Below are 249,760 nucleotides of genomic sequence, written 5' to 3'. Positions count from 1 at the left end.
CTGGAGTAATAAACATGAGATGAAATTCTATAAACAAAGTGTGCAAAGTACTTAGAGTCTGACAGTAAGAATTTCTACTACAAGCTGGGGCCTCATCACTTGTAAACAACAGAAGAGGAGAGAGACCAGGATGTGTTGGTTAACCATAGGATGACTATGAGCCATGGCTACAAAAAAGGCAAATGACATCCTAGGATGTGTCTGGCGACGCATTTCCAGTGAAGATAGAGAAGTATTAATGCTATTGTACAAGGTATTGGTAAGACCTCATTTGGAATACTGTGTACAGTTCTGGTCACCCATGTTCAAGAAAAACTCAAAACTGGAACAGGTGCAGAGAAAAAAATAGTAGGATCAGGAAAATGGAGGGGCCTGTCTTATGAGAAGAGACTGGAAGAGCTTAGCTTGTTTAGCTTAGCAAAATGGTGGCTGAGAGGAGAGACTCATTGCTCTCTCTAAATAAATTGGGGGCAAACACCAGGAAGGGTGAAGAACTAGTTAAGCTAAAAGGACTGTTGGTACAAGAACAAATGGATATAAAACTAGTCATGAACAAATTCAGGCTGGAAATGAAAAAATTAACTGTCAGGGTGAATGTTCCATCTAATTTTTTCCATCCATGTGCAGAAATAAATTTTATGTGCAGTAAGGGATGTGTGCCACCCGTAGAAACAAAAAACCTAGATATAATATATATTTTTAAAAAAAGTTAGAGGGATAATTACTCCAGCCAGGACAGGTTTGCAAGAGAAAAAAAAAAATGACATGCATAGACCAGCCAAAACACTAAAATAACACTTTGAAAGAATAAAATTACAGAGAATGTGTGCTCATTGCAGGAAGTACCAAGAAGTACTAACAATAATACAAGTATGTGTTAGGTGAGTGTGACACCGACTGTGTGTGAGAGACAGTGTCTGTGCTGGCTGCTGGGAAAGTTTCTGAGAGATGCCCTGCACTGTCTCTTTAAGACACTCACTGAAAGCCGTCCTGAACCCTGTTGACTCCCCTCCCCTCCCCGGCTCTGCCGAGATAGGGTACAGGGGAGAAAGAGTGTGTGAGACAGAGAGAGAGAGAGGGGCCGAGAGCTGGCTGCTAGGGAAATCTCAAATAGTGAACTGTCTCTTTAAGAAATGCACTCAGCCACTCACCCTTCCCTGCAGCAGCTCCAAGTCCTGAGCCAGGCTGTGTCCTCTGCCTCTTCCCTGCTCTTCAGAGATAGGGTACAGGGGCTGGGGGGACACCCTGATATCAGCACCTTCCTCCCACCCCTGGACAGCCAGCAGGATGGTGCTGGGAGCAGCTGCAGGATGGAGCAATGTGGGGGGATGGGCACCTGAACACATGCTGTCAGCTATGCATGCCCTCCTAATCAGCTGGGCAGCCTTTAAATTTCTCCTGTGCAGCTGCTCAAGCGCACAAGTTACAGGGAACACAGTTTTTGCTCAAATTTTTCCCATGCCTGGGCAGGGTGAGTTAGGGATGGGGGAGGGGCACCCTTCCCACTGCTGTAGCAGCTCCCCGGGTGGGTTCCCTAAGCGCCTGCATGACACTAAATAGGCTGCTGCAGGGCTGTGTATCTTATAGGAAACTTAAGACAGTGGCAGAAGATGGTGATGGTGCAGGGCCATCGGTGGAGTGAATGCTGGCACAACAAACAAACAGCGGCTGGAGAGTGGTGAGTATCTGGAGGAATGAGCAAGGTGCCTTCTCCCCCACACCCTCCTAGGTGGGAGGTGAACTCATGTGAAAGCAGCTCTGAACTCTGGGTCTTCGCTTACCAAGGTCAACAACTCTGAGTGGGTTCTGATAGAGGGGCACAAAGAAACGTTTGTTGGACTACGTTTTAGTGACTTTCCTCCAGAATGCTAGATTTGTGACTGAGAAACTTATATAAATATACATTTCCTAGTAGGCCAAGCTTTTTAAAATGCATTATATGCCAGGGTCATTATCTCACATTGTTACTATCTCAAGAGGTGAAACCTTGGGCAGTTTCTGTACTAAACATTATAATCAATTTTTACATAAGAACGGCCATATTGGGTCAGACCAGTGGTCCTTCTAGCCCAGTATCCCGTCTTCTGATGGAGCCAATGCCAGGTTCTTTAAAGGGAATTAACTGAACAGGGCAATTATTGAAAGATCCATCTACTGTCATCCACTCACAGCTTCTGGCAAGCAAAGGCTCTCAAAGCATGGTGTTGCATCCCTGCCCATCCTGGCTAATAGCCATTGATGGACATATCCTCAATGAACTTATCATAGAATATCAGGGTTGGAAGAGACCTCAGGAGGTCATCCAGTCCAACCCCCTGCTCAAAGCAGGACCAATCCCCAACTAAATTATCCCAGCCAGAGTTTTGTCAAGCCTGACCAGAAAAAACCTCTAAGGAAGGAGATTCCACCACCTCCCTAGGTAATGCATTCTAGTGCTTCATCACCCTCCTAGTGAAAAAGGTTTTCCTAATGTCCAACGTAAACTTCCACTGCAACTTGAGACCATTACTCCTTGTTCTGTCATCTGCTACCACTGAGAACAGCCTAGACCCATCCTCTTTGGAACCCCCTTTTAGGTAGTTGAAAGCAGCTATCAAATCCTCTCTCATTCGTCTCTTCTGCAACGTAAACAATCCCAGTTCCCTCAGGCTCGTCTCATAAGTCATGTGACCCCTAGTTCTTCTGTTATAGGAAGGAGCTTATTCACTTTCTCCACACCAGTCAAGATTTTATAAACCTTTATTATATCCCCTCTTAGTCCTCTTTTCCAAACTGAAAAGAGTTTTTTAAATCTCTCCTCATATGGAAGCTGTTCTATACCCCTAATCTTTTTTGAGATGGGGTGTCCAGAACTGCACGCAGTATTCAAGAGGTGAGCATACATGGATTTCTATAATAAGTGGAGGAGCTTGGCTTGCCAGACCGCTCTGCAAAGCCAATGCTGACAAACTATGTGAAAAGGCTGCAAAACACCAATCCTCTGGACTGCATTGACATGCAGAAAGCCTTATAAGCCAGTCATTGTCAAAGCCAATTTTAGTAGTATTTAATGAGGCTGTTAAAAATGCTGGAAACAACACAGTTTATTCAAACAAACATGGCTGTCACATCATAGTTTCTCTTTAAGCAAGAGATGCCACATGCTACAAACTGGAGACCAATGTTAAGTGCATTGTCATTTGTTAATCCTGAAGTTAGACCAAGACCAGCAAATGCTCACTATCTTTTTGAAAGAAACTCAACTGACTGGTTAAAAACCATGCATTGCAACAGTGAGATTCAGCTGCTGAAAAAGTGAACTCTCTCACCACATTCAGAAAATGTGCATACATGGCTGATAAATGAACCAATGCAAATGGGTGTCAGAATAATAGGGTTAGAAGGGACCTCAGGAGGTCATCTAGTCCAACCCCCTGCTCAAAGCGAATCCCCAACTAAATCATCCCAGTCAGGGCTTTGTCAAGCCTGACCTTAAAAACTTCTAAGGAAGGAGATTCCACCACCTCCCTAGGTAATGCATTCCAGTGCTTTACCACCCTCCTAGTGAAAAAGGTTTTCCTAATATCCAACCTAAACCTCCCCCACTGCAACTTGAAACCATTACTCCTCATTCTGTTATCCGCTACCACTGAGAACAGTCTAGATCCATCCTCTTTGGAACCCCCTTTCAGGTAGTTGAATGGGGGAGATTTAATAGCTGCTTTCTTCTCTTCCGCAGACTAAATAATCCCAGTTCCCTCAGCCTCTCTTCATAAGTCATGTGTTCCAGTCCCCTAATCATTTTTGTTGCCCTCTGCTGGATGTTTTCCAATTTTTGCACATTCTTCTTGTAGTGTGGGGCCCAAAACTGGACACGGTACTCCAGATGAGGCCTCTCCAATGTTGAATTGAGGAGAACGATCATGTCCCTCGATCTGCTGGCAATGCCCCTACTTATACATCCCAAAATGCCATTGGCCTTGGCAACAAGGGCACACTGCTGACTCATATCCAGCTTCTCGTCCACTTTAACCCCGAGGTCCTTTTCTGCAGACCTGATGCCTAGCCATTCGGTCCCTAGTCTGTAGCGGTGCATGGGATTCTTCTGTCCTAAGTGCAGGACTCTGCACTTGTCCTTGTTGAACCTCATCCGATTTCTTTTGGCCCAATCCACTAATTTGTCTAGGGCCCTCTTTATCCTATCCCTACCCTCCAGCATATCTACCACTCCTCCCAGTTGAGTCATCTGCAAACTTGCTGAGGGTGCAATCCATACCATCCTCCAGATCATTAATGAAGATATTGAACAAAACCAGTCCGAGGACCAACCCTTGGGGCACTCCCCTTGATACAAGCTGCCAACTAGACATGGAACTATTGATCACTACCCTTTCAGCCTGACAATCTAGCCAGCTTTCTATCCACCTTATCGTCCATTCTTCCAGCCCATACTTCTTTAACTTGCTGGCAAGAATACTGTGGGAGACAGTGTCAAAAGCTTTGCTAAAAAGTCAAGGAACAATACATCCGCTGCTTTCCCCTCATCCACCGGGCCAGCTATCATAGAAGGCAATTAGATTAGTCAGGCATGACTTGCCCTTGGTGAATCCATGCTGACTGTTCCTGATCACTTTCCTCTCCTCTAAGTGCTTCGGAATTGATTCCTTGAGGACCTGCTCCATGATTTTTCCAGGGACTGAGGTGAGGCTGACTGCCCTGTAGTTCCAAGGATCCTCCTTCTTCCCTTTTTTAAATATCGGCACTGCATTAGCCTTTTTCCAGTTGTCCGGGACCTCCTGCGAACACCATGAGTTTTCAAAGATAGTGGCCAATGGCTCTGCAATCACATCCGCCAACTCCTTTAGCTCTCTTGGATGCAGCGCATCCGGCCCCATGGACTTGCGCTCGGCCAGCTTTTCTAAATATTCCCAAACCACTTCTTTCTTCACAGGGGACTGGTCACCTCCTCCCCATGCTGTGCTGCCCAGTGCAGTAGTCTGGAAGCCGACGTTCATAAATACAGAGGCCAAAAAAAAAAAAAAAAATTGAGTACATTAGCTTTTTCCACATCCTCTGTCACTAGGTTGCCTCCTCCATTCAGTAAGGGGCCCACACTTTCCTTGACTTTCTTCTTGTTGCTAACATACCTGAAGAAACCCTTCTTGTTACTCTTGACATCTCTTGCTAGCTGCACCTCCAGGTGTGATTTGGCCTTCCTGATTTCACTTCTGCATGCCTGAGCAATATTTTTACGCTCCTCCCTGGTCATTTGTCTAATCTTCCACTTCTTGTAAGCTTCTTTTTTGTGTTCAAGATCAGCAAGGATTTCACTGTTAAGCCAAGCTGGTCGCCTGCCATATTTACTTTTCTTTCTATGCATCGGGATGGTTTGTCCCTGTAACTTCAATAAGGATTCTTTAAAATATAGCCAGCTCTCCTGGACTCCTTTCCCCCTCATGTTATTCTCCCAGGGGATCCTGCTCATCAGATCCCTGAGGTTGTCAAAATCTGCTTTTCTGAAGTCCAGGGTCCATATTCTACTGCTCTCCTTTCTTCCTTGTGTCAGAATCCTGAACTCGACCATCTCATGATCACTGCCTCCCAGGTTCCCATCCACTTTTGCTTCCCCTACTAATTCTTCCTGGTTTGTGAGCAGCAGGTCAAGAAGAGCTCTGCCCCTAGTTGGTTCCTCCAGCACTTGCACCAGGAAATTGTCCCCTACACTTTCCAAAATATCCTGGATTGTCTGTGCACTGCCGTATTGCTCTCCCAGCAGATATCAGGGTGATTGAAGTCTCCCATGAGAACCAGGGACTGCGATCTAGTAACTTGCGTTAGTTGCCGTAAGAAAGCCTCATCCACCTCATCCTGCTGATCCGGTGGTCTATAGCAGACTCCCACCATGACATCATCCTTGTTGCTCATGCTTCTAAACTTAATCCAGAGACACTCAGGTTTTTCTGCAGTTTCAAACCGGAGCTCTGAGCAGTCATACTGCTCCCTTACATACAATGCAACTCCCCCACCTTTTCTGCCCCGCCTTTCCTTCTTTAACAGTTTATATCCATCCATGACAGTACTCCAGTCATGTGAGTTATCCCACCAAGTCTGTTATTCCAGTCACATCATAATTCCTTGACTGTGCCAGGACTTCCAGTTCTCCCTGCTTGTTTCCCAGGGCGTCAAGTATTAAGTCACTGCATACGTTTTCTTGATGTGAGTTGTAGGCAAGTAGATGAATTTCTAGATGTTCAGGTTATAGAAGACACATCGGCTGCATCTCTGACAACCCGCATCTTAGAAGAGTTAAAGCTTGTAAACTGAACCCGAAAGAGATGGCTGCTTGTGCATCTGATGGAGCTGCAAACTTCTCTGGAAGACATGGTGGAGTATAAGCTTTGCTCAGAGAAAAGTGTAACTCTGAACTCTCCTATACACATTACAGAGACCATCTGTGATGGGTTTGGTCACAGACCCCCCCTTGGGACTGTCACCTGATGTGCTAAAATTCCCTCTGAGCCCGTTTTCCCTGCCAGCTTGGGACTCCAGAACCCTGCCTTGTTGAGCCAGACACACTAGCCTGCTGCAAAACAGGCTCAGGTCTGGGCCACGCCCCCAAAGCTGCAGCCTTTAACCAAAAACAGCTCAGCCGGAGAGCTCAACAGCTCTCCAGCACCCAGACACCCAGTTCCCCATGGGATCCAAACCCCAAATAAATCCATTTTACTCTGTATAAAGCTTATACATAAATTGTCCACCCTCTATAACGCTGTGTAATAGAGCCAGACTCACCCAGCAGCACCTCCTGCTGTTTGTCCTTGGGAATTAGCTCATCAGCCTCTGGAGCACCCTCGGCCATCTGGTGATCCACCTTACCACCAGCTCCAGTCCCTCCCAGGACCTAGTGCCTCCTCCCACTGGGGTGCTGCCCCCAGCAGTAAACCCCCACAATCCCTGAAGGTCTCCCCTCCCTAGGGAACCCCCACCCACTTAGAATCATAGAATATCAGGGTTGGAAGGGACCCCAGAAGGTCATCTAGTCCAACCCCCTGCTCAAAGCAGGACCAAGTCCCAGTTAAATCATCCCAGCCAGGGCTTTGTCAAGCCTGACCTTAAAAACCTCTAAGGAAGGAGATTCTACCACCTCCCTAGGTAACGCATTCCAGTGTTTCACCACCCTCTTAGTGAAAAAGTTTTTCCTAATATCCAATCTAAACCTCCCCCATTGCAACTTGAGACCATTACTCCTCGTTCTGTCATCTGCTACCATTGAGAACAGTCTAGAGCCATCCTCTTTGAAACCCCCTTTCAGGTAGTTGAAAGCAGCTATCAAATCCCCCCTCATTCTTCTCTTCTGCAGACTAAACAATCCCAGCTCCCTCAGCCTCTCCTCATAAGTCATGTGCTCTAGACCCCTAATCATTTTCGTTGCCCTTCGTTGTACTCTTTCCAATTTATCCACATCCTTCCTGTAGTGTGGGGCCCAAAACTGGACACAGTACTCCAGATGAGGCCTCACCAGTGTCGAATAGAGGGGAACGATCATGTCCCTCGATCTGCTCGCTATGCCCCTACTTATACATCCCAAAATGCTATTGGCCTTCTTGGCAACAAGGGCACACTGCTGACCCATATCCAGCTTCTCGTCCACTGTCACCCCTAGGTCCTTTTCCGCAGAACTGCTGCCGAGCCATTCGGTCCCTAGTCTGTAGCGGTGCATTGGATTCTTCCATCCTAAGTGCAGGACCCTGCATTTATCCTTATTGAACCTCATTAGATTTCTTTTGGCCCAATCCTCCAATTTGTCTAGGTCCTTCTGTATCCTATCCCTCCCCTCCAGCGTATCTACCACTCCTCCCAGTTTAGTATCATCCGCAAATTTGCTGAGAGTGCAATCCACACCATCCTCCAGATCATTTATGAAGATATTGAACAAAACGGGCCCCAGGACCGACCCCTGGGGCACTCCACTTGACACCGGCTGCCAACTAGACATGGAGCCATTGATCACTACCCGTTGAGCCCGACAATCTAGCCAGCTTTCTACCCACCTTATAGTGCATTCATCCAGCCCATACTTCCTTAACTTGCTGACAAGAATGCTGTGGGAGACCGTGTCAAAAGCTTTGCTAAAGTCAAGAAACAATACATCCATTGCTTTCCCTTCATCCACAGAACCAGTAATCTCATCATAAAAGGCGATTAGATTAGTCAGGCATGACCTTCCCTTGGTGAATCCATGCTGACTGTTCCTGATCACTTTCCTCTCCTCTAAGTGCTTCAGGATTGATTCTTTGAGGACCTGCTCCATGATTTTTCCAGGGACTGAGGTGAGGCTGACCGGCCTGTAGTTCCCAGGATCCTCCTTCTTCCCTTTTTTAAAGATGGGCACTACATTAGCCTTTTTCCAGTCATCCGGGACTTCCCCCGTTCGCCATGAGTTTTCAAAGATAATGGCCAAGGGCTCTGCAATCACAGCCGCCAATTCCTTCAGCACTCTCGGATGCAATTCGTCCGGCCCCATGGACTTGTGCACGTCCAGCTTTTCTAAATAGTCCCTAACCACCTCTATCTCTACAGAGGGCTGGCCATCTCTTCCCCATTTTGTGTTGCCCAGCACAGCAGTCTGGGAGCTGACCTTGTTAGTGAAAACAGAGGCAAAAAAAGCATTGAGTACATTAGCTTTTTCCACATCCTCTGTCACTAGCTTGCCTCCCTCATTCAGTAAGGGGCCCACACTTTCCTTGGCTTTCTTCTTGTTGCCAACATACCTGAAGAAACCCTTCTTGTTACTCTTGACATCTCTTGCTAGCTGCAGCTCCAGGTGCGATTTGGCCCTCCTGATATCTTTCCTACATGCCCGAGCAATATTTTTATACTCTTCCCTGGTCATATGTCCAACCTTCCACTTCTTGTAAGCTTCTTTTTATGTTTAAGATCCGCTAGGATTTCACCATTAAGCCAAGCTGGTCGCCTGCCATATTTACTATTCTTTCGACTCATCGGGATGGTTTGTCCCTGTAACCTCAACAGGGATTCCTTGAAATACAGCCAGCTCTCCTGGACTCCCTTCCCTTTCATGTTAGTCCCCCAGGGGATCCTGGCCATCTGTTCCCTGAGGGAGTCAAAGTCTGCTTTCCTGAAGTCCAGGGTCCGTATCCTGCTGCTTACCTTTCTTCCCTGCGTCAGGATCCTGAACTCAACCAACTCATGGTCACTGCCTCCCAGATTCCCATCCACTTTTGCTTCCCCCACTAATTCTACCCGGTTTGTGAGCAGCAGGTCAAGAAAAGCGCTCCCCCTAGTTGGCTCCCCTAGCACTTGCACCAGGAAATTGTCCCCTACGCTTTCCAAAAACTTCCTGGATTGTCTATGCACCGCTGTATTGCTCTCCCAGCAGATATCAGGAAAATTAAAGTCACCCATGAGAATCAGGGCATGCGATCTAGTAGCTTCCGTGAGTTGCCGGAAGAAAGCCTCATCCACCTCATCCCCCTGGTCCGGTGGTCTATAGCAGACTCCCACCATGACATCACTCTTGTTGCACACACTTCTAAACTTAATCCAGAGACACTCAGGTTTTTCCACAGTTTCGTACCGGAGCTCTGAGCAGTCATACTGCTCCCTTACATACAGTGCTACTCCCCCACCTTTTCTGCCCTGCCTGTCCTTCCTGAACAGTTTATAACCATCCATGACTGTACTCCAGTCATGTGAGTTATCCCACCAAGTCTCTGTTATTCCAATCACGTCATAATTCCTTGACATCACCAGGACCTCCAGTTCTCCCTGCTTGTTTCCAAGGCTTTGTGCATTTGTATATAAGCACTTGAGATAACCTGTTGATCGCCCCTCATTCCCAGTATGAGGCAGGAGCCCTCCCCTCACAGACATTCCTGCCTGTGCTTCCTCCCGGTATCCCGCTTTCCCACTTACCTCAGGGCTTTGGTCTCCTTCCCCCGGTGAACCTAGTTTAAAGCCCTCCTCACTAGGTTAGCCAGCCTGCTGGCAAAGATGTTCTTCCCTCTCTTCGTAAGATGGAGCCCGTCTCTGCCCAGCACTCCTCCTTCATGGAACACCATCCCATGGTCAAAGAATCGACCTTGCCCAGTCTTAGGTGCTGCCAGTCATCGCTTAGCCCCGCTCCCTGGGCAGACTGCAGTATATGAGCCACTCATCACAAACAAGGGGGTTTGGACCTGCTGCCTCTGTTTACCCATGGGCAGCCCCTTTGCTACCCCAGTATCTAATAGATCCTAATGTAGGCCTTGCAGCCTGGGGGGTTTCCAAACCAGAGCTCCCCTGCCCTTTCCCCCTCAGCCCTGCTCAAATCTAGGTATTCCTTCAGGTCCCTGCAGCTAAGCCCTTCTCTCTCTGAATACATAGAGAAACTAGCTAAGTTTCAGCCTAGCAGCCCTTTTATAGGACCAGCTGCAGCTATTTCCCCAATCAGCCTAGCTTTTCCTGCCCTCAGCCCTGACTTTCCCCCAGGGCTGTTTTCCACTCTTCAGGGCAGGAGTGGATGACCCCCCACAACAGCAAGGAGGATCAGTCTGCTCGGGCTGCCCTGCTGACTTGAGCTCTCTCCTTTCTCTGGTTGCCCTGGGCTGTTGCTGCTGGCTAGAGCTCTCCTTCTCTGGAAGACTATTGCTGCGGCTACTGCTGCTGCTGAGTGAGGGACCCGGGGGCCTTGCCGGCCTGACCTCACCCCCCACCTCTGGAGGGACAAGCCAAGACCCCACTAATGCTACATGTGGGAGTCCTTTATGCCTGGCTGCCAGGGCTGCTGCTGCTGTGTTTGTCCTGGGGAGCTGCAGGAGCGGGGAGCAGGAAGAGGACTAATAGGACCGTCGGCTGCTGGGGGAGCGCACAGGGACTCTGGAGACCATTGTGGAGGGGGCCACTGAGGACTGAGTGATTATCGAACTGCGCTTTTGTGGTGGGGGTCCTGACTGTGTTTGTGGATATGTAGGGGTGTGGCATGGAGCCTGCCTCCCGTCCATCTGTGTCCCCCCCAACCCCCACCACCACCATTGCCCCCTCCACCAACCACATACCATCTGCTTTAAGCTCCTGCCTCTAGAACTCTGGTGCTTGCCTGCCTGCCACACCCATTTCCACCATTTGGGCCTGCAGCAGCAGCCCAGTGACTTTCCGCAAGCGCATCTGGGTGCACGTCCCCTGCTCCTTTTTGGACTGCCCCCCCCCATGATTATAACACTTTACCCCCCAGCTTCTTTTCCTAAGCCCTTTGCGAGCCCAGTTTGTTTACCTGCCCTGTCCTTTTCCCTCTGAGGTTTGGTTTGTTTGTCCCACCCCAGCCCTACAGTTAGCCTTTTGGTTCCCTTGCCCCACCCCCAGCCGGGTTGCTCCCTTTCCTCTGTGGCCCCACCTTGTCCTGATTGACCCTCCCTTCCTGTGCTCATGCCACCTCCCATGCGCTTTTGCCCCCCCACCCCCGTTTTGGTTGATCACTGCACCGCCCTGATGTTATTGTGACCTTCCCTCCCCTAGTGCAGCTAGAGGAGCTGGACTTTCATCCTAGATTGGTGACTGACCCCTTCCCCAAGTCCTTGATAAACCCCCTATCTGCTCCCCACCCATTTTGGCACCCGTCTCCCCTGCCTGCAGCCTAGCGGGGAGGAGCGGTTGACCTGCTTCCCCTCTCACCCCTTTCTCCGGTGTTTTTCCCCTCCCTCACAGCTTATCATGGCGGGAGACATGACGGGTGGGATCCCTGGGGCGGACCCTACCCCCCCACCCCCCGCCTGCCCTCCTGATGCCCCCCCAGCCTCTACTTCAACCACCGCTGCCGAACCAACAGCTATCACCCCCTCTGGGGCACCGGCAGCTGCTGCCACGTCTCTCGCCCCCTCCAAATTTGGGGGAGCTTCCCCAGCTGCCGGGAAGGGCCAGGGCAAGAAGAAAGGAAAGAGCCCTGCTAAAAAGATTAGGCCCTCCATGGCAGGGACTGCCCCCACTGCCGCAGCCCCGCCATGCGCCGCGGCATCCCTCCCCACTGCTCCCTCCACAGCACTGCAAGCGCCCCCCTCTGGCCCCCAGAGCATATGCCCAGGTGGTGGCCCCGCCACCAACTACTACATAATCTCTCCCAGCCACCCCCGCTGTTACCATCCCTAGTGGCTGGGGCCCTTTCCCCACCTTGACCAGGAAGCACGGCGTCCATTGCCTCATGGTGTCCGGCTCGCCCCACATGGAGACCTACGTGCGGGCGTTGGCAAGGGTGGAGGAGCCCACGGCCATAGTGGCGGCCTCCAAACTGTATGGCAAGGTCATCTTCTTCTTTGCCTTGGAAGCAGCCACCCAGGAGGCAGTGGAGAAAGGCCAGGCGGTGGGAGGCGTGTTCCTCCCCCTGGAGCCGCTGGAGGACCTGGGTGCCCATGTAGTCCTGACCTCTGTTCCTCCTTTCCTCCCCAATGCTGTCCTGTGCCCGCCCTCTCTACCCTGGGGAAACCAATCTCTGTCATCAGCCCTCTCCCACTGGGTTGTAAAGACCCCACCCTCTGTCACATCCTCTCGTTCCGCTGGCAGGTGCAGATACAAGTGCCGCCGCCAGCGCGTGGCAGAGAGGTGCTCGAGGGGTCTTTCCTGGTCCCCTACCAGGGGGCCCATTACTGGGTGCATTATTCCACGGGGGAGGCCTGGTGCTACCTCTGCCGGGCGATGGGGCACGTCCAGAGGGACTGCCCCTTGGCTCGGCACGGAGGAGCGCCTGGGACCCTCGAGCCCCAGCAGGGTGCAGGCCCCGTCATTGCTGGCGCTCCTGGCTGCCCGGCACCCGGAGCCACCCCTCCTCCTCCTCCTCAGTTCACCACTGCTCCCGCTCGGGCCCAAAGGGTACTCCCCTCAGTGTGCCCAGACGAGTGGGAGAGCCCCGCCTCTGCTGCAAGCACTCTGGTGGGGCCAGTAGAGGAGGGTGCGGTGGGGGTATTGTTGGGCATGGGAGAGGGCCTGCCCCAGGGGGAATCTGCCCTCCCTCGTGCTGCCCCTCCTTTGCCTTCCCGAGTCATTGTCCCTGCCCCCGGACCCAATCCCTGTTACTCAGCCCGCAGATGATGCCATGGAGGACTGGACCCTAGTACAGGGAAAGTGGGGCAAGCAGAAGGCTTGAGTTCCGCTCCTGCCATCCGATGTAGAGGCCTCCCGGAAAACCAGGAAGGGGGCACTACTGTCGAGCCCTCCGCCCTGACAATGGCCACGTTCCATCTACCAGCTGGGGAAGATGTGACAGCACCTGAGGGGAACACCGCCCCTCCGTCGGGGTCTCTCTCCACGGAGGCCTCCGATAGAGCCCCTTCCGCCCCCTTAACATCCGAAGCCCCTACGAGCCCCAACCCCCCCGTCCCATCGCCCCCTCCCCATGAACAGTGCTTCTACTCCCGCCTCCGAGGAGCCCCTGGATTCATTGACCTGCCAGCCGCAGGTGTTGCTCCACTGACGGCCGCCGAGCCTGTTGAGGCGACGGCCAGTGCCTCGCGGCCGGGACCCGAGTTACCAGGGGTAACCCCCGTTGGTGTGGGGCAATCGATTTCCTTCCCGGGCGGGGGCCCCACTGAAAATTGCCCACCTCCTGATGCCGTGGCTGTCACACCTGCCGTTGAGCCTGAGCCGGGCATCACTGGGGACCCCCTCCCCATCCCTCAGATCCCTAACCCAGACTGAGGGGAATCACCTCCCGGCGGCCCGGTTACTCTGGCCCAGGATCCTGCCTCTGCCCCTCTCCCCGACCCTACTCCTGACCCCTACCCTGCCCCTACTTATGACCCCGTCTCTATTCCCTCCACCTCCCACGATGCCATTGCCGCCCCCGGGGCCATCTCCTTCCCTTTTCTGGAGGGTGACCCCCCAGTGAGTAGTCTTTGTGTTTCCCTGTCCTGACCCACTTGGGGCTGCTATCTTCCCTCCGCCACCCCGCCATTCAGCCGGGGTATGAGGTGGACCGCATGGCGCTGGCCCATCGGGCGCCACGTTGAGGGTCCGCCCCTTGCTTGCCCGTTTCGGTGGGCCACGGGGCTGTGCCAGGGGCCCCACTGGAGGACGACCGGGGGCCAGCAACCCCGCCCCCCCATCGGCTGCGAAAGGAGCTGCAGGAGTTTCTAGAAGATGTCCGTGGCTACCGCAATAAGGTGTAGCTCGCTTTCCAGCGATGGGGGGATTTTCATCAAGTCCTCCGGGCCCTGAGGGCCCTCATAGGGGAGGGTAAGAGGACTGGGATGCAGGGTGCTGCGGCTTACCACCAGGCCTGTGGCTTCCGTGACTCCTTGCTCACCTTCGGGGTAGGTCATGATTTGCTGCGCGGCCCACTGGGGGCCGTGAGCGTCCCTGGTGGTAAGGATCCCCCCCAGCCCTCCTCATGGCACCTATCACCTTTGCAACACTGAACACCCAGGGCGTTAGGATGGGTGTCCACAGGTGCCAGGTGCTCTCCTTCCTTCGGGGGGGGGTACTCTGTAGTTTTCCTACAGGAGACCCCTACGGATCTGGCCGCCGAAGACAGCTGGTGGCTGGAGTGGGGGGACAGGGTCTACTTTAGCCATCTCACAGTTCGTACGGCTGGAGTGGTGACCCTGTTCCCCCCATGACCTACGGCCCGAGGTGCTGGGGGTCGCCGAGGCTGTGCCGGGCCGCCTGCTGCACCTCTGGGTCCGCATGGAGGGGCTCGTGGTCAACCTCGTTAACATCTATGCCCTGACATCAGGCCTGGAGCGGCTCCGTTTTTATCAGGAGGCATCCGCCTTCCTTGGCTCCTTGGATCCTCATGAGTGCCTGGTCCTGGGTGTTAGGATATAGATATTCAGGCCTGTCTGCAAAGGCCTATACTCTAAGAATTTAGGTGTATTCTTATCACTTGGCTAGTTCTAGAGGTATAAAAGAAAGAATCAAAATCGCTGTCTGCCAGTGTAAGGTCCTTCTCTTACTGTGAAAGTCTGAGGCCCTGTTCTTAGGCTAAGACCTTTGGCTAAGCAGCAGAGGCAGCGATAAGCTGGGAAGCGAATGGTCACATCCTCACATTCCAACCTAGTCACATTGAAATAAGGTGCTATTGGGCTGGTAGGAATACAATCCTGTCCTGATAATGCCTATCGCTCCCAGAGAAAGGGAAGTGCCTAGAAGATGTAAAAGGAAACTTAGTTTGATAGCATCCTGTCTGGCAAGAACTCGCTTACCAATAGCTGGGATGTGAAATCCTCATTTCTGTAAAAAGAAAAGGAGTACTTGTGGCACCTTAGAGACTAACAAATTTATTAGAGCATAAGCTTTCGTGAGCTACAGTTCACTTCATCGGATGCATTTGGTGGAAAAAACAGAGGGGAGATTGATATACACACACACAGAGAACATGAAACAATGGGTTTATCATACACACTGTAAGAAGAGTTTCAGAGTAGCAGCCGTGTTAGTCTGTATTCGCAAAAAGAAAAGGAGTACTTGTGGCACCTTAGAGACTAACAAATTTATTAGAGCATAAGCTTTCGTGAGCTACAGCTCACTTCGGTGCATCCAATGAAGTGAGCTGTAGCTCACGAAAGCTTATGCTCTAATAAATTTGTTAGTCTCTAAGGTGCCACAAGTACTCCTTTTCTTTTTACTGTAAGAAGAGTGATCACTTAAGATAAGCCATCACCAGCAGCAGGGGGGGGAAAGGAGGAAAACCTTTCATGGTGACAAGCAAGGTAGGCTATTTCCAGCAGTTAACAAGAATATCTGAGGAACAGTGGGGGGTGGGGTGGGGGGGAGAAATAACGTGGGGTTGTTCTATCATTGTAGTCCCCATTTCCCTATTGTTTGTCTTTATAATCTCTGTCTGATTCTGTGATTCTTTCTGTCTTCTGTGTAATTAATTTTGCTGAGTGTAAACTAATTAAGGGGTAGGATATAATTAGTTAAATAATCATGTTACAATATCTTAGGATTGGTTATTTAAATTTCAGTAAAATAATTGGTTAAGGTATAGCTAAGCAGAACTCAAGTTTTACTATGTAGTCTGCAGTCAATCAGGAAGTGGCGGGGGGGAATGGAGAAATTGGAATCATGTTTTGCTAAAGGGGGAAATGGGAACAGGGACACAAGGAAGCCTCTGTGGTGTCAGAGCTGGGAAGGGGGACACTAAGGAAGGAAACTGGAATCATGCTTGCTGGAAGTTCACCTCAATAAACATCGAATTGTTTGCACCTTTGGACTTTGGGTATTGTTGCTCTCTGTTCATGCGAGAAGGACCAGGGAAGTAAGTGGGTGAAGGAATAAGCCCCCTAACATCTTGGTGCTGTGACTCGGATGCATTGCATTGGATAGGTGAGTGGCAGACTGTAAGTCCCCCTCCCCAACTGTCCCTGCAGCTGCTTGGAGTGGGTATAGCAAACTCTCGTGATGGTAGTTGCGGGTTCTGGCAAGCCAGGGTAAAGATTTTTTGGATAAATGGATAAGGAAGAACCAGGGCCCATACCAGGTGCAGGGGTCAACCTGGGATGAGATTAAAAAGGAAATGGAGGAAGTGTTAGGGGACCCAGAGGGGCGGGGGTGGCTGAGGAGCCCACCCTCTTTGATATATGGGCAGTGGAAGAAGGTCCCTGCCCGTTGGGATTGAATGCCTTCCAGGGAAACCCGAGGCACTTCAATCCGCTTGTGAAAAGTTTGAAGTAAGGGCAGCATTATGGGAAGCTGCCAGTAATCTTTCAAGTTTGGTGCTGCTTCAGCAAGGGCTGCTGAAGGGTTGTAAATTAGTTAGGGGTAGTTAAAGATGATTTGGCACAACAGGGTTTAAAGTCAAAAGCAGAATTAACAGACTACCTTTAGAGACTGGAGCTGGGACTTGGTTCTTGGGGAGTGGAGAGAAAAAAGGAGAAGGAAAAAAAAAAGTTTCAAAATATAAAATGGCAGGGTTTGCAGGAGCAGATAACAACCCCACTTTTCTCCCAGAGCCAGAATGAGGATAAGGGTTCCCAACTGTTTCAACCCAGGGAACCTACTCTTGGCTCAGAGCTAGCTATGTCCTTTTCTTCTTTTCCTTCTTCTTTTTCTCGGTTTACTTAATTTGCTGCTGGTAGCCTATACTTTAAACTGACCTGACAGGCTTAATTGGTTTCTTTCCAGCTCTCCCCCTGCCTTTCCACATTTTTGTTTTTCTGAAGATTTAATGAAGGGTACTTTGGATACTTATGTGAGATGTTTTTGGTTATTTTGGACAAAGTATGATGGAGATTCCACTGGAATTTTTGGAGTAAAAGATCTATGGGCATCCATGGAGACAAATGTTTTACTGCCTCTTTGAACAGTCTCAAGGTAAAGACAGCACAGGTTAAGGCAGCTGTGGGGCAATAATTGTACTTGGTGGCTAAGTTGTTACAGACAAATTGCACTACCTTAAAGAACTAAATGTAGGAGTAAGTAATTTAAAAAAGTAAGGGAAAAATTACAAATAGCTTTTGCAAAAATTGATAATACAGGGTTTGCAGGAAAGTAAACATTTGGAAGTTGTGGAAATGGTAAAAGGTAACTGTTGTGAAGACGTTAAAAGAGTAACAGTTGTGGTGTTACAAGAAGTAAGTTTTTGTTTAATGATAAAACCCAGTTATATAAATGTAACTGTATGTGCAACTCTGTGCAGTCACCCTGGATGGAAGCACCACTATGCTTCTGTCCCCAGAAGTCTTTACAGCTATTCTGAGGGAAAATGGGCCCTTTTCCCACAGAAATGGTCTATAAGGGACTGCTGCAGGCAGCAGGCAGAGAGATAATCTGATCAAAATTATTTGACTATTGGGTAATGTAATCAAAATCACTAAAGGAATGCAAGGGGTTTCTATTGAAACATAACTTGGCTGCCCTGGTTGTGTCTAGTTGTACAAAATGGGAGTGTAATCAAGTACAGTTGTGTAAAAGAGTAATCACAGTGCAAGGGATGTTAGGCAAAAGAGAATTTTGTGTGTGTGTACAGTGCTAACATCTGAAGCTGTGTCTCAGCTATTACCTGAAAATAAATGTAAAGCTTGGTACAGCAGAGAAACTATTGCAAACATGGTCTGTTGTACAAGAGGGTAAATTTAGGTACAATACCTCATGAATTTCATAAATGACCAGTGAGTGGGGTAATTCAATAGCCTGACTATAGAACAAAATAAGGACAGCCTGGAGGTAATTCTTCTGTTTTTCCTGCAATTAGGAAGGAAATTTGTAAAAGAAAGTGGCATTATTATTACGCAATAATCTGTCCCTACCGGGGCGTGGAAATTGTTTCTTTTGTTTTTCAGACACTCTACAAGCAAGCTGGCACCAGTGGAAGAATAACTCAGAATACCATGGATCTATGTTTTGTGTTGTTTGTCTGTGGTGTTTGTCTTGTTGCTAGCTTGTTGTGTTTTAATGAACAAAAAACTTCATGACATGGGTGGGGGATGGCTTCAAAAGGCTGACCTTGGGGGGGGAGATGTGTATGGCAACACAAAATGCTCAACTAGGAGGCCAGCACCTGTGTAATAGCTACTGTGGTATCTGGAAATGAAACAGCAACTAAGGTGGTCCCCATAAACCCTATGGAAATAATGAGAAGGGGAGGAGCTCACTGGGAATCAATGAAGGGGTGTGTAAAATAGTGTAAATCAACAGAAGATGTTTGGATGTGCCCCTCTCCTATGACTATGGAGGAGCAGGATCAATGGCCTATGCAAGGGGTGGACAATTGGGTGTACAGTGTATATGGTGTTTTTCTGGGAATGTACATATTACTGGGGGCACAATTACACCAGCCCATAATCAAACTACACCCATCTATACTCTGCTATCTGAACTTTGGTGCACAAATGGATCTGTGAATCTTATTGCTGTAAATAATCAAACCAGGGCATACTGCCTGATTCCATACCAGGTGGTCAAACTGGTTTTGACAATATCCCATTTCTCTGTGAACATTCAATGGACTTAGGATATGGACAAAAGCATGCAAAACCTGCAGGAGCAGCTTGTTGCAACTGCCAGCAACTGGACACACAAAATCTTGACCCTGTCGAAGGAGGAGAGGCATTGTTTTGGGGGTGTCTCGGATGTTGGACCATACTGCAGTGGTCAGGACCCGGTGTTGCTGTGGATTTTGTATTGTTAACTGTACTTGTGTTACGTTGCATATGGAGATAACCTATTAGTAATGTAGTAAGCCCTCCAAACCCTGCAGTGTACTAGACAACCCGGACCCAACCTTCTCGGGCCCACTATAATGGGAAGTCTAGAACACTAATTGGAATAGGTATGGTATGCCCGTACAATAGTATAGTGCCCTGCACCTTCTCCACAAGGGGCAGTGGGACAAATGGAATATTGACACCTTCCACCTTGATGCCTGGCCCTACCAGGAAATGTGTCGCCATATGTCCTATGCTTTTCCAGGGATACCTGGGCAGGAGAATCCCAAAAGAAAAGAAAAAAAGGGGTGGAGTGTTAGGATATAGATATTCAGGCCTGTCTGTAAAGGCCTATATTCTAAGAATTTAGGTGTATTCTTAATCACTTGGCTAGTTATAGAGGTATAAAAGAGAGAATCAAAATCACTGTAAGAGCCTTCCCCTTACTGTGACAGTCTGAGGCTAAGTGTTCTTAGGCTAAGGTCTTTGGCAAGACAGCAGAGGGAGCCATAAGCTAGGAAGTGAACAGTCACATCCTCACATCCGATGAAGTGAGCTGTAGCTCACGAAAGCTTATGCTCAAATAAATTTGTTAGTCTTTAAGGTGCCACAAGTACTCCTTTTCTTTTTTACATTCCAACCTAGTCACATTGAAAGAAGGTGCTATTGGGCTGTTAGGAATACAATCCTGTCCTGATAATGCCTATCGCCTCCAGAGAAAGGGAAGTGCCTAGAAGATGTAAAAGGAAACTTAATTTGATAGCATCCTGTCTGGCAAGAACTCACTTATCAATAGCTGGGATGTGAAATCCTCATTTCTGCGTTGTTCTATCACTGTAGTCCCCATTTCCCTATTATTTGTCTGTTTAATCTCTGTCTGGTTCTGTGATTTTCTGTCTGCTGTATAATTAATTTTGCTGGGTTTAAAATAATTAAGGTGGTGGGATATAATTGGTTAAATAATCATGTTACACTATGTTAGGATTGGTTAGTTAAATTTCAGTAAAATGATTGGTTAAGGTATAGCTAAGCAGAACTCAAGTTTTACTATATAGTCTTCAGTCAATCAGGAAGTGAGTGAATGGGTGGGAGGGGGGAATGGGAACTGGGGATGGGGAAATTGGAATCGTGTTTTGCTAAACGGGGAAATGGGAACAGGGACACAGGTAAGCCTCTGTGGTGTCAGAGCTGGGAAGGGGGACACTAAGGAAGGAAACTGGAATCATGCTTGCTGGAAGTTCACCCCAATAAACATCGAATTGTTTGCACCTTTGGATTTTGGGTATTGTTGCTCTCTGTTCATGCGAGAAGGACCAGGGAAATAAGTGGGTGAAGGAATAAGCCCCCTAACAGTGGGCGGGGACTTTAACGCCACCCTCAAGGAGCGGAATCACTCGGGGACTGAGCAGAGTCCGACCGCCGCGGACGTCCTCCGGGAGATTGTTGAACATCACTCCCTTGTGGACGTCTGGTGCGACCACCATCCGGACAATGTCTCGATATTTACCTATGTCCGGGTGGAGGCCCATCAGTCGTGCCACACCCGATTGGACTGCATCCATTTGTCACGCTTGCACCTTTCACTGGCCCACTCCTCCAACATGTGGCCGGCCCCTTTTTCAGATCACCATCTGGCCACCATGACGGCCTCCCTCTGTGCAGAGAGGCCGGGGCTGGCCTATTGGCATTTTAACAACAGCTTGCTGTAGGATGTAAGCTTCGTGGCATCCTTTCGGGAGTTCTGGCTGGCCTGGTGAGGGAAGCAGCATGCCTTTCCCTCGGTGTGGCAGTGGTGGGACCTGGGGAAGGTGTGCATCAGTCTCTTCTGCCGTGACTACACCCGGGGCACCAGCCAACGGAGGGATGCAACAATAGAGCCATTGGAACAGGAGGTCTTAGAGCCAGAGAGGTGTCTGGCTGCCAGCCCTGAGGATCCATCCCTTTGCGGAGCGTGCCGGGAGAAGTGGGAGGAGCTCCGGGCCCTCGACGAGCATCAGGCCCGGGGTGCTTTTGTTCGATCCCGCATCTGCCTCCTTCAGGAGATGGATCGCGGCTCCCTCTTCTTCTATGCCCTGGAGGAAAAGAGCAGGGCCAAGAAGCACATCACCTGCCTTCTGGCGGAGGACGGCACCCCTTTCACAGATCTAGCGGAGATGTGCGAGAGGGCCAGGATCTTCTATGCAAACCTTTTCTCCCCGGATCCGACCGATCCTACCGGTCACAGAGTGCTCTGGGACAGACTCCCGATGGTCAGTGCAGGTGACCAAGACCAGCTAGAGTTGCCTCTCTCTCTGGCTGAGTTCTCGGAAGCCCTCCGCCGCATGCCCACCAAAAAATCTCCGGCATGGACGGGCTGACCGTGGAGTTCTACTGCGTGTTCTGGTACGTCCTCGGCCCGGGCCTAGTCACCGCCTGGGCCAGTCATTGCAGAACGGGGTCCTCCCTTTCTCGTGCAGGTGAGGCATGCTCGCCTTATTGCTGAAGAAGGGGGACCTCTGCGACTTATGGAATTGGCGTCCTGTCTCGCTCCTCAGCATGGACTACAAAATCGTAGCGAAGGCCATCTCACTGCAGCTGGGGTCTGTGCTGGAGGATGTGATCCACCCAGACCAGACCTACACCGTCCCGGGCTGTACCATTTTGATAACCTGTATCTGGTCCAGGATCTCTTGGAGCTTGGGTGTAGAATGGTCTGTCGTTTGCCCTCCTGTCCCTGGATCAGGAGAAGACATTTGACAGGGTGGACCATGGGTATCTCCTGGGCACTCTGCGAGTGTTAGGTTTCAGATCCCAGTTTGTGGGTTTTCTCCAGGTGCTTCCGCAGAGTGTCTGGTCAGGCTCAACTGGATCCTGACCGAGCTGGTCAGCTTCGGGCGGGGAGTACGGCAGGGGTGCCCTCTCTTTGGCCAACTGTAAGCTCTGGCTATCAAGGCTTTCGTCTGTCTCCTCCACTGGATGTTGATGAGGTTGGTGCTTCGAGAGCCGGAGATGCGGCTGGTTCTGTCAGCGTATGCCAACGATGTGCTCCTCGTGGTCCAGGACCTGGGTGACTTGGTAACAAGGGCACACTATTGACTCATATCCAGCTTCTCATCCACTGTAATCCCTCGGTCCTTTTCTGCAGAACTGCTCCCTAGCCACCTGATCCCTAGTCTGTAGCAATATATAGGATTCTTCTGTCCTAAGTGCAGGACTCTGCACTTGTCCTTGTTGAACCTCATCAGATTTCTTTTGGCCCAATCCGCTAATTTGTCTAGGTCCCTCTTTATCCTATCCCTAGCCTCCAGCGTATCTACCACTCCTCCCAGTTTAGAGTCATCTGCAAACTTACTGAGGGTGAAGTCCACGCCATCCTCCAGATCATTAATGAAGATATTGAACAAAACTGGCCCCAGGATCGACCCTTGGGGCACTCTGCTTGATACCGGCTGCCAAATAGACATGGAGCCATTGATCACTACCCGTTGAGCCAGATGATCTAGACCGCTTTTTATCCACCTTATAGTCCATTCATCCAGCCCATACTTCTTTAACTCGCTGGCAAGAATACTGAGGGAGACCGTGTCAAAAGTTTTGCTTAAGTCAAGGAATAACACGTCCACTGCTTTCCCCTCATCCACAGAGCCAGTTATCTCATCACAGAAGGCAATTAGGTTGGTGAGGCATGACTTGCCCTTGGTGAATCCATGCTGACTGTTCCTGATCACTTTCCTCTCCTCCAAGTGCTTCAGAATTGATTCCTTGAGGATCTGCTCCATGATTTTTCCAGAGACTGAGGTGAGGCTGACTAGCCTGTAGTTCCCCAGGATTCTCCTTCTTCCCTTTTTCAAAGATGGGCACTACATTAGCCTTTTTCCAGTCATCCGGGACCTCCCCTGATTGCCATGAGTTTTGAAAGATAATGGCCAATGGCTCTGCAATCATATCAACCGACTCCTTTAGCACCCTCGGATACAGTGTATCCGGCCCCATGGATTTGTGCTCATCCAGCTTTTCTAAATAGTCCCAAACCACTTCTTTCTCCACAGAGGGCTAGTTACCTCCTCATTATCGTGTTGCCCAGTGCAGTAGTCTGGAAGCTGACCTTGTTTGTGAAGTCAGAGGCAAAAAAAGCATTAAGTACATCAGCTTTTTCCACATCCTCTGTCACTAAGTTGCCTCCCCCATTCAGTAAGGGGCTCACACTTTCCCTGACCACCTTGTTGCTAACGTACCTGTAGAAACCCTTCTTGTTACTCTTAACATCCCTTGCTAGTTGCAACTACAATTGTGATTTGGCCTTCCTGGTTTCCCTCCTGCATGCCTGAGCAATATTTTTATATTAGGCATGAAGTGGGAGACAAGTCTGCTTTCTGCAATCCTCCTGCCTCTAACAACTTGGTTCAGCAATTCCCAAAATCAGATCCACTTACCAGGGGCCTCCTCTCCTGTTTGCACTTCGCCAAGATCTAACTGCTGTGACTGGCTAGGCTCCTCCGGAGTAGAAAAGATCTCCTAACTGCATGCATCTCTGGCCTCCAAGTCATCCTCTGCCTCCGGTTCCCCCTCCCCTTCTTCATCCAAGATTGCCTCCTCCTGGCTTGGTCCACTCTTGACTGGCACATGAGCCAACAAAGGGGCCTTCTCAGTGGAGGTGGGGTCACCACTGAGTATGGCATCCAGCTTTTTGTAGAACTGGCAGTTCGTGGGCACAGCACGAGAGCGGCAGTTTGTCTCCCGCACCTTGTGGTTCTAGTTCCCAAACCAGATGGGGAGATACGTTTTTGCTTGGACTACCCTAAACAAAATGCTTTAACTCGCCCAGACAACTATCCAATGCCACGCACAGATGAATTATTAGAGAAACTAGGACGGGCCCAGTTCATCTCTACCTTGGACTTAACCAAGGGGTACTGGCAGGTACCACTAGATGAATCCGCCAAGGAAAGGTCAGCCTTCACCACACATGCGGGGCTGTATGAATTTAATGTACTCCCTTTCGGGCTGCAGAATGCACCCGCCACCTTCCAAAGACTTGTAGATGGTCTCCTAGCAGGATTGGGAGAATATGCAGTCGCCTACCTTGACGATGTGGCCATATTTTCGGATTCCTGGGCAGAACACCTGAAACATCTACAAAAAGTCTTTGAGCGCATAAGGGAGGCAGGACTAACTGTTAAGGCTAAGAAGTGTCAAATAGGCCTAAACAGAGTGACTTACCTTGGACACTAGGTGGGTTAAGGAACTATCAACCCCCTACAGGTCAAAGTGGATGCTATCCGAAAGTGGCCTGTCCCAAAGTCAAAGAAACAGGTCCAATCCTTCTTAGGCTTGGCAGGATATTACAGGCAATTTGTACTGCAATACAGCCAAATCGCTGCCCCACTGACAGACCTAACCAAAAAGAAACAGCCAAATGCCGTTCAGTGGACCGAAGAGTGTCAAAAGGCCTTTAACCAGCTTAAAGCGACACTCATGTCTGACCCTGTGCTAAGGGTCCCAGATTTGGACAAACCGTTCCTAGTAACCACAGATGCGTCCGAGCGTGGTGTGGGAGCAGTTTTAATGCAGGAAGGTCCGGATCAAGAATTCCATCCTGTAGTGTTTCTCAGTAAGAAGCTGTCTGAGAGGGAAAGCAACGGGTCAGTCAGTGAAAAAGAATGTTACGCCATTGTCTACGCTCTAGAAAAGCTACACCCATACATTTGGGGATGGCGTTTCCACCTGAAAACCGACCATGCTGCGCTACAGTAGCTTCATACCACCACGGGAAATAACAAAAAATGTATTTGCTGGAGTATAGCTCTCCAAGATTTTGATTTCGACATCCAACACGTCTCAGGAGCTTCTAACAAAGTGACTGATGCACTCTCCCGTGAAAGTTTCCCAGAATCAACTGGTTAAAATCGTCCTTGAGATGTGGAAAATATTGTTAGTCTTTATATAGTTGGTAGTATATTTAGAGGTGCATGTGTCTTATTAACTCTGTTTTATCCTAGAGCTCCAGGAAGAAATCACAGCCAGCGTTTCACCCTATCTGTGATTTGGGGGGCGTGTCATAAATATAAAGGGAAGGGTAAACACCTTTAAATCCCTCCTGGCCAGAGGAAAAACTCTTTCACCTGTAAAGGGTTAAGAAGCTAAGATAATCTCGCTGGCACCTGACCAAAATGACCAATGAGGAGACAAGATCCTTTCAAAGCTGGAGGGGGGAAGAAACAAAGGTTTTGTCTGTCTGTGTGATGCTTTTGCCGGGACCAGAGCAGGAATGCAAGTCAGAACTCCTGTAAAAAGTCAGTAAGCAATCTAGTTAGATATGTGTTAGATTCTGTTTTGTTTAAATTGCTGATAAAATAAGCTGTGCTGAATGGAATGTATATTCCTGTTTTTGTATCTTTTTGCCTAGAGGGATTCTCTATGTTTATGTTTTGAATCTGATTACCCTGTAAGGTATTTACCATCCTGATTTTACAGTGGTGATTCTTTTGCTTTTTCTTTAATTAAAATTCTTCTTTTAAGAACCTGATTGCTTTTCATTGTTCTTAAGATCCAAGGGTTTGGGTCTGTGTTCACCTATGCAAATTGGTGAGGATTTTTATCAAGCCTTCCGCAGGAAAGGGGGTTGTAGTGCTTGGGGGGGATAGTTTGGGGGGAAGATGTTTCCAAGTGGGCACTTTCCCTGTTCTTTGTGTAACACTTTGGTGGTGGCAGCTTTTAACCTAAGCTGGTAAGAATAAGCTTAGGGGGTCTTTCCTGCAGGTCCCCACATCTGTACCCTAGAGTTCAGAGTGGGGAAGGAACCTTGACATAGGCGTTCTGCAGCTCCTTCACTTTGACCCTGCACTGCAATGTGTCCTGGTCATGGCCCTTTTCTGTCATGCATCTAGAAATCTGTCCATAGGTATCATAATTCCGACGGCTGGAGAGCAACTGTGACTGCACAGTCTCCTTTCCCCAAATGCTGATGAGGTCCAGCAGCTCAGCATTGCTCCAAGCGGGGGATCGCCTTGTGCATGGAGCGGGCATGGCCACCTGGAAAGATGCGCTGAGACCACTGGACGCATCATGAAGCAAACAGGAAGGGGACTTTCAAATCTGTCAAGGAATGTAGCGGGTGGGACTGATGGTTGGTCATCTGAGAGCAGGGCAGTAGAGCTCAAATCGATGAACTCACCAGAGAGGTGAGAACAGGCATTATTGGACACCTCCCGGAGGCCAATTGTAGCCTTGTAATCACCATGGTGTCTACACTGGCACCGCAGTGCTGTATCCCCAGCCCAGAAAGCTCTACACCTCTTGTTGAGGTGGTGTTTTTTTTTTTTTTAGAGCACTGTATCTATGCAGTTTCTGCGCACTAAGTGGCTTGGCAATGTGAACACCTTGGGAGTTAAAGCGCTTAAAGCTGCTTTACTGTGCACAAACTTGTCAGTGTAGATGGGACCTAAGAGTCACAGGCACTGTTTAACTTACCTCTCTCCCCTATTTAAAGATAGATCTTATTAGGCTCCATAGAGAGTCTTTTGTTTTGTTAAGTGATGACTAGAGCTGAAATCACTAACAATCAGGTCTGAGTGCTTAGATCTGCTGCAGGACAGCATTTCTGTGGAAAATACAACCCAGAATGTGATGTTCCCACACTGAGAGCTGAAATCACCGAGAGCTGGGAACCTCAAGAGACCAACTCGCAGAGGACCAGGTTCTGGAACAGCCTTCCACTAGTTGTGAGGCCAAACAACTTACTTCATTTTAAGAGTGAGCTGGACAAATTTATGAGTGAGATTGTACGACAGGGTTGCTTGTGATCATAGGAGCTGACTTCCTTTCTTCCCTGGTGGGTGCTCAACCCCCCCCCACTCTACCCCTGCCCTGCCTGTTCTCACCCTTGCTCCACCTCTTCCCTCCCCCGCCCCCTCCCTCCCAGGACCTCCTGCATGCCGTGAAACATGCAGGAGGCACTGGGAGGAGGGGGAGGAGTTGATCAGTGGGGCAATAAGGACAGGATGGGAGCTTGACTGCCAGTGGGTGCTAAGCACCGGCTAACTTTTTTCCTTGGGTGCTCCAGGGCTGGAGTCAGCCCTTAAGCTTGTGATGGTAGGGGGCAGGGCTCAGCAGCACTGGAGGGTCCCTTCCTGTTATTATCTTATGTGCCTACAGCTCATGCTTCAGGGTTTCAGCCATCTTCTGAGGTTTTAAGGGGGATGAGGGTTGGTCTCCTTCCTCTGCATCAGGGATGGCCATGGATGGAGATAGGGCATTGGGCAAGGTGGGCCAGGGCTCTGAGGTGGCACTGGGCATTCTCTCTCAGGTGCTTGGCTGATTGATTCTTGCTCCTGTGCTCAGGACCTAAAATGATCACCATATGTGGGGCCAGGAAGGAATTTTCCCCCAGGTCAAATGGGCAAGGATCTTGGGGATTTTTTTGCCTTTCTTTGCAACGTGGGGTATGGATCACTTGCCAGGATTATCTGAGTCTCTCTCACTTCATCATTTCCCTGCCATTGCAGCACCCAGTCCCTCCTGTTCTCTGCCTATGGCACATAATAGTTTTATCTACTGTGTGCTGTAATATTTGGGTCTAATTTTGCTTGTTGGGTTTAGTGGGTAGGTGCTGGTGGCCTATGGACTAGAGCAGCGGAGCTCAACCAGGGGTACGCAGAGGTCTTCCAGGGGTACATCAACTCATCTAGATACACAAAAAGCACTAGCGAAGTCAGTACAAACTAAAATTTCATACGACTTGTTTATACTGCTCTATATACTAGACACTGAAATGTAAGTACAATATTTATATTCCTGTTGGTCTATTTTATGATTATATGGTAAAAATGAGAACCAAAGCAATTTTTCAGTAATAGTGTGCTGTGATACTTTTGTATTTTTATATCTGATTTTGTAAACAAGTAGTTTTTAAGTGAGGTGAAACTTGGGGTATTCAAGACAAATCAGACAACTGAAAGGGGTACAATAGTCTGGAAAAGTTGAGAGCCACTGGACTAGATTAACTGGTCCCTTCTGGCTTTGAACTCTGACTTTGTTGTCACACCTATATTTCCCGACTGTGGTTCAGGAAGGGCACCCTCTCCCCGGCTTTCAAACTACCCAGCTGTTGCCTTTCTGAGTATATCTCTCTCCCTTCTGACTGGGTTACTTCGAGGCTGCCAGCTCTCTGCCTTCACTGTGTTATTCCCAGCAGAGGCTTGCTTTCTGTTCAGAGAGGGATAAGAGTGACTGTCAGTAAATTACTCACCCGGTACTACTTATGCAAGCCTGTCTTATTTTTAAGGTGAAAGCATTACAGAAAAAACAAAAACAATAAAATAACCTACATGCCTGCTAATACAGTTACCACAAGTCACCCCAGTCCTAACATGGGCTCTGGCAACAGCAGTCTTTCAACATCCCATCCATGGGGTCTCCTGTGTGGTCACATGTTCCATCACAGATCAGTTCAGAACAAGCACCCAGTCTTATGGGGCTTCAGCAGGCCCAGTCCTTCCAAGGATGGGAGGGCCTCCATAGACCAGGAGTCCTGTGTTTGCTTGATCAGAAAGAAGGCCCTGAGTCAGTTTAAAACCAGGCTCTTTATCCAAAAATCCTCTTTGTCCATTGGTCCAAGGAAAATCTGGTTGGTACTAGTATATATGCATATCTCCAGCGGGTGGCTTCAAAGGGCGGATAATGGAGGAAGTACATTAGCCTCCCCCTCCTACTAGCGAAAATACATACAATGCCACAATAACACATACTTAGTTTCATTTTTAATACAATATACTCTAAAGGTATTAACCCTAACTCAGTAAGATTTAACTTAATTTGATAGAGTTTATTTTAATTCCATAAGATTTGTTCAAGATCAGGTCAGCCTGTCAAGCTGATTTTTTAAAAAGGCTCCAAAGGCAACCCTGGCAATTACAGCCTGTTAAGTCTAACTTCAGTACCATGCAAATTGGCTGAAACTATAGTAAAGAACAGAATTATCAGACACATAGATGAACATGATTTGTGGGGAAGAGTCAACATGGCTTTTCGAAAGGGAAATCATGCCTCACCAATCTATTAGAATTCTTTGAGGGGGTCAACAAAACATGTGGACAGGGGTGATCCAGTTGATATAGTGTACTTGGACTTTCAGAAAGCCTTTCACAAGATCCCACATCAAAGGCTCGTAAGTAAGGAGTCATGGGATAAGAGGGAAGGTCTTCTCATGGATCAGTAACTGGTTAAAAGACAGGAAACAAAGGGTAGGAATAGATTGTCAGTTTTCAGAATGGAAAAAGGTAAATAGTGGTGTTTCTCCAGAATATGTAATGGGACCAGTACCGTTCAACATATTCATAAATTACCTGGAAAAATGGGTAAATGGTGAGCTGGCAAAGTTTGCAGACGACGCTAAATTACTCAAGATAGTTAAGTCCAAAGCTGACTGTGAAGAGTTTCAAAGGGCTCTCATACAACTGGGAAAAAAAATTAGCAGATTAAATTCAATATTGATAAATGCAAAGTAATACACGTTGGAAAACATAATCCCAATTATACATATGATATGATGTGGTGTAAATTATCTGATGCCACTCAAGAAAGTGATCTTGGAGTCGTGGATAGTTCCCTGAAAACATCTTCTCAATGTGCAGGGGCAGTTAAGAAAACTAACCATGTTAGCAACCAGTAGGAAAGGGATAGATAATAAGACAGTAAATATCATGATGCTACTATATAACTCCATGGTACTCCCCCACCTTGAATACTGCATGAAGTTCTGGTTACCCCATCTCAAAAAAAATATTAGAATTGGGTAAAAATGTTATGCTTAAACAGAGCACACGAGATCTTTTTATAGGGGAAAAGACAACATGCTGCATTTATTGAGAATACAGCAAATAGCATATGCTTTTCAGTCACACACACACACACAGTCCTGCCAGTTGATGTTTATAGCTACCAATCCAGCGTCTGGATCAATCTAGTGGCCAGTCAGATTGGTTGCAGAGGGTAGCTGGGCTCTGTCGGTCGCGATCTGATGCTCCTGGAGTACTGTCAAGACGAACCCAAAGTCCCATGGCAAAGCACCTGTTCTTGTAGTCTTTTTTCTCCATTAAAATCTATGGATTTTTCTGTGTCAGTTTGTGACTAGTTACTCCTTAATTGGTGTTATCTTTTGATGGCCCAAAACACCTCCAAGAGGGTCATCCTGTCTGGTTTTGATTTAATCAATTTTCTTGTGGTTTTAAGGGGTGCCAGCCTTCACCTCAGGGTCGTCAGTCTGCCCCTCCTCAACCATGGATGCATGTTGATGGTTCTCTGGCATCTGAGTCTCTTCAGTCCTCTTCCCTTGGCCATCTAGCTTCAAAAATGGTCTTCACACCTTCTTTCCCTGATGCATACATTCCTCATTCACACAAACACTTCTTTGCAGAGACCTTCAAAAGGTAACAAACAGCAGTGTTTTATGTTGAACAAGAAAGGCATCACAAATTAGACCTTACTAAATCTTGTAACTGTCCTTTCCCACATTGGGGTCGCGGCCTCTGAAATTCCTCTAATCTAATAAACATAGACACAGACAAAATCCTGTCTGTTATTTACAAGGCATAAAAAGAAAATGGCTAATACTAGTATCCACTGTCCCATTCATTTATTCTAATACCTTAATTTTTACTATAAAACATACACTGTATATAGCCAAAACATAACCAATTATATAGCACAGTACACATGGTACAACAAAAATACAGAAAAGGACTGCAAAAATTATTAGGGGTGTGGAACAGCTTCCATATAAGGAGAGAATAAAAAGCCGTGGACTGTTCAGCTTGGAAAAGAGACGACTAAGAGGGAGCTATGCTAGAGGTCTATACAATCATGAATGGTGTGGAGAAAGCGATTAGTGAAGTGTTATTTATCCCTTTGCATAACACAGGAACCAGGGGTCACCCAATGAAATTAACAGGCCACAGGTTTAAAACAAACAAAAGGAAATACTTCTTCACACCATGCACAGTCAAGCTGGGGAACTCATTGCCAGGGGATGTTATGAAGGCCAAAACTAACTGGGTCCAAAAAAATTAGATAAGTTCATGGATGATAGATCCATCAATGGCTATTAGCTAAGCTAGTCAGGGATGCCAGCACATGCTCTGGGTGTTCCTAAACCTCTGACTGCCAGAAGCTGGGACTGGATGACTGGGGATGGATCACTCAATAATAGCCCTGTTCTGTTCATTCCCCCTGAAGCATCCTCACTGGCCTCTCTTGGAAAACATGATACTGGGTTAGAAGGACCATTGGTCTGATCCAATATAGCCATTTTTATGTTTCTTATCTATGATCATACAGATGTAATAAATTTGAAGGAAAGCAGATGCTATCAAAAATATCAAAATCTTGTTTGTCATGTGTACTCATCTCAATGAGGTTGCCCCCCACCACTTGCCCGCACTAAATCGGATAACCATGTTCTTGAGTAGAGCTGGTCAAAACTAAGTTTTGGTTAACCTAAAAGTATCTGTGAATTTGTGTTGCTTTCGCCAAATAGTTGTGACCAAACTAAAAAAATGAAAATATTTTGACCTGAGGAGGGAGGGCTCCCTCACAACTTTTAGCCCAGTGGTTAACAAACTCACCCAAGAGATGAGATTTGGGTTCAATTACCTCCTCTGGGAGACATGGGTCTCTCACAGTCTAAGTGAGATCCCTAACCCCTGGGCGAAAGATTGTAAGAGAGGCTATATTCCGTTCCGTGGCTATTTTGTGACTCTTGTGCTCCTTTGCTTTTGTCAAAATGCCTGAAATCAAAATGAAAAGTTTTGAATTGGGTTGAAAAAAAAGGTTCATTTTGACCCAACTTGAGACGGCTTTGACTTTTCAATTTGCTGAACATTTTTTAAACATTGTTTTTGATTCCACCTGAAACAGAATATTTTTTTCAAAATTGTCAGCAAACCAAAAAAATCCATTATTCACCCAGCTCTCCTCTTGATATCGATAGTTCTGAAAGGCAAAACAGAGCAGCAGGAATGTGACTGGTATGGAAAGACAAAATTACTAAAATGGCTTGTTGATATTAGGGTGGTTTTTATTGACTTAATAAAAATGTGTTCTAAAAGCAGTGAAGGTTTGCTGTTTATCTTGAAATGTGAAAGAAAACGTGTCCATCATGAAGAGAAGCCAAACTCCCCTGCTACTCCGTCTCTGTCAAAGGAAGGCATTGTTTCCAAGTCCTTGCATAATAATCTTAGGATCTAGAACCAGACAAGTGCATGGGATCTTGTGCTGGTCTAGAAAGTTCATAAGAGGTTAGAAACCTAAAAGAAAAGCTGAGAGGGCCAAAGGCAAATTTTACCCTGTGATCAGTAGAATTTTTTGCCTAATACTAGACTCTAAATGAGCGATAGCAGGACAAGTCTCCATTGATGAGAGAGAGGGCAACTCACCCTACAACCTGTCTAACTGAGAGGCAGAATAGCCTGACTTTACTGCGTCATGTATAATCTGAAAATGACTTTGAATTAAATTACTTGTGAAATTAGTGAATATAATTTGAAAAACATACATTTCCAGATCTTATTGGGGCTGGCACTGTGGGAAGGAGACTTCACTTCATGGGCAGTGAAATCTCCTTCCAACAAAGTACACATTTTTTATCTTTTTGCCACCAATTTGCTTGCTAGAGTCCATATTCAAGCCCATGTCTCCCACCAAAGACTTCAGCCCCTCCTCCCTAGTGGCCAAATGAGAATGGGACTATCAAGGTTCCTTCCCCACTCTGAACTCTAGGGTACAGATGTGGGGACCTGCAGGAAAGACCCCCTAAGCTTATTCTTACCAGCTTAGGTTAAAAGCTGCCACCACCAAAGTGTTACACAAAGAACAGGGAAAGTGCTCACTTGGAAACGTCTTCCCCCCAAACTATCCCCCCCAAGCACTACACCCCCTTTCCTGTGGAAGGCTTCATAAAAATCCTCACCAATTTGCATAGGTGAACACAGACCCAAACCCTTGGATCTTAAGAACAATGAAAAGCAATCAGGTTCTTAAAAGAAGAATTTTAATTAAAGAAAAAGCAAAAGAATCACCACTGTAAAATCAGGATGGTAAATACCTTACAGGGTAATCAGATTCAAAACATAGAGAATCCCTCTAGGCAAAAAGATACAAAAACAGGAATATACATTCCATTCAGCACAGCTTATTTTATCAGCAATTTAAACAAAACAGAATCTAACACATATCTAACTAGATTGCTTACTGACTTTTTACAGGAGTTCTGACTTGCATTCCTGCTCTGGTCCCGGCAAAAGCATCACACAGACAGACAAAACCTTTGTTTCTTCCCCCCTCCAGCTTTGAAAGGATCTTGTCTCCTCATTGGTCATTTTGGTCAGGTGCCAGCGAGGTTATCTTAGCTTCTTAACCCTTTACAGGTGAAAGAGTTTTTCCTCTGGCCAGGAGGGATTTAAAGGTGTTTACCCTTCCCTTTATATTTATGACATGCCCCCCAAATCACAGATAGGGTGAAACGCTGGCTGTGATTTCTTCCTGGAGCTCAGGATAAAACAGAGTTAATAAGACACATGCACCTATAAATATACTACCAACTAAATAAAGACTAACAATATTTTCCACATCTCAAGGACGATTTTAACCAGTTGATTCTGGGAAACTTTCACGGGAGAGTGCATCAGTCACTTTGTTAGAAGCTCCTGAGACGTGTTGGATGTCGAAATCAAAATCTTGGAGAGCTAAACTCCACAAAATACATTTTTTGTTATTTCCCGTGGTGGTATGAAGCTACTGTAGCGCAGCATGGTCGGTTTTCAGGTGGAAACGCCATCCCCAAATGTATGGGTGTAGCTTTTCCAGAGCGTAGACAATGGCGTAACATTCTTTTTCACTGACTGACCCGTTGCTTTCCCTCTCAGACAGCTTCTTACTGAGAAACACTACAGGATGGAATTCTTGATCCGGACCTTCCTGCATTAAAACTGCTCCCACACCACGCTCGGATGAATCTGTGGTTACTAGGAACGGTTTGTCCAAGTCTGGGACCCTTAGCACAGGGTCAGACATGAGTGTCGCTTTAAGCTGGTTAAAGGCCTTTTGACACTCTTCGGTCCACTGAACGGCATTTGGCTGTTTCTTTTTGGTTAGGTCTGTCAGTGGGGCGGCAATTTGGCTGTATTGCAGTACAAATCGCCTGTAATATCCGGCCAAGTCTAAAAAGGATTGGACTTGTTTCTTTGACTTTGGGACAGGCCACTTTTGGATAGCATCCACTTTGGCCAGTAGAGGGTTAATAGTTCCTTGACCCACCTAGCGTCCAAGGTAAGTCACTCTGTTTAGGTCTATTTGACACTTCTTAGCCTTAACAGTTAGTCCTGCCTCCCTTATGCGCTCCAAGACTTTTTGTAGATGTTCCAGGTGTTCTGCCCAGGAATCCAAAAATATGGCCACATCGTCAAGGTAGGCGACTGCATATTCTCCCAATCCTGCTAGGAGACCATCTACAAGTCTTTGGAAGGTGGCGGGTGCATTCTGCAGCCCGAAAGGGAGTACATTAAATTCATAAAGCCCAGCATGTGTGGTGAAGGCTGACCTTAGAATCATAGAATCATAGAATCATAGAATATCAGGGTTGGAAGGGACCCCAGAAGGTCATCTAGTCCAACCCCCTGCTCAAAGCAGGACCAAGTCCCAGTTAAATCATCCCAGCTAGGGCTTTGTCAAGCCTGACCTTAAAAACCTCTAAGGAAGGAGATTCTACCACCTCCCTAGGTAACGCATTCCAGTGTTTCACCACCCTCTTAGTGAAAAAGTTTTTCCTAATATCCAATCTAAACCTCCCCCATTGCAACTTGAGACCATTACTCCTCGTTCTGTCATCTGCTACCATTGAGAACAGTCTAGAGCCATCCTCTTTGAAACCCCCTTTCAGGTAGTTGAAAGCAGCTATCAAATCCCCCCTCATTCTTCTCTTCTGCAGACTAAACAATCCCAGCTCCCTCAGCCTCTCCTCATAAGTCATGTGCTCTAGACCCCTAATCATTTTCGTTGCCCTTCGTTGTACTCTTTCCAATTTATCCACATCCTTCCTGTAGTGTGGGGCCCAAAACTGGACACAGTACTCCAGATGAGGCCTCACCAGTGTCGAATAGAGGGGAACGATCACGTCCCTCGATCTGCTCGCTATGCCCCTACTTATACAACCCAAAATGCCATTGGCCTTCTTGGCAACAAGGGCACACTGCTGACTCATATCCATATCATGACCTTTCCTTGGTGGATTCATCTAGCGGTATCTGCCAGTACCCCTTGTTAAGTCCAAGGCAGAGATGAACTGGGTCCGTCCCAGTTTCTCTAATAGTTCATCTGTGTGTGGCACTGGATAGTTGTCTGGGCGAGTTACAGCATTTAGCTTACGGTAGTCCATGCAAAAATGTATCTCCCCTTCTGGTTTGGGAACTAGAACCACTGGAGATGCCCATGCACTGCCAGAGGGGCGGATTACACCCATCTGTAACATATCCTGGATCTCCCGTTCTATAGCAGTTTTAGCTTGAGGAGACACCCGGTAAGGTTGGACTTTAAATGAGTGAGCATTACCTGTGTCAATGGAGTGGTATGCCCAGTCAGTCAGTCCTGGGGTGGCTGAGAATGTTGGGGCTTAGCTAGTGCACAGCTCCTTGACCTGCTGTCACTGCATATGCCTGAGGGTCATGGAGAGGTTCATCTCTTCCATGCCACCAGCACATTTCCCTTCATAGTAGACACCTTCAGGCTACTCAGCGTCATCTCCCCCCTGGGCTGTAAACTGACAAACCTTTAATTCTCTGGAATAAAAGGGCTTTAGAGAATTAATATGGTATACCTTAGGCTTTCAGTTGGAGGTGGGGAATGCTATGAGATAATTAACAGCTCCCAGGAGCTCCTGGACCGTGAATGGCCCTTCCCTCGACGCTTCCATTTTATGGGCCTGGAGCGCCTTTAAGACCATGATTTGGTCCCCTACTTTGAAGGAATGCTCTTTGGCATATTTATCATACCAGGCTTTTTGTTCTTTTTGAGCATCTTTTAGGTTTTCTTTAGCAAGGGCTAAAGAGGTTCGGAGGGTGTTTTGTAGGTTGGTTATAAAGTCCAAAATGTTAGTTCCTGGAGATGCAACTCCCTCCCTTTGCTGCTTCACCAACTGTAATGGCCCCTTAACCTCGAGGCCATATACAAGTTCAAATGGTGAAAACCCTAAACTGGGATGGGGTACAGCTCTGTAGGCAAAGAGCAACTGCTGCAACACTAGGTCCCAATCACTGGAGTGCTCATTTACAAATTTAAGTATCATGCCCCCCAAAGTTCCATTAAACTTCTCCACCATGCCATTTCTTTGATGGTGGTAAGGAGTGGCAGCCAAGTGATTTACCCCATGAGCTTCCCAATGGCTTTCCATAGTTCCTGCCAGGAAATTAGTTCCTGCATCTGTGAGGATGTTGGAGGCAACCTACCCTGGCAAAAATGTCTGCTAGTGGCACACACTTTTAGCCCTGGTGTTGCTTAGAGCTGCTGCTTCCGGCCATCGGGTGGCAAAATCCATGAAAGTCAGTATGTACTGCTTTCCTCTGGGTGTCTTTTTTGGGAAAGGACCCAGAATACCCACAGCTACTCGCTAAAATAGAACTTCAATGATGGGGAGTGGCTGAAGAGGGGCTTTGACCTGGTCTTGGAATTTTCCCACTCTTTGGTACACCTCACAAGACCAGACATAGGTAGAAACATCCCTGCCCATTCCCTCCCAGGGGAATGACCTCCCCAAACGGTCTTTGGTCCTGTTCACCCTAGCATGGCCACTAGGATAATCATGGGTGAAGCTCAAGAGATTTACCCGGTACTTAGTTGGAACTACCAACTATCTCCGAGGATGCCAGTCTTCCTGGTGTCAACCAGAAGGAGTTTCCTTGTATAAAAGTCCTCTTTCTACAACAAACTTGAATTGATTAGGAGAAGTGGTGGGTTGCTCTGTGCCACCGTCCAAGCTTCCTGGAGGCTTTCATCTGCTTTCTGTTCGGTCTGGAACTGTTTCCTTGATGCTGGAGACATCAGTTCCTCATTGGATTGTGGGCCTAGGCTCGGTCCCTCTGGAAGCGATGTAGGGGATGGAGCTGTTTCCGTTGACTGTGAACCGCTCTCCGCTGGTGCACTATGTTGGGGTTCAGGCTCCAACTGAGCCTCTTTTGTAGAGTTATCAGCTGCTGCCGGTTCAGGTTCAGTGGGGCCCTCTGGTGTTGGGGTTGCAAGTACTGGATTCAGTGCTGGCAATGGTTCAGGTGCTGGTTGTTCCACCAGTTCCAGTTCAGGGGCTGGTTCTGTCTGGGTCTCTGGGACTGGATTCACTACTGCTGATGCTGATGTTGGCATGAGGTCCAGTTCCATCACCTCTGATTGGGTCCTGGTAGAAGTTTCCGGAACAGAGCTAAGTGTGACAGCTTGCTTAGCCTGGCTGCGGGTGACCATTCCCACCCTCTTCGCTAGCCTCACATCATTGTTCGAGTCTTCCCCCAGCAGCATGGGGATGGGATAATCATCAAAGACTGAAAATGTCCACATTCCTGACCAGCCCTTGTACTGGACAGGCAACTTGGCTGTATGCAAATTGAAAGAGTTGGACTTGAAGGGTTGAATTGTCACTTGGATCTCTGGGTCAATTAAATTGGGATCCTCTAAGGAAGCATGGATAGCCGACACTTGTGCTCTGGTGTCCCTCCATGTGGTGACCTTCTTCCCACCCACACTCACAGTTTCCCTCTGCTCTGAGGTTATCTGGGCCTGAGGACCTCTGGTGTGATTCCGGTGCAATGAACTGTAATCTGTTGGGGTTCTTGGGGCAGTTGGCCTTTACATGCCCCGGTTTGTTATATTTAAAACATCGTCCAGCTGACAGGTCACTGGGGCAAGGTGGGTTGCTGGAGAATGGTGTGGCAGGACGATAAGGTGTCTGGAGTATTCCTTGGGGTGTAGTTGAGGCCTTGGGCTGCCCCCCGTAGTAGGGTGTGGTCTGAGGGTGTCCCTTTTGGTATCCGCTCCAACTGCGACAGGGTTGTTCCTTTCTCCTCCCTCCACCCATTTTGTTCTGGCTTGTTGCTGAGTCCATTTCCTTATCCCATAAACACCGTTTTATTTCCTCCTTGGACATATTCAGGAATTTCTCCTGAGCTATCAAATCACACATTCCGTCAAAGCTAGTGACACCCCTTCCTTGGACCCAGGGATACCACCCACAGTGTCTCCCGCCATGATGAGCCGCAAAGAAGGGGAAAAACACCAAAGAAAGGGGTTGAAAGGGGAAGCAGGTCAACCACTCCTCCCCACTAGGCTGCACGCAGGGGAGGAGGGTGCCAAAATGGAGGGGGGGGGGCAGATAGGGGAGCTATCAAGGATGGTGAGGTGTCAGTAACCGACCTAGGATGGAAGTCCAGCTTCTCTAGCTGCACTTGGGGAGAGAAGGTCACAAGAACATCGGGGGGTGCAGTGATCAACCAAAATGGAGGGGGGACACAAGCACATGAGAGGGAGTATGGGCACACTAAGGGAGGGCCAATTAGGGCATGTGGGGGGCTGCAAAGGAAAGGGAGCAACCAGGCTGGTGGTGGTGCAGGGGAACCCAGGGGCTAGCTGTAGGGCCGCGGCAGGACAAACAAACCAAACCACAGAGGGAAAAGGGCAGGGCAGGCAAACAAACTGGGCTCGCAAAGGGCTTAGGCAAAAAAGCTGGGGGGCAAAGGGCTGTAATCGGAGGGGGGAGCAGTCCAAAAAAGGAGGCGGGGCACGTGCACCCACATGTGCTTGCGAAAAGTCACTGTCACTGGGCTGCTGCTGCAGGTCCAAATGGTGGAAATGGGTGTGGCAGGCCAGGCAAGCAGCTGCGTCCTAGAGGCAGGAGCTTGAAGTAGATGGTATGTGGCTGGTGGAGGGGAGGATGGTGGTGGTGGGGGTTGGGAGGGATACAGATGGACTGGGGGCAGGCTCCATGCCACACACCCTATGTCTCCACAAACACAGTCAGGACCCCCACCACAAAAGCACAGTTCAATAGTTACTCAGTCCTCAATGGCCCCCTCCACAGTGGTCTCCAAAGTCTCTGTGCGCTCCTCCAGCAGCCGATGCTCCTATTAGTCCTCTTCTGCTCCAGCACCTCCCCCAGACAAATGCAGCTCTAGCAGAACTGGCGGCCATGTAGGAAGGACCCCCTCAGGTGGAAGTAGTGGGGTCTTGGCTTCTCCCTCCAGAGGAAGGAGAGAACTCTAGCCAGCAGCAACAGCCCAGAGGAGCTAGAGAGAGAGAGGAAGAGGGAGAGGGAAAGCTCCAGCCAGCAGGGCAGCCTGAGCAGACTGACCATCCCTTCTGCAGCGGGGTAGTTACCCGTTTTTGCTGGCAGCAGCAAGCAACCAGTCCCCAGCCCGCCCGGCTCCCTGCGTTGCTTGGGGGAGGGGGCGGAAGCCGGAAAAGGTGGGGCAGGGTCAGGGGCTTGGGGGAAGGGGTAGAATGGGGGGTAGAGCAGTCTGGAGCCGAGTCCCTTGCTGCTGCTGTCGCCAGGCCCCCTGCTAGGCCCCTAGGTCCTCCTGACGTGTGGGGCCCCCCCCGAAAGAACAGGTCCTGGGGCGGTTGTCCCAGTCCATCCTACGGACGGGATGGCTCTGATTAAATATAAACCCAAACATTGGCGGAGCCAGGCCCAGGTTATTGAATATTGGTGGAGCACGGGGAAGCTGGTTGTATTTTATGTAAATGAGCTAACACAATATGCAGATGAGGGACCCTGCAATCTCCACATCCCTGGCCCGCAGGTCTGACAGCGCGCTCCGCCCAGATGGACACGGACCCGGCTCCGGGCCTGCCGCAGGGGCGCTCCGCGCTGTACTGAGCGGAGCCCCTCTAGGTTGAGCACGACACGGCTCGGCACGGTACAGCCGAGACACCCGGCACGAGGGCCGGGCCGGCGCAGTCGCCCAGCAGGTGGCGCCTCGCCGCCGGCCCAGCCTAGCGCTCCGCCCGCGGAGAGCGGCCCGTTCCGCCAATCAGGCTGTCGGCGCGGCCCCGCCCCAGCCGCAGTGTCCCTGCCGGGGCTCCGTCCGTAGCCGGGTGGTTGTTGCGACTGAGGGGCTCGGGCGGGTGAGTGTCCGTGGGCCTGGCTCGAGTCGGGCTCCCTGCTGTGGCTCCAGAGCGCTCCGGGCCGTGGGTGCTGCGCTGCAGCCCCTGGGCGGGTCGGGTGCTGGTGGGGTCGGGGTCAGGGACCGGCGGGGCGTGTGTGTCCCTGGGCGGGAGCGGTTGGGTCGGGGTCGGGGGCTGGGGCTGGTGGGAGGAGAATCTGGATGGGTCGCCGGCTGGTGGTGGTGGGGTGTCCCTGGGTGGGAGTGGGCGGGTCCGGGTGTTGGGGGTGGGCTCGGTGGTAGGGGGTGGCTCAGGCGCTGGTGGGGTGTCCCTTGGTGGAGAGGGTGTGTCGGTGGGGGCTGGTGAGGAGGGTGTACTTGGGCAGGAGTGGGTGGGTCGGGGTAAGGGGAGGTGTCCCTGGGCGGGAGCGGGTGGTCGGGAGCTGGGACTGGTGGGAGGGGGCCCTGGATGGGTCGGGGACTGGTGGGGGGGGGGACCCCTGGGCGGGTAGGGGGTTGGGGAGGGAGCAGGGGCCCTGATGGGAAGTGGGTGTTCCTAGACTAAAAGCCCATGGGCTCTCTCACAATAAAAGCAGTGAGACAAAGTGAGTTCATTTTTCACCTAGCTGAAGCCTAGGGAAGCCCAGCAGAGTGATGAGGACTAAGTCCCCTCTGTGCTGGGCGTAGGGCTGCTTGCCTGGGGGCTAGACAGATGTATTGGTAAGTAGTGCAAGCAGCCTGTGGGCCTTGAAGGCCAGTAAGTGTTGCTATGCTGCAGGCCCAAAGAGATGGCTCTAGTATGCATGTGGTAGCACTTCAGGCATTCATTCGCATTGTTCTGCATGAAAAGTGTGTTATATCTTCCCCCAGTGTGCAGCACCTGATCTTTAGGTAAAACATGAATTTTCTGACAGATTGATTAAATCTGAGTTTATTAGTGAAAATTAACTAAAAGTGGGATCTTTAAGAATTTTCTCCAGTGTTTGACCTGTTGTTCCTCTCTTTCTTTATAACAAAGGGCTGGCTTTCTGTATAGTTGAAGCTTCTTGCCAGCATTCCTCAAATGTATGCTGAGGCCTGGTCTACACCTAAAACTTACTTCGAACTAGCTATGACACAGCTATGACTGTGAAAAATTTTGCACCAGCACTTAGGTTGAGCTAACCTCCACTGTAGTCGCAATGGATGAACATCTCTCCACGGGTGGATCTGCTACAGCAGTGTGTCTCAACCTTTTTGTGCAGGCGACCCCTCTCCCAATTGTGACCCTCCCCCTTAAATATCACTAAGTTAATTATGATTAATACTTAGGGCTAGCAAGCAGGGCAATTGCCAGGGCCCCACAAAGCTAAATTACATGCTTCAGCCGCAGGCAGGGCTCAGGCTTGGACGTGGGCCCTGGGCGGTGTGGCTCACCTCAGCGGCCCACCCAGCCCGTGGGTCAGTGTCAATTCTTCCACGTCCAGTGCTGGATCTGTCCCCAGAGACCATCGCACATGCCTTCTTTGTGGGCTTCCACTCTTTAGTTTCTGCTCTGGTCCCCAACAAGTGTAACTCCGGCCCTGCTGGTAACCCCCCTAAAACTGTCCTGCAATCCCCAGGTTGACAGAAACTATTACAGGGACAGAAAAACCACTTTAGTCACTGTAATAAGTGTCTACAGAGCTACAGCGGCATAGCAGCTGTGCCAGTGTAGTGCTTATAATGTAGATATACGCTAAAAAGATTAGGTTGTAAGGTAAGCAAAGTTTGTCTTTCTGTCTTGCCCATTATTTTACAATTTTCCCTTCCTCGAAATGGTTGTCAGTTCATATAACTTACAATGTACTGAAATTACTTATACCCTTAGTAAAAATGGCTGCAGTTTAACTGGTGTGGGGGCCTTTGTTTCCAAGAGGACTGAAGCTATAGGCTGTTGTCAAGAGAAGTGTTTTCTGTTTCCCTAAAGCCTCTGGCACTTTTGGAGCTTGAGAGCCAGTGTGTGATACAAGCCACTGGAACATAGATTAGTGTGGTTTTTCACAATAGCACCTGGTTTTAAGGCTATTTTCTTACTGTATGAAAAGATAAACATGTTTTAAGAGGGAACTGGAAAAAAGGAATGCTATTCTCCTGTGGCCCATAAGAACCCCTAATAGTATTGAGCAAAACCTTAATTGCAACCTTCCCATTCCCCATAAATACAGAATGCACAGTATGGCAACCCTTAATGTTTGCTGCTGTTGCTGAGCGTGTAGTCCAGGCTTTGCTGTAACCTGTGAGGGAGGTGAGTGTGCTGTGTAGCATGTTTCCTTATTTGGAGTCAGTAGGAGGTTCGGTGTGGTGTGGAGCCTGTTGCTTTCTCTGGAAGTGGTGCTACATGGGTAGTTGGGTCCAGATAAGAGCTGTTCCATAACTTGCTTTTTAGGGTTTGCAGTAGAGGGGATATTATGTGTACCACATCTTAGTCCCTTTTAAACACAAGCTTTTGTTTATGGCTATTAGAAGTGGCAATAGGGACAGTAGAGTGGGCTGATCTCAGAATTGCCTGCTCTGATCATCTAGTTGATGAAGTGAGGGACAAAACAGAGGTAAGACAAGCTGATCGATCCTCACATGGTGGAGGTCACTAGAAGAGGGGGGTATAATAGTGAGAGAGGCTGTGGTAAGGACACACTTGTGTGGGCATCATTATATTTTATTTCTTAAAAGAGCCTCAACATTTACTGTATTGTGAATGCTATTGTGTACTGAACAGATGTCTCCACTAGTCACCGATTTCTTTCCTGAGAATTTACAGATTTTACAGAACTTGTTTGTTTCCTATGTGCATCATGACCTTTTACATGCCTTCACTGAACTTCATCTTCTCTTGTGCTGCTAATTCTGTTTGAGCATAAGCTTTGAATGCATCCGATGAAGTGAGCTGTAGCTCACGAAAGCTTATGCTCAAATAAATTTGTTAGTCTCTAAGGTGCCACAAGTACTCCTTTTCTTTTTGCGGATACAGAGTAACACGGCTGCTACTCTGAAACCTATTACTTCTGTTTGGTGACCTTTGTGTCACTCCTCACTGTTTTTCTTAGTATATACTAACCAAAATCAACATGTGATTTTGGTAATTAATCTTTAAATATTCAGGGTAAATAGACCTAATCTCCTGAGATGGGATATTAGATGGATAGGATCTGAGTTACCCAGGAAAGAATTTTCTGTAGTATCTGGCTGGTGGATCTTGCCCATATGCTCAGGGTTTATTTGGGAGCGGGAAGGAATTTTCCTCTAGGGCAGATTGGAGAGGCCCTGGAGGTTTTTCGCCTTCCTCTGTAGCATGGGGCATGGGTCACTTGAGGGAGGATTCTCTGCTCCTTGAAGTCTTTAAACCACGATTTGAGGACTTCAATAGCTCAGACATAATGACAGGTTTCAGAGTAGCAGCCGTGTTAGTCTATATTCGCAAAAAGAAAAGGAGTACTTGTGGCACCTTAGAGACTAACAAATTTATTAGAGCATAAGCTTTCGTGAGCTACAGCTCACTTCATTGGATGCACCGAAGTGAGCTGTAGCTCACGAAAGCTTATGCTCTAATAAATTTGTTAGTCTCTAAGGTGCCACAAGTACTCCTTTTCTTTTAGCTCAGACATAGGTGAGGTTTTTCGTAGGAGTGGGTGGGTGAAATTCTGTGGCCTGCATTGTGCAGAAGGTCGGACTAGATGATCAGAATGGTCCCTTCTGACCTTAGTATCTATGAATCTATGTGCCTATGGTAGATGGCTACAAACTACTCCATCTCCTCTCCCAGATAGTTATCAAATATCTTGGACCTCACCAGCTCAAGCACTAATCCATAAATCCTCAGCTTCTAGTCTTTCCATACTGAGAATTGGCCCTTTATCCCTGTGCTTTGCTTCCTTTTGCCTTAAGCGGTTGTTAAATTAATTGCAGTGGCAGTGCTTTACCTTTCACACTTGCTATCATTTTTCCTTAATACACTTGTTGGGGAATCTGTCAAAATTCTTTAGAAAATCCAAAGTGCTATACAGTGGTGCCTGTTCTGCTGGGTTTTTTTTAGCTGTTTTTAAAGTGTTTTGGCAGGTTAAAATGAGTACAGTTTTGAGAAGGATAAATTGAGTTCCCTATCGTATAATACACCTCAAGGTATTCGATTAACCCGCCCTTACCTGGTTTTCACAGCTATTTCTTCTGAAGCTAAAGTAAAGTGTCATGCTTGTTGACAATTCCCAAGCAACTTTTAAAACTGCACATGCAGCATAGCAACTAGCTTTAAGGGTAAATCATAGAACTGTAGAACTGGAAGAGATCTTGATAGGTCTAGTTCAGTCCCCTGCACTGAGGCAGGGCTCAGTATTATCTCCTGGACCATCCCTGAAAGATGTCTAACCTCTTCTTAAAAAAACCCACTGACAGATATTCCACAACCTCCCTAAGCAATTTCTTCCAGTGTTGAGCTATCCTGACAATTAGGAAGTTTTTCCTAATGTCCAACCTAAACCTCTGTTGTTGCAATTTAAGCCTGTTGCTTCTTTCTCTATCCTCGGTGGCTAAGGAGAACAAATTACCACTCTCCTTTTTGTGACAACCTTTTATGTACTTGAAGATTGTTGTCATATTCTCGCTCAGTCTTCTCTTCTCCAGACTAAACAAACCCAGTTTTTTTTTTTCAACCTCTCTTCATAGGTCATGTTTTCTAGACCGTTGATCATTATTGTTGCTTTCCTCTGGGCTTTCTCCAGTTTGTCCACATCTTCCTTGAAGTGTGGTGCCCAGAACTGGACACAATACTTCAGTTGAGGCCTCGTCAGCTCAGAGTGGAGTAGAAGAATTATGTCTTGTGTTTTCTGTACAACACTCCTACTAATACATCTGTCACAGATCCGTAGGATTGGTGCTATGTCCCAGCTTTGGGACAGTCTGTAGGACAGGAGTGGGCAAACAATATCCCGCCAGCTGTTTTAAGCTGGCCCTCTAGCTCATGCTGGGGAGCGGGATCTGGGGCTTGCCCCACTCCAGCTGAGGAATTGGAGGGTGCTCCACAAAGCTCTGGGAAGCCACAGTATGACCCCCTTCTGACTCTCCAACTGGGGAGCAGGGTTGGGTGCTGTTCCACGCCGCTCCTGGAAGCAGCCTCATGGCCCCACTCAGGCATGCAAGCCGGAGCGCAGGGTCTGGGGCCACTCCACACAGCTCCTGGAAGCTGCGGCATGGCCCCATTCCGGTGCTCCAATGGGAGCTACAGGGGTGGTGCCTACAGACGGGGCAGTGTGCAGAGACATCTGGGTGCGCCTCCGCATAGGAGCCGGAGAAGGGACATGCCGCTGCTTCCGGGAGCCGCTTGAGGTAAGTGCCGCCTGGAGCCTGCACCCCCCTCTCCCCACGCCCCAACCCCCTGCCCCATCCCTGATCCCCCTCCCACCCTCTGAGCCCCTTGATCCGAGCCCAGAGCACCCTCCTGCACCCCAATCCCACATCCCCAGCCCCACCTCAGAGCCCTCACTCTTCCCCACACCCCACTTCCCCGCCCCAGCTCAAGGCCCCCTCCCGCACTCTGAAGTCCTCATTTCTGGCTCCACCCCAGAGCCCGCACCCCCAACTAGAGCCTGCATCCCCTCCCGAACCCCAGTCCCAATTTTCTGAGCATTCATTGCCCGCCATACAATTTTTGTTCCCAGATGTGGCCCTTGGAGGAACCTCTTCAGTGTGCTGGATCCCCTAGGGCCTCACTTATCCTGCACAGGATTGGCCTCTTTAGACTGAACTTCTGCTGTTCCAGCACTCCTGCCTCACCCCATGAGCTCTGTTCAGCTAGTCCAGATGAGATGAACCCTGGTAGAGACTTGTACACTCTTTAGGGATTAATGTGCCTCTCCAAACATTTGCAGTGACACTTCAGCGCCATTGTCAAAACAGTCAGGTTTATTAGTCAGCTGGAACCCAGGTTAGGAAGTCTTTAGTGTAGCCCAGAGAACTGAAAGTTAAAGCATAGACCAAGTCCATTCTGATTAGTCAGAGCCCAGACAAGCTGACTCTCTCTCCGTCTGACCTCCTTGGTCAGTTCCCAGGTGAGAGTCCCAACTCCTTCTAGCAGCCAGCTCCTATTTCCCCCCTACCTCACATCTCCCGGCCTTTGTTCTCAAGCTGGGGGATGTTGCTCAGATTTCCCCACTTCTCAGTAGGCAACTATCTCCTTTGAAAGAAGAAAAGATGCCCAAATGCATCCGATGAAGTGAACTGTAGCTCACGAAAGCTTATGCTCTAATAAATTTGTTAGTCTCTAAGGTGCCACAAGTACTCCTTTTCTTTTTGTGAATACAGACTAACACGGCTGCTATTCTGAAACCTATCTCCTTTGAGTTGTTGGTTGCTAGATGTCAATGTCCTGGTGACTGGTTTGCCATTGTTTTCTCTTCCAGGCTTTTCCCAATGACTCCTTTAGTCTCAGACAGATAGGCAACATTCATGCTATACCTGAATCACTTAGCCTGCCTTGAGAACAAACAGTCCTTTCCCACCCATTGGGTATCACTACTACATATAGGAGAAACCGAGGCACACAAAGATCCATAAAAATTACAGAAAATTCTCACATCCTAACAATATCCCAGAATGATTATAAATTTTGTTTTTGCAACAGTATTACACTGTTGATGCCTATTTAGTCTCTGATCTGCTATAACCACCCCCTCCTTTTCTGCAGTACTTCTTCCTAAGCAGTCATTTACCATTTTGTATTTTCGCAGTTGATTATTCCTTCCGAAGTGGAGTATTTTGCGTTTGTCCTAATTGAATTTCAATCTGTTTAATTCAGACTTTCTCCAGGTTGTCAAGATCGTTGTGAATTCTGTGTGGTGTGTTGCTTTCATTGTTCAGTTCTTGTCCAGCTCTCAGATGAAAGCTATTCTGGGGGTTTAGTACATCCTAATTTTGAGTTGTTCCCATCATTTCATTTTTCATTACACTCCACTGGAGGGGTGAGAGAGTGCCCCACCATCACTGCAGTCCAGGGCAACTGTGCAATAGGCATCGCTCCATTGCTTTGGTGGAAATGGACGAAATCCTGTTGTTTTTTTTTCTCTACAGTCCCTTGTTTCTCCCTTTGCTGCCTGTTGGCCTAGCAGTCCCAACTGATCTCCCACCAATGGGCTTCCTGCAGTACTTAAATTGTTGGCTTTGGTCTCCATTTTTCCTCTGAGCTGTCCTAGTCTCCACCCTGCACCTTGCTTGGTGCTGTTTCCACTAGGCTCAGGCACTCGCTTTGCACTGCCTGCTTCCTGTCTGCTCTTTTTCTTCAGAGCAGGGAACACACTGAAGTTGATCAGACAGTTGTTCCCCAAAGGACTTGTGGGAGGATTGTAGTGATTTTCAGTAGAGTGCTTGCTCACAAATAGTAGATGCACAACACTTGTGAGCCAGAACACAACTGGCAACTGACACATCTGCTGTCCTTGGCAGCAGCCTTTAAACAACATGGGTGATGTCTAGAGAACTGTGCTTTCTGCCAGTGATCTGCTCTGGCTGAGAACTTGGGTACCTGGGGGGTGGCTCTGAGGTAGTACTCTGAGTTCTAGTAATATTGGGAACAATCAGAAATATTCAGGCTAATGCTAGGTTTTCACCTTGCAAACTGCTTCACCAGTAGCTCATTCACTTCCTGCCAAATTAGTTGCTGTCCCTGTAAAAACTCCTTAGATGCTCTATGGCTTCTCTGCTTTGTAAGCAGTGGGGTTCTGCTTTTGTCTGGTTCAGGCTTCTCTCTGCCTTCCCACATTGCTGACCAAGGCAGTTCCCTCTTGTACAAACTGTCAAATAGAAGAATGAGGCGTCAGTCTATTCCTATATCCGTGGGCATGTGAGGTATTGTCAGGATGAGTGTGAGGACTGCTAGGTTGGTATTTGTACCACATGGCTGTCCCTGAGCCCCTTCTCGAATGAGGCGTGTCTATGCTGGGCACTGATGTACTGCTGCTGCCCAGTTTCTGTGTAGTGGCTCTAGGTGTGGGGCAATCTAAGCTGTTTGGCGGCTGTAGAGCCCATGGGGTTGGATGGCACTGTCTGGTGCAAGTAGCCGCTGAGTCACATGACCTGGGTCAGGTGCTGGGAATGGCTGAATTACAAAGTGTTATGATTGCCTTGTCCCCCATTCTCCCAGGCCTCAGGTGAGACTGTGGGTGGGGCTGGCAGCCTACTCTAGTTAACTTCCTTGGTTGGATGGCAAGCTCTTGGGGCAAGGACCCTGTTAATTGTCTGACATCATCATGTACATGTTCAGTGCTGTGTTGGGCACTTCTAAAGCCAGGGAAACCTAAGTGACATTCTGTGCTTGCTTCTGATTCATAATGATGGGCAAGAGCTAAGGGAGGGACCTTTCTTACCAAGTCTCCTTGCTCCTAATGGCAGACTGGTGTGCCTTCCTGTTTCAGCTTCGGCCTCTGTGGAGGTTCACACAGCTGTAAAGAATGACGTCGAGAGGTGCTGGGACTGCCTTTTCCCGGAGGAACTACAGGCTGAGCACTGAGTCTGAGAAGCCTAAGCTCACAGGTACGTGCCCTTGCATAGTGTGAAGATGTGGGGGTAGGCTGGCACACCTGTTTCCTCGGCTGAGTTCTTTGCAAGAGCCAGTTAGCAGTTTCTAGTTGACACTGAGGATTTTCCCCACTTCCACCCTTTAGTGCTGTCATACCACTGCCAACCCCCCAGTGTGACACGAGTAGCTGCAATTTGCACTGGGGCATCTTACCCCACTTTTGGGCAGGGACAAGCTGTCCTGGTGCCAAGGGCAGTGAACTTGCTTGTTGCCCCAGTGCAGCTGGGCAAGACTACAGGGCAGACAAGACTTAAACTCTTCCTAAGAGCCCGGAGGGTTTCTGTCTCTCATGGGAGGGGCCCTTCTCACTGCTCTAAGGGCTTTTCCCTCTTGTCTCTGTCCAAGACTCCCTTGCTACAGTGGTTTTCCTCTGCATGCATCTCCTCTACCTCAGGCAAAAGCGTGATGCCTCAGACTCCTTGTCTTCACCCCTTCTGACTTGGGGAGTTGCTTGTGCATTACTTTGAGGCTGCAGGGGATTATAGTTTTCATCTGAACCTTTTTCTGGGCAGCTTAAATGTCCACCAGGAACTAGTCTTCAATTTATAAGTCCAGTGTTTCTGGGTGCAGCATCAGAGGCCTTGAAGTAAGAAGCTGTGCCAGTGTCATGCAGATGATTTTCCTTGGCTGAAGTAGAGTATAAGGGCTTGTCTGTATGGCAAGTTAATATGCGACAAGCTGGGCTGTGAATGTACAGCACAAATTAATTTGCCATGTGCTGTACCATGCACAAAAAGTTCCATTTAGACAAGGCCTGAGTGGGCCCAAGGAGGGCCATGGGATTGTAAGTGAGCCAGGCACACTTCATTTCCATCTTCCTCTAGAAAGAAACTGTCCTTAAGTCAGTTTCACTGCTGGTTCTTGGCAATGCTGGATAGTCTGTGGCTTCAGCCGAGTGGGCTTTCATTAGGGATGGCTTAAGAATCTTTCCACTCCTGTTCCCCTAGGGAGATTTGGGAAGGAAATGGAAGGTGTGAGGACAGCTTGTCTCTAAAGGAAGAGCTGAAACTCAACATTCCAGGGAGATCTGGCAAGGGATTTGATTAGACTGGGGGAGCTGCAGTTGCCAACCCCTTCACTTCCCAGCAATTTGTACACTGTACTTCTGTTGCAGTATAGAAAGGAGTAAAAGCTGAAAACATGGGGGCAGTATTAAATAAAATATGAACATGACATCAGGAGTTGCAACTGATTAGATTACTTGCTTTCCTACTGAATTTGGTAAAACCTCCTATTCTGAGTGTACAGAAATTCCAGTTTACCACAGAATGTAGCTCCAGGAGAATAGATGGGGCACTATGTCCTCTCCTCATGGTGGTGAGGCTGCTCAGATCAACATGGGCCCTTGCTGTGAAGTTCATGACTTGCGAAGAGAACTTCTGATGCCCCTACTAAAGATAGTCAGCAGGCTAATGTCTTTCTGAAGCTGCCTTTTCTGCTGCACAGTAGAGTGACTTGGAGACCTACACCCCACTGTTTCCCCACGAGTTGGAGACGTCACCCATAGCAAAGGAAGTGAAGTTGATATTTCTGGGGTGATCTTTCTGACTTCCCATTGCTTATCTTTCTTTTGCTGTTCACTACAGGGATAGTGAACAGCAAGCTGCTGAATGACTATCTGCACCGCATTTTCCTCAGTGCTGATGGGATCCAGCCTGCAACTGCTTACAGGTACTGGTTGCCTTCTAACTCTTACATGGCGAGTGAAGCTGCACCTGCCTTCCTCCTAACATGTCATGACAGGTCTGACTGGGAGACCATTTCCAGAGTCAATCGGTAACAAAGCCTCTCTGTGATCCTGGCATTAGGGAAAAACAAGCCAATGGAAGTGCATTGTATTGCAGAAGTCTCCTCTTCAATGGCTTCTCACAATTTGCCTGACTTATAGAATTGTGCACATGTAATTGTAGGTCTTACTTGCTTGGAGATGTACAGTAAATCTAGTGATTGCATGTACTTAGCGCCAGTTATGCATCTACCTGATCAGTCATGCACACTGTTGCTCAGTTTGCTTATGCAGTGACAAGTGCTGCAGAAATGTTGTGTAAGCATTTGTGAAAATTAGACACAATGCTGCTATTGTCATATGTAATACAGTGACACTTCCTATGAAAGTAATATCCCTTCTTTTGTCTCAGTCTTGGTCTCAGCACTGTATGCTGACCTCTTTATTACTAAAACAACGAGGAATCTGGTGGCACCTTAGACTAACAGACTTATTTGGCCATAAGCTTTCGTGGGTAAAAAACCCACTTCTTCAGGTGAATGGAGTGAAAATTACAGATATAGGCATAAATATATATTGGCACATGAAGAGAAGGGAGTTACCTTACAAGTGGAGAACCAATGTTGATGGCGAATTTAGTCAGGGTGGATGTGGTCCACTCCCAATAATTGATGAAGAGATGTCAATACCAAGAGAGGGAAAATTGCTTTTGTAGTGAGCTAGCCGCTCCCAGTCCCTATTCAAGCCCAAATTGATGGTGTAAAGTTTGCAAATGAATTGTAGCTCTGCGATTTCTCTTTGAAGTCTGTTTTTGAAGTTTTTTTTGTTGAAGAATGGCTACTTTTAAATCTGTTGTTGAGTGTCCAGGGAGGTTGAAGTGTTCTCCTACTGGCTTTTGTATGTTACCATTCCTGATGTCTGATTTGTGTCCATTTATCCTTTTACGTAGAGACTGTGTTACACAGACAAAATTACACAGGATCGTTTCAGGGACCAAGACAAGACGTTTATTATAACACAATTTGATTTATGACCAATAACTAACATCTAATACCTATGTACGTGTACATACACACACACACACACACACACACACAAATATCTCAAATGTTCTGTAGCTGCTGTATAGTTACCAGTCCTGAATGTAGCTTGGGACACATTCATCAAATGTTCTGCAGCTGCTGTATAGTTACCGGTCCTGAATGTAGCTTGGGTTTGTAGCTTGTCGTGGCTAACTGGCCAGCAAAGCCGGGCACAAGGAAGATCTGGGTCTCTGTTGGGCATGCACCGATGCCCTTCCATGTTGGCAGCAGAATGTTACCCTCCAAAATCTTCCATCTCATCCATCCTTTTTTGTAGGCTTTAGTTTGAATCCAGAGTCTATAGCTCTTGCTGTGTCACACTGCCTTTGGGTTCGGTGTGATTGATCACCCGTCAATTGCAGACATGACTTTCAGCCTAGGACCTGGTTTTGATGTTCCTTCAGTTGTACTTTTTGTTCTTTTCTTTTTAGGGTGGACTCTTCTTGCTTTGTCAGGGCTGTTTACGCTTTATTTCATCAGGACAGGCTGGGGCTGGAGGTTGATTCCATCATCCATACATACCTCATTCACGCATCTAAACTAAACTAATAAGATTACAGCAGGGTTTTGCAAAAATGAAGATTGCAGGAAGCTTTTACAAAATGGAGTGAGCATTTAAAAATGTAGTTTGGAACAAGTTAAAATGGAGTTTGAATTACAATGTGGACAAGTGTAAGGAATGGCAAACAGTGAGCGAAGTTATAATGTTGAAACAGTGTAAGTTTCAGCAATTTAAGCAGCAATTGGATTGAAAGTGAAACTCAGTAAGCCAGTTATTGGGGTACCTGGTTTTATGAATGAATGTCGTTTCATTCATAAAACTTTACTTATGAAGTTATGTTAATAAAGTGAACAATTAAAAACAATTTCATTGATCAGTTCTATAACTGTCCGGTTTGGCCAATGTACACGGCAGAGGGGCATTGCTGGCACATGATGGCATATATCACATTAGTAGATACGCAGGTGAATGAGCCTCTGATGGCATGGTTGGTGTTGTTGGGCCCTATGACGGTGTTGCTAGAGTAGATATGGAGACAGAGAAGGCAACAGGGTTTGTTACAGGGATTGGTTCTTGGGTTAGTGTTTATGTGGTGTGGTGTGTAGTTGCTGGTGAGTATTTGCTTCAGGTTGCGGGGCTGTCTGTAAGTGAGGATGGGCCTGCCTCCCAAGGCCTGTGAGAGTGGGGGATCGTTTTCCAGACTAGGTTGTAGATCATCGATAATGCTCTGGAGAGGTTTAAGCTGGGGACTGTACGTGATGGCCATTGGTGTTCTGTTATTTTCCTTGTTGGGCCTGTCCTGTAGTAGGTGACTTCTGAATACCCATCTCACTCTGTCAATCTGTTTCTTCACTTCAGCAGGTGGGTATTATAGTTTTAAGAATGCTTGATAGAGATCTTGTAGGTGTTTGTCTCTGTTTGAGGGATTGAAGCAAATGTGGTTGTATCTTAGGGCTTGGCTGTAAACAATGGATCATGTGATATGTCCTGGATGGAAGCTGGAGGCATGTAGGTAAGTATAGCGGTCAGTAGGTTTTCGGTATAAGGTGGTATTTATGTGACCATCATTTACTTGCACGGTAGTGTCCAGGAATTGGATCGCTTGTATGGACTGGTCCAGGCTGAGGTTGATAGTGGGGTGGAAATTGTTGAAACCCAGGTGGAATTCTTCAAGGGCCTCCTTCCCGTGGGTCCATATGATGAAAATGTCATCAATGTACCATAAGTAGAAGAGGGGCGCTAGGGGACAAGATGCAAGGAAGCGTTGTTCTAAGTCAGCCATAAAAATGTTGGCATACTGTGGGACCATGCGGGTACCCATAGCAGTGCCGCTGACTTGAAGGTATAAGTCGTCCCCAAATCTGAAATGGTTATGGGTGAGGACAAAGTCACAAAGTTCAGCCACCAGGTGTGCCGTGACTTCATCACGGATACTGTTCCTGACATCTTGTAGTCCATCGTTGTGTGGAATATTGGTGTAAAGAACTTCTACATCCATGGTGGCCAGGATGATGTTTTCGGGAAGATCACCAATGCATTGTAGTTTCTTCAGGAAGTCGGTGTCTAGAAGATAGCTAGGAGTGGTGGTAGTGTACAGTCTGAGGAGAGAGTCCAAATGGCCAGATAATCCTGCTATAAGAGTGCCAATGCCTGAGATAATGGGCTGTCCAGGATTTCTAGGTTTATGGATCTTGGGTAGCAGATAGAATACCCGTGGTCAGGGCTCTAGGGCTGTGTCTGTGTAGATTTGTTCCCGTGCTGTAGCGTGTAGTTTCTTTTGGTACTCCTTGATGGGAACAGAGGATAGTGGCCTGTAGAATGTGGTGGTGGAGAGTTGTCTGGCAGCCTCCTGTTCATAATCCAACTTATTCATGATGACGACAGCACCTCCTTTGTCAGCCCTTTTGATTATGATGTCAGAGTTGTTTCTGAGGCTGTGGATGATGTTGTTCTGTACAACTGAGGTTATGGGGCAAGTGATGCTGTTTGTTCACAATTTCAGCCTGTGCACGTCTGCAGAAGCACTCTATGTAGAAGCCCAGTCTGTCATTTTGACCGTCAGGCAAAGTCCATGGAGAATTCTTCTTCTTGTAGTATTGGTAGGTGAATTCTTGTAGGTCAGTGCTCTATTCAGTGGTGTGTTGAAAATATTCCTTGAGTTGGAGACGGCAAAAGTAGGCTTCCAGATCACTGCAGAACTGTATCGTGTGTGGGGGTGGTGGGGCAGCAAGAGAATCCCCGAGATAGGACAGACTCTTTTGCTGGGCTATGTGTGTGGTTGGATAGATTAACAATAGTGTTAGGTGAGTTAAGGGTACCACTGTTGTAGCTCCCTGTGGCATGTAGGAGTTTAGGTAGTTTACTGTCCTTTTTCCTCTGTTGAGCGGGGGGGAGGGATAGCTCAGTGGTTTGAGCATTGGCTTGCTAAACCCAGGGTTGTGAGTTCAATCCTTGAGGCGGCTATTTATGGATCTGGGGCAAAAATTGGGGATTGGTCCTGCTTTGAGCAGAGGGTTGGACTAGATGATCACCTGAAGTCCCTTCCAACCCTGATATTCTATGATTCTATGAAGTATTGCTGTAAATGGCTTGTCTTGTTTTTGTAAAGACCAGCCATGTGGAAGTTTGTGTGGAAGATTGGTTTTGTATGAGTTTTTAGTTTTGAGAACTCATTCTTGATCTTCTGTTTGCTGTACAGGATGCTGATCAGGTGGTTCCTCAGTTTCTTTGAGACTGTGTGTCATAATCTCTCACCATAGTCAATGTAGTATGTCGATTGCAATGGATTTTTTACCTTCAGTCCATTTGGTATGATGTCCATCTGTTTGCACTTGGAGAGGAAGATATCTGTCTGTATCTGTGAGTGGTTTTTTTCATGAAGTTGATGGATTTCCATTTCATGCAGCTAAATTCAGTGCCTTGCATGGTACCAAGTATCAGAGGGGTAGCTGTATTAGTCTGTATCCACAAAAACAACCAGGAGTCTGGTGGCACCAGACAAACAGATTTATTTGGGCATACGCTTTTGTGGGTAAAAAACCCACTTCTTCAGGTGAGTGGAGTGAAAATTACAAATACAGGCATAAATATCTATTGGCACATGAAGAGAAGGGAGTTACCTTACAAGTGGAGAACCAATGTGGAAGGCCAATTTAGTCAGTGTGGATGTGGTCCACTCCCAATAATTGATGAGGAGGTGTCAATACCAAGAGAGGGAAAATTGCTTTTGTAGTGATCCAGCCACTCCCTGACCCTTAAAACTACTATACCCACCTGGGGAAGTGAGGAAACAGATTGACAGAGCGAGATGGGTACCCAGAAGTCACTGTTAGTTTTTAAAGTGCCGTCAGACTCCTTGTTGTTTTTTTGGATACAGACTAACACAGCTACCCCTCTGATACTTGGTATCTTTATTATTAGGTGTCCTCTGAAGGAAACTGCTTGTGCAGGGCAAAAGTAAAGCTAGATACTAGACACCAAACTGTGGCACTGAAATTCTTTTTATACTTTCAATTCTGCTTCACATTCGGTGGGTCAGAATCCTGGGCCTCTTGCTACGTAACTCTTGTGTTCAGCTTTACCACTGGAAGCCTGTAGGCTCGGGGGGGTACAGTTGCAGTTGGAATGGTGTGGAGCCCCTCTGGTGAAAAGTTCCTCTTTCTGGCTGGCTGTGTTTAAAAGGTGCCGCGGGTCACATTCCTCCCACTATGCTTAGATTCTAAGCTCACATCTGATCTGTCATCACCTCTAAAAATAACATTGGGTCCTCTTGGCTGTTGGTAAGCTGAGGTTATGGGGGGAGGAGAGAGGACTGTCTCATGTTACTTTGCCACACACTTTCCAGCCAGCATGCCTTGGAATATTCCATTTGCACTAGCATGTCAGTTTTCAGAACTCCAATTCTTTTGTCTGATGACTGGAGCCTTAAGGACATAGGGTTGACAGACCAGGAAAGGGTGATTGATCCAACAATCTGGCTTCTTTTTGGTTTTCTCCTCTCTGCCTCCCTGGACTTGAGCTGAGAAGTAGAAGACTGTAGTCTGATCCCAGTACATTACCACCTCAACTCAGGGGCAGACAAAGAGATCTCTTGGCTAATGGAACTTGCCATATTGAAGCAATCCTTCTAGCCTGCTGTGCTCTCTGGTAGTGGTCTGTATTGTGCTTGGGCTGAGCTCCCCTTAAACATCCGCAAAGCTATCTCATTATCCTTCAAAGCCCTCCTGAAAACTCTCCTGTTCTGTGATGCCTACAAAATCTGCACAGCGGTTAGGCTGCAGGTGTGCTAAGACCAATTCCTGTTATGCTGGCCAATACTGTCTCATTGTTTCCTTGAGCATCCCCATCTGCCTGTATACATCGTCTCTCATTTTATATTTAGATTGTCAGCTCTCTGGGGCAGGGACTGTCCTTTTTGCTCTGTTTGTACAGCACCTAACTCAATGTGGTTCTGGTCCATGAATGGGGCTCTAGGCACTGTGGTAATAGTAATGCAGTTGGCCAGTTTCACAGTACTCCCCACGGGATTGCTTCTGACCTCAGCTGATGATCAGCACCAAGAGTTAAGGGCCTTTGGTAATTTAGCTTATCTCTCTGCAAACAGGCCTTTGGTAATTTAGCTTATCTCTCTGTTCTTATTCACATGTCTCAGCCTTTGATCCTAGCATGCCTGTCTGCCTCAAGTTCCTTGGGTTAATGATATGTAACACAGAAAAGTGGAACTTCTTACTATGAGCTTTACTACAAAGAGCAGCAAAGGACATCGGTGGGGACAGTCAGACAGCTCTGGCTTACAAGCCACCCAAGGTGTGAACTCATTAAACCTGGCTGACACAGAGTTCTGAAGGGCTCTCTTCTTTATTCCCAGGAAGCCACTGACATTCCAGAACCTGCAGGAGCACCTAGACAAATTGCTGGCCGAGGACAGTGGTGCAGAGGACAGTCGAGGTATGAGATATTGGGTGTCTGGTGCTTTCGGAGCTTCCTTGTCTGCCTTATTGGGAGAAAAATCAGTCTCATGGGAGACAGATTCCTAAATGAGCTTGGGTCTTGCTTTCCTATGTTCTGATTCATCATCTCTTTAACTCCTGCATTCTAAGCACTTGTGGGCTAACCATGCAACAGATCAGTTCTTAGTTGTAACAACCATGTTTCCAGATGGATAGTGGGTGCTTGCTCCAAAGAATGGACAAACTCATTATGCAGTGAACTCTTGTTTGAGCAGGTGTGTTGGCTATATCTCCTTAGCAATGATATAGCAAGCCCTTGCTGCTGAGGCTTCACACTGCAGAATAGCTGGAGTGTCCCATTCTCCAATGGAATATGCAGGCTTATTGATACTCTGTGGCTTATTCTTCTGATGCATTCCCCTGCTGTTGTTGAATTTCCTCAGCCCCACGCTTTTACCTGCCATGTTCCAAGGCATTTGTTTCCTCCCCCCGTCATTAAAGCACAGCCCATAAGAGGTGATGCTTTGCCTTTTCATGTATCTAGTCACGAGCTCATATCTACTGTGTGAGTGTCCTGCTATCACTAGATGGGAATGTTTGGTCTAATGTTTGGCTTGGAGTTTAGCTTTGATGGCCTTCAGACTATTTTGAAGCCACTGAAACTGTTGGGGTAAATTTTCCAGGTGCTATATGAGACTGGGCATGTGACTTGGGTGCTGCATGGTTAAAACATCATGCATTGCTTTGAGAACTTCTGTTTAAGTTTCACCCTGAGCCCCCTTCCCCGCTGCCTCCTGGAAGTGCTGATAATCTGATGCTAATAACTCTGTTCTACTGCTCCTCCTCAGCTGTAGAATCCAGGTGTTCTTCTCTAGTCTATACCATGGTGTCCACAAAATACTTTTACTGCAAGTGCCACGTGGCTTTCTCTGCTGCTCTGACTGGCTTTCATGCAACTCTCATTTCAGATCAGGTATTAGAGGGGCGACTTGGTCCCTCTACTGTGGTTTTGGACCACACCAGTGGTTTTGAGGGACTCCTCCTGGTTGATGATGACCTACTTGGGGTGAGTGTGACAAGGCGCACGGTGTGTGTAGAATGGCCCATGGGGATTTAAAGGTCTGTCTTCAGGCCTGTGTTGTCCTCTTGCAATATGTTCTTCAAAGCAAATCCCCCTACCGCCATTTTGGTGAGTGGTGTTAAATGACGCCCTGGGAGGCTATAATACTCCTGAGTGAAACAGATTCTCCAAGAGGAGGAGTTCTAACAGTGCCTTCAAACTGTATTTCAGGCAAGCTGCTCCTGCTCTGGTATTATTGCATAGTCTGTTGTCCAGAGGTTTGAGGTTCTGGGGTGGTTCTCCGTTGGTTTTTTTAAGTCACCTCGAGGTTGCATTGCACTTAGTCTGTATTCTGTGATACCCAGGCGCTGCAGGTTAAATCAGTGAAGCATCAAACAAAAATGAAAGGCAGTATGCAGGGCCTTTGGGTAACCAGAGGTCTCTGGGCAGCAGGGGCCAGGCAGTTCCCTCATCCTTCCCTTCACTAGCCTGTTGTCCATTCTCGCTCCCTGGCTCACTTCCAGCACCTATTCCCTCTGCTCCTGCCATGGTGCTGCGGGAGCCCCCATTACTGTACTGACTTGTTCTCTTCTCTTTCACTTGCCCTATCCCATTGGCCACAAGCCCTGCTTCCTGCCACTCACTGAACACCCACTGCCCCCCATTGAGCCTTGCTGCCTCCACTTATTGCAGCTTTTTCTCCCCTGGCACTCATTGAAAGAGCAAAGTGGCCCAGTCTGCTGGGATCTAGCAGATTCTCCACCTGCCCCAGCAATCCTGCCCCTCACTGCCTCCTTGCCTCCCATGCCCTGTGCTTACACCTCTATCTCAATCTCTCGTTGTTCTTCCTCCTTGGTCCTTCTTGCTTTGCCCGTCACCGCCCCATCTCTCTCCTCCCCTGGATCTAGAGTGTGTTTTCAAACTGATGTGTGTCTGCCTGTCACTCCCTGAACCCCCACCTCCTTGTCTGCCCTGAAATCAGGAACACCTTAGAGCATGGGTTGTCATTCCTCTGTGTCCGGAAAGAACCGGATGGGAACCGTAGTAAATACTCACTAATCCTGGTCTCCAGGCTGGCTATACTGAACTTGTGACTTCATCCTAGCTTCACATGGCTTATCTAGGATCCAGGCATCTCCCTTGTTCCTTCTTGTACTCTCAGCAGCACCTACAACAAACTAGATCTACTTGGCTATTGCTGCTGAGCTCCTGCTGAGCTCCTACTAAGCTCCTAATGTATTCGCAAACACCATGCGTTATGGGATGTATGCAATCCAGGTAGCTCCAGACTGTTTGCTGCTGAAGACCCTTGGATCCTGGCAATTGATACGTTGCCTTTGATAGCAACTGTCTCCCTGACTTATGAGGGAAAAGTTTCCCCTGTGACTTGGTCTGCATGCAGTGGGAAGTGCCAGTGGTGGGGCCTGGGCTGGGGGAATCTGTGGACCTGCCTCAGCTGTACAAATCTCCTTTGTTTGTTCCTCCGTTCAGGTGATTGGCCATAGCAACTTTGGCTCCATCAGGGCCACAACCTGTGTGTATAAAGGTAAGTGCAGTGAGCGGATGGTGTGGCTGGAGAGCCTGCCATGACAGAAGGGAGTTGCAGGTTATCCAGCTGGAGAGGCAAGGGTGTTTGATATGCTGCAGCCTCCTCAAGTTTTTAAAACCCCAATCCTTCCACTCGGTCTGTGGGGATGGAAGGGAGGCAAACCATTGTCTGATAGCAAATGGAAGGAGTTGGCGGAGGAGATTGGGCTTGACCTTAAGGTCCCCTGGACATCACATCCTCTCCTGCAATGGCAATGTCGCTGCCTGCTCTTCTGCTGCACTGAGTTCTTAGTTTGTGCTGTCTGGCTCTGTCATCCCTGCTCCTCTCCCCTCTCTTCCAGGGAAATGGATCTATGAGGTGCTCATCTCCTCCCAGGGGCTCATGCAGATTGGCTGGTGCACTCTCAACTGCAGGTTTAATCAGGAGGTACTGTAACTGCACAGCTCTGCAGCCTGTTCCCGGCCTGTATGCCGAGGTGGGGGGCGTGTTCTGTTGTCTTGGTGCACTAAAGTTGCTTCCCGGCACATGTGCATGCTGTAAATGTCAGATCTTCATGAAATAATAAAGACCTCATAAAAGCTATTTCTGCTGCAATTGCAGACTAGGGTACAGTGCAGGTGCCCTCCAAATCCCTTGTGTGTTATGTGCTCATGCTGGATACACAACTGGGGACAGCAAATGCTGCATCTCACATTACATATGGTCTCCCTTCTGTTTTCTCCTCTGTCACCCTGTTAGCATGATATACAGGGCTGATGGGAACATTCATGGCATCTGGGCCTCAACATGGTTCTTGCCAATAGGTGCTACATGGCTCCTCAGGCTGGCATAAGCAGAGCCTGGCAAACTCTTGCCAGGCATTTGGAGGCTGTTTGTTTCACTTGGAGTCTGGCCTGCCTGTTTTCAGTGTGTCCTTGAATGTTGATGTGTGATTGGAAGGCGGGGGATGGGGAGCAGCTGGTGGTGTCTCACTGGCTAGAGTGTTGAGTGTGTGGTTTGCTCCTTTTCTTTTGTTTGGGTTGAAGGCCAGTGGTGTGGTGGTCTGTAAAAAGGCATAGGAAGTGGGAGTGCAAGTGCTACTGAGTAACAGGATCTTTGCAGGCGCTGTGGGAGTGCAGAGGGCAATCTGCTGCTGCCCTGGGAGGATCACAGGTGACCTTAGATCTGGGGGCTGTGTGTGTGAACTACTAGAATTATGGTCCAATGCTCTCCTCCTGCCCACAGCAGAGTGCACATGCTGCTGAGTGCCAGAAAGCCCATTTTCTCTATCTTGTGGCTTCACTTCCATTGCAGTGGCTGCTCCTCTGGGTGTGAAGAGAGCAGGAGTACTTGTGGCACCTTAGAGACTAACAAATTTATTAGAGCATAAGCTTTTGTGGGCTATATCCCACTTCATCGGATGCATAGAATGGAACATATAGCAAGAAAATATATTGTGACAGGATCGGGCCAGATGGCTACATGAGAGTAATAGAAGGCAGATATATTAGCCCCAGGTTAAGTAGGTCCCTTTGATAAGGTAACAGGGAAGGTTGCAGAACAATCAGGAACCTTCTGGAGACAATTAAGACAGACAGGCTGATTAGAACACCTGCAGCCAATCAAGAAGCTGTTAGAATCAATTAAGGCAGGCTAAGCAGGGCACCAGGGTTTAAAAAGGAGCTCACTTCAGTTTGTGGTGCGCGTGAGAGGAGCTGGGAACAAGAGGCTCTAGGAGCTGAGAGTGAGAACGTGGACTGTTGGAGGACTGAAGAGTACAAGCATTATCAGACACCAGGAGGAAGGTCCTATGGTGAGAATAAAGAAGGTGTTGGGAGGAGGCCATGAGGAAGTAGCCCAGGGAGTTGTAGCTGTCGCACAGCTGTTCCAGGAGGCACTCTAGACAGCTGCATTCCACAGGGCCCTGGGCTGGAACCTGGAGTAGAGGGCGGGCCCGGGTTCCCCCCAAACCTCCCAACTCCTGGTCAGACACAGGAGGAGTCGACCTGGACTGTGGGTTCAGAAAAACAGCCAAGCTGAGGGCTACTGTGAAGCTTGAAGGCGAGCAAATCCCCACCCCTCACACGCACGCGCGCGCGCACACACACAGTGGAAGTTACCGTACAAACTGTAAGAGGCGCTATTATCAGTAGGAGAAAAACTTTTGTAGTGATATTCAAGATGGCCCATTTAGACAGTTGACAAGGTGTGAGGATACTTAACATGGGGAAATAGATTCAATATGTGTAATGACCCAGCCACTCCCAGTCTGTATTCAAACCCAAGTTAATGGTATCTAGTTTGCATATTAATTCAAGCTCAGTAGTTTCTCGTTGGAGTCTGTTTTTGAAGCTTTTCTGTTGCAAAATTGCTACCCTTAAATCTTTTACTGAGAGGCCAGAGAGGTTGAAGTGTTCTCCTACCGGTTTTTGAATGTTATGATTCCTGATGTCTGGGTGTGAGGTGCTTGAGCGGGGCTTCTTGTGCCCAGACAGCTTGACTCTACTCTTGGCCTCTTTTCTGTGCAGGAGGGGGTTGGAGACACTCCGGATTCATATGCATATGATGGGAACAGGGTGCGCAAGTGGAACGTCACCACCACCAACTACGGTAAAGTAAGTGCCTGCGCTCAGTGGCTGCTAAGAGGGAGCTCCCCTTTGCTTTTGGGCCTTCCAACCAGGTCACAGGTTAGGTCGCTAGTGGAGCACTGTGACTGCATGGTCTAGCATTCCCTGGCTGCAGTGTTTAGCTCTGCAGAACCCTTAATTGGTATCGGCAGTGACACAGAGGTGTGGAGAGAAGCTGGCTCTGCAGGAGGGTGTGCAGCAGTCAGCAAAGCCCAGAAAGGCAGTGCTGCTCTCAAACCATACTGAACCCCATCATTGTCTTTGTGAATGCCAGCTGGGGAAGAGCTGTTCTTTCCTTTGAGTAGGGGAAGAGAAGAGCTAGCAGAGCCATGTTCCCTTTAAAAGGAAGGAAGGACGTAGGTGGCTCCCTTTGCTCCCTTGTATCTGTCAAGGCTCTTTCCCGGACTTTGTAAAACACTCATGAGTAGTTTGGCGAAACAAGGGGCCAGCCCAAGGTGAGCTCGGGGATGCAGACAGCCTGACGATCACTGATCTATGCTCCTGGTAGCACATTGCACCCTTACAGCACCTACGTATTCGGACCTGGCTGCTTGGCCATCTAGTTCAGTTCACTGAGCAGCTGCTTATGGGAATGAACCCCAGTTTGGCGCTGTTGTTGTTCTTGGGAGGGCACCATTTGGTTTGCTCCTTGTTAAATGATGATGCTGCCCTGTGGCTAATTCTGCTGGGTTTGTGGGTCTGACACAGCCACGGTCCTACACGTAAACCTAGTGATGCCCAACAAGGAGAGCCTCTGAGTGTTGTGTGCACAACTGTGAAGAGGTGGCTGACAATACTGTGTAAGCTTTTGTGGGAAGGAGATGTCCCCTGCTTTTCTCTCTAGACCTGGCCAAAAAAGGGTTGTTGGAAGACAACCGAAATTGTTCTCTTTGCAAAACTGAAAACTTCTGATTTCTGTCACGAATGTCAGAATGAGTGCTCCTGGCTGTGCCTGCCTGCAGGGCTCAGTCTTGGAGAGACAAGGTGGGTGAGGTCATATCTCTTATTGACCAGTTTCTGTTGGGGACTGAGACAAGCTTCTCAGGTCTCTGAAATGTATGCCAAGTGCCACAGCTAAATACAAGGTGGAACAGATTGTTGAAGTAGTTAACACATTTCAAGGGACCATTCAAGGTGAAGTGGCCCGTTAACAGCCCACCATTCACAAGGAGGAAAGGAAGGGCATGGGGAGCAGCTGGGGGAGGTTGGTAGTGGGTTATAGATTATTGTAATAAGCCATAAATCCAGTGTCTTTATTCAGTCTGTGATTTTTAGAGCCTAGCAAAGTTATGAATTTAAGCTCCCAGGCTTGTCTTTTGAAGGAATTGTGCAGGCTTTTTTGAAGATGAAGACTCAGAGGTTGGATATAGAGTGATCATTTTGGGAAAAGTGTTCACCTACAGGTGCTTGGGTGTGTTTTTTGTCTTTGGAAGGCTCTTGACAGCTTTGCTTTTTGCTAGTGAAATTGACACAAGGTTTTCTGGGGGGCTGCTGAGACATAGTGACTGGTAGCTAGGTGTTCCCCCACCAGCTCTGGGAGACAGTGTCCCACTGTACAGACTGCCGTGAGGCGAGGGACCCCCGTTTTCCATGGTGTCTGGCTCTAGGGCAGCCTGGAAGCTCCTGAGAACCTTGGATTGAGCCCAGACTTGTAGGGCTTCCCAAACTGCCTGCTCAGAAACCAGGAGCTTGGAAGCCCTGAGACACTCTCTTGGGATCTGTGACAGCACTGCTATGTGGACTACCCTGGGCCAGGGACCCCGAGGGCTTCCAGACTCATGGCCAGCGGGGTCCCTAAACTGACACTAGTGTTTGTTTTGGAAATGTGTCAGTGTTACTGAAATGAATTGGGGAGGGGGGGATTTCTGGTTCATGGAACACTTAGAAAAATTTGGATTCATTCCTTTTCATATTGAAACCAAATTGCAAAATTTCCCATGAACCAGTAAACCCATGTTTTGGCCAGCTCTTCTCTTCCCAGCCCAAGAGACTGGGATAGGTATCTGGTCCTGCTCTGGTTTGGGAATATCCAATGGGAAGCTGGTCGAACACCTGGATAAGCCTCTAAACCTTTTCCTTCTCTTTGTGCAGTCCTGGGCGGCAGGAGACATCGTCAGCTGTCTGATAGACCTGGATGAGGGGACCATTGCTTTCTGCCTGTAAGCATCTTTGCAAGGCTCCCTGTTGTATTGACTAGCCCTGCTTAGTGTAAATGTTCCTCTTTCCTCTATTCTCAGCAGATGCTGCCAGGCCTTGGATGAGCTTCTCCTGGCAATCACCAGGAATATTGTACTCCCATGGCTGAACCCTTGGTCAAAGTAGCAGCTTGGTAGGGTACTTGTACTCCTAATAGTCATGGAACCCAAATGGTTTACTTCTGAGCATGACTTAACGGGTCTATCTTTGGTGCAGAGCTAACACAGGTGAATGGTGCTTGGGTTAACCTAGCCCAGTCATAGAATCATAGACTATCAGCGTTGGAAGGGATCTCAGGAGGTCATCTAGTCCAACCCCCTGCTCAAAGCAGGACCAATCCCCAATTTTTGCCCCAGATCCCTAAATGGCCCCCTCAAGGATTGAACTCACAACCCTGGGTTTAGCAGGCCAATGCTCAAACCACTGAGCTATCCCTCCCCCTCCAATGTGAGGAGCTACACTGTGAAGACCTGGTCAAGTTATTGGGTCCACACCTAAGTTCCCTCTAAGCTGCGCAGCTGCACAGCAGCCTATTAATCGCTGCTTAGGGCGGTGGCAGGGAGAGATGCTTCTCCCCCAGCCCCAGGCCTGCTGCAGCCAGGGAAGAGGCACCCCCCCAATCGCTGCTGACCCTGGTCCTGGGCCTGCCACGGCTGGGGGAGAAGCGCCCGTCCCTGCTGGCCGCAACCCAGCCCTGGGCCTGCCACCGCAAGGGGAGAGGTGCCCCTTCCCGCTGGCCCCAGCCCCGGGCCTGCCATGACTGGTGGAGAGGTGCCTATTCTCCCCAGCCCACGTGCTGCTGTGGGGAGAGAGCTCGGGAAAGTCCTCTTTCCCCACTGTGGCCCTAGGGCAGCCTGTCCTGCACCCCAAGCCCCTCATCCTTGTCCCCACCCCAAAGTCTGAAACCCCAGCCAGAGCCCCTACACTCTGAACCCCTCAGCCCCACACCCACCACATGAATTTTGTTATGTGCACCAGTATGGAGGTGATGTGTGACACATCATTCATTCTGCATGTGCATGGGGGAAAAATTGGAACACTGGCCACACTGGTGCTGCACTCCTCCAGATGTGTTGCTAGGACTACTGGGGTTCTTATGGGGTTCCCATGGTTCTTAGCAGTGCTGTAAGCTGAGATGCTCTGATAGTTTTGCAGTGAGTCATGGGAGAACTTGTCTGTCCTTGGCACATGAGGAATTGTGGGAAGGTATTGGAGTACTATTGGCATGAACCTGGTTCCGTACTGCAAACTGGGTGGGTTACAAGCCCAAGTGAAAGCAGCACCTGGGCTTTAGCCTATAGTCCTAGATGAGCTAGCTGGTCCAGGTTTCAGAGTAGCAGCCATGTTAGTCTCCGCAAAAAGAAAAGGAGTACTTGTGGCACCTTGGCGACTAACACATTTATTTGAGCATAAGCTTTCGCGAACTACAGCTCACTTAAGCTCTTCATATGTAGATCAGAGGTTTGTGTGTGTGTGAGAGCCAGGTTAACTTTGTAGTGAAGACATCTTAAAGCAGCCCAGGGATTCAGGCTGTGCCCCCAGGAGGGGGGGCAGTGCCACCAGGCAGGCTAGATGTGGTGAAGAATCACTCAGGTTCTCAGGGTTCTGGGTCAGGTGTCTGTGGCACTGCATGGAGTTCTGCACCATCACAATATTGTTCTTATGAAAACTCCCCCTGCCCCATTCCACGAAATGAATGGGAGAGACGCTGCTTTGGACTCCACTGCAGCAGTAGCTGTCTGACAGATGCAGAGCTGCAAAGTGGTGAGCGAAAGGGCTGTGCTAATGGAAAGGGCAAGTCTGCGTCAGATGTTGGTTTTAAACTTCTAAAAGGTTGGTATAAAGCTAGAGAACTAGACGTAGAAGAGTGCTGGAATTAGCTGTTAAAGGGAGCTGCAAAGCAGACTCCGAATGGGGCTTGTTCTTTGCACTCTCTGGTGGCTACAGAAAGCCTGAAAGGTATCTTCAGAAATGCTTTTTTCTGCTTGTGTTTTCCATAAGAAATTCCGTTCATGTCTAGCCTGGAAGACTCTGGGGCTGGAGAGCTAGTAAAATAAGTGTGTGAGACCGGAGAGTGAAAGTTGAGTCAGACTGTCAAACAGCTGTTCAGTTTACAGCAGCATTAATCTTCAGTAACTCTTTGTTAGAGTCTATCCCCAGCCCTCTGATTAAAGGGTGAGAGCTCCAAATACACCACCCAGACCCGCCCAGCCGTCCAGCCTGGGGGAGGGGCGGTGGTGGGGGAACCCTTGCAGACTGTCTTTCGGCCTTTTTTGCTGCTTTCCAATGGATAACCTCATCTAAAAAAAAAAAAAAAATCCTTCGAAGGTCACCTTTAAACTCAAGCCCAGGCAGCTGTGTAATGGAGGGTAGATGAGCTCCCCCTTCTGGGGCACTTACGGTGTAACAGCCTGCACTCCTGTTCCTATGAGGCACCCGCTGGCAGGTGGGCAGAACACTCCCCCCCCCTTTTTCTCCGGGGCCAGGGCAAGTTGGAGGTTGCTGGGCTTGGCTCTAAGACAGCTGTTTGATTGGCAAAGCAGGCCCAGTGGAGCATGGCAGTATTCTTTCCAGGGAATGGGAATCTCTGGTGTGGAGCAAGTTGCTGCTGGGTGCTGGCCAGAGGAGGGGAGTCCAGCAAGTGGTGGGCATTTCTGATGTGCAGCAAGGACTGAACGCAGGTGCTTTGTGGAGAAGATGCTCAAAGGCTGCGGAGTAGAACGGACTACAAGTGTGTGAACTGCAGAGTGCACCACAGTGCTGCGCTGTAGCTGCTGTGTGGACGCTGCTGGCATGAAGTGCAAAGCGCCTAGTTTGCTCTGCACACAAGACTGTGTTAATGTGAAATAGAATCATGGAAGCATAGGACTGGAAGGGACCTCGAGAGGTCATCTAGTCCAGTCCTCTGCACTCATGGCAGAACTAAGTTCATGTCAGCAGTGTCCAGTGCAGTTACATCACAGCACTTCAGTGCATGCTCCAGTTCGCACTCCTGTAGCCCACATGGGGAGCTATGTAGACAAGCCCTTAGCTTCCCAGTTGGAATGGGAAGAGCTTATGGCCCCTCCCTCCTAATTACATTGGTAACATTGGCACCAGGGTTTGCTTCCTCTTGCTGGGAACTGCCACTGTAACACCTGGGAGTGGCACCATGGGAACACATTGCTGCTGGATCTGGTGAGCCAAGTGCAGGGCACTTTCTGGTGCTGAAAAGTAAAGCCTATGGAGGGGCTGATGTTGAGAGTTCAGGGGCGCTGTGGGTTCCCAACATCTGCAGACCAGGCCCTGCTGGAGTCCGGCTAGGCACAGGGCACCTATTGGAGGGAACGTCCTTCACCCAGATGTGTCCTTTTTAGTATTCCTTGCTAAACAGGTTAGCAAAGTTTTACCCTGCAATGCCTGTCCCAGGCCAGGCCCCTGCCACATGCGAGCTGTCCCGTGAGCTTTATGCTGGTGGCATGGCACAAGCACTCTGTAGCACAATGGGACTGAATTCCATAGCACTGCTAACGGGGTCTGTCTGTGGCATCCCTCACATTCCCAGGCCCAAAGCCATGGCTCTGGAGAAAATCCTCTTCAGCATAACTTGCTTGATTTTGATGCTGGGTTCTTGTTGTGCTTGCTGGCTGCAGGGGCCTTGGCAGCACTCATTATGCCCTGCCCTGCCAATCTGTTGGAGAGAGGGCAGCTTGTAGCCAGCATCAGCAGCTCATCTGCAGCTGCCTGGCTGCTCCGGCTGCACTTCTGGTTCCCTGGTTCCCTGGTTCTACCTCTCTGACCCCCATTGCCTGGCACCATAGATCTGTGCAAGGAGCACACTGGGGCCCAAGAGGCAGCTGCAGGCAGGTCCCAGCCAGGCAGGGGGACAGGAAACAGGATGTGGGTAGCATGATACAGCACAGGTGAATTCCACAGCTGAAGTTGAATGCTGTGGCTGAGGAATTTGAGATCCATGGGGCCCTGACATAGAGGAACAAAGCAAATCATACCCTCTGAGTGTTATCTGTGGTGTCTTGGATACCATTATTGCTTCACACTCCATTCATGTTTTCAGGGTTACCTCAGCATTAAAATGCCTAGAGACACATTTTCTGAATGAGATTCTGGAGCACATGTCTGGTTTGGATTCATGGGCCCTTGGTGCTGATTTCCCAATCTGCCAGTGCACATCTCCCCTTCGCTGTGTTATCATAGTAAATAAGAGAAGCCCCTGGTCTGTTGCCTCCTCCTCCAAACATGGTCTCTGAGGTGGATGAACCACTAACCTCTTCTAGGCTGGTTAAACCCCAGTGGGGGCTGTCTCTTCTTTCAGGAATGGTGTGTCTCTGGGAACAGCTTTCGATAACATCACCAGGGGAGCTGGCATGGCGTACTTCCCCGCTATCAGCCTCTCCTTCAAAGAATCAGTCGCTTTTAACTTCGGCAGTCGCCCACTCCGATATCCTTTCACAATAAGCCTGAGGGAAGAACAACCCGGTACCTAGACCATTCTGGGCGAGGGGTGCTGAGTGCACAGGCCAAACTGTGCAATCCACGATCCTGTCCTTATTTGTCCTGCTCGGATGTGCTCTTCGCCATCCCTTGGGCCGGAAGCTAAGCAGGGAGGGCAATACGAAGTGCCTTCTCCTGTACTGGGGGTGTTCTACTTGCTCTGAAGTGAAGTGGGTCTAATGCTGCCTCAACTGTAGGCTGACTGCTCTTGAGTGCCAAGACCCCTTCACTGTATCTTACTCAAAGTGTAGAAGTCCCAAGGGGGCCAGGAGTGTGGGCCCCCTTTGCTACGGGCCCTTCCCATCCTCCCCTCCGGGCTGAGGGCAATCTAATGTATCTCCTGACATGGCAAAAGTGCCTCACGTGTTGGTGGGAGGGTTGGGAATGGCAGCCCATAGCTGCGTGACTCTTGGGCCTGATGATCCCAGAGGTACTTCAGGTTTCAGAGTAGCAGCCGAGTTAGACTGTATTCGCAAAAAGAAAAGGAGTACTTGTGGCACCTTAGAGACTAACAAATTTATTTGAGCATAAGCTTTCGTGAGCTACAGCTCACTTCATCGGATAAGCAAAGTCTGAAATACTTGTACTTCCTTGTGGCCTCTTGGAATATCTGTTTCCTGTAGGGTGACCAGATGTCCTGATTTTATAGGGACAGTCCCGATTTTTGGGTCTTTTTCTTATATAGGCTCCTATTACGCACCCACCCCCGTCCCGATTTTTCATACTTGCTGTCTGGTCACCCTAGTTCCCTGCTTGGCACACAGACTGGAAAGCATGGGGTGGCCTCAAGTTCTGACCAGGGAGTGTATGGACTGTATAATACAGCACATGCATGGCAGTCTCCTTGCAGAGCCAATGGTGCAGGTCTTCTGTTGCATTCTGGCTAGTAGACTTTTCTTAACACTCCAGCACTTATCCGGTGGAGGGATATCGCCCCCTGCAGGACCCGCCCAGTGTGGACCTGGTGAAGGCTCACAAGCTGTTGGGCTACCTGAAGAATGTTATTCACATTGGGATAGACGTGTTGGTAAGTTGGCATCATCGGGTTAGTGAGGCTAAGATCTAGGAAATTTGTGCTGCTGCCGCCTTCCCTCTGTCTGCCACTTTAAAAGCTCTTAAAACTCAGAGGATAGTTCCCTAGCTTCAGGGGTATGTGCTTGTGGGGGGCTCCTGCGACTTGGTGACTCCTAATTGCCTATCACTCAAGGGTTGCAATAAGTCACCTCTAGCTTGTTAAAATATTTTTTATTTGCAGTGGTGTTGTAGCCGTGTTGGTCCCAGGATATTAGAGAGACAAGGTGAGTGAGGTCATATCTTTTACTGGACCAGCTTCTGTTGGTGGAAGAGAGAAGTTTTAGAACTGCACAGAGGACTTCTTCAGGTCTGGGAAAGGTCCTCCGTGTCGTAGCTAAATACAAGGTGGAACGGATTAAATATAAGGGGTTAACACATTGCAAGAAACTACTTTAAATGAAGTGGGCAATTTAATACCTTTGCAGTATCAGAAGCAAGCTCCCCACAGACCAGGACCCACCATCTCAGAGGCACCAGACTCTGGCAGAACAACTGGATGCAAAACCTGCAGACATAGCTCCACTGTTAAGATGATCAGTACCCCCATAATACTTTTTAGGATCCATGGGTCCTACATACATCTATCACAACCTGGGGTATACCTTATCCCATGCATCAAATGCCCCTACAACACCTGTGTGGGCAAACTTGCACAGAAAAATGTTAAGACCAAAACACCCTTGCACTTGTGGGGAATGCCTTTCCCAAAGCGATCTCTCCATGTCTGACCTCTCAGTCCTCAACCTCAAAGGAAACCTGCACAACACCTTCAAAAAATGAGCCTGGGAACATAAGTTCATTACTCTGCTGGACTTGAAGTCCTGATCTACATGCAAAGTTGGATCTTTTAAGCTGCCTTGTGTTGATCTAGTTGTGCACGTGTCTACACTTAAGCATGTGTCCTACTGATGTAAGCGCCCTGTTACAGCAACACAGCACCACCACTTCCCCAAGGGGCACTGAGCCATGGTCGATGTATGGAGGTGGCTGCAGCATGAATGTAGACACTGCGTTACTTATGTGTACCCTAACAGTCCTCCAGCAGCTGTCCCACAATGCCAGATACTGACCGCTCTGATCACGATTGTGAACTCCACTGCCCAGGGGTCACAGAGACTGGAAGGCTCCCACCACTTCTTTAAAACCCTGTGAATTTTTGAAATGTCTTTTCTTGATTTGTCTGGCTTGACGAGCACACTGAGCAGCTCTCTATTGTGTGCAACTGCCTAGCTCACCATGCCGGTTACGTGCTCCAGACACTCTGGATTGGAGTAGACAGGAGCTATTGGATCTCCTGGGCCTGTGGGGAGAAGAGGCTCTGCAGGCACAGCTGTGGACCAGTAATAGAAACCTGGACATCCATGAGCAGATTATATGGAGGATGCAGCAGAAAGGGTATCACAGGGACCAGCACCATGCTGTGTGAAAGTGTAAGAACTGCAACAGGTGTATCGGGAGGAAAACAGTCAATCCATTGCCAAGCTGCAGATCTGCCTCTTTTACAAAGAGCTACATGCCATATTATGCGGAAACCCCATCACCACCCCACAGACTACCAGGGATACCTCCAAGGAGCCTGAGCCATAGGCCCCTGGCGTGAACAGTGAGGAGGTGGAGGAAGAAGAGGATGGAAAACATGCAACTGGGGGGTCCAGCTATGCCACGAGCCAAGACCTGTTTGAGATTCCACTGCAGTCCCAGCTTTTGAGTATGGGTGAGCCCGATGTAGGGGATGTAACCTCAGGTAAGTGTTGTGACAAAGTTCCTCCTCTACCTTGGTGCGTCTTGCACTTATTGGCGGATTTGCTCGCCTTGGAGCTTCACGGCAGCCCTTAGTTTGGCCGTTTTCATGAACCCACAGTCCAGGTCAACTCCTCCAGTGTCTGACCAGGAGTTGGGAGGTTTGGGGGGAACCCGGGCCCACCCTCTACGCCGGGTTCCAGCCCAGGGCCCTGTGGAATGCAGCTGTCTAGAGTGCCTCCTGGAACAGCTGTGCGACAGCTACAACTCCCTGGGCTACTTCCCCATGGCCTCCTCCCAACACCTTCTTTATTCTCACTATAGGACCTTCCTCCTGGTGTCTGATAATGCTTGTACTCCTCAGTCCTCCAACGGTATGCTCTCACTCTCAGCTCCTAGCACCTCTTGCTCCCAGTTCCTTACATGCACACCACAAATAGAAGTGAGCTCCTTTTTAAACCCAGGTGCCCTGCTTAGCCTGCCTTAATTGATTCTAACAGCTTCTTGATTGGCTGCAGGTGTTCTAATCAGCCTGTCTGTCTTAATTGTCTCCAGAAGGTTCCTGATTGTTCTGGAACCTTCCCTGTTACCTTACCCAGTGAAAAGGGACCTACTTAACCTGGGACTAATATATCTGCCTTCTATTACTCTCCTGTAGCCATCTGGCCCAACCCTGTCACATAGTGTAATTGTATTTCCCCTTACAATGGTATACCAATGTTGCTCCTATCTTAACCGGACACAACTATCAACTTTTCATTAATTTACTTGTACCAGAGGAGATCGTGGTGCAACAAAGAGGTAGCATTATTATCTGCTTTTCAGTGTCCTCTAGAGTTAAGCAAGGCAGGGGAGGTGGAGTGTAGGGGAAGGGCATGCAAAGCTGTCATGTACACAGGGATGTTCCTTGAATCTTCCTGAGAGATCTTGGTGAAACTTCCATGAAGGCTCTCTGCAATCCTATCCAAAAGGTTTCTAGGGATGATGGCCTTATTACTTCCTCCTCAGTGGGACACTTTCCCACTGCACTCAGCAATAACATCAGCAGGCACCATTGCAGTGCATAGGCTAGCAGCATACCACCACTTCCAAGAGCAGGAGACAGGTGGTGGTGGTCAGGGACTCCCTCCTAAGGGGACGGAGTCATCCATCTGCCGTCCAGACCGGGAAACTTGAAGTCTGCCGCTTGCCTGGAGCTAGAATTCAGGATGTGAGGGAGTGTCTGCCAGGACTGATCAACTCCTCGGACCGCTGCTCCTTCCTACTTCTCCATGTGGACACCAATGATACTGCCAAGAATGACCTTGAGTGGGTCACTGCAGACTATGTGGCTCTGGGACGAAGGATAAAGGAGTTTGAGGTGCAAGTCATTTCTCTTCCATCCTTGCTGTTGAAGGAAAAGACCAAGGTAGGGACCATCAAATTGTGGAAGTAAATACATGGTTACACAGGTGTTGTCAGAGAGAGAGCTTTAGATTCTTCGACCATGGCATGTTGTTCTAGGAAGTAGGATTGCTAGGAAGAGATGGCATCCATCTAATGAAGAGAGGGAAGAGCATCTTTGCAGGCAGGCTTGCTAGCCTGGTGAGGAGCGGTTTAAACTAGGTTTGCTGGGAGATGGAGACCTAAGCTCTCAGGTAAGTGGGGAAGTGGGATACTGGGAGGAAACACAAGAAGGAGGGTGCAACAGGGGAGGCCTCCTGATTCATATTGAGAAAGTAGGGCAATCAGCTAGTTATGTTAGGTCCCTGTACACGAATGCAAAAAGCCTGGGAAACAAGCAGGAAGAACTGGAAGTACTGGCACAGTCAAGGAACTATGATGTGACTGGAATAAGAGACTTGGTGGAGTAACTTGCATGACTGGAGCACTGTCATGGATGGGTCTAAACTGTTCAGGAAGGACAGGTAGAGGAGAGAAGGTAGAGGAGTTGCACTGTCTGTAAGAGAGCAGTATGATTGCTCAGAGCTCTAGTATGAAGCTGGAGAAAAGCCTGTTGAGAGTCTCTGGGTTAAGTTTTTAGAGGCGAGAGCAACAAGGATGATGTGGTGGTGGGCATCTGTTCTAGACCACCAGATCAGGAGGATGAGGTAGATGCGGCTTTCTTCAGACAATTAACAGAAGTTTCCAAATCACAGGCCCTGGTTCTCATGGGGGACTTCTATCACCCTGACATCTGCTGGGAGAGGAATACAGTAGTGCACAGACAATTCAGGAAGTTTTTGGACAGTGTTGGGGACAACTTTCTGGTACAAGTGCTAGAGGAACCAACTAGGGGCTGTGCTCCTCTTGACCTGCTGCTCTCACACAGGGAAGAATTGGTAGGGGAAGTAGAAGTGGCTGGCAACCTGGGCAGCAGTGACCATGAGATGGTTGAGTTCAGGATCCTGATAAAAGGAAGAAAGGAGAGCAGCAGAATACGGACCCTGGACTTCAGAAAAGCACACTGACTCCCTCAGGGAACAGATGGGCAGGATCCCCTGGGAGGCTAATATGTGGGGGCAAGGAATCCAGGAGAGATGGCTGTATTTTAAAGTAGTCTTATTGAGGGGGCAGGAACAAACCATCCTGATGTGCAGAAAGAATAGCAAATATGGCAGGTAACCAGCTTGGCTTAATAGAGAAATCTTCAGTGAGTTTAAACACAAAAAGGAATCTTACAAGAAGTGGAAACTTGGACAGATTACTGAGGAGGAGCATAAAAATATTGCTAGAGCATGCAGGGGTATAATCAGGAAGGCCAAAGCACAATTGGAGTTGCAGCTAGCAAGGGATGTGAAGGGTAACAAGAAGGGTTTCTACAGGTATGTTAGCAACACGAAAAAGGTCAGGGAAAGTGTGGGACCCTTAATGAATGGGGGAGGCAACCTAGTGACAGATGTGGAAAAAGCTGAGGTACTCAATGCTTTATTTGCCTTAGTCTTCACAGACCAGGTCAGCTACCAGGCTGCTGCACTGGGCAGCACAGTATGGGGAGGAGGTGAGCAGCCCTCGGTGAAAGAACAGGTTAAGGACTATTTAGAAAAGATGGACATGCACAAGTCCATGAGGCCAGATGCCATGCACCTGAGGGAGTTGGCTGATGTGATTGCAGAGCCATTGGCCGTTATCTTTGAAAACTCGTGGTGATCGGGGGAGGTCCTGGACTATTGGAAAAAGGCAAATATAGTGCCCATGTTTTAAAAAGGGGAGAAGAAAAATCTGGGGAACTACAGACTGGTCAGCCTCATCTCAGTCCCTGGAAAAATCATGGAGCAGGTCCTAAAGGAATCCATTTTGAAGCACTTGGAGGAGAGGAAAGTGATCAGGAACAGTCAACATGGATTCACCAAGGACAGGTCATGCCTGACCAACCTGATTGCCTTCTCTGATGAGATAACTGGCCCTGTGGATATGGGGAAAGTGATGGACACGATATACCTTGACTTTAGCAAAGCTTTTGATATGGTCTCCCACAGTATTCTTGCCAAGAAGTCAAAGAAGTATGGATGGGATGAATGGACTCTAAGGTGGATAGAAAGCTGCCTAGATCGTCAGGCTCAACGGGTAGTGATCAATGGCTTGATGTCTAGTTAGCAGTCGGTATCAAGCAGAGTGCCCCAGGGGTCAGTCCTGGGGCTGGTTTTGTTCAACATCTTCATTTAATGATCTGGATGATGGGATGGATGTCCTCCGCAAACTTGCTGAGGGTGTAATTAAGCTTTGGGGAAGAGGTAGATATGCTGGAGGGTAGGGATATGGTCCTGAGTGACCTAGACAAATTGGAGGATTGGGCCAAAAGAAATCTGATGAGGTTCAACATGGGCAAGTTCAGAGTCCTGCACTTAGGATGGAAGAATCCCATGCACTGCTACAGGCTGGGGACCAACTGATTAAGTGGCAGTTCTGCAGAAATGGACCTGGGGATTACAGTGGCCGAGAAGCTGGATATGAGTCAACAGTGTGCCCTTGTTACCAAGAAGGCTAACAGCATATTGGGCTGCATTAGTAGGATCATTGCCAGCAGATTGAGGGAAGTGATCATTCCCCTCTATTTGGCATTGGTGAGCCCATGTCTGGAGTATTGCGTCCAGTTTTGGGCCCCCTACTGCAGAAAGTATGTGGAAAAATTGGAGAGTCCAGCGGAGCGTAACGAAAATGATTAGGGGGCTGGAGCACGTAATTTATGAGGAGAGGCTGAGGGAACTGGGTTTATTTTGTCTGCAGAAGAGAAGAATGAGGGGAATTTGATAGCACCCTTCAACTATCTGAAAGGGGGTTCCAAAGAGGATGGAGCTAGGCTGTTCTCAGTGGTGGCAGATGACAGAACAAGGAGCAATGGTCTCAAGTTGCAGTGGGGGAGGTCTAGGTTGGATATCAGGGAAAACTATTTCACTAGGAGGGTGGTGAAGCACTGGAATGGGTACCTAGGGAGGTGGTAGAATCTCCATTCTTAAAGGTTTTTAAGGCCTGGCTTGACAAAGCCCTGGCTGGGATGATTTAGTTGGGTTGGTCCTGCTTTGAATAGGGGGTTGAACTAGATTACCTCCTGAGGTCTCTCCCAACCCTAATCTTGTGTGATTCTATCCTGGTCTGGGTGGCTTCGTGATGCCAACAGGAGCTGTGCTCTGTGTGCCTTTGTTAGCCTGAGGAGTGAGAGATCTGCTAAAATCACTATTGTGTCTGGAAAACTGCCAATATTCAATGCCATTGCCCTGTACTCGATTTCATGGAGCCAAGCAGTTTCCTCCGCATTTTGCTCACCCCTGGTGGGCCATACTCACCTTGTCTGGTGCTGAGTGTGGGGTCATGCACAAGCATTTCAAAGCAGAAAAGTCAGTAAGCACAAACGTGTCTTGTTTAAAGCTTTAGGGGAACAAGAGAAGGGAGTTCTGAATCTAACATTCACTTTCAGTTGGGACTATACCAACAGTGGTACTTGTGTTTCTTATCTGCCTCTGCTGCCGTTGTGGCCTTGCGGGTTTCGCACTCCACACCTGTGGGACACCTGTGCCAGTTGAGGGGAAAGGAGGATCCGGGATGGCATGTTCAGTGAGATCCTGCAAGCCATCGCTGCATCAGAGTGCGAGCACAGGACCTGGAGGGTGAACGCTGCAGACAGCCTGGAGAAGGAAAGAGAGGCCCAGGAGTCCCAGCAGGAAAAGGAGAGGGAGATGCACCAGGATGCAGTGGGCTTTTCTGGCAGCAAACACAGGTGCTGCAGACATTTGTGAACCTACAGGTTCATCAATCCAGGGCTCATCTCACTTTGCAGTCAATGGAGAACTCCACTGCAGCACCTCCTGACATCCCCCAATGTTCCACAAGGCATAAGGGGCTGCATCCATACCCTACCACGCCACCCTGAGGGGCATTAAGGACAACCTCAGTTTCATATGCACTGACTGTGAGAGCCTCGGTTGCTGTAGGTGTAGGTAAAATGGACATCTATGTTCTTTCCCCTTAAGTTTTGTTCCATTAATTTATTAAGTTTTTAGTGTATTTGCTTTTAAATGGTACAGATTTCTTTGCACTGGGTTTGTGACTGAATAAAATCCTGTCTGGAAAATAATTCATCTTCATTAGTTCACAACATATGCTTACAGCCTGCCTAGCAGTTCTGAAAGAACCTTGTTACTGTACAGTGGGACACAACTTGTCGGATCAGTGACAAATACTATAATAATCAAATGTGCAGCAAGTGCTGCAAAATTAATAAAATGTGCATGAAACAGCATACAATTCCTAAGAGACACCTAAACAGCAGGGCCAGGTAGCACTTTTCAATGCTCTCCAACCACTCCCTGTCATCCCATGGTGATATCCCATCAGTCAGTGCTCATTCCTTGGGCCCAGAAAGAGTACTCCTTCATCTGCGACTCCTCTGTGAACTCCACCTGCCACCTTGAATTGGCAATCCATCCTCCAAGAAATCAACATGTTCTCCACTGATTTTGTGGTTTTGTGGCTCTGGAAATGCCAGAAGATAGTGCATCCTGTACTTGCAATGCTTATGACAATAGTGCAGAGCTGGGTAGGCTCCACACTGCTGTCAGATGGTGGGCAGTGAGGAGGACTGCATAAATTCATGGGATTTTTAAAACAAATGCAAAAATTATGGGATATAGATGACATTATGTGGTGGAGACAGTTGCAAGCTGCAAAGTTAACCCCTTGTTCGCAGTCATCCCTGCATTTTCTGCCCCAGTGTGCATTGCCAAAACTTCCCAAAAGATACTGCTAGACAGTGGTGGATTGCACACTGGGATACCTGCCCATGGTGCATCACATTGTGCCTTGACACAACACTCCTGGTGAGTATGCTTAGGGCTGACACAAGGAACCAAGTATGCACACGCACAAACAATACGCTAACTGCGGTGGCTTTATGCCATTGTATCTCGTGTAGCATAGACATGGCCTAAAAATCATGGGCTCACCAGTGAGCCTGGCTTTATGGCTCATTACAACAGTTTGTAATCCTCCTTTGTCCCATGACTGCAAGGTTGTTAATTGCTCTGTTCATTTTAAATAGTTTCTTGCAGTGTGTTAATCTCTTATACTTTAACAATCTGTCCCAGCTTGTATTTAGTTGTGATACTCTGGTTACCTTTTCCAGACTTAAAGAAACTGTGTGAAGCTCAAAAGCTTGTCTCTCACCAACAAAATATTTCTTGTATCACAGCTTTCAGCAGCGAGTGTTCCCATCAATGCTATCCACTAAGGGAGACTAGAATTTATAGCTTGTGTGGTCATAACCACAGAATTTATTTTTGCAACTATTTGAAACTGTTTTGCATATTTAACTCTCACTCGATCCCAGGATCCAGATCCACTAATCCAATTTTTGACATGCCCCTCATGGCAGCAGTTTGGACATATCTTAGAGAATCTGTATTCTCATCTCTGGCATCCAGCATCAGGCAAAAGAGGGAGATGAAAATAACCATTGCTGAGAGTAACTAGAGATTGTTTCTTATGAGGCTGCCTCATCATTACCCAGGCTGAAAACACTTGCTTTATCACCTGGTGGGCGTGGCCTTCTGCTTTCCCGTGGAGGGCAGGACTTGGATCTAGCCCCGGTCATGATTGAAAGCACACCACAAATCTTTCCTATCTCACCTAGTTTAGAAACTTGCTCAGTTAGAACCTGTTGGGATAGGAAGTGCAGGCAAATTGGGGGAGTAGTAAATAATGAAGAGGACAGGTACGTCAGATTCACATGGTTTGATCTGTGCTCCAGCCTGGAGTGACGCTTTAATGTGCCAAACCTCAACAATCCACACAATTCAACAGGGGAGGTCCACAACTCTGAAACTGAGCTGTCTGCCCCCAGCAATACCAGTGCTCTCCGTAGGTATTTGCAGAGACATTAGACAACCTTTTCAAAAACAAGGTAACGTTTTAGTAGTCATCTGGCTTACAGAATATGAAAGTCCTGATGCCAGTAGAGGGAAACCAACGTTTGGACAGTCCATACGGCTGAAAGTCAGGGCTCTACCCAGTCAGGCTGCCCACAGAATGACTTTTGTCTGTCTTTGATTTCTGTTCTGTTTGTCATGTCACCCACACTCTCTAGGGCACCCTCATTTACCCTATTCCTAGGGCTCAAGGCATAACCCTCTTAATTAAGGCACCCACCCATACCCCGTGCCTAGGGCTCAGGATGTAACCTTCAGTGGGCTTATGGGACCTTTTTACCGGTGAAAGAGCCTTATAGAGTAATATCCTTAACCTCTATATATTAACAATCACCAGAACAGAATACACACGCTAAGAATACAATGCTCTTAATAAGGCAGATGAACTTTTCCTGGTGACCAGTCAGGATCAGGTCATCTGGGGACTCCAACTTCTGCGTGATATAGCTTGCAGGATGTTGGTAGCTCTGATCTTGGGCTGTGTCCTGGAGTTGGTTCCCAAGAACTTCCTTTTGGACCCAGTTTATATTGTGAAATTGAATCCTGCTTAGCTGTAGCTTAACCAATCATTTTACTTAAATATTACAAGATAATTTTTTGACCAATCCTAACATATTGCAAAATAATTCTTTTACCCAATCATACCCCACCATCTTAATTGATTTAAATTTTGTAAAATTAATTATGCAACAGACAGGAAAAAAAAATCAAAGAACCAGACAGAAACCTTACAGATAAACAATAGAGAAGTACGGACTATAAAGGCCAAACAATAAAAGTATAGATTTCATAATCGCAACTATCAAACAGTTTTCTTTAAGCATCTGAAGATCTGTTTCTTTATCTGGTGATGGTTGGTACTATTAGGACAGGATCGCCTTCTTAACAGCCCGATATTTCATTGTTTTAATGTAATTTAGATGAAATGTGAAGATGTGACTTTCTGCTTCTTGGCTCATGGCTGCTGCTCTCCTAATGTGGCTGCAGAAATAAGCCTCAAACCTTGCAGTTATTCCAGGTGAGAGCTATTTGTCTCTCCAAAGGCCAGCTTTTAACATAGCTCCCTGCCACCTTTCCCCATTGTTTTGCAACTCTCTGCTTTCCAGCAGAGAGGTGTGTGTGGAGGGGAAAATCTTCCTTCTGGTTGGTGGTTACTAGGTGTGAATGGCCTGGCCAGTGGCGTTCCCGTTTGTCTTTTGGACCCTCCATTGAGATGGGTCGCTTTCATACTGTCTTTAATGGCCCATTCATCCCACCCCAGACAGGTATTCCAAAAACCTCGTGTCTTCTACTTCATCCCAGGAGTATTTTAACCCATCTGCATCCACTGGGTAGCAAGCCCTAGTCAGGTAAGTCCCTGGCATGCACATCATCCATACAATGTTATGGACAATTCCCATTTTGTCGCAACAGGTCATTGACACAGATTCAACTGGGTGCAAGCAAACACTGTGTTCTGACCCAGCTAAGTGTAAAAGTATACAGCTGGGAGCCAAGAATGTAGGTCAGAAGGGGGAGTTTCTTGGTGTGCTCTGGCGTGATCAGTGCTGGATACAAGTGCTGCACTCTCTGCAAAGCAGGGGGAGGTCAAGCTTACAGGACAGGGGACTATTCAGGGAAGCAGTGATATTGCAAAAGATTGGGGGGTCATGGTGAATAATCAGCTGAACACGAGTTCCTAGTGTGATGCTGCGGCCAGAAGGGCTAATGTGATTCTTGGATGCATAAATGGGTGAATCCCCAGTAGGAGCAGAAAGGTTATTTTATCTCTGGATTTGGCACTGGTGTGACCACTGTGGGAATCCTGTGTCCAGTTCTGGTGTCCACAATTCAAGAAGGATGTTGATAAATTGGAGAGGGGTCGGAGAAGAGCCCCAAGAATGATTAAAGGATTGGAAAACCTGCCTTATAGTGAGACTCAAATAGCTTGGTCCATTCAGACTTGATTACAGGGTATAAGTACCAGCTGGAGAGCAAATATTGGGTAATGGATTCCTCAATCTTGCAGAAAAAGGTCTAACATGAGCCAATGGCTGGAAGCTGAAGCTAGAGAAATTCAGACTGGAAGTAAGGTGTAAACTTTAACAGCGAGGGTAACCAATCATTGGAACAACGTACCAAGGGTTGTGGTGGATTTTCCATCACTGACAATTTTACAATCTAGGCTAGATAGTTTTCTAAAAGCTCTGCTCTAGGAATTATTGTGGGGCAGGTCTTTGGCCTGGGTTACACAGGAGATCAGACTAGATGAGCACAGTGGTCCCTTCTGGCCTTGGAATCTCTGGATCTGTGGGTGCTCAACTCACTCTGCATCTTGGGTACTCTTGGTTTCTGTAGTGACTGTGCCTTATGGTATCTAAGATCATTCTGCCCTGCAATAGGGAGAAGGAAAAGAGCACTAATCATATTCTAAACCCTTCTCTAAACTGCTCTGTGAAATGTGCAGCTTAACCAGGGCATGTGCTGGTGTGTGTTAAGTTCTAGTTCACCCCCGCACATGGTGGCTTAGCCCCCCCATCCTTGTTCACCGCAATGCATGGTGGCTTAGCTCATCTCCCATTTCCGACTATCCTAGTTCATTCCAAAGCATGGCAGCCTAGCCCATCTCCCCTCCCTTCTCCTGCCCCCGCTTCTGTCAACCTAAATCACTCCAGCCTGGGGCGGTCTAACCCATCCCCCCTGCAGTCCTAGTTCAGCCAGGCAGTTTGGCAGCAGGTTGGCTCTCGGGTGGTTAGGGCATGCACTACGGCTCCTTCAGTGATTTTTCCCAAAGGGCTGTTAGGTTGTGACTTCTCACATGATTTCCTGGAGCTCTGCAATGCCTTTCACCATTTCTCAGCATGTTGCGGCAGGGAGCTGTCAGGTTCTGTGGGAGAGCTAGACAGAGAAGCATTGCAGCTGAGCGATAGTGTGGCCAGGGGCCACAACTGAAAGTGTCATTAATGCAGTTCAGCCAGGCTGATGCAGGAGCACTGACTACAGATATGCTGCTCTCTACTATAGGTAGGGCCCTACCAAATTCGCGGTCCGTTTTGGTAAATTTCACTGTCATAGCATTTAAAAATCTTGAATTTCATGGTTTCAGATATTTGAATCTTAAATTTCAGTGCTGTAACAAGCCATAATACGTATTTAAAAATGGCAAAATATACATGTGGAAAGCCCCTTTGTCAGCATTTCTCAAACTGGAGGTCTTGACCTAAAAGGGGATTGTAAGGTTATTGGGGGACGGGGAAGGGGTTTGCGTTATTGCTATCTTTACTTCTCTGCTGCAGTCAGAGCTGGGTGGCCGGGGCGGGGCGGCTGCTGACCTGGCACCCAGCTCTGAAGGCAGTGCTGCCGCGGTATCGGCAACAGCACACAAGTAAGGCTGGGAATACCATGCCACCCTTACTTCATCGCTGCTGCTGGCAGTGGTCAGAGGAATGACGCCTCTGCTACTCCATAAACCGCTGCTTTTTTTAACCCTACTGTTGACAAGCTAACTGAAACAGAAGCATGCTATTTGCGACCAAACTAACTATTACTTAGAATTGACTACCAACTGCTGGTCTAATGACTAAGTAACAAGATTACTAGGGAGCGACACAGTTGTTCCCACTTCCTGCCTGAGATGGTTAGAAGGAACCGAGTGGCAACTGGGGTTGCTGTGCCCTTAATGACCTCAGGGGAGTGGGGATGAGGCCATGCAGGGTGTGTATACCACCCTCCTGGGACACTGCTGGTGAAAACATTCTGAGCTTCTGTGCTGGGCACATGGACACTGTGAGTGGGATTCACACATGCAGTAACTCAAAGAGCTGAGCATATCCCATGGCATGGCAGGAAAGGCTAGTGCTCTCTCATCACCACCCCTGTAAATTCTTGTGCCCTCTCTTGTCCTAGCATCTGAGATGTAATGAACTCATATACATCCCTTTGCCTGTATTCCACCCACTGCCTCCTGATTAGTCCCTTCCCCAACAGCTGAGTGACAGAGTGCAACAAACATAACTGTGAGCCTGGCGCCCAGCTATACCAGGCAGCACCTAGAGATGCAGCCGCTGAGCCAGTACTGCCTGGTGGGATCTGAGCACTCCTGGCATCCCCACAGCTGTCTTTTTTTTTTTTTTTTTAAACAAATTCATTCCGGTGCTGGGAGTTGAGCCTCAGGTCTGCAGGCCTCTCTCGCCTCATTTGAACATGGATGGTGGGAGAGAAGGGAAAATGCGCTTCAGGGGGAGGGGGGCATGGAGAAAATGAATGGGGTGGGGATTTCATATAGCAGCGCAGTAACATGCCTTTCAGTTTCTAGCCACGTGCACCGTCAGACAGTTCTGGGGATGCAGGTTTATGGAAGTGGGTTTGCCTGACCTCTGGTGTCGGGCCTGGCTGAGCTAGAGCTCCCTCCCCCGAAAAGGCTGTTTCAGGCATGGTGGCATTTGGGATGCTGAGTTCTATGATGGCGTCCCTGCTGAAAGCCTTCTTGTGGGGCGGGGAGATGTGCATGCCTTTGGGCATCCTTCAGGGTCATCTCCTGTACTGCTGTCCTCCCTGCAGAGGCAGGGAGTGCTGCCCTCTCTCTCTCCAGCATGCATGCGTCTGATGATGGAGCTGCAGGCGGGATTGGGGTTGCTCAGAGCCTTATATCTCCTGGGATTGGTGTTGCAGGAGGGGAAGTTGGTGGAGAAGGACACATCGATGTGGCAGCTGCAAGGAGAGCCCACAGTCCTGATCACCCTGGCACACATCTTTAATCACTTTGCTCCTCTCATGGTGAGTGCTGGACGTGCATGTGCTCCCCCACAGTGCTTGCAGGGAGGGGGACCCACAACTCCTCCTTGGTTTTCACAGCTGCCTGCTCAGGCAGAAGGGGTGACACGCTCTGGTATTGGAGACTTCACAAGCCTAGAGTTGTCAGGTAGTCCCAAGTCGCAAATAGCCCCTCTCCCATGGGGTGGCAGCTCCGCTTGCAGCCTGACTGAGGGAGTGATGTTGCAGAGCAAGTGCGGAGGCTTTGTTTACACCAGGGTGTGTACTTTCTGTTTGGTCAGTGAACTGCAGAGTGGTGGTGGTAGGGGTGAGATTGGCGCTGCATAGCAGGGGGTTAGTGGGCTGCAGGACACACTCTTTTGGAACCCTTTGTACCCTGAGTTTGGCAGTCAGGCTCTTCATGGACTATGCTTTCTTGCTTTCACATCTACTGTGGCCCATTTTTGCCTGGCACTTGTCAGAAACGGTACGGTTTCTGTGTACTCCTGGAGTGGACTGGGCTGTTCCTAGCACCGAGCCGGGCATTGCTGCCAGACGTGTTATCTTCAGCCTGCAGTAACAGGAACGTCCCATGGGTAGCAGTAAGTCACCGTTCCCACCTGACACTGGCTCCCAGCAAGTCTACAGCTTTCCACCTGGGCTTAGACCCTCCGTGTAGTGCTGAGAACCCATTCTCTGCTGCTGTGTGGTGCTGCTGTTGGCTAGACTTGCTGACCACAGTCTTTCTCTTTGCAGTGCAAAGTGTACCTGGTAGATGATGTGCTCATGAACTTCCTGCTGAGCATTCTGGAGCAGGGAGGGGCTGTGGAAGCACATCCTCTCATCCAGCAGCTACTGGATCTCATGTGGCTTCTCATGGAGGTGAGTTGCTCAGGCATTTCCCCCTCTTTCACTCTGCATCCCCTTGGTTCTCTCTGACAATGGGCAGGTGTCAGAATCTCGGTTGGGTGCACCGTGGAGTGGCATGGTTTAACAGCTGAGTTGGTTTCCATCCGATGAAGTGAGCTGTAGCTCACGAAAGCTTATGCTCAAATAAATTTGTTAGTCTCTAAGGTGCCACAAGTACTCGTTTTCTTTTTTCCGAATACAGACTAACACGGCTGCTACTCTGAAACCTTTTCTTGCCACCATCTCCCAAAGCAGCTTTGCCTGCCAGCTGCACTCCTTTAAGAATGCAGTACCAGCATCTCGTGCCCTGGCATTGGCTACAGTGACTTCAGGGAGGGGGCTGGGAAGAACTAGATTTATAATTAGTAATTGCTGGTCATAGTGAGCTTCTGCTCCCACCCAGAACCCAGTAACCAGGTCCTTTCAGTGTTAACAACTGTCCCTTGTGGAGAGGGAAAGGCCGAGCTGCTACTGGGGAGCTGGGAAGAGAGGAAAAAGGAGTTTGGTATTCCTCATCTCTGAAAAGCGATTTTTGAATCAGACTTTTCTAGCTTCCCTAACTGTAAATAAACTCTGATGTTAAGTTATTTAACTTCCTGCTTGTGTTACAGTAAAACTCTTACTCTTGATTAAAACTCTGAAAATAACCACTATTTAGTAATACTTTTGTAATTATAAAGTTCTCTTCAGTGGAGCAGCCAGGGGCTACCTGGGAAATGTTAGAGACCATGACATTGTATTGGCTGCAGTGGCAACTAGTGTCGCACCATTGCTCTCTTAGTAGGGTTAATGAAATACAACCCATCCTCTGCCCCAGGCTCAGCGAGGCCAGGAGGTTGTGCCCCTTCCTAGGAAGTGTCAGAGCTGGGCTTTGGTAAGCATCTCCTGGGAATCCCCTTCTGCGAGTACTGTGGTGGGTCTAAACCCAGAACTGGTAGAAGCAGCCTGGCGGCTGATATAACTGCTCCAGGAGCTGTAGGGAAGAGCATCTTTTGGGTAGCTGGGTCCAGGCTTACAGGAGTTCCAGGGTATTGCCCTCCCCTGTGGTTGCACCTGGCTAACAGATGGCTGCTACTAGCCCTCAGCACCATGGGTCAGATGCTGCAGTGAAATCTCCCCAAGCGTGTTCCGGAGACTTGCTGGTCCGTAGCTCAGATGACAGATTGTCCCCTGCCTCCCTCTCTCTCATTGCTGTCCTCCAGGAATGAAATCAGAATCCCTGGCAGGTTGAAGGCCTGAGAGGTATCTAGAGAAGCAGGTTCTCCTTTCAGTCTGGTATAGACCTGGGGAGCTGCATTGGCTTTCTGGGCTCTACGCCAACAGAACCTGGGCCGCATTTTCTCTAGGAGATGGCTTGTCTCAATGCTCACTCTGGTGATTGGTATTTGACAGCTGTTGCTCTCTACTGCTGTAGAGGCAGAGTGCCGGACTGCAGCAGTGGCAAGTGGTGGGGGGCCTCTTGCGGTCCTGATGGGTCATTTCTGAAATGAACAGACACCTTCCAGCCCTCTCCACGTCCCCCCAGATGTCGATTTCTGTTGAGTGTTTCTCTTTCTCTTACTCTTAGGATTATGAGGTGCATGAATGCCTCAAGCAGCTGCTGATGTCCCTGCTGCGGGCTTACAGATTCTCTCCCATCATCCCAGACCTGGGCTTACAGGTGAGTGGTACCTGAGAGTGCCTGAGAACAATGACTAGCCAAGGATTCATCCTGCCCTGGCTTCAGGTGTCCCAACGCAGGAGTAGTCTGGAGTCACAGACAGATTTCTGCACCAGAAAGGACCACTGTCCTCATCTAGGCTGACTTCCTGTATAACATGGGCCAGAGACCTGCCCCAAAATAACACTTAATGCAGGTCTTTCAGAAAAACATCTAAACCATTTGAGTGATGGTTCTTACTGTACTCCATTGAGGGTAATACGTGTGCGCCCAGAGCCAGAACTTTTCAAAGTGGTAGTGTCTGTCAGTTCACGCATGAGCCTCTGTGTTGCCTTGTGATTTTTCCCAAGGCAATAAAGGGCGGGGTGGACTGACTGCATCTTCAGGTTCTTCTTACTGCCGCATAGTCTGAGTTGGAGTTTCTGCTGTCTTCTCATCCTTGGTGATGCATTTCCTTGAAAATTGTTTTTATTCTTTATTTAGGAATTTTAAGGTTGTGATCAATATCCTATACAGCAAACAGGGAAAGATTAAGAATGAGCTCTCAAAACTGGTTTCAGAGTAGCAGCCGTGTTAGTCTGTATTTGCAAAAAGAAAAGGAGTACTTGTGGCACCTTAGAGACTAACAAATTTATTTGAGGATAAGCTTTCGTGAGCTACAGCTCACTTCATCGGATGCAAGGATTCATCCTGCCCTGGCTTCAGGTGTCCCAACACAGGAGTAGTCTGGGACAGATTTCTGCACCAGAAGGGACCAGTGTGCTCATCTAGGCTGACTTCCTGTATAACATGGGCCAGAGACCCAAAACTGGATACTCTCATAAAAAAACCAACCTTCCTCACAAACTTCCTCGTGGCTGGACTTTACAAAAACTAGACAAGTCATTTACAACACACACTTTGCTTCTCTACAAAAGAAAAAGGACCCAAAACTAACTAAACTACTACATGCCACAAGGGGCCACAACAGTGGCTCCCTTAACCCACCCAGCAATAATGTTAATCTATCTAGCTATACTCCTAGGACAGATTCTTCAGATGGACTATCTCGGGGCCTCTCCTTCTGCCTCTCCACCCCCACAAACATGATACAGTTCTGTGGAGACGTAGAATCCTGTTTTCGACGTTTCCGACTCAAGGTATATTTCCAACACATCTCTGAACAACATCCTAACCCACAGAGACCTTCTTACCAACACTACAAAAAGAAGGATTCTGGTTGGACTCCTACTGAAGGTCGAAACAACAGACTGGACTTCTACATAGAGTGCTTCCGCCAACGTGCATGGGCTGAAATTGTGGAAAAGCAGCATCACTTGCCCCGTTCACCTGCTCATCTACCAATGTGATATATGCCCTCATGTGCCAGCAATGCCCCTCTGCCATGTACATTGGCCAAACTGGACAGTCTCTATGTAAAAGAATAAATGGACACAAATCGGATGTCAAGAATTATAACATTCAAAAACCAGTCGGAGAACACTTCATACTCTCTGGTCACTCGATTACAGACCTAAAAGTGGCAATTCTTCAACAAAAAACCTTCAAAAACAGACTCCAGTGAGAGACTGATAAATTGGAATTAATTTGCAAACTGGACACCATTAATTTAGGCTTGAATAAAGACTGGGAGTGGATGTGTCATTACACAAAGTAAAACTATTTCCCCATGTTTATTCCCCCCGCCCCCCACTGTTCCTCAGATGTTCTTGACAACTGCTGGAAATGGCCCACCTTGATTACTACTACAAAAGGTGTTTTTTTTTTTTTTTCTCTCCTGCTGGTAATAGCTCACCTTGCCTGATCACTCTCATTACAGTGTTTATGGTAACATCCATTGTTTCATGTTCTCTGTGTATATAAAATCTCCCCACTGTATTTTCCACTGCATGCATCCGATGAAGTGAGCTGTAGCTCACGAAAGCTTATGCTCAAATAAATTTGTTAGTCTCTAAGGTGCCACAAGTAGTCCTTTTCTTTTTGTGGATACAGACTAACACGGGTGCTACTCTGAAACCTGTAGTAGTTTTGTTTTGTAGGGCTAAGGATAGGGGATGCCGCTTCAGCGGTTTTCTGCCCATTCCTGCGGACCCCCCTGCCCCCAGCAACTGTATCTGGGTACTGAACGAAGTCAGGATCTTCCATGGGGGTTTTCGGTAGTTATTTTCTTTTGGGATGCCACTTTGGACTCTGCTGCCAAACGATCCTCCCCACCCAGCACTCGGGTCTGGGTATTGGATTATGATTGAGAGGCCATGATTCAAAGTCTGCACTTCCTACCCTTGTTTGTTCTCCCTGAATGATGAACACCAACACTGTCTGTACTGTTTGGGGGACGCCCGCACCATGGCCAGATGTAGGATTGGTCTCTCCTTCCCTGCCGCACATGGGAAGGCAGAGCCCTCCGCCTTAAGCACCTCATGGAGGTTGCCACAGGGCCGCAGTTGGATCCTGGCTGGGGAACAAGCCCCCCAACACCCCTCCCCCTGTCATACACCAGCCTGAATAATCCATGAGTGTACTTCTTACCATGGTGCCCCAATCCAACGTCACTGGTACCAATATTACTGACTCCGCAGTAGGGCCTAGCCATGAATCACAGAAGCATGCACATAAGCATGGCAGTAAATCTCCCTCCAGATCTAAAAGAGAGACTGCCATCCATGAGTTCCGGCTAAGGGGGAGCACTGTGCTCCAAGACCCACAAGACCGACCAAAGACTGCATTGTTCACCAGATCCACCAGTACCGGTTACAGACCGCCCCACACCCTGGCATCGGTTCCAGTGATGCTTGTCCTGGGACAGGGCCTGTTACCAGCTCCAGTCCCATCCATAGACCTGGTACTCCTGACTCTGGGGAGACTTGGAGATGCTTCCGGGCCTCATGAACTGTTCACCCTGGAAAGGATGACATCTCTACACTCTCTGGTATTCTACCAAGGGAGCTCCGTCCTGTGCATCGGATCTGCCACTTTCTGGCAGTGTTCATGTAACACTCCCCATTCTGTCGGCTCCATTGGTACTGCTATTGGTGCGAGATTCTGGTTCTTCCTCAGAGTCTGAGGATCTGGACATTACACATGGACTGCTGCTTCTGTTCCGAAAGCATGACTATCAGATGGTTTCAACATGTAGCCTTTTATGTTGTTTAAAGTAAATTTAGTGATGTATGACACCACTGTCGGTTCTGTTCTGGTGGCTCAAGTTCAACAGAGTTACCTCTCCCACTTGTTTTAGATCTAGAGCTTCTAGGAATGTATGAAGACCAAGGAAAGTAACCCATACAGTTACAAGAACAATGTCCAATATCTTTTATCAATTTCCAGCAAAGTTATGACTATCCAAGCATATATAGATCCTAAATATATCCATGCACAAATTATAGCTACAGTCGTACTCACATCCTCCTAGACAGTGTTAGGGTCTGGTGGGTTTCTCATTGATTGAGCATCAGTAGAGGGATGGTTCCTCCTGGAGTTTTCCCATAGGGAGCTCAATTTTTTCCAGTCTGGACACCCTCTTTTATGATGTGATTCTGACTATATCTCATACCCTGCGCATGTGCTTGAAATTGTCAGCCCTCTTTTTCCTTATTTATATTGTATCCCCCTCAGAATATTGTACCACATTTTCTGTAGGTTGTATATAGTTCCCTTTATTCTTATTAACATTGAGGCACAATCTGTATCCTGTGATTAAGGGAAAAAATGTGCCTCTTGAGCATTTTGAGATCTAAAATTACGCCTAAGGCTAATTTTTCGCAATATCACCTCTTGGCACATCTATTCCTGTAATCTTATGGCATCGGATTACCCTTTGGTCACTATGTCAAGCATTTCTTAACTCTAAGGCCTAAAATGGCTATGCTAAAATCTTACAGGCCTCTGCCTGTAGGCCTTGCATTTCAGCCCTCCTTACTTAGATACCTAATACATATTTATCCCTTCTAACTACTGATCAATCTTATACTTCTATAATCCTAATATCACATAGCACACAATCAAATAAAATCATTGGCTACAGATGGCACTGTGACAATTCCCTCGCTTACCTCAGACCAGGAGCCACTGGTACCTGACTCCCTGATGGTGCAGTGGTGGTTCCCAGGATTAATCAGGTAGGCCATATTGGGGCTTGTGGCTCCAATATTTGCCTTAGGAACTGTCTTGTTTGGCTTGGGAAGATTCTCCTGTATCACCATAGACACATAAAAGATTAGGGTTGTAAGAGACTTCAGGAGGTCATCTAGTCCAACCCCCTCAAAGCAGGACCAACACCAACTAAATCATCCCAGCCAGGGCTTTGTCAAGCTGGGCCTTAAAAACCTCTAAGGATGCAGATTCTACCATCTCCCTAGGTAACCCATTCCATCCTGTCCTTCATTGAGTAGAAGGAGGAGAGGGTGTTTTGCCTGCCAGGGCTGTGCTGCTTCTTTCTCTGGACAGGGGCTTGTCCATGCTTGCTGTTGGCTGAATGCGCCTATGGAGTGGCCCAAGCATGGATATGGCTATGAGCACAGGATCATGCTAAATTCCAAGTGTGATGTTGCACTCCATATATTGTATGGAAATATGTGAATATGATGTAACTGGAATATGCTTTATGCAAAAGATCTCTTGTAAGGTATCATAACAAAGGTTATAAACTACTGAATATATTCCTCCTATTTGTATGCATGTATCATTCTTGTATCTGAAGCTAGAAATATGAAGTATAACTGAGGTCCTATTGTAATTATGCAAAGTGTGGGCCATTAATGGTGATTTAGAATCTTGATGGCTCCCATTGACCCAGACAGTTGGTTGTAAATGGTTAATTTATCTGCAAACCTTCCTGTGTATGTGTGGGGCAATCCAGGAAGAATGGAGACACATGATGCTGGAATCCATCTTAATCCTTGTACTTTTCCATTGATGAGGTGGGGGTGGGGACAATCACAGACAAAAGATTTCCGCCTTGTGCCAAAGCTATAAAAGGGGGTGGAGCAGGACAAAAGGGACTGCCAGTCATGGAAAAAAAAACGTGCTTACCACCTGAGATGTCGTCTGGATCTAACAAAGACTGTACCAGGGGAAAGGATTGGGCCCATACTAGGAAGGAGTTTAGTCTGTGAAAGAAGCTTATTGGAATATCTTTGAGGGTGAGATATTACCTGTAATCAGTTTCTTAATGTATTAGGCTTAGACTTGTGTGTTTTTGTTTTATTTTTGCTTTGTCATTTCCTTTGTCTGGCTGTTATTACTTGAAACCACTTAAATCCTACTTTTTATACTTAATAAAATCACTTTTGTTTATTAGTAAACCCACAGTAAGTGATTGATACCTGGGGGAGCAAACAGCTGTGCATATCTCTCTATCAGTGTTATATAGGATGGACAATTTATGAATTTACTCTGTATAAGCTTTATACAGAGCAAAATGGATTTGTTTGGGGGTTGGATCCCGTTGGAAGCTGGGTGCGTGGGTGCTGGAGACAGGTAACCTGCTGAGCTGTTTTTAGTTAAAGTCTGCAGTTTTGGGGGTGTGGCCCAGACCCTGGGTCTGTGTTGCAGCAGGCTAGCATATCTGATTCAACGAGAGAGGGTTCTGGAGTCCCAAGCTGGCCGGGAAAATGGGCTCAGAGGTAATTTCAACATCTCAGGCGACAGTCCCAAGGGAATCTCTGTGACCGATTCCCATCACACTGAGCTAGTCTAGAGGAAGGCAGGTTGGTAGCCAAGTCCATACGTCAGGCCATGGTTGGTTCAGCAGACACATCCTCGTGCATTTTGGCAACTGGAATCATCATGAGGAGGGAATCCTGGTTCCACTCCTCAGGTTTCCCTAGAGAAGTGCAGAACACGATCAAAGATGTCCCTTTTGATGAGTCACATCTGTTCAATCAAAAGATGGATGACTCCTTGCAGTTGCAGAAAGATTCTAAAGCCACCTTGTAATCATTAGGCATTTACACGTCAGCATCAAAGTGAAAGCCTTATTGCCCACCGCCACACAATGTTACAGAACTCCCCAATTCTACCACCAATGGGTCTACAAACCTCCACAGAAATGCCCTAAGGTCCACAGACCCCATCCATCTGTTCTGACAATGCAGTTTTCCTTACAACACACTCAGTCTGCGTTTAAACAATATTTCTGATTATGACCAGAGACCCATCAACCACACTGCACGCATTGGCCTTGCCAGTCACTCCTTTTGGGGGCAGTCTCAAACTCTTTCTGCCAGTGTGGAGCGGGATTACAATGGATAGGTGGGTTCTGAATGTCTTTTGGTGTAGCTACACTATCAAGTTATGGTGCTACCTCCCCCACATCCCCTACCCTGCTCCTGCTCCAAGGATCATTCTCATGACAGTTTTCTTGCTGTAGAGGTGGACTCCCTCCTGCAAAGAGGAGCTGTGGAGCCAGTCCCTACACCCCTCCAAGGCACAGGGTTGTACTCCAACTATTTCTTTGTACCCAGGAATACGGGAGGATGGAGACCAATCTTGGATCTCCGATGCCTCAACAGATGCATTTGGAAACCAAAGTTCCGCATGGTCATGCTTTTGGCAATCGTACCTTTTTCTAATGAGGGAATGTGGTTTATGACTCTTGATATGCAGGATGCCTACTTCCATATCGACATACACGCAACCCACAGACAATATGGAGCTCACCCATTTGGACTTATCATTTCCTCATGAGTCTTCAGAAAGGTTTTCTCTGTTAGCAGCTTACCTCTGACCACGAGGAATCCTTGTCTTCCCTTACCTAGACAATTGGCTGCTGATGGGGAGGTCCAGAACAGAAACTAGAGCATCAGTGTCCCAGCTTCTCCTCCCTAGAAGTGAGCATCCACGTCAAAAAATCAACTTTGCACCCTACACAATCCCTAGAATTCATAGGATCACGCATCGATGTGGCCTCCGCATGTGCTTATCTGCCTAAAGACAGGTTCCTGGGCTTACTGAACCTGATCACCTTAGTAACCTCCAGCCCTTCGATATCAGCCAGAACTTGCCTTTCCCTCCTCCGTCAGATGGCAGTGTGCACATATGTCATTCCCTTCACTCATCTGTGGTTCCGCTGTCTCCAGCTCTGGCTACAGGGAGTCTACTCCCCCATGCGCCAGTCCAGGGATATCACCCTCACAGTTCCCCCGGAAGTCCTCTCTTCCCTCTGATGGTGGATAAACCAATTCCATGTTTGCTCCAGAATGCTCTTCCTTCTGTCTTTGCCAAGCGTTACAATTATAACAGATGCGTTGCTCGAAGGCTGGGGTGCCCACATGGGATACCACATGACGCAAGGCACTTGGACTGTTCAGGAAACCAGGGTGCACGTCAACATCCTGGAACTTTGTATGGTACACAAGGCATCCCACGTGTCCTTAACAGCTATCTGTTCTTCTTATATCAGACGACACCACTGAGGTTTACTACATAAACAAGCAAGGAGGCACATGGTCCCCACTGTGTGTGGAAGCCTCTGGAAATGATGCATTTCACGTCATATCCTCCTGTTGGCAGCCTATCTACCAGGAACCCAGAATGTACTTGCCGACACTCTCAGCAGGAACTTTGCGACTGACCACGAATGGGAGTTATACAATGTGATAGTCACAGACATCTTTGGCCAGTGGGGAACCCGTCAGAGACCTCTTTGCATCTCACACCAATACCAAGTGCATTCAGTATTGTTTGAGGGGAGGACTCAGCGCCCACTCGCAGGAGGACACCCTGATCATCAACTGGTCAGACCAGATCAACTATGCCTTCTTCCCATTGTTGCTCCTGCCACGCATTCTACAGTCTCAGACAGGAGGGGGAGATGGCCATCCTGATCACTCCATATTGGCCTCACCACTTCTGGTTTCCTCGTCTTCTCTGCATGTCAAAGTGTCCATCACTCGCACTCCCAATGTTCCTGCAACTACTCACGCAACACAACTGCAGACTCAGATACCCTGATCCGAGGGCACTCCACCTGACAACATGGTATTTGGATGGACGCCTCCACTAACACAGAAATGCTTGCAGGCAGTCTGAAAAATTCTGTCCAATAGCAGAAAGGACTGCCTTGTGGACTCCTATCAGGCCAAATGGGCTTGTTTCATTACCTGGGCCAACATAGAGGTCTTGTCCCAGAGGCTATGGGCATCCTCATGCTATTAGACTATCTGCTCTCTCTAAAGACCTTGGTGCTCATTCTCAACTCCATCAAAATGCATGTAGCAGCCATTAGTGCCTTCCACCCTCCCATGGATGGACATTCTGTCTTCACCCACCCCTTAACTGCCAGGTTCTGGAAGAGCCTTGTATGCAAATACCCACCCATCCAGGCTGTTGCTCCTCAATTTAGTCCTCCCATCATTAATGAACTTCCTTTTTGAACCTTTGGCCTCCTACTCCCTTTCTCTTTTTATGGAAGTCATCTTTCTGATCACCATCATCTCTGCAAGGAGGGTTAATGAATTGGGGTGTAGGGCGATGTTGGCAAACCCCATTTTTAGCACATTCCTTAACGACAAGGTCTTACTGTGCCTGCATTTCAGGTTCCTACCAAAACTGGTTTTCCATTTCCACCTCAACCAAACCATACGCCTCCAGTGCAGAATGACGACTCCATTCCCTTGATGTACGTAGGGCCCTGGCTATTTACCTGCGAAGGACAAAGCCATTCCGGAAGTCTCACAGACTATTTGTTGCCATAGCAGAGAGAATTGAAGAGGAGGCTGTGTCGCACCAGAGACTCTCAAAATGGGTCTCAGGGTGCATTACGCTCTGTTATTAATTATTGGGACGGTCCCCAGTGCGTGGGATGGGGCCCATTTCACAAAAGTGCAGGCATTAGGTGCTGCAGTGCTCCATGACGTGCCCCATCACAGATATATGTAAGGCGGTCATGTGGAGTTTGGTACCCACCTTTTCTTCTCTCTCTGCCGTAGTACATGATTCTGCGACGGATGCCTCTTTCGGTATGGCGGCCCTCCATTCAACAATTCCATCATCTTCCTTGCACCCTCTTCCTACCTATGTACTGCTTGTTAATCCCCCTCAGTTGAATACAATAGGAACCAATACTTGAACAATGGGAGGTTACTTGTACTTGTTCTTCGAGATGCGCATTGCCCTCAGTGGAATACAGACGGGCCATCCATCTCAAAGAACCTCCTGTTACAGGTAAGTAACTTCCCCTTTTGATTCAAAAATTGCCAGTGATGGAGAATCCAGCACAGCCCTTTGTAAATTGTTCCAATGGTTAATTACCCTCACTGTTAAAAATTTACTCTTTATTTCCAGTCTGAATTTATCTAGCTTCAACTTCCAGTCACTAGATCTTACCTTTCGTGGCTAGATTGAAGAACATATTATTAAATATTTGTTTCCCAAGTCGCCCCTGAACCGTCTCTCTGTTAAGTCAAATAAACTCGGAGAGCTCAGTCAGTCTCTTGAATTGCTGACTTGAAACATGGCAGCTCTTTGTTCCGGCTGTACTTGTATTGGTAACTGAACCCTTGTCGCTTCCCTAGGATATAGCTTTTCCTGTTGACTCTGTTCTACCTCTCTCCCCAGATTCACTACCTCCGGCTCACCATTGCAGTCCTAAAGCACGAGAAGTCCAGGAAATATCTGCTCAACAATGTCCTGTATCCTTTGCATTTACTCCTATTCCGACATACCCCCTAGAAGATGCAGTCAGTTTCCTCTCCCTGGGTGCCCTGTGTTCTGGGGGGCTCTTGTATCTGCAGGAATGGTTGGTACCGTTCTCCATGGAACCTCCCTTTTGAAGAAGGGAGGGGAGCTCTCTAGACTGTGCTTCATCCTGTTGGGTTCTTTCTCCTGTTCCGTGCCCTGCTTCTCTGTGCAAACCCCTCCATATCCCTTGGCTGACTCCTGGAGTGAAACCACAGAGAATTCACTAAAGCAGCTTTCACAGCAATCTGCACCCCGCCCGGGCACCCAGCCTGTCCGTTTTGGTGGGATCCCCCTAGTTTCCAAGCACCTCATGAAGATGGATTCAAGTGTTTGGAAAGGTGCCTAACCTCTAACCCCATCTTAGTGGTGGGGTTTCTTTTCCCTCCCCTGTGGCTCTTTGTATGGCTGACCTCCTGTGTGTGCTCCCAGCTGAGCTGCTGGGCTTGTCCCTTAACTCCTGCACAGCTTCGACGTGCTCCGCTCGGTGGTGTTCTTCTACATCAAGAGCCCCCTGCGTGTGGAGGAGGCTGGCCTGCAGGAGCTCATCCCCACCACCTGGTGGCCAAACCGCTTCACCAAAGAGGTGTGCAACAACATGCCAGGCGTGATGGTGGCAGTCTGGGAAAGGCATAGCTGCTTCTTTCTGGGACATGCTTGTGCTTTGAGGCTGGGTTAGATAGCCAGGTAGCTATGCTGACCAAGATGGGTTTTCAGCTGTGTTTGGTCAGGAGGTTGTGGCCATTTCTTTCTATGTGGGGACCTCTGTCCCCTCCAGACCAGACTGCTGCAGTGTGGTGTCCAAGGGTGCAGAGTCAGAATGATGGGTAGCAATCCTCCTCCATGGATCAGAGCACTTGACACCAAAGGTTGGTATCCTCCCGTTTGACAGAGCCAGGGACTGGCTAGTGACAGCATGGCAGACCTGGGGGATAGAACCCAGTTCCTGGGTCCCAGGTTGTTCAACTGTTATTGACAGTCACGTTCTGGCAGCACCTCAGGGCCCTTCTGGGGCCGATTGTGCCAGCACTGTACAGACACGGTCCCTGTCTGGAGAGCTCAGTCTGCCAGGCACAGATGAGCCAGGCGCTGGGGCTGGAGAGTTGCCTGAGTCGTCTGGGTATGGTAGGGATGGTCCAGTTTGTAGTTGGCCCTTTGTTTGAAAGATCTAACCAGGTTGGGGGGTGGGGGGAGGGGAGCGAGGGAGAGTCGCAGCACAGATCCTCCTGAGTGGCACCCCCACGCTGGTTCTTGCAGCACCACAGCGGGATGGAGACACGGAAGGTGCGGTTTTGAGGAGGTAAAGGCAGTAGCTGGCTAGGCTCTTCTGGGGTCTCTGTGAGGCGTGGGAGGAACTGACAGATGGGTGATGAAGGCTGGGGATGTTGGTAAGTAGAGCTAGGTTGATGCCCCTGTACACTGCTAGGGAGGTGATGTGCTGTGTCTGAGGCAGAGGTGAATAGGGCGTGCAGGGCTCAGAAGGGGTGAGGTGGCAGAGCAGCGAGCCGGGAAGGTGACTGAGCTGCCTGCTCTGCATGGAGCCCAGGGGAGTGAGGTGCCAGAGCTGGCCAGGAGGAGGTGGCAGCACCAAGGAGCACTTCCCTAGGTGTGGCTGAGGGTGGAGAGGAAGCATCAGGGCTTGGACATGGCCTGAATGCTGAGTCTAGTGAGAGGGTGGAGTCAACGAGCGACCTGATTACGGACCTAAGTGATGGGCAGGAGGAGGGGGAGATCTGGGCTGGAAGGTCCAGTGCTGCCCCTAGCCCCTGCTGTCTCTGGGTGAAGGGCAGTGAGTACCTTGCTGTGACCCTGTGCCAAGGAGCTGCACTGGTTGCTGACCTGGCTTCCATGTAGGGACTGGGGGCTGTTAGCTCTGAGAGCTGCCTCTCTCTGCCTGGCGTGCAGCTGCGATGGACAGAGGCACTTGAACAGGAGCCCCAGCGGGATGCTGGCAGCACGTTCTCTATGGAGGTTAAAATAGCTCACAGTGACTGAGCTGCTGGCTGCTGTCCCCTGTCCCCAGCTGCTGGGGACAAGCTGGGTGAGGTGTCTGTCTGCTGGGGTGAAGTGGGGTGGGCTTGGATGAGTCTGAAATGTGGATGATGTGTCAAAAGCACCCTGAGCTGGAGAGAGAGAGAGAGAGAGAGAGAGAGATTAACTAGTGTTGTGTGTGGGGCACCTGGGGGGTTGAGGCTGGTGCAGTGGGACAGGGAGTGGAGGGGTGTGTTGAAAAACTCCCTAATAGCTCCTTATTTTGTTCCCTGGCGGGGCAAAGGAGTGAAGCAGCCTTCAAGCTGTGGCTCCAGTGACAGGAAAGGGGGGGGAGAGGGCAGGAGCTGAGCCCTGGAGCCTTCAGTGGAGAGGGGCAGCTGAGGCTCCCAGGAGACGGAGCTCTCAATAGGACTTAGGGGCTCCCCTCCTTGCTTCCCACTTTGGTTGATTTCAGGGATGGGGGGGTGGATTGAGTGACTGACAATTGGTTTGGGGAATGGAGAATTGCTTTTAGGAAGGTGTGTGTTGGGGGTTGGGTTGAACTGAGAGATCTTGTACTGTGAGGGGTTGGGGGCGGGGGGTTGGGTTCGGGGCTATTCCTGGGAGTGGGTGCAGGGGGAGATGAGGCTGGGGCTCCTGGGGAAGGACTGGTGTTTCGTGGGTGCCGGGGGGAAGACATTAAAAGCAGGGCTCTAATAAGGCAGCTGCCCCTTCTTTCTCCCAGCCCAGTGTGACTCAGCAGCACTGAGCTGTGAGGCTGGCAGCTGCTTGTAGGCTCCTAGTTCAGTGTCTGAAGAACGCTGGAGAGGACTGCAGGGGGTTGCAGCCCTGTTCGCACGCTGACCCTTGACATTTTGGGGTGCAACCCTCTGGCTGGGTAGGCAGGGGAAACCCGGCAGATCTGTACTGCATCCTCTGTGTGTCAAGAGCTCCCAGTCCTCCACTGCCATCCATCACGGTCTGACCTGGGTTGTGTACTGCTGCGTGGTGGGGGCAGGTATGCCTTGCAAGAGGGTAAGGGGAAGGGCTTCCCTCCCAAGTTGCCGTTGCAATTCTGCGGGATTGTCCAGTTGCTCTCCACCCCTCAGAGGTCTGGCACTGTGGCAGGGGAGTCGCTCTGGGCAGTGCGGCTCCTTCCTGGCTCCCATGTCCCCTGCGGGACCTGTGACACTGCAGGGAGGGCTCCTAGCTTGGCAGCCAGTTGTCAGGCCAGTCGCTCTCCCTGGTGGGGAAGTGCCGCTGTCCCTCTGTGGTGCTCGGCTTGGTGTGCTAGTCCTGGGCTTGGGTTAACTGTCGACCAATTCCCACCCCCTCACCCCAGGGCAAAGAGAGCAAGGAGGTAAAGGAGGAGAGTGCTGAGGAGAGGCTGCGCCGGCGGGCGTACGACAGAGGCTGCCAGCGGCTCAAAAAACGCATTGAAGGTCTGTGAGGGGGTTGCTGCTGGGGGACCAGCGCCTTGTAGAGCTGTGTGGCGAAATGCACTCATGCCATCACAGGATGCATATCTGAGCTGCCTTCAAGTGCCCTTGGCAGCCAGGAGCCAGTTGCGGGCCCATGTGTGCCGAGCTGGTCAGTGTTCCCATGCCTGCGTGGTGGGAGCCAGGCACCAGGCCGAGAGTGCCCAGCAGCCATGGACACGGTGCCATGCTGGCCTGAGTGTGCCTTCCTGACTGCTGGGAAGCAGTCTCAGGCAATCTCTGCCCATGGTATGGGGGTGAATGGGCTGCGAGCTCTCAGGGCACTTCCTCTGATGGCTGACTTGTGTGTCCCTTTCTCAGTGGTGGAGGAACTCCAGGTTCAGATGCTGAAGCTGCTTCTGAACAACAAAGACCGAGGAGGGGTAAGTAGAATGGAAACACCTCGTGGGCCCCTCTAATGTGGCATCCATGGACTACAGGGCTTTCAAGGCAGAGCTGCTCAGCCTTTCCCTATCCAGGGCTACGTGGGCACCTGGCTGTGAGCCAGGGTGCCACACCTCTGCCATGCAATACCAGTCACCCCCCAGTCTTGAATGTGAAGAGGCAGCCTTGGAGAGGGCAGCTGTCTATGTTGATCTGTGCAGGCAGGCTGCATTGCTCCTTGTGCTCTGGACTCTGTGTTAAGGGGGAGGGGAGGATCTCTGAACTGCATTTGGTCATTCTGAGAGTCACTTGCTTTGGCCGTTGATGTCCAACGCAGAAACCAGAGCTCTTCAGCTCTTCCCTCACTCTGAATTTCCTTCCTCTTTGGGGTTCTAGTGAAATGTTAGCCCGCACCCTGTGGGTATGTGGCCTCTAAAAGCCCCTGCGCATGTGCACTGCATACTGTGTTCACACTAACTGGGCACACTGGCAGATCCCAGCAGGGTCCTACTGACAAACTCACACTCGCGTCAGGAGATGCTTATGAAATTGGCAGGAAGGTGGGGTGGGCACTGGCCCTGCTAAGCCTCGCTCCCAGGTTACTTAGTGGTGCTTGTTAAATTGCTGTCCAAATGGCAACGGAACATGGCTGTCCATAGGTTACTGGCTCCGTGAGGAGGGACCAAGTGTTGTTCTCAGGACATCGCTATGGATGACAGTGGTGTGGGTTGCATGCCTACAGTGGGAATAGCTTGGTGTGCCTCGGTGCAGACCAGAAGGGGAGCTGGGAGGGAGAAGTGGAGTGCACTGGGAATGCAAACTAACACGGGAAGACTTGAAATGTCCCCAGAGGTGAAACTTGCCCTTGTGCAGAGGGTCATGCCAAGGCCTGTGTGGCACTTGATTCTCAAGGGGCTTCTGGGGGTGAATTTTGGGCCAGGTGAGCCGGGGTCCCAAAGCAGAGAGGAGAGCACGGGATTCTCACAGCTGGGTAAGCACCACGCCTGCTCTTTCTCCTGGCAGGTGGAAGCCTCCAGATACATCTTCCTGAACAAATTCCGCAAGTTCCTTCAGGAAAATGCCAGCAACCGAGGGGTAAGTCATGGCACCAGCACCGCTGCAATGGGCCATTGTTCTTCTCTAGTACCTCTGGACTGGGCAGCCCTGCCCTGCACCAGTGTGAGCTGGCTGCGTGGTTGCACTGGGCCCTCCTGGCACAGGGAAGGATTTGCGCAGTGACTGTCCAGGGGATAGAACCCAGGGGACTCAGCTCTTCCCCCTGTAGCAGCCGGACGTGCTGTCCTCAGGAGTGTGGCTTGTGCACGCAGCGTGCACTGGGGAGGGACAGGTGCTGGGGTTGAGGCAGACAGCGGGGAGGGAGAAGCCAAATGTTTTAACCCCTCTCCCAGCCAAGGCTCTCATCCCTTCAGGGACCCCATTGCTAGCACCTCACAGGGAGAATATGACCCTGCCCTCACCCAGGCACTGAGAGCAACACGCTGTTAGGGGCATGTTGGGTCTGTTGGGGTGGTGCTGTCAGAAGGCAGACAGCATGGTGATAGCTGGAGGTGCTCATGGCCGTGCTGTGGTGCTGCCACTGTCCTCAGGCTGGACCCACTCTAGGGCAGTGAAGGGACTTGTGCTGCTGTCAGTGATACAAAGCTGACTGGTTCCTGCAACAGTTTGTTTGTGATACCCTCATAGGCTTAGCACCCAGGAGGGATTGTCATCCTGGAACACAGCCTGTGTCTGCCCCAGCCTTCCCCTCCGATCTCATGGCTGCACTGGCCCCAATGCAGTCCCACTACTGTAGCTGTGGGGGACACTAATGTAGATGGAGCACTGGTGCTTAACCCTGGTCAGAGCATCTCCGGGGACAAGATGTCAGTGACTAGCCGGGGTGCTAGGGTTAGTGCTTTCTCGCTGCCGTTGCTGGTGGAGCTGCTCCACAGCTATTGCAGTGGTGGGAGATTTGGGAGCAAGCCAGTACAGCCCTGGCGCCAGGGAACCCCAGCTGGCAGCCTGCTTCACTTGCTGCTGTTGAAGGTCTCCGTGATGCTAGTGGTCACAGCTAGCTCTGTGCTAGGTATTTGTGCCCTTCCCCACTGCATAGTTACGTTATTTAGCAGCTTGCCTTCTTTGCCGCTGAGAGTGCCCAGCTGGCGTTCAAACGTTTGCTAGCCTGCCTTCATCCCAGCAGGCTGGCCCAGCACTCGATTTTGTGATGCCATATGGCGATGCCATGGGGAAGGGCACTGTGCGAGAGGCTGCTGCCTTCTGAGGAGGTGCTGTGCGCTGGGGCTGGGCTCTGTGGCCAATGCTCCATGCGGTCTGCAAGACAGCAGAGTGCACAGAGTGGGGCTGGGAGCAGAAAGTCCCAGAAGTGACTGCCAAGTGTGACCCTCCCTCACTGTCCTCTCTGCTGCCCCCTTCCAGAACCTGACTGTACTGTGCCCGCCAGAATACATGGTCTGCTTCCTGCATCGACTCATCTCCACCTTGCGCTGCTACTGGGACGGGCACAAGGCCAAGGCTCCTGCAGCCCTGAGCAGTGAGGGTAAGGCCTCTCCATGCTCCAGCAATCAGCAGCAGGGTGATGTTGTCGTGGAGACCCCACTACACTGGGGGTGGGAACGGGATGGGGTCTGGCTGCCATTCTCCAGGAGGCTGGACGCTTGAGCTCGGTTCAGGACCTTAGACCTTCCATGACCCTGCAGCCTGGGAACCTTTACACTTGGGCAGGGGTGCAAGTAGAAATCATTTCTTGCTGGTATGCTGCACTTATGGGAGGGACACATGACCTCCCCATGTGACTCCTCCCTGCCCCACCTCCAGCCCAGGACCCCCATGCTGTCCCCATCCCCTCCCCATGATCCACATCCATTCCATGTTACCTGGAGGGGATGGAGGGGCTCTGTTCTCCTCCCGCTGCGCCGGAGACTTCTGCTGTACAGACCCCAGGCAGGAGGACTCAGGAGATGCACCTGCATGGAAGGACTGGGGTTGGTAAACAGCCGTGCTGGAGGAGCTGCCAGCGTTCTCCTTTCGCCGCTGTGATTCCTGGGGGATCAGGGCTCTCCAGAACCGCAGCGCTGAAAGGAGCAGAAGAATGTGGGCAGCTCCTCCAGCATGGCTGCTGTACTGGGCTGGGGGTGGGGTGCAGGGCTGGGGGCCAGCGGGGAAAGAAGCGGAACGCTGGCAGCTCCTCCGGCAGCTGTACCACCCCCAGTCCTGTCCTCTGGCAGGGCTGCTATACAGGGCTGAGAGTGGGTTCCTCCTGTGTCTTTCCGGTACAAAATACCAGCTATAAATATCTTACTGGTATGGCATACCAAACTGTACCACTGCACTTGGGGCTTGGCAGCACCGGGAAGGTGACTGGCATCGCTAAAGTGGGACAGTGCTCCAACCAGGTAACTCTGCCATGCACGCTCACTGTTTCAGAATGGTCCCTCTGAGGACATGCTTCCATAGCTCTGCTGCTCAGGTTCCCCACACAGACCAGCCCTCTGACAGGAGCGGATGGGCTTGTCAGAGCCCTGAAGTGCAGGATGAACAGCACTATCTGGCCAGCGGGGCCTGTGCTAGCTATTCTTACACATGCTAGCCCAGCATGATCTATTCCTCCTCAGTCCTGGCCTGCCACCTCCTGCTATTCCAGCCTTAGCCCCACTCCCAAGCTCTGTCCAGCCTGGAATTGGTCAGGTGCACCTCACTGTGTGGCTCGGTGGCTGGAGTGTGTTGCTAGGAACTGGGTGGAGACCTGCCCTGCTCGTGCAGTGAGCAGGCTTTCGAGGACAAAGGAGCTGAGGGGGAGCCATGTGTGGCCAGTCAGGGCTCCGAGTGCCCTTTGCTCATTTGCTCTTTGCTCGTGTGGTGTGTGCTCCGCTCTGGAAACCACCTCTGCCAGAGTGGACTAAAATTAGAGTCAAACCTGCAGGGCAGTAAAATCTGCCAGAGTAAAATCTGCAGGGCCGTCTGGCTCCCCAGGCTGGGACTAGTGCTCTGTGCTCTCTGTCTCTTCATGTTAGCTGGGCCACAGCCTGGGACACTCACCATAAATCTCTGTCCCCTTCCCGCCAGAGGCATATGTTCCTCCTCAGCTCTTCTATAACGGGAAGGTGGATTACTTTGACCTGCAGCGACTCGGTGGACTCCTGTCTCATCTCAAGAAGACTCTGAAAGGTGAGTGCTGGGTTGGATCGCTTCGCTTTACTGGCATGGTGTGGAGTCCTGCTCTTCAGAGACCTTGGTCTAAATTGGGGGGAAGGGCAAGGAGGAGGTTGAGGGCAATGCAGTTTGTGGTAGTTTAGGGAGTAATGGGAATCTCCTTGTCCTTTAACTGCAGTGGAAAGGGGTTGGTTTCTGGGCACGTGGGGAAGGAAGGGCTGGCATTCTGACTACAAGGAGAGGGCTGTCTGTTGCATAGATTATCATCAATATTAATGCAGGAAAAGGCACACGTGTTCAATAAATGTTTCTGATCTGTAGGGGAAAAAACAGATGATAGTCTCATCATATGGTGATGAGAACACTTTCTATTCCACTGGTATCTTGGGAGGATGTTAAATAGATCCCGGGATACATAAGCAGACATTTGTAAATCAGCGGGTCCAGATAACTTGCATTCAAGAGTTTAAAAGAGCTGGGTGAGAAGCTTGCTGGACCATTAATGTTGATTTTCAGTAAGTCTTGGAGCACTGGGGAAGTTCTAGAAGAGTGAAAGAAAGCTAATGTGCCAATTTTCAAAAAGGATAAATGGAATGACCTGACTAATTGTGGGCCTGTCAATCTGACATCAATCCCTGGCAAGAGACTGGAGCAGCTGATACAGTTAATAAACTAACTCAGTTAACTCAGTTAATAAAGAATTAAAGGAGGATAATATAATTAATGCAAATCAATGTGAGTTTAAGGAATGTAAAATCTCTCTCTGATGAGATTATGAATTTGGTTGATAAATTTACTAGTGTTGATGTAATATACGTGGACTTCAGTAAGATGTTTGACTTGGTACCACAAGTCATTTTAATTTAAAAATTAGAATGATATAAAATTAGCATGGCACACCTTAAATGGATTTAAAAACTAGGTAACTGATAGGTCTCAAAATATAACTGCAAATGGGGAACCATCGTTGACCCAATGTGTTTCCAGTGGATCCTACAAGGGTCTGTTCTTGGCCCTGTGCTATTTAACTTTTTTATTAATGACAACGAAGAAGACATAAAATCATTACTAATACTTTTGCACATAACACAAAAATTGGGGGAGTGGTAAATAATGAAGAGTACAGGTCACCGGTACAGAACAGTCTGGATTGCTTGATAAATGGCTCGGGCAAACAAGATGTGTTTTAATATGGCTCAATGTAAATGTACGTGTCTGAGAACAAAGAATGTAGGCTGTATGTACAGGTTGGGGGACACTCTTCTGGGAAGCAGTGACTCTGAAAAATCTTTGTTGGTCGTGGTGGAAAATCAGGTGAACAGGAGCTCCCATTCTGACTCTGTGGCCAAAAATACTAATGAGATCCTGGGATGCATAAATGGGAATCTCAGTAGGAATAGAGAAGTTATTTTACCTCTGGATTTGGCACAGGGCAACCACTGCTGGAATCCTGTGTCCAGTTCTGGTGACCACAATTCAAGAAGGATGTGAATAAATTGGAGAGGGGTCAGAGAAGAGTCACAAGAATTATGAAAGGATTGGAAAACCTGCCTTCTAGTGAGAGACTCCAGGAGCTCAATCTATTTAACTTAACAGAGAGAAGGTTAAAGGTTGACTTGATCACAGTCAATCAGTACTTACATGGAGAACAAATATTTAACAATAGGCTCTGCAGTCTAGCAGAGAAAGGTCTAACACAATCCAATGGCTGGAAGCTGAAGTTAGACAAATTCAGACTGGGAATCAGGCCTACATTTTTAACAGTGAGCATAATTAACTATTGGAACAACTTACCCAGGGGCATGGTGGATTCTCCATCATCTCTAACAATTTTTAACTCTGGATTGGCTGTTTCTCTAAAAGCTCTGCTGCAGGAATGCTTGTGGGGCTGGTCTCTGGCCTGTGCTCTACCAGGGGTTAGACTAGGTGAGCAAAATGGTCCCTAGTGGCCTGGGAATCTAGGCACCTAGGAGGAGTCTGCTGTGTCATTTGGCCCTAGCTGACTTGCATGCTTCCCTTCCCTACTGCGTTATTTTAAATGGTGCCCTTCCTTGTAAGGGGTTGATGTAAGGATTGATTGCTAGAGAGGTTTGGGGGCAGGGAAAGGGGAGCCAACAATAGCTCTGTGAAGGGGGCCATGCCCACATTAGAGGGACTGGTGGCTAACAGACTGAAGGATGGAAGGGGGTGGGAGCCATTAGGATGCAGGGAGAACCTGAAGGAGGGGTGAGGGAGACTTTGGGGAAGGGAAGATGGAGGGGACTGGGGGACTCAAAGGGGAGAGCAGGGGATTCCAGGACTGGGGAGGAGGGGAAGGATACTGGAGCCAGTGGAGGGAGGAAGGGTTTGCTGGTGGAGGTCTGGACTCTGGCCCATTGCCATGATGCCTGAGCACCCCCGGCACTTACCCTGTCAGCACGAGGGAGTTTACCATGCCAAAGGACAGTTCACTTCATGCTCAGCAGTGGTGGGCATTGCCCTGCTGTGAAATCTGCTCAGCAGCTGTGGGATGTGGACCCACAGCATGGCCTTACCTGAGAGCCAGGCTGGCAGTACTATTACCTTGATTTAGCTGTCTGGCTTTCCCACGGCAGTCTGTACAGTGTGGGGCACAGGTGCCACCTGGGGAGCTGGAATGGGGGCGCTGGGATCTCGCTGTGCAGGCAGCGCTGCAGTAATGGACAGGATCTTACCCAGGTTAGATGGGGCAGAACAGTGCCCTGGTATGTGCCCCAGCTGGGGACACTGCTCCATCTCCCAGGAGTGCCCTGGAGCCTGCCCATGGCTTCTCACGGCGGCGCTGCAGTGGGCAGAGCCAGGGCTATTTCCAGTTATGCAGAGTTGCCATTGTCATTGTGGGGTTGTGCCAGGGAGGTGTGACGGCAGCACCAGCCCTGTTTCTGGTGTAGCAGACTTGGACTGTGCTAGGCCAGCTAGGGAGTAATGGAGAAGAACGTATGCTCACATGTGAGAGGGCAGGGGTGAGGAGAGCAAAGGGACCAGAGAACTGTGACTTCACCGGGACAGCGTCAGTGTCTCCCCCCCCTGCACTCCCTGGGGTTGGCCATGTGCCATTCCACGCTCCAAAGGAGTAGGTCCACAGTGAATCCTAATCCCATGGCTCGTTTCACACAGATGACCTGGCTTTGAAAGCAAATATCCTGATTGACCCTGCGGAGCTGCAGGCTGTGACCATGGACGACCTGGACGAAGATGAGGAGTCCGCAACCTCCACAGCCCAGGTGGGTACCGTAGGCCTGTGCCCCCAGTAGCGGCTAGAGAAGCCACATGATGGGGACTGCTGAGTGAGCCTGGTGGCTTCCAGAGTCCAGTGTTCAAGTGCTGCTGCCATCAGAGAAGTACCTGTAAAGGCGTTCCCATCTCTGCACAGCTCTGCTCCCTGTCTGGCCAGAATGGGGTGCTGCATCCTGTTGGTCCTGCACAGCCAGCCCAGCTGTGGCAGGGAGGGAGAGAGCAAGCTGGGGTCTGTCACGTTAGCCCTAGGAAGCCAGGGAAGCTCTGGGCTGGCATAGTTGCGACCCTTGGAGATAGAGGGCTCAGAGGCAGTGGGCAGCCTAACAAATGGAGCTGCTCACATTTCTGACCTTCTTTGTCTCAGCGCCCAGTTGCAGCACTGGCCATTGGTGGTGCCCTTGCCAGGCCCAGTTGGCTCAGCTCACCCACCCTGGGCCGTGCCAACCGCTTCCTCAGTACAGCCGCTGTCAGCCTGATGAACCCGCGGCGGCCCCTGGGCACCCTGGAGAAGATGAAAGCACGCACGCTGAGTGTGGAGCAGCGGACAGAGGATGACAGTGAGTAGTTCCCACTGCATGCTTGTCAAGGCGTCAGGTAAGGGTGGGAGAAGCAGGCAAAGGAAAAGGCCCAGCCAGGTCCCGGGGAATGGATCAGTCCTGAGCCTAGCTGAGAAAGGGCCGCAGCAATTGTTCGCTGTCTGACTGAGGAGTTGTCGCTTAGCCAGTGAGCTCAGTGTGTGATTCTCAAAGCCTGGAGGTGCTGGGGGCTGGCAATGACCTGGGCATGGCCCTGCTCACAGGAGCTGTGGGAGAGCCGGGAGTGCATCTATGTGCTGTCACGGCAGTGCTGATCCTGGCGTGGGCAGCCTGGGCTGGTGAAGTCTCTCCTGAAGCAGGTTATCAAAGTGCCTGCATTTTCTTTAAAAATCAGTCAGTCCAGTTGCCTACTCAAAGGTGAGGAGGCGAGCCCAGTGGCTGAACTCAGCCCTGACTGCTGCAGTGCGTGGGCAGGAGCAGGCCAGGCAGTGGGGCTGGGAGCTCACATGGGGGCAGGTTAGAGCCCAGGTGGTGGGGCCCAAGTCTGCAGTCAGTGGCACTCGGTATTGCGGACTAATGGTACATAACACAGAACCTGGGGCTGAGTTCCCTGCCCTGCCCACTGTTGATGATCTTGGCCTCACTCTGATTTTGGCAGAGGCTGTTGGGTTTTGCTCATTTGCCTGGCAGTGCCCAGAATGCCCCAGTTGTGCCCAGCCCTTTCCCAGCATGCAGTGGGAAGGGTTGGAGGTTCTGCTCAATGTGTGTTTGCCAGGTTCTTCCCTCCTTGGCTTTGGGAGGATAGGGGCTGTGGGCAGGGCCGGACTGCAGTAGCACGTCAGACAGGAGTACTGCTCGTCCTCTGAAAGCCAGCTCGGCCCCTTTGTGTGAGGCCCCCAGGCTCATAGAGAGGGAACGATGGCTGGGGAAAGGCATGGGTTGGAAGGGAGCTGTGCAGTGGTCATGGTCCCTGAAAACACTGCACACTGGGGGTGATGCATTATGGGGAGGTGTGCAGGCCTTGTACTGCCAGCGACGTTGCTGAGAATTCTCTTCTGTCTCGGGCCTGGGTTGCAGTAGAAGGCAGCCATGGAAATGAGGGTCTGTTACTGGGGAGACCCCCTGAGGAGCCGGAGCAGTCAATCACTGAGAACTCCCTTCTGGAGATCCTGGATGGAATAGTGATGATGTACAACCTCAGCGTCCACCAGCAGCTTGGTAAGGTGAGCAGGACCCATAGAGGAGGAGGTCACAGCCCTTGTCGTGCTGCCCCACGCTTGGGCCAGCACTCATGGGTCCTTGCAATGAACCAGCTCCCTTGTGCCTATCGAGCCACGAGAGAGATAGGGCCACCTTGGCCAGTGTGCACATCTGTCTGTGGCACAGCCCTGTTTCTTTTGCTGTTCCACTCATCCTGGGGTGATGACTCTGGCAGGAGGGGACCCCGTGTCTCGAGCAGGGACTGCAGATCCTGTCCCAGACTGCTTTTGTTACGCTTTGGTGTCACTGGAGATTGCAGCTTAGTCCCTGATCTCCAGCCCCCCACTTCTCTCCCTCCGCTGTTGTGGCTATACACACAGGTTAGGGGTAGGGCTGAATTCCTTTCCTGGAGAGTGGGAGCTGAGTAACAGCAGCATGCTGGGGCCTAGAGCACAGGGATGCTGGGCCAGATGGCTGTTCACCTGAGCAGCCCAGGACTTGTTGGGATCTGGATGTCTCTGCTCAGTCCACCCAGTTCAATCCAGGACAGAGAAGGGCTCACTTCTAGCATAGCATAGGGGGTTACAAGCTACCATAGATCTTGCTTTTGGTCCTTTAGCCTTTGCTATGTTTGAGCAAGTGGCTGGTTTTGGTGAGGAGGAATTGCTCCTGTATCTGCAGTGAGAGCAAATTACTGCAGCTCCAGCCTTCTGATCCCCTGACCTGCAGAGAGCAGCCCAGTCGGGAGCGGAGTGTCACGATGCTGGCCAAGTTGCTGCTCTCCAGGGTCAGGGTGCTGAGAGCAGCCCAGCCAGGGGACAGGAGTGTTGCGATGCTGGCCCGTTTGCTGCTTTCTGGGGTCAGGCTGCTCTTGACCATGCTGGAAAAGCTGTGTGCTGGCATCACCATTCCCCACTTGTCTTTCAGATGGTGGGTGTGTCTGATGATGTGAACGAATATGCCTTGGCACTGAAGGACACAGAGGAGAAGATTAGCCGATGTCCAAAGAGGGTAAGGAGTCCCTCTGGTAGCCCCCACAACTTCCATCTTTGTAGCCTTTGCAGAGCCCTGGGGCAAAGGGTTTTGCCATCTGTGCTGGAGGATAGCTCAAGCCAGGGGTTGCGAGGAGGCTGGCAGGGAGGAGGGGCACGTGCACTGTGCGGTTCAGTTGCTGCTTCTTTAGAGTGTAAGCCCCAGCAGCAGGCCAGGGGGAACAAAAGCATGGGTGTTGCTCTCCATTTACCTCTGGGGTTCACAGGCCGAGGGCCTGCCTCATGGGACCAGACTGGTCTGTTACAGGGTGTAGAGTTTCTATCCCCAAAAGTATTGAATAAAATAACCCTCCAAACCCAGCCCGTGGCATAGACGCCTCACCCCCTTTGGGTCTGGGCACCGCCGCATGCAGTACTGGGGCTTAGTGGAAGGACACCTAACAGGTGGTGCCGCCAAGAAACCAGACAGGAAATGCCCAGAACGGTTTCTGGCTCAGGGCTCCTGCAGGTGGAGGGTAACTCCATGTGACCAGTCCTACCAAAGACTGCCTCTTACAGCAAGTGATTTGAAAGTACTTGGACACCTAGTGGCTAATACTTGGCCAAGGTTCCTGGTCCTGGGGTTCTTGCTGGTCAGGGCAGCGATGGATCCCACCTGGGCATCGCTCTGCTTCTGGCTTCCACTCTCCCAGTGTTCGCATGGATGCCTCTTGGCTGGGCAAGGCTGGATTCCGGCCCCTCTGGCTCTTGTCTGTCCTCCCTTGTGAACCATAGAAGGGGGGACCTCTTGTGTCCTGTCCATTCTGCTCTGCACCGTGCCTGTCTGGTCAGGGAGGGGCTCTTCACACCCGCTGTGCTTCTTTCAGAGGAGGGACATCTACGAGGAACTGGTGAAAAGCCAGAAGGTTTTCTCAGAGAAACTCAACCACCTGAGTCGCCGTCTAGCCTGGATCAATGTCACCATCTACTCCAAGGTGAGAGAAGCGTGTGGTGGGAGGAGCCTGGGGGAGGGTGGGCAGCGGTTCAGCCTGACCTCTGAAATTCTGAGCTGTGGGGCTTGTCGTATTGATTTTGATAGATACATGGGCTCAGAGAGTCCCATGGGTAAACATGACCCTGCCACTGTTCCTGTTTAAAACTCTTAATGTTGGTTTGGGCCTGGGTGAGCAGACACCTCGGCCTGCTAATACTATGGCAAATGCACCATTACAAACCAGGCAGCATTTCAGTAAAGATCTAGAAAAAGAAAGAAACCCAGTTAAAGTACTGGAAATAGGAAGTTAAGTGGGGCTTTCATTGTAACACTATTTCTTCTCCTACCCCCACTCCCTCCCCCTTTGAGCTGTAGAGCCTTTGGCAGGAACCCCCACTCCCTCCCCCCGTCTGAGTCTGAGGTGGAAGTAAAGATGGTACTAGCTGTTCTCTTTGAGGAAAAGAAGCCATGAGTTGGAATGGGCTGGAGCTGCCACTGCTGTTAAAGTTCAATCCTTTTTTCCTACAAAAGAGAGCAAGACAAGCACATGAAAAGGGGAAGAAACCACAAAGAGAAAATGCAGCTTCCGCCTCTGGGGCTGGCTCTGACTTGCTGAACCCGTGTTTCTCCAGCAACGAGGGTGCATGTGGTCTGATCAGCCACTTCTGCACCTGGCAACTTGTCCCAGCGCAGGTCTGTTCAGGGCATTGCTTTTAGCTGTGTTTTTGGTTACAGGCTTACAGCAGTGTTGGAGAGCATATGGTCCTTAGACTGAAGGAAAAAGAGGGCTAGGAAAACGTAAAGCAGGGGGGAGGAGGGGAAGGGAGGTGTATGATAGCAGGCACCAATATCTTCATCCCAGGGCATGATTAGGGTTTAGCTGGAGCTGGTGGAGGCAGTCTAATGAGGCCTTCGCTTGCCCTCGCAACAAATCAGCCAGAGACCCCTTCTGAATGCAATCACCAGTGCTTTTTATTTTCAGTGTCGGCTTCCACCACCTTCTATTTACAGTCTGCTCCAAACCAGCAACCGGGGGGACAGCTAGCTTCTCCAGCCAGCCGGGATGTACAGACTTTGGCTCCTCCCTTTCCTTTCTCTTCCCCCCCCCCCCCTTCACTTCCTTCCTACCAGCCTTATATAGTCCTCAGCTAATAAGGTCTGCAGGTGGTTCTCTTCCAGCAATTAGGTATGGCATACTCAGCCAGACCCAATTAATACTTCTTAATTCGAGCTGGGTTAAAAGGGGCCTGGCTCAGGACCTCCTGGCCAGCATCCTGTTACAGGCAGGAATGTGTTTTGGTTCCCTTTCTCTGGCCCAGTCTGGTCAGAACATTTTTCAGAGTTAGGACAGTAAAGGGTCCAGTGGTGGCTCCTGGAGGTCCTAGAGATTGTGAGGGTGACGGCTCGCTGCTTTTGGGCAGCCCATCTCCCAGTTAGCATTTGTTGTTCGGCAGCTTTTTCATTTGTCCCCAGAAGTCTTTTAAGGAATCTCAGAAAAAAGTAATGGACAAAATAGCTCCTCGCCTCATTATTTTCTTTACCATTGGGCCTAAGTCTCGACACCTGTTTTGGGTTACTAATTTATGGTCCCATTCCTCTTTTGTTTGCCAGGCATTACCCTAACCCAGTCCTTGAGTTATACCGGTAGGCCTTTTCGCTTGAACAAACCCAGTCCTTTTGTCTCCCTTTTGGACCTTTTCCCATTAACATTTATTGTTATAGTTATCGTCTAGGCAGCTGTTGATCCACTGTGTCATGGTGTATGCGTAAAAGGTCTAGTCAGGTGCCTGCTGAATCCGCTTATGGCTGACCAGACCAATCTGAGGGCGACCCAGTTTGCTAGAAGTTTCACAGATCCATCCAGGTGTTGTCCGAGTTGGAGTCCAAGATGACGGCACTCTGCTTTCTTCTTTCACGCTTAGCTTCCATCCTCTGGTTCAAAGCCACTTCAGGTTGAGCTGCTCCTGGCTATCCGCATGGCGTGGTCCTGGGGCTCTCCACTGAGTTCTCAGCCTCTAATTCTTCATGCCCACAGCAATGATCACTGTGGTATGTTGCCTAGAACCTTTTCTGGCATGCCTGGGGTGAAAGCTGACTCTTTTGTGTCTGTGTTCTACCTGGCAGGAGAAGATGCAGGACATATACTGGCTGCTGCGAGTGTGCATCCGCACCATTGAGCATGGAGACAGGACGGGCTCACTCTTCGCCTTCATGCCGGAGTTCTACCTCAGTGTGGCCATGAACAGCTACAGCGCGCTGAAGAACTACTTCAGCCCTGTCCATAGCATGGAGGAGCTCCCCGGTGAGGAGGGGGCTCGCTCTATCATCACTGATCACTTATGCTGGGCTGAGCTTGGAGCTGGGCAGGACAAAGCTGCGCCCTGGCTGTGAGCTCCCAGGAGACATCGGGGCTGCTTCCCCTGCCATATGCTCATCTCTGCACTGAGTGCTGGCCATTTCCTCGGGGAGGGAGGTCAGCTTGTTGAGTTAGACTGAGGTTTCAAAGGGGCCCTTTGGGATTTCCTGGGCTTGGTCACCTGCTCGCTCTCAGTCTTTGGCCATTGTGTTGTCTTTATTGTATGCTTCTGCTGCCTCTGCTCCTGCAGTGTGATGTGGAGTTCGACCTGTGGGTGTCTAGCTTGCCACAGTGGTGGCTGGGGGGGCTGGAGACTTTGGCAGATGACTTTTGGCACAGTGGGGTAATGGAAGTGGCTGGGTTTGGAGCACAGAAGGGATGTCTGTCCTCTTCACTACCTGCCAAGGGTGGGGGTGAGAAGCACGAGCTGGGGCGTTTCTGTTAAAACCATCAGCAGTGAAATGGCGAACAGCAAAGCTGTTGTCACTGGGTTTCAGAGTCAACACCTAAGGTGTGGAATAGGCAGTTCCTGCTCCCTTCCCAGCCACCAGGCCTTTGCTATCTAAGCCATCTTCTGCTCTAGTGGAGCTGAGAGTCTGTGGCAGACTCTGCAGCTGGAGTCGCTATGTAGCTGGGGCCCTGCGTGATTTGTGACTCCTTTCTGCCCTCCCCTCTGCTTCTGTGGGGTTAGCCCCATGCCTGGCTGGCTGGCTGGCTGACAGATTGGGCAGGTGCTGGCAGTCAGGTTGTGGGGAGCAGATCTGAAGGCCCAATGCAAGCCAAGACTCAGGCAGTCACTGAAAGATGGGTCAGCTCCCCAATCAGAGTGTTCCAACCCCCTGTGTGGTCCTCTGCAGTGTCTGGCTTTCCTTGCTGGGCTACTCCTGGCTCTTTGCGTAGCTAATGGCAATGCTAGTCTCCCTGCTGAGTCCCTTGGGTCTGAGAGCCAGGCTGGCCATGCTCACTCCAGTGCCCGCCTGGCTCTGTGCTCCTGTGTCAGGGAGGAGTCCGTTTGGTGTGGTGTTCATAGAATCTCAGGATTGGAAGGGACCTCAGGAGGTCATCTAGTCCAACCCCCTGCTCAAAGCAGGACCAATCCCCAATTTCCTGGGTTTAGCAGGCCAATGCTCAAACCACTGAGTTATCCCTCCCCTTATTCTGGCAGGTTTGAGTGAAAATCCGCTTGCTCTTTGAGGTGGGAAGGAGGGTGTGTGGGCAGGTGGGTGATACACTGCTTCTCTCCCAGCGAGAGGCATCATGGGGCCAGTGTGGGCATCCCCCCCAGGACGAGGGGTGTGCTGACTTGGGGAGTGAGAAGGTCTGAGGCCTGGGCTCTGTCAGTGTGTGCAGTGCCTGGCCCGACTGGCCCGCAGCTGCCAAAGTGCTACTCCAAAACGGCCCTGCGTGTGCAGGTGATTGATGAGACTCGCAGACCTGCTGGCTCCTCTTGCCCAGCCCAGCCTGGTGTGCTATGGAGCCAGAGCCCTGCTCCTGAAGGGTTCAAACCCTCAGGTAGAGAATGGCAGTGTCCCCAGTGGGGGTCCACCCTGGCAATGTTTTCTTGCAGCGTACGGCACGATGTTACATTGCTCCTAACGTGGGCTGAGCACATGGGATGAGCCCGGAGCCCACTGCAGGAGCAATACCCTTTGTATTCCCAGCTTGAAGGGGCAGATGGGCTTAGGTGTGCTATCCTGAGCGTCCAGAACCGCAGTCCTGTCCTCCTCTGCTGTTCTGGGGCTTCCCTATGTCCAGCACTCCTCGTCCCCATACATGCAATTAGGACTTGGAGCCGTTGGTTATTTTCATGGCTGGCCTTTTGTGGGATTCTCCAGGCACCTGGCAGCTGCTATGTCCAGGGAGGCTAACTCAAAACACCCCCCTCAGAGCAATGTCAGGCTCTCTGCATCTCAGGCAGAGATGCCCTGTCAGTTACTGTTCCCATGGTTATCGTTGCACCACATGGGTGAGACCTAGTTATGTTACATAGGAATAAACTCTGCCACCCAGCTTCACAGCAGGGGTGGTTCCCGCAACCGCCTGAGGGTGTGGGACTGTGCCCAGAGTCCCTGTAACTGCTTATGGGCTGTCGCTTCTCCACCTGCTCAATCCCTTTTCTTGCAGGCTATGAAGAGACTCTGACGCGTCTTGCTGCCATCCTGGCCAAGCACTTTGCTGACTCCAGGATCGTTGGCACTGGTGAGGCTGCTCTCTTGGGTAACTGGTGACTGTTCTGCTTGTTGGGGGTGAGAGCACGGGCAGTGACCAGCCCCCATCTTGCTGCCAGACCCTGCACTGTGGCAGCAAGGGGCTACTGGAGAGCAGCGAAGGGAGCAGGCTGTGTCAGGGCTTCTGGCTGTATCAGGGCTGCTGGGCACCTTGTGATGGCTTTCCTAGCAATTGCTAAAGTTTATTGCATTAGTAGGGGAAGAGGAAGGGAGGCAGAGCGTCCCAGCTACTGGCATGGAGTGGGTTCTCTTGGGCGTGCTCGTCTGCTGATGGCAAACCCGCAGCAGATGCCTTGAAGGCTCAGTGCCATCTCTGCAGTCTTGGCTGGGTGCAGACAGGCCGTTTCTCAGAGGCCATGCATTTCCCAGCTGCGTGGGGTAGGGGAATCCACGACCTCCCCATTGTGCAGGTGATGAGCAGAGATGAGCAGGTACTAGGCAGTTATCCTGTGACTGGAGAAAGCCTGAGGAGGCTCCAAGCCTGGCCCCTGGCTTGGCAGGGCCTGGGAGGTCACAGGGCGGAGTGAGCTGGCAGGAGGGGACCCGTTGCTGGTGTGTTACTAGGGCCCTAGCCAGCCCCTGGATTGTACCATTTAAAATGCCACTTGTCCCTCCTGCCAGGGACCAGTCCCTTCCCTTGTTCCCTGCACGGTTCAGCCACAGGCCTGGCCCTGCTGTGTCAGCCTAGCCCTCTCCTCTGCCCCCAGACATTCGGGACTCGCTGATGCAGGCACTGGCCAGCTATGTCTGCTACCCACACTCGCTGCAGGCCGTGGAGAGGATCCCAGAGGAACAGTAAGTCCCGACCCGCACCCTGAACTGCCATGGGGAGCTGGGGCAAAGGAGCTGGGAGTGGAAGAGTGGGTGTCAGGACAATGTGGGGGAGGGCTGCATGGCTGAGAGATCCCTGGGCTGGAGCAGGCTGGGGCTAGGGCTGTAGCAGTGATTATGGCTGCTGGGGTAGATCAGCTGCAGACTAGCTGGGGACGGGAAGAAATAGCTTAACTTTAACCCCTCCCCTAGGTGCTGGCCCCACCCCTCCCCTGGGTGTGTTGCGGGTGCTGGCCCTGCAGACATTGGTGCCCTGTCATTCTCCTTCCCCTGCCCTCTGAGCCCCGAATGTGCCACCCTGCTCTCCTTACGTTCCTGGCTGTCAACCTGTCCCTTCTGTCTGGCAGGCGAATATCCATGATGAGAAACCTCCTGGCTCCCTACGAGCAGCGGCCTTGGGCGCAGACCAACTGGATCCTCGTTCGGCTGTGGCGGGTAAGGTCCCACTGCCTGTTGCTGCCAGCTGCCTGGGCCCATGCCTCTGGGGCCATCACTCAGCTGCAGGCGAGAGGTCTCGGCCCTCTCCCTGGCAGGCTGGGCAGCACCTGCAATGTCCCCTTCAGCCTGCCTGGTGCAACTCGGCGCTCTGCCATGGAGGCCTGGGGAGCCCTGTCCTAACCCTGCCCTTGTCTCCCTTCCCGCAGGGCTGTGGGTTTGGATACAGGTACACGCGGCTCCCGCACCTGCTGAAAACCAAGCCCGAGGATGCCAATCTCCCCAGCCTGCAGAGTGAGTGGGGTGGGGGCAGGGTCTGGTGCTGGGGCACTCATGGCATTGGGGGGATCAGGGTCGGGTGCTGGGGTGCTCACGACATTGCCAGGAGAGGCTGGGGTATGGCGCTGGGGTGCTCGCAGCTGTGGAGTGGGAAGGGTGGGGTCTGGCGCGAGGCACTCGCGGCATTGGTGGAGGGAAGGGTGGGGACTGGTAGGGTCTGGTGCTGGGGCGCTCACAGCATTGCGGGCGGTATGAGGGGGCGGGGTTTGGTGCTGGGGCACTTGCGGTATTGAGGGTGGTATGGGGTGCGGGGTCTGGCGCAGGAATCTAGCGGGGCCCTGTTGTTGGGAAACCAGGGATGTGTCCAGCAAGCCCAACCGGGGGTGCTAGGAACAGCCCCAGCAGTGTGCAAATGCCGAGCCAGGGGTTCTTCAGCAGGTGATGGAGGAGGCGTGAGCAGAGGCTTCTTGGAGCGCCAGGGAGCATACAATGGCCACAGCCTGAGGGGGGCCTGTTCCTTTCTCCATCCCCCACTGCCCTGGTGCCCTTGTTCCATCGCATTCCTGTGCTGTCGTGGCCTGGGGATCAGGCCCTGCCTGGGGCCTTGCTTGCGGACAGCAGCGGGTGCCAGGGCAGCTGGCTGTAGCCGGCTTTGTTGCAGCAGTGACTGGGGCCGTGTCCCCCTGGCTCCAGCCAGCCAGGTGTTGGAAGGGCCAGTCTTGGTCTGTTCGCTGGGGCAATAGGTGGTCTGGGGAGCCAGCAAGTTCTGTGAGCAGGTCTTGCTGTTCCCAAGCACCCCATCTCCACCCAAGCCCTGGGCAAACCAGATGCCACAGAACAGCAAGCGAATCCAAATATCGCATGGCCACCCAGGCACCTGGCATGCCCACGCGGGGTGCTGGTTAATAGAGGAGTGATAGTGGCATCCTCCTTTCTGTGGCCTCCCTTTTGTCTGTCTCCTTTGCTCATCAGCCCCTGGAGCACTGCTCCCTACGTGGAGCTGTGTGAGGGCCTTGGGGCTGAAGGGAGGGTGTGTTTATATGTGCGTACGCACGCACGCATGTGCACAAGCAGCAGGGTCTTGGGGTGTGTGCGCGCACACATGCAGCTGGGCTCTGGGGGGGGAGTGTGCGCGTGTACAAGCCGCTGGGCCTCGCTCTCCTCCAGTGGAGAGCTCTGGTGATGCCAGGTCAGCGGCTGGCGCACTGCTCTGGGTGTGGGCTTAGGGCCCTGCAGCTATAGGTGCTGCACTGTGCACCCAGCCGGCACTGCGCTCTGCCCCCTCTGTAATGCTGCTCTCTTGTCTCTCTCTCTTGGGAGCCCAGGAGATCTGTCTGTTGCTAGCCTCCAGCGTAAGTTTGCTGTTTGCTCGGCCCTGTCTTGTGTGGTGGTGCAGTAGCTCTTAGTCCCTGGTGCTTCCCCTCCTGGTGTGCCCCTGGCCTGCCCCCGACCCTCTCCAGTCCTGGTGGGAGCCCTGGCAGGGGAGGGGCTCCTTGGCCTGCATCTCGACTCCGTGCCAGGGAGATGGGGCAGCCCATGCCAGTGCCCTGAGCCCCTGCTGCAGCTGTGCAGAGGGGGGCCACCCACCTAGGGCTGCCATTACCATGGTGGTGGCTTCGTGGCTTATTGAGCAGGGTGGCTGCCTCCTGCCTGAGAGAGGGGTGGGTGAGTGTGGGTGTGGCGGAGGGGAGGGAGTTGCTGTGACTGGGCGGGTGGACAGAGCTGGCAGATCCAGGGTATGAGCTGCGCCAGCCTCTGCCTTGGCTTGCAGGCTAGAGAGCGCCATGGTAACATTCCCATGTCCCATGCTGGCAGCTGTGTGGCATGCTTGCTGCACCCCCAGGGGCAGCGTTGGTGTGGGTCTGCTCCTGGGTGCTCCTGCATCTGATTGGGAAAAGTCTGAGCGGGCAGAGGGATGGGCCTGGCTCCTGGCACTGCTGGTCTGTGCAGCCCCTGAACCAATAATGAATGCTGCTCTAATTGCAAGGGACCATGTTCCGCAGAGGTGCCCTTGGGCCCTGCCCCTGCCTGAGCGGGGCAGGGGGACAAGGGGCTGATTCCAGTGCAGTGCCCATTGCGCGGGCTGTGTCTGGGGAGCGGCTTGAGGGAAGTGCTGCTCCCCTGCCCCGGAGAACCAGGTCCCACTGCCAGAGGCACCCCCCAAGCAGCTTGAGCCTTCTGCTGCGTTGGAAGTCCATGCAGGTTGTCCACACTGGCGCAGCCCCTGCTCCCTGGTGGCCCCGGGAAGCAGGCCCACCTCCCTTAGACCCAGGCATTTTGGCCCTTGCTATAGGCAGGAGGGAGTGTTCAAAGGAGCAGCACATTGCTGGGCCAGGCACCCCTCCGTCCCTCAGGAGACCAGGGCAGAGTGCCTGGCCTGCAGCATGCGAGCTCCCTGCTGCGACAGGGAGGGCAAGGGCCAGGAAGCTGCAGGCCCTGCTGCTCATTGTCTGGGCCAGTCCCAGGGCCGTTGTTGGCGCCATTCGGTCTCTCTTGGTAGCGGGGCTCTGGTGCTGAGACCGGGGTGGCTCTGCTCAGCAGGACATGCGGGGACACTGCGCTGCAGCTGTAGGAAGCTGCTGCTGTCTGCTTTCCCTGCTGGGGCTCTGCCCCACCCGCAGGAACGTGGCAGCTCCCCTGCTGTGGCAGGCATGGCTCAGTGCTGGGACCTGCAGCTGTGGCAGTGACTACGGGCTGTGGTGCAGTGTCTATCCTGGCTCAGTGTCCCATCCCCTCCCTTTCCCTCCCTGGCTGGGCAGTGCCTAGGCCCAAGCCCTGTCTGTGCCAGGGAGGGACACTGTTAAGGGCCCCTGGCTGGCTGAGCTGCATTGGGCCCCAGTGTGTTTGTGTTGGGGGTTGCCAATGCCAAGAGGGGTGAGCTGGGGAGCGATGGTGGGAGTGTTGAGAAATGGCCTGCCTGGGCTCTGGGAGCGCAGCCCTGGGGAAGGGCTCTGCGCCATCTCAGGGGGGAGCACCTTCCTCAATGGCCTTCAGAGCGCAGCCGGGCAGGCCAGGGCCCACATGAGGGGGCAGGTGTGTAGGCGCGGAGCAGCGACTGTGATGCTGGCATCAGGAGAGATTACTACTGAACTGGTCTGGGGCTTTCTGGAGCTGAGCACTAGAGGCTTGCTTAGCTCAAGGCTGCTGTTCCCCTGGGAGGGAGGGAGGGAGGGAGAGCTACGACTGCACAGCTGTAGCCCAGCTTATGCAGGGAAGTGCTGGCAGCCCACGGGCAAGCTCTATGCTCAGAATAGTGTGTGGACCTAGCCTTGCAGGGCACCTGCCATCTCTACTCACTGTCTAGCAGCCGGGCACAAGGGGCTCTCGGCTTTGTGCTCAGTCTCCCTCCTGGCCTTAAAGTGCTGCAGGGCACCAGGCCTGTGCCTACCCCAGCTGCCCACCTCTCTGAACTGGGCATCCCAGGCTGCCCCGTTCCCCAGTGCTGGGTCTGCCCTTGACTCTGCCCTTTGGTCCTAGAGCCGTGCCCCTCCACCTTGCTGCAGCAGCATATGGCCGATCTGTTGCGCAGTGACTGTGACATGGCACCCAGCTTCCTCAACAGCGTTCTCAACCAGCTCAACTGGGCCTTCTCGGAGTTCATTGGCATGATCCAGGAGGTGAGTGCTGGGGCTTGGCTGGATGTACCTAGAGGGGACCCCAGCAGGCTATGTAGGCTCTGGGAGCCAAGCCAGGGCGGCCTGCCTGCAGAGTCAAGCAGCACAGCTCTGATGCGTGCATGAGCAGGTGGAGGCCTCTGTTCCTTGCAAGGCCCTGTACTGAGCTGTGCCCTGTGCCCGGGCAGATCCAGCAGGCGGCAGAGCGCCTGGAGAGGAACTTTGTGGACAGCCGCCAGCTGAAGGTGTGCGCAACGTGCTTCGACCTGTCGGTAAGCCTGCTCAGAGTGCTGGAAATGACCGTCACGCTGGCCCCCGAGATTTTCCTCGACTGGAGCCGCCCCTCCTCGGAGCTGCTGCTCAGGAGACTTGCCCAGGTACATCCCCATGCTGGGAGCCGGTAGAGCAGGCGAGAGCACCCCCTGCTGAGGGCAGGATGGCACGAATAAAGAGCCCCCTTCCCAGGTGCCCCTATTAAAACTACCAACCCAGGGGATCCAGCATCAGTGTCTCAGGCTGACGCACCTGCGGGCAGCTATTGTGGGAGAAAACTGGCCGACTCTCGGCACTGCAAGCCCTCCTATGTGGTTAAGCTTTTCCAGCAGGCACCTCATCAGCCCCCTACCACACAGAAACCCGTCCCAGGTAGAACTCCCTGCAGCCCCATGAGGGGGAAAAGATGCATGCTCCAGACTAAGGACACTAAGGACTTCCCCATGCCAGTGGCTTTCACATGGCAGCTGCTCAGATCCTGTGGAGATGGCAGTTGTACAAAGCCCTGAGAGAGAGGAGATGCATTCATCTGTTTGTTGTGAACTCAAGGGAAGCAGGGGAGGGGAGAGCTGGCCTTGCTTGGAACCTGAAATAAAGTTAGGGCGGGTATTCCAGAGCTGGGCACCCACTCTTGCTGTGCCAGTGTCCTTAAATCCTAATCAACAGCCCTCTGCTGTTGCAGTCCCTAGCTTCCACCCCTTCTCAGCTCTGCCAGTGCCCCGGCGACTGACTTGCAGCGCCCTGCTGTTGTTATCCTGGGATTTCCTCCTTTCCAGCTCTGCCCTTGTTCCTTAATCCTGACCCACTGGTATTCCCACCTTGGCACCTCTGTTGCCAATCACAGCCCTGTGGCTAAAGCTAGTAAAGCTAAAATCAGTTTAGCAACTACCCATCTGCAGTCTGTGTCTGCATATAGCCTTGAACTGACATAATGCTTGGTTTTACGAGTCCCCTTTGGTGTGAAGAGCAGCTGCACTAGCAGTTTATTGAAATGAGGAGTGAGAGATGACTTGACCCCAGGCCGAGTCGCTCCACAGGGAGAATGTGACTGCGAGCAGAGGCCTCTGACATCCAGCAACCAAAGACGGAGCACGAGCCAGGACAGGGAGCTGAGTTTGGCAAAGGTCAAACAAAGCATGACCCCAGCTATCCAAGTGAGGCCCTAGCCCCTCAGAGCAATGTGCCTGGGCCGGAGGGATTCTCTGTCCTGGGAGTCTGTAAATCGAGACTGGACGTCTCTTTCCCAGAGCTCTGCTCTGGCCAGCCACCAGTCATTGGCTGGAATTGCGAGGTGATGTTCCCTCGCCTATGCTAGGCCCAAGGCTGCACTAGGTCCTAAGGCTCACTTCTGAGTCTCCACTCGGAGAGGTTGATTTGAACAAGGCCTTGTCGTCTGGCCAGGGTTCCAGGCAGGGGATGCTGTGCCAGGAGTGACTTGGCACAAGCCTCCTGGAGCCCACCTTGGCCAGCTGAGCTGGCAGCACAGCTCTGAGCCCAGCCACCCGCCAGAGTGCAGTGGCATGCCCCTCGCTTCCTGCATGCTCAAGGCTGTAATGGGGGGCTACAGAAGGGGTACAGTACAGGAGAGGGGAGTACCACTGGCAGCTTTCCCCAGGCACGCTGCTGTACGCCATGCCTCTGTCCCAAGATAGACCACAACAAGGGGGCGTGCTGGCAGGGTCAGATGATGTGTAGCCAGGGTGGGGCCTCGCTGCCTTGAGAGAGGACACGGCCAGTGAAGGGGGTTATACAGATGCAGGTAGGGCAGAGTGAGGGCTGGGGTGTGCAGGGAAGGGGGAGAGCAAGAGTGGGCCAGTCTGCTCTCATGGCTCGCCCTGATGTGGACAGGGAGCACTGGTGCTGGTACCAGACATGCCCTGCGCCATGGGGGTCCCGCTGGAGCCGGCCCTACTTGATTGCACCAGGGATTTGCTTTCAGCTGAAAGAAGAGTAGCCATGATGGCGGCAGAGCAAGTGCGCCAAGTGAACTGAGGTGGGCTGTGTGCTGGAAAGGTCACGCCCAGAGCCTCAGCTATCCAGTGGGGGGCTCACCCTGGAGCCTAACAACATTCAGTTTCACTGCCAGGCGGGGCAGAAGCCTGCTGCTCGTCTGGGTGGAGCTTCGTTGTACACTAACTCCTCACTTAACATTATAGTTATGTTCCTGAAAAATGCTACTTTAAGTGAATCCAATTTCCCCTTAAGAATTAATATAAATAAGCAGGGTAAGGTTCCAGGGAAATATTTTTCACCAGACAAAAGACTGTATTTTTTTTATATATAGATAGATAGATATACACAAGCATACACTGTTAAGTTTTAAAAAATTTAATACTCTACACAGCAATGATGATTGTGAAACTTGGTTGAGGTGGCGAAGTCAGAGGGTAGAAGAGGGTGGGATATTTCCCAAGGAATGCCTTACTGATAAATGATGAACTAGCATTTGGCTGAGCCCTCAAGGGTTAACTCATTGTTAATGTAGCCTCACGCTCTACAAGGCAGCACGAATGGAGGGACTGGAGGGACGGGAGACAGCATGGCAGACAGACACACACACCCTGTGTGAGCGAGAGAGAGGGATGCGCATTGCCCCTTTAAATACGCTGACCCCACTCTAAATACGCTGCCTTTTTAAGTAGATCAGCAAGTTGAGACAGCAGCTGCTGCCAGCAAGCTCCCTCTGTTCTGAGTCCTGTTGTGTCCCCTCCTGCTCTGTGGCCTGATGGGGTAAAGGAGCTGGGGACACCCTGACATTAGCACCCCTCTTCTCCCTGCCCCACCCAGCAAGCAGGAGGCTCCAGGGAGCAGCTCGAAGGCAGAAGGCAGGAGCAGCACATGGCAGTGGGGGAAGGGACAGCTGAACTGCCCGGCAATTGATAGCCTGCAGGGCGGCTGCCCCTGCACAGGAAACTTAGGGGAGCTGATGGGGGGCTGCCGCCCCACCCTGGTTCCAAGCCCACACCAGCTAGCTCCAATGGGCTGCTCTTTCTGCAAGCAGTGGACAAAGCAGGCAGCTGCCAAATAACGTTATAAGGGAGCATTGCCCAACTTTAAACGAGCTGGTTCCCTAATTGATCAGCAACAAAACAACGTTAACTGGGATGACTTTAAGTGAGGAGTTACAGTATGTGATTGCCCAGCAGCCTCTTGGGCCTGAGCTGTTTCCTTGCTGTGTTTGGAGACCAGCAGTCCTAGTCCTGCTAGGTCCTGGGCTCAGCAGAGAGGTCCTTGGGCCACTGGCAGCTGTTAGCCAGCAAGCGCCTGCACCCAGCCCTGCTCATAGTTGGCGCTCGGTTGGCCCACTCTGATCAGTTCTGCCATTGGCCGTGATGTGGCCTGTGAGTGTAGCTTCTCCTTGGTGAGAGCTTCCTCCAGACTGATGGCAGTCTGGAATGCAGCCAGTGTGACTGCCCACATGTTCAGCCTCATCGCTGCAGGTTATGGCTCCTTGCCCACCAGGGGCTACCAGCACTGCACTCACTGCTGATGTGTGTGTAGCCTGAGGGAGTCAGCATGCTCCCACGGAGGGAGTGTTGCAGTGCTGCTGCCATCTCATGCCGTGCTAATGGAATGCTGAAAGCTGGGAGCTGCAGTTCCCCCAGGCATCGCCTGGTAGGGATGGGAAGGCTGCAGTCTACTCTGTTGTCGTGCTCTGTGGTGTGGATCCTTAGTAATCCATGGGATGTGCTCAGCCAGATGCGTCTTGTCCAGCTGGTGGGAGGTTCAGAAGCAGCTAGCAGAAGAGGGGCGATCTCCTGGGAAGGCTCTGCATGGGGCGGGTGTGCTCTCTGAGGGCAATGCACCCACTTGGGGCTGGGGCTGACGGCTGGAAAGGGGCTGCTCCGTCCTGCTCAGGCAGGCTCCCCGTCCAGGAGATAGGAACAGTTTCTCCTGACATCTCTCCTGTCCCCGCACAGCTGTTGAACCAGGTGCTGAATCGCGTGACAGCCGAGCGGAACCTGTTCGACAGAGTGGTCAACCTCCGGCTGCCAGGTAAGTCACCTTTAGAATCATAGAATATCAGGGTTGGAATATCAGGAGGTCATCTAGTCCAGCCCCCTGCTCAAAGCAGGACCAATCCCCAACTAAATCATCCCAGCCAGGGCTTTGTCAAGCCTGACCTTAAAACCCTCAAAGGAAGGAGATTCCACCACCTCCCTAGGTAACGCATTCCAGTGCTTCACCACCCTCCTAGTGAAAAAGTTTTTCCTAAACCTCCTCCACTGCAACTTGAGACAACTACTTCTTGTTCCGTCATCTGCTACCACTGAGAACAGTCTAGATCCATCCTCTTTGGAACCCCTTTTCAGGTAGTTGAGAGCAGCTATCAAATCCCTCATTCTTCTCTTTTGCAGACTAAATAATCCCAGTTCCCTCAGCCTCTCCTCATAAATCATGTGCTCCAGTCCCCTAATCATTTTTCTTGCCCTCCGGACACATGGACAGTTTCCAATTTTTCCACATCCTTCATGTAGTGTGGGGCCTAAAACTGGACACAGTACTCCAGATGAGGTCTCACCAATGTCGAACAGAGGGGAATGTTCACGTCCCTCGATCCGCTGGCAATGCCCTTACTTATACAGCCCAAAATGCCATTAGCCTTGGCAACAACGGCACACTGCTGACTCATATCCAGCTTCTCGTCCACTGTAACCCCTAGGTCCTTTTCTGCAGAACTTCTGCCTAGCCATTCGGTCCCTAGTTTGTAGCAGTGCATGGGATTCTTCTGTCCTAAGTGCAGGACTCTGCACTTGTCCTTGTTGAACCTCATCAGATTTCTTTTGGCCCAATCCGCTAATTTGTCTAGGGCCCTCTTTATCCTATCCCTACCCTCCAGCATATCTACCACTCCTCCCAGTTGAGTCATCTGCAAACTTGCTGAGGGTGCAGTCCATGCCATCCTCCAGATCATTAATGAAGATTATTGAACAAAACCGGCCCCAGGACTGACCCTTGGGGCACTCCACTTGATACCGGCTGCCAACTAGACATGGAGCCATTGATCACTACCTGTTGAGCCTGACAATCTAGCCAGCTTTCTGTCCACCTTATAGTCCATTCATCCAGCCCATACTTCTTTAACTTGCTGGCAAGAATACTGCGGGAGACCATAATCAAAGCTTTGCTAAAGTCAAGGAATAACACGTCCACTGCTTTTCCCTCATCCACAGAGCCAGTTACCTCGTCATAGAAGGCAATTAGATTAGTGAGGCGTGACTTGCCCTTGGTGAATCCATGCTGACTGTTCCTGATCACTTTCCTCTCCTCTAAGTGCTTCGGAATTGATTCCTTGAGGACCTGCTCCATGATTTTTCCAGGGACTGAGGTGAGGCTGACTGGCTTGTAGTTCCCAGGATCCTCCTCCTTGCCTTTTTTAAAGATGGACACTATATTAGCCTTTTTCCAGTCGTCTGGGACTTCCCCCAGTTGCCATGAGTTTTCAAAGATAATGGCCAATGGCTCTGCAATCACATCCGCCAACTCCTTTAGCACTGTCGGATGCAGCGCATCTGGCCCCATGGACTTGCGCTCGTCCAGCTTTTCTAAATAGTCCCGAACCACTTCTTTCTCCACAGAGGGCTGGTCACCTCCTCCCCATGCTGTGCTGCCCAGTGCAGCAGTCTGGGAGCTGACCTTGTTTGTGAAGACAGAGGCAAAAAAAGCATTGAGTACATTAGCTTTTTCCACATCCTCTGTCACTAGGTTGCCTCCTCCATTCAGTAAGGGGCCCAACTTTCCTTGACTTTCTTCTTGTCTTGTCTTTCTATTCTTGTTTCTTCTTAACATCTCTTGCTAGTTGCAACTCCAGGTGTGATTTGGCCTTCCTGATTTCACTCCTGCATGCCTGAGAAATATTTTTATACTCCTCCCTGGTCATTTGTCCAATCTTCCACTTCTTGTAAGCTTCTATTTTGTGTTTAAGATCAGCAAGGATTTCACTGTTAAGCCAAGCTGGTCGCCTGCCCTATTTACTTTTCTTTCTACGTATCGGGATGGTTTGTTCCTGTAACCTCAATAAGGATTCTTTAAAATATAGCCAGGTCTCCTGGACTTCTTTCCCCCTCATGTTGTTCTCCCAGGGGATCCTGCCCATCAGTTCCCTGAGGTTGTCAAAATCTGCTTTTCTGAAGTCCGGGGTCCGTATTCTACTGCTCTCCTTTCTTCTTTGTGTCAGGATCCTGAACTCGACCATCTCATGGTCGCTGCCTCCCAGGTTCCCATCCACTTTTGCTTCCCCTACTAATTCTTCCTGGTTTGTGAGCAGCAGGTCAAGAAGAGCTCTTCCCCTAGTTGGTTCCTCCAGCACTTGCACCAGGAAATTGACCCTTACACTTTCCAGAAACTTCTTGGATTGTCTGTGCACTGCAGTATTGCTCTCCCAGCAGATATCGGGGTGATTGAAGTCTCTCATGAGAACCAGGGCCTGCAGTCTAGTAACTTGCGTTAGTTGCCATAAGAAAGCCTCATCTACCTCATCCCCCTGATCTGGTGGTCTATAGCAGACTCCCACCACGACATCACCCTTGTTGCTCTCGCTTCTAAACTTAATCCAGAGACTCTCAGATTTTTCTGCAGTTTCATACCGGAGCTCTGAGCTGTCATACTACTCCCTTACATACAATGCAACTCCCCCACCTTTTCTGCCCTGCCTGTCCTCCCTGAACAGTTTATATCCATCCATGACAGTACTCCAGTCATGTGAGTTACCCACTAAGTCTCTGTTATTCCAATCACATCATAATTCCTTGACTGTGCCAGGACTTCCAGTTCTCCCTGCTTGTTTCCCAGGCTTCTTGCATTTGTGTATAGGCACTTAAGATAACTTGCTGATCGTCCCGCTTTCTCAGTATGAGGCAGGAGCCCTCCTCTCTTTTGCTCTCCTGCTTGTGCTTCCTCCTGGTATCCCACTTCCCCACTTACCTCAGAGCTTTGGTCTCCTTCCCCCGGTGAATCTAGTTTAAAGCCCTCCTTACTAGGTTAGCCAGCCTGCTTGTGAAGATGCTCTTCCCTCTCTCTGTTAGGTGGAGTCCATCTCTGCCTAGCACTCCTCCTTCTTGGAACACCATCCAGTGGCCAAAGAATCCAAAGCCTTCTCTCCGACACCACCTGCATACCCATTCGTTGACTTCCATGATCAACGGTCTCTACCCGGGCCTTTTCCTTCCATAGGGAGGATGGACGAAAACACCACTTGCGCCTCAAACTCCTTCTTCCTAGAATCTGGCTGCGTCCTTGCGCGTCAGGAACTCACTGGTGGCTGCATAGAGGGCCCAGGGGATTCAGGTGCTCCCCCTCGCCAGCAGAGCAATATGGCTGTGTGGGTGCTTTGCAGAGATAGGCCCAGTCTGTCATCTTCTGGGGCTATCACTGAGTGCTGGGCCATATGGCCGGGAACATCAGGGCTGGGAATCCTGCAGGCTGGGGATATAGCAGGGGGCATTCTTTTTCTGAGTCCGACAGAAGGGTGACCTGCCACACCAACCAACGGCGCTTCTAAAATGCTTGCAGGGCAGGCTCTAGGAGATGTAAACAGGGGTCCTGACCATTGTGCTCACTCCCGGTTCCATGACTCTTTCCATGAGACCCTCTGTCCTGCCGCAAGTCTCTCCGCTTCCCTCACTTCCCCTCGGGTCCTGGCCTCTGGAGTCTCCAGGCACCAAACTCTGAGCAGCTGTTAGACTGCTGCCATGTTCCACGCCTGCTCTGGGTGAGGAGTCGCCCTTAGGTGGGCACTCTAGGGAACTGGACAGGGGGCTGAGATTTCGGATGGGAGGTGCCTGTAGAATGGAGGCTGATCTCCCTGCATGCCCTTCCCTGGCACAGGCAGAAGTCCTTGTCTAGTTATGCGTTGCTGAGTATGTCCTTGGGCTGCGTGGCCAGGTTTGGGGAAGGACAGTGCTGTACTAGCAGCCACCTGCTGTCCCTGCACCACAGGCCATCTCCCTGCTTGCATTGCCAGGGGATGGCTGAAGCATAGCCAGAAGATTAACAATCATGCTGCTAGCAGAGCCCTTGGGCCATGTGGCACTGCTAAGTCAGCCTGTCTCTCTTTGGGGAATGATTATCTCATCAATGTCTCCTCTTCCCTTGAGGCACAGCTCAACTACACTCCCCGTGGGAAGGCTGCTAGGGGGAGCTCCAGTCAGCCCCCCGCCCATAGCACACTAGCGCAGGGCATCACTTCCAGGGTGGCAGGGAGCCCCTCTTTCCTGAAGCTTTGGAGAAGTCAAGTCAGTGCTGGCCATGGGGAGATGCCTGTGACCAAGGCCATGTGAAAGGTGCTTATGTGGTTTGGGGGAGGAGGAGGTCGCGCCTCTGGCCCAGGACTCCCCCCAGCGCGGCCACAGGTGTAGCTGAGGTGGGCCGCTGCAAAGAGAAGTACAGCTGCCAGGCTGAGGGTACAGAGCCGGGCAGATGCTGGGGTGGGGTATGGCCTGGCCTTCCCAGCCGTGGTCATTGCTCTGGCTCTGCTCTGTCCCCCAGGGCTAGAGAGCGTGGATCATTATCCAATCCTTGTGGCTGTGACAGGGATTCTGGTCCGACTCCTCATGGACAATGACTTCCAAGGGTGAGTGACTCCTCCTGCGAGAGGCAGTGTTGCCGTGAGGCTGTGCTGTGCTGTGGTGTAGCTGGGGATGGACTCAGCCCTTCAGAGCCTGGGGATGGGAATCGCTGCCAGGTGTGTGCTGGTCGCTAGGGTCCACATATCTGCCCAACAAGGTGGGTTGGACACCACGTTCACTTAACTCCCTATGTACTGGCCCAACTGCTGCTCTGCCCTGCCTCGGCTCCACTGGGACCCCTTCCATCTCCTAGGCCTTCCTAGCCGTGGAGAGGGGCAGGCGTGCTCCCTTGAGCACAGAACTAGCCCTGCTGTCCTCCTGCTGCAGCATCCCCACTGCTCTGTATGCCCTGCTCCCTTTCATATTGGCCTGCATCCCATGGCAGCTGTGAGCGGACACCTGCCCAGCCTGCTGGTGCCTCACCTCCACCGTGCTGCTGTCTGGGGTGTTGCCTTTCTTCTTACTGGTGGCAGTTTAGCCCTTAGGCAGGGCTGCACCCACATGTGCACACCTCTAATGCCAGCTGTGTAAGATACTTACGTGGCCCTCATCTCCATAGTATCTGGGGGCCACTCCAACTTCCCACTGGGGCAGGGCAGGGCTCCTATCCCCGCTCTACAGCTGGCAGCTGATGGCCAGACAGACTTGCTGAGACCAGGGAGCCAGTTGCAGAGTAGAATGGAATGGAACTTGGGTCTCCTGCATCCCAGGTTAGTCCCCTACCCACTGTGCTACCTGCCTTTCTAAGCTGGCTGCTCTTAGGGTGTCCTGGCAGGACACTCAGCCTTGTGTGCTGCTGAGAAGGAGCCTAGGTGAGTCAGGAGAACAGTGCTGCCTTCCGGGGTCCAAAGCCTTGATGTGCTTTTACTATATGAAATGGCAGGGTGGTGCCATGCGACCCTCAACTTTTCTATGTGCAACCTTATGCCTCCCTCAGTTGGCTCTGGGCTGATGGCTGCTTAGTGCCAGGGTGGTGAGGTGCCCTTCTAGGCTTCATGTGCGCTGCCAGACCCGGGGACTCACCCGCTATGTGCCTTGCATAGGTTCAGCTCCCACATTGGTCGCAGGAATGGGGGACAGACTCAAACCCTGTGCAGAGGCTTCCAGAGAGGTGGCAGTAGGATTACTGCCTAGTGGCATGTTTTGCCAGTACTGGGTACATGCAGAGTGAGCTCACCTGGGCAGGCGGGGGCCTGGCACTTGCCTTGCCTCACATCAGCCACGGGCCCTGGCGTGGCCCCTTCTCTCCAGTCCCCATCCTGGCCAGCATTGCTGCGAGGCAGGGCCAGCTCTCCCAGAGGTGGAAGAGAGTTTGTATTGGCTGTGTGTGAAGTAGGCAGGGGCTGGAGGGATACCTGGGAGCTATGGAGATCCCAGACGTAGCTGGCAGTAGCTCCCAGTGTCCTGCTCCTGCCCCTGCCCCGTGTCAGGAGGGGAAGGGGTTGAATCCTTGCTGTCCTTGTGTCCCTGTGGTATAAGGAAATGACACAAATGCCTGTAGTCCAGTGCAGCAGTCTATGAGCAAAGGGGCCTCTAAACTAGGTGCCCCCTTAAATCACCATGCATGGAGCTTACTGTGGGGAAGGGGCTGGCAAATCCATGAGTGATTTCACTGGCCAGGTGGTTGAGTGTCATCAACCACAGTTATTGCCCCCTTTCAGGCTGCGCTGTGCCCTAGCACGCTGCTGTGCTCATGGCCATATCCATGAGGCCAACAGCATGGACAAGCCCTGTCCAGGGAAGGGGAGCAGCGTGGTCCTGGCAGGCAGGACACCCTCTCCCACTTCTTGTCTCAGAACGCCCAAGGGCCATGGTACAGGGTGAATGCATATCCTGCAGGTTCTGGGGGTGTGTGTGCTTCCTGCCAAGAGCTCAGCCCATGTCCAGGTGAGGTAGCTAAGATCCACTTGGCTTTGTCTGCACATGCATTCTCCCTGAATGCCTTCTGCCTCCAGCTCTGCCTCGTCCCCTGCTGGGAGCCTCTGGTCCTCATCCTGCGCATCCCACTTTCTCTCTGCATGTTGAACAGGTTAGTCCCTGGCTTTGCAGAGAGCAGAGCCCCATCTGGCTGGGCCACTCAGCCCTGCAGCCAGACTTGCTCTGATCCTTCTCTCAAGGACTCAGAAATGTACACAATTGCATCTAATTATATCCCATGTCCCACAGTCCCTGCACCAGTCACACAGCCCTGAGCATGACTGTGCCAAGTGTTCAGGACAAGGTCACTAATTGATGGCCTTTTCTGCTTTGCAAATGCAAACAGGCTTTGCTCTCCCACAGACTTCACAGAACTGCTTGTTCTTGCTGGCCCCTCTGTCCTTGAAGGGGCTCAGCACTGTGATGGGGAGTGAGCTCCGGGATCACCTCCCTGCCCCGGCCTCCGCAGCTCCTGCCCCTGCTCAGGTTGCTGGACCTGACAGCCAGAGGGAGGGGCGAAAGCTTTCCTTTGTGCCCGCAATCAGACCCATGCTAACTCTGGGAGGACAGTACGAAGAGCATGGTATTAGGGGTAAGCAGGGGCCCACCGGGGCCTCCAGAAGGGGACATGTGAGATCCCAACTCGACTCTTGACAGCCGGCAAGGCTGTGGGCTGGCACTTGGTAAAACCCATCTCTGTCCTTTATGTTAACCAAGCAGTTCCTATGTGGAAATCAGCAAGGCTCCCAAGCTGTGGAACCTCGGCGGGCCCCTTCTCGGGCCCCCTCTTTCTCCCCCTCGCTGGTTGTCAGAAAGAAAGGTGAGCAGCAACTCCGACCATGGACACCTCTAACGCTTGAAGGGCAGGCATCAGATTCCAAGCAGTGAGGCAAGCACCCCCCCCCCCCCGAACAGTGCACATCTGAGTTAAACCTCATCGTTGGAGCAGGAGTGTCCAGATGCCCTTGGGGGCAGTGGCCAGCAGATAAGACAGGAGATTGCCATGCGGCAGGGCAGTGAGCAAAACGCAGTGACTGTAATCCACCTCCCCAGGTGTCCTTGCATAGAGGCAGCAGCTCCCTGCAGTAAGACTGACCGCATACCTGGAACACTGTGTTCATTCTCCTCTTTGCCCCAGAAGGAGGGAGCGAGTTGAGGGCAGAACAGACAAACCTGCTCCATTAACTATGGCACAGTGCTCCTCAGCCAGCTGGTAGGGGGGCAGGGGTTGTCTCTGCAGAGGTGGGGAGTTGGGCTAGCAAGGTGCGATCAGGGAAATCCCCAAAGGAGCACTGGTTACAGAAGGGGCTGTCTACCAATGGGAACCATGAGGGGAGTGCAGTGAGGTGGCTAAACTTGGAGATGGCCCAGTTCTTTGTTAGTCAGGTCCGGAGGGACCGAAACAATCCACGGGAACGGGCAACCCAGTGGCAAACTATACTCAGTGTGCTGAATGCAAAGTAACATATACTGGAGGGGATTACTCCCAGAAGGCCTGACTTAACTGTCAGCTCGGGGATGGGAGCTGGGTGCCATTAGAGACAATGCCATGGAGACCTCTGCTCAATGGGCAGCTGTGGTCAGAAGAGCAAGATGTGTTCAGCTGCAAAAGGAATGTGGCAGAGAACATTCTAATTCTGGTGTGGCCTCATCTGGATCCTGTGCAGCACTGGGCATCCCATCTCTGAAAGGATAGCTCAGAATTAGAGGGGCCCAGAGAAGGGCAATGGGAAAGACCCAGGGCCTGGAGAAACTCTCCTATGAGGAGTGGTTGAGGAGATGGGGATTGTTATCTTAGAGAGGAGACATGATAGTCTATCAAATATTGACTAGTCTGAGGGACATCCAGAACATCTCTTATCCATGGCAGCTAGTGTATGAACAAGGGGACATTCAAGTCAGTTCAGTTCAATTCAAAACCTGATCAAAGGAAACACTTGTTCACACAATGTGTAACTGGCCTGTGGAACTCTCTGCCACTGGAAGTTGTTGAGGCCAAGAACTTGGAAAGGTTCGGTAGAGAATTAGACATTGACACAGGTAAGCAAAATATCCAGAACTGTCATAGTGAGCGCTAATGAGAGTAGTGGAAGGGAGGTAACCCTCCTGTAGCAGGGTTTACGTAGTCCTCAGCTATTAGAGATCTGGATGAGAATGTCTTTGGAGTAGATTGTTCCCAGTCTGCTACTGTGGGTTCTTACACCTGCCTCTGAAGCACCTGGGGCTAGGCACTGTTGCAGACAGGAGATTGGGCGGCATGGACCTCAGCTCTGATCCCATCTGGCAATTCCTGTGCTCCTGAAAATATCAGGGAAAGTTCCTTGCATTGTGGCTTGTTTAGTCAGGAAAACATCTCCCACAGGGCTGGGATTGGAGCCCTGTTGCTTGGGACATTTACGGCTAGGCTAGTCCTGGCCAGGCCCAGAGGGACTTCATAGTGCTCTTCCATCGCTGCGTGATTTTGTTTGCTTGTTGTTTGATCCATAAAACCCTGCACTCTCCTGTCTGCGGGGTAGATTCCTGGGCTGGCACTCTCCTGTTTCAGAGCTCAGGAGGTTGCAGCCAGGGCTGGAATACTTGATGGGCCGCTGTTGCACTCTGGCCCATGCTTTGGCTCCTCTTGGAGTACAGGGGCCTGGACCCTGCTCCCATGACTGAATTGCCCTGAGCTGGGGGTGGTGCAGTGGCCAAGTGAGAGGAGAGTTCAGAAGATGCCTGATAGGAGGGTTCCCGGAACCAGGCAGACTGGTGTCTGAGTGTAGCATCAGAGAGCGGTCCAGTTACCCCAGCAACACATTGCCATGGGGCAGGAGGCAACACGGCATCTCATTACAGACTTTCTTTGGTGGGGGCGAGCCCCCTAAAGCCAAGAGAGGAGCGTTTCTCAGGCGGAGCTGATGAGAGGACCTGCACTGCATGTCGTCCTATTTCAGGGCTGGACGGAATGGGCTCGAGAGAAGCATTGCAGTATGTAATACCTCTGGTCATGCCAGTGTTAATTGTGGTGAGTCACAGCTCTCCTATCACACCCTGTCCTACTGCTGATTATATAGCCCTCACTGGTGGTGGTTACCTCATGACTTCCCAGTGCTTCCCAGAGGGGGAAGATCTAACTACCGGTGTTCTAATGTGGGGAGCATTCTCTGCAAAGAGAACCGGGGGCTGGTGTGGCTGGGGCACGAATCCCAGTTCTTCACCCCTCTGCTTTGGCTGGGCAGGCCACATTTAGCACTTTGGAGACCTGGATTCCAGTTTGATAGGGAAGCTGAGTTTGGCCCCATATAATCCTTCCTGGATGTCAAGTTCAGCACCACTATTTTGCTGCTCGGCAGAATAGAAGAGTAGTGGGGGGCTAAAAGTTGGATTGAGGGGCACTGGCACCTGTGTTGGAGGAAGCCCAGGCTAGGATAGCGGAGACTCCAGAGCCAGGCCGGGATTTGTCAGTAGAGGTGTAGGGAGCCCTGCTCTGTGCGTCCCTGCCTTGGGCTCGGTTCTAGTTGTTATTATTCTGTTTTCACTATCACAGACGTACTAATGAGAACAATTGAGAAGCAGAGCTGGCTGCAGCAGGGCCACTGAGAAGGGATTAAATGTAATCCCTCCTGGAGCAGCTTTAGGGAAGGGCCCCACCACACCTGACTGCCCTGCCCTGCCCTGCCAGCTTGGACCCTCTCCCATAGTTGGACAGCAGAGGGAATGGGCCGCAGGGTGGTGTGGGGGTGCTTTGTTTCCTTTCCCTCCATGGCAGCCTGGCAAGGGATGGGGCTGGAGGCAGGGAGCTGGCACCAAGGGGCAGAGGTCAGGGACTCTAACGATCACAATAAGTCCCTGAACCCGGGTGTCCAACAGCTGCTTGTGCTGGCGAGAAGCCATTCCCTGGTGTCCAGCAGGGGCCAGTGCACCACCTGAGATAGACCATATGATTTCTGTTGCCTGGCCCAAAGGAGTCCCGCTCCGCCCAGCTGGAGGGGTGGCTGCTCCACGTGGAGTGAGACTGTTGCAGAGGTTCCCTGCTGCACTGGTTTGCAATGCTGAGTGTCAGCAGCGTCTGTACCTGTTGTGCAGTAGTGGGCTAGCTGACCCACATCCTCCCCTTAACTCTGAATCAAGGGCTGAGAAGCTGAGTGCCCTGGCATGTATCTATCTCTCCAGCATGGCTTCTGGTGCCAGGCTGTGTGCCCTTCCCCACGCTAGGCAGAGCTGCTTTCAGGAGCTGGAATAGGTCTGGCTGGCATGACAGCAGTTGCCATTCACACATGTTGATAGCTCCTGCTTTTTCTCCAGCTGGCACAGGGCAGCTGGGTGTTGAGCTTCAGGGCCTCCACCGTCGGGGCAACACCATCTCCTGCTGTTCCCACCTAGGTGTGCTGCTGGCCACCATGAGTCTGTCTCAGAGCTCAGACTCAGTGCCATGGGTAGCCTGGTGCAGAGCTGGAGTGCTGGGCAGCAATGGCATGGGGAGAGGCATGGGCAAGGGTCCCATGGGCTGATTTGGAGCCAGCTACTAGACCTGGGGTTGGCAACCTTTCAGAAGCGGTGTGCCGAGTCTTCATTTATTCACTTTAATTTAAGGTTTTGCGTGCCAGTAGTACATTTTAACATTTTTTAGAAGGTGTCTCGCTTTAAGTCTATATATTATATAACTAAACTATTGTTGTATGTAAAGTAAACAAGGTTTTCAAAATGTTTAAGAAGCTTCATTTAAAATTAAATTAAAATGCTGATCTTATGCCGCCGGCCCGCTCAGCCCGCTGCCAGCCTGGGGTTCTGTTCACCTAGGTCAGCAGCAGGCTGAGTGGGACCTAAGGCTGGGACCCTGGCTGGCAAGGGGCCGGCAGCCAGAACCCCGGGCCAGCAGCCAGAACCCCAGACTGGCAGTGGGCTGAGCGGGGCTGGTGGGTAGGACCCCAGACCGGCAGTGGGCTGTGCGTGGTCTGGGATCCCGGCCTGCTCACATAGAGTGGCTACATAACTTCTCCCTAGTTCTAGCCCATTCTCTTCCTCTCTCTGCACTAAGATGAGGGTGGGAGTGCACTGAGCACAGGACTGGGGGTGAAGGAGTAGACTAGGGTTTGGGGTGTAGGGCCTGGCCAAGAGCTAGAATGAGGGAGAGGGCTTGGGTTGGGGCAGGAGGTTTGGGTGTGGAGTACTTACCTAGGTAGCTCCCATTTGGTGCAAGGGGTGCAGGTGGGAATGTGGGGGTGTGTGCAGGAGCTCCCATTTAGTGCTCAGGGTGAGGGTGGGAGTGTGGGGGGTGCAAGTCAGGGCATGGGTGTGGGGGGGCTGGGTATGTGTGTGGGGGGCTGGAGTCAGGTCAGAGGGCTGGGGCATGTGAGGGGGTGCAGGAGTCAGGGCATGGGGTGTGGGGGGGCTGGAGTCAGGGCTGGGGTCGTGGGGGGGTGCAGGGGTCAGGGCAGAGGGCTGGGTATATGTGAGGGGGGTGCAGAGGTCAGGGCAAGGGCTGGAAGTGTGTGTGGGGAGGTGCAGGGGTCAGGGCAGAGGGCTGGGGGTGTGGGGTGGGGTCGTGGGGGTGCTCCCACCCCCCTGCCCAGAGTGGCTCCTGAGAGGGGGCTGGAGGGGATATGCCCTGATTCCACCCCCCTTCCCCAAGGCCCCGTCCCCACCTCTTCTCTGCCTCCACCCTGGAGCAGCAAGCGCCCTGCAGCTCAGCTTCTCCCCCTCCCTCGCAAGAGCCATCAGCTGATCAGCGGCAGGGAGGGAGAGGAGGAGGGGCAGGAACCCAGCATGCTGGGGGAAGAGGCAGGGGAGGGGAGAGCTTGCCTGCCCTGCAGCAGGAGTCACAGACCAAGTTTCTTCACCTCGCCCCCACGGGGGGCGGAGAAGAGCGGGCCAGGGTGGACAGGATTTTTAATGGCACACTGCTGCCTGCCGGGGTCCCGGCCACTGGCCCTGCTCAACCTGCTGCCGGCCTGGGTTTGGCAGCGGGCTGAGTGGGGCCGGCAGCTGGGACTCGGCAGGCAGCAGCGTGCCATTAAAAATCGGTTCGCATGCAGTCTTTGGCACGTGTGCAATAGGTTGCCGACCCCTGTCCTAGGCACACATGGACTTGCAGTGTGGGGGCCAGGAGGCAAGCTGCTGAGCCTGTGTTGGTCCAAGCTGCTGAGCCTGTGGCAGTCTCATGCCTGTGTGTGTTTGCTGAGTAACTGAGCCGATGTTCTACTGAGCAGCCCTTGGAGTGAGCTGAGAGGAATAGCATTGGCAGGAGGTAGAGCTTCTCAATGCTGTGTGGGTCACCACAAGCTGCCCAGACACCTGGCAGTGGATGCTTGCTCCTCCACCCCCTCCTTCCTTCCCCCTGCAACTGGGCTGCCCAGAGACCCTGGGTCTGGGCGCTCACCCCGCCTGCAGGCAGGCTGGGGTCGCTGGTTTTCTTATTCCCCTGGACTCTTGTTCCTGACTCTGGCTGGATTTCTGGCACCTATGTGATGGGGCATAAGTTATACTATGTCCCTTATGCAAATTCCTTGAGAAATAGAGCCATGCCCCTAGGGGTGTCTCTGGGCATGGCGGTGCCATCCCCGGCATGAAGGAGATGGGTTGGGGGTACCTGCCTGGCAGCTCTGCCATGGGAATCCTGGAAGGGGGGCTGAACAGGTCCCATTGCCCCTCCAGATGGCAGGGCTTTTGGTGCACCCACCACTGGCCCCAGCTGGGGATCTCTGTGGCACAGCATTTCAGGGGACTTGGGTGGTGCAACAGATCACTCAGTGCCCCCTGCAGGACTTAGCCAGACATGCTGCTTGCTGGGCTGCAGCATCTTGCCCTGCCCTGCAGAGGAGGTGGATTGCAGAGGCGACTCCACAGCTGCACCCTAGCTCCCCGGCCTTTGCTTGCACCAGTTGTGTTCAGGGTGTTGTGAGCTCTTCTTCATGTGTGTGTGTCCCTGCACACACCCCACTGAGACCATGTAGATGCTGAGGCAGCGACTCTCTCTGGGCTGCCTCCCTGCCTGGCCCAAGCCCCAGGGAGCCTTGGGAAGTCCTGGAGGAGATCTGAGCCACTCTCTGTGGGGGTGCCCTTGACAGATAAGCTCTGCTCCCACCTGCCCAGCCTTTGCTGTGCCATCCCCCATCTCTTGGCAAGAAAGCTGGCACCCGCCCCTCAGAAGGGTTAACGAGTGTTGGGATACCCTGGGCAGAGCTGGCCTGGGTGCTGTAGTGCCAGTCCGTGGGGGATGTGGCCATGGTTGGGGCTTTTCAGGCACTTGCTATCCAATTCTCTTCTCAAGGGGTGTGCTGTGTGTCAGCACCCATTGCTGGCATGTCACAAGAGTCAGCTACAGGGTCTGGGTTTGATTGGAGGGCAGAGCTGCCCTCCCAATGGCAAGAACAGCTGGAGCTAGCCCTGCAAAGTAGGAGCTTGCATCAGAATGAGGCAGGAGCCGGCTCCCCGGGCACTGGTGAGGTGGCATCTGCCCAGATGGGAGACGGGCAAGACAGGACAGTCTCTGGTTCAGACTCCCTGAAGCAGAGTGCAAAGGGGTGGAGCTGAGGCAGTTGCACTACTTGTATTTTTTAAGTGTGTGAGAGAATTTGGCTTTCATGGCTCCACTGGTAATCTTCCTCCAATCCAATAAAAGAAAAGGAGTACTTGTGGCACCTTAGAGACTAACAAATTTATTAGAGCATAAGCTTTCGTGAGCTACAGCTCACTTCATCGGATGCATTTGGTGGAAAAAACAGAGGAGAGATTTATATACACACACACAGAGAACATGAAACAATGGGTATGTATGTACATACAGTGTGTATGATAAACCCATTGTTTCATGTTCTCTGTGTGTGTGTATATAAATCTCTCCTCTGTTTTTTCCACCAAATGCATCCGATGAAGTGAGCTGTAGCTCACGAAAGCTTATGCTCTAATAAATTTTAGTCTCTAAGGTGCCACAAGTACTCCTTTTCTTTTTGCGAATACAGACTAACACGGCTGCTACTCTGAATCCAATCCAATAGTTTTCCTTTCAGCATGGCCTATTGCTTTCTCTCCTTGAGCCAGTTGCTTATTGGCTTTCCAATGCTTGTGCTGATCCCCAGCTTCTCTCATTTAATTAATAATTTCCCCTGTGGTACTGTGTCAAATGCTTTACTGGAGTCCAAGTGTATTAGAATCAGTTATTCTTTGAATGCTGGTCCCCAGGTGTATTCCACATGTGGGTACGCATGCACTCACGTACCTCAGATCAGAGATTTGTAGCAAGTATCCATTGGTCCATACATACCACGGTTGTCTCCTCGTGCTCCCAGCTGAGGACATAAAGGCTGGCACAGACCAACGGCTCTACAGTTCCTTCTTATTGCCAAGTGTCCTGAGTCAGAATTCCATGTCCACTACAATCTTACTCTACTTTAATAGCTGTAAATTTATGTTATAAATAGTTTTTAGTAAGGTTAAACTTAGTTTGTCTTTTATTGTTTCTATAGTCAGTATAGTTAGTTCAGTTTTCTCCACTTTGGGAGCTCTTCCCACAGAGAAGGACTATGCCAACAGTCCTGGGGTTTAAGAACTGTCTCCTGCTCCTGTTCCTTCTCTGTCAGCAACAAATCCCAATACTGCCTTGGGAAGGCTCATGTCACCGCCAAGTGCAGCATCTGATGTTCCTTCCCTCCTCATACCCATGAGGGATGAGAGCTCCATCTATGGAAGCCCTCACAGAGCAGGCCAAACGGCTTGTAACGATGCTGGTTCTGGTGGGACCCAACTGAGAGTGCCAGTTCAGGACAAATTGCTTCAAGCAGGGCAGTTACAGCCCAAGGCTGGGGTTTCTGTGCACAGCAAGGGAAACCAAACCAGCCAGACATAAGACTTTTTGGTTTTACCCCACTGGCTAACCACAAGTCACACAAGCAATTCCCTTAGACACTCCAGTTTCCCAGTATCACCACCAATGCCACTCGTTATGGGGACAGATGGTTATGAAAACCAATACCCCAGTAAAAGAAAAAAGGTTCTCTCGATCCCAAAAGACCAAGCCCCAGACCAGGTCAATATACAAATCAGATCTTACCCACAAATCACGCTGTGGCCAATCCTTTAGAATCTAAAATCTAAAGGTTTATTCATAAAAGGAAAGAAATATAGATGAGACCTAGAATTGGTTAAATGGAATCAATTACATACAGTAATGGCAAAGGTCTTGGTTCAGGTTTGCAGCAATGATAGAATAAACTGCAGGTTCAAATCAAGTCTCTGGAGTACATCCACAGTTCAAAGCTTCAGTGTAGCAAAGTTCTTCCAGAGGCATGAAGCAGGACTGAAGACAAGATGGAGGAGCTGCAGCAGCTTTTTATATTCTCTTGCCATGTGGTCTCTGCTTTCTTTGTTCCAAAGACAAGCTGTCCATCACATGGCATGGAAAAACCTTAAAGTTCTGTCCATAGGCATGTCCCTGCATACCTTGCTGAGTCACAAGGCACGTCTGCCTTCTCTCAATGGGTCAGTTGAATATCTGATGGTCCTTAATGGGCCATCAAGCAGGCGAGGCAGAGCTGACACCAACTTGTCTGGGGTGTCACTGAGAAGCATAGCACAAGTTTGAAATACCGACAGTATAGAGCCAATACGTATAACTTTAAATACAAAAATGATACATGCATACAGATAGCGTAATCATAACCAGAAAACCATAACCTTGTCTTAAACATCTTATTTGACCCCCTTTATACAAGATTTGGTGCCACTACAGGACCTTGTTTGCAACAATGTTCTATACGGTCCCAGTTCAAGTCAGTAACGTCACACGGGGCTCTATTCGGATCCAGTCTTGGGAGACTCCCCATACACCAGCCTCAGACTGTGAGCAACACCCCTCTGAGCATGAGCTCCAGAGTAGAGGCCAAAACACTTAGTCTTAAGAAACCCTCTCCCAAGAGTAGGGGACGTGAATATAAGCATAAGGACAGGTCCCTGTCCAGATCTGCTTCTAAGAGAAAGCATCCCTCCCCTTCACGGTCAGATTCAGGTGAGTCCTCATTTGAGGGTCCTAAGGAAGAAGGATCCAATGGTATCGGTCCTGGTTTCGTCCCACAGACCAAAAGATCGGTACTGTCTGGTCTGGAGCGCCATACTGGACCTCGCTCTGTGTGGGATCCTCTTAGCACCAGATCACTGGAAAACCCAGATCTGCTAGTCCCCTCCCTAGGGCTCCCCAAATACCATAAAGGAGTGAAACCTTTATCTCACAGGATATTTTTGCTCTGCCCTATCCACAGTCTCCTCTTCTATGTGGCTCAGTTGTACTTGGAGACATCTCTACCCTCAAAAACCCCACATCAAAGAAAAGAGTTTTCCCCTTCTACGTCCACAAGCTGGAGCCTTCTCCCTCTGCTACAGATGGCACTGCGGGTAGAGCACCACCCTTCCTTTTCATTGAGCAAATCCAGTGCTCCAGACGAGCCTCCCCGTGAGGGAAATGAGCCCAGACAGAACTCATAGGAGGGACACAGGAGGCCTCATTGGATAAGGTAATTGCTCCATCCTCCCCTTGCCTCTCCGACCACAGACAGTACCAGGAGCTGTTACAGAGGGCAGCAAGCGAGCTTTAGATATATCTGGAGGAGGTCCAGGATACACAGCATAGTCTATTGAACATCCTTCAGCCCTCTGGCCTTACTAGGGTGGTCCTCCCAGTGAATGAGACCATTTTGGAACCCACCAGGTCTGTGTGGCACATCCCTGCCTCCTGTGTCCCTACCCCGAAGAGGACTGAAAAATGATATTTCATGCCAGCTAAAAGGGCAGAGATTTATTTACTCATCCAGTGGCCAACTCCTGAGTGTTGCAGGCAGCTACAGGAAGGTTCAGAGCACAGCACCCCAAGACTATCCCAACTGACAAGGGTGCTAAATATCTTGACCTTTTGGGAGGAAAATATTTTCATCAGCTACTCTCCAATTCAGCGTTGCTAACTACCAGGTATTAACCCAGTATGACTTTGTAAATTATTCTAAATTTCTGGAATTCAGAGACAAACTTCCTTAGGAAGACAGGGCTCAGTTCCAAGCCCTCATTGATGAAGGCAGATTGGTGGCTAAGACCTCACTCCAAGAGGCAGTGGAGAGCCATCACCACGGCTGTAGTCATGAGGCATGAACTGTGGCTACATTTTTGGGGGTTCCCCAGGAAGGTTCAGCATATCATTCAGGACTTTCCCTTTGACAAGTCTAACCTCTTCAATGAGAGGTCAGTAGGCTTTCTTAAGGACTCAAAGACAACCCTCTGCTTCGTAGGTATTTACACCTCATCCCCGAAGAGAAGACACCACAAGCAAACTTACAGGCCCATACTTCCCCCCACAGATCTTTCAGCACTAGTGCCCTTATAAGCCACCATGCAAACAAAGAGTTCTGAGACCCTAGTACATGGCTTCTTCCACCTCTACAGCCACTGTCCAGCCCCACCCGCTAGCTAAGGGTTTCTTTGGATGGAATGCTCAAGGACCACACACCAGTACTGATGCCATGCCCAGTGTCCTGTCTCCAACTGAGGGTAGTAACAGAGTTTTAGGGGGAGTGAACTGAGCAAGACAATTTTGGAGAGATCCACCCCGTGTTCTATTTCTTGCTTCTGACAGTCAGACATTTATTTCCCCATAAATAAGGGGTTACATCCCCGACCACCTCGGCTAATAGCCATTAATGGACCTATCCTCCCTGAATTTATCTAGATATCTTTTGAGCCCAGTCATACTTTTGGCTTTTACAACATTCCATAGGTTAATTGTGCAGTGTGTGAAAACGTACTTCCTCTTGTTTGTATTAAACTTGCTGCCTATTCATTTCATTGGGTGACCCTTGGTTTTTAGTATTGTGGGAAAGGATAAATAACACTTCTCTTTTTACTTTTTCCACACCATTCTATCATATCACCCCTTAGTCATCTTCTTTCTAAGCTGAATAGCGCTAATCTTTTTAGTCTCTCCTTGTATGGAAGCTGTTCCGTTACCCTTCTCTGAACCTTTTCCAGTTCCATTACATCTTTTTTGAGATGGGGCAACCAGAACATTATTCCAGGTGTGGGCATGCCATGTTTTTATATAGTGGCTTTATGATATTTTCTGGTTTTCTATACTTTTCCTAATAGTTTCTAGCATTCTGTTAGCCTGTTTGACTGCTGCTGCACTTTGAGCTGAAGTTTTCAGAGAGCTATCTATGATGACTCCCAAGATCTTTCTTGAGTGGTAATAGCTAATTTAGAGCCCATCATTATATATGTGTAGTTCGGATTATTTTTTTCCAGTGTGCATTACTTTGCAATTATCAACACTGAATTTCATCTGCCATTTTCTTACCCAGTTTTGTGAGATCCCTTTGTAACTGTTCATTCAGCTTGACTATCTTGAGTAATTTTGTATCATCTGCAAACTTCACTGTTCGCTCCCTTTTTCTGTTCACTAATGAATATGTTGAGCAGGACAGGTCCAGTATAGATACCTGGGGGACCCCACTGTTTACCTCTGTCCATTGTGAAAACTGACCATTTATTCCTACCCTTTGTTTCCTATTTTTTAACCAGTTACTGATTGATATGAGGACCTTCCCTGTTATCCCATTATTGCTCAGTTTCCTTAAGCGACTTTGGTGAGGGTTTTTGTCAAAGGCTTTCTGAAGATGCACTATATCCACTGGATCACCCTTATTTGCATGCTTATTGACACACACAAAGAATTCTAATAGATTGATGAGGCATGATTTCCCTTTACAAAAGTCATGTTGACTCTTCCCCAACAAATCATGTTCATGTACATGTCTTATAATTCTGTTCTTTACTATCATTTCTACCAATGTGCCAGGTACAGAAATTAGGCTTACTGGCCTATGATTGCCAGGATTGCCTCTGGAATCTTTTTAAAAATCAGCATTACATTAGCTATCTTCTAGTAATTGGTTCAAGTGATAGGCTACATACCACAGTTTGTAGTTCTGTAATTTCATATTTGAGTTCATTTAAAACTCTTGGGTGAATCCCATCTGGTCCTGGTGACTTATTACTGTTTAATTTATCAGTTTGTTCTAAAACCTGTTCTAATGATGGGGACAGTACTTCAGATTTGTCTCCCAAAAAGAATAGTGCTGATGGGGTTATCTCTCCCACATCCTCCACAGTGACACCAAAGGCAAAGAATTTATTTAGCTTTTTTGCAATGGCCTTGTCTTCCTTGAGTGCTCCTTTAACACCTTTGTCATCTAGTGGCCTCACTGTCCTGTTTGGCAGGCTTCCTGCTTTTAGATAGATTCATAGACTACAAGGTCAGAACAGACAATTTAAAATCTAGTCTGACCTCCTGTATAACACAGGCCAGAGAACTGCCCCATAATATTTGTAGAGCAGATTTTTTTTAAAAATCCAATCTTGATTTAAAAATCACAGGTGATGGAGAATCCTCCATGACCCTTAGTACGTTGTCCCAGTGGTTAATTGCTCTCACTGTTAAAAATGCATGCCCTATTTCCAGTCTGAATTTGTCTGGCTTCAAGTTCTTCTGATGCACTTAAAAAAATTCTTACTGTTTTTGTGCCTTTAGCAAATTACTTCTCAGATTTTTTTTTCTTGGCCTGCCTTCTTACATTTAACTTATCGGAGTTTGTGCTCCTTCCTATTCTCCTCACTAGGTTTTAAATTCCAAATTTTAAAGGTTGCCTTTTTACCTGGCCTCCATTACTAGGCTGTTTAGCCATGGTGGCATTCTTTTCGTACTCTTAGTCTTTTAGTCTTTGCCTCTATTATGTTGTTTTAAATAATCCCCATGCTATCTGTATGCATTTAACCCTTGGGACAACTCCTTTTAATTCCCATCCAACAAATGTCCTCATTTTTATGTGGTTCCCCTTTTTAAATTTAAATGTTATCGTGTTTGAGTTTTCTGTTATTATCCCCTCTACAGGGATGTTAAATTTTAATTACATGAGGTCACTATTACTCGTGGGAGAGTTCAGCTATAGTTACCTCTTGGACCAGATCCTGTGTTCCATTTAGGATGAAATGAAGAATTGCCTCTCCCCTTATGGGTTCCAGGACTAGTTGCTCCAAGAAGCAATCATCGATGGTGTCTTGAAATTTTCTCTCTGCAAGTAAAGTTTACCCAGTCAATATGAGGATAGTTGAAATCCCATATTATTTCAATTTTTGCTTTTGTAGGCTTTCTTTCACATGCAATGCCACTCTCCCACCAGCACAACCTACTCTCATTCTTGTATATATTATACCTTGATATTACTATGTCCCATTGTCTATCCTCATTCCACCAAGTTTCTGTCGTGCCTGTTGCATCAGTATCCTTATGTAATGCCAAGTACTGTAGTTCACCCATCTTAGTATTCAGACTTGTAGCATTTCTGTTATATTTTGTATATTTTGTCAATATTCAATTGCTTGCCTTCATGTGTTATATTTAAATGGGACACTGTTTCATCTGGCTGTTCCTCGCTAGCTCCTACCTGTACTTTACAACTTTTTTCCTACCTTCTTTCCTAGGATATAGAATCCCCCCCCACGTTAATAAATTAAATCACTAAGGGATGGCTCTGCCCAAACCATGTACTCCTCTACACCGGTAAGCTTTCCCCCAGCTCTTAGTTTAAAAAAAAATCCTCTACAACCTTTTAATTGTATATGCCAGCAGTTGTTTCTCTCACCTTCCCACCACAAACCCCCTTCCCCGCCTCTTCTCAGAGACCACTCTCACCACCTTCATCAGGAGGTGGGATCTTCCTCTTTCAGAGATAGGTGGAAGAGCAGGTGCCACCCCAACATTAAGGGAAGGAGTTCTACTCCCCATATTTGAGTCCCCCCCAAAATGGAGGATGGAGACCAATTCTTGATCTATGCCACCTACATGTCTTTATTCACAAATCAAAATTTTGCATGGCAACATTGGCATCTGTAATTCCCTCCTGCGGTTCGTGGCCCTCAACATGAAAGATCCTTACATTCATGTGGATTTTCACTAGTCCCACAGAAGGTTTCTCAGATTCATGGTAAGGCAAGAGCACTGCCAGTTCAGAGCACTCCCATTTGAGCTGACAACATCACTTAAGGTCTTCGCAAGAGTCTTCTCAATGGTGGCAGCCCAGATGAGATGCAATGGCTGCACCGTTTTTGTGTATGTGAACAATTGGCTACTAATGGGCAACTCAAGCCAGGCGGCCTGGTTGGCTACCCTGTTCTTGCTCTACCTTCTGGGATCACTGGGGATCTGTGTAAACAAAGAAATTCTCACTTTGACTCTGACTATAGATTTCATAGGAGCGACCCCAGAGACATCCTCAGGAGAAGCCTACCTGCCTATAGACAGAGTTCAGGCTGTGAACCGTCTGATAAACCAAGTCACCCTCTGATCTCTTGCCACAATCAGGATCTGCCTTTCCCTACTAGGCTGCATGGTGACATGTACATGTGTGACATCGTTCGCCAGACTCCACCTTTTTTGCCTGTGGGCCTGGCTTCGGTCTGTTTACACACTGGACAAGGACAACATGAGTGACAGGGTAACAATCCCACCAAAAGTCAGAGCCTCTCTCATATGGTGGATGAAACCAGATCAGCTGTGAGAAGGAGTTCCTTTTCTTCCACCCACTCGCAACTCAACCATAATTATAGATTCATCCCTTATAGGATGAGGAGCCCACCTGGATAATCGTAGTGCACAAGACACATCTCAGAACAGGCTGTGGAGTAGAAGCCCCATTGCCCAGATCCCTAAAACTAGCCTGGCCCCAGCCTGAGGTAATGTGCTGTGGGTGCCAGGCCTGCCAGGGCTCTGCAGATGGGCTAGCTGGCTGCCAGGAGCTGGGCTGCTCCCTTGGTGTTGGGGTGACTGCTCTAGCCTGGCTGTAGTCCCTGGTGGTGCTGAGGTTACTGACTCGTGGGAGAGTGGCAAGTGTTCTCTGAATGCCAGTCAGGGGTAGTCTCCCTACACCAACCCAGCTGCCTTTGACTTTAGTGGTGTCTAGCAAGAGCAGTAAGTGCTTGGTGAAGATCAGGACCCCATGGCTCAGCCAAAGGCCCTGTTGAGCCAAGGAAATGAGTGGTGCCCAACACCTACTGACACTGGGAGTTGCATTAGCCCCAGTGCCTGTGTCCCACTCTCTGCTCCTCTGTGCTGTGCTGGCATCCCACTAACTGAGTGGGTGCAGAGCCACTTGGCCAGCTGAGCTGTGCAGGACTCAGAGGTGGCGGCTCAGGGCCTCTCTCTCCCAACCTGGGACAAGTGAGTGGCAGGAGCAGGTATCCAGGCTATGTTGGCGGTTTGCTGGCAAGTGCAGGCCTGGCAGAATTTTGCATGGACTCAGGGCAAGTTTCATACCCTGCACAGCTGTACACAGCCCTGGGTGTCTGCCCAAGGACAGGCAGAATGGGGCACAGCCCTTTGTGTCATGGATCCAGCCCACACAGCAGCAGTAGCTCAGTGGGCATATGTGTTCTCCCTGAGCATGGTCGGGGTGGTAGCTCCCAATGTACCATAGTGACCTAGCAGCTAGGACCCAAAATGCCGAGCATTCCAGGCAGGGCCCTGATCAGGTGGCTCTTTCTCAGGGCACAGCCCTGCATCCCACCAGGCCAGGCTCCCTGAGGCAAGTGCAAGGGAGTTTGGGTCCCACTGGAATCCTGCAGGGATGCAAGCCTGGCACCCTGCACTGTGTCGCGTCCTTACACTGAGGGCAGTGCCTGGTCAGAGGGTTAAAGGTGATGCACCCAGCAGTAATGCAAGGGGCCTATGATGGGGGAGGCTGGCCTGAAGGGGTATGCGTGATTGAAATAACCTTGGTCTCCTTGTTTCTTCCATAGCTGGCCCGGCCCTGCTCTGCCCAGCCAGCTAGGGGTGGGGGCAGACAGTGAAATCTCATTACTTGAGAGAGGGAGGGATTCTTGTCTGGGCTCTTCTCACCCATTTAACTCCACTGCTTGAGAGGGAGCTATCTCCTCGCATAGGCTCTGGGGGCTCCCACCTCAGTTCTCTGCTCCTCCAAAGAGATGTCCAGCAGCAGTGGGGAGACCAGAGCACAAGGAAAGCACAAACCGGAGCAAAGCCTTGTTGGGCAGGAGACAGGGTGAGTCCTCTCCACCCCACAGAACTGCAAAGCGCCCCTCTTTCTGCCCCCCTGCCCCCGACAGAACAGTCAGGACTAAGACATGCCGTCTGGGCACTGTGCTGGGAGTAGCAGGAGGGCATCTGCTGTGGGACCCTTACTCCCCTAGTCTCCTCTCCTCGCTGCCCTGGCCAATCCTCCCACCCCTTGTGCTGGACCCAGGTGGGCACCATGTCTGACTGACATAGAGTAAGAGCCTTTCTGCCAGGACTTGGCTCTCAGTGCTGGGCTGTGCTGGCCATTGTACTGAGCACGGCAGCAGGGACCAGCGGGAGCTCCGGCCCCTGCCTTGGTCCATGGCGCTGGAGACAGCTCCTCCTGGACCTCAGGGCTGCCCTCGGCTCCTCCCAGAGCATTCGTCCCCTGGCTGCATGTGGTCCTGTGCCACCGTTCTCTGGCTGCCCATCTCGTGCCCTGGGATTGTTTCCAGGAGGGGATGGAGGCTGAGGCTAGCCTGTGCCCCGGTGCCCTGGGAACAATTTAGCCCGGTCTTAGACCTTTCTGTGTTATGGTGCACGGGCACGCAGCTAGCTTCCCTCAAGCCAAGCTCTCAGGGTGTCTGGCCCTGCTCAGACCAGAGCTTCCACAGTTGGTCATGGCATGGCCCATCTCTTAGATGAGTGCCCAGTGCGGGGTCCATGAATAATAGCTCATTGCAGGGAGGTAGCTAATGTTGGTACAGCTGTGAGCAAGGGGCAGCTGACCCCAGCGCACACGTACCCCTCATGTTGCTGCTCCCTTCTTGCAGCCTGCCTTCCTACCATGTGCTGTGCCCATCCCCTAGCTGCCCATTGCCTTCTCATGAGAAAACAGGATCTGTCCTACACCTGTTTGGGGCTAAGGCTGCAGGGCTGTAAAATGGTGGTGTAGACGTGCGGGCATAGGCTGGAGCCTGGGCTCTGGGACCCCGCTGGGGTAGGGTCTCATAGCCTGGGCTCCAGCACAAGTCTGAATGTCTACACTGCAAGTTTTATAGCCCTGCAGCCTGAGTCATCTGGCACAGGCCAGCCGCAGGTACTGTGTCAACAGACCCAGAGCGACCATAAAATGAGTCGGTGGTCAGAGTGAGGCCTGGCTGCATCCTGGGTCTCCCTGTGTCTGCTGTGGTGGGTGGAGGTGTGGGAGCTCCTGAGCCATGCCGCGCTGTCTGGTGCATGGGTGTTCTCAGTGTCGATGGGAGGTGCCAAGTTTAGAAACCAGTGGGGAAGGAATCCTAGCAGAGATTCCCCCCACCCCCCACGCACACCTCTTCTGGGGTCTGGTTGCTGCTGATGGTCTGTGACCTTCCCTGGAGCAAACAGGATGGCTGTGGGGGGATGGCGCTAGGTTCAGTTCCTGGCTCTGCCATGGAGTCACTGCAGTTAGCCAAGTCTCTGCTTCAGTGTCTCCATCTGTTTCATTGGGCTGCTGGGGTGAGGTCAAATGGCCTGTTGGGGAAGCAGCTGAGCGCTGTGCAAGATGCTTCCCAATGTCAGTAACCAGCTGATTGCTGTGCAAAGCTCCACAAAGGTTGCAGGCGTGAACCCAGCCTTGCTGTCTACACCCCTCCAGGCCCCTGCAGCATCCCCTGCCAGACACTCAGAGCAGGAGTTATGTCTGGGCACCTCGAATGCATGGGGGTGGAAAGGCTTCCTGGGTGCTGGGGTGAGTGAAAATCCCCTCCCCCGAAAATGAGAGCCCCAGGGACAGCACAACCTCTGCGCTCCCTGCCCACGTGCTGGGGCTGGGACTGCCCCTTTTCCCAGCTGTGGCTGGAGTGGAGATGAGGCCCCCTAGCTCTCCTGAGGATTTGTGCTGTGTGCCCATGTTTGACGATTGCCCCTGCTGTGCATGCTGGCACTGAGAGCCGCTGGCACCGTGGCTGTCTTTCATGCTGTGTCCATGTGTGCACACCTCCGGCCAGCTGTGTGTGCGGGGGATGAGCCTGTCAGCCACCAGCAGCAGAGGCTAATGAGACCAGACAGGGCCCTTGGGTGCGGGAAGCAGGCGTTTAGGTGTGTGTAGCTTGTCATGTCCTGGACACGGCTCCCAGAAGGTGTCTGGGGTCCAGAGCAGGACAGGGCATTTCACACCCAGCTTATTGACATGGCAGGCTGTGAATGTGAACCCCGGAGTGAGTCCCCTCAAGTTCCCCAGCATGAGGGGGCTGGGCTCCGGATTAGCATGCCACTTGGGAAGCAGCGTAGACAGGCAGGACTTGGGGATAGGGGGTGGCCTGCCCTTGGTGGAGGGGTGGCAGCCAGGTGCCAGAGCGCTCTGCAGCTGGTAGAAGCTGGAGTGTAACAAGCCCTGTGGCCCACAAGCTGTGGTGGATGGGGCATGGGGGAGCCAGCACGCTGTGGGGTCTGCTCAAGTGTGTCAGCCCCAAGGCCATGCATGCGTGGGTACGGGGCAAGGGAGTTGTGCGTTGTGGAAGGATGGGGGCGTGGGGCATTGTGGAAGGATGGTGCAGGGTGTTGGGGGGAGGGATGGGGAAGGGAGCATGGGGTGATGTTGAAGAGGGATTGGGTGCTGGGGGTATTGGGGGTGTTGTGGAGGGATAGGGGCACGGTGATATTGAAGGGGGTGAGGGGTATTGGGGAGTCATAGGCTTGGGGTGTTGAGGGAGGGAAGGGGTGCTGGGGATGTTGGGGTGTTGTGGAGCGATGGGGCAGAGGGCACAGGGTGGAGTTGGTGTGGGGGGATAGGGGTATTATGGGGGAATATGGGGGGGTGGGGGACTCAGGGTGGTGTTGGAGGATGGGGGGTGGATGGGGCAGAGGTCTCAGGGTAGTGTTGAAGGGGGATGGCGGTATTGTGGGAGGATGGGGTGAGGGGCATTGTGGGGGATGGGGTGGGGGGCTCTGGGTGGTGTTAAAGGGGGTTGGTGGTATTGTGGAAGGATGGAGTGGGGGCACTGGGGCAAGAAGCTCGGTGGTGGTGTGGGGGGATTGGGGCACTGAGGAGAGTCAAGTGGTTGGATTGTGTTTGCTGCTCCTTGGGTGGGAGCACTGCTCTCCTGGGGCTGGAGCTGGGGGGCACTCCCAGGCCTCTGCTCCTCTCACAGGAGGCCTCTGCTCCTCAGCCCCCTCAGCAGGGAGGTCTTGGTGCCAGGGGCAGAAGGGTCCGGGGGGGAGTCCCAGCTCCCAAGATGTGCTGAGACAGGTTTGGTGTTGGCTTCCCGCCCCCGCAAGAGTTGCCGCTGCTTCCTATCAGCAGGGTTCTGGGGATATAGACAGCCCTGCTGCCCTCTGCTCCTGGGGAGAGATCCATCGACCTGGCCTTGCTTCCTCAGCACTGTCCTCTGGGCCCTCCACAGCCTCCTTGGGTCCTGAATCCCAGCAGGGGCTGTGAACCAGGACACTGGCTTGGACTGCCCTAATGGGCCTCTGGCGCAGCCCCTCTGCCCTAGCAGGTTCCCTAGGCTCTGTGGTGTAGGAGCTCCTCTCATGCAGAGGCGGAGGGTGTTTGAGAGCTGGGGTTGGCAGCTTAGAGGCTGTATCCCCACTCCCAGATGAAGGGGGCTGCAGTGTGTATCTCCGCCCCTTACCCTCCTATATGCTTCTGCCTCAGGGACTCTCCCAGCTCTGCAGAGAGTGGCTGACTCCACCCACTGCGAATCCAGGCCCTTGCGGAGCTGGACTGAGATCCTGGAGCCACTGAGCCCCAGCCCAACTGCTGTGCGGCTGCCCAGCACCTGCCGGTGAGGGTGGGGTGTGAGTGGTGCAGAGCTGCCTGAGTTCTCGGTGCTTGTGTTCAATGGAGGGGCTGTTAGAAATGCCAGCCTGGGGGCTGTATGTGAGGGATCCCTCTCCTCCACCATGCACCTGACCCAGAGCTCTCCCCGCCCAGTACCACCCCACCCCCCGTGGCTGTGCTGCTCCAGCCTGCCTGCAGAGTTCAGAACCAGATCCCCTGGCTAGAGAGGGAGCAGAGCTGTGAGCCAGCACTGTGTGTGGGGCTTTCTGGGACAGTGGGAGCTCCCAGCCACAGCTCCATTAGCTTCTCCCCAGGCCCTCACTGGGACCAGCTGGCTTGAGCTGTGTGCGGTTACTCTGCAGGATGTGCTGCTTCTTCTCTCAGCTGGGTGGCCGGGCATATGCTGGGCAAGCCAGCACTGGCTCCTGTGCCTGCAGCCCCAGGCTGCCTGCATCCAGCACAGGCTTGGTTCATGTCTTGTTAGCTGTGCAAGCCTGTGGCACCTCTGCATGGGCATTTAATGCAGCTCGCTGCATGCCTGGGTGTGCCATCAAAGTGCATGGAGAGACAGGCTGCTGGACCTGCTGTGGAGAAGGCTGTTCCTGCTCTGCATAACTCTACATGCAACCTCCTAGGACTGGCCAGTGCAGCAGGGTTCCCATTCACCTTGTGCCCCTGCTCCTGCTTGCTCTGCAGAGCCATGCTCTGTTAACTTGGCTGGCGCCTGCCTGGGTGCTGCTCGTGCAGTGGGCTCCCTTTGAACAGCTCCGGCATTGCCCACTGATACCCCTGCTGCTTGGAGGCAAACCTAAATCTCGTCTGATGGCAGCACCTAGCCAGATGTTGAGGCTGCTATCAGGGAGCGATGGCCTGGCCCCCTGTGCAGGGGCAGAAGGAATGTCAGTCCCCTCTGTTAGGACAGGACTTGGGCAGTGGTCCTGGGTGGAGAGGTCTGTCCTGCTGACAGATACCAGGGGCAGTGGGGACAGGCTGAGGTGGCCATTCCAGGCCCCACACAAGGACAAAGAGACTCTTGGACCGAGTAGAGTTTAAAAAAAAAATAGGCATTTTTTATTCCAGTGTAACTAGAGAATTTATGGTGCAAGAAAGTGAGAGATGGTTTTAGTCCCAATCCTGGATACACTGTTGGGTTGTTACCTAAACAGCCTAGCAGCAGGTCTGCCCTGCTAAAGGAGAGAGCACCCAGGGAGGAGATGGTGTGTGTAGGAACTGCTCCTTCTCTGTTACCGGGGGAGCATGGAGCAGTGCAGGGTTGGGTCATTAGTATCAAACTATGTGCAATCATCATCTATTACATTCCTGAACTCAACTACTTACAGCTGCTTGTGTGTAGCAGAGGAGGGGAGTAATTGCATTGTTTACTTTGCTGAATGGCTTTGTCTAGTGAAGATCTGAGTGAAATTCCCATCCTCATTAGGACCACACACAAACTAGGCTGCACTTGCCTAAATGTAGGGCAAGCTGGTTGACGGAGCTGGCAGTGGGTTAGTTGTACATAGTAGGCAGCATCAGCCTGTGCCAGGAGATGTCCTCCTTACCCCTGTGCTCTGGGGGATGGAGCATGCCACTCTCCTTCTTTAGGCCTATAGGGCATATAGCCCGTACTGGCTTGTTTACTGCTGCTACTGTCCTGAGCTAGCAGAATTCTAATGTAGTAATGCAGGTGCCCCAGTGCTGTTAGAGACTACAGGCTGGAGGGGAGCTCTCACAAGAAAGAAGCCCAGTACAATGGGCTGGCCATGTGGCTTTGTAATTAAAGCAAACAACTCACTAAGCTAGGTCAAGCAAAAATCTAGCTGACAGTCTCCAGCACTTACGGTGCTCTCTGCACATGCCCAGAGGGCAAGTGGTCAAATCGGGCTCAGCCTTGCCCAGGAGAGTGCTGAACCCTGCAGTGCACTATTCAAGAAAGTCCAGGGCTGGCTGGAAGTGGAGGGCTCAGCCATGCATGTTTCCCTGTGCCCAGTGTTGGACACATGAATGGGGGGGAGTGGGAGAGGGAGGAGGCAGAAGGATTGCCCAGTCTTGTGCCATTGCTAGGGTGTTCTAGAAAGACAAATCCGTAAGGATGTTAATTAGGCAATGTGCATCATCCTGAAGGTCAAAACTGCAGTCCTAGCCAGACTGGCTGCTCAGGAGAGCTAGGAGCTACCCAGTGGGCTTCTCTTGAATCAGCCACTGGACAGCACTTGGAGGAAATTGTCCCTGTTCCATTGCCAACAATCTAAAGTGAGGAGAACCCTCTGCTACACCGTATTGTCTGGATGGTGCAGGACAGGATGCAGTCACTTGTGATCCTTCAAAGAGCATTTGATCTCATAAAAGCTAGATTTGTTTTTGGGATGACCTGCCTACCTTTTACCACAACAAAGAGGAGAGGCCGAGGCCATCAGACTGCAATCTTGGGGGCTATTCTGATCTCCTCTCCCTCCTGGGTTGTTTTACAATGTGACAGTGGAGCCTGGAAGTAGCTGAAGCCTGATAAGGATGCATCATAATCCTCCTTCTAAGACTAACAAATACAAGAAAACGCAGTTCTGCACAGCAGATTGCATCTCTGCATGGTGCCCCTTTCTCCCTCCCCAGCAGTGACTGCTAGCGACCCCACACACACCAATTTTGTCTCATGGGAGACTGCCCCCCATTTCTGGTCCCCAGCCCGCCTACCTCCTAGGACATGATGGGAATATCTGAGAAGATGGAACTAATAGATTCTGAGTCTGACTTGAGCTGCAGGAGCTTGGGATTCTTGGTGTCTTCCTCGCTGGCAGCCAGCCTGATCTTACCGTTGTGCACTTCCTTGATGGGCTAAAGGAACACCATGTGCTTGCTGGTGCTGATCTTCCAGCTTGGCTCAGCTGGGGCTGGGGGGGTGGTGCTCAGCATGAAGGATTGAGCGCTGCATTCCTGGGGAGGGCTAGGGGCAGCGGCTTTCTTGCAGCACTGGAAGCAGTAGCACGGAGTGAGGTATAGGTACATGAGGACTAGCACGAGGCTCACTATGCACCCGAGGAGGGTTGTGAGGCTGGTGCTGAAGGACTCCCCATCCAGCATGGGGTAATGGATGGTCACGTTGACCTCATGTGTCTTGTTGAGCTGGTGGTGCTTGCCGATAGCCATGCACATATACACCCCAGAGTGCCATGGCTTGGCTGCGATGATCTTCAGGCTCCTATTGTGGTAAACTTCGAGTGTGCGATTGCTGTTGCCAGGGTGCATGATGGGCTCGTGGCGGGGTGAGATCCACATGTAGGTGACAGATGTGTCATGCATGCTCATGTTGCAGTTGATTAGCAGAGTCTCTCCTATGAGCACTGTGGCATGTATGTCTGAGGCGCCAGGGGAGCCCTGGCTCAGGGAGCAGTTCTCAAAGATCTTGTTGTACTTGAGGAACCTGACTAAAGATCGTGCCATGTTGTCAAACACCATACACGTGTGTTCCTCTAGGAAATCCTGCACCGAGCTAAAGTGCCGCTGCTGCCACTGCTTAAACATCTGGTAGAGTGAGCAGTCACACCGCACTGGATTGTTGTGGAGATACAAGCCATTTCTGATGTACACAGGCAAGGCTGTGACCTCCTCAATGGGGATTCTGCTCAGGTTATTGGTGGAGAGGGCCAGGGTCGTCAGGTTAGAGTGGCTAAGCCCCTGCATGGAGCTGAAGGGGAATTGGCTTAGGTTATTCCAACTTAGGTAGACCTTCTGCAAGCTGCTTAGCCTGAGGAAGGCTTGTTCATCTACCTGTACAATCCAGTTGTTGTAGAGCAGGAGCTCCTCTAGGTGCACCAGTGCTTCGAAGTAGTGCTTCTCAACGGCATGCAGGTAATTGGAGGACATGTCCAGGTGTCTCAGGTCTGTGCCATTGTGGAACGCCTGTGGCAAGAGGTCCATGATGCAATTGTGACTGATGCGGAGGGCCTGGAGGCGTGGTAGGGCTGCCAGCCAGTGGTTGTGAAGCTGGAAGAGGGCATTGTGGCTGAGATCCAAGGTGGTAGCTGTGGGAGGCAGTGCAACTGGCTGGCTGGCTGGAGACCTTGCTTGGTACAGCTCAGAAGGTCCGAGGTGCATATGCAAACATGGGGGCATCTGCGGGGGATGGCTGACGTGTTTAAGAAGTTGCCTTGAACATACAGCTCTAAGATCACTAGCAGCTTTCCCAGGCATTTCCAGAGAGTGTGGGCCAACGCCTGTGTGTTCATCATGTGGCCGTAGGGTCCTGCTGAGCACCCAGCAGCATGGAGAGGTGCTATCCCAGGGTAAGTCTGGCCTGAGCAAAGGCTTGCCAGGCAGCGTTAGAGGGAGCACGCTGCAGCATCAGCTCGCCAGGGAGTACTGCTCGGCAAGGAGAGCTATTGATGGGGTGTTCTTGACCACCAGGCAATTCTTTGACAGTCCAGGACACACAGGCAGGAGATGAGTCCCAAGGAAGGGTCCAAGGCTTTAAAAGAATTAAAGAAAAACAGCCTAGCTCCGTCCTGCTTCACTGGGGCTTAGGGCAACCTCCCATGGGTCCTGGCAGAGGGGCAGATGCAGGCCAGGGACTGGCTTCAGAGCTGCTTGCACCTCCTGAGAACATCAGAGTCTCTGTCTCTGACTGGGGGTCCCTGGAGCCCAAAGTTTCCATGAGTCAGTGCTCGCCTCCTGGCTGAGCCTTATGGCACGGTCCAGCCGGGAGCCGGGAGCCCAGCTGCAGAGCAACCGAGCAGTGAGCGGGAGCTGGGTCGTGGCCTGGCAGAGCCCTTCCCGGAGTCCTGGTGGAGTCACGCCCGCCCGCTGCTGGGACCTCTATTTACCAGCAGCCGGCAAGCTCGGGGGCGGAGCCTGGCTGGCAGGGACAAGCCGATTGATCCGCGTAGCAGGGGGTGGGGGTGGAGGAAGGAGGAAATTTCTGAATGGCGCGTTGTTCCCCTGTTGTACCACTAGTGGGCAGCACAGCCCTGCAAAGGCTGTTGCGAGCTGGCTCCGAAGCACTGGGCGATTGCAGCAGCTGCAGCAGGAGATTTTATTTCCAAAGGGAAGGGGCGGTGAGCTGCCTGGGGGAGTCTCTGCTGCTGGTCCTGGGGCCCAGGCAATGCTTGGTGTTCACTAATTCCCAGGGGCCACTGCTCCTTGCTGCGTGGTCCCCCCCTCCCATTGAGAGGCAGCATTGGGACAGTGTGATGGGGAATCGACACTCCAAGTCGACGGGACTTACCCAAGATCACAGCGCGTCAGTGCCAGAGTGAGGGACAGAATGGCACTGCCAGTCCAGTGCTCTGCTGTCGCCCTGGGAGGGGATTCAGTGTCTCCACCAGTTCACTTATGGGGAAACTGAGGCACAGAGGTGAGGCATGACTTGTCCAAATCTTTGTCTGCGGTGGACTTGGGATTAGATCCCATCACTGTGCCTAGTCCTCTAGTACCAGGTCTGTCGTGTGTGAAGCCCACATGCCAGACAAAGCTGGCAGGGAGGTTTCCAGGATGGTGCATGCAATCTAGCTCTGTGTGCCTTTGATGTGGTGAGTGAGGTCTCTGGTGCTGCTTTGAAACAGTCCCCACTCTGCTGTCAGCAGCAGGGACTGCTGTCCTCTGGCAGACACTCCTGCACTCCTGAGTGCAGGCCACTCTGTCGCATGCTGGGCTCAAGGGAGCAACTAGGATATGCTCCGTGCTGCACCCTCCCCAGGGACAGCAGAACAGAGCGGGGGCTTGGCAGCTGTTTCCCCTCATTAGCATAGCGGTGTGCTGCATGTCTGAATGTGCCTCAGGCAGAGCTTGGGCTGGATGCAGACCCTGCAGAGGCGTCTGGCAATTCCCAGCAGCTCCTGGGAGCCCTGGCCTTTGAATCACCTTGTTGGTGACTGTTCCACAGACCAGCCTCCTGCATTGTGTTCTTCCCCCCTGTTCCAACAGCCCTGCACTGGTCTGTGCTGAGGCATGGGCCCTCTCCTAGCTTCAGCTCTGGCTTTCAGAACAGCCGTCTCCTTGCTGCTTAGGGCCCACAAACAGTGAGCCCCTTGTTCCCTCCTGAGATCCCACTTCTTTTTCTCCCCATGGTGTGTGGAAGGCGATTTGCTGCTGTAGGGCTGGGCCCTGGCTGTGGCATTTGCCTTGTGCCTGGAGAGAGAATTGAAGCATGTTGGCATATCTGAGGTGAGGAAGGGCAGGGTCTTGTTTCGGAGGGCAGAGGAGGGAGAGAGAGAAATAGACCTGAATTTGCAGATGATAGAGTTCAGATTTTGATGAGACCAGTGTGGCTCATGGCCTTTTAAATCACCCACCCCCTGCTCTCTAGTCAGTCGTGTGTCTCGCTTCCCTTGCTCGTTCCTAGGTTAGGTGGTGGGAGAAGAACCTGTCCTTTCGTGCTGCCCAACCTGGTGCCCCCCGTTGCCTGTCAGCTCTCTGTGCACTGGAGGTGCCATTGCAGAGTCAGTGCTATGACTATGTTGCTGGGTCTAGGAGCAGTCCGTGCTCTGGAGGCAAAGGGATAGAATGGGGCAGGTGGGCTGGGAGTGCTTGTGATGGGGCTACCTCTCTCCTGCATCTGGGGGGTGGCCAGGAGGCTGCTGTGTGTGAGTACCTGTGCCCCTTTGCAGTGACGGACACTAGAATCATAGAATATCAGGGTTGGAAGGGACCCCAGAAGGTCATCTAGTCCAACCCCCTGCTCAAAGCAGGACGAAGTCCCAGTTAAATCATCCTAGCCAGGGCTTTGTCAAGCCTGACCTTAAAAACCTCTAAGGAAGGAGATTCTACCACCTCCCTAGGTAACGCATTCCAGTGTTTCACCACCCTCTTAGTGAAAAAGTTTTTCCTAATATCCAATCTAAACCTCCCCCATTGCAACTTGAGACCATTACTCCTCGTTCTGTCATCTGCTACCATTGAGAACAGTCTAGAGCCATCCTCTTTGAAACCCCCTTTCAGGTAGTTGAAAGCAGCTATCAAATCCCCCCTCATTCTTCTCTTCTGCAGACTAAACAATCCCAGCTCCCTCAGCCTCTCCTCATAAGTCATGTGCTCTAGACCCCTAATCATTTTTGTTGCCCTTCGCTGTACTCTTTCCAATTTATCCACATCCTTCTTGTAGTGTGGGGCCCAAAACTGGACACAGTACTCCAGATGAGGCCTCACCAGTGTCGAATAGAGGGGAACGATCACGTCCCTCGATCTGCTCGCTATGCCCCTACTTATACATCCCAAAATGCCATTGGCCTTCTTGGCAACAAGGGCACACTGCTGACTCATATCCAGCTTCTCGTCCACTGTCACCCCTAGGTCCTTTTCCGCAGAACTGCTGCCGAGCCATTCGGTCCCTAGTCTGTAGCGGTGCATTGGATTCTTCCATCCTAAGTGCAGGACCCTGCACTTATCCTTATTGAACCTCATTAGATTTCTTTTGGCCCAATCCTCCAATTTGTCTAGGTCCTTCTGTATCCTATCCCTCCCCTCCAGCGTATCTACCACTCCTCCCAGTTTAGTATCATCCGCAAATTTGCTGAGAGTGCAATCCACACCATCCTCCAGATCATTTATGAAGATATTGAACAAAACGGGCCCCAGGACCGACCCCTGGGGCACTCCACTTGACACCGGCTGCCAACTAGACATGGAGCCATTGATCACTACCCGTTGAGCCCGACAATCTAGCCAGCTTTCTACCCACCTTATAGTGCATTCATCCGGCCCATACTTCCTTAACTTGCTGACAAGAATGCTGTGGGAGACCGTGTCAAAAGCTTTGCTAAAGTCAAGAAACAATACATCCACTGCTTTCCCTTCATCCACAGAACCAGTAATCTCATCATAAAAGGCGATTAGATTAGTCAGGCATGACCTTCCCTTGGTGAATCCATGCTGACTGTTCCTGATCACTTTCCTCTCCTCTAAGTGCTTCAGGATTGATTCTTTGAGGACCTGCTCCATGATTTTTCCAGGGACTGAGGTGAGGCTGACTGGCCTGTAGTTCCCAGGATCCTCCTTCTTCCCTTTTTTAAAGATGGGCACTACATTAGCCTTTTTCCAGTCATCCGGGACTTCCCCCGTTCGCCATGAGTTTTCAAAGATAATGGCCAAGGGCTCTGCAATCACAGCCGCCAATTCCTTCAGCACTCTCGGATGCAATTCGTCCGGCCCCATGGACTTGTGCACGTCCAGCTTTTCTAAATAGTCCCTAACCACCTCTATCTCTACAGAGGGCTGGCCATCTCTTCCCCATTTTGTGATGCCCAGCACAGCAGTCTGGGAGCTGACCTTGTTAGTGAAAACAGAGGCAAAAAAAGCATTGAGTACATTAGCTTTTTCCACATCCTCTGTCACTAGCTTGCCTCCCTCATTCAGTAAGGGGCCCACACTTTCCTTGGCTTTCTTCTTGTTGCCAACATACCTGAAGAAACCCTTCTTGTTACTCTTGACATCTCTTGCTAGCTGCAGCTCCAGGTGCCATTTGGCCCTCCTGATATCTTTCCTACATGCCCGAGCAATATTTTTATACTCTTCCCTGGTCATATGTCCAACCTTCCACTTCTTGTAAGCTTCTTTTTTATGTTTAAGATCCGCTAGGATTTCACCATTAAGCCAAGCTGGTCGCCTGCCATATTTACTATTCTTTCGACTCATCGGGATGGTTTGTCCCTGTAACCTCAACAGGGATTCCTTGAAATACAGCCAGCTCTCCTGGACTCCCTTCCCTTTCATGTTAGTCCCCCAGGGGATCCTGGCCATCTGTTCCCTGAGGGAGTCAAAGTCTGCTTTCCTGAAGTCCAGGGTCCGTATCCTGCTGCTTACCTTTCTTCCCTGCGTCAGGATCCTGAACTCAACCAACTCATGGTCACTGCCTCCCAGATTCCCATCCACTTTTGCTTCCCCCACTAATTCTACCCGGTTTGTGAGCAGCAGGTCAAGAAAAGCGCTCCCCCTAGTTGGCTCCCCTAGCACTTGCACCAGGAAATTGTCCCCTACGCTTTCCAAAAACTTCCTGGATTGTCTATGCACCGCTGTATTGCTCTCCCAGCAGATATCAGGAAAATTAAAGTCACCCATGAGAATCAGGGCATGCGATCTAGTAGCTTCCGTGAGTTGGCGGAAGAAAGCCTCATCCACCTCATCCCCCTGGTCCGGTGGTCTATAGCAGACTCCCACCATGACATCACTCTTGTTGCACACACTTCTAAACTTAATCCAGAGACACTCAGGTTTTTCCACAGTTTCATACCGGAGCTCTGAGCAGTCATACTGCTCCCTTACATACAGTGCTACTCCCCCACCTTTTCTGCCCTGCCTGTCCTTCCTGAACAGTTTATAACCATCCATGACTGTACTCCAGTCATGTGAGTTATCCCACCAAGTCTCTGTTATTCCAATCACGTCATAATTCCTTGACATCACCAGGACCTCCAGTTCTCCCTGCTTGTTTCCAAGGCTTTGTGCATTTGTATATAAGCACTTGAGATAACCTGTTGATCGCCCCTCATTCCCAGTATGAGGCAGGAGCCCTCCCCTCACAGACATTCCTGCCTGTGCTTCCTCCCGGTATCCCGCTTTCCCACTTACCTCAGGGCTTTGGTCTCCTTCCCCCGGTGAACCTAGTTTAAAGCCCTCCTCACTAGGTTAGCCAGCCTGCTGGCAAAGATGTTCTTCCCTCTCTTCGTAAGATGGAGCCCGTCTCTGCCCAGCACTCCTCCTTCATGGAACACCATCCCATGGTCAAAGAATCCAAAGCCTTCTCTCCGACACCACCTGCGTAGCCATTCGTTGACCTCCACGATTCGACGGTCCCTACCCAGGCCTTTTCCTTCCACGGGGAGGATGGACGAGAACACCACTTGCGCCTCCAACTCCTTTATCCTTCTTCCCAGAGCCACGTAGTCCGCAGTGATCCGCTCAAGGTCATTCTTGGCAGTATCATTGGTGCCCACGTGGAGAAGCAGGAAGGGGTAGCGATCCGAGGGCTTGATGAGTCTCGGCAGTCTCTCCGTCACATCACGAATCTTAGCCCCTGGCAAGCAGCAGACGTCTCGGTTTTCCCGGTCAGGGCGGCAGATAGATGACTCAGTCCCCCGGAGGAGAGAGTCCCCGACCACCACCACCCGCCTTCTCCTCTTGGGAGTGGTGGTCGTGGAACCCCCAACCTCAGGACATCGCATCTCATGCCTCCCAACCAGCGGAGTCTCCTTCTGCTTTCTCCCCCCAGACATATCATCTGGTCCACTCTCCGCAATGGTACCTGTGGAGAGAACATGAAAGCGGTTAGTTACCTGTGTCTGTGTTACTGGAACCCGGACATTCCGCTTACCTCTTCTGGAGGTCACATGTTGCCAAGCTTCTTCACTGGCCTCTTGGCTCCTCTGTGCAACCTGCTCTATATCTTTAGAGCTTTGTGCCCCTAGAAGCCTATCCTGAGCTTGGTCCAGAAAATCCTCAGTCTCTCGTATACAACGCAGGGTCGTTACCTGTTGCTCCAGACCTTCAATCTTCTCTTCCAATATGGAGACCAGCTTGCACTTTGTACAGACAAAGTCGCTTCTGTCCTGTGGAAGAAAGACAAACATGGCACATCCAGTGCAGGTCACAACAGCTGAACCCCCCCCTTCCATATCACCTACCTACTATGAGCTTCCTCAGAGACGTTGGCAAGATGTAAGCCTCACTGGGCTCACTCCAGGCGAACTCCCAGGCAAACTCCTGCTGTGAGCTGCTCTGCTGTCCCCGCTGCTCAGCTGGTTCGCTGCCGCTCACTAGCTGTGAGCAGAGGCTGGCTGGGGCAGGCAGAAGCAGTGCAATGCATCAGGTGCAGGAGTGTAATGCTGACAAACTGGGCTACTTTACTGGAGACGTGGAACTCAAGGCTGGGTGACTGGTTTCCCTTAGGGCAGCAAATGGCTAATTTTGCTGCTGCTGCAGCTGCCAGTTGAGAGAGTTGCTAGCTTGCAGCAAGGGGCAGCCTCCCGCTAGGGTGTCAGCATTGCAGGGAGCTCTGTGCACATGTGCCTGCCTGAGGTGCTCTAAGGATAGGGAGCAGGCGCCTGTCCCCAGTTCCCACAGACTTGGACACCCTGATGTCTACTTTGCTGCCACACAAGGGCTAGCAGCAAGTTCTGCTGCATTATATTACGTGGGTACTGTCAGACCAGGGCTGTGTCCATGCAGCACCTAAGATAAGCCTGGGACTTTGTCCCCTCTTCTGCTGGCTGAGGGAAGGTGATGGCATGTCTTAGAGCTTGCTCACACTAGGGCTTGAGGGGAGAGGGACAAGGGCTGATGAGCTGGGCCTTTACCTAGAGCTTCCAGGCCGGGGGCTGAAAGGACTTGGTTATGTGGCTCTAGGACAGAGGACTCCAATGGGCAGGCTGGGTGGAGGCTCTGGGTGGAGGCCCTGCACCGGCAGAGTGCTCAAAGGGCCAGGCAGGATGCTGAATGGATTGGGCCCCTCAATGGGTACCTGTCTGCCCAGGGGTCCATGCAGAATGATCCCTGCAATGGCTGCCTTGGCAGGAGCGATGTTGGGCTATTCCCTCCTCTCCATCACCACCTCCACCCTCTGGGAGCGGATCCACGAAGAGCAAGAGTTTGCCATGTTGCACGGTCCTGTTGTGCTAGCCCTGACATTCTCATATGCAGCATAGTATGGGAACATCCTAGGAGCCAGCCTCAGAGCCAGGGCAGAGGGTACGGGGCTGCCAGTGAACTGAGCACATGTGCTCTGGGGTCACCTGGACCCGTGAGCCAAGATCAGCTCCATAGCAACACAGAAGGTAAGGGTGCTTTATCCTTTTCACCGCCCTAACTCTGAAGAGCTGGAGTTGGTCTGGGGCTGCCTGCCCTGGGTGAATGGGCAGGGTCAGCGCTTGGTGCCACAGCAGGGCATTGCTGCAGCTGTGCTTGCGGGCTGCTAGTGTCCACCCAGTGGAGGCCACGCCCACAGGCAGGGTGGTTGGTTACTTGCCCCCTTTTTGTTATCTTCTGGTTCCATGGGCCAGGCGGCCACAGCAACCTGCAGGAGCTGTGGCCACAGCGGAGCCCCCTGCAGGGCTGTGCTGGGGATCACACAAACCCAGCTGCTTGACCCTGGGCTCAGGCTCAGATCAGCTGGCCAATGGGAGAAGGCTGAGCAGGAACGGCCCCTCCTGCAGTCACTACTGCGAAGGACTCCATGCCTGGATGCCAGGCCAGGAGGAGGTATCTGTGTCTCCTGAATATGACCTTGAGCTGCCTGCAGAGCCACTGTGCTGATGCTGTGCTCTGGCAAAGAGCATCGCCTTTCAGCACTCATGAGGAGGTTGCTGCAGTTGTCCTGCCCAGCCCCCTCCTTTATCACTGTCCCATGGGAGCCCTGGGGAAGAGACAGGAAAGCGTTTCCTTTGGTGCGCTGCCTCCAGCACACCCAGCCTGCCAGGCTGGGGAGCAGGAACTGTCCCCCTTGCATACACCCAGGAATCAAGGAGCACATATAACCATGCACATGGGAACCAGCACCAGCACTAGCTTCACTGCCATACCAATGGTAGCATCCCATCCCCCAGGTGGCCCTGCTGGAGACCAGAGGCAGCTACTCAGGGACCAGGGCACCTGTTTTGGGTGCATTTGCCAAAGAGCACTGGGCAGCTGGAGCTGCTAAGGTAGGGTCTGGGGGTCATGGGCAGTGGGGGCATTAATGCCATTCTGGTTCAGAGGGGTTTAAAAGGTTCCCCTTTAATTACCTCAGCGCTTACGCACCCTCAGGCCAGTGTGCTGCTCGCCTGGCCTTGGAGAGCTGTCCTGGTGGCAGCATGGCATGTTCCTGTGCTGGCTGAGCAGGCCATGTTGCTTGGGGGAACAGGCTCTGTGCAATCCACCCCACCCCATGAAAACAAATTGGGAACTGTCTGGCACTCCCTGGCATGCTGCCAAGTGGTGTTTTGGCTTTATTACTTCTGGGGAGGGGAATTGTACTAGGGACATTAACTGCTATCTGCTGCTGAGCCTTTCTTTAAATCCTTCCTGGAGACCCAGCCTGAGGCTGCCAAGGTTTGGAGCTTGACATCACCTGCCTCTCCTGTTGCCATGTTGATTCAGACGGCTGAAAGATACAGGACCAAGGGGCTGCAGTGAACGCTTTCAGGAATGATTGATCCCTGCTGGGAAGGGCAGCATTTTTGAACAGGGAGCAGGTTAAGCTTTAGAGCTGGTGGTGGAGAGCAGGACTTGCAGGGGGGTTGCAAGAAATGGGACAAGCTTGGAACCACTTACTTCTGAAAGCTAGCTGCTCTGCCCCTGTCCCAGGACAGCTGCCTCCTGCAGGGCAGCTCTGAGGCTCCCTGGCTGCAGCATGGATAGCTGGCTCGGGCCTGGTGGCTGCAGTGGGGTGATAGTTCTGTGATTGCTTGGAAAATGTGACCCTTGGGTTTGATTGCGTTTTGCAAGGATCAGGTGCAACCTAATGCAAAGGCCGGACCTGTTCTATTAATTTACATGGGCTGAAGGTGTTAATATGACCCAGTCTGACTCCAACATTAAACTATGTTAAACAAGGTCTGTGGTTTGGGATCCAGAGACCTCAGCCTGCTCAGCCCCAGGGCAAACATCCCTGTAATCTTGTATTAACAATACAGAAAAGATGGAAAACTAGCTGATGCATGTGAAATGGAAAGTCATTGTAACAATGTCCCGTATTCCCTTTCCCTTTGGCTGGAGAGAGGTTTTAGAGGGGAAACCCCCTTGTCTGAAGTCTCTTTGGTAATATTAAAGATAGTACCAACAAGCCTTTTGGGAACAGCGAGACGTGAGTTGAGCTGGACTGATTTCTGGTTCCACACCTCTGTTCAGCAGGCATGAGTTTACCACCGTCCTTCAGTTGTTATATCTGTAGGATTAACTCAGTCTGTCTCCCCTTTGGGCCTTTCGCCATCAGTGTTTGTTGTGACAGGTGGTATGAACCTTGAGAGTCTTTCATTCACTTTTCACAGTTGAGATCACAATTAGGGGAAGATGTGTACTTATCCCCATGGACCCTTTGTTGTCTAGAAGCTTTTCTCTAAATCATCCCAGCACTGGGCTGGGGCCAGGGCAGTTCCTAGCTCTTCGGAAGCTGATGCAGTAAATCAGCACCAGATCCATGGACAGCTCCCTGTGTCCAGTTTGCTGGCAGTGTCTTGGGACCTTCTACCAGAAGGCACTCTGTCCCTCTGGGCATTGACTGGGGCACTTCCTCCAGCAGAAGACCTGTGGGATTGTAATTCTTTGGCTTCTGGCCCCAGGCTCATTCCCTAGACTGAGCAGGCTCTGGAGGTCAAGGGAGCATTGTGTAATAATGCTAGACCCCCCTGCTGCTGGCACCATGCCACAACACATGCTGCACCAACCTTTGCAGGAGGCACTGAGGTCAGGTTCCATAATCAGGTGCACCCTTTGAGCCAGGGAGACTGCACCCTGGAGCAAAGATGGGAAGATGGCAGCTTTGTATATGTTTGCGGCCATGCTGCGGGACCTGGCAGCAGTTGTGTTGCTGCGGCACTCAGCTCAGTTCCCCTGTTGTAAGCTCCATTTCAGGCTACTGGGAAGGTAGCAAGGTGGCAGCTCTACATGCTGACTGTCCACTGCTACCCACCAGCTCAGTGTCAACACCTTCCCCTTAGCGACAAGCTTCTTGGAGTAGCTGGCCTTCATTAAGCATAATGGCTCCGGGCCCCAGATGATAAGGCTCTGACCTCGCTTTCACGGGTGACGGCCAGCTGTGATGCCACACATCTTGTCTAGGCTGCAAATGCCATTGCAGTCTCAGCTCTTTCCAAAGCTGGAGGAGGCAGCAGGAGGCAGTAGAATTGTCTGCAGGACCCATCCACTGGGTTAGTGAGCTAGTGGAAGAGGGGCCCTGTGCAGACAGAGGCATTGGAGGTGCTGCATCTTTGCTTCTGGCCCCTTGCTACAGGGCATGAGGCCAGGCTCTCAATGTCTGTAAGTGGGGCGCAGCAGTCGGTGTCCCTGTCTTCTCGTTAGTCACCACACTGGGCTCATCATCTTAGAGTGATGATCCCTGTTGTATTCCATTGAGGGTAATGCACATGCGCCGTGTACCTGGAGCTTTTCAAAGTAGCAGTGTCCATCAGTCCATATATGCACCCTTATATTGCCTTATGGTTTTGCCTGAGGCAATAAAGGGCGAGGTGGACCGACTGCATTTCCAGTTGCTTCTTACCACCCCATGGTCTGAGTCAGAGCTTCTGCTGTCTTCTCCTCCTTGGTGATGCATTTTCCAAACTTTTCAAAACTATTTTTATTCTTGTTCATAGTTAGAATTTTGTTTTTTGCAGTAATTTTCTAGTTCCTAGAAGCTTGGTAAAATTAAGGACTTGGGTAGGGTGACTGTATTTCCCTATGCTGAATATGGGACAACTGGTAAAATTACTCGTATTCAAGCAAGTTCAACGGCAATCAAATAGAACTATGCAGTACAAAGTTCAAATTAACATCAAGTTGACTGAGCCCCTGTTAAAAAATACTGTGTAGTTGGATTCTTTTTATTTACTTATCTTTAAGGCTTTAGGGTTCACACAGGGAGGGTCTCTCTCTCTCACACATGGGTAGGGGGTTAACCAACCGACCTGGCCATACCTGCCTGGCACACTCTGCCCTCCATGCCTGGATGGGCTCCCAGAATGGACCTGCCTCTCCTGGGACCTGGCATTGCATGTCCCCAATGTGTTGCCTTGGGAAGATGCAGAGTCACATTCCCCCCCAGAATGGGGCCAGTAGCAGCCTTTTGGCACTGTGCGGGAGAAGGAACAGGAGCTGCTTCCAGATGTGGGGTGGAGAGTAGGATGACCTGTCCCATGTCTTTGCAGTGCTCATCTCTTTCCTCCCGCTTCTCTCTCCCCCCCCACCCCCAATGTGGCTGTAAGCAGCTTGTCCCTTCCTGCCCAGACAGTATCGAAAGGAAGCTAAGATCTCCAGGCTGCTGATGTAACCTAGCTGCTTCTGACTACAGCATGGGCAGGAAGGAGTTAAACCCTAAGGATGCGTTGTGCACCAGGGTCCAGGGAACCTGACTGCAGGGGCTTCAGGGAACCTGGCCAGAGAGGGGGCTCAGCAGGGGAGGGTGCCTAGGGGATGGAGGCGGGACCCAGAGTGAGGGGTGTGGGTGAAGAGCGTTCTAAGCCTCTGCCCCGGGAGCTGCTATGGAGCCTGCAGGGTTGGGGTGTGAACAGGCTGGAAATCGCTTCCCCTGCCTGCTACTCTAGAGCTTGGCTGAGGGATGGAGAGGTTTCCCCGTGCCAGCTCTGTGCAAGGCTTTGGTACATGCAGGGCTTGGCGGCTCCTGGCCAGCACCCCTGAGCTTTCTCAGGGCGCTGGCCCAGCCAGAGGCAGTGGGGGAAGAAAAGAGCCTGCCGGCCAGGCTGTCAATGAGCTGAGCACTCCGACAAGGGGCTGGCTTTCCGTACAGCGCTGAGAGTGGGATGCGCCCTGCCGGGGGGATATCACAAAGCAGCGGGGCTTGGGAGGAGAAGGGGCAAAGCAGGTAGAGGAAAGTGAGAGAGGGAGCATGTAAAGGGCTGATGGGTGGGCAGCGGAGGCAACATGTAACCGGCTGCTGCCTGGTGCCTGCCCACATTCACCAGCTGCTGCAGCAAGCGGCCAGTGCCGACTGGAAATGGGATGAGGGGCAGGGCCCTGCTCAGTGAGAGCTGGCATGCAGTGGGGGGCTGCGCTGACTGACCAGCAGGGGGAGTGACTGGCCCTGTGTGCTGCATCTTTTCCCCCGCTACCAGCTTCGCACAACTACCCCCATCATTAGCACTGGATCCCCGCACTCACTGCCGGTGGGTGGGTGACTGGTGAGCAGGGATCCAGCCAGTAGCAGGACTTGCTGATACTGATTTTTTTTGGGGGGGAGACAGAAAATACGGGACAATTTGCTCATTTTTAAGAAAAAGTCAGGACACCTGCAGGAGGTCTTAAATATGGGACTATCCCTTTAAAAACAGGGCAACTGGTCATCCTAGACTTGGAACATGGCTTTGGCGGTTTCCTGCCAAACAATCCGCCCCCCTCCCCTCCCAACACCCAGGTCTAGAAACTGGATTATGCCAAAGATGCTGGGATTCAGTCTGTTTTTCTTGCCTCGCTCATTTTCCATCAGTTATAGGTACTGCTTGGGGAAGCTCAACCCACATCCAGGTGCAGTATCTGCCTCTCCTTCCCTGCCTTCATGCGGGAAGGCTGAGCCCTCTGCCTCGAGGTCTCCGGGGGGCCACAATCAGACTCTGGCTGGGGAACTCCCCTGTACATCAGCCTGAACAATCTGAGTGCTCCCCTCTACTGTGGAGCCTCTGTCTGGCTCCACTGGTACCAGTGCTAGAGACCCCGTGCGGGGACCTAGCCATGAGCCTTGGAAGTATGTGCATAAGCATGGCAGTAAGTCTTCCTCCAAATCAAAGAAAGATTCCACATTGTCCACGAATTCCGGCTATGGAGATGTTCCAAGGCTCACAAGACTGACAAGAGGCTGCACCATTTCCCAGATCTGTACCAACTGCTGGACCTATGTGCCCCTCCTGCTTCAGCTCCACCAGTGCCCCATGAATCATTGGTTCTGAGACAAACCCCTTTACCAGTCCCAGTTCCATCCATAGACCGGGTACCATTAACTCCGGAGAGACTCGAAAGTGCTCCTGGACCTCATGATCTGTTTGCCCTGGAAAGAGTGAGGTCTCCGAGTGTTCTGCACTCACCTGTTCAGAGGGCCCCATCTCCTGCTACCACCTGCTGGCCTTACCCCTTTAACACATCCTGTTTTGATAGCTCTGTCGGCACCACCGTTTGTACAAGACTCCAGTTTCTCCGAGTTTGAGGATTTGGACGTTCAGCATGGTCCCCCACTTCCATTCCAGAGACATGACTATTGGAGGGTCCCGGTGGCACCATGGCAGTTCCCTCCTTTCATAGCTCAGGAGCCACTGGTACCCAGCTTATTGGGCACCAACACAATACCGGCAGGATCAACCAGGATGGCTAGATTGGAGCTCATGGCATCAATATTCGCCTTCGGAACCATCCAGTTCAGCATGGGAGGATGCTCCTATTTCACCTCCCCACCCTCCGAGTAGGCATTCGGAACCTGGGTTAGATGATGCACCAATGAGCCGGTACTGACTGACTCCGGAGAGATTCCCTTCGTCATCCCCGGATGCCAGATGCCTATCATCCATTTCAAGAGCTACTACAGAGGATAGCCAGTGCTCTTGAGATCATACTAGAAGAGGTGCAGGACAGTCAGTAAGAGTTATGAGACATTCTGCACACACCGGTACCGGGAAGGGTGGCCTTTCAGATAAATGATACCATTGAGTATGGAGTAGTTCCAGAGCATCTCCCCAGTGACTCCGTAACACTCCTGTTTGGACTTACCACTGCCCCACAAGTCTTCACAAAGATTTTCTTTGTGGTAGCAGCTCATCTACCTCATCAATACTGACATCAAGGAGTTCTTGTTGTCCCCTACCTGGTCGATTGACTGCTGGCAGCGCAGTCCAAAGAGGAAGCTTGAAAATTGACGTCCCAGCTTCTTCTTCTTCTCTCCTCTCTACGAGTGAGTGTCAATGTTGAAAAAGCAACTTTGCACTCTACACAGTCCCTGGAATTCATAGGAGCATGCATGAACGTGGCCTCCATGTGCTTATCTGTCAAGGGACAGGTTCCAGAGCCTACTGGACCAGATTTCCCTAGTGACTAACAACCCTTCAGTCTCAGCCAGGACCTGCCTTTCCCACCTAGGGCACATTGCGGTATGCACATACATCATGCCCTTTGCTCGTCTGTGCCTTCGTTGTCTACAAGTATGGCTGCAAAGAGTATACTCCCCTATGCACCAAATCATGGACATCATACTCAACTTTCCACTGGAGGTCACCTTTTCACTTCGATGGTGGACAGACCCACTACAAGTCTGCTCTGGGATGCCCTTCCTTCCATCCTCACAAGCTGGGGTGCTCACATGGGAGATCACATGAGACAAGGCACTAGGACCATGCGAGAGACCATGATGCACATAAACATACTGGAGCTTTGGGTGGTGCACAAAGTATGCCATGTGTTCTCACCAGCTAACTGTTATCCAACATGACGAGGACATAACACCACTACAGTATACTACGTAAACAAGGGGGCACGAGATCCCCAATGCTGAGTACATAAATGGTACACCTATGGAAATGGTGTATTGCACACCATATCCTTTTTTCGGCAGCCTACCTGCCTGGCACCCAGAATGTGATTGCTTACGCTCTCAGCAGAAACTTTTGCAACCAGCCATGAATGGGAGTTGCACGACACAGCAATTGCAGACATCTTTGGGGGATGCCAATCAGGGACCTCTTTGCGTCCCACAGCAACACCAAGTGCACCCAATATTGCTCAAGAAGGTGACTTGGTGCCTACTCACTGGGCGACACTCCAGTCGTTGATTGGTCAGACCAGCTGAACTATGCCATTTCCCCGTTTCCACTCTTATTTTGCATCCTCCAGAAACTCCAGTGGGAGAGAGAGTGTTGGGTCATTCTGATTGCTCTGTTCTGGCCCTGTTAATTTTGGTTTCCCCTTCTCTGCATGTTGAAACATCCTCCACTCCCAGTCCAGGCATTTTTGGAACTGCTAACACAATACAATGGCAGACTCAAGCACCCCAATCCGTGGACTTCCACCTGACAGCTTGGTTTTTGGATGGACACCTCCATTAATAGGAGAATGCTTGTTGCCAGTATAAGACTTCCTTCCCAAAAGCCAGAAGGACTCTGAAATGCTGCTATCAGTCTAAATGGGCACATTTCACTTCCAGGCCTTGCCCCCAAACAAGGCCTTGTCCCCGAAGCTGTGGGCATCCCGATGCTCATAGACTATTTCCTTTATTTAAAGACCTTGTGGCTTGCTCGCAATTCCAGCAGGGTGTGTGCAGCAGCCATTAGCACCTTCCACTCGCCAGTGGAGGGGCATTCGATATTTAAATATCCCTTGACTGCCTCACCTGGAAGGGCCTTTTATGTAAATACTTGCCCAGTCAGCCTATTGCTCCCTAGTGGGACCTCAGCCTGTTAATGAACTCTCCTTTCAAACCTCTGGCCTCCTGCTCTCTGTCTCACCTCTCCAGGAAGGTCGCTTTCCTTGTCTCCATTGCTTTAGCAAGGAGGGCTATGGTGGCCACATTCCATAAGGACAAGGTCTCCCTGCGCTTGCATCTGTAGTTCCTACCAAAGGTGGTTTCCCGTTTCCACCTAAATCAACCCATACAACTGCCCATTTTCTTCCCCAAATTGCATGCCACCAGTGCAGAACGACGACTCCTTTCTCTTGATGTTGGTAGGGCCCTGGCCATTTACCTGCAAAGGACAAAGCCGTTCCAAAAGTCTCTTAGACCATTTGTTGCCATAGCACAGAGAATTAAAGAGCAGGCTGTCTCCCCCCAGAGACACTCGAAGTGGGTCTCAGGGTGCATTACGCTCTATCAATTTTTCAGGACGGTCCTCAGCGGGTGGGATAGGGGCCCATTCTATGAGAGCTGCTGCCGCACTCTATTACATTTCCCTCACAGATGCATGTAAGGCAGCCGCATGGAGTTCGGTTCCCACGTTTTCTTCTCACTATGATCTAGTGCATGATTCTGTGACGGACGCCTTGTTCAGCGTGGCAGCCCTCCATTCCACAGTTTCGTCTTCTACCTCACACCCTCCTTCTACCTACATACTGCTTGTTACTCCCCCTCCATGGAATACAATAGGGACCAACGCCTGAAGAAGGGGAGGTTACTTACCTGTAACAGGAGGTTCTTCAAGATGTGTGGTCCCTACTTGTACTCCAAACCCACCCTCCTTCCGCTCTGCTGTGGATTTATAGATCTGCAGTGGAGAAGGAACTGGAGATGTGGTCGGTTCGCCCCACCGTTTGGGCAAACCCACGGGATGACACAAGGCGCATGTGCAGTCCAACGGATGCTATTACTTTGGAAAACTCCGGATGCGGGTGCTCAGCGCATGCATGTTTCCCTCAGTGGAATACAGACAGGAACCACCCATCTCGAAGAATCTCCAGTTACAGGTAAGTAAATGCCCCTTCTAGCTGCTGAACACCTGCTGCTCCCCAGGCTGTTCACTGGGCCCTGGTAGTTTAGCACCTTCACTGCCCTGGCCTCTGCTGAAGTCAGTGTGCAGCAGGGTCTAGAGCCAGCAACAGACCTGGGGCTCTGCCACCTGTACAAAGGGGCAGGGCTGCCCCCAGTGGGTACCAAGGGATCTGATTCCTTGTCTGCCGTTACTTTCTTTCCTCCAGCCAGCGCTTGATTGGATCCTTCCAAAGAGCCCGCAGCCCTTTCTGTCCTGAGCAGGGAGTTTTTATCGAGTGTGCTGGGGTGATGTGGCCAGTCCTTCACAGGCTGCCCCCTCCTGCCTGGCTCCCTGGCCTATGGGTTGCACGAGGAGCTGCCCCAACTGTTGGCTCCTGGAACTGAGAGCTCTGCTGCTGGCAGGCCCTAACCAAGGGGGGCAAGCGCCTGGCAGGACAAGCCAGGCTGTCAGTTGCTTTGGGGTTCTGGAGGCGCTGGCCTCAATGCCAGGGCAAACCTGTGTTGACACGGAGTCCTCGACCCGCAGAAGTCTGATCCCAATGCCCGGTATGGTACTGGTGGGAGGGTTAGCCCTGGCTAATGATCTGCGGTGCAGGACTCCAGGTCAGCACAGCTCTTCCCTGGAGTCTAGAAAGCAGCTGGCTGCTGCAATTCGATTCCCAGTGCACTGCCCTTGCTCTCCATGGGGAATAGAGGCCTGATCTTGTGTGTGTGTTTGCAGGGCCAAGCGGGCGACAGCTGTACTCCTGGCAGACCCCTGCTTCCAGCTCCGCTCCATCCAGTACCTGCTGGGCCATGCAGAGCCATCAGCTCTGGCAGCCATGCCTCCCTCTGCAGACAAGAGACATTTCTCCCTGCACACCTGTAAGTATCTGCACTGCACCAGGCGAGGGCCATGGGGGTGTCCCCTTGGGGCATCTGGCTGAGCCAGCTTTGGGCACTGGAGCTTTGTCCTCCTCAGAGGCAGACTGGCTCCTGGGGCTATGCTCTGGGGTGGGGGTGGGGGTGGGGGTGAGCGTGGGCCCTCCCCGTGTGGGTGGGCCCTCCCCCCCACCGTGGGGAACAACACAGGGTTGGTTTTTCCAGCTGGGTCTTCACCCCATTTGTGTAAGAGACTCAACTTGACAGGGAGAGATTCCTGCGGCAGTCTATAGCCAGCAGGGGATGGGCCATGAAGGATGCTGCTCCTCCACTGGCTGAGTGAGCCCCGTGGGTACTGCAAGGGTCCAGAGCTGGTTGCACCCTGCACACGCCTCAGGGCAGGACAGTGAGAGAAGGCAGAGCTCGGTGCCAGGGAGCTATGTGGGTGCACCCAGGCCCTGGCACAGAGCTCCCCCTCAAAGTCTGCTTTTCCCAGGCACCTTCCAGCGAGAGAGGAGAGAGAGAGTCTTTGCCAGCTGCCCTGTCCTATCCCAGGATCCAGGCCCACCCCCTGGCCATGCCCACAGCCCCTCCAGCCTTCTCTCAGTGCCAGGGGAATGAAGCAAAATGGAGTGATGGCAGAGAAGGGGCAGCTCCCAGGGCACTAAAGACACATCTCAACAGTGCCCATGGGTCCCTGGCAGGGTGGAGTTTTCATGCAGTCACAGGGCCTGGTCTGTGCCCCCCAGCTTGTCACCAGTCTCCTGGGAGTGCTCCCTCTACTGTGCCCGGCCCCAAGGCCCCACATAATTCCAGTGAGACAGGCGCATGGCCTCCATCCCTGGTCCATCAGCACCAATGATCGCTGGTTTTCTGGATGGCTCCCTGCAGCAAGTCCAGCTCAATCAGACCCCTGCCGGAGGCTTATACTGTCCCCTCCAGGGCAAAGTGCTCTAGAGTATATGCAACGACACCAGGAGTCTGTTGCTAGCCAGGGGACCATTTACTAGTCACCTGGTTACAGAATTGGGGAGTCTGAGGGGAGCCCAGGGAACTGACTGGTAATGCCCAGCCCAAATTCCGTCTGGGTAGCCAGGGCCCAACCATGCTGTCGTGAACCCCATGGTTCAGGCTGTGTCTCTGTCCGACTCCTTGATCAGTTCCCATGCAAGCACTCCGACTCCTTCCAGCAGCCAGCTCCTATCCCCGCACCTCACACTTCCCAGCCTTTGTGCTCGGGTTGGGGCCTGAGGGTGGGGAATCCAGCTCCCTCCGGGCTGCTGGTCAATAGGTGTCCATGTCCTGGGGACTGGCTTTGCCGTTTGTCTTCTCAGATTTGCCCTTGATATGGGGTCAGCCTTGGGCCAGTTTTTTCCAAGTGACACATCCCAGCTCAGACAGCTAAGTGTCATTCATACTATTCCTTTAGCCTGCACTGAGAGCGAACAGTCCCCTCCCCCATCCCACACCCACACTGGGCAGACTTGCAAAATAAGAGGGAAACTGAGGCACACATAAGCTTCATAAAAATATTACAGAAAATCCCCTTTAGTCATAAGAGGCACTGGACAGTCACAGCACCCTCTGGCTGGAGCTCCATGTGACCTAGCTGAGGATGGCTCAAAGCCCAGGTGCTGCCATGCCCCCTGGGGAAGGGCAGGGCTGGGCTGCCCCCTTTGCTCCCGGCAGTAAGGCTGTGCCACAACACTGTGCTGCAAGGGGGAGGGGGCGGGGCATGCCTTGAAGTGGCTGGAGTCCCCACTCTGCCAGCACAGAGCTGTTCCGAGCACCTGCCCTGCCCGGACTGCTGGTCCCTCTGGGCAGGCACACACCTTGGGAGCGGGCAGTAGGCTGGAGCGTCCCACCGCTGCTGAGACAAGAGACCCTGCCCCAGGGGAAAGGATTTGGCCCTGCTGCAAGAGCAGAGACCGGCTGGCTGGCCTGGGGTTGGATCTGTTGGTCTTCAGGATGCCGGAGTTGCTGCTGTCTGCCACAGCTGACTGAGCACTGCTCTCGTTACAGTTGTGAGTCCACAGTGGTCTCCTAGTGCCACAGCAGGGTGGGCTCTCAGCCTGTGGGTCACTGGCCAGCATGTGGAGATGGCTTTGGGTAGCTGGCCACTTGCACGTTAGTGCAACTCTGGCATCTAGTAAGGCTGGCATCTAGTAAGATCCTGTAGGCTGCAGATGGTGTGTGTCCACTTAGTGAGGGGGTATTCTCTGAGCTTTGCCTGGCAGTGCCAGGTATTGTCTCCTAGTGCTGCAAAGGGAAGATGTGCTGGAAATGCAGTGGCCACGTGGTATGTGCTCGTGCATGGCTCTGAGCACCTCTCCTTATGCATAGGTAGGTGCTGCTAATTAGCTTCCCAGAACATGTCTCAGAGCATGCTGTGCTCGGCTCATTCACTCACCACTTGGATCCCAGTACCTGCGGGCATGCCCTGCTCAAGCCCCTCTGTGTAGCTGAACACTGAGTGCTCAGGCTCTGCTCCCCTCCCCGTGGCACTGCAGTTCTAGCACAGTGACTGGGCGCTGTGCAGCATTGTTCTGCAACCCAGCATCTCCCCCAGCTCTGGACATCTCGGCCGATCTCATCTCTCTGCAGCGCACAGAGGTGGATCAGCATTTTGGTGCCACATGCTCTGGTCATGCCCCCCTGTGTTCCCACTTGTTGCCGCATTCTCTGCCTCTGTGGCTGTTCCTTTTGCTCCTGCCCTTACTCCTTCTATTTTAACTTTTCTGCCTTGTTCTTTGGGCAGTGGGGAGCAGGGTTCTCCCTCCTGGGCATTCCTCCTCCTCCTCCTCCTCCTAAGTGGGTGGTTAACCCCTCAGGTTTTAACCCTCCCTGAGCCTCGGCTGCAGTGTTTCCTTGCTGGCTCCTCTGACCCTTACAGGTGCAGCCAAGAGAGCACTGAGTCAAATCCAAGCAGTGCTAGATTTGTGAGGCAGTCTTCCCAGGCTTGGCAGATGATGAGTTGTGCCTAGTGTGCACCTAGCCTTCCATCCCTAATTCTGTTAGGTCCTGGGGCTACGAGTCGGGCAGGCAAGTGGGGTCCCTACCTTCTAAGGCAGCTGTGAGTCCAACAGGGGAAAATGGACCAGGAACCACAGTGCAGAACAGGGAGAGTCTCCAGAAGAAAGGAGAACCCTGACTGCTTGACTAAGGGGATAAGTCCCAGAGGCCTCTTGCAGAAGAAGGGAGGATTGCAGGGCCATGAATGTCCTCTGCTTCCTTGCAAGTCGTAAAGTGGGTCCTGAGCACCATGGGGAAAGAAGCAAGGCTTCTAATCAGCTCCCTCCCGAGCTGTCCAGCTGTCTGACTAGTTCCCCCTCCCCATCCCAGGTTCAGAGCCAGACCTTTCAAGAGGGCTCCAGGCCCTAAGGAAGACAAGCCGTAGGCAGCCTCTCCAAAGCCGCAGCAGAGTTTCTATGCTCCCAAAGTTTGCAAAAAAGATAAACAATTCTGAAAGAAAAGGCACATAAAATCCAGGAGATCCGAGTCCTCTGACTCCTCCCCCTGCGGAAGGCAAGCTGTCTGGCGCTGACTCCAAACAGGCTGCGGGGAAAACTCAGCAAAGGCTTTTTCTCCTGGAGAAATGTCAAGCCATGTGCAGCAAGGTTATCTGCATGATTCAAACCCACCCTCAGCGAGCTCCTGAGCGTGAGCCTCGGAGTCAATTTCTTCCCTCAAAACCCTCCCCAGTGGTGGTGATACCCCTTCATTCTTCCTTCCAGGGGGTGAATGGGGTAAGCTAGGCAAGGGCCAGCACATTAACAAGAGCGACCTCAGGCTCCATAACATTCCAGACCCAAAGGACTTCAAAGGCTGACCCTGCTGTAGCGTTCTTCCCCAGGGATACCATTAGCCCCTCGGAAGAGTTCTACCCTACGGACCCCACATATAGGAAGATGGAGGCCATTCTCAAACAAGACTTTGAAGCATCCTCTGCCACCTTCCGAGCATCCCTGGGAGCAGCTGCTTGCTTTGAAAGAGTATCTCTCCTGGCTGGGAGATCACAAAGCCCTTAAGGAGAGAGATCGCCCTGACTTCGGCTTCATTTTAATGAATGTCTTTCTAGCAACAGCGATGGTAGCTGACACTGCAATGCATGCAATGAGATTGTCAGCATGAGCCATGGCTTCCAGCTAAGCTGCCAGGCACCACCTATGGCTCTGACCCTTGAAGCAGGTCCTGTGGTCAGCCAAGTTTTGAGGCGCCCTCTTTGGAGAAAAGCCAGAATAAGTGGTGGCAGACAATGCAACAAAATCCAAAAAGTCTCTCCCTTCCCCACTAAATGCTCTCTGTAGAATGTAGTTTGGTCTTCAGACAGAGATGCTCCTTTTGCTACTTGTCCTCACAGAGGTACCCATGAAGGGACAGCTGGTTTCCCAAGGGAAAACAGTGGGATCAAAGTCCAGAAGGAACATCCAGAGGGACCTCAGCTCCCCTAAAATCCAATTTATGACACAGATTATGTAGGCCTCTGCCCAGGAGAGAAGTGAGGGGGCAGAATTTCCCATTTTCTAGAGGAATGGTTTTCTTTAACCACAGAGAAGTTGACCAGGGCAATAGTGAGCTAGGGATAGTCCCTCGAATGGTGGGCTCCACCCCATCCATTCTTCATCCAGTCACCTAGTTTCAACAACCCTGTAAAACACAATTTGATCCAGAATGAAATATCTCATCTTTTGGATATCGGCATGATAGATAGTGTTCCTCAGAAAAAGGTTTGCCGGGTTGTACTCCATCTTCTTCATTGTGCAGAAGCTCATGGTAGGCTGAACAAGTGGATGAAGAAAACAATTTTTCTGATGGAGACCCTGGCCTGTATGGTGTCCTCCCTGTCCAGAGGGACTTCTTGACTTCAGTACCTCTTGCAGACGCATATCTCCATATCCCCATCTGATCGTGCCACTACAGACTTCTGAGGTTCACCTACAGCAGGAAACATTGAGTACTGAATGCTCCTGGCTCCTGTCTTTGGCCCCCAGGGTTTTACAAAGATGGTGGTAATAGCCAGACTCAGGTTGCAGAGAACTCACCTGTACCCTATTCTCGACAACATCTCAATCAGAACTCCATCGCAGTCACCAGTTCAGAGGACCACATCTTGGATGTTGAATCTCCTCTAGACGCACTGCTTCATCATCAGTGCCAAGAAAAGTTCTCTGGTTCCATCCAACAGACTAACCGCATGGAAGCAGAAATAGACACCCTTGATAGCAAACATCATTAGAAAGAAAAGGAGTACTTGTGGCACCTTAGAGACTAACAAACTTATTTGAGCATAAGCTTTCATGAGCTACAGCTCACTTCATCGGATGCATGCAGTGGAAAATACAGTGGGGAGATTTTATATACACAGAAAGCATGAAACAATGGGTGTTACCGTACACACTGTAACAAGAGTGATCAGGTAAGGTGAGCTATTACCAGCAGGAGAGGAAAAAAAAACCTTTTGTAATGATAATCAAGGTGGGCCATTTCCAGCCGTTGACAAGAACATGTGAGGAATAGTAGAGGGGGGGAAATAAACATGGGGAAATAGCTCACCTTACCTGATCACTCTCATCACAGTGTGTATTATTGTTTCATGTTCTCTATGTAACATTGTTTCATGTTCTCTATGTGTATAGATCTCCCCACTGTATTTTCTACTGAATGCATCCGATGAAGTGAGCTCTATCTCACAAAAGCTTATGCTCAAATAAATTTGTGAGTCTCTAAGGTGCCACAAGTCCTCCTTTTCTTTTTGCGGATATAGACTAACACGGCTGCTACTCTGAAACCTGTCATTAGAAAGGTTTCAGAAAATCCAGAAATTTATCATCTTGCTCCAGAGCTGTAGCAAGCCTACCATAGCATTGTGCTGTGCTAGGACTTCTGGTACTGTGCATAGGGATCACTACATGGGCACAATCACTCATCAGACATCGTCAAGCCTTCAAACTAAAGGTGCGGGAACATTCCCCGGAACACATGAAAGATCAAGTACGGGTTCCAATGAGGTATTTAACTCCTTATAATGGTGGTCAGCCCATGATAATGCCTGCAGAGGCATGCCCATCTGCCTTCCAGATCCTTTAGTCCTTGCAACCAAGGCCAGCCTGGAGGGCTGGGGAGCTCACTTTGAGACCCAAACAGCCCAGGGCCTCTGGAGCTAGGAGAAAAAGGCTAACAGCATATACCTCCTAGAGCTGAGAGCTGTTCAGCTAGCTTTGCAAAGGTTCCAGCTCACTCTAAGGGGGAACCATGTCCTGGTTCAATCAGACACTATGACTATGTTTTGCATACTTAAACAACCAATGGGGAACAAGGCATCCAGAACTACTTGTGGAAGCAATGAAAATAGTGAGGTGGATGGAACAGTTCTGCCTTTTCCTCAGGGTGATCCACATTAAAGTGGATCTGAACCACAAAAGGGCAGATGGTCTTACCAGGCACAGGGTCAACAACTCCAAATGATGTCTGAATCAGGACTCACCATTCAGATATTCTTCCTTCCTTTAACCAACCCATTTGTGAATCATACAAATGCAAAGAATCATACAAATGCAAAAATACTTCACAAGTGAGACAGACGCCAGAGCCGTGGGCACAGATGCCTGATTGCACAGTTGGCCATAGGGCCTACTTGACGCATTTCCACCTTTTCTGCTACTGAGGAAGATGGTTCAGAAAATAAAATGAGAGCAAGCAATGGTAATGCTTATAACTCCTCATTGGCCAAGGAGACCTTGGTTCTCAGACCTGATAGAGCTGAAACTGGGACTCCGACTTCAGGTTCTGTGAAGACTGGACAACCTTTCAAAAGGTCCTGTTCTTCAGCCAGACCCAAAACAGCTTCAACTAACAGCCTGGCTATTGACAGGGAAGCACTAGAAGGTCTCGATCCATCTTCCGGATTCATTAAGTTATTGCTTTAATCTAGGAGAGTTCAATACTAAAAATATCCTGTTCTCTGTGGTCCAGATTCTACAACTGGTACCAAGAACACAATGCAAATCACAGAAATCCTGGAATTCCAGCTATTCTGGACTTTCTCCAAGAAGACCTAGACAGAGACCTTCAGCTGAATATCATTTCATGTCAGGCGTCTGCTCTTAATATTGTGCTATTTGTAGGATCCTTGGCCCCCTTGCAGAGCATCCACAGGTAGCCAGATTTCTTCTAGCAGTCCAGTTACCCAGACCAACAGTCAGGCCAGTCTTGCCAGCATGGGACATACTGCTAGTTTTGAGGGCCCTGCCAGCCATCCCTTTGAGCTTCTGACTCCAGTGTCGGTCTTTCATTTATCCTTTAAGACTGGTTCTTCGTAGCTGTCATGTCCGCCAGGCAAGTGTTTAGAGCTGGCAGCCTTATCCATACATGAGCCTTACTGGGTGTTCCATGAGGTCAAAGTGGGGCTCAGGACACCAGCATCCTTTCTTGCTAAGGTAAATTCCTCCTTTCACACTTCCCAAGAAGCTGTGCTTCCTTTATTCTGTCTAAAACTACAACATCCAATGGCAAAGATGTGGCAGAGCGGGAATGTCAGAAGAGCTTTGAAAATCTCTCAACTGTGCAGAATCCAGAAGATCGGACTCCTAATTTGTGTCCTTCTACTCGAAATGCGAGAGACTCAGAGCTTCCAAGTCCTCCATTGTTAGGTGGATCACACTATGTATTGTGGAACCCTGAATCCTCAGAGGCTCCAGTCCCAGAAGGGATCAAGGTGCACTCCATGAGATCCTTAGCAGCCTCATGGGAGAAATAAGCAAGTGCTTTGGAAATTTAAATTTTCCAAATTTAAATTTGGAAAGTGGTCTACAGCAGGGATCTCAAACTCAAATCACAACGAGGGCCATATGAGGACTAGTACATTGGCCCGAGGGCCGCATCACTGACCCTCCCCCCCAATGCTGCCCCTGCCCCCACTTCACCCCTTCCATGAGGCCCTGCCCCTACCCCACCTGTTCCCACCCCTTCCCCGCCCCCATTCCAACCCCTTCCCGAAATCCCTGCCCCACCACTTCTCCGCCACCTCCCCTGGGCCTGTGGCTCCCCGCTCCTCCCCCCTCCCTCCTGGAAAGCACTAAGCGCTGCCAAACAGCTGTTTGGCGGCAGGAAGCGCCTGCAGGTAGGCAGAGGAGCGGGGACTTGGCGCACTGGGGGGAGGGGAAGCAGGGGGAGGGGAGTCTGGCAGGCCACAGGAAATAACTCTGGGAAGGGTGCGGGGAGCTTGGTGGGCTGCAGGAAATAACCCTGCAGGCCGCGTGTTTGAGACCCCTGGTCTACAGCTAACATCTTCATTAAGCTCCACAGGGTGGGCCTTCTGTCTTCTGCAGAGGCTCCTATGGCAGAATGGTGCTACAGGAAGTGGCTCAGATATAGTACAGACTTTTGAGCAAGTTCACAAAAGGGGCGGGGGGTACTTTTTATCAAACTTTTGTTTCATAACCCTCCCTATATCTGATCGCTACTTCCCAGACAGCCAGAACTGTGGGAGAATCGAAGATTTTGTAGCAATAATTTCCTTTCTGCTAGCAGCGTCTCCCACCGTTCTCCCCACCCTGGATGGCTCAGGAGCCAGGGTTAGACACTAAGTGGAATCGTTACTATAGGATTGTTTTCCTTGGTCCAATGTACATAATGTCATTACTTCTGGAATATTTGTTAACGCTGTTCGTTTTACCGCTTGGGAATATTCCGCTGGCAGCAAGCAGAAGCAGAGAGGGCATGGCCACAGCGTGCTGATCCAGTTCCATGAGCTGCAGCGAGAGGAGATGCTGCTAGGGAGCAGAAAAGAAATAATCTTTGAGGAATTTTCCCTGCCTGCTTTGGCAGGGTCCCCCAAACACTGTGTACCTCCAGCCTCTCTTGTCAGGGTTGCCCAGCCTCTCATCACACAGCTTGAATGCCCACTCCCCCCACACCACCTCTTCATTGCCCTGGGCCTTGACACTGCAGCCTCTCCCAGAACCAGCAGCTGCCCCCTCACATCCCTGCTGGCCTAGACCTGTTGCCACCTTGGTCCTCCCTAGCTCCCCCAGCCCAACCTACTTGCTTGGATGCCACCTTCGGGCCCTCTGACCCTCAGTGCCCTCTCCAACCCCCATTCAATGCTGCTTGCCCACCAGTGGCTTTCAGGCAGGCTCTAATGCATGGACACAGCTGCTGGAAGAGAGCAGGTGCCCATCTCTCTGGTCTTGCCCTGCAGGGAGGGAGCAGCATGACCAGCACTCTGCTTGTCTCCTATGCTGCCGAGATCCTGGACACCCCCACCGGCTCGTCCTGTGCCTGCCTGTGGGGGGGACACTGCAGCTTGCACAGAGCCACTGTGCTGTCCAGCCAATTTGGCTGCAGTTTACCATTCCTGGGCCAATGGGGGTGTCCTGGCGAGAAGTCAGGCACAGAGCTGTGCTGTGTGCCCCACAAGTACCACCCTCCCTTTTGGGGCCAGTTCTGGTGCTCTCTTCCCTTTCACTTCAGCCCTTCCCTCCGCAGACACTGACTACATCAGCCTGGAGGAGCTGGCCAAGGTGGAGCGGATGCTGAGCCACCTGAGTGAAGAGTCAAAGCAGGCAGCTGCCTCCACGCTGGTGAGTCCCATCCATCCAGCCCCTGCCCAGTCCAGACATCAGCAGCCTTGTGGGGTGGAGGTGAGGGAACCAGTCATGCCAGCTCAGATGGTTACCTGGGAGGGTTCAGCCTGGGCAGCTGTGGGGCTAGCTCTGCACATGCTGCCTGGCTTGGCCACTGCACAGCCCAGGCAGCTGTGTACCCAGTACTCTGCTGAATGCTAAATGTACCCACTTCTCTGTGCCTGGCAGCTGGAACCACTGGGAGCTGGCCACACAGGGTGGGGGGCTGTTGCCCTGCTGCATAGTGGGCATGTTGGGGTGAGGGCTGGCTGGGAAAACTCCCCAGGGCAGAGGCTCCCTTGGCCAAACCTGGGGTGTGAGGTGCGATTGGGAGTCCCCAGGCAGTCTGAGTCTCTCTAGGATTAAATCCCTGCTACGCTGGCTGAGCTGAACATAGCCCTGGGGTGCTACACAGGCTGCCAGCCTGAGCAACCCCAGGGCAGCCACCAGCCTGGGCTACAAGGGACAGGAGTGCTGGGCTCAGGTTGCTTGGTGCAGGAGGCAGCCCTAGGGAGTGTGTGGGTGCCTTCAGCAGCTAACTTGAGGCCGGGTGATTGTCTTTGCAGCCAACCAGTGAGGAGGACCTGTGCCCCATCTGCTACGCACACCCCATCTCAGCTATCTTCAGGCCATGCTCCCACAAGTCCTGCAAGTGAGTAACTGCGGCTGGCGTTTGCCCCTTCCCTCCCTACTGGGGGCCAGGAAGAAGGGAGTCTGCTCGGCCCCACAGAATAGGAGCCGGGGAGAGTAATGCTTCTCCGCTCCCCTTGAACTCCCCCCCGGCAAAGACTGCCTGTATCTGGAGCCTAAAGACTTGGCTCATGCTCCATGCAAGCTCTTGGACATGTTTGCGTGCGGTTGAAGGGGCTCCTGAGTGAGAGGGCCAGGCCCCATCCCTCACCGCACTGTGGCTCCAGACCTCGCTGCAGGGTGACAGAGCAGGGGTGCAGCCGTGGGGTCCACTGTTCAAGGGAAGAGCTTTGCCTTGGGGTGCAGGGCTGGGCACAACTCCCTCATGGTACAAGCTTTGTCTTTTCAGAGCATGCATCAACCAGCACCTGATGAACAACAAGGACTGCTTTTTCTGCAAGGCCACCATCACAGGTGTGGACGACTTCATCAAGCCGGTCAGCTCCTAGCAGGGGGCCTGGGCTGGTCCTGCAGGCTCCAGAGGCTTATTTCCCTCAGCCTCCAGTAGGGGGTGGCCCAGCTTTGGTTAGTTGTGGGCCCTTCCATGGCCCAGCCCCCTTGCTCAGGAGGGCGAGGGTCCCCAGCAGATGGCAGAGGTGCTGTTCTTGCCCTGTCTGAGCCAAGGCTGGGCTTGGCTCATTCAGCAGGTGTGGGAAGGCCTAATGCAGTAAAGGCTGAGGGGCGCTGCCTTTCCCTGGTGAGGCTAATGCCAGCATGTCCTCACCGCCACAGCCTGCAGGAGCCTGGCTGCCCCCAGGGCCTGTCCTGCTGTGGTTGCCATTTGCTATGGAGCATTTGTTCATGTGTGAGCCTATGTGCTGTGTTGAGCCACTGCCAGCTTCCCTTTGCTGGGGGTAAGGCATGCTTTGGCCCCAGCTCTAGGTACCAGGTAGCCAGACTGGGGAGAGCTACTGCTTCTGTGCTAAGCTAGACAAAGAGCAGAGGCTGTTCACAGCTGGCTTGGTCTAGGCCTTGGACCTGGTGGCTGAGTTCTCTGCTGGGCTGTAATTGGCTGGGGTCTGGCAGCCTGCAGTCCCCCAGCTTCAGCCTGGTGGGGGAGAAGTAGGTGGCACCTCAGCCTGCAGCGGCTGGAGGATGTGCTAGCTGGCAGCAGGGTTGGGGATCCCTGCTGGTTTGTGCAGGAGCTTTGGCTTGGGTCTCTGGGCCATACTTGTGCTCTGCTGCAGGTGGGGTGGGACGGGACTAGCAGGGTGTGTGATTTGTGACCAGCCTTGTGGGATTGCTCAGTGCTGTGCATCGGGTGCTGTGTTACCTGCCCCAGCCAGGATCACTTCCCTGCATGGGAGTATTAAATTATTCTTCCTTATGTGGTGGCAACTTGTGTGTGCGGCAGATGGGAATGAAAGGCTTGGGGATCTAGAAGCAGCTGTGTCTGGGCAGGGGCCAAGCCCCCAGCTGCCTCAGGGGGATAGACACATGCAAGAGTGGTATGGAAAGTAAGGCTGTGCCCCTCCCAACCCAAATGGCTACAGAACCAGCCACAGCATAAAGGTGACACAGGGGCATTCAGCACTTTTCAACAGTGTAATTGTATTGGGTAGGGCTCTGTAGGCCTGGCCCTCAGCAGCACACCTGGCTCCTACCAGCACAGGCATGTTGCAGCTGTGGCCTCCTACTTTTCCTGAACACTTTTTGCTGCTACAGGATAGAGCTCTTCCCCCTGCTGCCCCCTGACAGCAGCCCCATGGCTACAAACCCCCATTAGCCCCTAGCTCCTTGCAGCCCATGAGGGCCTAGTGCTGCTCCCTGCTGTGAATCCCTCCCAGGCATCCTGGCAGAGATGCTGTGCCAGCAGAGCCAGCTCCTGTACCCACCCCTGCATGCAGGGCTTTGCTCCAGGAAACAAAGTGTTAACAGTTCAGTAGCAGGCCTGGCCCAGCAGCTACATGATGATGCGTGGTTCCGGTACCGACTCGGCGATAGACTTGTGTGGCAGCACGTTGGCCCCATTGAGATAGAGCTCATCATTGACAATGACGTCCTCACCCAGCACTGTCACGTTCTCCATCCGCACCTAACCAAGACAGGGTGCCTGTCAGCCAGTCTCCACCGCATGCTTCCTCACAGGCCAAGCTGGCAGGATGGTAACATAGTTGCAGCAGCCCTGCCCCAGAGGCAGCATGTCTCCCACAGTGTGGGTACATGGGGGGACTTGCCCAGTGCTTCATTCACCTAACACTGAGCTGCTGCTCCTGACTCCTGCCCCCCCAACAAGCCATAGGCTGGAGGAGAGATGGGATGCCCACCACTGCAGCCAGGCATAGCAACAGCTGTACCCCCCCCCCCCACCTACCTACCTACCTTTCCCTGGGCTGGGAGCAGCCTGGCCCTTTCAAACTGTCAAGCCCCTCTCATACCTGCTCAAGGAGGAGGGATGAACTGGGCTCTGGTCTCTCTAACTCAAGCCTGCCCCAAAGCCAGATTTTGACCCCAGAGCTGGAGTTTTGTATCCTTGCCCCCAGCTGTCAGCTCTGTTCTTGTGCAGAAAGGGACTGTGCCCTAGCACCCCCAAGCCAGCCAGGCATAGCCCCCCTCCAGTACCCCAAAAAGAAAATGGGCACAGCCATGACTCACCAGGGAGCACCAGCAGCCATGTGTAGTCAACTAACCAGCAAGTGTCTATGATAGACACACAGCCAGCCCCCTGGCTGCTGGGCCCTGCTGCAGGCATGCACCAGCCTGCTAGGTAACTCACCCACTGACCCACAGACGACAGCCAGCCAACAATGCAGGACTCTAGCCAGGAGTGGGAGCGGATACGGGAGCCTTTCAGGATGGTGCAGCGCTTGATCCGTACCCCATCTTCCACCACCACCCCAGCCCCAATGGTGACATTGGGGCCAATCGTGCAGTTCTCACCAATCTGAGCACTTGGGTCCTGGAAAGGAAGAGTGAGGTGGGTGTGGGCCTACACTACAGGGGCAGCTACCTGCCCTAGCACCAATCCCTACTGCTCCAGCCCTCAGGGTACTAGGGGTATCTGGCCATGGCCTAGCACGGCTAGCTGGAGGAGCTGCCCTTTTGAGAACAGAGCAGATAGCTAAGCGAGGAAAGTCATGGACCCAAGTCCTGGCTGATTCTCTATCAGCCAGCAGCAAGGAGTTCCCTGGCTCAAGGCAGCCCTGTGCTAGAAGATACCAGCCCACTCTGGTGAAGGAGGCCCCATAACTCCCCCCCAGAGATGAGAGCTTACCAGCAACCTTCTTTCCCTCCCCCCCCCCCATGCTGCACCTGCCAGTACTTAGACACAGATGCCACACCTGGTAGCCCAGCGAGGGCCTGCTTCTCAGGTCAGTGGCTGAGCTCACTGTAACCCCCTATGTTGCAGGCAGGCAAGAGAGAGAGGGGAGTCTCCACCCCAGGCTCCCCTCTAGGCAATCCCAGGGTCATCCTGTCCCTACATAACATGCCTTGGTACAGAGTCCTGCATGGGAGGGGATAGCTGCCCCTAGCCCCATTCCCTCTAAAGTAAGTGCTGTTACAGAAGCTTGCAATGGCCTGTGCCTGCAGAAGGGGCCAGCCCACCTCACTCAGCCCATGCAGACTGTTTTTGGGGGGAGCTGCAGTGCTCAGCCATACTCAAAGTGATGTGGGTCAGAGGCCTCCTCAGGACCCCAGTGACAGCACAGCCCTAGGGCTACCCTCTATTCCCATCCCTCACCTTTCTGGAACCTGCTCAGCCAGCGAGGCTGTCTGCAAACCCCAGGTTTGTAGCACTCCACAGAGCTCTGCCCGACCCTTGGGATGAGTACGGCATGTGCTTGCTGTGGGCCTGTTTGACTGAAATGTATCATGTGGGCTGGTTAGGGGCCATGTGCCAAGGCTAGCTGAGAGCTTTGATCCCTAAGTCTTGAACTGTTAACCAGCAGGCAGAACTACTCATGTAGACGGGTTGAAAAGCCAGCTCCAAAGCAACAAGCGGAGCTAGCGAGAAAGGAGGTTAGAGAGTGAGTGAGAGAGAGCCAGATATACTTTCTATTCCCTAAAGTTAGGCCAAGAAACAATCCCCTCCTGCACCACAGGCTCCAAGAGTACAAATACTGCAGGCAAGAGTACAAGTCCAGGAGCAGAGCAGGGTCTCTCCAGTTTATTGCACTGAATACAGCATGGATGATTACCTGCCTCATAGGCACGTGGCTGCAGGCAGCTCCTGGCCCTCAGAGACTAGAGTAGCTGAACTGACAGAGCTAAGGGAGACACAACGTTACGACAACAAGACTTTACAGGACACAGCAGAGCGGGCCCACCCCTGGCCTGACAGCCTCGGGGCTGCTGAGAAGGATGAAGGTCTCAGGGAAAGAACATCAAGCTAGAGCAAAAGGCAATAAACCCTTAATTAGGACCCTCATCTCACACTGAAGACACCCTTCTAGGGGAGAGACCCTACTAACTAGGAAGAGACAGGTAATAGTAATGGGGGATTCAATTATTGGAAAAACAGCTCAGTTCGTGAGAACCACATGGTGAATTATCTACCAGGTGCAAAGGTTGCAGCTCTCAAGACATCTAGATAGACTTATGTGCAGTGCTGGGGAGGGGCCAGGGGTCATGATACATGTAGGTACCAGTGCCATAGGGCAAGGCAGGGGAAGTCCTGGAGGCCAAATGTAGGCTGCTAGGTAAGGGGCTAGAGTCCAGGAAAAGGGAAGTGCTCTATTTCATTGAAATGCTTCCAATTCCATGTGCAGTGCCAGACAGGCAAGTCTCATTGCGTGGATGAGACAATGGTGTTAGGAAGAGGGGCTTAGGTTTATTAGGGAAGGAAGGAGCCAATAGCGGAGGGAGGGGCTCCTCCTAACCCAAAGAGAACCAGACTGCCAGCATGTCAAATTAAAAGGTTGCAAAGGAGTTTTTAATCTAAGGGCTGGGGAAAAGCTGACAGGTGCAGGAGTGTGCATGGTTTGGGCAGACATCTGTTAGGGGAGGATCTATTAATGGGGATTCTCTCTATGTCCTAGTAAAGAGGCAAGGACAAAAATTGATAAAGTGCAAGTAGGAACTGAAGAGAAACAGTCAAATGAAAGAGTCCCATTCAATTATAATCACATGAAGGCAGACAACTAAGTACTGACCAGTTTTTTTATGCACTTGTATACAAATGCAAGAAGTCTAAATACTAAGATGGGAGAACTTGAGTGCCTGCTGTTAAATGATTATAATCAATGGGAGATGGTAAAACCAGCATCCTATAGATGTTGTAACAACAGAGCAGGTTGTGCTAGTGGGGGACTGTGAAAGAAAACAGAGTGAAACTTGTAAAAATCTTAAATGAATCAAAACAGCACCACAGAATTGCTGTGGATAGAAATTCCATGCTTGAATAATAAGAGTATAGCAGTAGGAATATACTACCGACCACCTGACCAGAATAGTGACAGTGATTATGAAATGCTGATAGAGATTAGAAGCGAATATAGTTGAACCACTTGGTGATAGCATCCATAATGTAATTAAATTTAACATGGGGGGGTGGAGGGAATACCAAAGGAACTCATCATAGTAGCATTTAACTTAAAAAAAGGGGAACTACACAAATGAGGAAGCTAGTTAAAAAAGAAATTAAAACAGTAACAGTAGTGAAATGCCTGCAAACTGCATGGAAACTTTTTAAACCACCATATTAGAGGCTACACCACAAATTTAAAAAAAAAAAAATAGTAAGAGGAACAAAAATAAATGCAACATGGCGAACCAGCAGAGTAAAAGAGGTGGTGAGAGGCAAAAAGGCAGGCTTTATAAATTACAAATCACATCTTACTGAGGAAAACAGGAGCCTAACCTCTGGCAAGTGAAGTGTAAAAGTATAATTAACATAAGAATGGCCATACTGAAGCAGACCAACACTTCATTTAGCCCAATATCCTGTCTGCCAACAGTGGCCAATGCCAGGGGCTTAAGAAGGAAGGAATGAATGAGACAGCTGAAAAAAGAATTTGAAGAGCAATTAGCAAAAGAGAAGAACTGCCCACAAAGAATCCTTTAAGCTCATCAGAAGCAGGAAGCCTTCCAAACAATCAATCAATGGGGCCACTAGGCCATCAAGGTGCCAAAGGAGCACTCAAAGAAGACAAGGCCATTATGGAGAACAAAATTAATTCTTTGCATCAGTGTTCACTGCAGAGGGTGTGAAGGAGATTCCCCTCACCTGAGTCACTTTTTAAGTGACAAATCTGAAGAATGGTTCCAGATTGAGGTGACAATAAAGAAGGTTTTGGAACAAAGTGATAAATTAAACAGTAATAAGTCACTAGGACCAAATGTTATTCCCCAAGAGTTCTGAAGGAACTCAAATATGAAACTGCAGAACTACGAACGGTGGTATGTAACCTCTGTACCAGCTAACTAATGTAATACCAATAAAAAAAAAAAAAAAGGCTCCAGAGGGGATCCCAGCAATTACGGGCTGGTAAGCCGGACTTCGGTATCTGGTAAATTGATTGAAACTATAGTAAAGGAAAAATTCAGACACATAGATGAACATGATTTGTTGGGGAAGAGTCAACATGGCTTTTGTAAAGGGAAATCATGCCTCACCAATCTATTAGAATTTTTTGAGGGGGCCAACAAACATGTGGAGAAGGGTGATTCAGTGGATATCGTGTACGTGTACTTGCTCTTGTTTTCTTAAGAAAGTAAGCTGTCATGGAATAAGAGGGAAGGCCCACACTGATCAGTAATTAGTTAACAGGAAACAAAGGGTATGAATTAATGGTCAGTTTTCAGAGTGGGCAGACATAAACAGCAGGGTCCTCCAGGGATCTGTACTGGGACCAGTGCTGTTCAATAGATTTGTAAATGATCTGGAAAAGGGATAAACGTTAAGGTGGCAAAGTTTGTAGATGATGCAAAATTAATTAAGTCCCAAGCAGTTTGCAAAGAGTTACAAAGGGATCTCATACAACTGGGTGTCTGGGCAACAAAATGGCAGATGAAATTAAATGTTGATAAATGCAAAGTAATGCACATTGGAAAACTTAAATCCCAACTATATATACAAAATAAGGGGTATATGTTAGCTGTTCCCACTCAAGAAAGATGTTGGAGTCACTGTGGATAGTTCTATGAAAACATCCACTCAATGTGCAGCAGCAGTCAAGAAAGCATACAGAATGTTGGGAATCATTAGGAAAGTGATAGATAATAAGTCAGAAAATATTATAATGCCACTATATGAAGCCATGGTATACACACACTTTGAACAATGTATTCTGGTTGCCCCATCTCAAAAAAGATATATTAGAATTGGAAAAGGTTCAGAGAAGGGCAACAAAAATGATTAGGGGTATGGAACAGCTTCCATAGGAGCAGAGATTAAAAAGACTAGGACTGATCAGCTTGCAAAAGAGACCCCCAAGGGATGATATGATGGAGGTTTATAAAATCATGGCTGGTGTGGAAAAGGTGAATAGGGAAGTGTTATTTACCCATTCACATAACACAAGAACCGTGGGTCACCCAATGAAATTAATAGACAGCAGGTTTAAAACAAACATTCTTCACACAATACACAGTCAACCTGGGAAACTCATTCACAACATCCCCTGGCAAGGCCAAAACTATAACTGGGTTCAAAAAAAGAATGAGATCAGTTCTTGAAGGATCAGTCCATCAGTGGCTATTAGCCAAGCTGGTCAGTGATGCAACCTAAGCACCAGATGTCCCTAGCCTCTGATTGCCAGAAGCTGGCACTGGACTCCAGGGGATGGATCACTTGATAATGGCCCTTTTCTGCTCACCCCCTCTGAAGCACCTGGCATTGGCCATTGTCAGAAGACAGGACACTTGGCTAGCTGGACCTTTGGTCTGACCCAGTGTGGCCGTTCTTATGTTCTGTTCTTTTCACTCCCTCCCTGTGGGCTGGGCCCTGGGCACTGCCCAATGGAGAGAATTACAGCCAGCCCCTTGCTTGGGCTGGAAAGCCTGAGCCTAGATGATCCCTGGCCAGGACTAGCTCAGGCTGGTGTTAGGACAGCAAGGGCCCCGTCTCAGCTTCCTCAGACAGGGCCCAGGCAGCCCACACTCCCCATCTGGGAGGGCCCCAGTGGGATGAGGGACCAGGCTGGGCTGGGCTGGCCATAGCAAGCCTGCTGGAGTCCCACATGGGGTGCACAGGTTGGAGACCAGTGCCAGTTAGTGTCCTGAGTCTGAATTTCCTAGCATACTGCAGCAGAGCTCAGTAAGCCAGAGCCCACAGCCAGTTACAGAGCCCTACCATCAGAAGCCACACAAAACCAGCTCAGCTCCCAGAGAATGGGGGGGGGAGGCCAGCAGCAGGGTGACCGGGTTACTGCAAGCCCACCACTGTAGGTGGATCTACTCCCACCCATGTCAGGATGGAAGCAGTGTCCCAAGTACACCACTGGGCGGAGGAGCATAGGCACTCACCACCAGCACGTTCCCCATGAAGCCAGGGCCTGCATGCAGCCTCTCTGGGTGCTGGACCCTCAGCGACTGCAGGAACATGCACATTCCCGTCAGAAAGTCCTTGGGCTGCCCAATGTCCATCCAGAAGCCTGTAGGGACAGAGCAGCACTCATAGCCTACAGGGAGGGCAACAGGGCCAGGTCAAGCCCCCGCAACAAGCACAGAAGATTCCCCCCATCCTCCTGGATGGGGCCAGAGGAGGCAGCTCATATACCCACTTGATGCCACTGGCGCAAGAGGCACACAGACTTGGGGCAGGTTTCCTTGTTGCTGGGGCAGAGAGGGGGAGGGCTGTGCGTCTCCCAAGGCAGAGCAGAGGGTGGAGAGATGGATGTCTCCTTTACTCTGGGGCTGGGAAGGGGTCTCAGCGGGGTCCCTTACCCTGCAACTCCATGGCATAGAGCTCCCCATCCTGAGCCATCACCGGGAAGATCTCCTTTTCTATGGAGGTGGGCCGCAGCTGCAGACAGACAGAAACACAGGGCCCAGTCAGGGGCATCTCCTCCAGCCTGGTGCTTCCATTAACCCGGAGCGCACAGCCTCCCAGTTCCCACAATGCCCTCCAAGCACCTGGCTGTTAAACCTACATGCAGCCTAGAGATTCCAGGTGGTCATGAGAGTTCCTGGCTGGGCCTGGTCTCTGCTTCCATGCCCCCGGGCTCCACCTGATCCGTTTCAGTGCCCCAACTGCTGGGAATCCCTCCCCTTCCACAGCCTCCTCTGTCTCCTAGAAAACCCCCAGGCCAACGCTCAGCCTCCATCTGCCCTCTGCTACACATGCACACAAACCCGGGGAGGGAGGGGGTGCAGACCAGGAGACATGCATCCCTCCCTCTCACCCCCAGCCATTGCTCTCCCTTCTGAAGGCTGGGCCCACAGGTGGCCAGTTCCCTACCTGGATCCTGAGCAGGAGGCTGGGGTTGAAGATGTACATGCCGGCATTTATCTTATTTGAGACAAACACCTGGGGTTTCTCCACAAAGCGATGGATGCGTCCTGTCTCAGCTTCGCACACCACCACCCCGTACTTGGAGGGCTCCTCCACCTTTGTCACCTGCAAGGCAAAGTCACTGCAAGGCACCTCCCTGTGGGATGACTGAGGGAAGGCCAGGTGGGCTCTGCCAGGCCAGTCACTACATTGGCCAGGACTGTGTCTCCTTTTTACAGACAGGGAAACTGAGGCAAAGGGAAAGGACTTGGCCAGGATTGCACAGCCAGTAGTCCCATTTCTGCCAGCTGTACTCAGGGGGACCAAAATGGGGGGGGGGGCAGAGGCTGCAGGTTTGTATAATTTTTGGTGGTGCCCAGAACGGGTCCAAGTCCACCCCCACCCCACACACACCCCTGCCTAAGGCTCTGGGTGGAAGTTTGGGTGCGGGAGGAGTGTGGGCTTTAGGCTGGAGTTTGGCTGCTGGGGGCAGGAGGTTCGAGTGCGGGAGGAGGTTTGGGTTGCTGGGTGCAGGAGGGGGTTTGCATGCTGGGTGCAAGCTCTGGGCTGGGACAGAGGGTTGGGGTGTGGGAGGGGCATGGGGCTGGGTGAGGGATGAGGAGTTTGGGGTGCAGCAGGCAGGCTGCCCCGGGGCTGGGGGCCAGAGAGGACTCCCCCCAACCCTCTCCCCACTGACCCCCTCCCCAGCCCAACACTCAGCCAAGCTCCCCCAGGCTGCTGCTCAGGCGCAGCAACTGTCTCAGCCTGCCCCCAGTGCCGCTCCCTTGTAAGTCGGCTGTGGCAGACGCCAGCAAGGGGGCGTAGCGCGGAGCAGCAGCCTGCTGCGCAGGACAGACAGGGACGCATGGGGATGGCAGGCAGGGCCAGGGGATGCTCCACAGAAGGCCCATGGGGGCAGCCGGCGGGGCTGAGGGAGAGACCCAGCCCCGAACATTGGTGGAGCCACCCCTGGGGGAGGGTCATAGAGGCAGTGGCAGGGCTGTTCTTCATGCCCGGGGAGCTGATAAGGTGATCAGTCCTCTCACCACAAAGCATTGCCCCTGCCAGTAGCACCATCCTCTTCCCAGTGGGGAGCCAAGGTGAGCCTTAGCCCCCCCCCCCATTTCACCAAGGAACCCTGCCACCTGCTCCTCCTCTTCCTCCTGAGACCTGCCCCCTGGCCAGGCCAGAAGCCAGAGCCAGGCCATGGCAATAGCTGCCCAGGGAGCCCGGGCAACTGTGGGGAACCCCAGACCCTCCACCTAGCCTGGGTGGCACACCTCCAGGGTGGAAGCACAGACTGGGGGCTGTTCTTGGCAGGTGGAGGGTCCTGGGATTCCCCACAGCAGCCCGGGCAGCTCTTATCCCAGCCCAGGCAACTCTTATCCCAGCTCGGCTCCAGCTTCAAGCCAGGCTAGGGAGGGAGGGGCAGGGGGCATGGCCTCCCCATTTTTACACAGGTTCCAGCACACCTGGCTGTGCCCCTAAAAGCCCAGGAACAAGTGCAGCCTGGTACACCAAGTCAGTAGGGGGTGGCAGGAGTCAGCCCTGGGCACTCACCACGATGGAGCCCTCCTTGCCGTGGCGCTTGTGGAAGCGCACCATGTCTGTGAATGGGAAGTCGCAGATCACGTCGCTATTAAGGACGAAGAAAGGCTCCGAGCTCTCAGTCAGCAGCTCCCGGGCCAGCGCCAGGGGCCCCGCTGTAGAGGGAATATGGCTCAGAGAGAGCTGGAGGGGGGCAAGGCCACCCACTGCTCCCCAAAGTGGATACAACAGCTGCCAGCAGGCACTGGCTCCACCCTGCGCTGAGCTAGCCGTTTAGCTTCAGTTTTATGCAAGCGGGTGGCATTTGGATGAGAAGCCTCACCCCATCCCTGTAAACTGCATAAGCAGGTAGTCTGGCCCCTTGGCTGACCTGAAGGGGGCCCCACTGAGCCTGTGGGATGGGCACAGACTCACCTGTGCCCAGTGGCTCCTTCTCATGGGACAGGGAGATGCGAATGCCCAGCTGAGAAAGGTAAAAGAATCCAGAGTCAGGACGATGCAGTGCACTAATGGCCACTTCCTGCCCCCCCAAATGCCCCCGATACCACCCTGTTCTGCCCAACCCCCCACCTCCCCAGATGGTTTCCCCTGTCCACCCAGCTCCCACCCCCCACCTGCCCAACCCCCCGCCCCGCCCCGCCCCGCCCTCCAGCCCTTCCACATGGCTCCCCGCGGCCCGGTCTCACCCGCTGCTCCTGCTCCCGCATCGCCCCCTCCAGCACCTCCGACATGTAGCTGACAGCCAGGATCACGTGATCGACGCCCGCCTGCCGGGGAAAGGGAAAGCGCGTCAGCGGCGGGGGCCTGGGAGCCGCCGCGAGCGGGGTTTGGGGCCCGGCCCTACCTGGCGCAGAGCCTCCAGCTGGTGCAGCAGCATAGGCTTGTTGCAGAACTCCACCAGCGGCTTCGGGGTGCTGAGCGTCAACGGCCGCAGCCGGGTGCCGTAGCCGCCCACCAGGATGAGCGCCTTCATCGCCCTGTGCGGGGACGGGAACCGCCACGTCAGGCCGGCGCGCGGGGGCAGGGCTCGCCCCGCCCCTTCTGGGCTCCGCCCCCTGCCCGACCGTCGCCCCAGCTCCTTTCCCGGCCCAGCCCGCGCTCATTCACCGGCCCCAACACCTGTCCCGCTCCGCCGCGCCCTTCAGGCGGGGAAGCAGAGGCCGGGCCTCCTGACCAATCCGAGCGGCAGACGTGTCCCTCCACCCTGCCGGCCAATCATACAGCACGCAACGGCATTCCCATAGTAACCACAAACGTCACAGCAGCGACTACCGCGCTCTAACGCGGGAACAGGCAGGTCTCAGGAGTCAGGGTAAACCCAGCCCCTCGCGTAGCGGTGCTGACCGGTTCCTCCGGGGCGGCCTCCTGGCCCCGCCCCAGCCTGCGGGCCGGCTGGGGGGGCGGGGTAGTGTGCCAGGATAGGGCGGAGCCGGTGAGGTGTTTCTCTATCCTGGGGCAGCTGGGCCGGGGCCGGGCCGGGGCCGGGTCAGGGTCAGAGTCAGAGAGGACGATGCACACAGAAGATCTGTAGAAGAAAAAGAGAGAGAGAAAACGCCAACTGCACCTGCTAGAGCAGCAGAACCAGAACCACCAACCCCCATCACTCCAAAAATCCACAAATGGGCGCACTTATGTCATGCATACTGTGAGGAGGACAATATTGCTGAAAATCTCACTACCTTTGAAAAGCTGTGTGTAATACATGCAATCCCTGGTAATAAGAGACTTCCTACCGTGATTGCAAAATTAACTGGTAAAGCTCAAAATATAGAATCATAGAATCATAGAATATCAGGGTTGGAAGGGACCCCAGAAGGTCATCTAGTCCAACCCCCTGCTCAAAGCAGGACCAAGTCCCAGTTAAATCATCCCAGCCAGGGCTTTGTCAAGCCTGACCTTAAAAACCTCTAAGGAAGGAGATTCTACCACCTCCCTAGGTAACGCATTCCAGTGTTTCACCACCCTCTTAGTGAAAAAGTTTTTCCTAATATCCAATCTAAACCTCCCCCATTGCAACTTGAGACCATTACTCCTCGTTCTGTCATCTGCTAAAATATATTCAATGGAATGCCGATTGGAGATGCTTTAGACCAGTGGTTCTCAAAGCCAGTCCGCTGCTTGTTCAGGGAAAGCCCCTGGCAGGCCGAGTAGGTTTGTTTACCTGCCGCGTCCGCAGGTTCGGCCGATCGTGGCTCCCTCGGCCCGCGCTGCTTCCCCCGTGGGAGCCGTGATCAGCCAAACCCACAGACGGCAGGTAAACAAACCGGCCTGGCCCGCCAGGGGCTTTCCCTGAACAAGTGGCGGACTGGCTTTGAGAACCACTGCTTTAGACTACTGTAAATTTAAAGATAATGTTTTGCGAAGTTTTCAGATTGCCCCCTGTCAGGGTTCCCTCCCCACTCTGAACTCTAGGGTACAGACGTAGGGACCCGCATGAAAAACCCCCTAAGTTTATTTCTACCAGCTTAGGTTAAAAACTTCCTAAGGCACCAATTCTCCCTTGTACCTTGGATTAGGTAACACTGCCACCACCAAGCGATTTAGACAAACTCAGGGAAAGGACCACTTGAAGTTCCTACTCCCCCCTAATTTCCGTCGAAGCCCCCGTATCCCCTTTCCTGGGGAGGCTTGGGAATAAACAAGATGAGCACAGACACACAAAAAACCCCAATCAGATTTTAAAAGAAACAGAACTTTATTAGAAAGAAAAAAGGTAAAAGAAGCACCTCTGTAAAATTAGAATGGAAAATAATCTTACAGGGCAATCAGATTCAAAAACACAGAGGATTTCCCTCTGGGCCAAACTTTAAAGTTACAAAAAGAAAACCAGGAATACACCTTCCTCTCAGCACAGAGAAAATCACAAGCCAAAACAAAAATAAGCTAACACATTCCCTTGTTAATACTTACTAATTCTAATGGAGTTGGATTGCTTGCTTCCTTGATCTATGTCCAGCAAGCACACAGAACAGATAGACTAAAAACTACCCCCCAGATTTGAAAGTATCTTGTCCCCTTATTGGTCCTTTTGTTCAGGTGCCAGCCAGGTTAACTGAGCTTCTTAACCCTTTACAGGTAAAAGGATTTTGTGCCTCTGACCAGGAGGGATTTTATAATACTGTATACAGGAAGGTTGTTACCCTTCCCTTTATATTTGTGACACCCCCAAAACATATAGAATTAAATTTAGGAATCTTAAAAGGTTATTGGGATGAGTAATGGGGAATATGTAAATAAAATGAAAGATTTGTTGGGAAAATGGGTGAGGGGTAAAGAGGTGGCAAGTTTTGAAGGAATGCTTGATCTTGTTGCTCAAGAGCATTTCTTGAGTATATGTTAGGCAGAAGTAAAGCAGTGTCTATGGGATAAAAATGTAAAAACTGTGGATGAGATGGCTTTTTTTAGCTGATGCCTTTGAACAGACTCAGGCATCTATTGAGAGTAGGCCACAGAAGAGAGATTTAAAACTGGTGGGAACGAAGGATCCCATTTTGCCCCTGGGAAGAGAGAAGGGGGTTGGGAGCCTAAACATTTTTTTACCCAAAAACCTCCTTCTACTGGTAACTCCCATCCCAAATCTTCTGTAAAAGCAGAAGAGTCCAAAAGATGCTATCAGTGTAATTCCACTGATCACCTGAGGAATAAATGCCCTGTGCTAGGAGGAAGCAGACAACCAATAGCTCATGTTAGTTTTGCTGTCCTCAACACAGAAACCCCCCAAGCAATTGAAACCTATCATATTGGTTTTGTGCGATTAGCCTCTGCAGAACCAGATATGGAGCATGTTAAGGTTTTCCAAATAAATGGCAGGGAATGCTTGGGGCAGAGGGATACAGGGGCCCAGATCTCTCTGGTTAAACAGAGTTGGGTCCCAAAGGCCACTATGCTACCTGGCCAAATGGCAGAAATTGTGGGGGTTGGCGAAAGCAGATTCCTTGTACCACTAGCTAAAATCCATGTGGTGTGGGAAGGTTTGGAAAGTTTTTTGACTGTGGGGGTAATGGAACACCTCCTAGTGCAGGGGTCTCAAACTCAAATGACCACGAGGGCCACATGAGGACTAGTGCATTGGCCCGAGGGCCGCATTACTGACCCCCCCACCTCGTTTCCCCCGGCCCTGCCCCCACTCCACCCCTTGCATGAGGTCCTGCCCCTGCCCCGCCTCTTCCCACCCCTTCTCTTCCTGCATTCCAACCCTTTCCCCGAAGTTTCCCTTTTCTGAACCTTTTCTAATGCCAGTATATCTTTTTTGAGATGAGGGGACCACATCTGTATGCAGTATTCAAGGTGTGGGCGTACCATGGATTTATATAAGGGAAATAAGATATTCTCCATCTTATTCTCTATCCCTTTTTTAATGATTCCTAACATCACATTTGTTTTTTTGACTGCACACTGCGTGGACGTCTTCAGAGAACTATCCGTGATGACTCCAAGATCTTTCTCCTGATTAGTTGTAGCTAAATTAGCCCCCATCATATTGTATGTATAGTTGGGGTTATTTTTTCCAGTGTGCATTACTTTACATTTATCCACATTAAATTTCATTTGCCATTTTGTTGCCCAATCACTTAGTTTTGTGAGATCTTTTTGAAGTTCTTCAAAGTCTGCTTTGGTCTTAACTATCTTGAGCAGTTTAGTATCATCTGCAACTTTGCCACCTCACTGCTTACCCCTTTCTCCAGATCATTTATTAATAAGTTGAATAGGATTGATCCTAGGACTGATCCTTATGGAATACCACTAGTTACCCCTCTCCATTCTGAAAATTTACCATTTATTCCTACCCTTTTTTCCCTGTCTTTTAATCAGTTCTCAGTCCATGAAAGGATCTTCCCTCTTATCCCATGACAACTTAATTTAAATAAGAGCCTTTGGTGAGGGACCTTGTCAAAGGCTTTCTGGAAATCTAAGTACACTATGTCCACTGGATCCCCCTTGTCTACATGTTTGTTGACCTCTCAAAGAACTCTAATAGATTAGTAAGACACGATCTCCCTTTATAGAAACCATGTTGTCTTTTGCGCAACAATTTGTGTTCTTCTATGTGTCTAACAATTTTATTCTTTACTGTTGTTTCAACTGATTTGCCCAGTACTGATGTTAGACTTACCAGTCTGTAAGTGCCAGGATCACCTCTAGAGCCCTTCTTAAATATTGGCATTACACTAGCTATCTTCCAGTCATTGTGTACAGAAGCTGATTTAAAGGACAGGTTACAAACCATAGTTAATAGTTTCACAATTTCACATTTGAGTTCTTTCAGAACTCTTGGGTGAATGCAGCCTGGTTCCGGTGACTTATTACTGTTAAGTTTCTCAATTAATTCCCAAACCTCCTCTAGTGAGACTTCAATCTGTGACAATTCCTCAGATTTGTCACCTACAAAAGACAGCTCAGGTTTGGGAATCTCCCTAACATCCTCAGCCATGAAGACTGAAGCAAAGAATTCATTTAGTTTATCTGCGATGACTTTATCATCTTTAAGCAGGGCTTTGGAGCTGTGCTCCGGCTCCACTCCAGCTCCAGGCAAAAACCTGCAGCTCCACGGCTCTGGAGCTGCTCTGCGGGCTCCGCTCCAAAGCCCTGTCTTTAAGTGCTCCTTTTGTATCTCGATTGTCCAGGGGCCCCACTGGTTGTTTAGCAGGCTTCCTGCTTCTGATGTACTTAAAAAACATTTTGTTATTACCTTTTGAGTTTTTGGCTAGCGGTTCTTCAAACTCCTTTTTGGCTTTTCTTATTACATTTTTACATTTAATTTGGCAGTGTTTATGCTCCTTTCTATTTACCTCACTAGGATTTGACTTCCACTTTTTAAAAGATGCCTTTTTATCTCTCACTACTTCTTTTACATGGTAGTTATACCACGGTGGCTCTTTTTTAGTTCTTTTATTGTGTTTTTTAGTTTGGGGTGTACATTTAAGTTGATCCTCTATTATGGTGTCTTCAAAAAGTGTCCATGCAGTTTGCAGGGATTTCACCTTTTAATTTCTTTTTAACTAACCTCCTCATTTTTGCATAGTTCCGCTTTCTGGAATTAAATGTCACAGTGTTGGGCTGTTGAGGTGTTCTTCCGACCACAGGAATGTTAAATGTTATTATATTATGGTCACTATTTCCAAGCAGTCCTGTTATAGTTACCTCTTGGACCAGATCCTGCGCTCCACTCTGGACTAGATCGAGAGATGCCTCTCTCCTTGTGGGTTCCTGTACCAGCTGCTCCAAGAAGCAGTCATTTAAAGTATCGAGAAATTTTGTCTCTGCGTTTCGTCCTGAGGTGACATGTACCCAGTCAATATGGGGATAATTGAAATCCCCCACTATTATTGAGTTCTTAATTTTGATAGCCTCTCTAATCTCCTTTAGCATTTCATCATCACTATCACTGTCCTGGTCAGGTAGTCGATAATAGATCCCTACTATTATATTCTTATAGAGCATGGAATTACTATCCATAGAGATTCTATGGAACATGTGGATTCATTTAAGATTTTTATTTCATTTGATTCTACATTTTCTTTCACATATAGTGCCCGCCCACCCCTCCACATGACCTGTTCTGTCCTTCCAATATATTTTGTACCCCGGAATGATTGTGTCCCATTGATTGTCCTCACTCCACCAGGTTTCTGTGATGCCTATTATATCAATATCTTCCTTTAACAGGAGGCACTTTAGTTCACCCATCTTATTATTTAGATTTCTAGCATTTGTGTACAAGCACTTTAAAAACGTGTCACTGTTTATTTGTCTGCCTTTTTCTGATGTGTCAGATTCTTTATGTGCATTTTCTCATCTGATCTGGCCCATACTTTATCCTCTACCATCCTCTCTTCCTGACTAAAACCTAGAGAATCTCTATCAATAGACTCTCATCTAAGAGAAGTCTCTGTCCGATCCACGTGCGCCTCTGCAGCAATCGATTTTCCCCCATTTCTTAGTTTAAAAACTGCTCTGCAACCTTTTTAATGTTAAATGCCAGCAGTCTGGATCCACATTGGTTTAGGTGGAGACCATCCTTCCTGTATAGGCTCCCCCATCCCAAAAGTTTCCCCAGTTCCTAATAAATCTAAAGGAGTTGAGATCAACTCCTGCACTGCAGCTGGAGGCAACACCACATCAGGAAGGGATGGGGGTGTAGTGCCTGCCAGGGAGAGAACTGTCCAGGTTGTTAGCTACCAGCAGGTCGCAGCTGAACCAGAGATAAAATGCATCCGATGAAGTGAGCTGTAGCTCACGAAAGCTTATGCTCTAATAAATTTGTTAGTCTCTAAGGTGCCACAAGTACTCCTTTTCTTTTTGTGAATACAGACTAACACAGCTGCTACTCTGAAACCAGAGATAAAACCGGCTCTAAGGAGCATAGAGAAATGTGTCCCAGAGAAGGGGCAGGGAACCTCAAAAACCACTGAGGAGGATGAGGATTCCTGTGACTCTGTAACATAGGGAAGCAGGGTGCTTCCAAGTATGGGAGGGGCTAAGCCTAGCTCCTTTCCAGCAGAAGGCAACATGCCCTCAGGTGCAGGGGCAGGAGAGATGTTGTCATTGTCAGTGATTAAGGAAACTGTCCCAGTTGTTAGCTGGCAGAGTTTTTCAGCTGAACAAGGGATAGAACCCTTCCGAGGGAACACAGAGAAATGTGTCTTAGGAGGGGGTCCAGAGGAGGAAACTGGGGAAGGAATAGTGGGGGTACAGGAATGTTTCCTCACTGGTCATTTGGGAGAGGATGCCCAGGACAGCGTGGCTGAGTCAGCATCTGTGTACCCAGGCACTCAGCTCATGACCCAGGTTTTGAGAGGGAACCATGTGACGGACTTCCTGGAGGGGAGCAGTCACACAGCTGACTTCTCAGCAACAGAGAAAGGGGTGATGGAAGGTACTCCAATCCAGGTCCCTGTTTTTCAGGATTTTATTTCTGATAAGTTTTTGGAAAGTAACCGTGTCTCTTTACATCAAGATGCAACTCCAATGCCTGGGACAGCAGAGGAGTTGAGACTAGGAAATTGCCAGGTGGTAGTTTGTGAGAACACAAATGACCCAACTGACAGAGAAGGGGGTGTTTTCCCTCAGGCTGGTGAAAGGGTGCATTTATGGAAAAGCTGCTGGGAAAAGGTGCATCTGATCAAAGGGTAAACACACCTAGCCCAGACAGCACAGATCACAGCTCTCTAGGGGGCTGTGCTGGGAGGGGAAACACCAGGTAACCCCAAAAGGGGAGCTGAATTTTCTGCATATGTACAGTCCTGGAGTTGGAAGACCACTCCCCAAAGGGCCAGCCAATGTGCAGGATCCCCCTGAACACCTGTCTTGCCAGACTTTGAGGCACCAAAGTTCATAAGAACATAAGAATGGCCCTAATGGGTCAGACCAAAGGTCCATCTAGCCCAGTATCCTGTTTTCCAACAGTGGCCAGTGCCAGGTGCCCCAGAGGGAATGAACAGAACAGGTGATCCATCCCGTCGCTCATTCCCAGCTTCTGGCAAACAGAGGCTAGGGACACCATTCCTGCCCATCCTGGCTAATATGGACCTATCCTTCATGAATTTATCTAGATATTTTTTGAACCCTGTTATGATCTTGGCCTTCACCAGATCCTCTGGCAAGGAGTTCCACGGGTTGACTGTGCATTGTGTGAAGAAATACTTCCTTTTATTTGTTTTAAACCTGCTGCCTATTAATTTCATTTGGTGACCCCCTAGTTCTTGTATTATGAGAAGTAGTAAACAACACTTTCTTATCTACTTTCTCTACACCAGTCATGATTTTATAGACTTCAATCATATCTCTCCTTTGCCGTCTCTTTTCGAAGCTGAAAAGTCCCAGTCTTATTAATCTCTCCTCATATGGAAGCCGTTCCATACTCCTAATCATTTTTGTTGCCCTTTTCTGAACCTTTTCCAATTCCAATATATCTTTTTTGAGATGGGGCGACCACATCTGCACACAATATTCAAGATGTGGGTGTATCATGGATTTATATAGAGGCTACATGATATTTTCTGTTCTATTATCTATCCCTTTCTTAATTATTCCCAGCATTCTGTTCACTTTTTTGACTGCCGCTGCACATTGATGTTTTCAGAGAACTATACACAATGACACAATGGTTATGCATTTAGGGATTAATAACAAGAATTTTAGTTATAAGTTGGGGACGCATCAATTAGAAGTAACAGAAGAGGAGAAGGACCTTGGAGTATTGATTGATCATCGGATGACTATGAGCTGCCAATGTGATATGGCTGTGAAAAAAGCTAATGCGGTTTTGGGATGCATCAGGAGAGGCATTTCCAGTAGGGATAAGGAGGTTTTAGTACCATTATACAAGGCACTGGTGAGACCTCACCTAGAATAATACTGTGTGCAGTTCTGGTCTCCCATGTTTAAAAAGGATGAATTCAAACTGGAGCAGGTTCAGAGAAGGGCTACTAGGATGATCCGAGGAATGGAAAACTTGTCTTATGAAAGGAGACTTAAGGAGCTTGGCTTGTTTAGCCTAACTAAAAGAAGGTTGAGGGGAGATATGATTGCTCTCTATAAATATATCAGAGGAATAAATACAGGAGAGGGAGAGGAATTATTTCAGCTCAGCACCAATGTGGACACAAGAACAAATGGGTATAAACTGGCCACCAGGAAGTTTAGACTTGAAATCAGACGAAGGTTTTTAACCATCAGAGGAGTGAAGTTTTGGAATAGCCTTCCAAGGGAAGCAGTGGGGGCAAAAGATCTATCTGGTTTTAAGATTCAACTTGATAAGTTTATGGAGGAGATGGTATGACGGGATAATGGGATTTTGGTAAGTAATTGATCTTTAAATATTCAGGGTAAATAGGACTAATCCCCTGAGATGGGATATCAGATGGATGGGATCTGAGTTACCCAGGAAAGAATTTTCTGTAGTATCTGGCTGGTGAATCTTGCCCATATGCTCAGGGTTTAGCTGATCACCATATTTGGGGTCGGGAAGGAATTTTCCTCCAGGGCAGATTGGAGAGGCCCTGGAGGTTTTTCGCCTTCCTCTGTAGCATGGGGCATGGTTGACTTGAGGGAGGCTTCTCTGCTCCTTGAAGTCTTTAAACCATGATTTAGGGACTTCAATAGCTCAGACATAGGTGAGGTTTTTCATAGGAGTGGGTGGGTGAGATTCTGTGGCCTGCGCTGTGCAGGAGGTCGGACTAGATGATCAGAATGGTCCCTTCTGACCTTAGTATCTATGAATCTATGAATTTATGACTCCAAGATCTCTTTCTTGCATGGTAATAGCTAATTTAGATCCCATTATTTTATATGTATAGGTGAGATTATGCTTTCCAATGTACATTACTTCGCATTTATCAACATTAAATTTCATCTGCCATTTTGTTGCCCAGTCACCCAGTTTTGAGAGATCCTTCTGTAGCTCTTTGCAGTCTGCCTGGGTCTTAACTATCTTTAGTAACTTTGTATCATCTGCAAATTTTGCCACCTCACTGTTTACTCCTTTTTCCAGATCATTTATGAATATGTTGAATAGGACTGATCCCAGAAAAGACCCCTGGGAGACACCAATATTTACCTCTCTCCATTCTGAAAACTTACCATTTATACCTACCCTTTCTTTCCTATTTTTTAACCAGTTTCCAATCCATAAGAGCACCTTCCCTCTTATTCCGTGGCAGCTTACTTTGATAAGACCCTTTGGTGAGGGACCTTGTCAAAGGCTTTCTGAAAATCTAAGTACACTATATCTACTGGATCCCCTTGATCCACATGCTTGTTGACCCCCTCAAAGAATTCTAGTAGATTGGTGAGGCATGATTTCCCATTACTAAAACCATGTTGACTCTTTCTCAACAAATTATGTTAATCTATATGTCTAACAATATTGTTCTTTATTATAGTTTCAACCAGTTTGCTGGGTACTGAAGTCAGGGTTGCAGGCCTGTAATTGCCGAGATCACCTCTGGAGCCCTTTTTAAAAATTGGCTTCACATTAGCTATCCTCCAGTCATCTGGTACAGAAACTGATTTAAATTATAGGTTACAGACTACAGTTAAAAGAAAAGGAGTACCCGTGGCACCTTAGAGACTAACAAATTTATTAGAGCATAAGCTTTCGTGAGCTACAGCTCACTTCATCGGATGCATTCCGAAAGCTTATGCTCTAATAAATTTGTTAGTCTCTAAGGTGCCACGGGTACTCCTTTTCTTTTTGCGAATACAGACTAACACGGCTGCTACTCTGAAACCAGACTACAGTTAGTAGTTCTGCAATTTCACATTTGAGTTCCTTCAGAACTCTTGGGTGAATACTATCTGGTCCTGATGACTTATTGCTCAATTTGTTCCAAAACCTCCTCTAATGATACCTCAATCTGGGACAGTTCCTCAGATCTGTCACCTAAAAAGAATGGCTCAGGTTTGGGAATCTCCCTCACATCCTCAGCCATGAAGACTGATGCGAACAATTCATTTAGTTTCTCCGCAATGGTCTTATTGTCCTTGAGTGCTCCTTTAGCACCTCTATCGTCCAGTGGCCCCACTGGTTGTATAGCAGGCTTCCTGCTTCTGATGTACTTAAAAAAAAAAGTATTGCTATTACTTTTTGAGTCTTTGGCTAACTGTTCCTCAAGTTCTTTTTTTGACCTTCCTAATTATATTTTTACACTTTATTTGCCAGTGTTTATGCTCCTTTCTATTTTCCTCACTAGGATTTAACATCCACATTTTAAAGGATGCATTTTTGCCTTTGACTGCTTCTTTTATTTTGTTGTTTAGCCACGGTGGCTCTTTTTTGGTTCTCTTACTATGTTTTTTAATTTTGGATATACATTTAAGTTGAGCCTCTATTATGGTATCTTTAAAAAGTTTCCATGCAGCTTACAGAGATTTCACTTTTGGCACTGTACCCTTTAATTTCTGTTTAACTAACCTCCTCATTTTTGTGTAGTTCCCCTCTCTGAAATTAAATGTTACAGTGTTGGGCCACTGTTGCTTTTTATGCCACAGGGATATTAAATTTAATTATTTTACATTATCACTATTACCAAGTGGTCCAGCTGTATTCACCTCTTGGACCAGATCCTATGCTCCACTTAGGACTAAATCAAGAATTGCCTCTCCTTTGGTGGGTTTCAGGACCAGCTGCTCCAAGGAGCAGTCATTTAAGGTGTCAAGAAACTTTATCTCTGCATCCCGTCCTGAGGTGACAAGTACCCAGTCAATATGGGGATAATTGAAATCCCCCGTTATTATTATTGAGTTTTTAATTTTAATAGCCTCTCTAATCTCCATGAGCATTTCACAGTCACTATAACCTTCCGGGTCAGGTGGTTGCTAATATATCCCTACCACTATATTCTTATTATTAGAGCATGGAATTTCTATCCATAGAAATTCTATGGTACAGTTTGATTCATTTACGATTTTTACTTCATTTGATTCTACATTTTCTTTCACATATAATGCCACTCCCCCGTCAGCACAACCTGTTCTGTCCTTCCAATATATTTTGTACCCTGGTATTACTGTATCCCATTCATTATCCTCATTCCACCAAGTTTCTGTGATGCCTATTATATCAATATCCTCATTAAATACTAGGCACTCTAGTTCACCCATTTTATTATTTAGACTTCTAGCATTGGTATATAAGCACTTTAAAAACTTGTCTTCTTTTAGCTGTGTGCCATTACACAATGAAATTGAATGGGACTCTTTTTTATTTGACTGTTTCTGATCAGACCCTGCCTGTATTTTATCATTTTCCATCCTCTCGTCCTCACTAGCACATAGAGATTCTCTATTAATAGATCCTTCCCTAAGGGATGTCCGAACGATGTGCTCCTCCACACCTGTCGGCTTCTCCCCAGCCCTTAGTTTAAAAACTGCTCTGCAACCTTTTTAATATTAAGTGCCAGTAATCTGATTCCATTACAGAAACATAATTAAATTAAGAGCCCCCCACACAGGGGAACACTGAAGGGAAAGAAAAGCCAGTGACTGATTACATGGGAGAGAGTAAAAGGACGCCATGGGTAATGAACAAACTAACCTCAAACAAGAATATCTGAACAGAGGGCGTGGTATCATAAAGATACTTGTAAATGCACATCTGTGATAAAAATTTTGGTATTAATGTTAAGTTTTGACTATAAGAATTTTGACACAGATGTTAAACCTTATGATAATGCAACTTTTCAATTAATACCTGTAAACAGACTTAAAGCTTATCACGGCAGAGAAACCGTAACAAACCTGATTTCCTGGGTGAGTGGGGAAACTGAGGCACGCTGCCTCATGGCCTTAATGGCTGGACACCAAGAGAACTATAACACAGACTGCCTTTGAGATAGTCAGTGACTAACCCTCTTGCAGTAAACTAAGGGGGCAGGTGTGAAAGTGTTAAAATCAGCTTAGAATGCGTTTTGCTTTTATTTCATTTGACCAAATCCGACTTGTTGTGCTTTGACTTAAAATCTATCTTTTGTAGTTTGTTTGTTTATTCTACCTGAAGCAGTGCGTTTGGTTTGAAGCGTGTCAGAGACTACTCTTGGGATAAAAAGCCTGGTGCATATCAATTTCTTTGACAAACTCTTATAAGCTTGCAGCATCCAGCAGGCATAACTGGACACTACAAGATGGAGGTTCCTGGGGTTGTGTCTGGGACTGGAGATATTGGCAAGTGTCATTTGGTTGCACCATCCAAGCCGCTCACATGCCAGAGGCTGTGCATGAACAGCCCTGGGGTGCGGGTTCTCACAGCAGAGCAGGGTAAGGCTGGCTCCCAGAGTCAAGGATTAGAGTGACCTAACAGATCACTGGTCCAGATAACACCAGGGGAACATCACAGTGGTGAGGCAAGATGTTTTTCTAGCCCAGGGCGGCTGTGCCAGGGCAGGGCTGGGCGGGGGGGGGAGGGAGGGAGGGAGAAGGCAAAATGTTTCTCTAGTCTGGTGGAGCTGTGCCAGGGCTGGCTGGGGTGGGGCAAGATACGAGGTGTTTCTCTAGCCTGGATTCTCTAGCCTGGTGGAGCCATGCGAGAGCAGGACTGAGTGGGGCAGGCGATGTATTTCTCTATCCCGGGGGGGGGGCTGTGCCAGGGCAGGGCGGGGGAGGGAGGCGAGGTGTTTCTCTAGCCGGGGCGGCCTTGCCAGGTCAGGCTGGGGTGGGGTAGCTGAGGTGTTTCTCTAGCCTGGGGGGCGCATCCCAGGACAGGCTGGAGGCCAGGGAGGTCAGGTGTTTCTCTAGTCCGGGGGGGCTATGCAAGGGCACAGCTGCGGGGTGGGAGGTGAGGTATTTCTCTAGCCCAGGGGCACCATGCCAGAGCAGGCTGGGGGTGGTAAGTGAGGTGTTTCTCTATCCCGGGAGAGCCGTGCCAGGGCAGGGTGGGGGGGGAGGTGAGGTGTTTCTCTAGCTCGGGGTGGCCGTGCCAGATGTCATGGACTCACAGGTCGTGCCCACTCTTGGCCCCATATGGTCCCCGGGGGGAACCCCCTTCAGTGAGACAGCCCTTCTCGGGGGTACACTCTCTCTCAGGGGTTAAGCCCCTCCGCCTCCTGGAACCTCACTTCTCTGAGCCTTTAGCACGCCTGTCTGTCACCGTGGGCCCCCTCAGGGAGTCCACTTGCTCTGGACCTCTGGGGCCTCCACTCCCAGGGGGAATAGTGCAACCCTGTTCTCTAGACCAGAGCGACTCTCAGCCAGACGGGTTTATTGAGCGCCTGAACACAGCATAAGAAACTCTCAGGGCCCCCAGGCCTAGCCTCCCTCAGCACAGTACATCTAAGTCTTCCCTGCATCCAGGTGAGCTCTGCCTGCTCTCTCTCTCCAGTCCAGAGACCCCCTGCTTCCCAGCTGGGCATCTGATATCACCTGACCCCAAGTCCCACCTCTGTCCTTTGTCTTCTGTCAAGGCAAACAGGGTTGCCTGGGCCTCCTCTCCTCTCAGGCGTCCTTTGTACCCCTCTGGCTGGAACCGGCTAGTCAGGTCACCGGGGTCCTTTCTCCACAGCCCATTGTCCTCTCACTGGCCAGAACCGTCTGTGGCATCCAAGCTGGACTTTCTGGCCACCAGTCTACCAGTCATTCTCCAGGCAATTGACTGGGGTCTCAAGTTCATTGCTGGTCCTCTCTAACAACAAACTCCCTCTCCCATCACCTCTTTAAATCAGTAACATGCAAGGAAACTTAGTCACACCCCCTCAGCGTGCAAACCATTGAAAAAAAACAAGAAAATCCCGCACTTCGTCACCTCTCCCCCCTTCGAGTCTGAAATGAATGGGGTCACTTAGCTAGTGACCTGGGGAAATTCAGGGGCCCTGCTCTGTGATAAAGCATCGAGTATAACACTGGCACTCCCCCTCACATGGACCCCTTCATGTCATAACCCTGGAGGAGCAGGCCCCATATCAGGAGCTTGGCATTAGCCCCTCATTACACAGGGAAGAGCTGTCCAAATAGATCCAGCGGCAGCTTTTTAAGGATCCACACCATGGCCAGACATTCCTTCTCTATGGCCACATAGTGCTGCTTCCAGGGCTGCAGATTCTTGCTCAAGTACACAATGGGCTGTCTCTCCCCCTTAGTATCCGTTTGCCTCAGCACCACACCTAGCCCAGTGTCTGAGACGTCTGTGAACACCAGGAAGGGTTTGTTAAAATCCAGGTTTACCAGCACCGGGCTTTGGCTGAGTACCTCCTTCAGTGCACAGAGAACCCTCTGGCACTGCTTGGTTCAGACCATCTTGTCCAGCTTTCCCTTCCTACAAAGCTCCGTCGGGGAGCTGCCAGGGAACTAAAGTGTGGCACAAGCCTCTGGTAGTAGTTCGCTGTCCCAACGGAAGCCTGGGTCTGCTTCTTAGTCTGGGGAGAAGGCTAATCCTTGATTGCCTCCACTTTGGCCGGCTCCAACTTCAGGTGGCTGCTCTCCACCTTGTGGCCCAGGTATTGCACCTCTACCATCCCCACCTTGCACTTCCCAGCTTTTATAGTCAGCACGGCATCATGGAGGCAACCCAGCACCCTCTTCACTTGGAACACATGTTCCTCCCAGATCTGGCTAAATACAAAGATATCATCAATATACGCTAGAGCAAAATCCTCCATCCCCCTTAGTAACTGATCCACCAGGTGCTGGAAGGTGGGAGGCACCCCCTTGAGGCCAAAAAGCAGGACCAGGCACTCGAAGAGCCCCATTGGAGTGGTGAAGGCAGAGTTTGCCCTGGCCTCTGGGTCCAAAGGCACCTGCCAGTAGCCTTTGGTGAGATCCATAGTAGTGAGGTGCCGGGCACCCCCCAACTTGTCTAGGATCTCATCAGTCCTAGACATGGGGTAGGCATCTGTCAAGGCTAATTCCCCACTCTGGCACTTTGAGTGCAAAAGATGGGGGACCCACAAGGATTCTAAAAATTAATACTGGCCACTCCAGGCTTATATTAAACTCCCAAGGTTACAGCTTTTCTCTGATCTTGGATTGGTAGATGCTGCCACCACCCAAGTGCAGAACTCCTTTGAGAGCCCAGGAAGGCACACTTGAGAATTCCTTCCTGTGGGATACCCTCAAGCCCTTTCATGCCCCCTCTGGGGAAGACCTGAGAAAGACAAAAAACAAAAAACAAAAAAAAGGAAATCAGCTGTTGCCACCAGCTAATTAAACAACGTGCACAAACCTCTTAGGGACACAAAAATCCACTTCTGTTCTTAAAAAAGGTAAATTTTATTAATTAAAAAAAGAAAGAAAATACATGTGGGAACTCAGGCTATTGCTAGATTTTAAAAGAGCAACTACAAGGATTAAGCACCAAGAATAGCTTTCTTGAGGTCCAGCTTAAAGGTTACAAGCAAAACAAAAACACCTGGGGTTAGCACAGAGGAATCCACAAGCCATAACGAAATAAAAGGGATAAACCTAATCACATCTTCCTAGACATTTCCTGATCTACTTACATAGCTGGGGTTTTAAATGAGTAATTTCTACGTATGATACTGATGATTTTTTCATACCTGGTACAAGCTTCTTACAGCATAGTTGTTGTCCTGTCCACCTCTCCCGAGGAGAATAACAGGCTGACATTTATCACATACCCCCCCAAATCACAGACGGTGTTGGCCATCCTGGTTCAAGTCAGGTCCACACCGACTGAGATTTCTTCCTGGAGATTTAGGAAAACAAAGTTAACAAGATACATGCATCTCTAATTTTACTACTAATTACATGAAGAACTAAACAGTATTTTCCACATTTTTAAGGACTACAATGACTTAGAATACAGGGACATTTTTACCCGGCTGATTCTGGGAAACCTTCCTGGAGAGTGCAGCAGCCACTTTATTAGAGGCTCCTGAAATGTGTTGAGTTTCAAAATTAAAGCCTTAAAGAGTTAAACTCCACAAAGAAGTTTTTTGTTAGTCTCTTTGATTGTGTGAAGCCACTTCAGTGCGGCATGGTCAGTCTGCAGGTGGAAACGCCGTCCCCAAACATATGAGCATAGCTTCTCCAGAGCATACACAATGGCGTAACATTCTTTTTCTGAGACTGACCAGTGGCTTTCCCTCTCAGAAAGTTTTTTGCTGAGAAACACAATAGGATTGAATTGTTGATCTGGTCCTTTCTGCATTAAAACTGCTCCTACACTATGCTCAGACGTATCTGTGGTTATGACGAAAAGTTAGTCGAAGTTCGGGGCCCTTAGTACAGGGTCAGACATAAGGGGCGCCTTAAACTGGTTAAAGGCTCTCTGACACTTCTCCGTCCACTGAACTGCATTTGGCTGTTTTTTTCTGGTCAGGCCTGTCAGTGGAGTGGCAATTTGGCTGTAGTGAGGTACAAATCGTTGGAAGGATTAGACTTGCTTTTTTGACTTAGGGACAGGCCGATTATGGATAGCATTTACTTTAGCCTGTAGGGGGTTGATAGTTCCTTGACCCATTTGGTGTCCAAGGTACTTTACACTGTTTAGGCCTATTTGACACTTTTGGGCCTTAACGGTTAATCCTGCCTCCCTTGTGCGCTGGAAGACAGCTTGGAGGTGTTCCACGTGTTCTGCCCATGAATCTGAGAATATAGCCACATCATCAAATTCCCCAAATCCAGCCAGAAGGTTATCTACCAATCTCTGGAAGGAGGCGGGCACATTTGGCAGTCCGAAAGGGAGCAAATTAAATTCATACAGCCCTACATGGGTGATGAAGGCTGACCTTTCCTTGGCTGGGTCATCTAGCAGCACTTGCCAGTACCCCTTAGTAAAGTCTAAGGTGGAGATGAACTGGGTAATAGCTCATCTGTATGTGGCATTGGATAGTTCTCTGGGCGAGTTTCAGCATTTAGTTTACAGTAGTCCACACAAAAGCGGATTTTCCCATCTGGTTTGGGAACCAGAACCACTGGAGAGGCCCATGCTGTGATAAATGAGGGGGAGGGGTAGCTCCCTTTTATGGACACCCAACCAGCCAGTTAGATATAAAGTCCCTCTTGGTGGCTGTTCTCTGCTTGTTTTACCTGTAAAGGGTTAAAAAAATCTCCCAGCATAGGTAAAAGAAAAGGAGTGGGCATCTGACCAAAAGAGCCAATGGGACGGCTAGAACTTTTTAAAATTGAAAACAAGACACCCCTTTGTCTGTGTGTTGTTCTTCTCTGGGGAAGAGAGGAACAGGGCAGCAATTATGCTGTGAAAAGCTTTAAGCCAGGTATGAAAAACCATCAGATCATACCTAGAGATTGCTTATCTGAAACCCCAAATATGTAAGTAAATCAGGGAATGTCTAGGAAGACGCGATGAGGGTTATTTCTTTTATTTCTTATTGGCTTTTGGACTCCTCTGTTCTAACCCCCAAATGCTTTTGTTTTGCTTGTAACCTGTAAGCTAAACCTCAAGAAAGCTATCTTGATGCTTAATTTTTGTAAGTGGGTTTTTTAAATCTAGCAAAAGCCTAAGTTTCAGATGACAGGTTTCAGAGTAGCAGCCGTGTTAGTCTGTATTCGCAAAAAGAAAAGGAGTACTTGTGGCACCTTAGAGACTAACAAATTTATTAGAGCATAAGCTTTCGTGATGCATCCGATGAAGTGAGCTGTAGCTCACGAAAGCTTATGCTCTAATAAATTTGTTAGTCTCTAAGGTGCCACAAGTACTCCTGTTCTTTTTAAGTTTCAGATGTATCTTTTTCTTTTTGTTTTTAATAACATTTACCTTTTATAAGAACAGGATTGGATTTTTGTGTCTATAAGAGGTTTGTGCAAATGTTGTTTAATTAGTTGGTGGCAAGAGCTGATTTCCTTTGTTTTCTTTCTCAGCTCTTCCTGAGGGGGGGGTGAAAGGGCTTGAGGGTACCCCAAAGGGAGGAATTCCCAAGTGCACCTTCCTGGATCCCTAGGCTTGGGTTTTTTTGCACTTGGGTGGTGGCAGCATCTAACCATCCAAGGTCAGAGAAAAACTGTGACCTTGGGAGTTTAATACCAGCTTGGAGTGGCCAATATTAATTTTTAGAATCCTTGTAGGCCCCCACCTTCTGCACTCAAGGTACCAGAGTGGGGAATCAGCCTTGACACACGCACTCTCAGAGAGGCGGATAACATCTATCTGTAACATGTCCTTGAGTTCCCTTTCTATTTAGGTTTTGGCTTGAGGAGCCGTCCGGTAGGGTTGGGCTCTAATTGGGCAAGCATCTCCTGTGACAATGGAGTGGTACGCCCGTTCTGTCCGTTCTGGGATGGCTGAAAACATTGGCACGAAGCTGGTGCATGGCTCCTGGATTTGCTGTTGCTGCTTATGACCAAGGATGCTCACCTCTTCTACGCCATCGTTGCTTTTTCCTTCATAGTAGACTTCTTCAGGCCACTCAGCGTCGTCTTTCTCCTGGGCTGTAAACTGGAGAACCTTCGTTTCTCTGGAATAAAAGGGCTTTAGAGAATTAACATGGTATACTTTAGGTTTTAGGGTACGGTCTGGGAACACTAAGAAGTAATTAACAGCTCCCAGGCACTCTTGGACCATACATGGCACCTCCCATGACACTTCCATCTTATCGGCCTGGAGCACTTTCAGGACCATGACTTGGTCACCTATTCCGAAGGAGTGTTCTCTGGCATGTTTATCATACCAGGCTTTTTGCTCTTGTTGAGCATTTTGTAGGTTTTCTCGAGCATAGGCTAGAGAGTCTTTGAGGGTGTTTTGCAGGTTGGTTACAAAGTCCAAAGTCTCCCTTCCCCTGCCTCCTGTCTGCAGCAATCAGCTGTTTTGTGGCGTTCAGAAGGCTGGGGGGAGGAGCGAAGATGCAGCGTGCAGCCTCCCCGCTCCCTTCTCTGCTTTCTGCTGCAGCAATCAGCTGGTTTTCGGTGTTCAGGAGGCAGGGAAAGGAGCGGGGAGGCTGCGCACCTCGTCCTCGCTCCTCCCACCAGCCTCCTGAATGCCGTAAGACAGTTGATTGGAGGTGGGGGGAGCAGGGGCAAGGTGCTGATCTGCAGGGTCCACCGGTGGGCGGGAGGTGCTGGGGGTGGGGCGGCATAGGGGAGCTGATAGGGAGACTGCCAGCCTGTTTAATACCTGTATTAAATTGCATGTTAAAAATTGTTTAAAATGTATATAATGCCTTTTGTCTGGCAAAAAAAAATTTCCCTGGAACCTAACCCCCCCATTTACATTAATTCTTATGGGGAAATTGGATTCGCTTAACATCGTTTCGCTTAAAGTTGCATTTTTTAGGAACATAACTACAACGCTAAGTGAGGAGTTACTGACCTTAGTTGGAACTACCAACTGTCTCTGAGGGTGCCAATCCTCCTTGTGCCCACCAGAAAAGGTTTCCTTGTATGAGAGTCCTCCTTCTACAGCAAATCTGGACCTATTAGAAGAACTGAGAGGCGGTGGGTCGCTCTGTGCCGCCATCCAAGCTCCCTTGAGGCTTTCATCCACTTCCTGCTCTGCCTGGAACTGCTCCCTTGATGCTGGAAACACTAGTTCCTCACTGGGTTCTGGGCTTGGGCTTGGTCCCACTGGAAGTTATTCAGGTGATGGGGTTGTCTCTGTTGACTGTGAACCGCTCTCCGCTGGTGCACTGGGTTGTATTTTAGGCTCCGGTTGAGCTTCTTGCACCAGTTTAGCTGCTGCTGCAGGTGCAGGTTCTGTGGCACCCTTTGGTGCTGGCTCCCCTGACTCTGGTGGAGTTACAAGCACGGTGCTGACTGCTTCTCCAGTTCTGAATCTTGGGCTGGGTCTGGCTGGATCCCAGGAACTGGATCTACAGCTGCTGCTATAGACTTTGGTCTGGGGTCTAGTTTCACTACTTCTGGCTGGGTCCCTGTAGGAGGCTCAGGAATGGAGTTAGGTGTGAAGGCCTGTTTAGCCTGGCTGTGGATGACCATCCCCACCCTTTTTGTTAGCCTCACATGGTTGGCTAAGTCTTCTCCCAGCAGCATGGGAATGGGATAATCGTCATAGACTGCCAAGGGTCATATTCCTGACCAGCCCTTGTGCTGGACAGGCAACTTGGCTGTAGGCAAGTTAAAAGAGTTGGCCTTAAAGGGTTGCACCATCACTTGGGCCTCTGGGTCAATGAATTTGGGGTCCACCAGGGACTGGTGGATAGCTGACACCTGTGCTCCAGTGTCTCTCCACACAGTAATCTTCCTCCCGCCCACACTCACAGTTTCCCTTCGCTCTGGGGGTATTTGCAAGGCATCTGGGCCTGAAGGCTCTCGGTGGGACCCCGGGGTGATGAGTTGCAGTTGGCTGGTGCTCTTGGGTAGTTGGTCTTCACATGCCCCAACTCGTTACATTTGAAGCATCGCCCAGCTGACTGTGGGCTGGGGCGAGGTGGGTGGTTGGAGAGTAGGGTGGTGGGACAAGAGGGCATTTGGGGTTTCCCTGGCTGTGTGGCGGGCTCCTCCTTGTGAGGTGGAGCCTTGGGCTGACTCCGATGTGGGGGGGTGTCGTCTCGGGTTGCCCCTTCTGGTATCTGCTCCAACTGCTACTAGCTTTCTTCTTCTCCGCCACCTCCACCCATTTGACTCCGATCTCCCCTGCCTCGATTATAGTTTTGGGCCTCCCATCTAGGATGTACCTTTCTATTTCCTCAGGAACACCCTCTAAGAACTGCTCCATTTGTATGAGGAGAGACAGATCTTTCAGAGATGCAACATTTGCTCCTGATGTCCAGGCATCCCTATTTTTTACAATGTGGTACGCGTGTCGGGAAAATGCCACATCTGGTTTCCACCTTAGGGCTCTGAACCACTGATGGGCATGCTCGGGTGTTAGCCCCATCCTAATTCTGGCCTTTTGCTTAAAAAGTTCGTACTTGTTCCTGTGTTCTTTAAGCATTTCAGCTGCCACCTCTGCTATGGGTCCACTGAATTGTGGCCTCAGCTCCAACATATACTGGTCTGTAGGGATGTTGTATCCAAGGCAGGCCCTTTCGAAATTTTCTAAAAAGGCCTCTGTGTCATTGCTACCTTGTATGTGAGGAATTTCTTGGAATGGGGAGCGGTACTGGAGAAGGATTGTTAGGGCTACCTGATTGACCCAGCTTAGCCCTTTCCAGCTCTAAGTGCTTCAGCTCCACTTCCAAGCGCTTCACCTCTCTCCTCACCTCTGCTTCTGCCTCCAAGCGCTGCATCCACTTCCGAGCGCTTTATCTCTGCTTCCGCCTCCAAGTGCTTCATCTCTAGGAAGAAATTCCTTTCTGCCTCAGTTAGAACTCAGCCTGAGTTATGGACATCCCTCCATCCTAGCACGGGGATCTAGGTTGGGGGAGGGCTGATCCTTCCCCCCTGGGAAGTCCCCATTCCCCTGCATTTCCATCATGGAGCTGGATGTCTGGGTTTGATCTGGGTCTGTCTCCTCCGTGACATGCTGCTTTGGGAAGACTAGTTTTTCTAAGGTTTCAGTGCCTGACCTCACCTCATGCACAGGCTGCTCTACTCTAGCCTCGCAATTTCGTTGCCATGAAGCTAGAGGAAAAAAAAATAAACTGTTTGTTGGACTCCCTGGCATGGCAGGCTGAACCCTTTTCATGCCTGTTCACCCTCAGGCAGAAAAGAAAAGAAAAGAAAAGAAAAGAAAAGAAAAGAAAAGAAAAGAAAAGAAACCTCCCTGGCTTTGCAGGCTGCCAAAAGGAAAACTGTGTCCTTTTAAAATCCTGAGGTCTGTGCTTCTGTTTCAAAATGATCCCACCACTCTGCCACCATGTCAAGGCTGATTCCCCACTCTGGCACTTCGAGTGCAGAAGGTGGGGGCCCGTGAGAATTCTAAAAATTAATACGTGCCACTCCAGGCTGGTATTAAACTCCCAAGGTTACAGCTTCTCTCTGACCTAGATGCTACCACCACCCACGTGCAAAATAAAACCCCTGGGGACCCAGGAAGGTGCACTTGGGAATTCCTCCCTGTGGGGTACCCTCAAGCACTTTCATCCCCTCTCTGGGGGAAGAGCTGAGAAAGAAAACAAAGGAAATAAGCTTTTGCCCCAGCTAATTGAACAGCATATGCACAAACCTCTTAGGACCCAAAAAACCCAATCCTGTTCTTAAAAAAGGTAAATTTTATTAAAAACAAAAAGAAAGAAAATACATTTGGAACTTATGCTATTGCTAGATTTTAAAAGAACAAATATCATAATTAAGCATCAAGAATGGTTTTCTTGAGGTCTAGCTTAATGTTTACCAGCAAAACCAAAGCATTTGGGGGTTAGCACAGAGGAGTCCACAAGCCAATAAGAAATAACCCTAATCACGTCTTCCTAGACAATCCCTGATTTATTTACATATCTGGGGTTTCAGATAAGCAAGTCCTAGGTATGATTTGATGATTTTTCATACTGGTTTAGCTTCTTAAAGCATTGCTGCTCTGTGTCTCCTCTCTCCGGAGAACAACAACAGACAGACAAAGGGAAAGTTTTTTCCCAATTTTAAAAAGTTCTAAGCATCCCATTGGCTCTTTTAGTCAGGTGCCAACTCCCTTCCTTTTATCGGTGGGCTTTTTTACCCTTTATAGGTAAAGCAAGTAGAAAACAGCTACTAACAGGGATTTATAGCTAACTGGCTGGCTGGGTGTCCATAAAACAGAACTACACCCCCCTCATTTATTACACCCTGATGCACCAAAGTTCCAGAAACATGATTAAATTAAGAGCCCACACAGAGGGCAACACTGGAGGGAAAAAAGAGCCAGTGACTGATTACATGGGAGAGAGTCAAAGGACACCATAGATAATGAACCTCAGACTACACTATCTGAACAGAGGGAGCAGTATCGTAAAGATACTTGTAAATGCACATCTGTGATAAAAATGTTGGTATTAATGTTAACTTTTGGGGATAAGAATTTTGACACGGATGTTAAACGTTATGATAATGCTACTTTTCAACAAATACCTGTAAACAGGTTTAAAGCTTATCACAGCAGAGAAACCATAAAAACCTTGTTTGCTGTGTGTGAATGGGGAAACTGAGAGACGCTGCCTCATGGGCTTAATGGCTGGATGCCAAGATAACTATAACACAAACTGCCTTTGAGTTAGTCAGTGACTAACCCTCTTGCAGTAAACTAAGAGGGGAGGTGTGATGCTCTGTACCTCGGGGGAACACCCAACACCCCCACGTTCATCCTTGTAAAATGATCGTGTGGTATCCAATGCAAAATTTGTCATCTCCGATGTCTTTGGAAGGCTCATGATGCACTCAGCATTGTTGTTACAGTAATGTTATAATAAGGTTATAGGTTATAATTTCATGTATGTAGTTGTGAGGCTGAAAATGTATCCTCATGACTTTAAATAAACCCAGGCAAAAACCCTCCAAGAGCTGAGAGGCAGTTCACACCTCATCAGGGCATGTGTGGGACAAACCCAGCCCAGCCTCACAGAAACAAAGCTGGCCTAGAGACGAACAAAAGAATCTGTTGGACTCTCGAGGGCGTTATCCCCCCTTCCTTTGGTCAGTTTGGGACTGCGATGAGGTAATGTTCACCTGACTCTGAAGGGGGCAAGACAAAGCCAAGAGGGAAGAAAGGACATGATAAAGGGAAGAGAGATTTGCCATGCTCTCTCTCTCTTCCACCTACATCTACATACCCCACCACCACCAAGCGACTGAATCACTGATCACAGGGGAGAGCCTGGCTAAAGAGCAACCAGCCAGCCTGTGGTTAGAAGCATCTAAGTTTATAAGGGCATTGATAGTGTTAAGATCAGCTTAGAATGTGTTTTGTTTATATTTCATTTGACCAAATCTGACTTGTTATGCTTAGATTTTAAGTGATTATAAGTCAAACTTTATAGTTAATAAATTTGTTTGTTTATTCTACCTGAAGCAGTGCATTTGGTTTGAAGCATGTCAGAGGCTCCCCAATACATATCAATTTCTTTGTTAAATTGACAAAGTCATATAAATTTGCAGTGTCCAGGGGGCATAACTGGATACTGCAAGACGGAGGTTCCTAGGGTTATGTCTGGGACTGGAGATATTGGCTAGTGTCGTTCAGTTGTACAAGCCAAGAAGCAGCTTACAAGCTAGATGCTGTGCATGAACAGCCCAGAAGTGGGGGGTTCTAACAGCAGAGCAAGGTAAGGCTGGCTCCCAGAGTCAGGGATTGGAGTGACCTAGCAGATCACCGGTGCAGATAACACCAGAGAGGAATGTCACAGATGCCCTGCTGGAAAGTGCAGGGTCTCTGGACTGTGGGGAGAGATCAGGAAGAGCCTACCTGGATGCAGGGGAGACTTAAATGTACTGTGCTAAGGGAGGCCAGGCCTGAGGGCCCTGAGAGTTTCCTATGCTATGTTCAGATGCTCAATAAACACTCCTGTTTTACACTGGCTGAGAGTTGCTCCAGTCTAGAGAACAGGGTTGCATTATTCTCTCTGGGAGTGGAGGCCCTGGGGGGCCAGAGCGAGGAATGGACTTCCTGAGGGGACCCACGGTGAGAGACAGGCATGCTAAGGCTCAGAGAGGTGCAGTTCCAGGAGGCGGAGGGGCTTAACCCCTGAGAGAGAGTGAATCCCTGAGATGGGCTGTCGCACTGAAGGGGGTTCCCCCAGGGACTGTACAGGGTGTGTGCACCACCTGTGAGTCCATGACAACTTGGTAGCAGAGGATGGTTTGTGGATGCACCATGTTGACAGTTGGCTGCGAGTGCAGGCACTTTGCAGTGAGTGGCTGCCAGTGATAAAACAAGAATTGAAGGAACCAGCATGGAAACGGCCTATAACCAGCTCAGTAAAATGGGGAATGGGGGGAGGTGAGGTATTCCTCTACCCTAGGGTGGCCGTGCCACAGGAGGTTGTGGGTGGTAAGTGAGGTGTTTTTCTAGCCTGGAGGGACCATGCCAGGTCAGGTTGGGAGGTGGGAGTCAAGGTGTTTCTCTACCCTGGGGGAGAAGTGCCAAGGCAAGATGTGGGGGGGGTGGGGGGGAGGCGAGGTGTTTCTCTAACCCAGAGTGGAAGTGCCAGGGAAGGGCAGGGGGAAGTGAGTTGTTTCTCTATCTCGAGGGGCCGTACCAGGGCAGGCTGGGGGACAGGGGGAGGCGAGGTGTTTCTCTATTCCGGGGGGGACGGGACAGTGCCAGGGCAGGGTGGGGTGGTGGCGGAGGGGAGGTGTGGTGTTTCTCTAGCCCAAGGGGCTGTGCCAGCGTAGGCTGGGGGATGGAGGGAGGCGAGGTGTTCCTCTAGCCTGGGGCTTCCTTGCCAGAGGAGGCTGGGGGTGATAAGCAAGGTGTTTCACTAACCCAGGAGGACCATGCCAGGGCATGGCAGGGGTGGGACGGAGGCGAGGTGTTTCTCTACCCTGGGGTGGGGTGGGAGTGCCAGGGCAGGATGTGGGGGCTGTTGGGGAGGTTTGGTGTTTGTCTAGCCTGGGGCAGCCATGCCAGGGCAGGCTAGGGTGGTGGGAGGTAAGGGGTTTCTCTAGCTTGAGGCCAGGACAGGGCTGGGGCCAGAGGGAGGCAGGTGTTTCTCTAGCCCGGGGGTGACATGCCAAGGCAGGGCTGGGGCAAGAGGTGAGGTGTGTCTCTAGCTTGGGATGGCTGTGCCAGGGCAGGAATGGGAGTGTGGGGAGTGTAGCTGTCTCTCTAGCTGGGGGGGGCCATGCCAGGGCAGGCTGGGGGGTGAGGGGAGGCGAAGTGTTTCTCAAGCCCGGGTGGTGGGCCAGTGCTAGGGCAGGCTAGGGTGGGGGGTGGGGGTGTGGCAAGGCGATTCTGTAGCCCAGGTTGGCTATGCCAGGGCAGGCTGGGGCGGGTTGGGGAGGGTGTCATGGAGTATGGGGGAGTCAGGGCTTTGCACCCCCCCCCAACCTCCTGCTATTCACCGTGACTCTCAGCCAGCAAATAAAACAGAAGGTTTATTGGATGACAGGAACACAGTCTAAAACAGAGCTTGCAGATACAGAAAAATAGGACCCCTCAGTCAGATTCCTCTTGTGGGGTGGGGAGCCCAGACCCAGGTTCTGGGCCTCCCCCTCATCGCCCCAGCCAGCTCCAAACTGAAACCCCTTCTGACTGCCTCACCCAGCCACACCCCTGGTCCCTCCTCCAGCCTTTGTCCACACCTCCAACCCCCTCCTGGGCTCAGATTACGAAGGTCAGCCACCATTGTTTACATGCTGGTTGTCAAGTATCATCCCTCAGTGAAGTCACACCCTTACTTCCCATCCCCGTCTAGTATTGGTGCAGTACCCCAGGGAAACAGAGGCACGCCCATGTTAGCAGAAGACAGTAAACTAGTAAAACTCCCATGCAACATACCAAGTTAATACTCCCTACGCCATCACAGGAGGTGAGGGGTTTCTCTAGCTTGGGAGGGGGGGCAGTGCCAGGGCAGGGCAGGCTGTGGGGGTAGGCGAGGTGTTTCTCTAGCTTAGGGTGGCCATGCCGTGGGTGTGGGGGGAGGCGAGGTGTTTCTCTAGCCTGGGGCGGCTGCCTGACAAAGTGGGGCTTTATTCATCTTGTTATGTTGCATGTGAGTCTTACTGTCATGTACTAATACTGTGTGTACCTTAGTTTCCCTATGTACTGCACTAATACTTAGGTGGTGAGAGTTGGGTGTGTGATTTTTACTGAGGCCCTCAGGGCAGGTGAGGCTGCCCAGCTGTTTGCACCTGTGTAACCTGAGACCCAGGAGGAGGGATGCAACCAGGTGACACCTTTTGCCCTGGAAGCAAGACAAAGAGAAGCGGGAGGAGCAATAGGGGGTGTCGGCGTCTGGATCAGGATTTCCAAGATGGACTTGGCTGAAAGTCACTGATTTCTTTCAGAGTAGCAGCCGTGTTAGTCTGTATTCGCAAAAAGAAAAGGAGTACTTGTGGCACCTTAGAGACTAACAAATTTATTTGAGTCACTGATTTCTGTAATAGCAAACTCCGTTCTACGCTGTGTTCCTGTCAACTAATAAACCTTCTGTTTTACCAGCTGGCTGAGAGTCACATCTGACTGCGGAGGTGGGGTGCAGGGCCATTTGGCTTCCCCAAGAGCCCTGCCCGTGTGGACTCGCTGCATGAAACGCACAGTGTGGAAGGGGATGCTAAATGCTCTGAGGTCAGACCCAGGAATGTCAAAGCTGTGTAAGCTTCTTGGTCTGGAGACAGTTTGCTCAGAGAGAGGAGGCTCCCCCAGAGTCCTGACTGGCTTGATACGGAATAGTTCCAGAGCATTGACCTGGTGAGTCAGTTACATCTGGTGGCAAAGGTGGGATCAAACTGCACCCCGTGAACAGAGCATCCTGCAGTAAGTGACTGGGGAGCAATAGAACGAAGGGGGATTAGCAGGCAGGGAATTAGCAGGAGTGCTGAAGTCTGAGAGAGATGCAGTTCCAGGAGGGAGAAGAGCTATGGCTTAACCCCGAGAGAGTGTGGACCCCCCAAGAAGGGCTGTTGCACTGAAAAGGTTCCTCCCAAGGACCGTGGGGAACTGAGAGAGCACAGGCCAGTGAGTCCATGACCACATGGGAACAGCATGGAGATGGCCTATAACCATCTCCTTAAGAAGGACATTGTAGAGCGGTGCAGCGAGAGAGGGCTGTGCATTGGAAGATTCACCAAGGCACAGCCGATTGCTCATTTGAAAGAGAATGATCGCTCTAAGGAGCCGGTTCTTGACCCAGCTGGGGCCGTGAGAGAGGCTGGGAGCAGCCCAGCAGCCTCAGGGGTCATTCCAGCCACCGACCCAACCGGGGATGTGGGAGGGGCTGAAAGCAGCCAGATGATCCCAGGACCCACCTACCGGACCAGCAAGGGATCTTCACAGCCGAATTCCCAGTTGGTGGAGCTGAGACGGTTGGAGTTGGAAATGGAACAGAAACTTAAAGAGCTGGAGGACCGTGAGAAGGAACACAGGACTATGAGAAGGAACAGGAGGATCATGAGAGACAGAGACAGCATGAACTGGTGATGAAGGAGCTGAGAAGCAGAGGGACCCCTGCTGGGGTGAGTGAGGATGGGTCCAGGGTGGCTAAGCCCACAGGGAACTCTGATATAAAAGTGCTGCCTCAGTTTAAGGAAGGGGATGATATTGATCCCTTCCTCACTGTCTTTGAGAAGGCCTGCAATGTGCACCAGGGTGACCCTGCAGACAGGCTTCGGCAACTCACCCCCTTACTGGGTCCCAAGGCCATAGGGATGTTCAGCCAGATGGATGGGGTGGAAGCAGGGGACTATAAACTGTTCAAACAAGCCCTGCTGCGCACATTTGAGCCGACCCCCAAGGTGTACAGGAAAAGTTCCAGAGTATGCAGAAGACCCAGGGGATGACCTATCTAGAACTGGCCACCCTGACGGAGGAATACACCCGCAAGTGGGTGAATGGGGATGGGGTCCAGACCAAGGAGGACATGATTGAACTGGTGGGGCTAGAACGACTATATGAAATCTGTCCCCGTGGCCTGCAGATGTGGCTGATGGAGAAGAGGCTGAAGGACCTGAACCGTGCAGGGCTGCTGGCTGACAAGTTTGCAGATAGCGGGTCAGGATAGGGAACACCAGGGGGACAGGCCCATATCAGTGCAGAAGAGGAGTCACCCAGGGGCTTCCCTGAAGGGGGACTTGGATAAATCCCTCCCAAGAGGCACAGTGACTGACCAGCCCTAGGGGATCAACGGGATTTGAGGTGTAATTACTATGGGCAGAGGGGCCACAGATGGGCCCAGTGCCAAAAGCTCAGGGACAAACAGAGCCCTCAAAAGGTTAACTGGGTGGGAGCCCAGCCAGAGGAGGGCTCCCCAGGCAGGAGGGGCTGGCAGTTTAGCAATGGCCCAAGAGCCAGCTGCTCAGGAAGGCTTAATGCTCTGGATTCAAAGTTCTCTCTACAGGGTAGCTGTGGGGCAGCTCCTGAGGAGCGAGTGCCTCATTCCCCTAGAGGTGGATGGGAAGCAGGTCACTGGGTACTGGGACATAGGTGCTGAGGTGATGCTGGCTCAGCCCGAGGTGGTGGCCCCAGACTGGGTGGTGCCCAACACCTACCTGACCCTAATGGGTGTGTGCGGGCCCCCATTTAAGGTACCCATGGCGAGGGTACATCTGAAATGGGGGGGGCCAAGGAAGGCCCAAAGATGTGGGGGTGCCCCATCAGTTGTCGACCAAGGTGCTGATGGGGTGTGACCTGGCAGATTGGCCGGGTGGCCCCCAGAGCACCCTCATCATCACCCATAGCCAGGGCCAGAGAAGGGCACTCTGCCCTGACACCAGGACGGTGCTCTGCCGGGGGTGCAGGTCCCTACCTCAGCGGGAAAGGAGCCACTGGGGACAGGACTTGGCGGGGCTGTGGCCTCTGACCAAGTCACTGAGAGGGTGCAAGTCCCCACCCCTTCCCCAGCCGCTGAATTCCAGGCTGAGCTGTGGAAGGAGCTCTCCTTAGAAAAGCTGGGGAACTTGCTGGCCACAGCACAGTGAAACCCCTGCGGGAAGGCAGCTGGGAAAGATTCCTGTGGGAGAAGGGATTCCTTTACTGGGAATGGGCTCCCCAAGGGGAGGTGGAACTGTGGGAGATCAGGAGAGAGCTAGCGGTCCCCCAGAAGTACTGCTGCAGGCTACTGTACCTGACCTATGATGTCCCTCTCTCGGGACACCAGGGAACCCAGTGCACAAGGCAAAGGATGCTACAGAACTTTTACTGGCCTGGGGCCTTTGATGCCATCCAGCAGTAGTGCAGGTCCTGCTACCCCTGCCAGAGGGTGGGGAAGCCCCAGGACAAGGGGAAAGCCGCTTTAAGGCCCCTGCCCATCATAGAGGAGCCTTTTCAGAAGGTGGCCATGGACATAGTGAGACCCCTCAGCAAGGCAACTCGGACAGGGGAAAAATACATTCTGGTGGTGGTAGATTTCGCTACTCGCTATCCTGAGGCAGTGGGCTTGATCTCTATTGAGGCAGACACTGTGGCAGACGCATTGCTGACCATGTTCAGCAGAGTGGGGTTCCCCAAGGAGGTCCTTACAGATCAGGGCTCCAACTTCATGTCAATTCTTCTCCGGTGCTTGTGGGAGAAGTGTGGGGTCTGACACACTTGGGCCTCGGTGTATCACCCTCAGTCCAACGGACTGGTGGAGAGGTTCTATGGGACCCTAAAGATGATACTGAAAACCTTTATGAACCAGCACCCACAGGACTGGGACAAATATTTACCCCACCTGCTGTTCACAAACCGGGAAGTGCCCCAAGAATCAACCAGATTCTCTCCTTTTGAGTTGCTGTGTGGGAGGAGAGTGAGGGGACCCGTGGTCTTGATGAGGGATGAATGGGAGGGGAAGGCCTCCACTGATGGAGAATCAGTGGTGGAGTATGTACTGCGTTTCTGGGAAAAGCTCACTGAGCTCAGGGACTTGGTCAGGGAGAATCTAGCCAGGGCCCAAGGGAAGCAGAAGGTCTGGTACGGCCACTCAGTACGTGCACACTCCTATGCCACTGGGGACCAGCTGATGGTTCTCATTCCCGTGAGAAAGAACAAACTACAAGCTGCCTGGAACAGGCCCTTTAAGGTCATCAAGCAGCTGAATGAGGTGAACTATGTGGTGGAACTGTCTAATCGGGCTCACAGCCACCGGGTGTACCGTGTCAACAGGATGAAGCCGTACTTTGACAGGGAGAATTTGGTACTGACCGTGTGTGGCCAGTGGGAGGAGCAGGGAGATGATCCCCTGGTGGATTTATTCCTGAGATAGGTGCTGGCCCTTCACTGGAATCAATTCCCCCTCTGACCAGCTAACTCCTGCCCAGCTGGCAGAGATCTGAGAGGTGCGGGTTCCTACGAGCAGCTGTTCTCCAACCGGCCTGGGCTCACTAACCTGACTGTTCTCCAGGTGGAGACAGGAGCCCACCCTCCTGTAAGATGCTCCCCATTCCAGGTCACTTGGAAAATAGCCCAGAAGCTGGAGAGAGAGGTCAAGGACATGCTGACTTTAGGAGTGATCCAGCCATCCTCCAGCCCTTGGGCCTCTCCCATGGTGTTGGTCTCCAAGAAGGATGGGTAAATCCGGTTTTGTGTTGATTACTGGAGGCTTAATGCCATCACCAAGTTCGATGCCTATCCCATGCCTAGGTCTGACAAGCCCCCCCCCCCCCAGTTACATTAATTCTTATGGAGAAATTGGATTCGCTTAACATCGTTTCGCTTAAAGTCACATTTTTCAGGAACATAACTACAATGTTAAGTGAGGAGTACTATGGATCTCACCAAAGGCTACTGGCAAGTTCCTTTAGAATCCGATGCCCAGCTGAAATCTGCTTTTATCCCCCCTCTGGGGTTATACGAGTTCCTGGCAGTAGCGTAGCTAGTGGGGGAAGTGGGACAGCGACTGCTGCCCCACCAAGCAGAAGTGGCGCCTTTTTAATTCTTTGGCGCCTTTTAAATTTTTACTCACCCAGCAGCGCTCCGGGTCTTGGACGGCAGGTCAGGCGGCGCTCCGGGTCTTCAGCAGCACTTTGGCGTTGGGTCTTTTGCTCGCTCTGGTCTTTGGTGGCATTGCAGGGGGGGAAGGAAGAGGGGTGTCCTTCAGTACTGCCGAAAACTGGACTGAGTGAAGGACCCAATGCCAAAGTGCTGCAGAAGACCCAGAGCGCCGCCAGGTGAGTACTAGCAGGTGGCACCTTTTTAAATCTCCGCTCCCCCTGTTTTCTCCACCTGGCTATGCCACTGGTTCCTGGTCCTACTTTTCAGACTAAAGGGGGCACCTGCCACCTTCCGCGCCTGGTGGACCAGTTACTCAAGGGGATGGAGGATTTTGCCCTGGCGTATATTGATGATATCTGTGTTTTTATCCAGACCTGGGCAGACCATGTGTCCCAGGTTAAACAAGTGCTGGACTGGCTCCGGGATGCAGGACTGACTATAAAAGCTGGCAAGTGCAAGGTGGGGATGACAGAGGTGTCATACCTGGGCCACAAAGTGGGGGGGCAGCTGCCTAAAGCCAGAGCCAGCCAAGGTGGAGGTGATCATAGATTGGTGCAGAGCTGAAAAATGAAATTGTTTCTTTTTAATTCTATTATTATTAAGACTTTATTAATATAACTTCATTTTGTATCACATTTTTAACATTGTAACTCCTATTTACTGTTTGCCTCCCAAGATTGTAAATTGTTCATTACACTTGTTTTGATAAGACTCCATATTGTAACTAAAACTCCATTTTGCAAAACCCTGCTGTAATCTTATTAATTTAGTTCAGATGTGTTAATGAGGTATGCATGGATGGAATCAACCTCCAGCTCCAGCCTGTCCTGATAAAGTGAGGTGCAAACACCAACGGCTGAAGATGCAAACATCCCTGACAAAGTGAGAAGAATCCATTATAAAAGAAAAGAACAAAGGTGCAATTGAAACAAGATCAAAGTCAGGTCCGAGGCTGAAACTCATGTCTGCAATTGACGGGTGATCAGTCACACAATACCCAGAAGCAGCGTGACACAGCAAGACCCATAGACTCTTGTTCAAACTAAAGCCTATAAAAAGAATAGGAGTACTTGTGGCACCTTAGAGACTAACAAATTTATTAGAGCATAAGCTTTCGTGAGCTACAGCTCACTTCATCGGATGCATTTGGTGGAAAAAACAGAGGAGAGATTTATATACACACACACACACACACACACACACACACACACACACACACACACACACAGAGAACATGAAACAATGGGTTTATCATACACACTGTAAGGAGAGTGATCACTTAAGATAAGCCATCACCAACAGCAGGGGGGGGGAAGGAGGAAAACCTTTCATGGTGACAGCGGCACTGCGATGGGTACCCGCATGGCCCCACAGTATGCCAACATTTTTATGGCTGACTTAGAACAACGCTTCCTCAGCTCTCGTCCCCTAATGCCCCTACTCTACTTGCGCTACATTGATGACATCTTCATCATCTGGACCCATGGAAAAGAAGCTCTTGAGGAATTCCACCATGATTTCAACAATTTCCATCCCACCATCAACCTCAGCCTGGACCAGTCCACACAAGAGATCCACTTCCTGGACACTACGGTGCTAATAAGTGATGGTCACATAAACACCACCCTATATCGGAAACCTACTGACCGCTATTCCTACCTACATGCCTCTAGCTTTCATCCAGATCATACCACTCGATCCATTGTCTACAGCCAAGCGCTACGATATAACCGCATTTGCTCCAACCCCTCAGACAGAGACAAACACCTACAAGATCTCTATCATGCATTCCTACAACTACAGTACCCACCTGCTGAAGTGAAGAAACAGATTGACAGAGCCAGAAGAGTACCCAGAAGTCACCTACTACAGGACAGGCCCAACAAAGAAAACAACAGAACGCCACTAGCCATCACCTTCAGCCCCCAACTAAAACCCCTCCAACGCATCATCAAGGATCTACAACCTATCCTGAAGGACGAGCCATCGCTCTCTCAGATCTTGGGAGACAGACCAGTCCTTGCTTACAGACAGCCCCCCAATCTGAAGCAAATACTCACCAGCAACCACACACCACACAACAGAACCACCAACCCAGGAACCTATCCTTGCAACAAAGCCCGTTGCCAACTCTGTCCACATATCTATTCAGGGGATACCATCATAGGGCCTAATCACATCAGCCACACTATCAGAGGCTCGTTCACCTGCGCATCTACCAATGTGATATATGCCATCATGTGCCAGCAATGCCCCTCTGCCATGTACATTGGCCAAACTGGACAGTCTCTACGTAAAAGAATGAATGGACACAAATCAGACGTCAAGAATTATAACATTCAAAAACCAGTTGGAGAACACTTCAATCTCTCTGGTCACTCGATCACAGACCTAAGAGTGGCTATACTTCAACAAAAAAGCTTCAAAAACAGACTCCAACGAGAGACTGCTGAATTGGAATTAATTTGCAAACTAGATACAATTAACTTAGGCTTGAATAGAGACTGGGAATGGATGAGTCATTACACAAAGTAAAACTATTTCCCCATGGTATTTCTCCCTCCCACCCCACCCCCCACTGTTTCCTCTGATATTCTTGTTAACTGCTGGAATTAGCCTACCTGCTTGTCACCATGAAAGGTTTTCCTCCTTCCCCCCCCCTGCTGTTGGTGATGGCTTATCTTAAGTGATCACTCTCCTTACAGTGTGTATGATAAACCCATTGTTTCATGTTCTCTGTGTGTGTGTGTGTATATAAATCTCTCCTCTGTTTTTTCCACCAAATGCATCCGATGAAGTGAGCTGTAGCTCACGAAAGCTTATGCTCTAATAAATTTGTTAGTCTCTAAGGTGCCACAAGTACTCCTTTTCTTTTTGCGAATACAGACTAACACGGCTGCTACTCTGAAACCTATAAAAAGAATGGGTGAGATGGAAGACTTTGGGTAACATTCTGCTGGCAACAGCGAAGGGCATCAGTGTATGCCCGACAGAGACCCGGCTCTTCCTCGTGACTGGCTTTCCTGGCCAGTTAGCCGCTGCGAGCTGCGAACTCAAGCTGCGAACCCAAGCTACGGACTCAAGCTACGTTCAGGACTGATAACTATACAGCAGCTGCAGAACATTTGGGGGTGTGTGTGTGTGTATATATCTAAGTATTAGCTACTGGTTATAAATAAAATTGTGTTCTCATAATAAACGTGACATACTGTCCCCTTCAAAGTACATAAGATCTTTTATCAGCATAACATTGGCCCACTCACCAGACTAAGAAGCAGATCCAGACTTTCATTGGGATGGCGGGCTATTACCAGAGGTTCATGCCCTACTTAACTCCATAGCAACCCCTATCACTGAACTATGCAAGAAGGGTAAGCCAGATAATGTGGTCTGGACTGAGCAGTGCCAGAAGGCTCTCTGTGCTCAGAAGGAGGCTCTGGTCAAGGGCCCGGTGCTGGTAAACCCGGACTTTAAAAAGCCCTTTATAGTGTTCACCGATGCCTCAGACACAGGGCTGGGTGCAGTGCTAATGCAGGTTGATGAAAACGGGAAGACACACTCCATCATGTACCTGAGCAGGAAGCTGCTGCCCCAGGAGCAGAACAATGCAGTCATAAAAAAGGAACGTCTGGCCATGGTATGGGCCCTTAAAAAGTTGCAGCCAAATCTACATTGCTACACCAGATGAAAGGGGCCAATGCCAAGCTCCTGAGGTGCAGTCACCAGTTTCAGGATTATGACGTGGTCCATGTTAAGGGGAGTGTCAATGTAATAGCTGATGCTTTGTCCCCGGGGCGGGGGGGGAGGGGAGGGCTGGAACTTCCCCAGGCCACTGGCTAAAGTGGCCCTGCTCAGTTAGATCTTAGAGCAGGGAGAGATGTGACAAAGTGGGGTTTTATTCATCTTGTTATGTTGCATGCGAGTCCTACTGTCCTATACTGATACTGTATGTTCCTTAGTTTCCCAGGTTTCAGAGTAGCAGCCGTGTTAGTCTGTATTCGCAAAAAGAAAAGGAGTACTTGTGGCACCTTAGAGACTAACAAATTTATTAGAGCATAAGCTTTCGTAAGCTACAGCTCACTTCATCGGATGCATTTGGTGGAAAAAAAACCCACCAAATGCATCCGATGAAGTGAGCTGTAGCTCACGAAAGCTTATGCTCTAATAAATTTGTTAGTCTCTAAGGTGCCACAAGTACTCCTTTTCTTAGTTTCCCAGTGTACTGCACCAATACTTGGCTGCTGTAGGGTGCAGGGGGAGGACCGGAGCCTGGGCTCTGAGCTCCACTCCCCGCAAGATGGACTTGGCTGAAAGTCATTGATTTCAGTGCTAACACATTCTGTTCTATGCTGTATTCCTGTCGATTAATAAACCTGTTTTACTGGCTGGCTGAGAGTCATGTCTGACTGCAGAGTTGGGGTGCAGGGCCCTCTGGCTTCCCCAGGACCCCTGCCCGGACAGACTTGCTGCAGGCAGTGCACAGTGTGGAAAGGTATGCTGAATGCTCCGAGGTCAGACCCAGGAAGGTGGAAGCTTCTTGCCCTGGAGACAGTATGCTCAGAGAGAGGAGGCTCCCCCAGAGTCCTGACTGGCTTTGTATGGAATAGTTCCAGAGCATCACCCCAGTGACTCTGTGACACTGTGCCAGGGCAGCCTGAGGGGGAGGAGGAGAGGTTTTTCTCTATCTCTGGGGGGCCATGCCAGGACAGGCTAGGGGAAGAGGTGAGGTCTTTCTCTAGCCCGGGGTGGCTGTGCTAGGGCTGGGCAGGGGGAGGTAAGATGTTTCTCTAGCCCAAGGGGGCTGTGCCAGGGCAGGCCTGGGGGGGTGAGGTGAGTGGTTTCTCTAGTCTGGGGTGGGAGGGAGCGTGCCAGGGCAGTTCTGGGGGAGGCGGGGGAGGCGAGATGTTTCTCTAGCCTGAGGGAGCCATGCCAGTGCAGGGCAGGCTGTGGGGGGCGGCGAGGTGTTTCTCTAGCTTTGGGGGGAGGGCATGCCAAGGTAGGCTGGGAGTAGAAGATGAGGGGTTTCTCTGGCCTGGGAGGGCTGTGCCAGGGCAGTGTGGTGCGGGGGGGGAGGCGAGGTCTTTCTGTAGCCTGGGGTGGCCATGCTAGGGATGGGCAGGGGGAGGCAAGGTGTTTCTCTAGCCCTGGGTGGCCATTCCAGGGCTGGCTGGGGGGCGGGGAGACAAGGGGTTTCACTAGCCCAATGGGGCCCTACGAGGGCAGGCTGGAGGGGGCATGTGTCAAGGTTCCTTCCCCACTCTGAACTCTAGGGTACAGATGTGGGGACCTGCATGAAAGACCCCTAAGCTTTTTCTTACCAACTTAGGTTAAAAACTTCCCCAAGGTACAAACTTTACCTTGTCCTTGAACCCTATGCTGCCACCACCAAGCATGTTAAACAAAGAACAGGGTAAGAGACCACTTGGAGATGTCTTCCCCCAAAATATCCCCCCAAGCCCTACATCCCCTTTCCTGGGGAAGGCTTGATAAGAATTATCACCAATTTGTACAGGTGAACACAGACCCAAACCCTTGGATCTAAAGAACAATGAAAAAGCAATCAGGTTCTTAAAAGAAGAATTTTAATTAAAGAAGGTAAAAGAATCATCTCTGTAAAATGAGGATGTGGTAAATATGTTACAGGGTAATCAGATTCAAAACATAGAGAATCCCTCTAGGGAGAACTTTAAGTTACAAAAAGACACAAAAACAGGAATTCACTTTCCACCCAGCACAGCTTATTTTACCAGCCATTAAACAAAAGGAAATTTAATGCATTTCTAGCTAGATTACTTACTTACTTTACAGAAGTTCTGAATCTGCATTCCTGATCTATTCCCGGCAAAAATGTCACACAGACAGATGAACCCTTTGTTACCCCCCCACCCCCCCCATTTAAAAGTATCTTGTCTCCTCATTGGTTATTTTGGTCAGGTGCCAGTGAGGTTATCTTAGCTTCTTAACCCTTTACAGGTGAAAGGGTTTTGCCTCTGGCCAGAAGGGATTTTATAGCATTCTATACAGAAAGATTCATAGATCCTAAGGTCAGAAGGGACCATTCTGATCATCTAGTCTGACCTCCTGCACAGTGCAGGCCACAGAATCTCACCCACCCACTCCTATGAAAAAACCTCACCCATGTCTGAGCTATTGAAGTCCTTAAATCATGGTTTAAAGACTTCAAGGAGCAGAGAAGCCTCCCTCAAGTGACCCATGCCCCATGCTACAGAGGAAGGCGAAAAACCTCCAGGGCCTCTCCAATCTGCCCTGGAGGAAAATTCCTTCCCGACCCCAAATATGGCAATCAGCTAAACCATGAGCATATGGGCAAGATTTAGCCGGCAGATACTACAGAAAATTCTTTCCTGGGTAACTCAGATCCCATCCATCTAATATCCCATCTCAGGGGATTTGGCCTATTTACCCTGAATATTTAAAGATCAATTACTTACCAAAATCCCATTATCCCATCATACCATCTCCTCCATAAACTTATCAAGTTGAATCTTAAAACCAGATAGATCTTTTGCCCCCACTGCTTCCCTTGGAAGGCTATTCCAAAACTTCACTCCTCTGATGGTTAAAAACCTTCGTCTGATTTCAAGTCTAAACTTCCTGGTGGCCAGTTTATACCCATTTGTTCTTGTGTCCACATTGGTGCTGAACTGAAATAATTCCTCTCCCTCTCCTGTATTTATCCCTCTGATATATTTATAGAGAGCAATCATATCTCCCCTCAACCTTCTTTTAAAGATGGTTACCCTTCCCTTTATTTTTATAACAGCATGTGAGGGGTTTCTGTAGCCCAGCAGAGCTGTGCGAGGGCTGAGCTGAGGGGGGCAGGCAAGGTGTTTCTTTATCCGGGGGGAGGACGACATGCCAGGGTGGGGCTGGGGAGAGTAGGCGAGGTGTTTCTCATCCGGTGGGGATGTTGCCAGCACGGGGAGGGCAGAGGGCAGGAGGCGAGGTGTTTCCCCCGCCTGGGGTGACCGTGTCAGAGCAAGCCTGGTTGGGGGTTGGAGGTGAGGTGTTTCTCTAGCCCAGGGTGGCTGTTGGAGGAAGGAGAGATGGTTCTCTAACTCTGTGGGGTCGTGTGAGGGCAGGACAGGGCAGAGGAGGCAAGGGGCCATGTCAGGGCAGACTGGGAGTAGGAGGAAAGGTGTTTCTGTAGCCCCTGGGGGGGCAGTTTGGGGGTGGTAAGCAAGGTGTTTCTCTAGCCTAGAGTGGCTATGCCAGGGCAGAGCAGGATGGGGAGATGAGGTGTTTTTCTAGCCCGGGGTGGCCATGCCAGGGTAGACTGGGGGGGAGGGGGAGGTGTTTCTCTCGCTTGGCGGGGGTCATGCTAGGGGAAGCTGGCAGAGGGAGGCGAGGGGTTTCTCTAACCTGAGGGGGCCATGCCAGTGCAGGGCACACTGTGGGGGGAGAAGAGGTGTTTCTCTAGCCTGGGCCAGCCATGCAAGGGCAGGACAGTAAGGGAGAGGTCATACTAGTCCGCTCTATGTTCTTGGGGAACCAGGGTGCAGTATCCAGCCTCTCTTAGTCATGAAAGACACCTCCCCCACACCCCCCTCAGCCTCTGCTTGAGCCAAAAACCGATCAGAAGAAAGACTTACAGAAAGCAATGAAGAGGTGGTAGGAGACACACCTAAACCCCTCCTGACAAGGGTGACAGGATTAAGGCAACTCCCCTAGCCTCAGCTGCATCAAAGACAGGACAGGGAGACATCTCCATTAGCATACAGAATGAGGAACAGAGATTACTGCACTGAACTCTGGGACCAGAAAAGCAGGGAAGCACTGCATCATGGGGGATCTCAGCTTCAGATGTTAATGAACCCATGCCTGCACACACCCAGCTCAGCAGTTATCAGACCAATTCTAGTAATAAATCCTTGATTGATATCCAAAATACTGAAGCAGCCTAATTGCACTGTGAGCTCCCTTGAAGGAACATCACCCATAGCCAGAAATGATCAGTTCCTATTGTCTAGCCTAAAGAAACCCCTTAATTCATCAGTTTATCCATAAACAAATTTAGTTTTCTCCCTTGAGCCATTGTTGTTTCCCTACAAAAAACCCCTACCCATACTCAGGTAAGTGTTCTGATGCCTGCTCCAAACTCTGCATCAGTTCCACAGGGACTCCATCTTCTCCTGACTGACCATGCTGGGGGCTCTGCCTATCTCCAGCACTCAGGAACCTGAGCTACCATCATCACCGATGAAGTGAGCTGTAGCTCACGAAAGCTTATGCTCTAATAAATTTGTTAGTCTCTAAGGTGCCACAAGTACTCCTTTTCTTTTTGCGAATACAGACTAACACGGCTGCTACTCTGAAACCCATCATCACATGGGAATCCTGACCAGTTCAAGCTTCATGGAATGGTGAGACTCCATCTCTCTCTGTCTCTGTTTTCTTTTCTACCTCAGGTATAACTTTTTAACCCTGACTTGTTTGATTAGGTATAGTTTTCTATACCTGACTTTTGTGATCTTTAATAATGTAACTGTTATGTTTGGTTAGGCTCTCCTTGTGTGGTTATCACTATTATTCAATAAATAACTTTTATGGTTAAGCTGGTTGCTTCCCTCCCTCTCTCTCTGAACTTTACTCTTTTGTGTTTCTGGTTTTCCCCATTTACTCTGCAGCAACGCTCCTCTTACCTAAGCTAAAGATCCCTGTAGCGCCCAAAAATACTGTGGGGGTTGCTCATCAAGTGGGTTACTACCAGAACAATTGTAACGTGAAAGTGGGGATAGGGAAGTGCTGAACCTGTGACGTTCGAGGGTGGCAGCCTGCTCAGGCTCTATTCTGGTGCAGTACCTGTGGCGTATAAAAGTGGCAGCTTGGAAGTGCTGCTTGGTCCAGCCCACTGAGTCCAGGGGCTTATAAGGGTGGCAGCTTGGAAATATTGCTTGACCCAGCCTACTGAGTCCAGGGATATATAAGGGGTCAGCTTGAGAGTGCTGATTGACCAGGTCCACTCAGTCTTGTGTGTGTGTATTTATTCATCTAATTCTGGGGCTGGAGAAACCCAGCCCTGGGGAACCTAGGTCCTGCATGATAGTTCCTTGGGAGGGGACTTGCAGAAGGGAGAAGTAGAGCTCCTTATGAAAACACAAGTGACACAAGCAGTACATTAACAGAATTACAGACTCCCCACCCAGAAGAGTAACCCTAATAAATGAGCATACCCCAAAGTAATGGGCAAATCTGGCAACAGAGGATAGATATTTCTGTAGCCTGGGGCAGCTGTGCCAGGGCTGGGCAAGGGGAGGAGGCAAGGTGTTTCTCAAGCCCGGGGAGGCCATGCCAGGGCAGGACGTGGGGGAGGCAAGATGTTTCTCTAGCCCTGAGGGGACTATGCCAGAGTAGGCCTGGCAGGCGGGGAGGCAAGGTGTTTCTCTAGCCTGAGGGGGCTCTGCTAGGGCTGGTGTGGGGTGGGGAAGGCGAGGTGTTTCTCTAGCCTGGGAGGCCATGCCAGGGCAGGCTCAGGGGGAGAAGATGTGATGGAGTAAGGCGTATTAACTTGGTAATGTTGCATGGGAGTTTTACCAGTTTACTGTCTTCTGCTAACATGGGGCATGCCTCCGTTTCCCTAGGGTACTGCACCAATAATAGATGGTGATGGGAAATAAGGGTGTGACTTCACTGAGGGATGTACTTGATGGCCAGCACATAAATGATGGTGGCTACCCTTCGTAACCTGAGCCCAGGAGGGGGTTGGCGCCAGGTGCCACCTTCTGCCTGGGAACTGGACAAGGGCTGGAGGAGGGGCTAGGGATGTGGCTGGGTGAGGGAGCAGGAAGGGTTTACCTAGGTCTAGGCTCCCCACCCTCCAAGAGGGACCTGACTGAGGGGTCCTGTTTTCTGTACCTATGAGCTCTGTTTTAGACCATGTTCCTGTCATCTAATAAACCTTCTGTTTTACCGGCTGGCTGAGAGTCACAGTGAATTGCAGGAAGTGGTGGGATGTACTACACCCCGTGGATGTCGCTTCCTGCAGTATCTGACTGGGGAGCAGTAAAATGAAGGGGGATTAATGAGAACCAGGCATGCTGAAGGCTCAGTGAGGAGAGGTTTCAGGAGGCAGAGGAGCTACTCTTAACTCCTGGGAGTGTGTGACTAGCGAGAGGGATGTTTGCAGTAATGGTGTCCCCCTGGGGACTGCGGTGAGCAGTTCCAGGGGTGGAGGAGTCTGCAGCTTGACCCTGGGAGAGAGAAGAACTGTTGCAGTAATGGGGTCCCCTTGGGACTGTGGTGATCAGTTTCAGGGGCAGAGGAGTCTGGGGCTTGTCCCTGGGAGAGAGGTGGTGACCTGGAAAAGGGCTGGCACTGTAGGGGTTCTTCCTGGAAATCGTGGGGAGCTGAGAGCACACAGGCCTGTGAGTCCACAACACTTTGGGAACAGCGGGGAGATGTATAACCATTTCCTTAAGAGGGACCTTGTATAGCTATGCAAGGAGAGGGGATTTTGCAGAGGGAAGGCCACCAAAGCACAGCTCTAGCCTGTGGAGATTGCCCAGCTGGAGGTGGAGGATCACTTGGAGGAGCTGATCCCTGTCCTTGAGGGAAGCAGCCCGGCAGCTGCAGTGCCGGCACCAGTGTCTGTCCTGGCTGGGAGTGATCAGACTGCTGCCAAAGGCACTCCGAGGTGCCTCCTACCTATAGCTGGGGAGGGGCTAGAAGCAGCCAGGTGAACCCCGGGGACACTGTGATCCCCGTGGCCAGCAGGGGATCCTCACGGCCAAACTTCCCGTCGCTGGAGCTGAGGCGGCTCGAATGGAAGAGGGAGATAAAACTGACAGAGCTGAAGGATCAGGAGAAATAGCAGCAGCATGAACTGGAGTTAGCAAAATTGAGGAGCAGAGAGCCCCCTGCTGCGGTGAGTGAGGGGGGACCCAGGACTAGATGGAACTTTGATAAGCACATGCTGTCCCAGTTTAAGGAAGGGGAGAACATAGATGAATTCCTGATGCCCTTTGAAAAGGCCTGCCAGCTGCACAGAGTTGACCCTGCAGTCAGGCTCCGGTTTCTCACCCCCCTTACTGGACCCAAAGCCATAGGGATGTACAGCCAAATGGAAGGGGTGGAGGCAGGGGACTATGAACTGTTCAAAAAGGCCCTGTTACGCAAGTTTGGAATGACTCCTGAGGCGTACCAAAAAATGTTCTGGAGTCAGAGTAAAACCCCTGAAGACACATATCTGGAACTGATCCTCTGAATGGAGGGATATGTCCACAAGTGGGCAGATGGGGTCCCAACAAAGAAGGACATGGTTAAACTGGTTGTACTGGAGCACCTGTATGAACATTGCCCATCTGACCTGAGGATATGGTTGGTGGACAAAAAGCCAGAGGACCTGCAGAGCGCAGGGCAGCTGGCCAACAAGTTTGTGTACAGCTGGTCAGTAGGTGGAATGGAGGAGTCCCAAAAGAATAAGCCCACCATGGTGCATAGAGTCGCCCTAGAACCCACAACGGGGGAATCTAGAGAACCCACTCTCCAGGGAAACAACTGGCACCAGGACCAACCTATCGGCTCGAAGGGACCAACGGAACATGAATTGTTATTACTGTGGGCAGAGGGGTGAGATGTTTGTCTAGCCCGGTGGGGGACCATGCCAGGATCATTAATGATCTGGAGGATGGCGTGGATTGCACCCTCAGCAAGTTTGCAGATGACACTAAACTAGGAGGAGTGGTAGATACGCTGGAGGCTAGGGATAGGATACAGAGGGACCTAGACAAATTAGAGGACTGGGCCAAAAGAACTCTGATGAGGTTCAACAAGGACAAGTGCAGAGTCCTGCACTTAAGACAGAAGAATCCCATGCACTGCTACAAATGGCTAGGCAGCAGTTCTGCAGAAAAGGACCAAGGGGTTATAGTGGATGAGAAGCTGGATATGAGTCAACAGTGTGCCCTTGTTGCCAAGAAGGCTAACGGCATTTTGGGCTGTATAAGTAGGGGCATTGCCAGTAGATCGAAGGATGTAATCATTTCCCTCTATTTGACATTGGTGAGGCCTCATCTGGAGTACTGTGTCCAGTTTTAGGCCCCACACTACATGAAGGATGTGAAAAAATTGGAAAGAGTCCAGCAAAGGGCAACAAAAATGATTAGGGGGCTGGAGCACATGACTTATGAGGAGATGCTGAGGGAACTGGATTGTTTAGTCTGCAGAAGAGAAGAATGAGAGGGGATTTGATAGCTGCTTTCAACTACCTGAAAGGGGGTTCCAAAGAGGATGGATCTAGACTGTTCTCAGTGGTACCAGATGACAGAACGAGGAATAATGGTCTCAAGTTGCAGTGGGGTAGGTTTAGGTTGGATGTTAGGAAAAACTTTTCCACTAGGAGGGCGGTGAAGCACTGGAATGGGTTACCTAGGGAGGTGGTGGAATCTCCTTCCTTTGAGGTTTTTAAATGTCAGGCTTGACAAAGCCCTGGCTGGGATGATTTAGTTGGGGATTGGTCCTGCTTTGAGCAGGGGGGTTGGACTAGATGACCTCCCGAGGTCCCTTCCAACTCTGATATTCTATGATCTTACAAAGGGCTACTGGCAAGTACCACTGGATGCAGATGCCAGGCTGAAATCTGCCTTTATCACCCTTCTGGGGCTCTATGAGTTCCTGGCCCTGCCTTTTGGCCTCAAGGGTGCATCTGCTACCTTCCAGCGCCTGGTGGATCAGCTACTGAGGGGGATGGAGAGTTTTGCTGTGGCGTACATTGATTACATCTGTGTCTTTAACCAGATCTGGGAGTACCATGTGTCCCAAGTTAAACAAGAGCTGTACTGATTCCAGGAGGCTGGGTTGACAATAAAACTGAGAAGTGCAAGGTGGGGATGGCTGAAGTATCTTACCTGGGCCACTGGGTGGGGAGTGGCTGCCTAAATACAGAACCAGCCAAGGTGGAGGTGATCAGAGACTGGCCTGCTCCCCAAACCAAAAATCTGCTCCAGGCCTTTATTGGGATGGTGGGGTATTACTGAAGATTTGTGCCCTGCTTTAGTGCCATAGCCACCCCCACCACTGGGTTATGCAAGAAGGGAAAGCCAGACAGGGTGGTCTGGACCAAACAATGCCAGAAGGCTCTCTGTGCGCTGAAGAAGGCTCTGGTTAGTGGCCCAGTTCTGGTAAACCCAGACTTTGACAAGCCCTTTATGGTGTTTACCAACTCCTCAGACACGGGGCTGGGTGCGCTGTTAATGAAGGTTGAAGAAAAGGGGGAGAGACACCCCATAGTGTACTTGAGCAAGAAGTTACCACCTCGGGAGCAAAACTACATGGCCATAGAGAAGGAATGCCTGGCTATTGTATGGGCCCTTAAGAAATGAGAGCCATAGCCATTTGGGCAACACTTCACTGTGTACGCTGACCATGCTCCCGTGACTTGGCTACACCAGATGAAAGGAACCAATGCAAAGCTCCTGAGGTGGAACCTGCTCTTCCAGGATTATGATATGGAAGTGGTCCTTGTGAAGGGGAGTGCCAACGTGATAGCTGATGCATTGCCCCGGAGAGGGGGGCCTGAACTTCCCCAGGTCACTGGTTAGAGTGACCCTACTCAGTTCAGTCATGAAGCAGGGAGAGATGTGACTGAGTAGGGAGTATTAACCTGGTAATGTTGCATGGGAGTTTTACTAGTTTACTGTCTTCTGCTAACATGGGGCGTGCCTCCGTTTCCCTGGGGTACTGCACCAATACTAGACGGTGATGGGAAATAAGGGTGTGACTTCACTGAGGGATGATACGTGATGGCCAGCACATAAACAATAGCAACTGCCCTTCGTAACCTGAGCCCAGGAGGGGGTTGAGGCCAGGTGACACCTTCTGCCCCAGAAACTGGACAAAGGCTGGAGGAGGGGCTGGGGGTATGGCTGGGTGAGACAGTAGGAAGGGCTTTCAGTTTGGAGTTGGTTGGGGAGATGGGGGAGGCCCAGAACCTGGGACTGGGCTCCGCACCCCCCAAGAGGGACCTGACTGAGGGGTCCTGTTTTTTGTATCTACGAGCTCTGTTTTAGACTGTGTTCCTGTCATCTAATAAACCTTCTGTATTACTGGCTGGCTGAATTGCAGGAAGTGGGGGGTGCAGGGCCCTGACTCCCACACACTCTGACAGGAGGCAAGGTGTTTCTCTAGCCTGGAGCAGCTGTGCCAGGGCAGGGTAGGGTGTGCAGGAGGCGAGGTGTTTCTCTAGCTCGGGGGGGGGGGGGAGGTTATGGTGTGGCAGGGCAGAGCTTGGGGGGAGGAAAGGTATTTCTCTCATTTGGCTGGGCTATGCCAGGGGAGGTTGTTGGAGGGAGGCTAGGGGTTTTGTTTATCTTGGTGCAGGGCCCTGACTCCCCCACACTCCGTGACAGGAGGCGAGGTGTTTCTCTAGCCCAGGGCAGCCAAGCCAGAGCAGGGCAGTCTGGGTGGGGAGGCGAGATGTTCCTCTAGCCCAGGGTGGCAGTGCCAGGGAAGGGCAGGGTAGAGGTGGGAGGCAAATATTCCTCTAGCCCAGGGTGGCCATGCCAGGGAAGGGCAGGGCAGGGGTGGGAGGCGAGGTGTTTTTCTAATCCCGGGGGGCTGTGCCAGGGCAGGCTGGAGGGGAGAAAGGATTTCTGTACCAGGAATGGGCTCCCCAAGGAGAAGTAGAACTGTGGGGGGATCAGGAGACATCTGGTGGTCTCCCAGAAGTACCGCCACAGGCTACTGTACCTGGCACACGATGTCCCTCTCTCGGGGCAATAGGGAATCCAGCGCACCAGGCAGAGGCTCTTAAGTAATTTTTACTGGCCTGGTCTTTGATGCCATCCAGCAATACAGCAGGTCCTGTGACCCCTGCCAGAGGATGGGGAAGGCCCAGGACAAGGGGAAAAGGAGGTTTGAGGCCCCTGCCCATCATAGAGTAGCCTTTCCAGAAGGTGGCTGTAGACATAGTGGGGCCCCTCAGCAAGGCAACTCGGTCAGGGAAAAAATACATTCTGATGGGGGTAGATTTCGCTACATAGTGGCCATGTCCTCTATCGAGGCAGACACTGTGACAGACACATTGGTGACCATTTTCAGCAGAGTAGGATTCCCCAAGGAGGCCCTTCCAGACCAGGGGTTTAATTTCATGTCAACTCTGCTCTGGTGCTTGTGGGAGAAGTATGGGGTCCAACATACCTCGGCCTTGGCATATCTCCCTCAGTCCAACGGGCTGGAGGAGAGATTCAATGGGACTCTAAAAATGATGCTGAAAACCTTTATGAACCAGCTATCACAGAGTCACCGGGGTGATGCTCTGGAACTACTCCATATGAAGCCAGTCAGGACTCTGGGGGAGCCTCTGTTTCTCGCTCCTTCCACACCTTGTGCTTCCCACAGCAAGTCCGCCCAGGCTGGGGAAGCTGGAGGGCCCTGCATCCCAACTCCGCAGTCAGATGCGACTCTCAGCTAGCCGGTAAAACAGGTTTATTAGTCGATAGGAACACAGCGTAGAACAGAACTTGTTAGTACAGAAATCAGTTACTTTCAGCCAAGTTCATCTTGGGGGGAGGGGAGTCCAGAGCCAGGGCTCTGGCCCTCCCCCTGTGCCCCAAGCCAGCCGAGACTGACTCGCTTCCAGCTGCTTGGCCCCTGCTCTGCTCGTTGCTCCTCCTCTGGCTTTTGTCTTGCTTCCTGGGCCAAGAGTCACTGGTCGCATCCCGCTCCTGGGTCTCAGGTTATGAAGGGCCGGCCATAGTATCCATGCAAGCTGCTGGATCAGCCCCTGAAAAAGTCACACCCCCTTATTTCCACTAACTAGACATTGATGCAATACACTGGGAAACTGAGGCACACACAGCATTCATGCAAAGCAGTAAGGCTCACATACAACATAACAAGGGAAAATCTCAACTTCGTCCAACCCTCTCCCCCCTTCAAGTCTGAACTGAGAAGGGTCACTTTAGCCAGTGACCTGGGGAAATTCCAGCCCCACTCTCTGGTTCAAAGCATCAGCTATAACATTTGCACTCCCCTTAACGTGGACCACCTCCATCTCATAATCCTGGGAGGACAGTCTCCACCTCAGGAGCTTGGCATTAGCCTCTCTCATCTGATGCAGTCATGGCAGGGCGAGTAGTCTGTGCACTCAGTGAAGCGCTGCACAAATAGATCCGGCTGCAGCCTTGTAAGAGCCCACTCCATGGCCAGATATTCCTTCTCTAGGGCTGCATAGCCCTGCTCCCAGGGCAGCAGCTTCCTGCGCAGGTACATGATGGGGTGTTTCTCGCCCTTTGCATTCCCCAGTCCTGTGTCTGGGGAATCGGTGAACACCATAAAGGACTTGTCAAAGTCTGGGTTTCCCAGCATCGGGCCCTTGAACAGATCCTCCTTCAGTGTGCAGAGAGCCCTCTGGCACTGCTCAGACCAGACCAGCTTGTCTGGCTTACCCTTCTTGCATAGCTCAGTGATGGGAGCTGACACAGAGCTAAAGTGTGGCACAAGCCTCTGGTAGTACCCCACCATCCCAATAAAGGCCTGGATCTGTTTCTTAGTCTGGGGAGCAGGCCAATCTCTGATTGCCCCCACCTTTGGTGGCTCTGGCTTTAGGCAGCCACTCCCCACCTTGTGGCCCAGGTACGATACCTCTGCCATCCCCACCTTGCACTTCCCAGCTTTTACAGTCAGCCCTGAATCCTGGAGGTAACTGAACCCCCTCTTCACCTGGGACACATGGTCCTCCCAGGTCTGACTAATGGTACAAATATCATCAATATATGCTAAGGTAAAAGTCTCCATCCCCCTCAGTAATGGATCTACCTGGTGCTGGTAGGTGACTGGCACCTCCTTTAGGCTGAAAGGTTGGACCAGGAACTTGTACAACCCCAAAGGGATGACAAAAGCAGGTTTCAACCTGGCATCTGGATCGAAAGGCACCTTCCAGTATTCCACCTTTGGTGAGATACCTGGTCATGGGGTACTGAGTCCCATCTCAACTTGTCTAGGATCTCATCAGGCCTAGGGATAAGCAAGAATCAGACATGGTGATGGCATTGAGCTTCCGATAGGCCACACAGAATCAGATCGACTCATCTTTCCTGGGGATCAGCACCACGGGAGAGGCCCCTGGGGCTAGTGGATAGCTGGATCACCCCTAAAGCCAGCATGTCTCTGACCTCTCCCTGCAGGGCCTGGGCTGTGTTCCCTGTTACTCTGAATGGGGAACACCGGATGGAGTGCCAGCTGCTGTCTCCACCCAGTGGACAGCTCCATTAGTGAGCCCAGGCCAGTTGGAAAACAGCTGTTGGTAGGAATGCAGCACCTCACTGATCTCTGCCTGCAGGGCAGGGGTTAGCTGGTCAGAGAGGGGAATTGATTCCAGCAAGGGGCCGGCTCCTGTCTCAGGGAGGAGACCCACCAGGGGGATTTTCCCCCTTCTCCCACTGGCCACACACGGCCAGTACAAGTCTCTCTCTCTCTCACACACACACACACACACACACACACACACACACACACAATAATTTATAGTTCCGTAATTTTTGGTTCCATCACGTGGACCTGGTCCCCTCAGTGGCTGAGAGCCCGGTTGGGCAGTTCCACCATATTGTTCTCCTGATTTAGCTGCTTGATGATCTTGAAGGGCCCGTCCCAGGCACCTTGCAGCTTATTCTTCCGCACCGGGATGAGACCCCTCACCTGGTCCCCAGTGCCATAGGCTGAGCGGTCGTACCAGACCTTCTGCCTCCCTTAGTCCCTGGCTAGGTTCTCCCTGGCCAGTCCCATGAGCTCAGAGAGCTTTTCCCAGAAGGTCAGTAAATACTCCACCACTAACTCTCCATCGGGCGAGGCCTTCCCCTCCCATTCGTCCCTCACCAAGTCCAGGAGACCTTCTGAAAAGGCTCCTCTATGACAGGCAGGTGTCTCAAGGCTGCTTTAACCTTGTCCCAGGCCTTTTGCACCTCTGGACAAGGCAGCCCTGGTTGGCAGCTGTCCCACCCTGGCTGTGGTTCCCCATGCTCAGGTGGGGTCTCAGATCCCCCTGGGCCCAGCTTTTCCCCTGCTGTCCCAATGAGGGCGGGCTGTGAGCCCGCTGCTTTGCTCACAGCATCAGAGCCAGTGTGAGCCACCTCCCCCATGTGCAGGGAGGTGGGGAGTATCTCTCTGTCCCACTCAGCTCCAGGGCTCTGGTTACAGACAGGCAGGCATCTTGAGCTTAGCGGCTCCTCCCCGCTGCCAGCCAGGTCATTTGCATTTTCACTGACTATTTCAATCTCAGCTGACTGGTTCCCTGGATTCAAATTCAAATCCTCGGCTGTTTCAGGGGCAGGGCCTGGATCCTGTCCCCCAAATAGACACAGTCATCCCAGAACAGGAGGTCACAGTGGATATCTTGGAGAACCCCAACTACCAGCCAGCCTGAACCCTCCAGTGTATGCACAGGATCTGGACCAGAGGTCACCAAGTTCACACAGCGCCTCAGCATCTGGTGAGCCTGCATCACCCGGGGCCTGACAACAGTTCTCTCTGTCCGAGGATATCACCACCCCAGGAATGTCTCCCCATTGACCATCACCTTCCGCTCCCACTGGGGGTCTGAGAGGCCTGAGCCCAGGAGAGTCCACACAGACATATATGCTGGGGCCAAGAGTAAGAGCCAGTCTGCCACCCCACCCATCTGGCGAAACAGCTCTATGGCCTTGGAACCCAGGAAGGGGGCTAGACACCCGAGCTTTCCGCAGGGCCAGCCTGGTTGTGATTGCAAGCCTTCCCAAAGGCTGCGAGACAGGCATCTAAATCTCCCTTCTCCTTAACCTGGGGCACAATTTAGTCTTGAGGTTCCCTGCTGAATTGGTACCCTGGGGTCCATCCACACTCACCCCCGGATGAGTCCTTCTGCCTCTCAGCTCAACCATCACCAGTTCATGCTACCGCTGTCTCTCCTGCTGTTCTGCTTCATGCCTTCCCTGTCTCTCATGGTCCTCCGACTCCTTCGATTTTAGCTCCAGTTCCATCCCTCTCAGATCTACTGATGGGGAACCTGGTGGAGACCCCCTACTGATCGGGGACATGGGTCTCTGGGACACCCAGCTGTTCCCAGCCTCTTTCGCGGCCCCAGCTAGGTCAGGAACCGGCTCCTGAGAAAAATCCTCCTCTTCCAACTGAGCAATCAGCTGTGCCTTAGTGAGCTTTCCAATGTGCAGCCCTCTCTCACTGCACAGCTCTACAATGTCCTTCTTAAGGAGATGGTTATATGCCATCTCCATGCTGTTCCCAAGTGGTCACGGTGTTACAGGCCTGTGTTCTCTCAGCTCCCCACAATCCCTGGGAGGAACCCCTTCAGTGCAACAGCCCTTCTTGGGGGTCCACTCTCTCTTGGGGTTAAGCCATAGGCTCCTTTGCCTCCTGGAATCTCACCTCTCGGAGCCTTCAGCACACCAGTCCCTTGATAATGCCCCTGTGTTTTACTGCTCCCCAGTCACTTACTGCAGGATGCTCTGTGCAGTTTATCCCACCACTGCCAGCAGTTGTCATGGAGTCACTGGGGCAATGCTCTGGAACTACTTCATATAAAGCCGGTCAGGACTCTGTGGGAGCATGCCTCCTCTCTCTGAGCATACTGCTTGATGGCAAGAAGCTTACACAGCTTCAACCTTTCTGGGTCTGACCTTGGAGCATTCAGCATCCCCTTCCACACAGTTTTCAGAGTAGCAGCCGTGTTAGTCTGTATTCGCAAAAAGAAAAGGAGTACTTGTGGCACCTTAGAGACTAACAAATTTATTAGAGCATAAGCTTTCGTGAGCTACAGCTCACTTCATCGGATGCATTTGGTGGAAAAAACAGAGGAGAGATTTATATACACACACAGAGAACATGAAACAATGGGTTTATCATACAAACTGTAAGGAGAGTGATCACTTAAGATAAGCCATCACCAGCAGCAGGGGGGGGGGAAAGGAGGAAAACCTTTCATGGCGACAAGCAAGGTAGGCTAATTCCAGCAGTTAACAAGAATATCAGAGGAACAGTGGGGGGTGAGGTGGGAGGGAGAAATACCATGGGGAAATAGTTTTACTTTGTGTAATGACTCATCCATTCCCAGTCTCTATTCAAGCCTAAGTTAATTGTATCCAGTTTGCAAATTAATTCCAATTCAGCAGTCTCTCGTTGGAGTCTGTTTTTGAAGCTTTTTTGTTGAAGTATAGCCACTCTTAGGTCTGTGATCGAGTGACCAGAGAGATTGAAGTGTTCTCCAACTGGTTTTTGAACGTTATAATTCTTGACGTCTGATTTGTGTCCATTCATTCTTTTACATAGAGACTGTCCAGTTTGGCCAATGTACATGGCAGAGGGGCATTGCTGGCACATGATGGCATATATCACATTGGTAGATGCGCAGGTGAACGGCCTCTGATAGTGTGGCTGATGTGATTAGGCCCTATGATGGTATCCCCTGAATAGATATGTGGACAGAGTTGGCAACGGGCTTTGTTGCAAGGATAGGTTCCTGGGTTAGTGGTTCTGTTGTGTGGTGTGTGGTTGCTGGTGAGTATTTGCTTCAGATTGGGGGGCTGTCTGTAAGCAAGGACTGGTCTGTCTCCCAAAATCTGTGAGAGTGATGGGTCGTCCTTCAGGATAGGTTGTAGATCCTTGATGATGCGTTGGAGAGGTTTTAGTTGGGGGCTGAAGGTGATGGCTAGTGGCGTTCTGTTGTTTTCTTTGTTGGGCCTGTCCTGTAGTAGGTGACTTCTGGGTACTCTTCTGGCTCTGTCAATCTGTTTCTTCACTTCAGCAGGTGGGTATTGTAGTTGTAGGAATGCATGATAGAGATCTTGTAGGTGTTTGTCTCTGTCTGAGGGGTTGGAGCAAATGCGGTTATATCGTAGCGCTTGGCTGTAGACAATGGATCGAGTGGTATGATCTGGATGAAAGCCAGAGGCATGTAGGTAGGAATAGCGGTCAGTAGGTTTCCGATATAGGGTGGTGTTTATGTGACCATAGCTTATTAGCACCGTAGTGTCCAGGAAGTGGATCTCTTGTGTGGACTGGTCCAGGTTGACGTTGATGGTGGGATGGAAATTGTTGAAATCATGGTGGAATTCCTCAAGAGCTTCTTTTCCATGGGTCCAGATGATGAAAATGTCATCAATGTAGCGCAAGTAGAGTAGGGGCATTAGGGGACGAGAGCTGAGGAAGCGTTGTTCTAAGTCAGCCATAAAAATGTTGGCATACTGTGGGGCCATGCGGGTACCCATCGCAGTGCCGCTGATTTGAAGGTATACATTGTCACCAAATGTGAAATAGTTATGGGTCAGGACAAAGTCACAAAGTTCAGCCACCAGGTTAGCCGTGACAGTATCGGGGATACTGTTCCTGACGG

The 249,760-nt window shown here is 50.8% G+C and overlaps 3 protein-coding genes and 2 long non-coding RNA genes across 11 annotated transcripts; 2 read left to right on the top strand and 3 right to left on the bottom strand.

Annotated features, from left to right (window-relative positions):
• Positions 1–40,098: 40,098 nt before the first annotated feature.
• On the top strand, positions 40,099–185,987 carry RNF123 (ring finger protein 123). Of its 6 annotated transcripts, none has more exons than XM_038408374.2 (39): positions 40,099–40,244; positions 48,640–48,757; positions 50,390–50,474; positions 56,981–57,060; positions 58,031–58,128; positions 59,614–59,668; positions 60,012–60,097; positions 62,179–62,265; positions 64,369–64,436; positions 68,786–68,911; positions 69,877–69,991; positions 83,829–83,933; positions 84,666–84,791; positions 86,386–86,478; positions 96,037–96,110; positions 96,625–96,742; positions 99,470–99,569; positions 99,927–99,988; positions 101,013–101,084; positions 102,426–102,546; positions 104,073–104,174; positions 107,295–107,401; positions 107,779–107,971; positions 109,031–109,173; positions 110,078–110,161; positions 111,009–111,116; positions 113,240–113,417; positions 115,596–115,670; positions 116,407–116,494; positions 116,878–116,965; positions 117,175–117,259; positions 120,722–120,861; positions 121,047–121,235; positions 125,052–125,127; positions 129,619–129,703; positions 174,208–174,350; positions 183,834–183,928; positions 184,537–184,622; positions 185,010–185,987. In XM_038408374.2, the coding sequence occupies exons 2-39, from the start codon at positions 48,676–48,678 to the stop codon at positions 185,107–185,109; spliced, it is 3,918 nt and encodes a 1,305-aa protein (XP_038264302.1). In that variant the 5' UTR covers positions 40,099–40,244; positions 48,640–48,675; the 3' UTR covers positions 185,110–185,987. The 6 variants fall into 6 exon arrangements, with proteins under 6 accessions (XP_038264302.1, XP_038264299.1, XP_043374334.1 ...); XM_038408371.2 differs by having other exon boundaries at positions 109,028–109,173; XM_043518399.1 differs by having other exon boundaries at positions 109,028–109,173; positions 116,878–117,034.
• On the bottom strand, positions 154,966–159,009 carry AMIGO3 (adhesion molecule with Ig like domain 3). Its single transcript, XM_038408378.2, is given in 2 exon segments — positions 154,966–156,439; positions 156,442–159,009. Coding segments are annotated over 2 exon segments (1,530 nt in total). The 5' UTR covers positions 156,625–159,009; the 3' UTR covers positions 154,966–155,092.
• A 204-nt stretch (positions 185,988–186,191) lies between the features above and the next one.
• On the bottom strand, positions 186,192–196,830 carry GMPPB (GDP-mannose pyrophosphorylase B). 2 transcript variants are annotated; one of them, XM_043518400.1, is made up of 10 exons: positions 196,701–196,830; positions 196,426–196,558; positions 196,268–196,348; positions 195,996–196,044; positions 195,594–195,736; positions 194,001–194,201; positions 193,487–193,565; positions 193,067–193,194; positions 187,377–187,559; positions 186,192–186,695 (listed from the first exon to the last, which is right to left on the bottom strand). In XM_043518400.1, exons 2-10 carry the CDS (start codon positions 196,552–196,554, stop codon positions 186,564–186,566), a joined length of 1,125 nt encoding a protein of 374 aa, XP_043374335.1. In that variant the 5' UTR covers positions 196,555–196,558; positions 196,701–196,830; the 3' UTR covers positions 186,192–186,563. The 2 variants fall into 2 exon arrangements, with proteins under 2 accessions (XP_043374335.1, XP_043374336.1); XM_043518401.1 differs by having other exon boundaries at positions 194,001–194,159; positions 196,701–196,825.
• Positions 196,831–214,093: 17,263 nt separating this feature from the next.
• LOC122460954 lies at positions 214,094–214,930 on the top strand. Its single transcript, XR_006282604.1, has 2 exons — positions 214,094–214,496; positions 214,708–214,930. It is a non-coding gene; the product is annotated as an uncharacterized LOC122460954 (long non-coding RNA).
• A 28,920-nt stretch (positions 214,931–243,850) lies between these two features.
• On the bottom strand, positions 243,851–246,246 carry LOC122460952. The gene is made up of 2 exons (XR_006282602.1): positions 245,200–246,246; positions 243,851–244,165 (listed from the first exon to the last, which is right to left on the bottom strand). It is a non-coding gene; the product is annotated as an uncharacterized LOC122460952 (long non-coding RNA).
• Positions 246,247–249,760: the final 3,514 nt, after the last annotated feature.

Source organism: Dermochelys coriacea, chromosome 7 (assembly GCF_009764565.3).
Source record: "Dermochelys coriacea isolate rDerCor1 chromosome 7, rDerCor1.pri.v4, whole genome shotgun sequence".
NCBI classification, from domain to species: Eukaryota; Metazoa; Chordata; order Testudines; family Dermochelyidae; genus Dermochelys; species Dermochelys coriacea.
The sequence above is the reverse complement of the archived record's forward strand: the minus strand, read 5'-3'. Positions and strand labels throughout refer to the sequence as shown.

What these genes read in the sequence shown, in the direction of transcription:
- RNF123 (XM_043518395.1), top strand. Translation starts at nt 48,676, where the DNA reads ATGACGTCGAGAGGTGCTGGGACTGCCTTTTCCCGGAGGAACTACAGG. An exon ending in TGGTGCAGAGGACAGTCGAG is followed by an intron (nt 57,061 to 58,030) that starts GTATGAGATATT and finishes CTCTCATTTCAG; the next exon opens with ATCAGGTATTAGAGGGGCGA. An exon ending in ATGTCACCATCTACTCCAAG is followed by an intron (nt 111,117 to 113,239) that starts GTGAGAGAAGCG and finishes TCTACCTGGCAG; the next exon opens with GAGAAGATGCAGGACATATA.
- GMPPB (XM_043518400.1), bottom strand. Translation starts at nt 196,554, where the DNA reads ATGAAGGCGCTCATCCTGGTGGGCGGCTACGGCACCCGGCTGCGGCCG. An exon ending in TGCGGGAGCAGGAGCAGCGG is followed by an intron (nt 196,045 to 196,267) that starts GTGAGACCGGGC and finishes TACCTTTCTCAG; the next exon opens with CTGGGCATTCGCATCTCCCT. An exon ending in TGTCGTCTGTGGGTCAGTGG is followed by an intron (nt 186,696 to 187,376) that starts GTGAGTTACCTA and finishes TGTCTTGGTTAG; the next exon opens with GTGCGGATGGAGAACGTGAC.